The sequence below is a fragment of the Mirounga angustirostris genome, unplaced genomic scaffold (assembly GCF_029215605.1).
Source record: "Mirounga angustirostris isolate CCGP_5_RB_7025 unplaced genomic scaffold, mMirAng1.0.hap1 SCAF_8, whole genome shotgun sequence".
In the NCBI taxonomy this organism is placed as follows: domain Eukaryota; kingdom Metazoa; phylum Chordata; class Mammalia; order Carnivora; family Phocidae; genus Mirounga; species Mirounga angustirostris.
The window spans coordinates 133113559-133347218 of NW_026991716.1; the positions used below are offsets into that span (position 1 = coordinate 133113559).

A 233660-nucleotide genomic window follows, 5' to 3' on the forward strand; every position below is an offset into this window, starting at 1 on the left:
CTTTTCACTTCATATTCATTTAAGAGTTCATTCTCATGAACGTTTTCAAAATGGGTACCATTCTACATGACTCCTATTCTTCTAACTCCTTATTTCTTCTGAAACACAGAAATAAGTTTGGGGGTACCACTCCAAACTGGGGATGAGGGGCAAAAGTCATTCAGCCGAACAGGAGATGGGCAAATGCTCAGATTTTGTTTTCCTACATCATTTTGCCAAAGAAAGCTGGAGGGGGGCAGTAAGAGAGAAGACATGTTGGCGCTAAGTCAAGCTGGTGTCGCGATACTGTGATTCTGGATGTGTCCAGTCAGACAGGCTGTTACCGCTTGAGTTCTGACTCAGCTAACACCTCTGAGCAACTGAGATTTGTACCAACAAAAACCACACTTCTGGGTCACACACGGCACAGCAGCCCTCTGTGTGACACAGGCAGTATTTTGCTGCCTATGGACAAAAGAATGAGCAGTTCTCTGTAGACCAGTTCTGGAATGTCTCATTCACTAGAGGTTAAGATGGTGTAAACACTACTACTAGAGTATTCCAACAAAAGTCAGTATCTATTAAGTGCTGCTTGGTAGACGATACTAAGGGGCCTTACAAACATTATCTCCTTTAATCCCCATAAGCCTATGAAGTCAATTCTATTATTACCCTCATTTTGTAGATAACTGGAGAGCAGAGAGATAAGTAACTTGCTTCAAGTCACAAAGCCTCTAAGTGGTAAAGTGGGTCAGCTGGATTATCTGACTTCAAAAGCTGAGCCCCCAACTGCTTCTAACTACTGCCAATTTCCAAAAGTCAAAGACCCCTAAATTAGTACTAATTCCTGAAATCTCTCCACTCTTACCCTGGCACAGCCTCAGCTGGAATGACAGAGAGGTATTTATGAGTGGAAAAACAGAACTCGACACTGACAAAATTAAAAGACAATTTCTTAACTTCAGAGACAGTATTACTTTATATCAAGCTTCATTTTTAAAGTTCCTTCACATTTCTCTAAAATAATCAAAACGTTCAGACCAAGACACGTCAAAATGTTGAAGGAAGTTCTTAAAATCTGGTCTTTGTCACCCTAACATTAAAATTACAGGGTAAATCCCTTAAAATGGGTCTGGTCTATGGAAGAGCAAAAAAAATAACTTGTTTCCAGATTTTTTTCTCTTTTAATCATTCCTTCACAAACATTTGAGTGCTTACAATGCTATCTGAACATGGGGAGAGAAAATGATGAAAATATCCCCATCCCCGGATCACTGGATTTCAGGTGTGATATAGCTCTTCTTTTTTAAATATCTTTGAGGGTTATTTTTTAATTTTCTCCCACGGCTTCAGTTTCACAACTTCTCAGAGAGACAAGAATCTCCGTAAAGAAGAGCGTGTGTAATACTCGGTTGCAAGCATGGCACGAACGCTCAGACTTGACCCATCCTCCCAGGAGTAGTAACTATAGAGCAGTAGGTAGGATCCGGGAGAGGGTGTAGGATTAAACCCCATGATCTTGGCTGCAGCCTCAAGGGTTTTAGTCCCTGAGGTCTGTTGTAAATTGGCAGCCCATGAACTGTTGATCAATCAGAAGATGAACTTCACAAACGCTGCCATAGAATTTCTGAGTATCCCTAAGGACGGTCAGCATATGCCCAGAATCTTGTCTTCAATAACCCCACACCATGTGCCTTTCTATGTGAGGGGGGTGGAGGAGGTGCCCCAAAGGTTCTCAAAGACTGTGTGTGAAAGGCTCCTGGCTGAGTGATGTTACTTTGTTGATTGTGGACAAAATCTTATCTCTCCTCTTTCCAAATCAGTAAGCCATAGACCATTATTGTAGAAGGACTCTTGTAAGAGCACAAAATTCTCTTCGACGTACACACACAGGGTTTGGGACAGACCTCATATCCCTAAAACTGGAGAAAAACATGGCCATCTAGCAAATCTGAATTTAATATAATCTCTTTTTCCTTTACTTACATTAAACCTTACATTTGTCAAAACTTTGTGAGACCACCACATTTCTAGCAGTAATTTTAGTGACCAAAAGTAAAACCCATAGGGCAAAACTTAGCAGTTAAGAAATTTCCAGGAAATTATAAGGTAAATTTTATAAGAAGAAGATGACTATTTTTTTCTGATTTCATATCCTACAGATTATAAAATCTTTTTTTTTTTTTTTAAGTCTCTCGAGGTATCCCCAACCACATACTATGATCCCACTAGGTTGGATTCATCATGCCAAGACCTTCCATCCATTTGAAGAAACATCAGAAAGGACAGTTTTTGTGTACTATTTAAGCCAGTTTTTAATCAACAGATTTTTAAATACTCACCTTCAGGTGACTAGCATGAATGTATAAAAAAAATCCACCTTCCATATAATCTCCAAGGTAGTGGTTTGTTGTAGTCTCAACCCAAAAGAAATGATGCAGGGTCTCTATCACAAGGGTGGGAGCAAAATGTGAACCCCTTGTCCATAAAGACTAGTCACAGACACATGGAGACCTGCAAATGAGGCCATCCCATTTATGCCTATGGTGGCAAAAAAAGCTCCATGCCTTTTATTCTTTGATGATAATATTCAGATGTCAAACAGAAATTTACTTAAGCTCTTCAAGGGATAAAATTATGTGTAAATACCTCAGGGTTTTCTGAGGGCCAACAAACTGAAACTCGGTAACATTCATGGTCTTTGGGCCAGAGGCAGCAACAACTGCTTGGCTTTCTGGGGAGGAAAAGAAAAACAAAATACCCCATAAACTGATTCTAGAACTTCAGGTTTGGTGGGTAGAGAAGCAAGGAGAAAGAAGCAGAGATAGACGATGGGCAAGAATATAGCATGAAGACTGAATCACATTTGATGATGATGATGACAGGATTTCTTTTAAATCACTTGTTCTCAAAAGGATGGTGTATCGTCCTAGTGGCAGTTTTGGAAATGTGAGGTGCCAATGATGGGGAGGGCCACTACTGGTCAACAGGTGGGGCCTGGGTGCTACATGAGCCCCACTGGTTAGATTCCTTACAACCAAAAACTGTCCCCCATCAGTACAGCATTCAACTGCACCACCAAGTACTAATGTGGATGGAAACCTGGTTCAGCATTATCTGAATCTGTAATCTCATTTTATCTGTATACACACGGGAAATTTTCAGTCCAGTTTTAAGAGGTGTTGGAATTTTCAAGAATGCAATCATTCCCCAAATTGAGAGAAGTCTGTACAGTAAAGTGATTATAAACAAGGAGGGCGGAGCTAAATTGCTTCGCTTCTAATCCCAGCTCTGCTGTTCCCAGCTCTCTACCCTCGGGTAACTCCCTCACTTGTAAAATGGGAAGAACAGGGACACTCACCTCATAAAGTCGTTGGGTAAGTATTTAGAACAATGGCAGGCACCCGGTAAGCACTAGGTGGGTGTTAGCTCTCATAGACTTTTGTTTTGTCTACAACTTTATCAACAATTGGCCACGTTTTAGAAAATCGCGTCACTCCCATCAGTCTGCTCCTGGCATTGAGTTGCCAACAGAACACACCTGTACTAGTCTCCATTTGTAGCTGCCACATTTGTGGCGATTTTATCTACAGGTGCGAGTATGTGCCTTGTTTCATTATTTCAATACGTTGTATAATATAACCATGCTAGAATATTACATAGGAAAATAATTCTCACTATAAAATATTTATATATTTGTTTATATGTCATTTAGGACATCAAATTGATGCATGTGTATAGAAGTTGGTTATATTACCGGTGAATTTCATTTTGGAATCGTAAAAGGAAATGCGGGTGATGCTTTTATGTGTGAGGATAGGTTTTATCATCCATGATTCTTAGCTGATGATTGTAGCTATGTTGCAAAATATTTATGATAAAAAGGGGTGGGTGCTGAGCTGGGTCTGGTAGGGTTAAAGGAAAAATCACTATTTTAAAGTTTCATGTCAAAAAGTATCATTCCACACGCCCACCATTAAACCTGGATTACTATGGAGGCAAGTGGCTTCCATTTATGGCTAAGAAATTAGTATTAAACTATTGTTTATATATCTCAACGGTACAGCTATATACAAAAAAATTTTTTTTTTCTTAGCAGGGATCTATTTCTCAAACACAATTCAGGAGAAAGCCCCAAATAAAAATACAGATGAAGCTGCGGCGTCTGACTGAATGAAGGTAGAGGACCCAGAAATTTCTCTGGTCTTCTATTAGGGCTTGAGGGAACAAAGTCGCAAAACACCGATCTGGTACGGTAATTTAAGTTGGGTACTGCCTGTAGCTAAGACTGACACCCGAAAATGCCTTTTGAGGATGGTCATCTGATCACAAGTTGCATTTTCTCCACAGATTAGGGGCCAACCTCCAGCTAAGACCTCCAACGCTACTTAACTCATTACTCAGCTGAACCACAGCACTAAGAATCCTCCCAAATCCAGGGACAGAGAGAAAGTGTTGGCATCCCCTTTTCTGGGCATAAAGCCAGCTCAAGCTAACAGCAAAATGGGCCAAGGCTGGTGCCCCTCCTTTTCCAGGGCTTCCATGCTAGTCTCCAGAGCCCTGTTACCAGACCTCCCCACCCCGTGCTCTGCCCTTACATTGTGTCTGAAGCACCCAATGAATCACGCATTCCATGCCTCTTCTATCCTTCAGCTGCAGCTCCTTCAGAGGCTGACGGGAAGAGCCTGATTGAATTCAATCCCCTCACTTAAAAAGGAAGATGTTTACTAAATCCAGGGGAGCTCTAATTCGTTGAATTTCAGGCACCTGAGCAAAGTAAACCATTTCAGGGGCGTGTGTGGCGGGGGAGGGTGTTGAGTAGGGGATACCAGCTCTGCCTAGGAAAATACCTCGGAAAAGTCCCCAGATGTAATGTTACTGTACCATGCTTCCTCAACACCCCCACTTCTGATCCATAACACCCCAAAATGCTTGGGAGGGTTTATTTTGTTTTTTAACAATAGGGCCCACAGTGGCAGAGACCGTGGTGGTCACGTGTAAATCAGAAAACACCTTGAACCACTCGTTTTCATTAGCTTCACGTAGGACGCAAAACAGAAGTATTCCAATTACATGTGACTACGAGTAAGAAAAATATACAACTATATTTAAAACACTTAAATTAACAAGATAGTACTTTTCTGTTCTAACAAAATATCATACATTCAGTTTTAACAAGAGTTAATATCCTGACACACTTTTCCAAAATACCTGATGCTAGTTGAAAATTAGTGACCATGAGACTTTCCAAGAGATTTCTATTTAGCAAAATATATACAATTTTGAAGAACTGCCTGTTTTGTTTTGTTTTTTTCTGGAAGACAGACGTTACACAGTCAAAATGCAAACTGATGTATCTCTCGTTAACCTAAATATTGTTGCTTCATTGTTCTGAATGATACTTTGGCTGTCAGCAAATCTTATAGCTTCTTTTCCCTTAAAGACAATAATATATAACAACAACACCCCTCACAAATAACCATAAACTTCACTGTGTGTAATAAGCCCTATCTAAATGTGTTCATGTGTTTCTGTATTAACTGACCTACATACTGAGATTGTTACGAAAAGGGAAGAGCCAAGTGTAACAGGCCTACACTTACTTAAACCACTTCTCTGAAACAGCATGAAATGCATGCCACATGTTATTTCAAAGTCAAAGCTGCTACACTTAAAAATACGGTATGTAGCTTGAAAAATCAAAACAAAAATGTTTTCCCCACTGGCTTTTTCAGGTGAAGAAGCTGGACCACAAACCAACACATCTCTGTGACAATGGACACCCACTTCAGCCCCACGCCCAGCACCAACGATGGCCCAGTTCCTCATCATGGCCACAACATTCCTGGTCCAGGCCCCAGTTACAGCGTGTCTCCGTGTTCCGACCACAAGGAAGCAAGAAAAGCGGACTCATTTCTCTCCTTCGGCCTCCACAAGGCAACACCTAAGATCCTCCGGATTTGTTCCCATCCAGTTACTTCAAAATGCCGAGAAGGGCAGTCTACGACTTCCAAAAGAAAACAAACAATGAAATTGCATAAGGTCACTACATAATACTGTGGATGAAAACCAGAACAGGTTGTCAACTGAGGAAGCAAGGCACTTGCGAGCGGGAGAGGGGGAAGAGTCCCGGCAGGGAGGGGCTCAGTGAGTCAACAGTTTGAGGCGAGTAAACCAGCTGACCAGCAGGGACGGTTCTGTAGAGGAGGACTTGGCCGCCGAGGAGACCGGCTTCTTTCGGGCCCCTTCCTCCTGGAACGGAATCGTGGCGCTGCTGTGGAGATCCGAACTGATGTAGCACCTGCTCCCCCGGACGTAGTCTGCGCCGCGGACCAGCTGCCTCTCCGCTGGGGGCCGTGAGAACCGGTACGGGGGAGAGGAGCTTTCTTCGATGATGGGAGGGATCCGCTCATTACTGAAATACCGACAGAGGGCTTCCTCACCTGTTTTCAGACAAAGCCCACAAGTCCATTGAAATAACCATCCACTGAGCAGCCCTGTCCAGCGGGGCCGGCAGCCTGCTGAGACTTCTGATGCCCTCGAGGTGGGCACCTGACCCTGCCCTCCTCCCAGGGGTGGGCTGCAAAGCCTCCAAGACAGCCAGGCCCACCCCCGGGATGTTTAGAAAGTAGAAATGGAAGGAGTCCATCAGTTAGTCTGCTTTTACACCTGAGAGGCAACACAAGGGCAGAGCAGAATCAGGGAGCCCACACTTCTTTACCAGTGTAAGAATTTTCATAATTTCACTCGAATTAAAAAAAAAAAAGGCGAAAAAGCTGTGTCTATCACTCCTTCCCCATCTGTTCTTGTTCAATGTAGCACACGCTTCTAGAACAGTGGTTCTTACCCTGAAGCATCTCCTGAAGAGCATTTGAAAAGGTGGGGGAGCCTCGGGTTGTCACCCTCAATGAAGGGCAGGCACTATTATTCACCTTTAACGGACAGGGTCGAAAGATTTTCATGTTCTGCCACACTTAAGACATTTCCAAACAAGGAAGAACGGTCCCAGCCTAAATGTCAGTAGACAGCTCCTGGGATCAGAGTGGGGGGGGGGGGGGTAAGAAACTGAATGGAAACCTGAAATGCAGGGCACTTTGGCAACGTGTAGCATTCTTTCGACCCAGAAATTCCACTCTGAAAAGTGTATGAAGATCTAGGTACAAGATGCTTAGTGCAGCACTACTTACAATGGGGGATGGGGAGAGTGCACAAACTAAGCTTTCAGCAGCAGCCTGAATAAGTACATGCTACAGCCCTAAGACGGATTCCTAATGCAGTTATTACAGAAAACATACATGTGTTGAAAAACAGTCACTTTTCACAGTATTGTCAAACACCTAGTTCTTCCATTTTGCACAGTTTTTTCTAAGTTGGAAAAAACCAGAAAGCATTCAGAGTGATTATTTCTAGGTTGGGAAAGCAGATTACAGGTGTTTTATTTTCTCGAGTCTTCTAGATGTTTTTCAGTGTACTTGTTTTGCTTTTGTAATCAAAGGGGTAGTTACTTTTAAGAAGTGCCCATCGTCAAGGAACCACCTATTGTAAGAGTCTACTTATAGGAAACATTGAGAGTACAAAAATCCAGAGAGACAGAAAGTAGATTAGTGGTTGCCAGGAGCTGAGGGATGAGGCAATGAGGAATGACTGCCTGCAGGGGTTTCTTTCTGAAGTGATAAAATACGCTGGTATTAGACAGTGCTGATGGACACACAACTCTATGAATGTATTAAAAACCTCTGAATTGTACACTTTGATAGGGTGAGCAGATTTATGGTATGTGAGTCCTCTCTCAAGAAAGCTTTTTTTTTTTTTTTAAGTGCCCATCGTGCAGACAGACACCTTTTCATTCTAAAATGATCCTACAATGGAAATATGGTGAGATAGGAGGTCAAGTATGTCTCCACTTCCAGACTTAACACTCCCCACCTCCCACTCCGACCTCTCAATACTAAAAGGAAATAAAAAGGCTAAATTGGGGATTAAAATCCTAAGAGACTAGCAATGAAGATGTTGATGCTTCTAAATCTAAACAAAGGACAGCCCTGCCACCTGCTGACTGCTCCACAGATTTTCACATGCCAATTAAGGGTATCCTGGACCTTACACAGACATCTTCTCCCTTTTCCACTTTATTATAATCCAGGTGATTTGGGTTCCTAAGGGAGGAACTTTACCAAGGCCCAGGGAGATGTGAAGGGTTGATCACTTTGGAAGTTGAGCCTCCAGGACTTTTTTCTTCTTCCTTTTCTTTTTTAAGATTTTATTTATTTATTTATTTGAGAGAGAGAGAGCGTGCAGAGGGAGAGTGAAAGGAAGAAGCACACTCCCCGATGAACAGGGGAGCCCGATGTAGGGCTCGATCCCAGAACCCTGAGATCATGACCTGAGCTGAAATCAAGAGTCAGGCTTAACCAACTGAGCCACCCAGGTGCCCCCACAACCTTTTCAAAGCACATGATGCTAATGAGGAGATTCAGTCACTAACTAGGATAATATAATTCTGCCATTCCAGAAACAGGTAGGGCCTCAGAGATTCAGCAACTCCGATTTTACAGATGAGAAGACAGGTCTCAGGCTGGGGTCCTCTATCTGGTTATTACAGCACAATAGGAATAGGATTGAAACGAGGGCCATGGCTCTTTTGACTCCGGTTTGGTGTATTTTTAGTTTGCTTAAACTTACCCTTTCTCCCATGACCTCGAGGTCTGGCAAAAGGGTCCACTATCCCCATCCAGCTCCCATCCGCAGGCATGGACAAAGGCCGGGGCTTGCCTTCAAAGGGAGGGGAAGGAACACGACAAGTTGACAAGAGTTTCTGGACCTTAGAGAATCTTTCCTTTTGTTTATAACTTAAGACTCCCCCATATCACACTCACTTAACCATAAGTAATAACATTACTGTAAACTAAGAAAAGTATTTTAAAGCATCCCATTTCCATGGCAAGCAATGAGGACAGAGGCCGGCTGACCTGAAGTCTGTGTATCTACAGAGCAAAGCCACTCCAAGCCAAAACCCAGGCCCTGCAAGTTAAAACTGTAACATGATCTCACTCCACTGGGCTTTGATGCCAGGCAGAGAGTAATGATTCAACAAGACTTCGCTTTAGAGAGATGAATAAAGGTCTCATACTTAGAATTTCATTGAGGTTTATGTTTTCCTCAGATTACCCTTGAAGTCTGCCAAATTCATCCAACAGTTCCAAATAAGGAAGGGGGTGGGGGAGGGAAGGAAAAACAAATGGCAGAACAAAACAAACACTCAGAAATGTACCATAAGATGGTGTTTTCTCTCTCATTTTTGTGGGCAGAATATTGGTTTCCACCGAATACCCAGGCAACTGATCAGAATCAGCAATGGTAAATCTCCGTCTTCGGCTCTCCTGGTCCAGGAAGGAATTTGGCGACTCGGAACCCTTAGGACCAGGCAATGGCTGTTTACATTTACTGAGGCCTCCATAAAGAAAACTCCCGTTCTCATTCCTGGAAGACAGTGGGCAATAATTAAGTTGCTTACAAAGATCCTCTCCTACAGAAGAATTACAGGACAGACTTCCTCCAGCAAACACACATAAGAAAATTTGAATCCTCCTTTCCACTGGAGTAAAAAAGCATTCGTTTTTTATCTCTGTTACCCCTCCAATACACAGAAATCCTATTAGGTAAGAGTAAATAGCATGATCCTACTAAATAAAAGAAAATGACATTTTTTTTTCAGATATGTTTAAAGAGTATAAATATAGCTTTGAAAAGACGGCTCTGGTTCCCTGTACTTCTATCCTATATCTGAATCTCCTATTTATTACAGAAATCACAAGTTAACGTATGATTGAGCCATTTTTCTGATGCCCCAAGTAGTATCTTGGCCAAGATCCAGCAAAGACAGGATGTGTAATGGAGTTGTTAGGTTTGAAAATTATGTCAAAAAATACAAAGGCGCCTTTATCATACCCATGGAGAGTGTCTGTTTTCTGAACTCCGTACAGAAACTGGCAAATGTTGGATTAATGACTCCAACTTAATTCTTTCTAAATGTCAGCTTTTATAAAACTTAAAATTAATTTGAGTTGAGTCCAAGTTACCAGCTAGTTAAATTTTTTTGCATTTAGAAAATTCTCTTAGGTGATCATTGCAAAAACTACTAGACAAACTACAACATCACCTGAGTCCAAAAACAATCTGAAGATCAGCTTTGCCTGCTTGGTATTCCCAGTGAACCCCCTGCCTGTGTGCCCCCTTTTCCTTCTATGAATCCATCTCCTTCTATACTTTTAAACCTGGCATACAACTTCCCCATTCACAAAGCTCTCAAGACTCACCTCTCGTTCTCCATCACCATTTGCGTGTTTCATTCCTCAGAAGATATCCTTCACTAATGGTGTGTAGGTGTGTGTGTGTATGCACGTGCGCATGTGTCTTATGTCTATTTCCCCCGAGTAGATTAAAAGCTCCAGTTCCCTTTCCCCTCTACTATGTAGATACCCTTTTTCCTGCCACTGCTCTGTGACCCTTCACTGAGACCCAGACAAGAACATTCAGAGTTGGGAGTTTGGGAGTGGCCTCCTGGTTTCTTATAGAACAACCCACACACTGGTCATCAGTGAAACTGTGTTCTCCATGTGCAAAGGCAACTACTTGTCACTTTAAACACATTTAAGATCCTGTGACCACATGACTCTGGTCTGTGAAGACAGGGAAGGGTCCCATCTACCAACCAGGATGCCTCTGATCAGCTAAGGTAAGTTCTCTATGTGCTGTACTAAGTTCTGGGCAGCCCAAAGCCAGGGAGAGGAAAATGATGTTCATTCTTCCTTGTGCCCAGGGAAGAAACAGGATAGAATCAAATACTCAGCTTGAAACAAAAAACAACCAACAAAAACTCCCAATATAAAGTAAAATATCACTGTTAAGTTCAGCCCGAACTTTTTCTTATGAAATATTATAGCATAATTATGTATTTCTCAATTTATTTTTGGATAGTTGACTAAGACACTGGCAGTTCTCTGGGGGTAAGAACTGCATCTGTTTTGTTTAAGATGGTGATTCAGGCCCCACACTCACTAAATGTATGTTGAATAAGTGAGCCAAATTCTCTGTAAATGGGTAAATTGATATAAATAAGCCTATATTTCACACCTAAATAATCCCCTGTGGAACAGCTAATATGACTAGCCTCGTTATACCATGTACCAATTAAGAATTTATTCCATTAGAATTTCTAATAGACACACACAACCACACGCATGCACAAATACAGAGTATCACACCTCCATTCACATTTTTCAAGTCCTATGAAGAACACAACTCTCCCCGTAAAATAAAGCTGTAACTTTAACCTGCCGTATAAGAAAATTTATTATCTTCCTCCTCAGAGATGATTTTTACCTTATATGGAATCAAACTTCAGCTTCAGGGACCCCCAAGCACCCCCTTCTGATGTTCTGGGAGGAACTAAAACAATGCATTCCCAAGAGCACATGCTTTCTTTACGTAGAGTCCCCTCCCCACCAAACTACATAGTTTCAAGACCCATGAAACCTAGATCCATCCCTACACTTCCCCCTAAAGGATCACACATGTCCCCCCACCCCAGTTTTAGTGAGATATAATTGGCATATAACATTGTATTTGTTTTAGGTATACAACATAATGACTTGGTATGTGTATATATTGCAAAATGATCACCGCAAAAAGTCTAGTTAACATCCATCACCTCACAGTTACAAATTCTTTTATTCTTGTGATGAGAACTTTTAAAATCTCTCCCTGCAACTTGCAACTATAAAATACAATATTGTTAACTATAATCACCGTGCTGTACATGACATCCCACAACTTCTTTATCTTGTAACTGGAGGTCTGGACCTTGTGACCCCCTCCATCCATTCCTCCCACCCCTACTACTCCCAGGATGACACTTTTTAAAACAACTGCAATGTCAAGACTCAGCCCTGTCACCCTGGAGTTCATCAACTCCTGCCCTCGAAATCCTCCTGGCTTTCACACCTCCACTCAGAATCTTCAGGCACAGGAGATAGGCATGTACACTATGAATGGACACTGACGTACCGGGGGGAGTAGGGAACGGCTGGTGGAGGAGGGATATAAAGATCCAGGATGGCTGGCTTCTCCTTCTTCAGCGAGGTATCCATAGTGCTTTCAGGGGACTGGGTTGTCGTGGGTGGAGGTGAGGTCTGAAATGGAAGCCAGTGCAAAGGGTGGAGGTGAGATTATTCTTGGGCAACTCTCCTTCCCCAAAGCCAACACTGAGGGCCGAGGTCATTTGTGTGTTTACAACTATTAGCAACAATTCAGTTTGTAGTCTTTGAGACACTCAGAATTAATTGGGAGTTCCAGAAAACTAGATGCACAGGAAGAAGTAGAGGCTTGGGGGTAGGGGGTGGAAGGCGCCTGGGTGGCTCAGTCAGTTGGGTGTCTGACTCTTGGTTTCGGCTCAAATCATGATCGCATGGGTTGTGGGATCGAGCCCCTCATCAGGCTCTGTGCTCAGCATGGAGTCTGCTTGAAAGATTCTCTCCCTCTGCCCCTCTTCCCCACTCACCTGTGTGTGCCTGTGCCCTCTCTCTCAAGTAAATAAATCTTAAAAAAAAAGGTAGAGGCTTGGGAGCCAGGTTAGAATTCTAGCTCTGAGCAAATCACTGAAATACCCGTCCCTCAGTTTCCTCCTCAAAAAACAGCCATCCTGATAGTAACTCTTGATAGGGCTACAGCGCAGATTGAACGAGTTAGTTCGTACAAGTCACTAACGATGCCATCATGGACTAGGAGCATGGGCTTGGGACTCCATCCAGGGCCTAGCCTGGCTATAGCTCTCATTAGCTGTGTATCTCTGAGCAAACCACTTAACTTCTCTGTGCCTCATCTATAAGATGGGCATAAGTGGGGACAAGAAGAGCACCCACGAAGGGTGAATTAAGTGACACATGTCACAGGCTTAGCACACTGCTTGTCACATAGTAAGTACACAACCTTATTATGCTGTTTAATTTAGTATTATATATACACACATCCATACAAGTTAACTTTAAAAGTTTAAAGTCCTTACAGCTTAATTATGTTATTGGGCTCAAAGGACCTATTTTTAAAAATCTTGTGTGAGACCTTCAAATCTTCTCTCTTCTATAGACGAACAATGATGACACACTTTCTGGTGGGTAAAGGAATCGTGAGGAAATCCCAGAGTTGAGGCATGGAGATGTCTGGTGATGGCCAGTTGGGGGTGGGGGGGGGACATGAGAACTGTGCCTGGCCCCTGGCACCTCAAACCCTATCCAGCCTGGATGGTGATCAAAGACCCCAAAGGCCCCCCGAAATGAGACCATGAGCTAGATTTTAAGGACTGGAATGTACTGTTTTAGGGGGAGACCCCCAGGCTCAAGAGAAATGGGGGCTTAGTCTTTAGTCTCCCGTGACATCATCCCTACAACCTGGATGTCGGCCACTAACACAGCCCACTCTACTCAGTACGGAACTGACCAACACCTCAATCCGCCAACCTTGAACAATGTCTGAAAACACGGGGCCGGGAGGGAGGCCCTCCGTAAGTGCTAACAGAAGTAAAGTACGGCACTGGCACAGAGTAAGCGCTCTCCAAAGACTCCAACACTGATGATGGCGGCTGTAAAAGATCTCCCGTTCACCAGGATGGTGGCACCTTCTCAGGGACAGGCCACATTAATGGTGTTGACAAGAAGCAAAGAAGCTCCCTCCCACAAGAGGTGGATGCCCGGGCATGAAGCCTGGAGAATGACACACAGCAATGCCCAGGCAGTGTTGGTGCTCCAGAGTTTATATTCTGAAAATATCCTGGATGTATCGTGAGAACACTTGGTAGCTAAGCTAAAAAAATGGCCTCTCAGTTGTGATGGTGGTTCTCTCCCTTGGTCAGAAGCAAAACGAGGTGTCTCCTCCCTCACCATCATCTGCTCCCCAAAACTACACAGTTAGTGGGACTTGGCAGGAAGGTGGACAAAGCCAGAGAGGAGAGAAGCATGTCCTTCTTAAGTGAATTTCCAGAGGTGAAGGGACTAACTCTAGCCTGTACTTAAAAATAACTTTCACTTACCACCTGAACAACACAGCCACTTGAATCTTCCTCCCTCACTTCAAACTCAATGATGCTCAAAAGACCCACCGTCTCTGCCGTCCCTGACTCTCTAATTTCTGTCACTGGTATCACCAGCCAGGTTCACAGTCACATTTCACTCCTGCCTTGCTTGCCTTCCTCATCCCTTAGCCCAAAGCCTTTACTTTTAAGATTTTATTTATCTATTTGAGAGAGAGAGAGTGTGTGTGTGTGTGCATGTGAGAGAGAGAGAGAGCCCAAGCAGGGGGAAAAGCAGGAGGAGAGAGAGAAGCAGACTCCCCACTGAGCAGAGAGCCCAATGCGGGGTTCGATCCCAGGACCCTGGGATCATGACCTGAGCCGAAGGCAGATGCTTAACCAACCGAGCCACCCAGGAGCCCAGCCTTCCCTCACAGTAAATACTAATAATTAGGAGTGAGGTTTAGAAAGATTAAATACTTTATCAGAGGCCCCATAACTAATAAGTGGCAGAGCTGGGATTTGAACTGGAAAAGTTTAACTCCAAGCCCCCCGCCCAACCACTATGCGGTGCTGCTCCATGAGTCTTTTTCATGCTTCTTCCAAATGACCTCTTAACATGAGTCTTTCACTGGACTTGCCCCATCACAGTTGGAGTGTGACTGATATTGTTATTATTTAAGAGATGATTATTTATAGGAACTGACTTCTAAATCATGTGTTAATCAGTTATTATTTAAGAAGTGATTTTAATTATGTGCCCCTCCTTACTCCATATCCTGTTATTTATTTTAACCCCCTCCCCCATTGGGTACACATGTAGGTGTATTTCCAATGTTCTATGCATCACCACGGGTCCAAATTGATAGCCTGAGATGGCTACCATTCCTTCCATTCGAAGATGAACAGTAATGTGGCACACAGTTTCATATAAATTGCAATCTCAATCTTAAAAAGGGGTATTAAGATGTCATTGCTTTTTATTCATGATTTAAGAAATAAACACTAAGGACCCATGGTATCAGGAGGGGGTTTGGTCCCTGAGCACACTCCACCCAGGTGTAGGCAATAAAGGAGTGTACTGTTCGTATAGAATTATACAATACTATACAGTACGATACTGTAAGTCGGTCTGCTTTTGATGATCACCCAAGGCTGCCACGTCTGAACTAAACAATGCGGTGATACCACTCCCCACTGTGTGGATTATTCCCACCGTCCCTACTCCTGCCTTGGCAGGACTTCGCCTGCCAAGGCAGGGGTTAGTCTCTCCACGGTTAGTGCTCAAACTGGGTACTGTCCGATGTGTTTGACAGGAGAGGGGAAAAGGACCAGAATGAACTTTCTGCAGGGATGACGATAGCCACTGGCCACACAAGGCCACCAAGCCTCTGGAATGTGGCTAATGAGGCCGAGGAACTGGACTTTTCATTTTAATTATTTAAATAGTCACACGTGGCTAGTGCAAAATCTACAATGTGTATTTTCACTGAAGTAGAACTAGAGAATGATTCTGCATACACAAACTCCTGAAACCAATCACCTTCAGATGGTAACTGTTCTTTCTGGAGACAAATCCCATCCTCGACATGGTTAATGAGTGGCTGGCAGAGAAGGGTTTACAACCAATAACGGATACCTGCACAAGGGGCGGTCTCCACCGGAGGTTTTTCAGGGGAGCAGGGGTAAAGTTGAAAGAACCCGTGGGGCGCTTCTTAAGCAGTAATACGACTCCTGTAGGATTCTCTCTTAATTTTCTCACCAGATTTTTTAGTTGCCATCCCACCTTCAGAGAAAGAAAATGAGAAGGGACTCACTTGTGAATTATCAAAAATCAAATCTATGAATTTATTTCAAGGAAATCATTTGTGAGCAAATAAGCAGATACCAGTATGTTTATCTTAGCACTACCTAAAACTATGGAAAATTGGCTAGAAATCACAAATTTAAAAAATTCAAGCAAACTGACTTTGGATTTAGTTAAAAGTTCTAGAGGGGAATATTAAACGTCTTAAGTCTCAACGAACAAACTCACCACAGTTTGCTGATTAACCTGAATGACTTCATCACCAGCATGAATCTTCTGAGATCTATCTGCAGGAGACTATTAGGAACAAACACAGAGACCAGTCTTATTTTTTAAATCTTCTATTTCTTTCTGCTTCTATTTCTTCCTCCTTCTTTCTTCTGCAGACAACGAGCAATGGAAATATAATTTTCTCAAAAACTATTACACGGTGCACTTATGAGACGATCCCAGGACGACACAGTCTGCAGAGCCTGGCATGGGGGTGGGCACTCACGTTCCCTACTTGATGAATGGTCGGCTGTTCCAGACCACCTGTCAGTTACAATAGCCGGGTCCATCTAACCCATCAGGAAAAGCGGGACACGCTGTTGACACAATGAACTGATTTAAAAAAAAACCCTTTGGTTCATCTAAAAAATACCTTATGTAGATCCCTATTAATAATTAATCTTGTAAAAGCTGACCAACTGCTTAACACATAAAGACCATCACTGTAACAGTGTCATCCTATCTCCTTTTAAGCAATTATTAAAACAAAATCTCATCTACTCAACCTTGTTTTACGAATTATCACAATGCTATTAGCATAGAAAGATGGTGACAATAGAAAATGTACTTCTTTAGAGAAAACGAATTTAAATTTTTGTCCTTTTCAGGTTGAATTGAAAATGAAATGTGTTTTCAGTATCAGAAGTCCAGATTCTGATTCCCCCAAATAATACTTTGCTACAAATCTGCACATATATAAATATATATATATATATATATAGCTTTCTCTCCACATGTGTGCATATAAATATCTAGATATAATCTATCTGTCAAAATTTTGTCCACAATATTCTGTTCAATTAATGAAACTAGCACTCTCTACGTTTAAGGTATTTCCTATGAGCAAAAGCGAAGAAAAGGATAAACCCTTGATTTCAAATTACAATCTGTTATCTAGGCTGGAGTATTTTATTTTATTCAGCCAGTTACTTATGTAACTTATGTAACTGGCTGAGTCTTCAGACATATTTATAGTTTTTTTTTTTTTTTAAAAAAACAGCACCCCTGAACACAGGAGGGCAGGAACCAAACCCAAGACATTCTTGGCTGAATCTTCTCGCTCAACTGTTGGGATAGGCTCAACCAGAAATGAGCAAGCAACATTAAACTGTAGAAACAGTCCCTCTGATGCATCTAGACCCAGTGCAAGGCGCAGGTTAACTGTGAGAATTACTTTTCAAAACATTTAACCTGCCACTATAACAACCAGGGGTGTCTTCCCTGAGAGACCTGCACTGTGGGTAACTCATCCTCAGGGAAATGGTCTACCTCAAATCTCTTTCTCTTGAGGCACTTAAAGAAAAAAATCGAATGTGTCTAGGCTCCTTTTTGCCCCTGCACATCAGATGCTTAACCAATAGCTACAGACCAATTCTGGTAAGTCCGATCAGAATCAGTCCAGCCCAGATAATCTTCCTGGCTGGGGATTCATTTAAGGTAAGCTTCACTTTATAAAAGATGACCCTGAGGCTATAAGAAGTTCTTGTTTATGGATGTGCAATCTTAAAAACCAAGCCTAAATGTCCTGAATTGACTTTCCTTCTTAGGAATCCTCAAGCATTCATTTCTCAAATGTCCTACCAGGTGATTAAGAGATGTGTTTGGCAGAACACTGGTAAAGAGACAGCTTGATACCAAAATTCTTCCTGGGGCAGTGACTCTTGCCTATCTTCACCATGAGCCAGACTACTGAAAAATGATGCTTGTTCTGGTTTTCTGCAGAAGGGTGATGACCTAGAGAAGAATGCGTCCATTCTTTAGAGGCTAATCTAATTCCCACATTATCTCAGAGGTGGGGAATAGAAGTATGGATGGGATCCTGTCAAGGTGTTGAACAACATCAAAAAAGAAGTCATAGAGAATCACTAGATACTGTTAGGCTGACCTTGGAATGATCCTGACTTCTCAGGTAACCTCCCCCCAGAATGGATTGGAGGCCTAAGATGACCTGCTATCATTGCTTCAGCCTGGAGTCCAAGATAAATATAGGGAATACAGTGGGTGATTTCCATCCACTACCACCCACCACACTAGGCTTCCATTAAAACATTCTGATTCTGGGAGCGCCTGGGTGGCTCATGGACTCTTGATTTCGGCTCAGGTCATGATCTCGCCCCGCATCAGCTTCCTAGCTCAGCAGGGAGTCTGCTTGAGATTCTCCCTTCTCCCTCTCCCTCTGCCCCTCCCCTTGCTTACACTCTCTCATTCATACATACATACATAACTAACTAACCAACATTCTGATTCGAAAGTCACAACAACCTGAAGTGCTAGCTGGAAGGCTGTCCCAGAGCTGACAGCTGGCATTTTCTACTGCCATTTAAGTGTAAAATATCCAGCATTTAGGGTAAAATACCCAGATTAAGCCCTTGAGAAGTACGCTCTTACCTAACTTCCCACCCCCCCTCTGTAAGATTTAGCAAGTGTTTAGCACATTCCAGGTACTCGGTTAACACAAGCTCAGTGATCAAAAAGAATGAGGGACATTCTCAAATGGATTGCCAGATGGAATAAGTTTTCCCTTTTTTGCTCTTTAACAAGATGGAAACCACCTGTCCCTAGGATGGCTTCTGTATCATCCTGCATGTTATCAACTACATTCAGGTAAACCCCGAACCTCTCATCCAGTCTTATTGAGTCTGGTAGAAATGCTAGGAGATGTATCCTTGCATTTGACATTTCACTTCATTCAAAAGCAGCTTGTTTCATCTCTCATTCAACTTTCATCCTTAAAACCAAAGGATGGGGGCTGGTTTGAGGAGGAGAAATCTGTGTGCCTTCTAGTAGTAACAGGATGGTGAACTATACGCTTATCCAAGATGAAAACTGCTTTAAGAAGACCAGTGAGAGTCTGCAACCACACAGGTCTGGCGGTTAAACAATGTAATCTACTAAATTGCTGGACTCAAAACTTCCACTCTTTAAAACCTGAAATGACCTTCACCGTCCCTCTGAATCCAACCAACTCCCAAACAATGCACTGAGTGGTCCTCGTTCTGCTTGAGCTGAAATATGCTCAAGAATCTGACAAGAATGAGGGATGAACCACGTAATGAGTTATGCGTTTTCTCTTCTGCACCATCCTTGACCTAAAAGCAGAACCTCCCGTGCAGTTATTGCCTATCAGGTGATGTGCTGTAAAAATTCCTATCGTTTCTCAATGCATTTTCACGGTAGCCTGACGAAGGAGTCTTAAAGACACCACCATCTTCCACTCATTCCTCGGCCAGAACCGCACACCATATTTAAAATTCACTGACTGCCTTCAGCAACGCCATTTCTTTCTTGCTACAAAAATCAAGCTTGTGTCACAAGCCCTCATCAAAGATCATGCCATTTTATTTTATCAAAAGACCCAGCAGCTCAAGTTTAAAATTCAACACGTATTTCCACCAGATTAGAGAAGGAGTTACCAAATTTCTTCTATTTTTAGGAATTATTTCCTCTGGTCTTAGTTGATTAAATAGCAGATTAGTTCCACAGACACATGCTTCTTTCATACAGATCCAGGAAGCTATTCAAACATTTTTAGCTTCATATCAATGTCATCAAAAACTAGCCATATTGTAGGTTGCAAAAAGAAAGCATTCAATTAGCTCTACTTTTTACAAATTCAAAATGTTTGAGGGGCTCAAGAAAAATCTTTCAGGGAGCAGCATTTCCAAAAGGAAGTTAACAGTGTACAAAGACTCTCACAGTAGAAGCAGCCCTGCTTTTTCTATTTAAAAGATCAGGGGAGAAAAAAAAAACTAAATTTCAATATCATGCCAAATATGACAAAACACAACTCTATAAAAAGAATCTACATTGTGTAAAAATCCCAAAATAGCTGCTTTGGTGATACATCTAAATTCCATTAAACAACAACAAAAAACTGTATTTTACACATATGGCTACTAACTCCAGTTCTTGTAAAAGTAGTTTTTCAACCACAATGAGATCATTGTTTTTAGACTTATGGGTTAACACTTCCAGGGTGCAAAAGGAATAATTAATAAGGGTGGGGGGTAAAAACTGGGCAAGGTATGTGAACAACAGCAATAAAAGACAATTTAAATAATAAATTTCCAACAGCTGGTGATAAGCAGCATGCTAGCAACAGAAATAAACAAAACAGCACCCACGCTCTCACTGCAGATAATAAAATACGATGCACACGTTTGAACGAAAAGTATAAGGACTGTGTGTCACATTTGTTTAAACACATAATAGCTTTTACATTTAACGGATAGGCGCACTTACGTTCTCTGTGGTTCCAGTAATCACGTGCAATCCATCATAGGTTGATTTGATGTACATGCCCTAGAGTGAGTCACAAACATATTAACTCATTACTCCAACATTTACAAACATAGCCGCCAGGGAGACTTCATCTTATAAAACATTAAAGGCAATCCCTTCAGAACAACGCTCATTTATTTCTAAGCCTCCTGAAACACTGGGAAACCAGAGCCAAGGAGCAGTGACAGGGAGCTAACAAAGGGAAACACTCATGAAAGAAATCAGGAGCCAGATCTCTCTAGTATTATAATTTGTGTACCAGGCACAGAGAATTTTGCCATAACTCTGGGGACTCAGAAGATACCTTCTCAGACCTGCGGAATGAATGAGGCATTTCAAACAAGGACCGTTCTCTCCTGACCATCTCTTTCCCTGGTGACACAATATATTCAGACAAATGGGGGATCAGCAGTCATCGTGGGTGACTTGTTTAAGCCACTAACAACCCAGACCAGGATATATGAGCAAAGATTATTAAGCAACACAACATAGGGCGTACGTCAGAAACAGGCACCCCTCCATCTTAAGGGAAGCGTAAAGACAAACTCACAGGTGAATACCATACCATGGAGGAAACATTTCCACTGTTTGATGTATCACATATAAAAAATGTTTATTAAACTTTTATAAGATGGGGGGAAAAGAGCAAAAAGTCGACTGGGCAAAGAGTAGTTGCTCGCTCTGGTATTAAATTTGCAGTAACATAGATCTTCCTCAGAAATCATTTGACCCGGAACTTGCCCTGGTCAGCAACCTACACCTCTCTGTAATGAGACTCTCATCAAATGCTAACACCTTCAAGGATCTCCCCATTCCTCTCCTTTCCTGTTTCTTTCATTCACAGAGGAATCCGCTTGTCCCGACCTATGGGGCTCCTCCTTCCAAAGCATTTGCTCATATAACTTTACCATCTGAAACACAAGTCCACTTCTGCCCACTTCTGCCCACTTCTCTGCCTTAACTTTGAGCCGTAACTATAAACTCACCTCCAGAAGTCTTCCCTGCTTAATCCACCATAATCCATCATTTACTCTGAAGCCGAGACGTCTCAACACGTGTATTTCTACGTACTAAGGCTGAACTTACCGATATTCGGTTGATTTTTGTTTTCTCGAGAGCAGAGGCTACCTTCGTGTCTCCCCACAGCTGCCTACCCACTGGGCCTTCCTCCTCCTCCTCCTCCTCCTCAGGGCTGGCACCAGTACCTACCCAGCCCCCAGCCGCTGAGGCCCTACACTCCTCGTCTACTTTAATACTCTCGACACCTCTGTGAGGCAGTAATGGTACCGTTCGCGTCCGTCAGATGAGGAAACCCAGCTCTCTCAAGCTCAAGGGGCCTCACAGTTTCTCCGCTTCAATCTCAGCAAATGAATCACGCCCTAGGCAGGCGAGGTACCGGCAGATCCAGGTATTGAGGCACAGATGCTGGAAGCCAGGAACCTACCTGTCTGTATGCTCAGGGCCTGTCAGTACAGGGCTCATCCAGCTCTGAACTCTTCTCAAAGAAATCATGCCGTTCCTCCATCTCTTCTCACATTCATCCTAAGTGCTAATATAAACTTTCAGAGCAGATGCTGTTTTGTACCCAGAGACCATCTTTCCTTTGTGTAAATGTTTTATATCTCCTTACATGGCTGAGTCTTAAAATAAAACTGTTAAGACAATTCCTTCAAGATATGAGAACACAGTTCAAAAACTGTATTTATTTTTATACTTTGAAGACATAAAACATATCAGCAGCTCGAGATGGCAAATTCCTAACTACATAATGGAAGACAATCTAATTTAATTCTATTCAGAATCATAGTAAAAGCAATAAGGAATCAGGAAAAAAAAACTTTAATAAATTAAGATATGTTATTGTTTGAAAAGAAAACAAGTGTTTCGGGCACTTGGGTGGCTCAGTCAGTTAAGTGTCTGCCTTCAGCTCAGGTCATGATCCCGGGACCTGGTATGGAGTCCCACATCAGGCTCCCTGCTCTGCAGGGGCTCTGCTTCTCCCTTTGCCCCTCCCCCCACTCATTCTCTCAATCTCTCTCTCTCTCTTCCAAATAAATAAATGAAATCTTTAAAAAAAAAAAAAAAAGAAAACAAGTCTTTCTAGAATTCTTACCAGGCCTTCCCCAGGTTTAACGTTCGGCAAGTGAACCTCCTCCAGACACGCACACTGGCTCATAACAGGATCCGTAGTAGATCGTATTGTTTTGTCACAGATACCATTTAAAACCTTGACCTCAAGGTTGGGAGAGGCAAATAGAAAAGGTTCAATCATTAACCAAGTTTATCTCAAGCTGAATTTTAAAGATAGGCACTTCCCTACAATCTTCAGCTCCGGTCAGCAATCATTTTAATAATGCTACTCCATGAAGCCAAGGGATTTGGGCTTCGTATTTGCAATCGCTGGAAATGGGCTTTGTTTAAAGAGTGCAGCTCTTCCAAGAATTACGGCCACTGAAGAGCAGACGCTGTACAGAAACCCCCGTTTGGCAGTCGAAGAGAATCATCCCTTCCCAGCCGTCCGCATAGTGTCTTAGCGATCACTCACATTCGGTGCATATCAAACACTCACAAGGTTAAAAAAAATTTTTTTTGTCTCTAACTGCTTTTTTTTAATAGATTTTATTTTTAAAGTAATTTTGGGTTTACAGAAAAACTGAGCATAAAGTACAGAGTTTCTCTAGACTTCCCTCCCCACCCCAACACAATTTCCAATAATACCTATAACACGGCTAATAAGAACAAGATATAAAAAACATTTTGCATTAGTATGGCACATCTGTTACAACCAAGGAACCAAAACTGGTACCTTATTATCAACAGAAAGTCCACAGTTTCCATTAGGGTTCACTTTTTGTGGTGCACAGTTCCACAGGTTTCAACAAACGCATAATGTCATGTATCTACCACTGTTGTACCATACAGACTAGTTTCACTACCTAAAAACCCCCCGCTTCACCTCTCTCACCCTCCCCACAATGAACCCTCGGCAATCACTGACTTACTGTCTCTGCAGTTTGGCTTCTTCCAGAATATCAAATAATTAGAATCTTACAACATGTAGCCTTTTCAGATTGGCTTCCTTCCTTTGGTAAGGTGCATTTAAGTTTCCTCCATATCTTTTCATAGCTTTATAGATCCTTTCTTTTTATGAATAATATTGAATATTCTGAATATTCTGAACAATATTCTATTGTCTGGATGTGCCAGATTATATAGTCATCTACTGGAGGACATCTTGGCTGCTTCCAGGTTTTGGCAATTATGAATAAAGCTGCCACCACATTCTGTACAGGTTTCTGTGATCAGGTAAATACCTAAGGGTCTAACTGCTAGATCGTAGGGTAAGAGTACGCGTGGTTTTGTAAGAAACTGTTGCAGTGTCTTCCAAAGGGGCTGTACCATTCTGCATTCCCACCAGCAATGAACAAGAGCTCCTACTTCTCCAATCCTTGCCAGCATTTGGTGTTGTCATGTTTTGGATTTCAGTTATTCTAATAGGTGTGTAGTGTTGTCTCACTATTGTTTTAATTTGCAATTCCCTAACGAAACATGACGTTGGAACACCGTTCCCTATATTCATTTGTCAAATGCCTATCTTCTTTGGTGAGGCGTCTGTTCAGATAATTTGCCCACTTTTTAACTGGGTTTATTTTCTTATTATTGAGTTTTAACAGTTCTTTGTATATTTTGGATACAAATTCTTTATCTGATATGTGTTTTAAAAATACTTGTTCCCAGTCTGTGTCTTGTCTTTTCATCCTCTTAACACTGCATTTCATGGAGCAGAATGTTCCATCTCAAGGAGATCTACCTTATCAGTTTATCTTTCATGGATTCTATCTTTGGTGTTGTATCTAAAAATTCATTGGCAAACACAAGGTCAACCTAGATTTTCTCCTGGTATCATCTAGGAGATACATAGATTTGTGCTTTACATTTAGGGTGTATGATCTTTCTAGTGATGGCTCACATTCTCTGACCCCGAATGTTGACAAGGTAAAATTTTTGAGACACGAAGATCCTTAGTAAGTGGTCTCCGTGTAGAAATAACCATGGTTATGTGTGGTGGTTTCCTCCAGTTAGATTCATCTAACCTTTCAAAATTAAGCCACCAAAGAAATCAGGAAATTCCAAAGAGGGATTTTTTTTTCCAAGGGGGAGAATCCAAGAAGTGACACTTATTACATTCCCCCAATTTGTTTAGCCTCCCTATTTATGGAAAATATATTTATAGCTGTTGCATTGCTAAATTCCTCAACATCAGTGGGAGGAAGGCCTTATCAAAAGAGCACAGGCCAGCTTATGTCAAAGGGAGGAAGCGATGATGAATAGTCACAAAATCTCTTTAAACAATCACAGCACATTCCCCCCTCCTCCATCATAAGGTTTTTGCCAAGGATTTTTTTTTTTAATCAAAATGTTCCTCCAGTGAAATCTACAAATCAGTGTACCCCTGATTAACAGGCTAGCTAGTAATTTAAGTATAATTGTACCTAATGAAATGTTCGGAGGAGACAGGGACCCCCATTTACCCAAGCACAGGAATTTTCACAGTAGTCATTTTCTTGTTATTAAATAACTTTTATTCTTCCCTTTTGACCTAAATTAATAGACTCAACTCCCAAAAAGCCAGTATTTCAAAGTATATCCTGAAGGAATTAGCCACAGAGTTTTTGCTTGAATTGATGTTGAGTCCCACTGGTTTGGGGAAAGGAATTTTACAGTAACTTGTAAAAGGTATACTTACTACGGTTAAAACTTTATCCTCCATTTCTGCTACAAGGCAATCCTAAAGAAGGAAAAAAGAAAAAGAAAACCGTAAGAGCTAGAAACTTCCAAAAACTGTTGGCTTAGCTCTATAGGTACTTCCTGGAGCCCAAGAGGGTCCTTCCTCGCCCTGCAGCCCAAGGAGTCCTGCACTGAATACAGAGGGTACAGAGCGGGGCCAACTCCAACTCCTCCCAAGGCTCTGGTTTCTCCTGACCGAAGGAGCTTATCATCCAAGGAACGCATTTGACCAATTATTTAATCAGAAAACCTATGAAAAATAACTGAACTGAAATCCACCGACCATCTAGACAGGGCAGAGAGTAGTAAGCCAAAAGTCAAGTCCAAGAAACCTGACAATGGCTCCCAAACATGACCCCGCACTCAGCCAGCCCTTGGCCAACAAGCCAGGAATCTTTTAGCTCTGGGCCTGCCTATAAGAATAGCTTTCAAATAAGGGCTTCAGTAAACGTAGCCACAGAAGTTTATTTTAAGCACCACTGAGATTAAATCAGATATCTCAGTCCTTAATAAATGAAAAAGGTTCAACAAAACATTCATTAACACGCTGCCAAAAAAGTGGTCTTGAGGTATGCTACTGATGACATTAAATAAAGCGCTGGAATGCAAAGCATTATTTACTCAGCTTAAGAACAAAAGACTCAGAACTGTACGAACCCAGTTGGCTGATTACAGGAGTCACCATTGTCCTGTCTAAAAGTGGTCACAGTGAAGCCACCGACGTCAAACTCTCACAGTTAACCTTCTAGAACTGGTCTACAGCGGAGGTTTCCCATCTACGTGGCAGAGTATGCAGAAAAAAAAGGGGACTAGATTCTTTAGACTTTATTTTGCATCATTAAGTCTGATCCCAAACTAGGACATCCTAATTATTTCATGTACATGAAAGATATTAATCAACTCTGTTGGAATTGTCACAGATTTTGACTTCAATCAAAAGTCATTTGAGGTCATTTTTCTACTACCATTGCGGGAGTGGGGGTCGGGTTAGAAATGTACGATATTCTACCCTATAGGATTTTGTAATCAGATTTTCAGTGTCTTCCTAAAAAAAATTCTCTACTAGATTAAAAACTGTGGGAAAACAATAATATTCCACTGCTCCCAAAATTTACACTGATTCTCAGGAAAAGAGCAGCCAAGTAAGAACACACTTAAAAAAAGAAATTTAGAAATGTATTTTTACATGCATGAATCTGATATAAACTCAAACTACAGGAGCAACTTCTGTAAAATAGAATAATCATAGCTTAAAAATGTGCTGCTTCTTCTCCTTCTTGTGCACAGAACTAAACCATCAACTACCACAACGAGTCAACCTCTATTAAAACCATCAGAAAGACAGAATTATTAAAAAAATATCAATTTTAGCAAACAGAATACATATGCGGTCTTGTGCTAGAAATAAAATATGTGTTTATGACTTTTCATTACAAATCCCAAAATGATGTGAGCCCTGTCACCCTCATGAGATAATCACCCGCAGACAGAGAGCTCCTCTCGATACACCAGGGCCCACGATTCGAGATGGCTGTGGGCCCTCATGGTTCCTGAGACTTGACTCCCTGACAGATCCAAGAAGCCGCCAAGAAAATGGGCTCCCTGCAGCGTTGGAACCAAGGCATGAGAGGGGCTCTCCTGCCTCCCAAAATTGTTCCAGTCAGCATGTGAAAGAGCTCCCTTTTTACCTTCCGCCACCATGAACGTGGGTTCCCACACCTGTTCCTACTGGGAGGAAGTAGCTGCAGGCATGACTTCATGTTGTTTGGCATAAAGGCAATGGAATGGGAAAAAGAAGTTCTGGAACTGAGTCACCCCTCAGAAGCCAGACAGTGGGGCTGACCTCTGTCACATTCCTTGGTCACCCAGATCAGCAGACCAGCCTGCCTGGCAGGGACCCCGCCAGGGCCACCATCGGATGCCCCTTCCCTCCACGGCTCTTCCTCATTCTACCTTCAGCAACCTGTCACCCTCTCCGGGCTGTGTCTCTTCCTCTGTAAAGCGGGCATGATAAACCCCAGCTCCGAGATCTGCCGAGAAGTCAACACGGTAACAGGTGTCAAAGATGTCGCATGCACCTGAGACACGACCAGCACTCAATAAATGTTCTCGGGGCTTCTTCCTCTGCTTCCGTGGCCACTTCACTTTCTGTTCAGTCCTCCTGGGCTTTCTATTGCTCATTCCCCCCTTTTTTCCCCCAGTGGAACTCTGGTGCCTGCCCCTGCCATTTCGTCTCTCACCACTGTGACTGCACTTTTCATGTCATCACAACTTCACGAGGACACACTGAAGGTACAGAGCCCAACACCTTCCCACCCCAGTTTCCTTCGTCCGACGGTAGAGCTTAAAAACTGGACGGGAGCTCTATCCGTGGACTTGGCGTGGGACAGCAGCTGAGGCACGCTTACAAGAATGGTGCAGGCTCCTCACAGGGGAAAAAGCAGCAACTCTTCACCCTTCAGATCAGGAGACGGACACATCATCCTTCAACAGAAGGATGCAGACAACGTGACAAGAAAGAGGGCGGACGGCAACACATGGACGAGAGAAAGGAGCAGAAGGCCAAGCAAATGCCTGTCCTCACAGACGGAGACGAAAGGAATAAAGACCCAAGGAGAACATGTTCCTTGTCACAGGAAAAGAAGGACACAGCTTTCATTCCTTCAATTTCCCAGAGAAAAGGAATAAATGGAAAAGACGGGTTTCTTCCAGAAAAGTCAAGAGACCTTCTGCCAAGAAGCTTTGAAGAAAATTGTACGTCCCCTCGCTGGACGAGAGCGTGAAGTCCCCTGGCTCGTTCGGTCTTGTGGCTGCCATCACACGGCACACAGAAAGAGGCGTCCGGCTCATTCACCAAGTTTGTTATTTCTAATCTGTGTGCACACAAACAGTCCACTTGCCAGGGCACCTGTGCTCTCTAATCGCTAAAGACAACGTATGTTCACAAGAGCTAAACATCTTTCTCAATCTAAGTCCATAAAATGATATTCCCACATATATTCATATTTTGCCAGTCTCCATCTTTAAAAATCGTTCAAATTTAAAGAAACAACAACAAAAAAAACCAACAACAGAAAGAAAAGAGCAACATACTTGTCAACTTCCTCTCCTTAAACCATCAAATTTGTTTCCAGAAAACCAGTACAAGGCGTGATTTTTTATATTTCCTACTATATGCTCTTATTTCTTGTGGGCACTGTGCTTTACATATATTACATCTCATTTAATCTTCATACCAATCTTTTGAGGTAGATATTATTATTTTAAAATCAAATATTTTACATTATTTCTCTATATCCAATTTTACACAAATACATACATGTGGTCCCATAATATTCTTTGTAAATGAAAGAAGTGCTTCTTTTCCTTCCTGGGGTGGAGGGGGCTTGGCTCGTACGCTCCATCCCCACTTCTCTCCCTGCCAAAGTAAACCCAACTTTTCTTCCAAATTGCGTACTGTACTTACTCCTTCATACACAGGCTTTTGGATGTGTATTATAAATACATATATACATACACTTCCATATTGGGGGGGTTCACCATTTGTCATTATACTACACTTTTTTTCTTTTTTTCTTATTCAGTAATAACTTCTATAAATCCTGCCAAATCATCTGGTAAGGTAAATATTAGTATTCCCATTTTACAGACAAAAAAATTAAGGTTCCTAAGTTTTAAGTGACTTGTCCAAGGTCCCAGGGCTAATTAGTGGTAGAGGTAGGATTTGAACCTGTGGCTATCTGTCTCTGAAGCACATGTTCAATGAGCACCAAAGGAAAACAAAAACAATACCCCTTGTGTCCCCTAAGTTTGGGTTAAACTTCTTCCGACAAGTGACAAAGTCTCATCAGCTGATTTGTCAAAAGCATTGTCTCATTTGTTTAAAAACACATTTAAAAATCACCACTTCTCATGTGCCAGGCGGTGTGAGGCCCAAAGAAGGGGCAAGTGTGATGAGGATGCTTGGCGGGCAGCCTTCTCCTAACGTGAACAGCTCAGGATCTGTACCTCCCATGCAGAGATTTTTTTCTACCATCAGTTCATAACAATCAACACTTCTGTGACTACCAGAAAAACACCCCAAGATGACATTAACAAGCCCATTCCCTCCAGACAAGAGTCACCTTCTCACGGAGGGTCACTCCAGCCCCATACCTAAACCTGAATTCCACCTCAATCCTTCTCATGCTCCTTTCCTCCTTAGCATTCCTTAACTTTATGTCACGTAGTTCCTCCAGAGTTTCTATTTAAAAAAACTAAGTGCTCAAACAGTTTAGAGAAAGTACAGGCGTATTAGCTCAACTATTTTAAAACAAAAGAAGGTAATCTTCGATGTAAAGGCCACTGGTCACTTTCTAGAAACCATCTGTACAATGCATCTAACTAAAAGCCTTTCCTCTCTCCCCAATTGGGATGGGGAAAATATGGCGAGGGGCAGAAAAGCGAAAAGCATGTGAGTCCTCTGAAGAAGAGAACAGGGCAGAGGGAGGAAACAGTGTTAAAAAGCAACAGTGACGTACTGACCTTCTGGACGGTAGTTGTCAGGTCCAGGCAAAGCTGAATGATTTTGTTCTTCGTTACTGAGAAATCCGTGATCCCTGTAAATGGAGCCCTAGAAAGCAACAAACGTTTTTTTAAAAAAGGGGGTGGGGGCACCGGGATCCCGCACGATAGGCTGAGAAGCACAGCCACACCACAGGCTGGTTTCAAAGACTGGTCATGCAACTGTTTCCTCTCAAAAACAGGGATCTGAACAGAAAAGAGACAGAGAAGTGCTAGGTAAGAACACCTCAGAAAAGGAGCTAAGAGAATTCATGTCCCTTCAGAGGTCAACTGACAGCCTGCACACCAACCAAATAATCACAAATGTTTAACCACAGTGATACACAGCTTCAGCATGGTTCCAGGCCTTCCCCAAGGGGAGCTTAATTTGTTCCTGCTATTCACCCTTTCGGTAGCTTCCAAAGGGACCCAAAAACCCCCCACTGAGCCAGAACTCCCGCAGCGGTGCAGTGGAAGGGACAGGAAAGAGACACCAGCTCATTTCCCTAAGACAACAGAACAGGCCTGTGTGCAGCTCGGGCCCTCCCCTGATCAGACGGTCGAGCGAAAGCATCACTTACCGGTCCAGCCAAGCCAACAAGGCCTTAGCAGCACCTATTAGCTCCACCACAGAAGTCAGGAACTCATTGGGGGGCTTGTGGGAAGTGTTTCCATCATAAGCTGGACTTTTCCTCCGGCTACTTATGTAATTTTGTAAGTTGTGGGAAGATGCTCGCAGTTTCAGAACTAAGTTCTTCATATTATCAGTTTCCAGGCCATAATTCTGTGGAAAATAAAATCAAAGGGAAAAATTCAAGACAATCAACAACATCCAAACTCTCATAGTAACTCAAAAGCCCACTGAGCAACTTGAATAACTCCTACGACAGCCACAAAACCCTACATGATTTACCCACAGTGCTGATCTTACCCACTCCAGCCTCTTGTCCTTCCTCCAGCGTATTCCTGTCCCAGGGACTTTGTCCTTGCTAGTTCCTCTTTTCAAATGCTCCTGCCACAAATATTTGCACGAACAGCTTTTTTATATTTACCTACTAGCCCAAAGGTTCCCTCCTCTTTGAGGCTTCCTTGACATTCTAGAGCAAGTTCCTTAGCCTGAGCCCTACTGACATTTAAAGCCCAGTATTCTGTTTGGGTTGGGGTGAGGGGGAGATGGAGGATTCCTGTACATCACAAGATGCTGAGCAGTACCCCTGGCCAGTAGCACCCTCTCCCTAGTTGTGACAAGCAAAGATGTCTCCAGACATTGCCAAATGCCCCTTCAGGTCACTCTCTAGCTCATCACCGATCTGCCACCTCTCTGAACCACCCTGTTTGGCACCACCTTCCTCCACGGAAATTTGAGGTCCAAGAGAGCCAAGTTCTGTGTCCGGCTCACATTCATACTGGCAGCACAGAAGACAACAAAGCAGCCCCTGAATGGATGAATTTCCATCAGGTGAGACTCACTTGCCCAAAAACAGCAACACTGACCAAACGTCAATTCACCTGAAATGTAATTTCCGTCTCTTGAGTTTCTCACCTGTGTTCTTTCTGGATAATAATGTTCTACTTAGGTGCTTTGAAAGAATGAACCTCATGTGATAGGTAGAGAACAAATCCCAACACCTACATCTGAGATGACTTTGAGGGGAGGAAGGATGCATTTCTGTATTCAGCTGCATGGACATATCCCAAGTTGGTGTTTCATTATTTTAACAAAAAATGAAGATATTTCTGGGGTCTGTTATACTGTTGCAATAGCATCCCCAAAGCAAGAATGTGGTGCCCTTTAAACGTTGGGAATAAAAGAATAACCAATATTATTGAACACTTACTCTCCGCCATCTCGAGACTGGGCCAAGTGCTCAACAAGTATTATCTCAGGGAAAGAGCACACAAAGGTGGAAATGACAGGATCTCTATTTTATAGGTGAGGAAACTGAAGCACAGAGCCATTAAATAAATTCCCCAAAGGTCACACAGCTCCTCCGTGGAGAGGTGGGATTCTAATGAAGGCCAACCGTAGCGAGGGCACAAGGTTTCGATCACCATGCTGCATGATCCCCGTCCACGCTCCCTGCCCAAGGGAGGACAGAAGGAGAAGACAGAAAGCAGGATGGGTAGTAGACAAGGAAAAGAAAAGTGGCCAGTGGCCTTGTATCTACACAAACTAACAAGCTGCTTACCTCCCCCCAAATTCTATCTTGACCTGCTCCGTCCCCTGATGTTCAAGAAGTCAATGTTTGCATCGTAATAAAAGTTCCAAGTAATTTCTGGTGACACTGACTACAGACACTACAGCTGGGTTTTCACTGCAGTGAAATTTTCATGAAGCTTAAATTAATGTTGCTGCCTATAATAAAATAAAAAGTGCTTTTTAAAAAAATTTAGATAGACGTTTTGAAAAGAGTGGAGTACAATAAAAAAATAAAAATGAAAATACCTCCTCAGATCCATTAACTGGAGGCTGTCTTTTGCAAGCTTTAAAATTTTCGTAATAAATTCATAATTTCATAATCTAATGAAATAAAATTTCATAATAAAAATGAGTGTTCTGTATTAACAGTAATGGTTCTATCCAAATCTCATATTCCTTCATTTTTTTCCTGTCATTTTCTACAGACTAAAATATGACATTGTCCTTCAACAAAGAAGACAAAAATACAAAGATGGATTTTCATCATGCTTTTTAAACCCAGAGAATCAAAGACTCACAAGTGAATGGAGAAAGAGCCACATGACCAGCTTGTTTTGAAGGACTTGTGACTGATTAAAGGGAATTGTCCCCTCATTCAGTCAATTACTCAGCCTGCCAACTTCTATCAAGAGTTCTGAACTAAAAGCAGGAAAGTCAGCTTTCTAGAATCAGTGTCACCAGAAATGACTTGGAACTCTTATTACTACACACAACATTTACTTCTTGAACTCAAAGAGGATTAAATGCATTTTAGTGTTGCAAGAAGTGTTAAACCTCAATCTCCTACAAACCTACCATTTCTAATATTAAAATAAAGGGGAAGTGTAGCTTCTTGTTAACTGGTTCTTTTCCTTTCCACTCAATGGGCTCTGAATCTGGTTTCCCACCCAAAACAAATCATAGGACTGGAAGGAGGGACAGATGCAGCTATGATGGAGTACAATTTTAACAAGATAGAAAGAAGGAGCAAAGAAGGACAATTCCTTCCCTCCCTGCCCCCCATTCCACACAAGAAGAGAACAAGAAACTGATTATATTCGCTCAAGAGAACCTCTAATGTAGAAACATAATCAGGAAAGGATTATTGACTTAAGTGCTCCACAATGAAAAACAGAAAATGAATAATTACTCACACCAGATTTGATTACCTTCATTAATCTTTTCCCTCAAACTTGTCCCATTCAGAAATTGCTGTAAGATAAAAGTATCAAGAAGATACAAACCAAGTAAGAAATGAAATGAGTCTCTGAAAATCTATACACATACACAAACCCTTCCGTTGAGATCCCGCTTCATTAGAGGTAAGCCATCAGGGGGTTATTTCCTGGTCTGGCTAAGAAATCACACAGGAGACAGGAGAGAAGGAAAAAGGCAGAGTCTCACTCTTCTGGTGCCTTCATTATACACATTTTAGCTAAAGATGAATCTTCTCCTTCTCTTCTACCTTCTTGTCCCATTCCTCCCGACCCTGTCCATGATCTAACATATGTGATTAAGGAGTGCCAGAGAAAACACAATCGAAACCATCCCACTGACTTGGCTCAGTTCAGTCACAACCTAAGAGATGTATTCCACATTTTTTCCAAAAGGCATTTAATACACTCATAAGCAAGATCCAGCTAAATTCAGACTGTCAGCAAAGATTACTCTTCCGGCATGATTTTTCCCCATAAAGAAGGATAACATGTTTTCATGATTTGCCATAGATGTAGGTAAAGGAGGAAATGAATCATCTCAGGGATATACAAGTGCACAGAAGTGCCCTGGCCAGGTAAATACATTACAGGTATTTCATTTAATCATACATTTAGGTGGCATCACCTAACATGTGTTACTGATCCCTACTTTGTTCACTTTCTCAACCTACTTCAACCTTAAAAATATGGGGCACCTGGGGGGCTCGGTTGGTTAAGCGTCTGACTCAGGTCTTGATCTCATCAGGATCGTGAGAGGGAGCCCTTGCAACCGGTTCTGTGCTTGGCATGGAGTCTTGCTTGAGATTCTCTCTTCCTCCCCCTTTGCACATGCACGGGATCTCTCTCTCTCTCCAAAACAAATAAAATCTTTAAGACATGTATATAATACTTTATATTTAATTATAAAATATTTAATTAATTTATATATAATTATATATATGCGCCTGCCTTGGTAACTAGGGTTTGGTTGATTTTGCAATGAAAATCGGTTACAATTATACTTATTCTTACTCTCGATCGCACCCTCCAGACCAGCGCTAGTCAACAGAACTTGTTGCAAGTATGAAAATGTTCTCTATGTGCACTGTCCAAATATGGTAGATACTAGCCACCAGTAGCTATGAGCCCTTGAAATGCAGCTTAGGGTGACCGAGGAAGTGAATTTTATTTCATTTTAATTATTTTAATTTAAATATTTGCATGTAGCGAATAGTTGTCCTACTGGAAAGAGCAGCTCTAGAGTCTGCCCCAGATAGGTGGAGAAAAACTGGGCTCAGACTCTGAATTCAATCCTAAGAAGTGGTCTTGGTTCAGCCTCATGATACAAGTCCATGGTCAATATCTGCAAAAGGCAGTGGTGTTCTCTCCTGGTTCTCTTCTCTATCCATGACTAGCTATCTGTGGGCCATCTGCTCACCGGTTTTGGAATCTTTACCAATAGCTATTCCCTATGTTAGGTTTTTATCCATTCTATCTGCGCCGTTCTTTCCAGAACTTTCCAGTGGTTGTTTTTTCCTCTCTTTCTTCTACATTCTATTCATTTCCTGTCCATCACAAAACCAACATCCACCAAACTAAGTTTACGTTACAACCTCTTTTATAACCCCAGGGCCAACTGCAAATATACATGAACTGCCCAAGGGTTGGGTTGTTCAAGGCAAAGAATTATCACCAATTTATATATACAAAGATCTTATAGTGTAAATAGATTAAACAGATAGTATAATAATTAACATATGCATTTCAATAGGAACGTTTTATGAGGATATTACATCAAGATGAAAAAGATATTTTAATCAAACCCTCTAAAACCCTCCCCAACCCAGAAAAGGCACACTCATTTGAGAGTCCCCCTGTGCCCCTCCTGTCAAATGCATTCACTGGCACTCTGCGGCACAAAGCATGTCCAGAATGAGTTTGAGGTCAAACTTTGTCTGCAAAGGAAATTAGAAGGAAATTGTAGGAGATAAAATGCAGCTTTAGGTTCTGGCATTTGTCCAGCTTTGTTCATTTCAGTCCAATATTTTAAGAGGTAGGGAAGGGGCAAGAGCAGAGAGGCAGTTGTTATGTTTATTACCTGGCTTGCTATACACCACGTGCCTCAAACCGACCCTTCCTCCTCACCTCTCATATTGTGGACTCCAAAGTCATTTTACCTCAAAGCCCTTCCTCAAAGTTGAAAGAGACAAATCAAATGAGCAGAAAAGATGGAAAAGTTAGCTTCCCAGAAAGTACAATAAAAGTAAACTCAAACATATTTCACTGTATATAAGAAAACCATACAGCCTTAATAATAAACAGGACTCTAAGACATCTTCTGGGCAATGCAACAGACACGTTAGAGTCCTGCCACATCCAGAGAGTGTTACTGTACAGATGGGGAAAACAGACACCCCCGTTTCCCTGGAGGTCACAGAGTGAGGAGTGTAGCAGAGCCAGGATTAGAATGCAGAAAGCCTGCCTCCCAGGCCAACACTCACACCACTTGGCCACCGCGTCTCCCCTGTGGCAGCTCATTTATCAACCACAAATAATTTGCCCATTACTTTTGTAAACAAGAGCAGCGCATCTCAGAGCGGGAGACAAAGCTCTGTCCATTTTAAGAAGAAGAATATGCACAATGTGGCAAGTGTTACATAATCAACGGAACGCAGACCAGCAACGGCAAAATAATCGGGAGCACATTCTTTCCCACCATTCTCAGTGATGTAATTGTATATACCCCTGGCTCAGGTTCATGGCATTACTTAACCCAGCCTGAATGCTGCGGAGCGGGTCCAGATCCTGACAGCTGGGGAAACTGCATCCTGGACATGGCACCGTAACACACGGACGTGGATCCCACCGCACGGCAGCCAGTTTGTAAACACAATGCCCTCACAGATACTTTTAGCCCACGCCTAAAAAAGTCACTCACGCAGCCACGGGTGTCGTGCAAGAGTCAGAACCTGGCAGGACTGAACTCATTTATGTTCAAGCCAAAGCTCAAGCATCTGCAAAGTGTAACTATGTTCACATTTTTCCCCATCTAGCTACCATTTCATAGGTTGGTGACTGCAAGCATGAGCATCGGTTATTTAAATATCACAAATACCTGGGAAACATAAAAAAGCTTTTCATAGTGACAAAAACAGACATGAAAATCAGAACCTATTTCTCATTTTAGTTTAGAAGATGCCACCGGCGTTCAGGATGATCTCCCTCTTTGTACTCTCCACACAAGATAAGAAAATGAAACTAACACTGACTTTTTTCTGTAAAAGGTAAGCTTCTCCTTAAAGGGCAAGACAGTAAATACACTGGACTCTGGGGGACCACGGGGTCCCTGGTCCAACTACTCCACTCTACTGCTGTAGCCGGAGAGTAGCCACAGACAACAGATGAATGGGCGTGGCTATGTGCCGATAAAACTTTACTGACAAAAATAATGGGCCAGGCTTAACCTGCAGGCCAGTTTGCCCCCTCCTCACCTAGAAAACGATCCCTTTTCTTCCTTTTTTATGTTGTCTTCAGCTCATGCTTCACTTCAATGGAGCATTAATACAAAACGATGCTACACACCAAATCGCGAACATTGAGGATTTAAGCGAGTAAGGTTCTAGAGGACATCATCATGGCACAGATCATCTTTTCCTGAACTCACCAGGGCACAGAGAAGGTCGACAGCCTCCAACACAAGTTCCTGGTGTCCAATTCGCGTGACCCCCAGCTCCTCAAGATCCTGATGGGAAATCTGCAGCAGCTGCTCTCCATTTATCTTCTCCCGTTCAAACTTGTGGACATACTGCTGCAGGCAATCATCTAACCCTACCAAAAAAAGCAGAAGTCCATTATTGTCATTTTGTTACCTTTACTCAAAACACTGCCCACGGTTAAATCCACCTCAGGAATCTCCATTACGCTCCAACTATTCGATTGTCTATACGATGTATATCCCACCTGATGGACACTTTTCATGTGTGTCATTATCTTGTCATCTCAAACAGATCTGCAATGTGCAGCTTACGATTTTCAAATGGATTTAGCAGTTTTATGACAGTTACCTTCCCATTCCCTTTCAACTAAAAGAATAAACACTAAACCCTTGCTGACTTGGAAATGCTGGTTATGTGTACTAGACATATGTTTGTTTGCTAGGCAGTTTGCTAGGCAGTTTGTTTGCTAGGCTGGGATGGGACATCGGCCCTGTCCCAGCCCATGTGATCCCAGTGGACTTGCCAATCAAGATGCTTTGCCACAGTCGCTGGCCACAATATTCTGGCCAGTTATAGGCTGGTCATTTATAGGCTCAAGGATGATAATCAAAATCTTCCCTGATATTTGATATATGGACACAGGAAGACAGAGGCTCTTCCTTTCCAGTTGGAAGTCATAAGGATACAACTTTGGGGATGCTGGCAGTCATTTTTCTCATCAATTTTCTGAAAACAAATCCATTTGAGAGAAAGAAAATGCTCCAATAATATCCTATATGCTCCTGGATCTAACTCCACTTAAGGATATTTCTAGTCCTATGATTTTTCACTTAAATTGAAATAAATTCCCGTTCCAGCTTAAGCTTGTTTGTGTTGGGTTTCTGTCCCTTGCAGCTGAAAAAGTTCTGATGAATACAGAATCCAAAGGAGAAGATACCAGCAGTGGTACCAGAGAAAGGCAATGATCAATGGGTTCGCTCATGGGACTTTTTCCAGGTCAAATACTACTGTCGAGAGTGTTGTATTTTAATGCTCTTCTATAATGATTAAAATATGTAAAGTAGGTAAGCCTCACAGACCTTGGGGTTACTTATGCCTATATAAAGAACTCGCTGGTCAACTTGTTTCAATGGTTTTACTGGAATAAAACTTCACACTGAATCAATTGGTCTATTCAAGCCTAATAATAAAAGCCACCTTAGTGTTTTCAACGAGGCTTATGAAATTTTAATCCCAACACAGAGGATGAAAATTCAATTTAGCTAGCATAAAGTACGTGGAAGGCAAGCGGCTGTCCTCTGCCACCCTCAAACACACGCATGCACACACACGCACACACTCACACACACACCTCATTTCATTGAGCCCTCTGCCGTGTGGGTACTCTGCACTAGAAAAAGTAGGCACAAGGTCCAGTACTTGGTTTTGGCAAATACTAATGTCTGCGGATCTTAGAAGCTGATGTGCTAGGCTAAATGGTACCTCTGCCCCACAAACTTTCACCATTTGCCTCCTAAGAAGATAATAAAAAGAAGACTGTCCTTATAACTATTGGGGACCCCAGCACATACAGGAAGAGGAGGTAAGAAAAAATCATTTTAAGGTGATCCGTTGGAACCCACCCATCTTCCCTCAAGTGACATCTGTCTCGCCGAGAGGCTCCATCACACAGCGAGCAAGAGTAGAGACACTGACATAAACCCAGGTCCACTTTGACGGCTGCGAGCCAGATGTCCACCAGGGCACGCGAGTCAGACAGGCACTGGAGGCTACCCAAGGCAACAGGTGTGGAGGCGGATGCCCCCCGCCCCAGGGCTGCGTGCCAGAGCCCCACCACCCAGGGTCGTCTACAGAGGGTCGGCATCTATCTGCAATGAGCAATCGTGACAAGCACCAAGAGCCAAGGAAAGCCTCCTGACAGCGTCCCTTCCCAATTTATAGATGCCTAAATTAGGATGCATGGGGGCTACATAACCTGTCCACAGCCACACAGCTGGTAAGATGTCAAGAGAAGGATTTTTAGAGCCATCTTCTTCAGCTTGCTATAAGCAGAAAAGGCCTCAAATTCAAATCAAGGCCTATTTGACACAAGCTCTGCTCTTTCACATTCTACCCGGGAAACGTGGGATTATAAAAACGCCTCTCCAAGCATCTTCCCAAATAAGCAGTCAGGTCTAATTACAAACACTTATTAAGAGAGAATCACGAAAACTTAGAGGTACTTAGAAGGTACTGTCATTGAATCCGAACAACTAGGAAAGTACAAACAAAAGTCTTCATTACTATGAATTTTCACCCTAAATCCCTTAGCCAGGTCTAAGCCAGATCACGAGCAATATATCCTGCAATCTCCTCTCCATCGGGATGTCCTCGTCCCTTGCCCATTTTTAAGCTTTAAAAGGAATTTTTGTTGTAATTGTCATAAAAGTTTAGGACAACCATGTTATACATTTAAACTTTGTTATGGCTGAATTGTGTCTCCCCGAAATTGTATGTTGAAGTCCTAACCCCTAGTGCTCAGAAAGTGACTGTATTTGGAGATAAAGCTTTAAAGATGCGATTAAGTTAAAATGAGATCATCAGGATGGGCCCTAATCCAAAATGACTGGTGTCCTTATAAGAAGAGGAGACACACACGGAGGCGAGACCACGTGAAGACACGGGGAGAGAAAGCTATTTACAAGCCAAGGAGAGAGGCCACAAAAGAAGCCAACCCTTCCAACACCAGGATCTCAGGCTCCCAGCCTCTGGAGCTGGGAGGAAATAAACTTTTGTTGTCTCATGACCCAGTCCGTGGTGCTCTTTTATGGCAGCCCCATTAAACCAACACAAATGTAACAGCGTTTCAGTTCCTTGTCATCCACATGTCACAAACTCTTTCTTAAACAAAACAAACAAGGACCAGGGACCGGCAGAACTGAAATTCATGTTTACTGTGATGGGCAAGTTCATTGTGCAAAGTAAAGCATAAAACAGAGATTCCTATTTTCATGTGCAGAATAAATTAGTCCATTAAAATTAAAAGGAGGAAACCATGCACCATGGATGTTCGTTGAACTTCATCCCTGAGTAATAAGTAGAAATAAAGATGAGGCCAGATTCCTCTTTTAATTAACTGAAGAGTTTCACTGAGGGAACAGGATTTCAGAGGTAGCCTGAAAGCATGAGGAAATACTCTGGACACAGAGAAAGTTGGGGGGAGGTGCAATAAGGGATCTTGATAGGACCAAGGTTGTAAATATGATCAGAACTTGAAGAAAACAGAAGAACATTTCCCTGAAAGGGGGGCCAGAATGTCCTTGAGGATTCTGGGGGAATATAAATGACCTAACCTCAAATAATCAAAAGATCCCTGACATGTAGAATTATCAAGTAGGAATGCCATGTTGCTACCTACCTAAAAACAGCATCTGCAGTGGCATAAAGACTTCTTCCCAAGAGACACATATGTTGAATATGCTAGGTTTTAAATAATATTGCTCCCAGTCTTATTATTCCAATATGCTATGGCCTATTATTCACATCCCACTGATCAGAATACAGTTAAACATTTGTCAACAGCTAAATTAAACTATTATGCGGTCCCACAAAGGATGGGGAAATCCCCAATTTCAAGTAAACTGATCTAATCATTTTAGAATTCACAATACATGCTTTGACCTATTTGTCACATGTACCTATTTGCCAGATCCTTGCTTCGAGGAATTTACAGAACGTCTAGCAGAACAGAGAGAAACACACATCATTAAATAAAATTAAACACATTCCATTTACACAAATTAAACACATAATTCAATGTGAAAGAATCAGGAAGGAAAAGGAAAGGGAGCTCCCAAAGAATGCAAACCACAAGGGAAGGAGGCCCAGACTCCCTTCACTGTCCCCAAATCTGGCAGTGAATACTCTTAAACTTTCAAAGAAATCCCAAGTGGGAGAAGGAAAACAAGCAACCTCTCTCCCCAGATATAGAAGGAGACAGGGCAGCAGTTAAAGAGCCTGAGTACCAGTACTAGTCCCACTTGCTTACGGGAGCAAGTGACTTAGTTCCCTGGTTTGTAAGACAGGGATACCAGCGCTACCCACTGCACAGATCCGTAACAAGCCTGAAATGAAATGTTAGTTATTTGTAATGCGCTGAGAACACTATGAAGCACATGGTAATTACTTTAATGTGATTTATTCAGCTCCTCAATTTCCTCAGTGTTCAGAATAAAAGTTGCTAGGGAGACACAGAAAGCCCCAAATGCTTAGGTAGCCCCTCCTCGGAAACACAGTAAACTAGAAATTATCACTGTCCTCCCCAGGAGGTGTTCCCAAACATGGGAGCCTGCCATCATCATCATCATCGATTCCACCCAAAAATGTTTTCTGATTGAGACCAGAATAGAAGCACCAAGAAAGCAGAGGCTTCCCTTTGTTCATTGTTTATCCCCTAGCATCTAGAAGACAGCCAGTGCTTAATAATATCTGTGAATAAGTGAAGGCATGAAGACAGACAAGGAACTTCACAAAATTATTAATGTCACACCAATGTACAAGCCACCTGATTTTACTTCCCTATGCAAGTGAGTAACTAGAGAGAAAGAAACTACGGTCGGTGATACCATCTACAGGTATGTGCTGTAAGTCTCAATGTTGCAAAATTAAAGAAGGTCACTTCTACATTAAGGAAAGGATCATACAGAAAACAAAATCCCAAAGTAAAATTCCAGTCTTTGACAAGATACTTGTCCCATACTAAAAATTATTCTTTATTAATTAATTAATCCGTCTAAAATGTGGGAGGGCTTGTGTCCATGAAGATGAAGAAGTTAGAGTAAATGGTCCACTACAGAAAATATAGAGCTATTCTCTAATCAGGTCACTGACTAGATCACCCTCTGTTCTGCAGGTGAGGCCCACTGGAAGGACCTCCCAATGGCTATGCTTTGGGCCTATATGCTCAAGGCAGCAAAAACTACAATTCTACAAATACAGTGAGCCCACAGTGGTCTTACAGCATTTTATACCTAGTACTTTTGATCACTGAAGCATGTTTTAACCAGAGGGTTTTGTTTTGTTTGATTCAGAAATTGGTTTAGCTAACGCTTATAAACTCATGTCTTATTTAGGACTTTTAAGGGCCACAAGTGACAGATGGTACCAACAGGATCAGGGATACTGTGTTCTTCAACCAAGGGGATCAATTACAGATCACACAAATTCAATTTAATTCAACACAATTTATGGAGCAACTAACTACCAAGTGCAAGGCCTTCCACTACAAAGGAGATGAGGACTTAGGAACAGGTCAGTTCTTGATGATCTGAACCGGAGGAAAGGAAACAAGACTTGGTCATACATTTATACCTAAAGAAAATATTCTTGGAATTCCCAGCCCTTTTAAAAACATTAAACAGTAAAGACCTGACATCAAAGCTCTTCTGCCTTCGCAACTGGCTGACACTCCTGATCCACTATGTTGTAATATCTCCCAAACATGGTCCTTTGCTAAGGATAAAAGAAAAAAAAAAAAAAATCAGGTTTCAAACCAAAACTCAGTGTGGTATGGTTTCTATGTGGGCATAATCTGATTAACGGAGCAAAACTAATTTCACAGCATGGTGTACTGGTAAGACCTCCAAGTGCCCTTTTAATGAAGTGAGCCATCCAACTATATCCCTTTGGAATGACTTTCTTTTGTCACCCTTGTTTTGTTGACATCTCTAGGCTTTAATTTTAAAACTAGCTGATAAAACTGGTTTAAATATAGCAATCTGAGTTTCGGCAATAACACCATGTTTGAGACACAGAAGTGTGTAATTTTAAAGGACTGAGGAATTCTTTTTGCCTGGTTGGACAGGCCCTTGACTGACCTTTCCTAAAGAGTCAAAACTACAACCAGTGTCTCTAGGTAACAGGGGAAGAGTGGGGCCCAAGGGCCACCTCTCGGGGGCAGCCTGAGACAGTAGGACACACACCCAGCTGTGCTAATGGTCTTTGTACCTGCCAAGGCCTCTGATGCAGGCAGTTCTTCCCTCTAGTTTAGAGGGACCCAATTTGGGGCTCCTGGGTGGCTCAGTCGGTTAACTGGCTCAGGTCATGATCCCACAGTCCCAGGATCAAGTTGGGCGCCCTGCTCAGCAGGGAGTCTGCTTCTCTCTTGCTCCCCACCCCCCCCATGCTCTCGCTCCCCACCCCCCCCATGCTCTCACTCTCTCTCTCAAATAAGTAAAATATTAAAAAAAAAAAGAAGGACCCAATTTCCTCACAACCCCATCCTCTTTGTCCCGTCAGCCTATCCTATATCCATTCAGAGGGAAGAAACTGCAAGCACACACCCCCTTCTTTGGCTCAGGATGCACTGTCCTCCCTCACAGAGCTCAAGAGGACAAGGAGTAGCATGGAAAGCAATGAAGATAATACAAGTCCAGCAAATTATCAAAAATGGTAGAATTGATGTTTCTAAGCAATGATAATCAGATCTAATGAGAATCACTTGAAATGTGGCATCACACCCTGTGTTAATGAAGAATCACACCCTAAATATATATTTGCTTTGTGATTTTTTTAAAAAAAAAGTTTTTATCTTTAGCTTTTCCTTTGGAATTGTCTATTTCTTATGTTAGGTTTTACTGTATCCCTTCCCTAGGTCCCGTCCATCCCATGTTACTGTCATAGCTAAACCCTCTTGCCTAGGTTTCCACGGTAATCTAGAAACTGGTTGCCATGGTCAGTCCCCTCTCTCTTAATTCATTGTCCACAATTCCGTCTCAGCAAAACCACCCTATCCTTTACAGATCCAGGTCCATGAGCTCAGCCCTAGAGGGCCTGTCCTCTTCCAACCTTCCCTGTACTCCCACTTTTCTAAGACATTCATCCTTCTGGGGCGCCTGGGTGGCTCAGATGGTTAAGCGTCTGCCTTCGGCTCAGGTCATGATCCCAGGGTCCTGGGATCGAGTCCCGCATCGGGCTCTCTGCTCCTTGGGAGCCTGCTTCTCCCTCTGCCTCTCTCTCTCTGTCTCTCATGAATAAATAAATAAAATCTTTAAAAAAAAAATTTTTTTAATTAAAAAAAAAAAGACATTCATCCTTCTGGTGAGAATGCAGAAAATGCCCACTTTGCTGAGTTTCTCCAAAAGGAACAAAAGCATAACTCCCAGTTAGCAAATACAGCTCACAGGCCAAATTCGGTCCACTGCCGGGTTTTGTAAGTCAAGTTTTATAGGAACACAGCCACATTCTTTGGCATACCTACTGCCTCCGGCAGCTTTCATGCTACAGTGACAGAACTCGGTGACAGAGACCCAACGGCCCACAAGGCCTAAAATATTTACTATTTGGCCCTCTACCAACCCCTGGTATAACTAACAGCAGTGATGAGAACAAAGTGATGATCAATCTGCCAAGTGGAAAAGTAGACAAGACTGGAATTTAAGTGAATCTGGTTTTTTCTTTTTATATTTTTGAAAGAATCATTTTATGTAATTACATTGAATTAAAAAGCAGAGAAAATGTTATCTCCCCTCCCCCACAAAAATCCTAACCATGTTTTAGGACACCTCTCACAACTTTTTATCCACTTTATTATTTCCTTTGGGTCAATTTTTGGTTTTTGTTTGTTTGTTTGTTTGTTTGTTTAGGCATGATTAAATTCACCAACTTTCAACTCGACAATGAGTTTTTTTGACAAATTACATACAGTCATGTAACCACACCACAATCGTGATATAAACATTTCTATCACCCCCAAAAAAGCTCCCTTTGCTGGTCAGTTCCCTCCCCACAGCCCCTGGCAGTCACTGATCTGCTTTCTATCAAAAGGAACTGATTTCTTATTCTGGACTTTACTCCATGGCCTTTAACCCTACTCTGGTTAAACCACTTTGACGTCCAGCCCTTGGGCTCCTCACACACGTATGAGCTGGCTTGGATTAGGACCAACCCCATGCGCACCACTACTCACAGCTCTGATTTTTTCAGTCATCCTGCCACACTTCTGGTTAAATATAATTTGAAGAAAGGGGACCACAACACAATGTCTTGAAAACTAGATTAGAGGACCGCTTGGTTCCTTCCAGGTCTTAAGTGTATGTTCCTATAACATGTCTGAGCTAGCACGAGTTACCTTCATTTATAATAGCCAAGTATGAAGAAGGGAAATAAACTGCCCAGAAACTTAAATCTCAAACATCCTCAGAGCTAAAAATAATGAGCAGGAGAATGAACTTGGTCTTGGGGAAAACTCTGTCAGGTTTTCTGCCCCGACTAGAGTCCAAGCATACACAGCCATCCCTAAGGCCTCTGCTACCTTCAAAGCACGGGCTGTATAAAACCCAAACACATGGAAAGATCCAGCAATGGGAGCCCTGGGAGCCCAATTAGGAACCAACTGTATCTGTGGAATGGAGCAACTGCTTTGGAGGAGGGACAGGCTATTGGACATTTTTTTAGGGCACCAAGCTAAGAGCACAGTAAGGCCAAGGGCAAAGTAAAAGCTTGTGCTCTTAATCATTTTGGAAAAGCTGGTCCACACATCACTAAAGAGCTACCCACTGTATAGCAACAAACTCGGGCTTCAATTTCTCACAAGAAACAACAACAGGGAGAGCAGAGGGCAGTCAGTATTTTGTTTCTAAAGCAAACTCTGCTTTCTTGTTAGGAACTCATGTCGTTTAAGACTTCTGTCACTCTCAAGACATCAGAAAATGTAACCAAGAAACAACTGCTCTTTGGGTTTCACTACCAAAGCAGACGATCACCGAAACAAAACTTGGAAATAGCAAACCTATCCCTGCCAGGATAATTTAAGGAAGTAAAAATAGAAAGACTACCTTAGTTCAAGGATTCAAGTTACCCAGAAAACAGTCAGTCAAATGGCCTGCCCTCATTTGAGGTTTCTGCACTGGTAAGGAATGCCTTCCGGCTGGCAATTTTCACCAGGCAATTTTCACTGCGTCAAAGTTGTAGGTCTTGCAGTCTGACCCTGTCCTCTCCTATCCCTCCAGCAGATCCAGCACAACACTGTGAAAGGGACCCATCCTGCCGTCCCTTGAGTGTCCTGAGCCTAGCCATGAAGGGAGAAGTGCCCAGAGCAGGGACAGGGGAGATGAAAGTTTGGAAATCATCTTTTTCAGGAGATACTTATCCAGATCTAAATCACTAGAAAAGAACTGACAAATGCAAATTCTGATGCAAATCAGAATCAACCAAAGAACTGATGATCTAAAAAGATGATCAGAATTCAGAATATAATGGCAGGCCTAACTGTTCAGCTCTGAGTTCTCCTGCCTTGACTGCTGCCCTCCAGCATCCTGAATATGAAAGGTAACACTGAAGGCAGGGAAGAAACTTGACATTGACTTCTATGTCTGAGGGTGTCTACATGTGTCTGTGTGTATACCTGCTTATACAAATGTTTACTACTAGATGTTCAACACAAAATGCAAAACAATTTTTTGGATTCTAAAAACAAAAACAAAGTCGTGGAGAGGAACATAAAAGATTCCACAATGCTCTGGGGTACTTTCCAAGGTTGGCTGGTGTAATTCAGTAACCAAACCATTGTATCCACTTCTGCAATACTTGGACCAAAGGGGGGGTGGGGAGGAGCAAGATGTGCAAGACGAGAAAATAACGTACTTCAAGTTATGCTTTCCCCCTCCTCTAACACAACTTATTCTGCCAAAACTCTAAATTAGATTTGCTCTAAAACCAAACATTGGCTACAGCTCTTGTCATTCGCATGCTTATGATGAACGGAGGGAAGAATGAACTATTCCCCCCACACAGCAAGTCTAAGTTTACAGCACGGGGGAGAATCAACTCAGCAGGTGGACCAGGCGGTGGTCATGCCAGCAAGCCTGGAAGCCAGCCTTCAGCTCTGCCCATCGCCTGGGTGTCCATGCTGCCCAGGGAAAAGCACCCTGGTGCGGAGGGGAACATGCAACACATCCGTCACTTCTGTTCCACTTGGGCCCATCAGGATTTCCAGGGGGAAACTGCCACTCGTCTAGCCCTCTACTATCACTGCCCTCATCGCTTCCAAGGGCACAGTCCCAACAGCTGGGCTGCATGTTAAATGAAGCCCCTGGGTTAAGAGGAGGCTACAGGGTTTACAGAGCACCTGCATGCACAATATCTCATTGCTCCATGCAATGACCCTTGGGAGGATGCTGGTCAGCTTATAATTACCTCCACTCCACTGATGAGGAAGTCAAAATGAGAGAGTGGGTTCCCCAGGACACTGGGCCAGTAAAAGGGCAAGACTAAGGTAGAACCCAGACCTCAACCCAGCACCCAAATCCTTGTAGGGTCTGAGGTGGTCAAAGAAGAAATGAAAGGATGGAAAAGTGACTTAATTAAGTACATTAATTCACAGGCTATGTTTTAGGTATCATGCTGAACACCACAGAAATGCTGTAACATTACAAGTGATGTTCAAGTAATTTAAGATTAAAGGACTGTAAGCAAAGCAAGGAAAGGGCTGTTATTAAGCCTACTTTACAGGCCAGGATCAGCAGCAAGGCAGAGTCATTAACGAATAGGGCCTCTGGGGCCAGACTGCCTGGATTCAGCTCTGCTACTTCCCAGCTGTGTGACCTTGGGCAAGTTACTTAACCTCTCTGTGCCTCAGTTTTTTTAATCTACAAAATGGAAAGGACAGGAGTACCTATCTTGTGGGGTTATCTGCATGATTAAACATGTTAAATATTCTTAAAGCACTTACATATATAATGATAGGCACACAGTAAGTGATATTTAAGTGTTTGTGAAAATAAAAATTTTAAGGTTTTTTGTTTGTTTGTTTTTGTTTTTTTAAAGACCAGAAACTGGGGCTCAGGGAGCTTTTAAGCAATTGACCTGAAGTCACACAACCAATAAGAAGTAGGGTCAGGATTTAAACCATTGGTGAGCACTGAAGCGGAGCACGGGAACCCATGTGGGACCGGGGGAGCTGGAGGTCTAATGGCAAGACACTGACGTCATCAGCAGCTGATGCTTTTTTGTACCATGGCAGGAGATGGGGGCAAGGGGGTGCTCTGATACAGGGAGGGTAGAAAAAAGCCCAAACAGCTGCTTATGTGTGGACAGCTGCCTGGGGCAATGCCTCTGGTTGTAAGGCATTATCAGTCTTTTCTGATTTTTTTTTTTTAAGATTTTATTTATTTCTTTGAGAGAGAGTGTGTGTGAGTGAGTGAGAGAGAGAGAGAGAAAGAAGGAGAGTGGGGCAGGGGGAGAGGAAGAAGCCGACTCCCTGCTGAGCAGGGAGCCCGACTTGGGGCTCGATCCCAGGACCCCAGGATCATGACCTGAGCTGAAGGCAGAAGCTTAACCCACTGAGCCACCCAGGCGCCCCTTCTCTGATTTTTTAAATGACAGCTTTACTGAGATATAATGCACATACCATACAATTCACCTACTACATTCACAAGTCAATGAGTTTGGGTATATTCAGAGTTGTGCAACATAACACAACCGATCTTAGTACATTTTCAAACCGCCCCCCAACACACACCCACAAAACCCGTTTCACACCCCCCACCCCCACCACTAGGCAACCACTGATCTATTTTCTAAGTCTGTGGATTTGCCTGGTTATTTCACATAATGGATTCTAGACATTCCCACTAAATTGAATCCTACAATATATGGTTTTTTGTGATTGGCCTCTTTCACACAATATAATGTTGTCAAGGCTCATTAAAGCCTTCTCAAAACAGCTTAAATGCCACACCCTTGCTCCAAGCCCTACTGGCTTCCCACTGCGCCTGGGAAAAATCCAAGCCAGCGAAGTCCAGTCTGGTCTGTGAGCCTCCTGACCGGCCTCTCCAACTTCATCTTGTGTCACACGCTCCCCCCAGCTACTACGCCGGACAGCGGTTTTATCTACTTCATCCAGACCTCAAGCTCCTTTCTACCCCAGAGCATGTTCCTTCTCCCTAGATGATCTTACCTCCCCGGCCCTCAGCCTCTCAGCTTCAAATAGCGCATCGAGGGAGGCCCCAGCTGACCCAGTATATAAAGCAGACCAACAGTCCTTGTTCTTCCCTGTGGATCCTGCTGGTTTCATGAGACTCAGACTCATTATCCCGCACGTGCCTCTCTCCCTCTCTGAATCACAGGGCCGGCACCGGCCTGTCGTAACTCCTCAGCGTGGCACCACGCACGCTCCCTGGCACAAAGATGGCACTCAAGTTCCAGTCAGGTAGAAGAGACGAAACTAAGGAGAACCCTGGTTGAGGAGGAAGACCACAGCTTAGGGGCGTACACCGATGAGGCTGCGTTCTTCTTAGCGAACCTGTCCAAGCCTCCCCTCCTCCGGGTCTTTCGTTAACCCCCCGTGACAAGAGGGGTGGGTAGTCGCAACGGGAGAAGAGAAACGAGGTCCCAGCCCTCGCAGCTTACAGCGGGGCGGGGGGAGAATCTTTTAGGTGCTTGCACACAAAATCCTCACAGGTTTGCCATGATTATGGCTTGACAGAATGTCTGCTCTAGTTCCCAGAGTGATCAAAGGAAAGCCTTCTCCTCGTTCTCCAGAAAACCCAGCTTTTATTATGCTCTGGGGCCAACACAAAATGTCCATGTCCTATGCTCCCTGCACCATGTTAGTTTCATAGACCCTTTTATTTTATTAAGTCACCTTTGTATTGTGCAGGGGGGCGGAGTGTGTAGGCCCATGGCTCCAATCTTACCAGCTATGTGACCTTGAGCCGATCACTTCACCCCTTCACCAATGTGCACGAGGCAGGGACTGAAAGGTTGATCCCATGGTCCCAGCAGCACTGTATTTCTAAGATTCTATGATCTCAGGACACCGCCTCCCTCTTCCCACCTTCAAATCAGTTAAGACACCAGCATCCTCCAACCCCCCGCTGACAGAGAGGTCAAGGGCTCAAACATCATAGGCAGCTCCTGTCAACGGACACGTAATTAGCACTATTTGTATACAGTTACTGACATGAAAAAACAGTGCTTTTGAGGTTGATATAAGATCACACAAGCCCAAAAAATGGAGCAGAATTAAACAAAAAAGCAGGTCCTGTGCTGGCTCAGCTAGGACTGACTGGCCCCCCCCAGAACCCTTCTTCATCATGAAGCAGGGAGAGCAGGGCCCACCCACTCGTGCTCCCACACAAGGCGAGAGAACGGGCCTCAAGAGCTCCCGGAGCTATTCAAAAGAAAAAAATAATTCCCTACGTGGAAACATTCATACAGACATACAGTACAAATCATAGATTTTTAAAAGTAAGCGAAAGAAAGTCAAAGGCCTGAATGAGCCGTGGAGCCTAAGCTACCAGCCTCCTCTCAAGAGAAGCAGCCTCGTATGGGAGCAAATGCAGGTCAAAACCTCAGAGGTCTGTGTTTGCTCTGGAGACCTGCAAAACTGATGCCTTCAAACAAATTCTCAAGTCTTTAAGAGGACTGACGTCTTACCAAATACTGTGGATAACAAGAAACCAAGTTCTCTATGATATAAAATTAAGAAAAATATAATTGGGAAAAATAAATACACAAAATTACACATATAAAATAGCAGACGATTAAATGTCACTTACTACACGGCAGGCCCCTTTTCAAGACTTAAATATCTAAAACTTTCATCCTCCCCCTGTTCCCATGAGTGTGTACTATAGTCTCCTACTTCAGGGATGAAGAGCTAGGGCCCAGAGAAGGGAAGTGACCTACCCGAGGCCACACAGAGGCAGGGCTCACACCCTGGCGGCTGGCAACAGGGTCTCTGCTCTTCATCCCCATATACTGCCTCTCCGTGCTCCAATGCAGCATGTTCATCCACAGACCTTTAACGGATCTAAGGAAAATACAGTTCTGTGTAACAGGAAAGTGTACAAAGTCCTTTCAGCTGGGTTTATGGTCTGTGATGACCATCGGACATTGCAATGACAATGTAAATACAAATGTCCCTCCCACCTAGATAGGTCAGATGAGAAAATGAACAGCTCCTGCAGACTGGTGGTTGCTAATGCCCTGACAGTATTAACTCGTGTCCCAGTCTTCCTGGTACCACTCTAAAAGACAGGTGAGACGGACTCTATTGGTTGTCTAAGAAATCGAGATAGAATTTTCTAGCTCTTTCAATTTTGAATGCAGCTCCAGAAACAGGCTCTTTAGGTCAGTGGTGACCATAAGAGAGTAGTGATACACCAATAAAACTGACAGCCTTTAAAGGATTAAATATCGAGGCACCTGGGTGTCTCAGTCAGTTAAGTGTCCAACTCTTGGTTTTGGCTAAGGTCCTGATCTCAAGGTCGTGAGATCAAGCCCCGTGTCGGGCTCCATGCTCAGCGTGGAGCCTGTTTAAGAGTCTCTCTCCGTCTCCCTCTACCCTCACCCCACCCCCACCGCTCCCATGCAGGCATGCGCACTCTCTCTCCCTCTCTTTCTCTCTCAAAAACAAATAAGTCAAGGATTAAATATCTGTGGAAGTCACAAGACTCTCTCCCTATATTTCCCAAAGTTATTTTTCAAAAACTTTAATATAGAAAAAGGCAAGTTTTCTGTTTCTAGGACCAAATAAAAACATGGGCCATTAGGCCACTTGAGATCTTCTGTAGGCATTAGCATCCCAGAAGAAACAAAGGCAGAGAGAGATAATACCACACAGGAGAGAAAATGCAGCTGTCAGTACAGATCAAACCCACCTGTCTACCCTGCCCACCTGTCTATCCTGAAGGCTCTAGAAAAAGAAAAGAAAAATGAAAAAAAAACCCAACTCTGTCTGCAGTGTGCTCCCGAAGTGGAGAACAGACCAGTTCACTGGGCTCATGGACTGACTTGAGTCTTACCACACACACAAGAACAAAAGAAGCACCTGCCCCACAGAAGCCCCACACAAGCGTGAGCCGCCATGTTGCAAAAATTGGGAAACGCCATAAAACTAGAAGGTTGACTGCACCATAGTCTGTGGAACCTCCTACCCCATCACCACCACTCCCCGAAACTCACAGATTGTTGCCTGGCTCTTGTTTTGGACAGGCATGGCACTACCAACAAAAGTTTTCTGTTTCAGAGTTCTAAAAGAATGACACGTTCCTTAGAATAAGGAGTTTGTTCCATCTGAGCTGATTCAGATATATTTAGCATCACCTAGAAGCTGTTCTACAGCACTCTTGGGAAGGGGCTTACAAATGCCCTCAGGGGTTCCGGTCACCCAAGCAAAAACCATAGGTCATATTTCATATTTACACTATATATAATACAGTATAATATAGTATACATACACGCACACACGCATGCACTCTGCTAAAAAGTACAAAATGACAGATGTAAACACAGAAGAGAACCAGAACAACGGCTTAAACTCAAGTCTCAGAATATGATCCTATAAGGAACACAGGACATGTTGAGGGTATGCACTATACAAGATGTTCATCTTCCTAAAAAGTCTCCTGCCAGATGTTTGCCTGGCTGACTTTCTCAGGTCCTCCATTCTCAACTCAAATGTCACCTCTTAGGGAGACACTCCCTGATCATCCAATCTAAAAAAGTCCATCTATGCGTCACAGTCATGTCTACCATGCTGCCCTTTGATTTTCTTAAGACATCACTCTCTGAAATTATCCTGCTTATTAGACTAATGGCTTCCTGTCTGTCTCCTCCCTCTGAACAGTCTGCACTGCAGAGTTAGGGTTCTCATTTTCCTTATTACCTGCCTGTCTCCAGCTCTGAGAACAGGTTCTTGCTCATAGGAGGCTCTCAGTAAGTAACTGTTGACTGAATAAAGAATGAATGGACCCACACACTCCAAAGCAACAGGTGAGCATGTGGAAAGCATGAAAATACAGTGGCCATGGGGTCAGACAACCTGGGCTTGAGATCCAGCTTGACATCTTAATTTCCTATGGGTCTAGGGACAGTTACTTAACCTTCAGAAGTCTGTTTTTTCTTACCTGTAAACTAAGATAATAGGAAGTACTGTGTTTGTAAGTACTTTGTAAATCATGAAGTACCTTATGATTATTATTATTAAAGACATTTTGAGTCAGTATTTACAGTGGCATCGATGAAAAGGTTCATTAGAATAAATCCTTAAATAGGTGTGCTAATCTGGCAAGAGTGAACTTTCTCAGCCTCAACCCCATTTGGCAACTCTGGCCTTTGCCCGGCCCCCTCTCAAGTACGTGACAACTTGCGTACACATTTTAGTAGAAAGCACAGTATGAAGACCAAGGTTCCAGTCCCTACTCTACCTATCATTCAGCGTCTTTGAGTCCATCCTCCCTCCCTTACATATGCAGAATATACATGAATAACTCACACATCTCAGAGTACTGCTGTTAATAGAAAAACGCAGCGTTTTGCTTTGCACAGCAAGTCACAGCTGACCCATGGCGGCCTGTGTTAGAATCCCGGCTCCAGAGCCATGTGGGCACGTGGGGAAAATGCAGTCCTAGTAACAGAGGGGCAATGACAGGAGGCCCATTCCATAAGCAGCGGCAGTCACTAACACCTCTATACAAAGCCTTCTATGACCAGTCACGCATTTTTATGCTGCCAGATTTTTTAAAGATATAATTCATATACCACAAAATTCACCCTTTTTAGGTGTACAACAATTTGGTGGTTTTTCGTATTTTCACAAGGTTTTACGACCATTATCTAATTTGAGAACACTTCCATCACCCCAGAAAGAAACCCCATACCCATCAGCAGTGAGTCTCCATGTCCCCGACACGCAGCCCCTACTCCCTCTGTCTATGGATTTGTCTATTCTGGACATTTTCTATAAATGGAATCATATGATATGTGGCCTTTTGTGTCTGGCTCATTTCACTCCGCAAAATATTTTTAGGGCTACCCATGTTGTAGCATATAACAACACTTCATTCCTTTCCCTAGTTGACTAATATCCCACTGCATTGATACCATATTCCTTAATCCATTCATCAGTTGATGGATATATGGACTGTTTTTATTGGTTATTATGAATAATGTTGCTATGAGTATCTGTGTGTAGGTTTTTATGTAAACCTGTGTTTTTTTATTTTTTTTTTAAGAATTTATTTATTTGACAGAGAGAGACAAAGCAAGAGGAGGAACACAAGCAGGAGGAGTGGGAGAGGGAGAAGCAGGCTTCCCGCTGAGCAGGGAGCCCGATGTGGGGCTCGATCCCAGGACCCTGGGATCATGACCGGAGCCGAAGGCAGACACTTAACGACTGACCCACCCAGGCACCCCTAAACCTATGTTTTTTAAATTCTCTTGGGTATATACCTCCGATTCTAAAAGAATTTTTTGAGTCTTATGGTAACTCTATGTTTAACTTTCTGAGGAATTGCCAAACTGTTTCCCAAAGGAATTGCACCATTTTTCATTCCTTTTTTTTTTTTTCAAATTATTTATTTATTTGTCAGAGAGAGAAAGATTGCGAGCACAAGCAGGGGGTGTGGCAGGCAGAGGGAGCAGGAGAAGCAGACTCCCTGCTGAGCAGGGAGCCTGATATGGGACTCAATTCCAGGACCCTGGGATCATGACCTGAGCCGAAGGCAGACACTTAACCGACGTAGCCACCCAGATGTCCCCCATTCTTCATTCCTACCAGCAACTGATGAGGGTTCCAATGTCTCCGTTATCTTCACCAACACTTGCTACTATCCACCTTTTTAATTCTAGCCATACTAATAGGTGTGAAGTAATATTTATTGTGTTATCACAGTATTTATTGTGTCTTAACATTCAAATCTTCAATAAGCCCTTGAAACCAAATGCCAGATAGCAGGGAAAAAAATCAGATTACACCAAGGCAGTATTCTCAAACTTCAGTCATTCAAGAACCACCTTCATGATTTTGCCACAACTGGGTGCCATTTCTACTATTATGTACTTAATTTTTAAAAATCAATTCATTTTTAAAAGAGCCTTGAAATCACTGTTATAAATGAGCATCACTTGCCATAAATAGAAAGTATCAGAAACATAAATGTAATAAAAACAAAGTTAGCTGGATATAATCGTCTCCCAGGGCCTTCTTCTTCATGGTAAGATGGAAACTGCAAGTGACAGGTGTTGAAGACATGCTGGCCACAAATACAGTCTTCCTTCGGCTTAGTGAGACTGTCTAAAATCATCTCTACTACCATCATGGGCTCTGCACTTTGGAAGACTGCTGTAACATTTCATAAAATACCTTTCCTGAAAGAGGATCAGAAAATGAGTTCCATGGTGATGATTATACTGGGGGAGGGGGGCTTTAAAAAAACCCATGCCCTAAACAGCATCATATTTTGGTAGCCGGTTACACTTCGCTGACGGGTGTCCCTTCTTCGCATTAACAAACTTTGTTCAGCAAACTTCCAGTAAGTCGGTCCACACTCTAGTTGCAAGCATCCGGCTCTTCAAGTTTCAACAAAAACAGCTTTCAGAGCAAATATATGTAATATGAATTAAAAGTAAGACACCTGCCTTTGGGTAGGCAAGCCCAGGCAATGCAACCCGTAACGTGACAAAGTGCCTGATGGGTTTGACTGACAGCACTGGCCTCAAGAGTGTAATAAGAAACACAATGCCCTGTTTGTGCTCAGATACATTCAGCCTTCCTCACTCAGCCTGACACACGTACTATTTATACACAAGTCAGATAAAAAACAGTCAGTGACAGTGTATTTGGGCACCTCCAGATTTGAAGACTAATTATCATCTGTCATCATCCAAGCTTAATAAAATACTAAACAGCATATTACATTTACAGAAAATGAGTGAGCATGAAATCTGAAGGTATCCCATTGCCTCTTTTCTTGGGCACGCCTCCTCAGCCCTCAGATCTCAGCTCACACACCCCTTCGAGTGGGAATATTTCCCTTGCCCTCAACGCAAAACCCCCTGGTTACGTATCTCATGGCACCTCTCTTTATAATTTATATTTGCACAGTTGGTGTCTGTCTGCCAAACACAAGCTCCGTGAAAACAAGGAACAGGTTGGTTTTGTCCATCATTATACCCTCAACAACAGCTAGGACAGTTCTTGGCACAGAGGTGATCAAGCATTATTTGTTGAATGAATGAGTTCAAAGGATGTCAAAATTGTATTCTACATTATAAGTCTTGGCCGTGTTTAGAATGACCACTAAGGGTACATTTCAAAAAGGCAAAAGGACACAAAGCAGAGGCTCTCCAACTTCCTACAGTTTTCCACTACTGCACCTCAATCCAGTCTATCCCATACAATGGAAGCCTCTCTTTTTCTTCCATGTAACTTCCACCCAACTAAGCTAGGTACTTGAGTCTGTCAATGAGCCTTTGTGGAGGGCCTGAGTAGTGGAAGAGGGCTAGTGACATGGGAAGGAAAAAGGCAAGAGAACTAAAGTTTACTGAGTGGATACAGTATGGGGCATAGTCCTTAATCCACAAAAAACCTTTTGTTACCACCCTGATACAGCTGAGACTTGTCAATTTCAGAACTTGCTCGAAGTCACACAGCTAACAAGCGGCCAAACCCAACAACGATCTGGTTCTTTGTGAGGGGAAGAGGTTACACAAGTGCTGTAGGGAACATACAAGTTGAAATAGGCCAAAAGGAACAGACAAAGGTTCGCTGCAAGAGGCAGAGGAGAGTATTATAATACAACTACTTATAAGAGCTAATGTGTATTGACAATGTTCCATGGGCTAGGCACAAGACTAAAGCATCTACCACACATTATTTCGTTTGTACTGCATATAAACCCTATGAGGTGAACATAATTATCGTCCCCATTTTGTAGAGTAAAACCAAGGCTTTGAGAGAAGGGATCCGAGCAAGGTGAGGCAGCTGGTTAAGTGTCTGTAGTCTGAACCCCATGCTGTCTGAGCCCCTATCAGGAAACTTACCCCTTCCTCCACCTCCTGCTATGACCTAGGGCTCACAGGAGGAATGAGAAAGGCCTGGCAAGGTGTGCACTGAGGAAGTGTTTACCGTATGTCAAGACAAGGCATGGAGCGTGGCACGCTGAGAGGAATGACATCGCCCTTGCTCTCTAGCACCTTATATATGGACGGAAGCCAACAAAGGCAGAGCTGGTCTGAGGAAGGCAGAGGCTACAACCAGGTGGCCTAGGTTGAAACACTGATGAGTTGGGCAATTTCAGGCAATCGCTTAATTTCCCTGTGTCTCAGCTTACTCCATTACAAAATGGCAGCAATAACAGTACCTACTTCGTGGTGCTATTTCTTAAAATGAGCTAAAATAAATAAAGTCGGGGCGCCTGGTGGCTCAGTTGGTTAAGCAACTGCCTTCGGCTCAGGTCATGATCCTGGAGTCCCAGGATCGAGTCCCGCATCGGGCTCCCTGCTCGGCAGCGAGTCTGCTTCTCCCTCTGACCCTCCTCCCTCTCATGCTCTCTGTCTCTCATTCTCTCTGTCTCAAATAAATAAATAAAATCTTTAAAAAAAAAAATAAAATAAAATAAAATAAATAAAGTCATTAGCACAAAATAAACACAAATACATGTTAGCTATTATTATGTTTGGAACGAATGAAAATCAAGGTTAGAGGGGAAATGTAGGGCCAGATCCAAGGACAATGGAAGGAGACAGGAGTTCAGTAGCATCTGAAGAATGTGCAAGGTGGACGGGGACAGATCAAAGTCAGAGAATCCCCCCAAAAAACTTATGGGCAATCCATTCATGAAGTGATGTAAGCACAGCACAGATGGGGACTGTGGCGTCAAAAGAGAAAGAAATGGATAGAAGCAGATGATGAGGTAGAAATGTCCCTGAAAGGCAAGGATTCATCAAAGACAACATCAAGGGCTGAATTAGGCTAACTGGAGAAATTCATACTCTAACCGAACATTAAATGGCAACATGAAAGGGCAAACAGATTTGAAAAGGGAGAGGAGAAGTGTAAGAAGAAGATGAGGTAACGCATTTCCTCCTGCACCTGCTGAGCTGACTGTGCCCATCAGTGAGTCAGCGAGTGGGCACAGCCTGTGGGCATCTGGAGGCTCCAGACCGGACGCTGTGGAAGGGGTGAACCAAGGAAATTACCACTTGCCATGCATATACTAGGTTTATATAGTGCACGGCCAAATGGAGTCGCCATTATTCTAAGGAATCCACAAGATCAGTCTTATCTCTTTCCCTTTTATGAGGAAGCTGATGTTGGAGGAGCTAAGGAAACTGCAGAAGACAACACAACTAGAAAGTGGCAGAATTAGTCTTGAGACTCAAGTTCATCCAACTCCATAAGCCACTGGGAGGCTCAGACAGTGAAGCTGGGAGGATGAGCGAAGAGCTCTCAGACCTACAACACACACCTGGCCCTCATTTCCCTCCTCCCCCTCCCCGCCATCCTGGGCATCATTCTCGGCTTGGCCAGCCCTCCCTTGCCTTCTTTAATTTGGCCATTGTACTCATTAGTCAGGATCCAACAATAATCCTCCCAGCTCCGAGTCATCGTCACAAGCCAGCCTCCTCCCCAAGGGGAAGCGATCACCTCCCCCAAACTCCCGTAGGCCTTGCTGTCCACCCTACCTGTCTGGCGTGTACAGACAAGCTTCAACCTAGGTATGCTGATCTGGCCACCACATGCCTGCCACCCCACTGACGGTCAAAGCTGATTCCACTGCTGTGCCTTCCCTGTGGCCCCTTCCCGCCCCCAGTTCCATCTGAGTTATCATGAAAGCTGCAACCTCAGTAAGAGGTCAACCTTCAGGAGAGAGGAGGACTCCCGTTTAGCCATGGGCGTTCCTGGGGCTGACCCATCCTGCTGTACCTTCTGACAAATTCTAAGTACTGCAGTTTTCTCCTCCACTACTTCTTCCAAGTCAGAATTTAAATTTCTACAAAGAAGTCATTCCCAGTGTTGTTCACAGTGTCTTCCGTGTAAACACTCCGTAAATCGTCATTGTCAAAGATAATGAAAAACCACCTTTACATAGTGATCTCCAGCAACCTCACCTCACATTATGGAACCCAAAGGTAAGCCAAGAGGCTTCTAGACAAACAGGGTAAGAGGCCTGGGGACTGCTTTCCTTCTCTCTGCAAACCTAGCAGTACTGCCCATAGAAGTGATGATACTATAATTTGTTTTTCAGATGTGAACGGTTTCATGTTAGGAAGGCTTGGAAAAGAGAAAAATTAGTCCTTTCTTTGAAATGTTAACCAAGAGATAAAGCCTCCACAATAAAGTACATTCCCTTGACTCACAAAGGACTCCTCCAACAGACCCTCATCCAAAGCCTATCCCTTCTCATTTCAAGAAGGAAGTTATTTTGTTTCCCAGCCTCCAAAGACACAAGTTGTGTAAATTTAAGAAACGCGAGGTGGGAATGGGTATGTGGCTAGAAGCATCCATTACCTGAAAGAGCCAAGGGCAGTACCTTTGAAAACATGGCATTCTGGGACCATGTGGCAAGACATAGTATCAATACATTATCATTAGGGTAATCACTCGCTTCGATGATTATGCAAAGTTCATTCTTTCACGAGAAAGGAATATTGAATGCATTCTGGTTTATCTGCACAAGAAAGTCAATAATTTGCTCCAGAAAGATTTCCATCCAAAATCCAAGGGAAAAGTAATAAATATCCAGGTGTTAAATTGAGGGAGTTCAGTTATCAGGAAAATTTACATACGTGGAACAGTTCATTCCCTCATCAAGCCCAGAAACCAGGATGATATATCACAACGATTCTCTCAGGAATTACAGAATGAACACTTTCTTATCTTTTCTCACTTTGCAAACAATCTAACTGCAAGACACAAATGGCTGAGGTCAGCTGTTTGAAGCCTAGTAAAACCTGCTTTTACATAAAGAACTCATTTATATCAAAGCATGTAATGCATTTCAAAGAAAGATAATTCATTAAGATTTCTCGAATCCATCACTGAACTACCAGTAAATGAAGAAAATGATTATAATATTATGACACCACGACTTTTATTGGAATCCCCGGAGGCAGCTATTGGCTTTGTAGAGTGGGAAAAAAAGTTCTCCGAGCTTCTCTGTAATTTTTAGCATGGTTTCAAAACACCTCTAATAGAATGAGATTGATACCAGCTATTGATAATTAACCAGGTCAGCGAAGCTTGGGTCCATCCAAGGTAGCCGGAGGAACAGGATCACCTTACATGCTCATTCCCTTGCTCTCCATATGCACCCATGACTCCCTTCCTAAACACTTGCCATCAGCTCTATGTATCATTCACACTGCTCTTCCTCACACCCAAATGTACTCTTGTGAACCCCACCCCCTGATTTAGCCCCTTCGATGGTTCCCCAACACTCACAGGATAAAACCAAACTCCCTAACATAACTCAACACCAGACACTGTCCAAGGCACTGGGAATACAGCCAAAGCTGAAGAAAAATCCCTGCTCTCATGGACCTTCCATCCTAACAGAGCACCAGTAATGAACACACTAGCCTATAACAGGTCAGGTGGTAAGTGCTAGGAAGCAGGCTAAAGTAGGGAAAGGAAATAAAGAATGATACTAGTCAAAGAAGGCCTCTAAAGTGAAGGGAACAAAGTCCTGAAGGAAATGGTATGACCACAGACATGGAAAGGCCTCCCACAGTTGGCCCTAGGCTTCCTGGCCAAGCTCCTCCCCTACATTGGGGAGGCCACTCCAGCCTCTCTGAGTTAGGATTCCTTCTCCTAACACACCTTGCTGCTTCCCACTTTCATGGCTTTGCATTTGCTCTTCTGCCTGCAATGCGTCCCAAACTCCTCCTGATCCTCCAAGATTCATCTGAAGCTTCTCCTCCTTTATGAGGCCGTCCCATGCACACCAGCCACATACCACCGCCCAGCCCAGCAAGGTCATCACCCCTCCTTCCTGCCACGTGGACCATGTCTTCTTATTCATGTCTCTGATTCCTCAGTAAAATGGAGCTCCTTAAAGGCCACAGCACAACACTGATCCCTGTGTCCCCAGTACCTTGTCCTTCAAGACAGATGCACATTTAGAAATGCAGTTAATGAATGAATGAAATGCATGTCCTCTTTTTATAATGCCATTTTCGAAAAGAACCGCCCATGAAGAAAGCATAAACCCACGAATGCCCTTTTATTTAAAACTCTTTTTGTAAAACTGACCTTTTTGTTGTTGTTCCTGAAAGCTGCATGATTTAAAAGTCTTTTTGGGTTTTCCCCCCTATAAAATTATCTTGACACCTAGCCATGTATCACGGTACACGAAGCAGCTATAACTCTGCAGTTGAAAAAACATCGTGCTGTGAAAACAGAAACCCTATCTGCCAAGACACCAAAAGGACTGCTGAAGACACAATGAAAGCAGCTTATGCTCTTTTATAGCCTGGGATCATTTTCATAAAACCTTCTTTTTTAGAAGGATAAACTGTTTCAAAGCGTCGAGGAACACCTACTCTCTTTTGGCCCTTCTTGTTCTAAAGCTACACTCTGGACCTTTAACACTCAGCCTCTACCTTCCCCATCCTCATGGTCCGTAAACAGAAGGGCAGATGAAGGAGAAGAAAAAAAATGGGTGGCGGAGGGGAAGAAACCAGAACACAATACATACGGCCCCGGATAAAGGAGACAGATTTAGGGGAAGAAATGCCCCCTTTGGTGCACGTTTCTCCACCATTGTTTTAGGTTCTGTTTTGTTTTCAATGCTGGGCCATGTCCGTGTGAGGATGCTGGATTCAGAGTGGGGTTTTAGCTGCAGAACCGTCAGCCGGATCTCCAGGGGACCAGCTAGGGCCACGCTGCAGCTGTCCCTTTTCAAGCCCAAACTACAGTTCTGAAACTGAAGACTCTTGAAAAAATAACAAAGAAAAACCTCAGCTGCTCCATCACAACTCAAACACCAAAGAAAAAAGGGGGGGGTCGTTTCCATATTTCACATAAACACAGATCTTACTGCGGCAGCCAGGAATGTGTGAGCAGAACGGGGGCTGAGGATGACCACCACGCAAATGCAGCCCCGGCTAAAGATTAATACTAAGAATGTGCAGCCTAGTTCGCAGACACCCCTACGGGGAAATGTTGGTGTTTATGTATTTCCAAACGGCCTTTTTAAAAAGAAAGTGTCCTTTTCCATGGGATTCTAACGTCTTTGTTGTTGTTGTTCAAGAGGAAGCACCTGGAAGAGACGTTCAAATGTCAAAGTTGTGCCAAAGTAATTTGAGATTTTGTACTTAGACTTACTGTAACTGTATATCGTTCCCCCAGCCCCCAGACTCCTCCACACGGTGGCTGAGATTAGCTCTGCCTTTAAATCATCTTCAGTTTACTGCCCTAGCACTGGTCACGGTGGGGGAGGCAGAGAACAAAGAAACCACAGAATGCCTGCAAGTCCAGAAGGGTAATTTCTGGAGAGGTAAACTTTCTCTGTGTTGACTAGTGAACGGTGTGGAGAACCAAGAACCAGAAAGTCTGGTGCTGGGGCCATCTCATTTCACGATAAAAGAATATAGAAGAAAAAGAAATAAATCGATCACAAGTTCCATTTCCTGAGCCCTTCTGTATTCCGTAACACAAGCTGGGCATTCACTCCTAGTGTCCCATTAATCCTCATAATAACCAGAAGATGTACTAGTGTCCCCATTTTGCAGATGGGGATGCAGGATGTGAATGGCTTAGTGCTCAGGGTCATACCACCCATAAGCACTGGAGAATTCCCCCTACAGCAGGCGACATCCTAGAGTGACTTCCCCAGACAAGTCTCATGAACAGGATGGAAGTAGGGAAACAGAGCTTTCCCCCCTGATTTGTCTTTTCTGTGCTCAAACGGGCTGATGTTTCATAAGTGAATGAAGGCAGAATGTAAATCTAGTGCCTGAAGAACCCACATTAACTGTAGTGTGAGCAGATCCCTGTTCACTGTCAAAGAGGTGACACTGATGAGCTCTAATAGCAATTCCATATCCAACAGAAGATAAACCATGTTCTTAAGCTCACTATGGCCCACAAAACCCCAGGTTCCTTGAAAGCCAGATTAAAATAGCCAACTGAGTATGTGCCACCATATCTAGAGATTATGATTTCTTTATAAAGCCATGACATGGACTCACATCTTCCTTCTACAGCGTATTGGATAACAAGTTCCTATAAAAGATCTAAGTGACCAAGAAAGTCTATCTCTCCTCAAGAATTTCCTTCTTTAAGGCAGCAACTGACAATGTAAAATATAAAAGACCTGGTGTGTTCAAGAATAGAGAAGATCAGGAGAAGAGGCACATATTGCCATGTGTCCTTCATAATTACATCATCTTCTTAGATTTTACGATTTTATGCATGCCTATGGTTTTTGGTTTTTTGTTTTTTTTTTTCAGATTTTATTTTTTTTTTAAAGAGAGAGAGTGCTGGGGGGGAAGGGCAGAGGAGAAGGGCAAAAAAGGGAGAGAAAAACATGAGCAGGTTCCATGCTGAGCACGAAGCCCGACACAGGGCTCGATCTCATGGACCCTGAGATCAGGACCTGAGCCGAAACCAAGAGTCATTCGCTCAACTGACTGTGCCACCGAGGCGCCCCTGTTGTGTTGTTTTTTAAAAAGAGACCTGACTACCAGGTTCTGGTCACTTTCAGAGCACTGAAGAAAAAGAATGACAGCAGGTGGCTGGCAAACTGTCAGGCCAATAAGGCGTCTTCCCCCCTTTGTCTAAACAACATGTCCTGAGGTCAGACTGACAGCACTCGGGCAGGAACTGCTGCCCCTGGGACAGGTGCTGTACTTCGGGGAACAGACACAAAGGCCCCTGGTCTGTCAGGGTTTGGCAAGCTTAAATGTACGATATAATTTTGGTGAGTTTATCATCAAATGCTTCCCATGATGTCAGCAACCCATGAATGTATCAAAACAATACCTACCCCAATCCCCCTTCCAAAGGGTTCCCCCTTATCAATTCTAGGTCCTACTTCCCAGTGTTGAAATTCACAGAAGTGATCTTGCCCTTTGGGTCAAAAATTGACTAATCTCTCTTAAACAGGCTTTGCAAAATTACAAAGCAAGCCTGGGAGGAAGATACAAGTTCACCACATGTTCCATATGTCTTTGGAGATCTCTGAGACTGTCCATCAGGCCACCTTCCACTTTAATATCCTGACATAAAAAAAAGACCAAATGTTTGTTTGAAGCAGAACTGGTGACACGGTAATAAACTCTCATAGCAAAGAGATCCGTTCTCTCTTGTCAGGCTGACCCAAGATATTTTGCCAGGTGCCAGCCAGCCTGCCATGAAACATCCTGAATCTGCTGTTCAACACCAATGTGGGTGGGCCATGACACCCTCCTGTTCCTACGAGGCACCCAGATTTTCATCCAGCCAGTCCTAAATTACTAATGATTTGAATTAAGTTTGACTGTATAAAAATTACTACTAAAATGTCTGAGGTTTATTTAAATAAAGTGATATGGGAAGACCTTTAAGAGCGTATTAAATGTAAATATATATATATGAATCAGATTCAAACTACATGTGAATCCATTTATTGAAAAGAAAATAATTATCTATGAATATGTATAAAAATTTATGCAAATATTTCAGAAGGGTTCTGGAGGTGCTCACACTCAACTCTGGAAAAGGGGAGGGTTTAGCAGAGAGAGCAACAGTCTTTTCTAATGATCTAGAGTTATATTGTTTAGATTTTTTTTTTACAAGAAATTATTTCTATATTATCGGACAAACAAAAATAAAATCTGCAGGCAACAGAAGGACGGGGGTGGGAGGGGTAAATGTATGAAAACAAATCACATTCCATAGCGTCCAAAGGTCTTATCGGAGAGGACTGTGCATTAATATTCTTGTGCTTACCAAGCTGCTCCATGAGGCTGCATTTCTGCCTGCGTCGTTCACAGCAGCTGTTTCCTATCATCCCTTATCTGCTTCCTCCAAGGCCGTGAAAACTGCAAGGCAGTTCTGTCTGGTTCCAGAAGCTGAAAACTGCATCCACACCTTCACCCCAATGGCATCTTGGAGGAAGGGCAGGAAGGCTCCACACAGAACCCGCTGCCTTTCTATTTCTGAGTCAAAGGCAAAGCATTATTCCTGAATCTTCCTTCCTGATTCACCTAAGCCGTTGTCAGGAGCCTCTAGGCACCTGCCAGCCCACACGCAGTCACACCAGCCACCACATTCAGAGACATTTAATGTTCCTTGGCTTAAAAGAAAACAGAAGGCTACCGAAAAACCTTCAACCACTTCTTTCCATTCTGAAACAGCGTGGAGAAGGTGAACAATGTGAGTTCAACCTCTTGATTTCCACAACCTGCCATGAGCCCACTACCAACTCCACCCTCCAGCACTGCCAATGGACGGTTTTTAGTTTTCTAAATTTCTTCACCTAGAAGGCCCCACCACCCCACTCCCCTTCTGGCTGGCAAACTCTCCTTTATCCCTTAAAATCATCTTCAAACAACCGGCCCCTAAACTACACACATACACACACACACACACACACACACACAATGCATTCTGTGCTCCTCTGAACGGCTCCCAGACCTGTACCCGTATCCATTACTGAAAGTACCAGACCATGTTGTGTAGTAATTAGTGCTGACACTAATTAGCACTGCTAGACTGGCAACTCTGCATCACTGGATTCCCAAAGCTGACCCAGAGTCTAGCATATCACAGGTGATGACCACAGGCTTATTGATCTGGACTGCAGTGCAGACAGGAAAAGGACTGTAATGCCCCACACTGCTGCTGGCGGTGGGGAGGAGCACCTACAAGGCTGTAAACATCCAGGACTGGAGCCAGGGTGTGATGAGGGGGAAGTTGGGAGAAGAGTGTGATCAGAAATATTCTGGGCTGGAAGTACGGAGAACTCGGTTCTGGGACGGGTCCCGCCACTGCATCTCAGCTGTGTAACTCTCTGGGCCACCGGTCCTTTAACGGGGACATGAAACAATTTATTCGCTCAAAGACCATGTATGTGGACCGTATAATCTAAGGTTATCACCATCCCTCAATATTCCAGTTAGTGATGGGGAAAACGCACAGAAATCAGAGTGCTGGAGCCACAGTGCGAAGAAAAACGCCCTGCCTTGTTAGATGCCCAGCAGAAGTCAAGAAAGAGCCCACTCTTCCCAATAAACAGGCCGTCTTCCGGTTCCCAAACCAAAACAGGGTTACCATCTCGGCACTGCTTAATTTAAGCTCTTATTGCTTCACTACAAGGGAGCCTTCTGGTCTCCTTGATCTCGAACCTAACAGGATTTTCCCTTATCCCTTCCCCCAAATAAAATTAATAAAAATTTGAAAATAAAAATAAATTGCTATGAATTTGAGGCAAAGACATCTGTTGCAAAGTGAGGCAGCCAAGAAATACGACAGCAAAGCCTGGGTCTTCAAGGCTTGTAAACAGACAGGGGATTCGACACCCAGGCCCACTGGCTCACCTGGACTGATGGCTCCAGGCCTCTGGAGGGGATTTTCAGCTTGGCTCGCCCCCCCTGCTTTCTTAGAGAGCAAGGCTGGCAATTCCACTGAAGACAGTGCTGCCGATCAGCATGGATTTTAAATCTCTCTTCACGGGGTGTTCTGCGGATTTTTTTTTCATCTTTTAAGTTCAGTGTACAAGTTTGAGAATTGATAGCATCTAAAATACACTCTGCATTAATCCATGAGTAGTGGACTGCATCTCCCTACACAGAATCTAAAGCTGTGGCAATGGGAGTGTGGGGAGTGGTGTAGGTATCTTACAAATACATTTTTTTAAAGTAATATGTAAATATAATCAAACAAATACAATTAAGTGGAAAACTAATGTAGAAGAAATTATGTGCCCGTTTCTCAAGAGGGAAAGGGATGTCTTTGGCTAATACAGATTTATCTAGTTTTTTTTTTTTTAAGATTTTATTTATTTATTTGAGAGGCAGAGAGAGAGAGTGTACAAGCAGGGAAGGGAGGGGCAGAGGGAGAGGCAGAAGCAGGCTTCCCGCTGAGCAGGGAGCCCGATGCGGGGCTGGATCCCAGGACCCCGGGATCATGACCTGATGCTTAACTGACTGAGCCACCCAGGAGCTCCCAGATTTCTCTAGACAACTTTCCTATATTAATCACTGCTGAAATCCTGTTCCAGAAGCAGATACACGAGGATTAAATACAAAAAAAAAAAGTCTCTTCCCTCGCCTCAAAGATGCCTTACAAAAAGTCTACTCGCTCTATTGATAAGCATATCAGGTCAACTGTTCAGCTTTGTACTAAACACACCCCAAGCCTCCGGAAACTAACATCAGGTATGAGTCCTGCTCATAAGCCCACTGACAGCCTGTTGCAAGTCACTCCAGGTGCCGACCTGCACAGCTGCCTCTTTGAGACCTGTGGGGATCCTTCTCTCTCCCTCTGCACATGTCACCTAAAAGTCCTTTGAGACGTGACTTTCTATGATTTTGAAGTGGAGGGAAGCAACTCTGGTAACTAAAGGACAGAAGTAAATCACCATCCCCATAGCTATTCCCACAGTGCTTACAGGAGCCGATCTTACGAAATAACTGCTTGGCTGCCAAGAAGAAACCCGGCTGGTTTTCTTAATTGGGCTTGGTGAGACAGAGTGCCTTCCACTGGGGCTGTTGGGCCAGATGATGACAGAAGACTATTACTCAGCGGAATACATACTATACCAAGGACACACCCTAGGTTGCTGTCACCCCACCAGTTATCAAAAACCCTACTAAAGCAGGAAATGTAGTAAGTCGTGGACATTAACTGCGATACCAGAAGAAACAGAAACTTAAGGGGCTGGCCTCTGGTGACAGCCTTCACTCGGACTCTCCATGACTGCACTGTTCACAGCTGTCAAGTCTGGGAACAGTAGGCTAGGGGAATAACCAGGGGGAGAGACTGAAGAAATCACCCACATCTTAAAGGTCAAGAGGCGTAACCGGCGTAATCTCCTCTTTTTGATGCCATTTTATAGCAACACTCTCCCCCCAAAGAATATGTGACCCAATCTTCTTTGTGCCTTCCTTCTCACTGAGTTGTGTAATTCACCCCTTGCAAAAGGCAGGGTGTCGGGGTTTAATCTCAAACTATTCTGTTGGAAATGTGAAATTCTGACCCAGGATAGCCCTGTATGTAGCCCACACAACAACACAACTGTAGCTGGCATTTTATTAAGTAAGCGCTTACTGCGTGCCATATAGTTCATTTTACCACTTACTATGGTAAGTGCTTCACCTGCATGATCCCCCTCAACATAAACCCTGAAAGTTTAGTAATAGCATGAACCTAAATGTGAAAAACAGCTAGTTGACTACAACAATGTCTATCACTTAGCCAACATCACACATCCAGGGAAAATGGGCCTAAACCTAAGCAGTCAGCCCCGGTCTTAACCACTCACATGCAATACTGAAAACAGTCACAAATGTTTTAGAATGAGGAATGGCTCACACACAAACACATGAACTTATACAACCATAATAGAGAGAGAGAGAGAGAGGGAAAGAGAGAGATAGAGGAAGGAGGAGACTATGAATGGATGCATGAATTCATTTTCTCTCCAGGCAAAATCTTTAGGAGCAAAACAAGGGCTCCTCTCCTGTAGGGCAATTAATTGCAAGTATGCGCTCCTACCTTCACCCAAAGCAGACACATTCCATCGAGTGCCAAGATTTTTAAAAGTTAATTCCAACTTTGTTAGAGAGACTTTCAAGTTCTACCTTCCTCTTTATATCAAGTGTTTACCGAAGACCATTATTGTCGGGCCCTAACTTGAGAAGATAAACAGATATCATCCCTGACCATCTCAAGTGCAAATATTAATCTGTCATTTGGCTTTAAGATGAAAATGATCTTCTTAAAAGAGAAAAAGAATGTTAACTGTGTGGAACCAAACCAAACTAGAGCAAAAGAAAAACAAAAACAAACAAACAAAAAGCAACTCTATTCTTTACAGCTCATTGCAACAATATGTCACTTTCATTACAACTTTTTACAGAAAAAGCAAACAAAACCAACAATTACAATAAGATCTACAGTATGCAGTCTGCTTTTATAAGAAAGAATAGTCTTAAAGTGTTTTTATAATATATAGTTATCACCAAGCATGATAATTACCTACCTTATCCCACAAAATTGTTTTCAGATCTTCTGATAAGTCATTATAAAAGACTGATTTCACCTCACTCATCACTTCTAGGAAATCTACCACAATTGCACTTAATAAAATAGATTATCTTAGATCCTTAGACTTCACCCTGAATTCCTAAGGTTGCTTATGAGCATTTATACTTTTTTTTTTCTTTTGCTATTAGTTAGTCTTAGGAAATGTTCCTTTTCTCCTTCATTCATTAAAACATGATTTTAGGAGATGGAATGTCTGTGGCAGAGTTGAAACATTACATTAGCTCGAGTTAAGGTTAATTTTAAAATCGGAAATAGGAAAAAGGTACCGACAGGCATGCTACCTTAATAAAATATTACTGTAATATGCATTCTAGGGCTTTAAAAAAAAAAAAACAGATGAAGAAGAAACAAAAAAACAAACCTCAGGATGGGAAACAAGGCCACTGATGCAAAAAAGAAGTTACAAAACAGAATTCCAGGTTGCTAAAATATGCAGAGAAGGATCTTAAATTGATTGAAGTAATAGATACAGATGTCCTCCAAGGCATATCACATACTCAGAAATCATTGTGGGGCGGAGAGGGAAATAGAAGCAAAAAGACCGACTGGTTTTTTAAATGGTAACTATTAAGAACTAAAATTTTACCTTGTTCAATTATTTTTAAAACCACATTCCACTGAATTATAATTGTGGACTGTTGAGGATGGAAACTTTCCCAGAACTGAGTATATGTTTAACCCTGGGAATGATGTGGCAAAGTCAACCACCCACAACAATCTGGGAAACAATGCAAAGCAAGAGAAAGGGCCACCACACCCTTCAGAGGTGGGTTCTTACTTTGCTTTTTTTCATCCAACCATAATCAAGCCCCATTAGTCTTAAGTACAATCTTTATGTTCTTCCAGAGTTCAGGACCTCAGAGATGAACACCCACGTGGTGGCTTCTGGATCTGGTATAGCAAGTGTGATTCACCTGGACCTGGGTATGAGATGCTCAGAGCATATACTTTCAAGATTTAGGAATAAACTGCACTAAGCCAGAAGTGGAAAGGGCGGAAGAAGATCAGTGTATCGTAATGGTGAGACATCCTTCCGGGATTGGGGAGGAGGAGCTTTCCTAACGTTGGGCTGGTATTTCTGACCCCTTCTGGATAATAAATTCCTACAAATGCTATGCTATGCTTTGGCTCACCATATAAAGACTACCTTTTTTGCTGAGCTAGAAACAATCATTAATCATTGATCAGCTATGGGCAGCAGTTTGGAGGTGATAACACCCACGGCTCAAGGTGTGACCTCCAGGCCATACTCCCCCAAGCACTTAACTTCCTCTTTACTCCCAACTGCCCCATCCAACCCGCAGACTCTGTTCCTCTCCGTTCCTCACTGCCTTCCCTCTTCTCTCCCACCACCAGACTTCAGCATTTTTAACTCAAGTCAAGATTTTAGCAGTGCCTTCTTGTTTTAATGAAGAGTTTTTCTGGTTCCTTGTACTAAAAGTCAGTTTCACATTTCACAGATCAAGGGAAATAAATACCCAGGAAGTCAAGTAAATTTTCACACAGAGCCTTTAACTGATACTTCTTGAGATTCAGGTTCAGTCTGGGTCATAAACCCAGTATCATGCTACGTTCCATAAGAGTCAATCAAGTAAGTGCCTCCCTAGCAGGATCCCGAATCAAGTAACATATAGGAGCCTTAAAAAATATAAACACATATATGTAGAGTTTTATGTATGTGTGAGTATACATATGTGTGTGTATTACATATGTATACAAACACACACACCTCCTCCTCCAGAAAGGAAAGCCACTCAAAGATATCAATTCCTTTATTGGGTTCCACCTGGTCATAGGCATAAACAGGGCCCTGGTGATCTGCCCTGCTCCCCAAACACCACTTCTCCAGCCTCATTTCTCTTCACTCCACCGCCTGATAGATCTAGCACAATCAAGTTCTTTCAGTAGCTAGTACTTAAATGCCTGGCTCTCTCTTGCTTTTCATTTCTCTGCCAAATATTTTCTTTCCCCTCCTTAATCTAGGCCAGCTTACCTCTTGCTCATACTACAGATCTCGATTTGAAAATGGCTTCCTCTAAGAAGCCATTCATGCACCAGCCATTCAAATCTGAGTGAAATATTCCTCCTCTGCACTCTTAGGACATCCTGTAGCTTAAATGCCTATGGACCTGTCTGTGTGTTCTACTCAATAGAAGGTGCCAAAGAGGGGCGCCTGGCTGGCTCAGTCGTTAAGCGTCTGCCTTCGGCTCAGGTCATGATCCCAGGGTCCTGGGATCGAGCCCCACATCAGGCTCCCTGCTCCGCAGGAAGCCTGCTTCTCCCTCTCCCATTCCCCCTGCTTGTGTTCCCTTTCTCACTGTGTCTCTCTCTCTGTCAAATAAAGAAATAAAATCTTAAAAAAAAAAAAAAAGAAGGTGCCAAAGACACCAGAGACCCCGTCTTGTTCATTGCACCTAGAGGAGACATTACCTATGACAGGTACTCAGTAAGTATTTGATGACTTATATGTAAAGTTGACTGTTTTATCTATTTGCACTAATATTCCTGTTAACAAATGGCCTCCATGTAGTTGACTACAACAATGTCTATCACTTAGCCAACATCACACATCTAGGGAAAATGGGTCCAGGCTGCAACTGACACTACGTGTATATTATTTTATGGCATTCTGAGTATTTCAGATAAATCTTACAATATATGAAGGTAAATCGTCAGCAATAAGGAATTCTCCAAGGTTTTAGATCCACCTATAACAAACATTTCCTATCTAAATGGGTTAACTACGGAATATCACAGAAGTTAGGTAGAGAGCTATTTACTCAAATTTCCAAATTTTCATTTCCGAAAATATGGGGGGAATGGGGTAGAGAGAATTGCTCCTGAATAACTCTTCTCTACGGAAGCCACAGCAGTCATTCACTAAATAAATGGCTTTGTTAGTATTAAAATAAGAGATTGCATCATCTACAGTGTACTGTTACCCAGTTGGCATAACAGGAATTGATCGAATAGTAACCAGTTACCTATTTCAAAGCTTGGGTACAGATTTTAAAGAATTAAAAGAAACGTGCATTCAGTATTCTCAGTCAGACTGAGAATATACCAGTGTGTACTCATTCAGGAAGAGGCTTTAACACAGGGTGGTCTCTCCAGACATCAACTCCTCTTCTCCCATTTGCTCTTGGATTTACTCAGACTCGCGCTGCCATCAACCCACTGAAACTAACTTGTCCAGCCCTCCACACAGCTCAATACGCTGGTCAGTTCTGTGTCCCCTTCTCCGCCCGTGTGATACTCGGCCCAGCTGGCTGCTCCTTCCTTCTGGGGGTACTTTCTGCACTGGCCCCCGGGACCACCCTCTTCTAGCTTTCCTTCTGCTGTAGGCAACTCTTCTAGCTTGCCTTCCGCCAGAGGCAAGGGCTTCACAGCAATCTTCCTGGTTGCTCATCTTCCAGTCTGCTGAAGATTGGAGTCCCCAGGTTTCCTTATCTCTTCACTTGTCTTTCGCTCACTCATTTGGTGACCCGTCTGGTCTCGAACCAGTCCTCACCTGCCCCATTAATCCAGACACATCCACCCCACCGCCTGCTTCACTTGGTGAACTAACACACACCGCAATTTTAAAATCTGACTATTCCCTTAACCATCTCCTACCAAATCCCCCAAACCAAACACTTGGTGGGTAACCTCTTACACTAATATCCAATATCCCAATAAATGCTATTGGCCTTTTAGAACACCCAGATCATGACCACCTCTCATGGTGGCCACAGCTCCCACTGGGTGCAAGTCTCATCTTTCACACAATTGCTGTCCTAGCATCCTGACTATTCCCTACTCCTACTCTTGCTCACTTCCATCTTCTCAACGCAGCAACCGTTGTAACCTTAAAATGTAAATCTGACAGCACTCCTTGGCTCAAAATCCTCCAATGGCTCCCCAAACACCAAATTAAAGCCATGTATGTATAATGATCTCTAAGATCTGCACCATCTGGTCTCCAATCTCAATCTCTGATCTCACTTCCTGCTGCTCTTCCCTTTGCTCACTCTGTTCCAGCCACACTAGGCACCTTGCTTATCCAACATGTCAGGCACTCTCCTGTCTCAGGGCATTTGCAACTGCTGTTTCCTCTGCCGAAACATTCCTCCACCTGTTGGCTCATTGCTCACTGAAATCCTTCCCTGGTCACCATAGTTAAAATTGTATCCTCACTCCCTGCATCCACCTATGCATCTCTTCCCCACAGTATATACCAAATTTTACTTATATTCCATCTACCCCCACTAGAATAGCAGCTCCAGGAAGATAGGAACTATTATATATTTTATTCACTGTTGTATCCTCAGCTCTTGGAACACTGCCTGGCACAATGTAGGCATTCAATAAATATTTTTTGAATGAATACATGGTGACTATGAACCCTCACCAGACTTTGTGGAAGTACCAGTGAACAGGGCACTCTAGTTAACAGATGAAGAGTTAGTTAAAGGCAAAGAGTTAGAGTTCTATTTCTCCTGATGTGGCCCAGTGACACAGTACTTCATCAAAAATTTCCCTTCTAGAACTAAAATGAATGTGAAAGACAAGTAGCTTCATTTCAGAATACCAGGTAAATGGAGTCTACTAATATAAAAACCACAGATGGGAAATTAGCAAGTTTTAATAGAAATGTTAGCCATTCAGAACACTGGTAAAGATGTTCTAAGAAAAATAACCTATGATTTTATGGCTGATCCTATTAAGTAAAGAACCTATTAATTTTACCTGCAGGAAATCACAGAAGAAATCATGCCTACTTCTAAGCATTCGATGGGCCAACGATGAATAAGAAAACGGGCCGTATCATACCTGCTGCAGGAGGACCTGTCACCCCTTAACTTTGGTGCCAGGCCCTTAAAGAGCCCTACACACCCTTGGCTCTCTCCAGGTTGGTCCTTCCACCCACCCACCTGCTTGAGCAGCCCAAAGAAGGCACTAATCTCAGGAAATGAGCTCCCCCATCCACACAGCAATTGCAACCAAGCATGTTAACCAAAACTGCTTATCTCACTAAGCACTGGACAAAACTTCAGGACGACTCCAGGGTGAATTCTGCATTTATCAGCACTGATTTTAAATCTCCATTTACATGCTGTCCTGTAGGAGTCTTAAACTTCTCCGTTTTATTTTGCATCCCATACCCTTTAATGCGCTGTACAGAAATAATTCTAGGTGTCATATTCATGTATATTGCATCATTTCACACTCAAGTATGAGGGCTAAATTTTAGCTAAGACTATCCTATTTTTACACATTTCATGTGCCAAGCTGCATGGTATTTACACCTCATTAAAACATGAGACAATCATAGTGCTGTAATAAGAGAGGGCACTGTGTTAAGGGTTTGAATCATCCAAGACATTGGTACATCATGCAAGATGCATCTTCTACAAATGGGAAGAACTTTTGAAGTTGGTATCTATAAGGTGTGTTCACCCTTAAACCTGCAAAACAGCTCCTCCCAGAATTTAACACAGATGACTGGCACTGCCATGTGAAGTCACTGAGCCACCAAACCTGGACATGAAAGTCCCTTCTACCACTCACACATCACACCCTGCTGGGTCTCCCCGTCCACACTTGGGTGGTACCTCTTTCACCATTCTTTTCCCTGCTTTTGTTCTCAAGGCTTCTGGTCTAGTTCAGGCCTCCTCAGCTCTCACTGAGGACCCCAAACACCCCTTAGAGCAGGTCTCTTAACTCTTAATCACTCCCCCTCAGAGTCCTCCCCACCATCCACAGTTCTAGCAGCAACATGCCTCCATTCAAACCCTTCTATGACTTACCCAGTGAATTAAGGGCAAAGCTCCTAAAAGTCAGTGGCTCTCAAACTGTGGTTCACATACCACCAGCAAAAGACATACAGGGCTGCCTTCTAAACACATGGCTCCCCCACCTATGACATTAGCAGACTCTGGCAGTTAGGGCCACCAACCATTTGGTCCATACTAGTGACTCTCATGCCCACTAAAATCTGAGTGCTCCTAAAGTCTTGCGTTCATACAACACGGCTGGACATACTTGGCTGTGCTGGACAAACCAGCCTACACAAGACAAAAAAAAAAAAAAAACTAAACTAAAAAAGACAGGCTAGCTGTTTGATGGTAACAGAGAACTGCTAAGGCGGCCAAAACTTGGGGCGTCAAGATCCTGAAAAGGCAAGAAAACCCATCTAACATTCTTCCCCATGTTGCTCTTTGCACTTTTCTGATTCCCAAGCATCCTGAAGACAAAAGAGGCCAAGCAGAGAGGAGCCATGGCTCTGAATACAAGAGAAAAATCATTTCTCTTCATCGGTACAAGAGAATAAAAGCCACCTTTAATTCTATCATCCAGAGATAACCCATGCTGGCACTGTAATGTACTTCCTTTCAGTCTTTTTTTTTTAATGTATATTCACACAATCTCAGAATTGTAACTTACGAGAAAACCAGAACCTAAAATCATTAAGTGACTATCCAAAGGTTATATCATCCCTATTAAATATATTTGAAAATCCATCTTCCCCATTTACAACAGCCAAATCAAATATTTTTAAAAAGAAACAGAACAGTGGGGCCTGGGTAGCTCAGTCAGTTAAGCGACCGACTCTTGATTTCGGCTCGGGGCATGAACTCAGGGTTGCGAGATCGAGCCCCACGTCAGGATCCACACTGGGCATGGAGGCTGCTTAAGATTCTCTCTCCCTCCCCCCACTACCCTGCACACCTGCACACACACACTCTCTGTCTCTAAAAATAATAATAATAATAATAATAATAATAATAATAATAATAATAATAATAAACAGATACCGTTTTCTCCAGAGTGTTTTTTAATTGGGTTGTGAAATTACAGGTTAAATTTACATAGGTCAATTCAAATCATACCATTAAAAACATAAATGTTTTTCCCTTGCCCTCAAAACTTATTACCAGCCAACTTATGTCGGTACCTACCAAAGAGAAGCTGGGTGACAGGTCAGGTTCTGGAATCAAATGTGTCTTGATTCGAACCCCATTTACTTATTACGCAACCTGAGAAAGGTGAGGGCCTGGTTTCTTTAACTCTAAAATGAAGACAATGAAAGTGCCACTGTCAAATAAGCATTTTGCAGACTAAACGAGATTAATTCACAAAAAGTCCTAGCAAGGGCCTAGCACATACAGAAACTCAGTGTCACCTGCTAACTGCTACCTCCTTACTAAGCCATGAGCTTCTTGACGACAGGCTTCATTTATAACTAACTCATCTTTTTGTCCCTAGCATGAAAAAGGAGATAGGGGGTGCCTGGGTGCCTCAGTCGGTTAAGCGGCTGCCTTCGGCTCAGGTCATGATCCTGGGGTCCTGGGATTGAGCCCCATGTCTGGCTCCCTGCTCAGTAGAGAGCCTGCTTCTCCCTCTCCCTCTGCCTGCCACTCTGCCTACTTGTGTTCTCTCTCTATCTAGCTGTGGAATAAATAAATAAAATCTTAAAAAAAAAAAAAAAGAAAAAGAAAAAGGAGATAGATCTTAAGTCAACTGTTAACTTACTAAATCAAACAGGACCCCACAAACTAGCACAAAAATTTGCAACATATTCCCTACTTTAAAATCTTTCTGTACAAAGGAATGAACTTATGCATGAATGAAATCTTTCTGTACAAACAGAAACAGTTCCTGTCAGGGGCCAATCCCACACAGCCAATGGCAAAGTAAACTCAAACAAGAGAAGTCAAGTTCCTGTTTTCTCACTGAAGAGTAACCACCTAATGTCTACGTTCATTAAAGCATTGGTATTTTTGACCTAACAATACCTGCATGGAGTTACATACTGCAATGTCAGGAATAATGGAACTAGTTAAATTGCAAAATGAAATTATAGGTAACACACGGATTTGCTAAGTAATTGATGAATTACTGCAGAGCTCATTGTATTCACAACTTATAGGTAGGTTTCTCACCTGGGCAATTAACACCTGACCATGACTGCCCACAGAGGGAATTACAAACTGGCCCACAGATGTATTTTGTGTGTCCGATGGCACACAAAAACCGTAAACGGTTTTCTAAAAATTGGGAAATGTCACATACAATGCCAGATTTCCAGCTTCATTGTGAAAACAAACAAAAAAAACAACAAAAATCAGAAGATCTGGAAACTGCAGATCTAGTCAGCAGAAACTGAGCCAACGAATGTGTCTTTGGGTTTGCCACACTCTTGGCCACTTCCGACTGACTCACATACTCCTGCATTTCCATTTCTGACACTGCCCGCCTGGCCCCTTAGGCCTCTGAGTTTGCAACTCTCGTTGGAAGTCCCAGTGCCAATCCTGGTCTTCGTGTTCATTTCTGTAGCACCTTTTCTATTTTGGACTCTCTTGGCCTTGGACAACTGCCGGGGGGCGAGGGGCTCCCCAAACTCCACCTGCACTGACTCAGTGTCCATGTACTCAGACAAAAGAGCTTTTCACCTTGAGCTGCTCTGAGGAATTCTCTTCTCTGCTTTTTCTTTCCCTCACTTCTCTTTGCATCTGCCTGCCCAGTTCAAAGGCAAAACCTGAGTGCTAAGTGAGAGACAACAATGATCCACCCTCTCTCAAAATGGAATGGGGGAAGGGGTGTTGCATTCTGCTACTCTATTAGAGCAAAGTCTGGAAATTCCACCCGAAACCTAAACAGGTCCCTTCGGACCATGAAACATTCCTCTTCTTCTGTGTTTTCCTGGGGCTGAGCACTCACAGCAAAAGAATCCCCTGGGTCTGGGGTGGAGCACCTGGCTAGGAGTCCACAGGGTGACAGCTTTGACCCTTCCTTGCCCACTCTGTGGAAAGGACACTCACAGACGGAGATACATTAACTTATCCACTGAAATCCGTAACAACCGTTCCTACTGGAAAAAGCTCTCCTTTCTAAGTGATCATTATGTATTAGTTAAAAACCAACTGTAGATATGAATTATGGGGGATAGTCTGCCTTAAATCATTGATTTTTGAATGTTCTACATGAGCGGTATAAACCAATGGTCCTCAAATTTTAGCCAGCACCAGGATCTCCTGAGGGACTTGATCCAACGCAGTTTCCTGGGTCCCACCCCCAGAGCTGCTGATTCTGTGGGTCTGGGATGGGACCCTGGAATTTACATGTTTAAGCTCCCAGGTGATGCTGATGCTGAAAAAAGTAAGTTCAAGAACAACAATGATGAGATGTTTCGGCGGGGGGGGGGGGGGGGGGGGGGGGAGGTGCCACATGTATGAGACTGGGAAAGGGTCTCAAGAAAATATCAGCTTAAAAATGCCAGGAGTCAGGTCCAATATTCATATATTTATAGGTGCTCATTGTGTGTGCAGATTAGATGGTACTAGATAAGAATGAAGAATCTCCCCACATCCAAAATGAGTCTTTCTTCACCGATCAGCATTCTGTCAAGATTCTCCTACTTGGCTCAGGGGTACTTATAACGAAACCACTTCATACTACATGTCTCTAGACATATTCTAACAGGGAGTATTTGTGGTATTTTTCCATATTATGACTAACAGTTTTGGTTTTAGCGTAGACAGTCACTTTTTGCAGCCATGTTATCTGCATGTGGTTCGTGTGGGACTCCAGCTGGAATCCATGTTAAGAATGTGCTCACGACTTTAACAGGTATTATATGAAGTCTGGTCTACTCTACATAGGAAGCTAGCTTTCCTATCTCAAAGATCATATTCCAGGTAGTTTGACTTGACTCCCTTTAAAACACTGTAATTTAAAATTACTCTGGGAACATGAAAGACTATTCAGTTAACACAGGTTCAAGTTGGAAACACACACACACACACACACACACACACACACTACTACTACTACTACTAAATCCAAAAGCACTGAATTTCCCCTCTGCTGCAAATCTCTGAAAATAGGAAATAGAATGTTTCCTTTCACTAAAAGGTTTTCCTCAGGAAAGCATGATTCAGATTATCATAATCACTGGCTTTTCTGATAGATAACATGTGGGGGTTTGTTCTCTAAAAGGGCTGACGGATTTTCTTCTTGGGGGGAAGGGAGAATAGGTGTGTGTGGTAAGCTTCAGGTTATTCTCCTATAAGCCTACCTACCTTCGTTTCTCTCCCACTCTACCCTGTTGATAAGCAATGCGTTAAGTGTTTAAAAATGTGTTCAACTCTAAACCTGTTGAAAATTCCTCAATACACATCTATTCAACCAAAAGCATGGTGGCTCTCTTTTCTAAAGCACAAGTAGGATAGTCTTTCAATGGAGCAAAAATATTTTAAATCAGATCTATCCATGGGTTCCTTGGACTCAAACACTTTTTAAGTGTTCCTACAGAAAGTTTTCTAGCTTTTACAACCTACTGATCTGCATTCTAAGGAACTGTTTTGCTCTAATAAACACAACTGCATTTGCCCTTCTGATCCCAGGTTAAAAACTGTTCAATCAGCCATTTGATGTCAAAGAAAACAAACTAGGCTATGTCCACTTTCACAAAACCCCTATTCATAGATGAATAAACAGCTTCAGAAACTGTAGCTCCCAGCAAAATGTGCCAGGAAAGAACAATACCGGGAACAAAGCATGTGAAGGCAAAAAGACAGATTGCGCTATTTAAATGACAAGAGAGTAATCAGGATGAGGGGAGGGTGGGAGCCCTCCTAACCCTAGTAAGGAAAAAACAAAAAACAAAAAAACAGGAATATACATACATCACAATTTCAAATATAATTTCAAAATGATCTCAATGAACCAACTCTATCTAGAACTTGGCTTCTCAAATGCAGGAGCCACCAAAACCTTAGTCCAAAGTCCCATCATTTCTAGAAGAGCTGTTGGTCTATTTTGTTGTGGTCATTGTTATTGTTGTTTGTCAACCCCCATATTAAAGCAGGGACCCCAGCTGGATGCCTGTACCTGGAACAGAGCTGGATTTTTAGCACCTAAAACAGTATGGGGAACTTAGTAGGTCCTAAGTAATTAAGAAACTCTTTTTACTGCGGGGTGGAATTGTCATCAACATGAGTCTTCCTCCTAAACTCCTGCTCCTAAGCTCTTTCCAAGAAAGCTCCTACACAACTGTTCTATAATACCACCTTCCTCTAAGGTCCTCAAGGGAAATGAAGGAAAAGTGTCCAAGGAAACATGAGGTAAAAACAGAAAATGGAGTTGATTTAACATACCGCTATACCAATAAAAGGGAGGATGGAATTGTTTTAAGTTATTAGTAAACATGTGAAAGGTGACTATCAGCCACAACAGTGTTAAATATTCAAACAAAAATAAAATCCAATTGTACTACATTAATATGTTATGAATTAATCATTAATAAGTGTATGAACATTTATATGCTGTACATTCCCTGTATATTCCCTATACTGCCTCTTTTAACTGTAACTAAAACCTGTGTATTGGTTATTATCAATCCTATTTTACAGATGAAAAAACTAAGGAAGGTTTGAAGACCAGAAGCTATTTACCCAACCTATCAAACCAGTTAAGTGTTAAACACAGAACGTGAATCCAGTTTTATTTTATTCCAAAGCCTGTATGTTGTTCACTGCAGCTGCTTGACCTTGTCTCTCAAAGCATTTAAAATGAGGGATGCAGGGCGCCTGGGTGGCTCAGTCGTTCAGCGTCTGCCTTCCGCTCAGGTCATGGTCCCAGGGTCCTGGGATCGAGCCCCACATCAGGCTCCCTGCTTGGCGGGAGGCCTGCTTCTCCCTCTCCCACTCCCCCTGCTTGTGTTCCTGCTCTCGCTATCTCTCTCTCTGTCAAATAAATAAAATCTTTAAAAAAATAATAATAAAATAAAATAAAATGAGGGACGCCTGGGTGGCTCAGTTGGTTAAGCATCTGCCTTCAGTTCGGACTGTGATCCCTGGGTCCTGGGATTGAGTCCTGCATCCAGCTCCTTGATCAGTGGGGAGCCTGCTTCTCCCTCTGCCCCTGCCACTCCCCGTTTGTGCTCGCTCTCTCTCCCTCTTTCTCTGACAAATAAATAAATAAAATCTTTTTTTTTGAAGCATTTAAAATGAAGCCACTATGAATAATCAAAGGCAAGCAGGAAATGTGTTTATATATGTGCGTGTGTATGTCTCTGTGTATGAGTCTACCAAAGAGAAATACTAACTGCATCACAGACAAAAAACTACAACATGACACTCAAAATAAAAATTAGATTAGGAGTGTCAGAAAAAGAAATGATGCATTCCACCACTGAGCTGTATTCTGAAACAATACAACACAATCAACAAACTACAATAAAATAAATAACTAGCAGTTAAGTGTCTCAAAGGCTAAAGGGTCAGGTTTAAAATACATAGGGTCCTGCTTAGGCTGTATAATTGGAAAAAAGAAACAAACAAGAAAGAAAAGGCCTATGTCCCCTGAGTATAAATCGTAAGGGGATAATCAGGAAACACAAAAGTCAGAAGTTCTTTGCAGCTGCCCCTTCCCACATTTGCCAATTAGGAAAAACAGAAAACATCCACCGTGGCCAGAGGAGGAAGCAGGTCCGGAGCGAACAGAACAAGAGAACAGAAGCCTGTGGAGTCCGGTCCCAATTCCCGGCCTTTGACCTTGGCCAACTCATTTAACATCCATAAGCCAAAATGTCCTTATCGGCCACAGAGAGATGCCTTCACTGCACATCTCTGGGGCTTGTGAAGACTGGGAAAGGAACAAACAGGGAAGAACTCTGCAGAGTTCATGTAAATAAAACTTGTTTTATTTATTAGAAGCTGACATAATGGCTAAACCTGGGGTGAAAACTCTAGGAATACCACGAAAGGAGAGTAAAATGGGAAATCAAAGTGAGAACACGAATGTCCCAGAGCTAGAACCCAACAGGCTAGGAAGGGTCAGAATTGGAGGTGGTGACACAGAGTGTGAGACAGAGGAGAGAGGCCCCCACGGCTCCATGCAATGGTGTGAACACAGAAACGGAGTATTCCAGGGGAGACTCGAGCATGAGGAGGTCACTCCCAATCTCTTAAGGAGACAGAACTGAGACACCTGGCCTTAGAACAGCACACACTTTTCAATTTTGAGAACTACTCTGTTTATTCCCAAAATAACATTCTGTGTCATTTTCCACCAACAGTGAAGTCTTTCTGCAAAATCTGCTAATCATGGTAAACCCTGTGTAGTCAGTCACAAATGCCCACCTCATCCTCCTATGTCCACCTGACGATCTGGACAACACACTTCAACCACCGTGCCCACTGACCACCCCTTCTTACTACCTGTTTTAAAAAACAAAACAACACAACACACCAAAAAAAAAAGGTTGTTAGGAGAACTCTTCAAGTCCCAAAACATAGGTAAGAAATCTCAGGGGAAATGTCTCAGTTAGCGTGCAGAGAATTACCTGATGCTGTTGCTAGCTGGTGCTTATAAACATACGCACACACCCTAAGATTGCCTTTTTGCTTTAATTAGTGGCCAAGTCAAGCATCCTCTAAGTGTCATCATTTAAGGGCTTAAATAAAACAGACTGAGCCCATGTCAGATCAGACCACAGAACATACCAGCAGAGTATAAAAATGGGTTCGCAGTTATGTGCCACAGCAGTGCTTCTCAGACTGTAATGAGCACACGGATCACCAGGGGATCTTGTGAAAATTCGGATTCTGATTCAGCGGGCCTGAGCTTCTGCATCTCCAACAAGCTCCCAGGTAATGTGGACTGCTGGTCATGGACTGGGTGCCAGATAGCAGCCGACGTTTGACTGCACGAGCCAGCCCTAATGCTGGGTCCACTGGAAGTCCAGTTACTATCAAAAAAAAAAAAGGTTGAGATAATATGGTTTGGATGTATTTACCCAAAGAAGATTCAGGATACTGGCAAAAGACGTCTATCATTCAGCTAACCAAGAATCTTCTTGATCAGCTGCAAACCCTGCCCTGGGTCCTCTGAGTGGTTGTCAAATGGCAGGGAAATCTCCTGGGTACTGACTGGTGACCCTGAATGGAGGAGTCAGCCTTATGACAGACCTGACGGCTCAGAGAGGAAAATGTGTGACCTGGAGCTACAGAATAAAAGAGAGGAAGCAATAAAAACAAGGAGCAGTAATTTATTGAGAACTTTCATAAGACCACACAATCTGGGGTAGAACGGGGATACAGCTCCTGAGTTTGATTGCAGAGCCCACCCTCACCACAGAGCTCCACTATCCTGGCACAGACCATAGAATTGATGAAGTCATGGGGGAGGGGAGGGTGTTTACGAGCACCACCACTTAAAAATACAGGACCCTGAGGAAGTTCTCTCTCTGTCTGTCTCTCTCTCCCTCTCTCTCCGCTTCAGTGTCTCCATCTTTAATATGGGTTAATAATTGTTTGTACAGCTGATTGGGTTTTCTGAGAATTATGGAGTCAAAATAAAGCACTTAGCACAGTGGCTGACACATAATAAATGCTTCAATAACTGTTTTTCTATTATTATGATTATGATAACTCTATGGCGAGAGCCCAGGAAATACACGAGAATCAGGAAGAGAGTGGAATAAAAAGAGTTTCTGACCCACGAGGGAGATGTACAACTGTCGAAAGAAAAGGACCTCCTTTTTTCACTGGCCACAGAGGCTAAAGGGAACAGTATAACCTAACTGGAATCAGGATTGCTGGAAGAATTGGCCTCCGTATGGACACACATACACCAGACAACTCTCTAAGAGTCTAACCCCGGAGTCGACCTACAATGTACCAGATCTCTACAGGTAACGCTGAAATTCCAGCCCCTCAGGACCAAACAGTGAGGCACTTTAAGACTGCTGATGTCCCACATACTAACAGACATTACAGGGAAGAAGAGCGCCTGTGGCCAGATGACAGAGAATGAGCAAATGCCCCGAATCCCACAGGCTCACACCTGAAGCAAGAAACCCCTTCACTCCTGGTTCGTGATGGGGAAATGGTACCCATGCTAGGAGCAAGAAGCTGGCCAGAGGGGCTTCTGTTCTGCCACTGACGCTGGGCACTAGAAATGTGCTCACTTGACAAAACACTTATTGAGAGACTGTCCTGCCAGGCCAATCAACGACCAATGGCGCCTCCGGGACAAATCAGTGGTCCTTCCTCCTTGTCAAAGACACTCCCCAGTGGTCTGAAAACAGAAACACAACGTGGGTGGCTGCATTTTACAATGCAACACCTAATATTTAAATAAAACTTAGAGACAAAGACTTCACACAACTACAGTTTTTGACCTGAGAAAGCTGAACAGGAATGAAAACAAGGCCATTTCTAAAACAGGGCAGACCCACGGGGTTGATGTAGGTGGGAAATTACGACATGTATCCTACTTTGAGAACTAACCTATAAAGATCAGTACATATAAATTACTGTGTGTCAGACACTACTTGGCTGCTTACCGATATCTATTCTCCACCCCGCCCTCTTCCTCACTGAACAAACTCCAATTTTTTTCAGGGCCACAATGGACCCAAATTAAAAAAAAAAAAAAAAAACACACACACACAAAAAAAAACCTCCCTTTCAGCACGAGGCTATGTGACAGTTCTGGCAACTGAGATGTAAGCCAAGTCACCTGATGGAGCTTCTAGGAGAAGACTTGACTACCAACAGTCTTTCGCCACCAGTCTCCTTCCTCCTAAAGATGGGATACTGGAGGTGGAATAGCCATCTTACACTGTGGCATTAAGTATGAAGATGAACACCATTTGCTGCCCTGCATGCTAAGAATGGCTCAACAGGATGGCAGAAGGAGCCTGGGCCCCTGACGGCACCATGGAGCCCCCAGCCACTTCTGAATTCCCCATCTCCAGACTTCTTTTACAAGAGAAAATCAACAGTCTCATTTGGTTAAACTCCTATAAATTGGATTTTCAGTTATGGGCCCCTGACCCTATTCTCATCTGAAGATCATTTGCTTTGCAAAAGCCTTTAGGATTACTTAAAGGCAGGGTGTCATGAACTATGAATTAATTTGACTTACAAATAATCCTCCCAAATAGGTAGGATAGGACACACATACACCAGACAACTCTCCTCCACTAACAGGATATTAATAACACACATCATGGGAATCCTGAAGGTCTGCTCTAGAGTGAGAACCTCCTGAGAGGATGGAGTAAAGCTAAGGCACCTGGGCTCAAATGCTGCTGCCCCTTCCCCTCTGTGTGACACTGATTAGGGTACTAGACCTTTCTGTGCTCAGAATGCAACTGCAAAATGGAAATACCAGTTCCTACCTCAAAACGTGGTTACGCACATTAAATGAGTGAATACTCGTACGATGCAGAGAAATGAGCCTGACACACGGCTAAGATTTACTGAGGATCTCCTAATATTATGAAGAAACTGGTGACAGTACAGCTAAAGATTCATACACACAAAAATTATAATAATAAAATAATAATAAAATCCACATGAATTCATTCATTCTGTAGACACAGACTCTTTTTCCTAATGCATGCACCTGCCTCCTAACATTAGCACGAGAGAAAGAGCAAGCTGTAAGCCGTGGTCAGGGTTAGACAGTTTAAAATCCAAGGCTTTCTACGGTGCTCACAATCACCATACCATACTCATGCAACACAGAGCGTGGCAAAGTCTACATGAAGAATTTCTTATCAGGAGGATGTATTTATAAAGTGGGGGTTGGGTAGAGAGCTTAGCAAAGATATCTAAAAATAGCTGTATAAGCAAACAAGTTTGCATAAATCAACAGTTGATTGAAAAGTCAGTATTTTCACATCATTACTATGCGAAATATTCAAGTAATGTGTCATGCAATTTGGGAGAATGTAGCCTCTTGTCTCAGAGTCTGCCACACTTACTCCTGTTATCTTTTCTAGGTTCTAACACAGAAAGTATCCAGATCATTCTATGAGGCTGTACTTAAGGGTCCAAAAGGGCACAAGCATTCTGTATCAAGTTGCCACATGCTAACCACAGGTATGTAACCTAATCAGTGTCCAGTGCTCCTGATACCAAGATATTGAACCCCTTGTAACTGCTCTTTTACGTCAGTAGGAAACTTCCTAGATGAGAGCAATCTCATGTCAAACCTCTGAATCTGCTCTTCCTTTTAGATGCTAAGCAAACATAACAGGATGTGAATTTACACTTCTCTTCTCCCAATCCCAAGAGGGACCAAAAAAAAAGACACGCATCTTGAGGGTGTGAAGATCTCACTCCATAATCTTCCTGTGTGCCTGTTACCATTTTTCTAGTTGTACATTATCAAGTAGGCTGGCAGGGGCTCAGGAAAACCAGAGTGATAAACTGTAACCCTTTCTTGACTCCGAAGCAGTACAGCTCCAACAGAAATATACTGCATGCCACAAATGTGACTCATGTGTGTCATTTTCCACTTTTTAGGAGCCACAATTAAGAATATAAAAATAAACAGGTGAAGTTAATTTTAATCTTGAACGGTACGTAACCCAATATATCCAAAACAGTCACCTCAACATGTAGTAAATATGAAAAATTGAGGTAACATACATTCAGGTTTTTTTTTTTTTGCACTAAGTCTTCACATGTGTATATCTTACACTTACAACACATTACAATTCTGACCAGCCCACCTCAAAGGGCTAAAGAGCCACATGCTAGTAGCTACCCCACTGGACGGAACAGCTCTGGAGGTCAAAAACGGCTGAAAATCATCCGTTTCTTGAGTTGCTTCTATGACAGACACACAGGTAAAATAATCAACCAACTCAGTCTTGGCAAGTCACTCGTTGGGGAATCTGGTGGTATCTTGAACGGGGAAACACACCCCATTGCAAAATAGGGCCTGGGACCTTACAGCTTTTAAGTCAATGTTTTGCGCCAAGCACTGGCTATGCTATTTACTCTTTACCTGGGCAAACGTAGTCACCAACACACACATTTGTGTTGTTTTCATCCTCACTTTAAATAAGAACCCAGGAAATTTAGGTCCCTGAACAAAGCTCTTCTCAGCAGTGTATCCCTCTCCTGCTCCCGGTGGAAATGATCAGGCATTCCCCACTGACACATCCCATAATGTCCCATATATCTAGAACATCCCATTCCACGTGGTCTGTGGGTACCATGCAGGCATGAGAAATGAGATGTAGAGATGACCAGTTTCCATTACGCCCCAGCCATGGGTGAGACAGGTGGAAGGATGACCTGATCTTACCAGTGTCACCTACCTCACAGGCTTACTGTGATGACCAAGGGCAGTAAGAGAGAGAGAGTTCTTAGGAAACTGTAAAGCGCTATACAATTCTAGTTATTATTATTGGGAAGGACACCATTCCTCACCTGCAAGAGCAGATAGAAGTAACAAAAAAAATATAGTAACTTGAAACAAAGAGATGATAAGCTGAGAGGGGGATGAGGAACCCATGAAAACAGCGGTTCATTTTCTGGGCTTTTTCTTTGGAAGAGTACAAAGAGGCTTGTGGAGGAAGCTCTAGCACTCTTCCTTGGAAATCCTGGGAGACATAAAAAGCAAGCCAGACCACTCGGAGTACGACCTTCTATCCCTGCTCCATCCCCACCCCACTTTTTTTCCTCACCCCAAATACCGTACAACTCAGGACAGTTATTCTAAACAGATCTCTCCTTCCCAGGGTCTAAATGTGGCCTAAAAATGCAGCGCCACAGGGGGTACCGGCACCTTCCCGAGCAAGTCACCGAGTCCGGGGAGTCTGGCTCAAGGCTTCTCGCCGGCGCAGACGCCTCAATGTTCTCTTGTGCTGCCCTCTCGCCTCCTCCAACAAAAACAGAGAGGCTCGGCGAGCCGCCGGAGTCTCCCTTTACCTGTCCAACCGCCCCGTCATGCCTGAGAACTACTCTGGGCAGGCGGCCTTTACGAGGTCCGAGGGGAGCCACCCACACAAAGGCGCCTTGTGCCTCTCCGCTCCGGGACGGGCAGCCTAGGAGCCGGGCACCGCACCCAGGCAGGGAAGGCGCCCCCGGTCCCGCAGAGCCCTCCCCGGCAAGTCCCGAGATCGGCATCCCCAACCCTCACTCTCCATAGAGAGGCCATCTCCACTCCACGGCTTCATGATGGGGCTCCCCGCGGCTTGCCACAACCCGCACCCCCAAAAGCAGGCACAAGGATTAGGGGTGCACAAGCCGCTCCGAAGAAGTTTGCATTGTCACCGCGCAACGCTCTCAACGCGTCTCGCCTGAAGGAGCAGCTGAGCACCCTCCCTACCCCAGCTCCCCGCCCGCCCCATCCCTGGGCTGGACACGCCACCGCCCCCCACCCCCAGACCCACTCACCTCTAGTCCAGTCCACCACTTGCTTGGGGCTCCACTTGGTCACGGGTTCCATGGTAAACGGTTTTGCTCCCAGCGAGGCTAGAGTCGGCGGTTAAAGTCTTGCTACCAGGGCCCGCTGCCCCTTCCCAAGAGGGCGCGCCCCGCAGCTGGTCCCCGTGCGCCGGAGCGCCCCGTCAAGGCTGCATGGCCGCGGTCAGCGGGTCATCCCAGCGCGGCTCGGCCGGGACAGCGCGGTCCCCTCCTGGGCGCACGGGACAGCCGCGTGGCTCCGCCTCCAGCTGCCACCGTCCAGCTGCAGCTCCTCCTCCCCCCAACCCCGCCGCCGCAGGGAGCCCGGGCACAGCTGCCGCTCCTGGGCGACGGCAGCTGCGGGGACGCGGGACCGTGACCCCAGGCCCCCTGGCCTCGGCTCGGCACGGGACTCTTGGGCCCAGCTGCTCCCCGCCGCTCGACTGCGCCGATGGCCCGCACCACTTCCTCTGGCTCTCCCGCCGCGCGCTCCGCTCCCCCTTCAGCTCCTCCTCTGCGCGGCGTGCTCTCCCGGGGGTCTCCGCTCCGCGTGCGCTGGCGTCCCCGAGCCTCCCCGGCCGCAGGTCCCACCTCCTGCGCCTCCCTCCGGGGCTGGACTTGGGCAGGGAGGAGCGCGGGCCGAGCGCGCTCGGGTTACAAAGTTTCAGCTCGGGTCGCTGCTCTCGGAATAAAAGAGGGGCGGGGCCGAGGACCCAGTGAAACTCGTGGGAGCGGGTGGTTCCGCCCGAAAAGGCCGACTCCGGTTACTTTCCCTCTCTGAGACCTTCGCACACACAGTCGGAGTGTCCCGGGCCCTACTTTCCTTTTCAAGAGAGGGGTTGTAGATCGTGCGTGCATCCTGGACAGCCCTTTGGCTTGGGTGAGGCCTGGGTCCTATTGGTAGCAGAACAGTCTGTTTCGGTGTGAGCAACAATACACTAAAAAAAAAAAAAAAGTATGATCTGCATGTTCTGTTCATTTTCAATGATTTGCATCAGTATTGCTCTGCGATTAAACCTTCCTCGTTTTAAAAATCTCAAGGCAAAATTATTTTGCTTCGTATTTTAGGTAACACTGTGACAATGTAACTTTTTTCCTCCAAAGACAGCAAGTTTACCAGGAGATTCTCGGCTTCATCCATTCTAATCTGCAGTGGAAAACTTGCCCTCTATGTATATATTTTCATTTTTTACTCATTTTCAAACTAAGCCTTCCCTGTTGAATCTTCAAGGCCAGTGTCAAAGAGCAATTATCTCTCATTTTAACTCGGGATATGGGTCAAGTTCTCTGGACTCTGCGATGGGTTGAACCACAAAGTCCCATGAATCTTCCTTGTTGCCAAGGCCCATCTTCCTTTAAGATGGGCCTTGGCAACAAAAGGCCCAAAGCATGTGAAGGTGCCCAACCCAGAATGTTGGCAGGTAGGCAAAGCCAAAGGAGTTGGGAAGGAAATGGCCTCACTTCTGGGGCAAGGGGAAATGGAGCCAGTTACTTCATTCTCAGCTTTAATCCACTCTCATCTGAAATGAAAAACTTTGGCCCCCTATATATCCATTCCCATCCCCTTCTGTTTTCCTACTTAGGTCTTGGGTGGCAGTCAGGGGTGAGGGGGCTGTCACCCAAAGCAAGCACCCAGGGGTTGAAGACCAGCTCCCACTCCATCCCTGCACTAATGGAAAGCAATCACTTTCTGACATGCCATAGGAAGGGCTGCCCTGAGCCTGAGGTGCTTGGCAGGCTGGAGTTGGTATGGTAATGGTTACCCTGCAAGACTCAACTCCCTTGTTTTAGTCATGCTACTGCAATGATATTTCAACTTGGTAGTAAAGTGAATCATAATAAATTGGTAGCTTTTAGGATGATTTATGGCTGTATTGTAATAGTCATATTTGCAAAGTGAGCTGATGCTCATTTGGATTAGTCATCAATCTTGAAGGAAAATTTGCTAGCCAGCCAAAACAAAAAACATCAACAAAACAACAAAAATCAAGTGCACAATTGCCGTCAGAAGACTGCTGTCAGAAGGGCCCTTCCACATTTCATGGGACTCAATCTGGGGCTAAAATGAACCCTGAACAGAGGGAAAATCCTAAATTTGAATATTTACCTCTCCTCCTTCAAAGCCTCTCCTGAACATCCTCCCCAGCCGGAGTGAGCTCTACCACCCACTCATAGAGATTCTTTTGGCACTTAAGTCTTACCTTCAATTATGATTATTTATTCACACCTTCCCCTTGGAGACTTAAAGGCAGAACCTACCTGATATTATGCAGAGCTTTCTCTCCTCTCCCTCTTCCTACCACCTAGCTGGTAGCACCTCACACCAAGTCAAAGGTGTGGTTAGTATTTATTCATGTGAATTCCTCCTATGTGCTAGCCACTGCATTCACTAAATATTTGTTGAATTAGTGTGATAGGTACTATTTATACAAGTCTGTTGGGATGTTTATGTTGAAAAGATGGCTAGCAGCAGGCCTAAGCGTCTGTTGTACACTCTGATGAGCTGGAGTAAGAAGAAAAAAACACTTTAAAAAGCGAAACAACATCAGACCCACCTTCCATGCAACTTACCTCTAGGACTGAGGAAACACAACAACACAGATATGCAGTTATCAAATACAATGATTTTTTTTTTTTTTTTGAGCAAGAGTTATTGGCAGACTAGCAAGCTTGACAAAGGCAATGACAAACTTCCTGGTAGAGTAAACGACCTTCAAAAAAGATGACCTTTTAAACTTAGTAATATCACTTGTTAACCATCTTTACGGCAAAAAATAGGGAAAAGGACTTTGACATTTGTCATTGCGTTCACTAGAAAATATAACCAATCTGATCCACACCTTTTGTTACAGCAATCACTGTATGTTGTCATCTTTAATTATGATTAGGATGACCACATAATTTATCTCCAAACCAAGATATTCCTGAATATCTAATGCTAAAGGGGAGCTATCAACAACTGCCTGGAATAACATGAATAAATTGGGCCATATGGTCCCTGTGATTATGAAGAAAAGTCAAGTGTTAATAATTTTGCCACAGAATTTTACTTGACGTTTTTCACAACGTTTTCAAATTCATTTGCATTAGTCATTAAAAAGCTAAAATTCTGAGAGTCAAGCAAGATTTTGCAAAATTTTCATCCCACTGAGTCAACACACTGTCTGTACTCAGTACATAAACACATCGTAGCTAAAGAGGAAGGCCATGCTAAGATCTCTAACCCAGAAGACCAATTAACTATCTAAATGAATTAGCGTTCTGTTTACACTTCAAGTCCTGAAGGCTAATTACTATTTAAATAAGGCCTTCTACTTTAATTACAGCTGTTAGCATGTGAAAGTTCTAGGGAGGCCTCCCTTCCCCCGTCTGAAATGCAAACTTGAAGACATCCAAAGTCACTAATGGCATATAATAAAGGCAGAATCTTCGGTAAATAGCTTTGGAAATTAAAGTGTATGCAAAAAGATCATTTGTAAATTTGCTAAGTTTTCTTCTCTGCTAGCTGTAATCTATAGCTCTACTATTACACTGTGTATGTACGCATGCGCAGAACCCAACTGCAGCTACACTATCTTCTTCAGAAGCAGAATTACTCATTTGGACCTTGATGTGTACCACAATTCATGATATATAGCAAGAAGCTGAATAAATCCTCTTCTAAATTGAACTAAATTTATAGAACTGATACTAGAACCCACATCTCCTAGATTTCTCTTCCCACTCCTTCATTTTTCTAACTTTGGGTCTCCTTGCACATAGAGGTCATTTATTCAACCAATGAAATATTCATTCAGTACTTGTAGGGCATTAAACTAGGCCCAAGGAAGATTCAGAAACAAATGCCAGTTATTTATATATATATTTATATAATATATATAGTTATATATAATATATATACAGTTATATATATTATATAGAGAATTATATAATATATAGTTATATATATATAAAATATATTTATATATTTTTTTAAGTAGCCTCCACACCTCCAGTGTGTAGCCCAAACAGGGCTTGAACTCACAACTCTGAGATCAAGACCTGAGCTGAGATCAAGAGTAGGACACTTAACCGACTGAGCCACCCAGGTGGCCTTAATGCCAGTAATATTTATAGGTCAATGGCATCGTGTGACTTTCTGAGGGGGGAATTTCATCAGTAGTCTTTATCAGAGGAAAGTACCCTGGTAGACCCAGACAAGAAAGTTTTAAGGGTCGATATGATATTAACATTTTAAACCAGTCCATATTTTATTATTTTTTTAATTTGAGAACTAAGGATGGATCATTTTGGATAAGTGGTCATTACTATAATTTATTTGACAAACACGGGAGTAGCAAAATAAGGAAGCTTTTAAACAGATTATTAATCTGTAAAGATCCAGTCTCCTTCCCTAGTCCAAAGAACTGGTTCTTGTTGTTTTTTTTTTTTTAAGGATGAAAGAAAAAATAAATAATGCAAGCTACTCCAAAAATTCAGCTTTATCTTACAATCTGAGGTCCTCTTAATTATCCTTTTCTTCCCATCACATCGCCTTTCCTATTTTCAGAACATTCCAAACTATTTAATGTTTTCTTCACATATAATTGTCTCATGTATGTCTCTTGAGTTATCTTTTATCTTGAGCAATCCCACACAATTCTGCAAAATGCTGCCGGTGAAACATCCTGTAGTTAGAGCGACGCATTCTTATCTATGACATTACCTCACTGCAAAACCATCGGTTAACTAAATTATCCAGGCTGCTGATGATCTCGTCTTTCACTCAATTCCATTTGGTCTGAATTCTTCACACCATGGTAATATAGTTATCTTCCTAAATACCCAGGTTCCCCGTCAGAAAATTCAGGTAGTCAAGTCCTCAAACTTTTTTTCTGTGTTGTTTTTTTTCCTTAAGTCTCACAAGTGCTGCCCTACTTACTCGAATTCTTTTGATCATTCAGTTACATTAATTAAGTCATCCTACAGTAGGAAAGCCGATATTTGGCTTTCTTTCCTGAGCCCTATCTGTAACTCCGAGATCAATGTCAATTGGATAAATGTTCAAAAACCTCACCTATTTTAAATCAGACTTGGAGATGCTGATTAGACTTTTCTAACACAAAAGAGAAACAGTGACACCATTAAATCCTATTTTCCAGGATTTATAGTTGTAGTTTTGAAGAGTTGTTATATGAAGCAATACCCACAGAAGAGGTGAGCTTCCTGACCCACAAACGCTAAGGCAGCTAACAAAGAAGTATGCTATAGACAAAGAAGGAACCATCAACCCTGCATTTTCCCCAAAGGATTTATGCTCCTTTTCATTCCAGCTATCAAGTTGCAGAGTGTCCAAAAGGAACAGAATGCCATTTGCTCCAGTTGTTCTTATAGTTTCATTTTAACTTTGTGGGACTCATAATCTCCAAGCAAGTACATATACTACCAAGAGTTTCACACAATGATTTTTATTTCAAATATAAACTCCATGTTGATAATGACAAAAATTTGGGGTAAAAAAAAAAAAAAGACTGATTTTTTTTAAGTCATTCTAAACCTAAAAATAAAACTATAATTAAAATGGGCCAAGTAAGCTTTTAACATTAGAAATAAAACACAGGTTTGAGTTTCATAAACACACTAACCCAAAATTTTACAAAATTCTTTACGGTGTCAACAAGAACATAAAAATGATTGTTTATTTAGTATTTTCTATTTTTCTAATGTGAGTTTTGCCTAACAAAAATATTTATAATGAAATTTCAAATCAAAGTGAAATATATATGCAAATGCTCCAGACTGTAATTAAGCAACTTTAATGAACTTGGAGTTCAGTTTCCAGGATGTTTGCTTTTATTATGTAGTTCCAATTGCATTCCGAGGAGGGCCATTTCTTTAAGTTTTGACCTACTAAAAGGTATGTAAATTCTGCAGCCACCGCTAAACAACACAACCAGATTTTCACTAACAGCACCTTTATTTGGATCCTTAGTCATTTCAGCCTGGAGCAGAACCCTATTCCTTCATTTTCTACAATTAGCCCCTCATATTTGGAAATACTATAATCATTTGGGATGGGGGAAAGGTGGAAAGAAAAAGAACACAGCAGAAAAGCAGGACGTGCTTCGGTCTACTTCAACATCAAAAAGAAAAGGATGAAAATTAATACCAATCAGTGTTCTCCTGTAGAGAGTCAAATGATTCCATAGGATTTTAAGAACACTCCCCAAGGTCTAATTGAACAGGAAAACTCACACTTGCTGCCAAAAAGTCAGTAAAATGGTTGTTGAAACCCACAACCAGCTCACAAGTGATAGAAACAGTGATTGTTTTAGAGTATGCAGTGCCCTCTGAAAAAACTCCCCGATCAAATCTCTTTTTTCCATCTGAGCTCCCCTGAAGTTTTGCTTTTAGTTACAGAGCAATGGGGTTAAATTCATTCCTTTTCTACTTTTTCCTGCCTCTCCTGAGCTTTCTCGCAGGGAAACAGCTGTGGGGTGGGGGTAGAAGAGATTCCAAGAGCTGGAGGACCTCCATCTAGAGGCCCACAGAAAGCACTTTGGTGGTTAAACTCCAGGTACCGGAGTCCCAGGAAACCCCCTGCTGCTGGGTGGAACCAAACCAAGGGGGCACCTGCATAACCCCACAGAGGTAACTGGGAGGCCTCACTTCTGTCCTGCTCCATAGACCGTCCCCTGTGGATGCCACACAGTGGCCAGCCAGGGGTAGCAGGGTCTCAGAATAATTCTGATGCTGGCCTCAATAGTTGGGCCCCAGGCAACACCAAGAGGCCAGGTTTGACTTCTGCATCGCCTCCTCTTCCAAGAGCCAACCCCTCCCGCTCTGTGCCCATGTTTTGTGGTTCAGTAACTTCATCTCCACTGCAGCACTGACCTAAGAAGAAAGTCCTTTTCTCAGAGAATTCACCTTTTGAAGGGAAACTCTTTGAGGTCCCAACTAACTTTATTATCTCAGTCTCTTAATGAGTCTATAAGCAGCCATGTAACCTTGAGCAAGCCAGCCTCTTTGGGCCTATATATGGAGGATTTAGGTCTACAGGGATTTTAAGAATCCTTCTAGCTTCAAATTTCTTTTTTAAATAATGAGGTATCAGCTCTTGGGGGCAGGTGAGGGGACGGCAGTTTGGCATAAGAGACCTGACCGATTCCTTCCTGTCGGCTGTGAGTCCGCAGGGCTCGCCATGGCTGTGTAAAATCACTTGGTGACACTGGCTTTGAAAATAGGAAATAGAATAGAGATAAGGTGAGAAAAAGGAGGAGGCTCCGGCTTCTGTATATTATTTATAGATTTTAGCATAGAATGAACATGAGCAATTTGTCAGAATGAAGTTATACGGTTTGCCAGAAGCTATCAGTAATGTCATCAGAGCAAAGCATACTTTAGTTGTCAAATTAAGGGCTTCGCTTCTGCCAGTATTAAAATAAAATAAGTAAAAATCCTCAATGCACAGAGAAGCATTTATTACTATTACTTGGCATCGGATGCCAACTCTGGCTCCTGCCTGACGGTCTGGCTGCCCAGGAAAGAAATGTTACCTGGTGTGAAGTGAGGTGCCCCAATTTCATTTAGGACCCAAACCGCTTTCTCATTTCCAGTCCCCTTCACCTTGGATTGCCCCTATTCAGGAGGTCTTACGGGCAAACACTGTTTAAGTTTTAATTTCACTAGATTTTTTTTTAAACAATTTAAATTTTATTTAGTTCTGTGGCTTTTTCCTTTTTTTCCCCCCTCGGATGAAAATATATCCACAAAATGATCTCTAATTAAATTACTATTTTATAAAGAGTGAAAACCTAAATTCAGCGGTTTTGTTTTTCTAGGAAAACAAAACAAAACAAAACCATGTACCGGAATGTTCTAATACTAGCTGTGCCCATATCCTTTCACCAAATCACGATTCACCAAATTATTTCATCTCTCTGATCTCTCTGGAGTCAGAGACCAGAGAGAATCAAACCATCTATAGAGTCTCTCTCAGCTCCATAGATTTATAAATTTATAGATCTATGTATAGATATATCATCATATATTTAACCATTGCTGCACTCCCTACCATTGCTTAAAAATCCACATAAATACATCTGAGTTTTCCCCCTCCTATCCAAAGGAATTCCCAGATACAAGTATGGCTTTTATCAGCACTTGATTTTTTTTTTCATTTCACATTCATTGTGTAAAATATTATGTCTTTCTGAGACAATGAGCTTCCATCCTCCTCAGTCCGTATCTCTGTACAACTAGAAATGTCTGAGATATTCAAGACACTAAACTCCCCCACCAATGCGATGAGAGAAAAAGTGCCTCTCCTACTCCCCCTTTTCTCCTTAACATCTGACTCTGTCACCAGCTTCTTCTATTTAGGGCAGGATCTAGGAATAGAAATGAAATCTTCACATAACTGACAAGGTCTGAAATCTGACTGATTATCTTTTATATGATTTTTTTCTTATTTCTTCTTCTGATAGCACTTGTCTCTGTGGTTATTTGTTGTAAAAAAAAAAAATGGGAACAATTCAAAGAATGGTGTTATCTTCAGTTACTAATTAATCCACTAAGAAACTTAAAAGCATTCCCTTCTGGGAAAAGGCGATCTTATATAGTTGACAAGAGCCCTTTATGTTCAAAAATGCAGAGGCTAAATCATTGTTGATCTCCAGTAGAGCTGCCATACTTTTAAAGACTCCCTAAAGGCTTTCCATGGAAGACTGCCCAAAGGGGAAGGCCGGTCATGGAGAAAAGTTGAGCTTGATGAATTCCAAATTTGACATTTCCATCCTTAAGAGGAACTGTCATCAAACACGGGCCACAAAGGCGAGCCTCTCATCTGTTCCAACCAAACATGCAGATATTATAGACAAATGACCCAAGATTTATTCTTTTGCCTTCATTTCTCTGTGTGCTATTTATATCCTCTGAATAAGGATACACAATCTCTCACCAGGTTTCTTGAACTAAAGGGTAGCTGACCACAATTTTAAATGTTTATCCCTGGTACAACATTTATGTGTAGACAAGCCTAAGGGTTCTACACAGGAGCTTTGTTTCTGTAGACAAAGGAAGTACATCAAAAGTAAATTATTTGAGAACCAGAGGGGATTTTATTTGAACCCTGGGCCATGAAAGTCCAGTCTCCAGTCATTTAGATAATCATGTTCCACACAAACGTGAAGTGATAATAAGTGACCTTAAATCCATCAGCTAATCCCACAGCTGGAAAAAAAAAAAATCTCAAATATTTTCAATAATGGAACCCTAAACAGTGTTGACACGTAGTAGCAAAACAACCAAAACAGTAAGAAAAAAAGAAGCTCAAGCTCAATGATGCTTTGTCCAAAATTAATAATGGACAATAAAATAACAGCTATAAAATAAGGTATAATATACTAACATACTTTATACTGTATATAAAATAAGGCAAAATTAATTTTGAAATACCATTTAATTTCTTCTTAAATGTATCAGAGTAATTCTGGAGGTTTTAAAATACATCTGCAAATTATTTGATATCTCCCCTTCAAGAGGTAGAGGTTAATTCCCTTCCTCTTGGGTGAGTGACTTGCTTCCCATACAATATGGCAGAAGTGAAGACAGTGACTTGGAGACTATGTCTTAAAGAACATGTGGCTTCTGCCTATCAGTCTGTTGGATCAGTCACTGTGGGAGAAGCCAGGTTCCATGCCGTGAGGACCCCTAAGAAGCCCTGCAGAAAGGTCCATGTGGCACAAAACTGAGGCTTTTTGCCAATGACCAGCATTAACCTGCCAGCCATGGGAGTCAGCTACTTCGGAAGTAATCCTTCAGTGCCAGTCGAGCCTTCAAATATCTGCAGCCTTGGTCAAGATCATGCCTGAGAGGCCCTAAGCTAAACCTCTAGCTAAGCCAACTCGGGATCTCTGATTCATGGAAAGTGAGTGAGACAATGAATATTTACTGCTTTATGCTGCTAAGTGTTGCAGTAAGTTATGCAACAATAGATAACTAGTATAGAATACCTGAACCATTTCTACCACACAGATAGTATGTTACTATATCTCAAACATTATTGATGTCTCCATTGTCAGTCCCAGCCCTCTAGAATGTACGCTGCCTGAAAGCAAAAAATTCCCCTTTTCTTGTGTAGCGTTGTACACTTACAGTGAAAAACAATGCATGGCACAGAGTAGGTGCCCAATAAATATTTCTTGAATGTATGAATCATGTGATGAATTCATCATAATCTCTATCAGATAAAGAGTGGAGGATTAAAAAAAAAACTTTTTGAAGTATTTCATCAGTAGTAAACTAAACTTCAGCCAAGTGGCTAAATGGTAATAATATTTATAGTAAAGGTGGGATAACTTTTCTAATGTTAAGATAATTTTATAACATAGAGTATCTATGAAACTATTTGTTGACAAAAGGAAAAGACTGAACTGGTAAAATTCTATAACCACTCCACATAGTGCTAACCAATGAACAAGTATGAGAAGAAAGAGTTCTATAGAAAAACAAGCAAAAAAAAAAAAAAAAAAGAAAGAAAAACAAAAATCAAAACAATAACCAAACACACACACACACACACACACACACACCCCACCCCTGAATCTAGTGTGGGAGAATGGATGTGATGAACTCTATTGATAACTTGAAAATGCTGAGAGACTGTAACATGAGTACAATGTGGTCAGTCTTCCAAGAGTCAAAATAAATAATACAGTGTTGATTTTCAACACTTACTAAGCTGCTGCTTTCCTGTGTATACTACAGAGCCAGATAGGACTGTTGGTTTTGTTTTCAGCAGCTTTCCTATTTGCATCTAAAGACCCATCTATTCATTCTGGTTATTTTCCCCTTGTGTCCAACTAAATCCTTCTCTACTAAATTGACCCTTCATTCAAGTTATACAATTCCTCTGTGCTCTTCCCTGTCAGTCATTGTGTCATTTTACTTTCTTTGTACTCACTGGACATAAGAGAAACAGTAACTAGGCTGCATTTTAACCATTCAGATCTAAGACAACTTTAAAAAGTCTATGATTACCTTGTTATCAAGTCAACAAGGAATTGAATATCTACCACCAGCTCCTACTGTTCTAGGTCTATAAATAAAATAATGTTTTTAAAAATTAGATAATGTTTTCTAAAATATAATATAATCTACCCCAAAAAAATGTTACAGCAGTAGACAAGATCACCACACTAGTCTTGTGTGAACTGAAGGAATGATATAATAATTCAGCCTCCTAGCTGAGTTGTGTCACAGAGATGGAAGCTATGCAAGGTCAGTGAAATCAGAAACAGGTAAACATTTCAGAAGGAGAAAAGTTCTTGTATGGGTTGTGTGAGCTACAACCAAATTGGCTTACATCTGTCCTGAAGCAAACAATCCTAGAAAATAAACAGAGAAAAAGAATGAACAGAAAAAAGTGATAATGCCTAAATAAACCAGAGACATAAAACCTGACCTAATAATGGAGTTCTGCCTTCCATAGAAAAATAACAGCTGATTCTTTATAAGTTATTGGTGCCCTGGGAAAGAATTAGAATTGCTGAAAGATCATCAAAGCAATCAGAAGAGAAAAGAACAATGCTGGAGGCATCAGGCTCCCTGATTTCAAACTATACTACAAAGCTACAGTAATCAAAACAGTATGTATGATAGTGGCATGAAAACAAATGCAGTGATCAATGGAACAGAATAAAGAGCCAGAAATAAACCAATGCATATAGGTCAATTATGACCCAGGAGCCAAGAATACACGGTGGGGAAAGAACAGCCTCTTCAATAAATGATGTCTGGAAAACTGGGCAGCCACATGCAGTACAATGAAGCTGGGCCACTACCTTCCATCATACACAAAAATTAATTCAAAATGGATTAAAGACTTGAGTATAAGACCTGAAATGGCAGAACTCCTAGAAGAAAACATAGGCAGTAAGCTCCTTGGTATCAGCCTTGACAGTGATTTTTTGGATCTGATACCAAAAGCAAAGGCAACAAAAGCAAAATAAATAAGTAGAACTACATCAAACTAAAAAGCTTCTGCACAGCAAAGGAAACCATCAGCAAATTGGGAACAACCTACTGAATGGGGGCAAAAAAAATTTGCAAATCATATATCTGATAAGGGGTTAATATCCAAAATACATAAAGATCTCATACAACTCAATAGCAAAAAACAATCTGACTTTAAAAAGGGCAGAAGAGCTAAACAGACATTTTTGCAAAGAAAACATACAAATGGCCAATGTGTACATGAAAAGATGCTCAACATCACTAATCATCAGGGAAAGGCAAATCAAAACCACAGTGAGGTATCTCCTCATACCTGTTAAAATGGCTATTATCAAAAAGACAAGAAAAAAACAAGTATAAGCAAGAATGTAGAGAAAAGGGAACCTTTGTGCACTGTTGGTAGGAATGTAAATTGATGCAGCTACTATAGGAAACCAGGATGGCGGTTCCTCAAAAAATTAAAAATAGAACTACCATATGATCGAGCAATTCCACTTCTTGGCATTTATCCAAAAAAATTTAAACACTAACTCAAAAAGATATATGCACCCTCATGTTCATTGTAGCATTATTTATAATAGCCAAGATATGGAAACACAACCTAAGTGTCTATCAGTGGATGAATGGATAAAGAAAATCACACACACACACACAGGAATATTATTCAGCCATTAAAAAGAATGAAATCTTAGGGCATCTGAATGGCTTAGTTATGCATCGGTCTTCAGCTCAGGTCGTGATCTCTGGGTCCTGGGATCAGCCTGCGTAGGGATCCCTGCTCAGCAGGGAGTCTGCTTCTCCCTCTTCCTCTACCTGTCCAATCCCCTCCCCACACTCCTGTTCACTCTCTCTCTCAAATAAATAAAATCTTAAAAAGAAAAAAAAAGAATGAAATCTTAGGGCGCCTGGGTGGCTCAGTCAGTTAAGCAATTGACTCTTGATTTCAGCTCAGGTCAGCTCAGGTTGTGGGATTGAGCCTAGTGTCGGGCTCCGTGCTCAGCATTTAATCTGCTTGGGATCCTCCCTCTCCTCTACCTCTGCCCCTCCCCATCTTTCTCACCAAGAAATAAATAAATCTTTAAAAAAAAAATGAAATCTTGCCATTTGCAGGAACACAAATGGACCCTGAAGGCATTATGCTAAGCTAAGTAAGTCAAACAGAGAAAGACAAATACTATGTGATCTCACTTATATGTGGAATTAAAAAAAAAAAAAAAGCTCATAGATACAAAGAACAGACTGGTGATTGCCAGAGGTGGGAGGGAGGGGTGGGCAAAAGGGAAGAAGGGGGTCAGAAGATATACAAAAGGTATAAATTTCCAGTTATAAAATAAATAGGGACTAGGGATATAACATACAGCATGAGCATGGTGACCATAGCTAACAATACTGTATTTCATATTTGAAAGTTGCTGAGAGTACATTTTAAAAGTTCTCATCACAAGAAAAAAAAGTTTTGTAATTATGTATGGTGACAGATGTTCACTAAACATTGTGGAGATCATTTTGCAATATATACAAATACTGAATTATTATTTTGTATACCTGAAGCTAACTGTACCTCCATTAAAAAAAAATGAAAGAAATGTTTGGAAGAGGAAACATCAGGGAGGAGATTGAGGGCTGTATTTGTGGGCAGACTGGTTACTGTGATGGACGCACTCAGGCAACAACCACATTTCTCCTTTGATCAATTATTTTGGAAATTTAAATATAGATAAACATCATGAGCCCAGTACAAATAGCTCTCAAATAATCATAATATTGAGGAAGGGGGAGGAAAATCATGGTAAAAATAAAACAAGATGATAAAATGCAGCATCATAAGTACTCTGAACTTTGCCTCCTGATCTCCCTTCCCCACCCCATGAGTGCTGCCATTCTCCACTCTCCTAGGATCCACATCCCCAACAGCATTGCCCACATGCATGTGCATAAGGCCCTGTGTTGGCTTGGGCATACAGCAGCCAACCAAAGAGATAAAAATCCCCATCTTCTTGGAGTTTGCTCTTTAATGTGGAGGACGCAAACAATAAATAAAATACACAAGGGAAAAAATACATATATATGACAATTCAATGTTAATATCTTTTCATGAAATTTTTTAATGATGGGGAAAGTCTTTGACATTGATATCTACCCTTTCCTCAGATTTATCCTTCCCAAGGAGCCAGGGAGCTGGATCACATCCCAACTCTTTTCAGTCATGGGTTAAGGGCTGCTCCCAGGGGAGTGTTAATTTCTTGGCACAGAGCAGGCTCCTCAGGCCAGAGAAAACCTTCAGGCAAAGGGATGAGGATGCTGGTAGTAGGTCATAGGTCCAGCTTGCTCTGAAATGGTAAGGCTGAGAGAAAAGGGTGGAGCTGAGTTTGCTACAGTTTATAATTATATATCCCACATTATAGGATACATTCCTAACAGGCACTCTACCAACTGGGTCCCTATAGCTCTTCTCTGGCTATGGACCTCCTTACAGAGGAAGGTGTCCATGGAGCTAAGAGGACATGGCCATTTGGAAACCATGGAACCCCTTCTAGACCACGGTCCATGGAATCCCAGAATTCCTGCCTAGTAAGAGTAGAACTGTGTCCCCTAACTAAAAATACACTGGAGTCCTAATCCCCAGCACCTCAGAATGTGACCTTATTTAGAAAGTAGGTCTTTACATAGATAACCAAGTTGAAATGATATCATTAGAGTGGGCCCTACTCCACTATAACTAGTATCTTTATAAAAAGGAAAATCTGGACCCAAAGGCAGACACAGATGGAAGGAAGATGATGTAAAGAGATATAAGGAGAGAGCTATAAGCCAAAGGAGAGGTCTCAGTTTCCTCAGAAGGAACAACCCTATTGACATCCTGAGTTGGACTTCTAGCCACCAGAACTGAGGCAATAAATTTGTGTTGTTTAAGCCACCCAGTTGTGGTACTTTGTTATGGTAGCCCTTAGTTTGGGAAACGAGTACTCTGCCCACATAGCCCCAAGTCTTGGTCAGTGTCTGTGCAGGGCTCTCTCTAGAGTCCATTTACCCATGTGTGTATGGGCCACCAGAGTGCCCTCCCTAGTTCTAAGGTGTAGCAATTTGTAGGGAGGTGTAGATGAAGCTTGCGTGCACACGTTTGCATGAAATCCCTCCAAGTATGAGACAGGACTGGGAGTGGGACAGAAGTGAGCAAACTCTCCAAGACCCCTCCGTGCCAGAGTGGAACTCTGAGGAGCCAAGGACTTCTACATCCAAACCTGGTCTCCCAGGTTGTTAGAATGATATTTCAGTGTTGGAGAGGTATTTAACCTTTTACAATAAAACAGCAACTGGAAACCACTCTAAACAAGTGTGAAGGACAGTGAATTTTTATAAGACAAAAACTTCGAAACTACCCAAGAAACAGAATTTTGTCAGCTGTCCCAGAAGCCCCTTCTTTGTGCCCTGCCCACCCCCCAAAGTAAACACTATCTTGACTTGTAGAATAATCATTTCCTTCGCTGGTTTTATCACCCAAGCATTCATCGCTAAATACTATTTTTTTTAACCTGATAAATCTTTTAATCTATAATCTAGTTTTCCCTTCTTTCTATTCCTTTTCCTTACAATATATCTGTTCAACATTCTAGTCTCAAAGTTGGTGGTTGCATTTTCATGCTACAGTTTAATACATTCCTCTGTCCTCTGCATTTCCTACAAATTGGCAACTGGATCCAGAAACTTTATTAAACTCAGATTCAGGTGTGACAGTTTTGGAAAGTCTAGTAAGTGTTCTTGTGTTTTTATCATCAGGGAGACTATCTGGTTTTCATTCTCTTTTATGTTAGCAGCTACTGATGCTCAATGCCTAGATCTATTCAATAATTGGAATTACAAAATAGTGGCGTTTTACTTTTTATTATGTTATTATTTTTCTTTTATTTATTAAATGAAATAATTTATAAGATAATTCTTCCTCTCATTTATTATTCAGTTACCTAGTGGTATAGTTCGTATGGGTAAGGCAGGATAAATGCTGGATTTTTTTCTCCTTAAGCAGTTTTCAAGATAGTTAAGTTGCTATTTTGTTTTGTTTTGGTCAACTTTAGAAGATGACGGATTTATTTATTTTAATCATATCCATTTTCAAAATCATAGATTTAAATCTATTTGATAAGTTTCAATCCATTTCAATGCTTATCCTCATTGAAGCTCAAATTTTTCTACCTTTGATCAGGGAAAATTTCAAATTGGCTCAGTGAGTCCTTTTGACATCATGTCCATGTCATTTAATCCTCAAAACAATTCTATGATGTAGATAATATTTATTATCCCTATTTTACAAGTGCATTTAGTGCAGTTAAATAATTTGCCCAGGGCCACTAGGTAAATGATGGAGTTGGAATTCATATCCAGGCAATCTGTTCACAAGTTTGACCTCTTAATCACCATGATAGTTCTTCATTAACAAAAATATGTCTATCTTTAACTTTACAGTTCTTAACCATGTCAGGTAATATTCTATTATATAATTTTCTAGGGATTTTTAAATACATACTTTTCTATAATTAATTTTTAGGTGAACTTGTTGCAGACTATAGTGCAGTCAGGCAATGAGCATAGAATTACCACTGGCCATTGTCACTGTTAGATGAGGTTTTATTGATGGTCATGGTTTGGTGTTGAGCAAACACAGAGGCAAAGCAGGGTGGTGGGCTCAGCATTATAGTGTAGATTACAGTTAAACAAAATCAATCCCCAGAGATTCCTCTAGCACTGTTAGATTTCAGCCCTTTCTTTTGAAAGCATCTAAATTCTAAATTGGATTCAAATTATAATTCTGTTCTCAATCTTGATTGTGATCTATAACTTAAGAGCAACAGGCAAAGTCAGAAATCATAATAGCAACATACTGATTAAATGGAATCTGTTTTGGGTTCAACTGTATCCCCCCAAAAGATACATTGAAGTCCTAACCACCCTCTCCCCTGCTACTTGTGAATGTGACCTTATTTGGGAATAGGGTCTCTACAGCTGAAATCAAGTTAAGATGAGGTCATTAGTTGGGCCCTAATCCAATATGACTAGTATCCTTATAAGACAAGAAGAGACACAGAGGCAGAGATGCATATGGGGAAGAAGACCATGTAACACCAGAGGCAGAGACTGGAGTGATGGATGCATCAGGAAGCTAAGGAACCACAAGGATTGCCAGCAAACATGAGAATTTAGAAGAGGTCAGGAAACCCTACAGGTTTCAGAGACAGCATAGCCCTGCGGACATTTTGCAGACATTTTGATTTCAGATTTCCAGGCTAAGATCAAAGTAAGTCAATAAATTTCTGTGTTAAGCCACCCAGTGCTTGGTACTTTGTGATGGCAGCCCTAGGAAACTAGTACAAGATCTTTCATGGGTCATCATTTTCCCTTCGAGGAAATCAAAAGCTAGTGAAATAAAAAGATTTGCCGAAGATACCACAGAGCAACCAAGACCAGAAGGCAGATCTTTTGACCTTTTCCTAGTTCTCCATGAATATACTGCTTCTCAATTCAAGTATGAGAATTCATTCATTCACTTACTCCACAAATATTTATCAAACATGTACCAAATGGCACTCATTAATATAGACAAGGATATACAGTGGTCCAGAAAAAGTTTTTTTCCCTCATGGGTGCTTAGAATCTACTAGGGAAAACAGATAATGACTACTAATAATAGTAGTAATAATGATAATAAAACAACTTCACAAGAATATGTAGAAAATGTAATAATTTAATATTCTGGTTAAGGGGAACAAAACAATAAAGAATGAAAACAAAAAGTTACAATAATCAAATATTTTCACCAAAATGAAGCAAAGTCCAATATTCTTCCACTTGTTTTTACTAATAAATCAAAAGTTAGACACACCGTTATAAATTTATAAAGACTAGACCAACAGAGGGTGATTTCGACCACCACCTCACCACCCCCAGAGGGCACTTGGCAAAGTCTGGAGACATTTGTGACTGTCATGACTAAGGGGATGTACAGCCACGTAGCAGGCTGGGCCAGGCATGCTGCTAAACATCCTACAATGCACAGGACAGCCCTGACCACAGAATTATCCACTCAAAATGTCAACAGCATCCTGAGAAACTGACTAGACTAAAATAGAGGCTATTTTCTTAGCTATGCTCCTTAAATTTATCACCAATTCTTTACTAAAAAGGACCTGCTGAGGACTGATATCTGAACCCACTATAAATCCATTACAATTTATGATAGCTCTATAGAAAAAAATGCATGTATTTCTTATTTCATACTCAATAAATCCTTCTGTCTTCCTAATAGATAATTTTGTAACCATTATTTTGTACCAATATCTGGTCTAGGTGAATTCATGACAATTGCTCTCAAGATTCTGGCAAAATCCAATAAATAGCACCCCTTATGGAATGCTGTCTCACCCAGCCCCATCTCTGCTAGAGTACACTATGTATTTCATAGGTATCAGAGAATGATATTTCTCTGTTCTCCATCTTTCATCAAGCCAAGTAATTTGCTTCTCATATCAACCTAAACATTATTGATATAGGAGTCTTTAGATTTATTAGGTACCAAGAATTAGCAGTTGAAGCTCAGACAAGCACTTGTGAAGTGACCATCAAGGATCAGATCCCAACAGGATGGGGTGAAAAGCATGCAGGAAATAATCATATGGATATTAAGTTAAGTAGGAAATGAGTAACGCATTCGGTACAGGAACATACACAGAAGCAAAACCAGAGCAGTTGGAACTTACAAATTTATCCTAGCTGAGCAGAATAATCAAGAAATTAAAAGGTTACTAAAAATAGATGATTCCAAATCCAATATAGAAATGACAGGGCATAATGAAGCACATTCAAGAGCAAAAAGAGCAAGACGCCAATTCAGACTGGCTGGTCTAGAGCCAGGGATTCCAGCTTGGGGTAAGGAACCATGGACTTAGGCACCAGGCCCCTGTTAAGGTTGCCAAGCAGAGGTGTGAGGCAGAGAAATGTGATCATGGAAGTCTAGAAAAAACGATTTTAAGCAGAAAGATAAGAAGATGCAGTCAAAAATGATCAAATAATCTAGACTTTTTAAGGACCCCTAATGAGCAGATCATGATTGTAATTGCATTACCATATTCATCTAATGAAGCTTCAGAATCAGAAAAATTAAACAAAGATTGACTTTCAAAATAAGCCTTTGATTTATAAAGTGATGATAATTATGACTAGTAATAATAATAAGTAAAACATATTCTTCAGGAACAAGACATTATTTTCTCATTTAGCCCTCACACTAATCTTATGAAGTAGGAACTATCAATAACTCCAATTTACAGGTAAAAAAAAAAATGGGTATTAAACAGGTCAAGTAATTAGGCCAAGGTTCTGTAGGTAATAAGTAGCAGACAAAGGTTCTAATCTAAATCTTTCTGACTCTAAAGGCTTGTTGTTTTCTCCTTTTGTCATTAACTACATATTTTGAGAAACTAATATATAAACCTATAAAAAAACAACTCATGAGCTATAAATGGGTTCTCTTCCCCAGTCCTCACTTCAAAAAGAACCACTATTACCGGTTTTTGATATGTTCTTCTAGAAAGTCCATAAAGCAACTCTTGCTCAGTCTTTTTATTTCTAACAGGTATGGTAGCACCAAGCACACAATATTCTGTACCTCATAAAACTATTTTTCTTAACCACGACACTATATTGTTTATTTCCAAATGTTAAGCTCTTCTGATGATAGGTAGATGAATGAATTTACCCCCCTCCCCCCCCACAAAAAAAAAATCACATGTAAAGAACATTGTCAAGAAAAGGCAATCTACAAGATAACCAACATTTTGGAATGGTTTAAGTATGACCATGATAGTTAACAATGATCTCTATGGTTCCTTTAAGCCTTATCATGATGATTCAATGCAGTAATTATCGAAGTGTGGTTGGGGGACCCATTATGGTCCCCAAGACTTTCTCAGGCACTCTACAAGGTCAAAGTTATGTTCATGATAAAACTCAGATGTTATCTGTCTTTTTTGCACTGGAGTTTTCCAGAGGCTGCAAGATGTGTGATATTGCAACACACTGAATGCAGAAGTAGGTATGAGAACTCAGCTGTCCTCTGTTAAACCAGATACTGAAGACATTTGCAAAAACGTAAAACAATGCCATTCTTCACATAAATTCTTTTTGTTTGGTGTCGTTTTTTATTAAAGAACGTTATTTCAGTTAACATTATTGCTACTTTTAATGAATTATAAGTTAATATTTCACAAGTTTCTTAGTTTTAATTTCTATTTGGGGCAAATACTGGTAGATAATACCAAACATAAACCCACATAAGAATTGGGGGGGGGCTGATAATTTTTAAGAGTATAAAGAGACCCTAAGTTTAAGAACTACTGATTTGGTAATTTAAAGACCTGCTTATTATCTTGTAAATAACATATAAACCTGACTCTACTTATAGAAAAATGATCTGAAGGTGGAAGTTACAAGGCAAGAGTAAGAAGCAAGAGAGAAGTCATAAGAGGAACAACGGTCCCCTAACTGCTAAGAGTGGACCAAGAATATACTGTCATCTAAAAATAGATTTTTAAAGCCACTTAAAAACTAAGTGAAACTTTTTTTCTTATTTTAAAATTAGAGAGGAGCAGGATTAGCAGGGAAGCAGTTCAATATTTAATAATCTATGGTAAAATATTTTATAGGTGACATAGAGGTAAAACCACAGAACCCAGCTATCCCAAGGAGAGAAAGCCTCCTAAGATTTCTCAGAAAAGCAGCATTTGATGCCAGATGTCAGCACAGTGGAAGGACTTTCACAGTCTCTTCAAATTCCTTATAAACAGAATTTGATAATATGATTAGACTGAAAACTTTAGGAAACGATTTCCAAAAATAAGATGGATTTTTTTTTCAGGTTTTCAAAATTGCAGCTATTAATTCTTGCTGAGATGAAGTATACCCTCAAAAGGCCGGATTGGTGAACCAATCTGTACACAGGTCTTAAGTGACTGCACGAAGACAAAGATAAACTGAGGCCAGCACCACAAAATGGGGAGGATGCAAGTTTGTCTTCTCGGGCTCCCATCTTCCCCTCTTTTCCTCCACCTTGACAACCTTCCTCCCCCTTTTCCTTCCATTTCTGCCCAGAGTTCACTTCACTGCTTTATCTCTCAGTGTTCTTGGCTTTCTTGACATGAGTCAGGGCTCTGGCTTGACCATCAGGGAGTTATGGGGCGTCTCCTCTCCGAGCCCCAATTTACCAGGTTAAAAACAAGTATAATTAAAATGTGCTAAGAGAGTAGAACTTAAATGTTCTCACCGAGGAGAAAAAGGATATATACATGAAGTGATGGATGTGTGAATTCACTACATCCTTTCATAAAGTACACATATATCAAATTACCATGATGTGCACTTTATCTTACAATCTTGGATGTCGATTACACCCCAGTAAAGCTGAAATTTCTAAAAAATTATTTATTTAAAAATGGGGATGATGATAATGCCTACCACACAATGTTATTAGCTGTAACCCTCTTCATAAATTATACAGCTCCTAACAAAATTGGCATATTATTATTATTAACCCCCTAAAATTCCCATCAGTGTAGAACATTCATAGTAGGCATTCCCCAGACTAGATGCAGGTGTTAGAGATGGCCCTGATACCCTGCATGTCCTGAAAGTGACCACGTTAGAAGTCTGTAGCTTCGGGTCAGGGGGCGGTTTAATACCGGGCTTGCGACAGACTTCCTCTCCTTTCTTCCTACTACCTCTCCTTCAATACCCCTGATCACAACTCAAGATTAAGGGGAACCAACCCTTAATTTCAGTGGATCCTCTTATTCTTATATGACTGTCCCTGAACTTTGGCCTCCCTTCCCTCTTAAAACATTGATTATCTTACCCACCCTCCGTTGGGATCCGCAGCCCTCCAACCTCATGCTTGTTTCCTTGGTTCTGAGGGCTGAAGCACGTGGGCGAGGATGGAGGAGACAGGGTGTGGGTCCAAACACATAAGCAAGACTTTGGCTTGAGGATATAGGGGAATGCCATAGAAGGCAAAGGAATCCCAAAAACTCTGTGAGTAAATGCCGTTAGATTTGGTAATGATGATGATAGAAAGGAATGATAGGCTTTACAGGGAACATTCTGGACGATTACAAATACACTGAAGCAAGAAATCAAAAGCCTGTCTTTCTGTAAAAATATAATAGTAATTCAAGCAATTTATGTAACTTGCTAAACATTTATGCTTAATGACCATGCACCTCTGTGACAACTGTTTACATTGCTAGCTGTGTGAGCTCACCTTTATTGTTCTCTTTGGCAATACTGCACACAGCAGCATCTGGGTGTTCAGGGTTACCATGAAGCATGGTCATCAGTTCCCTGTCCCGAGCAAGACCCACAAAGGCCGTAAAACACCAGCTGAGCCCACTGAGCGGCCACAGACGCAGCCCCCTTTTACCTTGTGCGCGTGCGCGTGCGTGCGTACGTGCGTGCGTGCGTACGTGCGCGCTGCGTGCGTGCATGCGTGCACCTTCTCTGCGTCTTCTCTCTCCCTTTTATTGAGCCGCTTCGCTTTAAAGAAGGGCGAAGGCGGGCGAGTCTTCAATACGCGCCCGCAGTAACTGCGTCTAAAGTCGTGATTTAAGAGTTATTTTAATGGCAGCAGCAAACTAAAACATTCAAACGAAAAGGTCCTTGTGTGGTTTTTAGCTAAAAAGGAATCTAGAGCGGCTGTCCTGATACTCTTTTTTCCCAATCTTTCATGCTATTGAAGTAAATGACTAACTGGCACAAGTTAAGCCTTATCTCTTTTTGGAGGGTACATTCCAACTATGACCTTACTACTTTTTGTAAATCATCTTCCAGGAAAAAAAAAAAAATCAGTGATGAGAAAGATTTTTCCCCCTAATAATTTATGTGACAAGTTAAGAGCCAGGGGGAAATACAAAAATAAATAAAATCCAGTCCTGATTTTAAAAGCACTACAACATAGGACAAGGGTCAGGCAGCCGTGGGTACTGTGATGTGACATAAGGAGATGTATGGCCTTTACCTATGTAACAAGGCACTAGGAGAAGCTGCAGAACAAAAGGTTTTGTATTTTCATTACGGCTTTAGGTTAAAAAACAGAAGAGGAGGGCAAGACATGCTTATTTTACACTATGTTATCAAAATTTACTGAACAGAGTTAGCAATAACCAATGATCATTTTTTAAGGAGCAAATCCTATATTAAGAAGCTAATCCGTTACATCAAAAACTAATGATGTAATGTATGGTGATTAACATAACATAATAAAATAAAATTTGAAAAAAAGAAGCTAATCCATGAAACAATAGTTTTTGTTTCATTGTGTGCATTTATTTGCTAATGTGGTTTTAGTTTTTAAATAATACATTGTTTTCTCAGCCATAAGTTTCCTGATGCCATTTTCTGGTACAGTGGATTTACTTTTATATGACATTTAGATGACAGCAATAAATCGGCGCAGTACACGTGAATTATAGAACATTCTTTTGGAAATAATTAGAAAAGTAGATACTGTGAGTTAGGAATAGGAAAAAAAAAATAGGTAAAGCAGCAGCTGAGGTTTTTGTAATAAAGCTTTGTGCCAATCATGAAAGTAACATGACAGCATTTGGGAATGCAGACTGATACAACTGCTGCATGTTGGGAGGGCCATGGAGATTCAGATACACTGGCAAGTAGTTACTACGGGCAGAGCTGAGACTATGCAGTGTTGTGTCCTGGTAGCAGTGAGGTTGGGATTTGGGAAACTGAGATGCGCTTGATTCTATCAAACATCTTTTTAAAAAATTTTTAAAAGATCTTATCTATTTATTTTTCAGAGGGAGGGAGAGAGAGAGAGAGAGACAGAGCACAAGCAGGGTAGGCAGAGGGAGAAGTAGGCTTCCCGCTGAGCAAGGAGCCCAATGTGGGACTCAATCCCAGGACCCTGGGGTCATGTCCTGAACCAAAGGCAGATTCTTAACTGAATGAGCCACCCAGGCATCCCTCCATCAAACATCTTAGTGAAGGTTTCTCTGAAACCTTCTCGAGGCCTGCACCTGGTAGGGCCATGCTGGAACCTAAGGTACCAGTGTCAACAGCTCTGGGTGATGAGCCAGAGAGGCACCGAACATGTAGATGAAGGAACAGAGAGGGGAAAAAAAGGACCCTTGGGATCTCTTTTGTTACAAAGTAAAATGAATTTATTTAAGCTAGAAAAGGAGGAAAGATAGTCTCTGGCTACAGTATTTGCCAAGGAATGGTTTATTACTCATTATTATTAGTTTAACATGTATAAGATGCCACCAAAAACATTTTTATCTAATAAACTCTTTGATTTATTCAATGTAAAATACGCATAAAGGACTTTGTCAAGGCTAAATACAATTTTTTTGTCACACAAATGTTGTTACTTAATTGGACCTGCTTTGTACAGAATTAATCTTGCTTTATCCAGAAAACCACTTCGGGCCTCTCTTAGAAAGATGGCAAGCCCAGATATTCCAGTTTTAACAGACAGTGGCGACAATGTGTCCACTACCTAAGCTGAAAGCAGAATGTTGATACTTGGCTTCTTTACTAGTATTAAGATTATAAAAAGATATACACACACACATTATGTGTATGTATATATATATATATATATATATATATATATATATATATATATACATACATATATACATACACACACACACATACAGGAAACCATTATCTAAACATTCTATAGTTACAGTGATCTTCTTAACAAAAGCCAACTTTTGTTTTACCTTTTCCTACAACACATTAAAATATATAAATACATATGTCCGTAAAAACAGAGCCATGACTTCCTCACAAAAGCTCCTAATATCACTCTTGTAAAAAGTAGAATATACCACCTCCCATGCTCTCCCTCTTTCTTCCCAGGGGAATCTCCTCTCTTTTAAGGATGTTGGTGATACACTTGTGTTGTTTGTCAGCCAGCTCGGGAGCACCCAAACTAGCAGCTCTTGCGATGATTGAATTTGCCACCGCATTTGGAAAACATCTCGATAGCATCACAATCTCCTGAGAAACTTTGCCAACTGTCCCAACTGTAGTTATCCAACGATAGTGACCTTACAACATTTGCAGAAGTCTGTACTGTTTTTGTGCTGATTAAACCTTCAAATTTGATCGTCACTAGCTAGAATTCTTTACTCCAGTATTTTCTGGAACTTAGGTCTAGGATGAACTTTAGGTCAAAAGAAGCACAACCTGCTAGTGTGATCAAAACCTAACAGAACTACAATGATCTAAGAGTGAGCCCCATAGTCACTGGACCTGCCTAAGCTAAGATCCAGGGGCAGGGGAAAACCGCTCCCACTGAAAATACATTTTAAAAGAAGAGTGGGAGACAAAAATAAAGTGGCATTTTAAATATATTCTGTGTTCAATGTACTAATTTTCATTGTTTTTAAATGAAGTAAATGGGCCAGACATGGAATACAATTTTCTCATGATGACTAAATGTTGTTCACTTGAAATATATAAAAATTAATATTTTCACACATAACACAATAATTTAGAGTAATGAATTCATTTCAAAATTACTGTGTCTCCTTAATACTAAGAACTGGCAATAAAGTTTGGCTAATCCAGGACTCCTACTGGGTTTAGCTAATGTGGTACATTCACCTTGGTGTGTTCTTCCAGACAGATCTCTTCCCTGATAGGGGAAAAATTTCCTTATGATCTGGAGGCCAGGGGCCACATCTTATGCATCTACAGAGATGATGCCCATATTACATGGTGCAAAGTGTTACACAATTCTTTAAAAAAACTTTGCTAAATGAATTTTCTTTATTTTTAATAAGAAAAATCATTCAAAAATCTTCCGTGCTATCACTATCCCATTTCACAGATCGGGAAACAGGCTCAAAGAGGCTGAGTAACTAATACAAGATCCTATAGTAAGAGTTGAGCCAGAATTCACACAGAGGCAGGGTAATTCCAGAGCCTGTGCTCTTAATGACTTCATTATATGCCTGCGTCTTAGTGGTTTGTTCAATTAAAAATATGTTGAGCACCTGCTGGGTGCCAAACTCCATTCCAGATGTTGGAGAGACAACAGCAACCAGACAGACCAGGCCTGGGCTCTCACAGGGCTTACATTCTACTGCGGCGAGTCTGAAAGTATATGTGGAGAAGGGGTAAGGAGAGAAGGAGAAAGAAAAAGACGAGTGGAATGCCTGCTCACTCGGTTAACTCTAGGTTTAACAGTTTAAGGAAGTGCCACTGTTTCCCAAAGTAGCTGTACCATTCTGCAATCTACCAACAAAGTATGTGGGTTCCAATTTCTCTGCATCCTCCACAACGACTGTTACTATCTGACTTTTGTTTTTATTATAGCCACGATGAGCCTCATTTTCTATTTCTGCCCTAATTAACTTCTAAAAAACAACTATTGGATGATGTCACAAATCAACCAGATGAAGAAAAAAAAAAGGGGCGCCTGGGTGGCTCAGTCAGTTAAGCGTCTGCCTTTGGCTCAGGTCATGATCCCGGGTTCCTGGGTTCAAGCCCCACGTCTGGCTCCCTGCTCAGTGGGAGGTCTGCACGCTCCCCTCCCCAACACTTGTGCGCACTCTCTCTTCTCTCTCAAATAAATAAATAAATAAAATCTTAAGAAAGAAAGAAAGAAAGGAAGGAAGGAAGGAAGGAAGGAAGGAAGGAAGGAAGGAAGGAAGGAAGGAAGGAAGAAAGAAAAAAGAAAGAGCGAGCCCCAGTTAATCTTCACTCCTCTGCGGTTCTGTGGGGACACTGGCTGCCCAGGCCCTCAGTGTCCAGGACACCCTCCAGCTATTTGGAGGAAGTTTCCCAGATGGTCTTTCAATGATCAGTCAGGCTACTTTTCATTGCAAGACACAGATCTTCCTCCCTGCTGTGTCTGTGAAAAAACAGGTAAAACACTTAACTGTTATGCAGTCAACAGAAAGCCAACTGAGAGGTATGTGTTTATTTTCTTTTCTCCAAATTTACACCTTACACGGGTCATATCTCATTAAGACAAAAGTAAATCACCAGAGCATTAGATCTTTACCAGGAAAGAAAAACAAAAATTACTTCTCCTTAAGTGACTTAAATCGATTTGGGGGTCATTTTTAAATTAAACAAATGTAAAATAATATTTTTTTATATTGGGGATATATTTTTACATCTTAAATGCAATTTTTACTTTTTAAAAGACATGTTCCAAATCTTAGGAATATTTCTTTTAAAACGTGGCCTAAAACAAATAAACGGTGTAAAAAGTAAGTGGTGCATCCATGTAGCAATCAGGTTACATACAGTACAAAATGTAACTGCAGTAAACAAACCCCAGCAGAGCCACCTCAGCCAATATCCATTCCTAAACATTGCTACAGGCAAAACTGGATCTGCGCAGGAACAAGGAATCCACTATACATTTGGACTTCCCCATTTTTCTTTGTTATGATTAAAGAACTGCCTTTACCTTGATAAAAACAACAAGCGTATTTGTATTAAAGGTTAAGAAAGGAGTAAAGTGGGATTAAAACCATGGCTTCATGCCATATTAACTATGAAAGAACATGAATAAGATGTAACTGAGAAGTTCTTACCTGAAGAATTCTTTAGATAGTAGTTTTATAAAATTCTTGTTTCACAGTTTTTCACTTACTGCTTTGATCTTCTAACTATTTTTTTCTCATTAGGAACTCCCACTGACTCCAATTTAAATAAATACTGTTTGTTTTGAGATCGGCTTCCATGGGAAGGCACTTATAATGCACTCAGTACAACAGAGTTCTTCCACGGTTCCTTTTCCTCAAAGTATCTCACATTCTTGTTCCAACATTTGTGACTTTCAACATAATACTATATTAAAATCATTCTGGAAATAACTTGTATCTTTCATCTGAAGATCTCACAAAACTTCGTTTTGTTAATACAACACCTCCCTGCCCCATCCCTTCCGAGAGCCACTGAAATACAAAGTGTTAACTTTCATTTGCGGAGAAGGTTAAGATAAGAAAGTTAAGAATTTTTTTGTGCAGTAAAAGACCTTTAAGATGATCTCTAGGCCGTGAGCTCTCAAAATGTGATCCTCAGACAACCTGCAAATTTATTAGAAATGCAAATTCTCAGGCCCCACCTGGATCTATTGAACCAGAAACTTGAGGATTGAGCCCAGACCATTAGTTTTACCAAGCCCTCCAGCAATTCTCATCCAGGCTAAAGTTTGATAACCACAGATTCAGTCCAAGCCATTTATTTTATAATTGAGGCATCTAAGCCTAAAATTGTTAGTGTCAAAATTAGAATTGGATTCCAAATCTCTTGCAGACTTCAAAGGCGTGAAACACATCAATGCAAATCTCAACTCCTTTTCCCCTTGACACTACTTGGTTAGCTCCATCTAGTTGAGACACAGGTTCCAAACAAAGCTAGTTTAGGAAAGGGAACCCCATGATAATTGTTTTCAAAATCCCGCCCCAATTCCCTGTATTCACTCTCCATATCTCAACTTTCATAATTTGTTGTATAGTAAACAGAGTACTGAATTTGGACACTGGAGAATTCAGGTCTAGTTGTCTCTACCACTAACAGCTAAGTGCCTTTAGACAAATCACTTCTCTTCTCTTCTGCTTGCATCTCTATAAAAATAAGAGAGTTGTTTGTATAAAATTGTATTAGAATTTAAGATTCTCTATAGCTCAGAAATTTCAAGATTCTCTGACCGCGAGTTTTGTTTTGTTTTGTTTTTTCTTAAATTTACCTCTACACCCAACATGGGGCTCGAACTCACAACCCTGAGATCAAGAGTCCCATGCTCTACTGACTGAGCCAGCCAGGCACCCCTCTGACCGTGTCTTCTAAATAAATGTTCTTATTGTCACCATGCCAAATGGAAAAAAAATCCATTCTCTGGTGACTGATCAGAAAATCCAAATTCCCAAGGTTTTGATTTCACTGTTCCTCCATCCTCCATCTTTAAAATAGCAAATGTGCTACTATTGTTCAAATGCCAAACTATGATTTTATGGTCATCAGAGCGAATTTAAAGAAAGAATTATAAAACCAAACAAAAGAAAAAGACTGACCAACAACACTACATATTTTAACTGTCCCAAGAATGGACATTTAACACGCACAGAAGTTCTATCTGAATTAATATTTGCATAGTTCACTTTGTGGATTAACCATAGGTCAAAAATAGCAAGAACATTTTTTTAAATATTTAAAGTAAAAAGTGTTATAATATAGGTTAAAACAGTGGCAAGGCAGTTACTTTTCAGTTTGCTTGAGTGACGTATGTTTATAAGACATGGCTTTTAATACATAGGTGCTATTATACATCTATGCAAAACAGCTTGTAATTAAATTAAAGTATAACTTCACCGAAATTAAAGTGTAACAGTCCAGAAAGTGAACCCACCTAGACTGCCAAAAAGTCACAGCACCAGTGAGAGACAGCTATATGGTCCCAGACTGCAATTATGTCAACCTCTGATCATACTTTCAAAACAAGACTCTGTATAGGACATTGACATCCGGAGTGCTGATGTATTTCTTAGACTTCATATCAAGGAGACAACATCATTAATAAATCCCACACAGTGTCTTTCCATCTCTTCTTAGGATTCTCTAATAATTGCTATTTAATAGGAAGAGGTCACTTTCCAAGAAAAGACCAAAGAGAGTTGCCTTATGAAGACCCTCTTTCTACCCGTCAGCAAGTCATTGTCTCCTAACTTCGACACAAGACTAAAGTCATAAATTCATTCTGGATTTTTAATTTCTGTGGAAGAATGCTTTTTTAAGGATAAGAAATTTAACAGTTAGACACAGAAATAGAGATGTTTTGAGCTCCTAAATTAAATTTGAAAGTATGTGAGAAAAAGGAAGAGAAGAGAAAATAACATTACTTCAGGAAATTTCACAAGTTGTTTCATTAAAACAAGCTACAGCAATTTATAGAGAAGAAAAACTGTGAAATCAGTATCACTAAGGATTAAATTAACTTCTTTTGTTAATAACCACACAAAACTACTTCTACATTTTATTTTCTATAAAGAAAGAAAACAAGAAGTACAAAAGGAGTTTAATTCACTTAGTGACTTCATCTAAAGATAGTGGACATTAAGGAAATAAAAGCACAACATTTTAATGGTGACATTACATATATTAGTTAAGCAAAGAAAACTAGTTAGAAAGAAAATGGCAGAAAATTTAATTAAGTAATTTTTTAGGATAGGAATATTATATGCATATTATATGCTTTTGAAAGATGTTTCTTAAATAGAAAAACAAGGGAATGAACTGGGTACTTATTTAAAAATCCATTAAAACATACCCTTACTGGGGGGTGCCCGGGTGGCTCAGTTGGTTAAGTGCCTGACTCTTGATCTCAGTTCAAGTCCTGGATCTCAGGGTTGTGAGATCAAGTCCCGCATCGGAAGATTCTCTCTCCATCTCCCTCTGCCCCTCCCCCCTCCCCCTCTCAAAAACTACACACACACACACACACACACACACACACACCCTAAGTGGACCTTGTGCATATACACTGGATATCAAAATATTCTATATCATGCCTATCCCTTACTCCCTCTTACTGGTGAAGATTCTCTCTCCCTCTCCCTCTGCCCCTCCCCCCCCAAAAAACTATACATACACACACACACACGCACACACACACCCTAAGTGGACCTTGTGCATATACACTGTATATCAAAATTTTCTATAGCATGCCTATCCCTTACTCCCTCTTACTGGTGAAGATTCTCTCTCCCTCTCCCTCTGCCCCTCCCTCCTCCCCCTCTCAAAAACTATATATAGATATAGATATAGATATAGATATAGATATAGGTATAGATATAGATATATATATACACACACACACACACACCCTAAGTGGACCTTGTGGATATACACTGTATATCAAAATATTCTATATCATGCCTATCCCTTACTCCCTCTTACTGGTTCTAACCAAATCCCAGGCCTGCTGCAAAGGAAACCCACGTATGGACTGGACCTGGAAGTAGACTGGCAAAGACACGATCGCCCCACCCCCACCCCTAGTGGCATCCCCTTCCACGGTAAGCTCAGTTCAGAATCCTCAGGCTGGACCAGACCCAGGTCAGTTGGGGGGGTGTTAGGGAAGGGACAACACCACTGAAGAAAGCCTCCTCCCATCCCGGGGACAGTTCCTTTGGGTACTGTTTTCCTGTCAAGGCTTATTATTATACTACAACTTCTGTTGTTCTTGGGCTCAGTACAGAGAGACTTCAGTTTTGGATGAAACCGTTGGCCTAAAAAAATACTTCAGGGGGAAAAAATATCTTTGAACCACGGAGTTAGTTATGACCTTAGAAGTCGTGGTCCCCGACTTCTCGGTCTCACTCTGGGAGAATTTTCTCCACTGCTTCACCAAGACAACACCGTCCATTGGGAGGGAATCCCTTCAGCTGCCTTGAGGCCTTTGGCAGTATGAGCTGATTTAATCCCAACAGTAATTCTCTGTTTTACAAAAATGGCCCAGAGAGGTTCTGAAATTTACCAGCATCACAGAACATTTCTTCATTTATATATTCGCCCTCTATGTCTAAAAAGAAGCATCCCAGAGTTGATGACACTGTGCTGTATCATTGAAGTTTGCTAAGAGAATAGAACCTAAATGTTCTTGTCAAAAAAAAAAAAAAAGTAAGTATGTGAGGTGATGGATATGATCTATTAAGTGACTCAACCCCGGGGAGCCCTTAGTGTGTATATATCAAATCACCATTTGTCCACTTCAAATATCTTATCATTTTAACTGCCATTTGTCAATGATACCTCAATAAAAGCTGAAAAAAATAAAAATATAATGAAATGAAACGAAATGAAATGAAACGAAACGAAACGAAACGAAGTGAAGCATCCCCACCCTCCTTCCCGGTTCACACCCCACCCAACTACCTTGCACCTGTTGTCTTTTGTCTTTTCATCTTTGCCTCCCCAGAGCCTGATACCGTACCAGCCACATGATAAGCACTTAATATCTGCTGAATCAATCAATAATTAAGTCATTTGACCGAACTTACCACAGAGTCTTTCTGGAAACTCTCTCTTCTTTTGCTTTTCAAAACGTCTTGCTTTTCCCAATCGACCATTTTACTCACAAGTCCTCTTTCTCAGTCTCCTTCATTGACCCTTTCCTCACCATCAATATATGTTCTTCCTACTGCGTTCCAGGGAGATCTCATCCATCCCAATAACTTCTCTTATCACTCCTATATTGACTCCTCTCCTGCCCATACCTCCTGTCCCAATCCCTTGCCTAAGCAGGTGTCCCCCCACCAACTTCCAAAATATATCTTGACATTGATAATGCACAGTTACATCCAGTTAAACTTGTCACAAGCACAGTTCACAATCCTGTTCCTAGATCCAAATCTATTCGTCAAGTGTGTGTTAACAGCAGCATCAATCGGCTGCCCAAACTGGAACCTCAAACGTTGCCTTCTATTCTCCACTGATGTTGTAAACCTTAGAAGCAGGAGAAAGGGGGAAACTGGGAAAGAGGGGCTGAGAGTTTTGTGTTCTAACTTATCCCACCACTCTTCTTTGAGCTTTACACGTATAGCAGGTGTACAAAACATTTCACAGACTCCAACTGAGATGTGCAGAAAAAAATGTACTTTCTTTAGTTTGTCTTTTTCCTAAGCCTAGTAAATAGAAAAACAAATTAAAAGCACAGTCTGATCCAGGGACTCCTGGGGGGCTCAGTCGGTTAAGCATCCAACTCTTGATTTTGGCTCAGGTCATGGTCCCAGGGTGGTGAGATCAAGCCCTAGTTGGGCTCTGTGCTGGGTGTGGGGCCTTCTTAAGATTCTCTCTCTCTCCCTCTCCCTCTGCTGCACTCCTACCCCCCACTCACCTGCCTCTCTCAAAATAATAATAATAATAATAATAATAATAATAATAATAATAATAATAATAGTTCAATCCAATAATTTAAACAGACCATTTAGGGAATGCCAAGTCTCTCTTGGGAAAAACTGCCTAGTGTCTCAAGAAGCCTCCCTGTCTTCTGCTTCTTTCTTGAAATGCTATCCAGGTATATAAGAACAAAGGTGTGAGACGGAAGTGTCTTTGAGGTCTGGGGGAGACACTGGGGTTCACAACATGACTCCAGAGTTCCTTGTCATCATAGGTGTTGGCAGAATCTATGATGGGGTCCTCTCGGCCTGGTCGGGACCAGAAGGGCTCTGTGGCTGTTTGCACCTCACGTGGGCTCCCACCATCTGCCTTCCCTGAGCTGAGTGCTCTGGGCTCCACTGAGCCATGCCCAGGCTACACGGCCATACCTCAGCATTAGCTTCATTCCCACACAGGAACTGAGGCTGAACCTCAGAAAGTAGCCACACTGCCACGTTTTTTCTGAGGCCACATCCTACGATGGCTGGCAGTATCTCCCTTCCTTACTCTTGGTATAACCCACTGACTGAATGGGCCCTCACCCCCTCAGAGACTTGCACCGACCTTTGACTCTCCATACTTAACCTCCCCTTCGCATACTCTGTTTCCCTTCTCTTCCCCACCAGCGCTAAGGTCAGAAATGAGTGGCCTTTTCTTTTCCTCCCCCACGTCCTGTCCTCTTCCTTTCTGACTCCATCTATAATTGGGGGCAGGAGTTTCCCCTCTATAGTGTGAGAGAATTCTGTAAGCTCACTTCTCCAAGCTAACTTGTTGGTATCCTAAAAAAGGAATTAAAAGAATTTGGATAATACATTATCAAGATAAAGTCTGGCAAGTCTGATATAAATTAAAGCTGACGAAGTGAACTTTATCTGGCAGGCTAAGGGATTTTAATCCATCCTAAGGGCAACATGAGGAACCACTGACTATTATAACATGATTACATGTTTTCTTTCAAAGATCAACTGGGGAGCACCCGAGTAGCTCAATCGGTTAAGCGTCTGACTTTTTTTAAGAGAGAGCTCAAGTGAGCAAGTGGAGGGGGGTGGTGGGGAAGAGAAGAGTGAGAGGAAGAGAGAGAATCTGAAGCAGGCTCCATGCCCAGCATAGAGCCTGATGCAGGGCTCCATCTCACAGCTCTGAGATCATGACCTAAGCTGAGATCAAGAGTCAGACACGTAACCAACTGAGCCATCCAGGCGCCCCAAATGTCTAACACTTGATTTTGGCTCAGGTCATGATCTCAGGGTTGTGAGATGGGGCCCTGCATCAGCCTCACACTGGACATGGAGCCTGCTTCAGATTCTCTCTCTCCCTCTCCCTCTGTCCCTATACACCCCCTCTACCTCTCTTAAAAAAAAAAAAATCAACCCAGTTGCTGTGTAGACAGTGGATTAGATACCAGCGCTTCCCAGAGTCTTCCTCCATGACATCCATGGAAACTGGGAACAAGGGAACAGAAAGAAGTGGCCCCTGGTCCTGCCCAGCTGCCGTGAAGGCTGAGGGGGTAAACATACCTGGAGTCCATTTAGCCACTGATACAGTGCGAATCTGGAAGGTAGGAAGCCAGGTAAAAGGCAACTGCAATAATTCATAGAAAAGACAATAACTGTCCCAATAGTGCATAGCAGTGGATATGGGGGAAAGGGAATGGATTTGAAGGATACCAATCAAATAGAAGAAGGACATTGTATTTGATTGGACAGCTTGGTAAAATGTGGTGCCAATTCACAGAGATTGGAAGGAATTTCCAATGTAGTGGGGAAAAGCTTGATGTTCTTGCAAAGTCTGAAGTAAGAAGGACATCATTACGGGGCAGAGGAGTTGCTAATAACATAGAATTTTTCTAAGTTATACAAGACCTTATATATCATGTTAGCCAACCTGCTCCTTTTACAGATAATAATAATCCTTACTATTTACTGAGTACTTCCCATCTTTTAGGCAATGATCTAGCTGCACTACAAATATCATGTCATTAATTCACACCTAACTCTGTGAGATAGCTGTTATTATTTAAGAGTGAAGCAATGGAATCCCTAAGAGATAAGTAACTTGCCCGGACAATTCAGAAATTCTATCGCAGAGCCAAGAATCAGATCCTGAACTCTCTGTTGCCAAAACCACTTATTTTCCTATTATCCTTTATCTCTCTAAAGAGAATACAACTTATTTTTAAAACTTGCAAGTTTGTGTATGTTTTACAATTTCCAAAATGCTTCCATTTTCTGTGTAAAGTCACAGAGTCAGGTAATAGTGAGCCAGGATTAGATTTGGGGTTCTGCCTCATCTTTAAGTTTCTTGCCCCATCCCATGCCTTTCCCTTCCTGAGCAAAGTGCAAGATCAGAAAAAATGAAACTGCATTTTCTTTATCACCCATGGAGGCTCAACATTTTACCCGCACAGCCGCCTGCATGTCTCTGACCTCCTCCACTAACACCGTATCACCATGCCAACTGTCTGCAGAGACTTTGGGTTTCTGGGTGTCAGCAAACCTCTGTGTCACGGAACCCCCACATTCTGTGGTGTCAAGAGCACCATGTGTGGGTAGAGAAAGCGAAAATGTGGACAACTTCCAATCTTCCCCGAGCCAGTTCAGATACAGGCTATTAATTCTCTGAGTTCAATTCTAGAAGCCACAGTTTTAAGGCTTTGAAAATGATCTGCACTTAATTCAATTTAAACCTGATGTCTTTTCCTTCTTACGGTGAGAGACATAAAATCACTCCCTCTGTTATGAAGGATGCAACGTACATGGCACGTGTGGTCAAATGCCCAAACACAGTCAGGATGATGTCATTTCTGCCTTCAACTTAACCATGCCCTAGCCCAAGGGGAACGACTCCCTGACTCATTAAAAAAGTCGGAGCTTTCTACCTGCGTAAGATATGTCTGGTGATAGGATTTCATTTTTACCATGACGTTTCTGCAGCATTTGGGCTTTTGCTAAGTTAAGCTTCTTAATGATGTATGTGGTTGGTATAAACAAACGCCAACCTTAACCACCAGCACTGTCAAATTCCTCACATGCTTCAGCACATTTAAGGGAACTAAGTTGTTGCAAGGTAATTATGTTGTACGGATTAACGTGTAATCCTGAAGAACTAGAATATCCCCGGCAAGCATGAACTCTGTTTTGTGGGGGAGAGAAGTCAGACGGGTCAGGGAGAAATTCCAAAGCATAGGTTTTGCCTACAGCCTTCGTGTTTTGGTAACTCAGAGTATCTAACACTCCTGAATTCTTCAGCTACAGCTGGAACACTCTGGGAAGCCCATTCTATCCCTAGGCCTGGAGCTACACCAAAAGTGCTTTTCTGGCAGAAGAGAGGAGCTGGGCATCCCTACGAAATTTCATCTAGAGTTTAAATTGGCAACTGTTTCTACAGTTATCACTATTTTTTTTTTCTGGGAAAGAGAAAGGTTTTTTTTCTATTTGTCTTTGTTTCACATTGGCAAAAAAAATGCTCTACAAATATTCTGACCATATATAAGGTTAGCAAACCAAAGTTTAAAAAGTTATAATTATTGCTCTGATTAAAATGCTTTCTGTTTTACCTCTATGTAACAACTCTATAAAGGACTGGAAAAATAAAATACACTCCCTACACTTAAAGGCAGGATTAATGCAAAGAAGAAAACTTCATAAGCTGACAGTGGTGGTTAGTTCAATGTATCAGCTTGACTGGGTCATGGAGTGCCCAGATATTTGGTCAAACATTACTTTGTTTGTTTGTGAGGGTGGTTTTTAGATGATATTAACATTCAACATTAACATTTAAATGGTAGACTAAGTAAAGCAGATTATTCTCCCTAGTGTGGGTAGGCCTCAACCAATCAGCTGAAGACCCGAATAGAACAAAACTGCTGGTTTCTTCCTGAATAAGAGCGATTTATCCTACCTACCTGCTTTTGAGCTAGAACAATGGGTCTTGTCCTGCCTTCAGACTCAAACTGAAACATGACTTCTTCCTCTAAAGTTTTTCAACCAACTCCCCCAAAATTAGTCTACTCGACAGCCCATTTAACACCCCTGCTTTCAGGTGATCTTCAGATGCCTCCAATTTCTGAGCCTGTCTGGGGTTCTGCAGGACAAATTAGCTTGTTGCGAACTGGTTAGCTTTCAACGTTTCCTATCTAAGTCAGTAACAACTCACCCTTTCGCTGTTCAGTTTCCAAAATCACTTTGAATCACTTGCTGTCATCTCCCCTCTTCTTATGTTTGTCTTTGGGTTTTATGGTTTGTTTGTTTGTTTGTTTGTTTTCAGGGATAAACACATGTATTACTCTACTGGATTTAAGGAGAATTTCCAGAGGTATAATCATCATATGCAAAAGACTGCCTATGGGCTACTAATGCATGTATGGTTTCTTCAGGGGGTGCTGAAATATTCTAAAATTGATTGTGTTTATGGTTGTACAGTTCTGGGAACTTACTAAACACCACTGAATTCTACACTTTAAAGAGGTGAACTGTATGATATTTAAATTATATATCAATAAAGCTATTATATTTTTTTTTAAAAACTGCCCATGGAGCTGAAATCCTTAACAATACCAAGGAGTAAAGTTCTATATACCAAGGTCAAACATGGATCAGAGATGAGTGGCCAGCCTAACGAATCAGCAAAAAAAGAATTATAATTCAACATCTCTTCTCTTCTACAATCCATCACAACTCCCTAGAAAAGCATGACTAAACATTTCTATAGACTTTTGTGATTGTAGTGCAAGATAAATATTTCAGTTTGAAAATGTGAACTCACAAACAATGAATGAATTCAGGTGAGGCAATTTTGTACAATCCATTGATTCAAAAATATAAAATTTAAGGTGTTGGAGTAGGTTCATTTTAGCTGTTTCTGTATCAAACAGCTGTCAAAATAGAATTTTGTGGTGAACACTTTTTCAAACAGACTTTATTGAATGAGATTTTCAGATCTTTCTGTATATGTCGTATATGCTGTTAGGTTTGGGGGGAAAGCATCTTGTTACTTGAGGACATGTCAAAACCAGAAAGCATATTCAGCTCACAGTTCTCCATCAATTAAATTGCTGCCAGGAAGTAACAGAGCGTCCAGGAAAATTTCAATCAGGTACCAGAAATCTACAGGGATAGCTTTGTGTTTCAGTAACCACTCTGTGGACACAATGAGGGGAAATGACCCACCAGAAGAATAACATCTGGAGTTGTCCAAATGCATTACTCCAGACCTGGTCAGTTAAGTGTCATGAGAATGATACCATCATTTAAATATATGTTTCCACGGAAATGCCAAATGGGGTTGGACACAGGATTATACTGTGTGGCATGGAACATTTGCTCTCCTAACATTGTGGAAAGTGATATTTATTTTTTAGTTTGTGTTTTTATGACTAGCTGATAACTATGTTCTTACTTCGTGGGTCAAAACCTCACTCCCCAAGAAACAAAACAAAAACCCCCAAACCCAGCTCTGAACAGACCAGTTGCTCCTGAGTCTAGCGGAAAGCAAGCTGAGGGAGACTCACATGACCTGGCTTCCAGCTGATGGCACATTTGCGACATCATGTGAACTTCGTGTGGTCACAAGACCTCTGCCCTTTAGTTTCCTCACTTATTAAATGGGTATAATTATGCCAGCCTGACTCACAGAATGAAGTCGAGGAACTATAGGATCATGCATGTGAATGTCATCTATTAATTACAAAGCACTGGAAATGTGAATTATCATTTTAAGTGGACAGAAATATATAAGAGGGGAAAAAAAAGAAGAAATAAGAAGTGGAACCTGCTCAACAAAGGAAATTCTCACCTCCAATTCTAATAGCTTTAAGATAAAAGAGATCCTTGGATAGCGTCCACTAGGGAAACTCTCTTGATGGCTGGTGTCCATACTAATTACCTGTCGACAGTGACTCTCCCACTCTGTTTCCGATGCACTGAAATCGTTTCCTGAATGCAGGTTGCTTCACAGTCCTACAAAAAAAAGCACCCATTGATATCTGGAGATAATTCAACCATGGCCACAGCAAGCAAGTCAGCTTATAGAAAACACTACAGAAAGTAATTTTATTTGCCCAGTTCCGAATTGCCTGACTCTACCTACAGAGCACCCTCAGGGGCGTGTGAGGAACTGAGGTGATTTTCGTTTGTGGACAGGTTAGGTTCCTGAGTCACGTGAGAGAAGATTGCTTGAGGGAACAACTGACGTGGTGGGCAAGGTATCAGGTGAGGGCTTACACAGGCCCAGGAGACATGGCTATGCAGTTTCGAATCAGGCACTAGAGAACCAAACTCAAATTTTACAGAAACACAGAAAAGACTTGCTTTATCAAATACAGTCATAGTCACGTAAGAATTACATTTAATGCTCTTTGGCTTTTGATAACTAAAATGTGATGCCTTCCACAATGGTGGAATTATTTCACTGAGGAAACTAGCCCCTTGGGAACATTCTTTAGGAAATGAAAGAAATAATGGCATTGTTATATTCTGTGTTGGCCGCTGGAGTCATGTGTGAGTTAGTCCCACTCCAGATGGTTAGAACCTCAGGGGGGAGCCCCTGTGGCCCCCTGATTTAAAGGACCCATGCCCTCCTGGGAGAGCCCAGAAGCTGAAGCCATAGCTCACCTTGGGATGGGGGAAGGAGATCAGGAGGTGACAAAATCAATGTAGTAAAATATTAATAACAAGTAGAACTGTCTGCACACAAACTCTAGCTCTCCCTCTGTCTTATAAAAACTCAGCCTCCCATCACTTTCTCCCTGCTGCCTTCCCCCACTATTGCTACCTTTGATTTGAACAAGCAATCTTTGCCAGGATAAAAATGTCAGAAACGGACAAGGAATCTCCCACACAGTGCTATTAAGCGGGGGTGGGTGGGGGGTAGGGGTGGGGGCGTGGGGGTGGTGGTAGTTCCTTTGACCCTCTTAGGAAGACCTACTGTAGTAAAGAAAAAAACTGCATGAATTCCAGCCCTACCTTCCTCATTTTCACTTATCCAGATGATTGTGCACAGGTCACTTTCCTCACCCATAAACAGGAGTCTGCAAGTAATAATATCCATCTTAGAGGACTGTGAGTGTGTACACATTAAATATATCACAACATATAAGGCAGGTATTCAGTATGTCTTAAGAGTTATTGTTCTTGAACTTAATAATGGGCTTTGTATTGGGGGATTATTTTTCAGGAAAAAAATCAAACAGGGTGTTAGAGAAGTGTTATGGTTCCAAACATGAAAAAAACTGTTTTATTAAAAGAGGGGGGGAAATCAACTTAGCTTTGTCAAGAGAGCTCTGTATCGCAAGCAATCAGCTTCTTGTTCATTGTCAAGTTCAGTGAAAGTACACAAAGTCCTAGAGACCTGATAATAATTAAGAATATTCACAGGCTTCTTCCTAAGGCTCCTTTTAATCATTGACTCAATATTTGCGTGGTCTTTCCATTGGCCGCTTTTGTTGTTTTATACAATCTCTTGGTCTCAATCTGGAATAAGTGGAGGAAACTTCTAAATTAGAACATTTGCTACAACAGTTGTCCTTTTATGTTCTGATTTTAATAAAGAGATGCTATTATTCTGGAGAAACCTTTCATAAACTGAATATTGTTTCAAAATCTGCTTATTTACATTTCTCATGGAACTTTCTATGGCATGCTGTGTTCAGTAGGAAACATCTGTCTTTGGGGTTTTCATCACTGAGAGGTGGTTTACTACAAGGGCATGGCACGCCTGGGTGCACACAGATAACTCCCCAGCAGGGACTGGCCCATGCACACGTGTCCAGTGACATCCACGGCCATATCCTCTGGGGAACACTTGTGTCACGAGCAGAGAACATACAGAGGTGTAGTCCAAGCGGAAATGCCCCCAGAGGTTCCAGGGAAGTGTCTGTAATAAGAGACTAGCCTGTTGCTAGGACAGAGCCTTTGGTACTTCATCAATGTTATCACACGGGGGCTCTTGTTAAAGTGAACTCAGGTCCTTTGAGGGATGTGCACTTTGGGAAATTCCAATTAATTAGTGTTAACTTCCCACTGACATCTCTTCTCCAAGGAAGTCCCATGTGAGAAGTAAAGTGAGGGTCTCTTCCATTTTGTTTGTGTCGATCTGGCCTTCCCACAATGGACTAACAAGTGAAATCCTCTATTTTTTAAGACCTATAGTATCTCACAGAAGCCAAGGATTTTAGGGGGAAAAAATCCATAAAACTACAAAGCTCCTAAAGCTCGAAGGCAAACCTCCCCGAATATAGACCGATACTCATTCGATATTTTGTACATCCATCTATGTTGTTAGCTTTTCATTGAATGGATTGATTAAAAGTTCCCAGTGTTACTGCCCAACTCCCTGGAGCCGCACTTGATGAGAAAATAAAGTGACCCTCTCTACTTTTAGAAGGTGCTGCTAGCTGTGGAGAGCGGCGGCTGGCCCTACCTGGTCATGAGGTCACAAGGGTGCCTCTCTCTCCAGCCCCACATTCAGTGCCTGCACACTGGGAGCTTGAAATCAGCTATGGTGAAAGTATTTATGCCACGGAAATAGGCATATGCTGCAAATTAGGGCTTGATCTTCCTCTAGACAACTGGATGTTGAGCATTTACAGACACAGCCTGGCTCTAGGCCTCCTTTTTAAAGCTGATGCCATGGGAAGTATGTTGACCTCGATGTGGCTATCTGGAGAGCTGCCACAAAGTGATAGGCAAAGAACCGAGGGCACTTAGCTTCCGGGAATCGCCACCTTCGTGTTGGAATATCAAAGCTGCCTGCTGAAGGAAACCCACCACAGTAAGGGGTGGCTTCTTTCTTTCCCTTCTACATACGTGTATATATGGGATATTTTTTTTCAACCTAAGACTTGTCTCTTTCAGTTTTTCCTATTTGACTTTATGTCTTGAATTTAACTAATTTTTCAAGATACTTTGACTATTTTATTTGGATCATGATTCTATTAGGGATTCTATTAGGGAATCAAGTTGTTGTTCAACCTGAGTAAAAGCACTTGTAACTATAAAACCCAATAGAAACACAAAATACGAGTGGCATTTTCATGGGAATCTGACAAACAATACCGTCAATATTCACATCTGGATCGTTGATACGGTGTTGAAAAGGGCAAGAGGATTTGCCAGGTGCAAAGACGTGGAGGCGGATGGCTTAAGAGGAGACCCAAGGAAGCCAGAGAGCAAAGGAGCAGGCAGAGAGAGGGGGGAGGACAGGAGCAGCACGAAGAGGGTCTATAAGCTACGTATCACTGCGGACGCAGGCCCGCTGGGCACTGAGTAACCCTGTGACAGGTACAGAATCATCCGTCTACAGCAGTACATCCCGAGCATTTATCCGCTGACTCCCTTCCTCTCGTGGTGGAAGGTCGCCCCTGGAGATGACAACTCCCCAGCATTTCCAGGCTGTGGGGCAACTTTGCAAACAACTTCTGAGGAAGCCCTCTGCAGCAAAGTTGTGGGAGGTGAACCAGCAGCGAGGCGCACAGGAATCAGGCCACGCCAACCACCTGCAGGCAGAGGCGGACCAAGCGGTGTGGCACAGGGCACGCGCGGCACCTGCTACGGACGGGATTGAGGGACACACTTTGAGAATTGTTCATTGATTCGATAAATCTTTACTCAATTATTTATTAACTGATTAGATCATCAGATACTGACAAGGCACCTACTATTTCCAGGCACTGTTTTAAGGGCTGAGGATGCAGCAGTAAATAAAACAAAGTCCTTGCCCTCAATAAGCTTATAATGTAGTGGAGGAAGACAGATGATTTTTAGAAGTGAGAGTATAATGTCAGTCAGTGATTTGTGCTAAAAAAAATTTTTTTATTTGAATAAAAAAGGCAAAGGACTGGGAGGTGATGGGCCCAGGGTAGGGGCAGGGAGTGTTATTTAGGAACGGTGGTCAGGGAGTTGCTCTCGGATGAGGGACAGTCTGAGCAAATCTTGCATGAAGTGAGAGCGGCATGCAGGCATCCTGGGGACTGGTTTTCCAGGCAGAGGGAACGGTCGGCACAAAGGTCTGCAATCAGGAACTACCCTGGTGTTTAAAGGACCACAGACAGGTGCTGCATTGGGCAAGGAATCCAGTGCCAAATGAGCGAGAGAGACGCTCCTGCTGTGTCCAGCTAAGAGTCTCGGAAGGGACTACCATTAACTTAAAAATTACCAATCACACAAATGAACACAAATGTATACATTGTGGTAAACACGTAATTGGATTTGTGTTTTCAAATGATTAGCTTGTCTACTGTAAGAAAGACTGAAGGCGGTCAGAGTTTAGGGTCCATCTACCATTTGACACTGTTCATTGCATTATGCTTTACTTCTCACCATCGATAATCTGAACACAGCTCTGGGAGCTTAGTGTGCTTCATGACCATCCGCTCCATAGTTTACTTTTTAGAAACATCTTAGTTTGTAGAAATTGGAAACACCTGTATCCTCCATCCCTGCATGGAAAAGCTAGAGGGAACCTAACCTGAAACTCATAGATAGAACTGATTTCCAGTGTCATGCCAAAGGCTAACTGAAGATTCAAGAGCCAGCGTGGTTTGGTGGAAAGAACATAGACCTGGATTCAAACTTACCTAGGTTCCAATTCCAGTCCTAATGATTACTTACTATGTAGCTATAAGTTATTATATCCTCTAAGCCTCATACATAAAAGGAGAATAATAACGCCTACTCTGGAGCAATATGGAGATTAAATCAGATCACCCATACAAAGCATTTGATTCATAACAGAGCCTGGAAAATGGATTACTATTAGCATATCGATCATATGATGGAAACACTGTGATTTGCATGTTTTTGTCTAGACTACAAAAAGTATTAAAACAGCACACACAGAATTGAAGCTAAGTAAACAAACTGAAAGGAGCTTGTCAATAGATCTGATAAACCAGTTTAGGCCAATTAGCCCAAGACACGGTAGTTAGTATTTGCCAGTGACTGTTGTGGTAATGAGAAGGGGATCCAGTAGAAAGTAAAAGTCAACAGTGTATGGATGACTTCCTGGAAAAGTGTCTTTCCAGATCTCGTTTAAAGAGAGGTCAGACGGACAATGAAACACAGATGCTGAAGCCTCAAGCCTAGGAATGAGATTCTGCGAGGTCCAATCCCCAAATGAGAAACACACTTTGATGATCCAGCAAGAACTTCTCGTTAGTGCAGGAACACATGCCTGCCATCTGTCAGGGAGGATATAATCGTATCACTGACTCCCACACAGCAAGCCGAGCCATAATCATGCTTTACTAGGCTGCAGAGATCACAGGAGCAAGCATGCCCTGTTAGCCCCAGGACAGGCACCATCCTGCAAGGTAAGTAATTCGCAGCTGTGTCTTGGTCTATTTGAGGATGGTCAGTTTGAGACAGCGACACAGGGACCTCTCCCAACCCCGAGGAAGTGAACCCCAGGCAGCAGCTTCCACACTAATGAAGGGAAGCTGGGTGCTGTGTGCAACTACTTCACTGTCTCTTGGGCACCAAACTTAATCACATTTAGACTCACTTACCGTAACAGCAGTGCATATATGTAGTATATCATACTATGTGGCTTTCAAAGCATTCTGATATACATTATTTCATTATAATCCTGATAGCAACCCCGTGAAGATGGTTATTATTGTCCTTGCTTTAGAGTTGGAGTCACTGATCTACAGAAAAACATTAATTGATTCAACCCAGGACCCATACGAACTAGACCTGGAGTCAGGGATTTGAACCTGGGGCACCTGACACCAAGCTTTATCTTTGTGGCTGCACACTATATAGAGTTTTAGATCCCTGATTTCCCAGCGCAGTCCCACAGTGGCATTACAGCCGACTGGGGGCAGTGGAACAGCATGCATTTTTACTGATGGCCCTGGCTGAGGCCACATCAGAGAGCAGGTAGCCCAGAGAATCAATCCAAACAAGCCCAGTGGTCATCAATCCAGAAGTCTAGTGGCCAGATCTAAGAAGTGTGTTCTGAAAGTGAGATCTCAGCCAGACCAGTAATTTCTCAAAAGCCAAGATGATCCTGGGCAAATGAACTCAATGAAAGAGCAGGCTGCTTCTTCTCCCTCAGTAAAGCTAGGTGTGGGTTGAACAGTATAATTTGAAAATCTCTTTGAACCTATTAATAGAATCGAAGCAAATCATCCAAACTTTGCCTGAAGGTCTGGTCTCCAACTTGGGTTATGCGTTCTTCCAAGTAAAGTCTTTAAGTATGGAATCTTGACCAAACAATTTGGATGAAGGCTTTTGCTCCTATTTTGTAAACTCTAATATTCCTGTGACCTGTTTTACTAGTTAATGGAAATGTGTGATATGGAAACTCTGTCATTACAATTTGAGAGAAATGTGAAGTACTTCCTTTGGTAGCCACAGTTTCTCTGCCATGAACCTTAATAAACATGTAAGCTCCAGGAGGGCAGGGGTCCTTGTCTGTCTGGATCACTAATATAGTCTCACTGCTGGCAGATATTGGAAGCTCAAAAAATAGCTGTTGAATGAATTAATGAATGAATTGTGATGATATGGGGTGTTTTGCATTGCATTTTGGAGAAAGAGTCATTTGTTTGGAAGGAGAACCAGAAACAGATTCTCTCATTATAAAGTACCATGATTATCTTGGTAAGACATTAAGTATCTTCCCCTTTCCCTGATAAGGGAAAGATAAGCAGCTAAGATAGAATGTATTTACTGCTTTTCTAATAGAATGTAGGTTTCAAAATTACTACATGGTCATGCATACAACAGATAAAATATGTGAAGTGTGGAAGGTACTAATTATGTAGGGAATGGTTTCCAATAAGGGTCAAGGGTGCTATACCATAGGACTACACAGGGGATTGTGAGCTCATACCCTATGTGACTTTTCTGTAAAGGGAAAACCTGTTTATATTATCTGAGCCCAGAACCTAACTCCATTTTACATCTAAACACAAAGTATTATTCTCCAGATTAACATATATGTGATTCTCTAGGAATGCAAAAATCATGTAACTTGAGGGAAGACTGAGACTTTGGAAATACACCAAAAGTAACTGACCACTGAAGAAAATTCCCATCAACAAATGCTTCTAGTATTGGAGGCACCAATAAGAGACCACCCATATCGGTGTGGTCTTGTAATTGCTGCATTAGCAGTGATACTAAATTAACATTCAAACTTACTTATTTAGACTTTCACTTCCATCCGTGAAATATTAGTGGCTACAGTAATTCTCTTCCCACCATGCACAAGTTGAAAACTGAACAAACTATAGGAAACAACTGTTTTCAGATTGGACAATTGGCAGTACAGGTCAGACTGTGATCCCTGAAAGGACAGATCAAATGAGGTTAGGGTTATAGTTGCCCCAGCTCACTGCCTGGAGGTGGTTTCCAAGCCACAGCACGGAGCCTGGTAGTCTTAAGGAGCTAATGAGACAGAGATCAGAGTCAAGGAGGCCCAGGGTGGCTAGAATATTTAAGGCAGAGGACTGGCAAGGAAGGAGCAGCACAGAGAGAAAGAGAGAGAGCTTCCAAGATCTGTAAAAGAGTTCTCTCAAATCTTTGACTAAATACTGATGATAAATATGATTACTTATAGGGGAAAAAAAAACTAGATGGGATTGACAGCAGATAGATACTGCAGGAAAAAAAAGATCCATAAACTTGAAACAATAGTATCTCCAAAATGAAGCACAAAGAAAAGAAAAACTGGAAAAAAATAAACAGAGCATCAGTGACCTATGGAACAACATCAAGGGTCTAAAGCATGTATAACTATAGTACCAGATAGAATGGGTGGGAGAAACAGAAAATATTTAAAGAAATAATGGTTGGAACTGTCAAAATCTGATGAAATCTATAAACTCTCAAGTTTAGGATTCTCAAGGAACTCAAAGAAGAACAAACATAAAGAAACCAAACTAAGAAACATCATAAAATCAGGGATAAACAGAAAATCTTAAAAGGTCAGGAGGCCAAATGGTAGGTAGGACACACTACATACAGCGGAACAAAGATAAAAATTGCAGCAGACTTCTCATCAGAAACTTTGCAGGCCAGAAGGCAATAGAGTAACATCTTAAGTACTGAAGATAAAACTTTCTATCTAGAATTCTATACCCAGAGAAAATAGCCATCAAAAATGAGAGCAAAATAAGACTTTTTTTTTGGAGTTTGAAAAGATTCATCACCAGAAGAATGCACTACAAGCAACATGAAAGACAGAAGGAAAATAATGCCAAATGACAATCTGGATCTACACAAAGGAATGAAGAACATGGAAACAATAAATACGTGGGAACATAGTAAAAGACCTTTTCTTTTCCTCATTCTAAATCTTTTTAAAATGCAATTGATGATTTAAAGTCACAATAACAGTTTGTATTGTGGGGCATGTATGGCAAAAAATAGCACAATGTATGATGATACTGGGTGTGAAACAACAGTGTGAAGGAGAAGGGGAGGAAAATGGAGGCATCCTGTTGTAAGGTGCTTACATTCTATGTGCAGGAGTATAATATTATTTGAAAGTAGATTGTGATAGGTTACAAATGTATACCGTAAACCTCGAAGCAACCACTGAAAAAAATAAAACATATCACAGATCTGCCAGCGGTAAGGAAAAATAAAATCGTAAAAAACAATAACTGGTTAATCCAAAAGAAATCAGGAAGCAAGAAAAAAAAAGGAACAAAAATTAAATTGGACAAATAGAAAGCAAATAGCAAGATGGTGGCAGATTTAACCCCAACCATATCAATATTTACATTAAATGCAAATAAACTAAACACTCCAATTACAAGACAGAGATTGTCAGATAAAAAAAAAAAAAGCAAGACCTAACTATAGTGCTGTTTATGAGAAAAGCACCTTAAATATAAAGAAACAAATGAATTAAAAGGAAAACTACAGAAAAAGGTATACCATGAAAACATCAAGCAAAAGAAAGTTGAAGGGGCTATATTAATATCAGACAAAGTAAACTTCAGAACAAAAAATATTCCCAGGAATAAAAAGGGCACATTTCTGAGTGACGAAGATGTCAATTCATCAAGACAATGCAGAATCTTAAATGTTTATGTTTCTAATAACCAGAGCATCATAATACGTGATAACTGACAGAACTAAAAGAAGTAAAATAATTTGAGATTTCAACACTAATTTCTCAGTAATTAATAGGACAAGTAAACAGGAAGTCAGTAAGAAAACAGAAGATTTGAACAACACTACAAACAGAGTTGACTAATTATCATTTACAGAACATTCCAAACAACCATAGAACATTCACAAAGATAAATGATATCCTGGGCCATAAAACAAATATAAATATAAAGATCCTATTTAGCCCTTATTTCAAAATATAAATATAAAGTGTGGAAAATATTCAGTTGAATACTGTTTTTATTTATAAATCTAAATGTATTCATTGTAACAAGGAACAAGCATCTAACTACTTATGTCTTCTTTTATAGCAACTGAGTTTCTATATTGAATTGCTTTTTATTTTTCTTTAAGTTATCAATAAATTTCATTTCATGACAGAAATGAGTATTACAAAGAAGTTATTAAAAGTGGCACTGGGCATAATAGAACATAGAATCATCCATCTGGAGTGAAAATGAGGAAGTACTGATGTCCCTCTTGCCTTCACCAGAAGTCTGGTAGAAAAAGAGCAGTGAAGTGGAGTGTCTCATATGTACAGACTACAATTTCTTCCTCTTGCCAAAATGATGTACTGAGGTACGTCTCTATAAATTTGTATTTTGTATGTAGAAAAATCACAGTTGAAAAGGAATTATTAATACTACTGATGAGATCTAAACAAAATAGAGTACAGTGGTGTTATTACCCTCCTAGATGTGGAAACAATATTCTTATTAATGCAGCCAAGAATTGTAGCTAATTTTTTTGGAAGCCTCATTATATGGTTCATATCACATTTATGGCTCATAAGCTTCCCATATGTAAAATGAGTGAAAAGACTTGGGAGTTTTTTTTAATGCAAATGAAAATTTTGCATTTACATATTCCTGTAAGATTTTTATCTTGTTGACTTGTGAATCCTAGTTCTAGTCTACTGAGAAAATTTTGAATATTAATTCTGATGAGCTTCATAAAGTTGCCTCCTATCCCCCATTTTTGTGGCAGGGGTACATTTGATTAGCATAGGTAAGATGTCTTTGACATATTCACATTCATGCTTTTTAATCAAGCAGTACTGTTTTCCTGAAAAGCTCCAATATATTTAGCACTATGGACTCCGACACTGAGAACTCCTGGAAGTGTCAGTGACTGTTGACTCTCAGCTCTGTGCCTGCTCCCTGCACCACTGAGGCTGGAAGTCTGAAAACCACATTCCCCAAACTCTCGTCAGCTCTCCTCTTGTTACATCTGCCAGAAAAAAAGCACTAATCTGAGATAGAGAGAAGTCTTTTGTTTGATGACAGCTGCAGGCAGTTTTTGGCAGGTGTTAAGGTGGAAATAAGGTGGAGGCTACTTCAGCAGCCCAGGGAGTGACCACTTCCTGGTAGTGAAGACCTCTCCAGTAGATCCAGAAGCAACAGTGCAACAGCAAGTGTTGTCTCAAGATCATGGGCTTAGATCAGCCCAGGGATATTTCCTACTTTTGGTCTGTGACTATCATCCCTTATTCCTTGTTGTTCTTCAAACACCTCTCTTCATTCTTCTGCTCTTCCAATACATTTTATTTAATTTTTTAAAGAGAGAGAGTGTGCATGTGAATGAGAGGAGGGACAGAGGGAGAGGGAGAGAGAGAATCCCAAGCAAGCTCCATGCCCAGAGCAGATTCCCCGTGCAGGGTTTGATCCCATGACCCTGAGCTCACAACCCGAGCTGAAATCAAGAGCTGGACACCCAACTGACTGAGCCACCCAGGTGCCCCATCTTTTAATACACTTGAAACCAACTTCCTGTATTAAATTTTGCTCTATTTGAAAAACCTAGGATGGTCTCTGCTTTTCTGTCTGGACTCTGATTGATATAGTGACTTTTGGACAATAGTCTCAAAACCAACAGTTTTTCAGAAAAAAAAAATCATTCACTGGACAATTACAACATGCCAGGCACTTTTGTTAAGCGTTTGGAAACACAAAGTCAAATAAGTAAGATATGATCCCTACCCTAAAAGAGATTTTAGCATGGTCAGCAAGAGAGAAAAGTAAATAAATGGTTGCAGCCATGGGATACATGTTAAATTAGAAATATGTGTAGGATTTGGGGCATGGAGAAGAAATACCTAAATAAAAATGGTTGACATGGGAAATGAAGGTGGAGTAGGCTATGCTTGTGGGACAGTGTGAAGGTTAAATAAGACAAACATGGATGAAGAAAGTGGGAAGGGCATTCTACGTAGTTGCAACAGGTGTAGCTATGAACTACCATGAAACTTGGGAAATGTTATATTCTGAATAAGTAGACCTCACAGATGTATGCAGAGTTAACAAGGGGACAATCACCTACCGACCGAGGAGCCCCTGCCTTTCATGAACTGCAACACTGTTCAACCCCATGGTTTTCTATACTTGTTCTGATGTCAACTCATAGAAAGCTTTGCAGAAGTTTTTAGAAAATATACTAAGATATTTTCATTTTTATTCATGCAAATGCCATTGGAAGAGCTTTTCATCTGAAGGAAAGATTTTCATTAATCCCACCAAAAATAACCCATGTTTATAAAGTAAGGTCAGTATTTCTAGCCTACCTCGATTACAGGTACTACACAAATTAATAATGGAACTATTAACAATCCTGTGGCCTGCAATTTATTATCTGATATTCATCTAAATGGGATCATTTTAGTGTGGGCACATTTGAAGATGGAGAACAGACATTCTCTTTTGCCGCTTACAAAATTCAAAGATTAAGAAACAAAATAGCAAGAGGATAAAAGAAGCATTGTTTTAACTACAGTATTTTGTAAGATGAAGATTTTTCATTTGATTATAAATCCCTTAAGGCCAAGAACTCTGTTTATTCACTCAACAGGTATTTATTGACAGCCATTTCATGCTAGACCCATTCAGGTACTTGCAGTGGAATAATTTAACTCTTGAACAAAACAGTAACCTTGATTTTTATCTAGTTTAGTGATTTACAAATCTTTTCTTTTTTCTTTTTATTTTTTGGCCTTAAAGCTCTTTCATCAAGTGAAAGTTCACATGCAAGTCCAGTAAAATCCAGTAGACATAAGGAAAACTGCTCCCTTTGAGCAGGTAGTATGGGAGCCCAGACCCCCAGCAGCTTGTGCCCACTGCGTCCACCCCACCCAGCAGTCCCTAGGAGTAGTCACAGTTACACCAAGGCTTTATAGGGAACAATTGGAAAACCACTGATGTACTCAACCCCTCAACTTAGAGATAAGGAACTGAGAACCAAAGAGACACAGACTGCTGTCCAAGGCACACAGCTGGTGAGAGGTAAACCCACCTAGAACAGAGTCTGTGATGATTGAGGTCCACAGGATCTCAGATTTAGCAGGGCCCAGGTCTAAGGGGATTCAAAACTTCAAACCTGGCCAAAGGAGCCCTTCTTACATAAGAAAGTAAGAATTTTTTAAATTAAAAAAAAAAAGATATTTTATATGTTGTGAGCTATGTCTGGATCTTTAGACTCATTTATGTTTTCATTATATTCATACATGTAAGAAGAGCTAATAAAAATGTATTGATTATGATATGCAACCCAGATGGCTGCAATAAATTGAGCGTATAGTAATAAAAAAATGTATTGAGCACAGAGGTTTTTAGGAATTAAGTTAGAAAACCCAACCAACAGCTAATATCATCCTAAATGGGGCAAAACTAAAAGCTTTTCTTCTATGGTCAGGAACAATACAGGGATGTCCACTCTCACTGCTTTTATTCAACATAGTACTGGAAATCTTAGTCACAGCAATCAGACAACAAAAACAAAGAAAAAGCATCCAAATCAGTGATGAAAAAGTAAAACTTTCACTATATTCAGATGACATGACATTATATATAGAAACACTGAAACACTCCACCAAAACACTACTAGAATTGATAAATGAATTCAGTAAAGTCATAGGATAAAAAAATCAATGTACAGAAATATGTTGCATTTTATACACCAACACTGAAGCAGAAGAAAGGGAAATTAAGGAATCAATCCCATTTACAATTGCACCATAAGATACCCAGGGGGGAAAAAAAAAGGAATCAACCTAACCAAAGAGATGAAAGACCTGTACTCTGAAAACTATAAAACACTGATGAAAGAAACTGAAGATGACACAAAGAAATGGAAAGATGTTCCATGCTCAAGGACTGAAAGAACAAATATTGTTAAAATGTCTATACTACCCAAAGCAATCTATACATTTGATGCAATCCCTATCAAAACACCACCAGCATTTTTCACAGAGTTATAACAAACAATCCTAAAATTTGTAAGGAACTTTCACAAAAGACCCCGAATAGCCAAAGAAACCTTGAAAAAGAAAAAGCTGGAGACATCACAATTCCAGACTTCAAGTTATATTACAAAGCTCTGGTGATCAATTGTATGGTACTGGCACAAAAACAGACACATAGATCAATGGAACAGAATAGAAAATCCAGAAATGAACCCACAAGTATATGGTCAATTAATCTTCGACAAAGCAGGAAAGAATATCCAAAGGGGAAAACACAGTCTCTTCAACAAATGGTGTTGGGAAAACTGGACAGCTCCATGCAAAAGAATGAAACTGGACCACTTTCCTACACCACACACAAAAATAAATTCAGAATGGATTAAAAACCTAAGTGTGAATCCTGAAACCATAAAAATCCTAGAAGAGAACACAGGCAGTAACTTCTTTGACATCAGCTATAGCAATTTCTTCCTAGCTATGTCTCCTGAGGCAAGGAAAACAAAATAAAAAATTAACTACTGGGACTACCTCAAAATAAAGAACTTCTACACAACAAAGGAAACAATCAAAACTAAAGGCAACCTACAGAATAGGAGAAGCTATTTGCAAATGACATATCTCATAAGGGGTTAGTATCCCAAATATATAAAAAACATAAAAAGCTCAACACCCAAAAAATGAATAATCCAACTAAAAAATGGTCAGAAAACAAGAACAGACATTTTTCCAAAGAAAACACAGAGATGGCCAACTAACACATGAAAAGATGCTCAACATACCTGATCATCAGCGAAATGCAAATCAAAACTACAATGAGAAATCACCTCACACATGTCAGAATGACTAAAATTAACAACACAAGAAACAACAGGTGTTGGCAAGGATGTGGAGAAAAGGGAACCCTCTTGCACTGTTGGTGGAAATGCAAACTGGTACAGCCAATGTGGAAAACAGTATGGAGGGTCCTTAAAAAGTTAAAAATAGAACTACCCTATAATCCAGCAATCACACTCCTAGGTATTTACCCAAAGCATACAAAATTACTAATTCAAAGGGATACATGCACCCTGATGTTTATAGCAGCCAAATTATGGAAACAGCCCAAGTGTCCATCGATTGATAAATGGACAGAGATGTGGTATATATATACAATGGAATATACTCAGCCATAAAAAGGAATGAAATCTTGCCATTGAAAATGTGGATGGAGCTATGGAATATTATGCTAAGTGAAATAAGTCAGTCAGAGAAAGACAAATATCATATGATTTTACTTATATGCGGAATTTAAGAAACAAAACAAATGAGCAAAGGGGGAGTGACAAGAGAGAGAGGCAAACCAAGAAACAGACCCTTAACTATAGAGAACAAACTGATGGCTACCAGAGAGAAGGCTGGTGGAGGGATGCATTAAATAGGTGATGGGGATTAAGGAGTGCACTTGTCATGATGTGCACCTAGTGAAGTACAGAAGCGTTGAATCACACATTCTACACCTGAAACTAACATTACACTCTATGTTAACTAACTGGAATCTAAGTAAAAAATTTAAGAAAAAAGTTAGAAAAACCAAGCAAGTATTTCATCTTGATCCATGAGTTACTGGTGATTAAACAGTATATACATTTCTGGCTGGTTTCAGGGAAAATTTACCAGATTTGTGAATTATAAAGACAGTTGAACATGTTTTCCACTTTGGAGGCAGATGGAGTTGCATCAAAATGTAAAAGCAATTTAAAAACTTTTATTGTATGATATGATTAGAGATTTACTTTAAAAGTATTTCCATGTGCTGAAACTTGCTCCATGTAGTAAAGCTTTAATAAAGTTTGAATTATGCAAGCACATGAGCTAGAATTGCAATTATATGTAATTGACTTTGCCAATGTAATTGAAATGCATGGGCTTACTATTTAATTTACAAATCTGTGCACAATTAGTTGTGTGTGATCTTTTTTATCTCTTTTTATAATGCTATACTCCTGTAAGTTATGTGAAATCCAAAAGCCTATTACTAAGGGCATTTGTAGATTAGTACACATCTCTGACATCCTTAATGAAATATCCATCCCCTTGCCATTCTGGCTCTTGGTTTGACTGATTAGGCAATAGCTCTAGTTAAGAGAGCCAAATTGGTTCTCTACTTAAAAGAGAGAAATTACCTTCCTCTTGATAATTATCTGCACTCTCATTCTAATCCTCAGCCACCACCACCACCAGTATAAGGCAAAGCACTGATTAAATATTTCTCTGTTCGTTCCATAAAAAAAGACTTCACAAATGCATATTTACTACCCTCCAGAAAATAATACCTTAAGTGGAATATATATTTATTATCTGCCTGAACTTGCCAACATTAAACAAATCTTTAATGCCTCTAATTTATACCCAGATACAGTACTTGAAATTTTAAATAGCAGTTCCAGGAAGCCAAAAGATTTTGTGTAACATGGGGAAAGAATTTCCTATCTTCTGGCCAGAAGCTGACTTCTCAACAATGTAATAGAATCAAATAATTGCTAGAGCTTCTATGTCTTTATCTTAGTCACATGCTCTTCAATGGTTTCAGTGGATCATAACATGATCATTTTTCCATGGGGCCATCAAGGATGGGCTGGGTAGGAGACTCTGGTATTTGTTTGTGGAGCTTTTAAGAAGTTGGCATTTTGCAGCTTGCGTCTTCTCTCTCCACTCTGTTGGAAGTCTCTGATTAGCAACTGCTCTCTCTTCATTGGCTACAAGATTTTATGCAGCTATCTTTTATCCCTTGAGTGTGGTAACTAGACCCTTGATTATCAGGAACAGAGATTTGCTCAGGCCACTTTAAGAAAAATGGGAACATATAAAGATATGTGAGTGCCAGATCTTAAAAGCTATCCAACCATTAGGCAGGTCTTGAGGCAGGTCTCAAGAGGTCTCTACTTCTCTCATAGCTCATGTGGTCTCTCTTTCAAAGTGCCATTGTTTCCATCTCTGTGTCTACTCCATCTTTTTGGAGGAAATTCCCTAGAATAATTTTTCTGAATTCCCTAGAAATAATTTTGGAGGGAACTAGTCTGGTTGGCTTAACTAATTATTATTTGCCGTAGGACAAAGTCCTTCACATCTGGCTTGGGTTGGGCCAAGTTGAGCCCATCACAGGTGGCCCTGCATAGATAGTCAGACCCTACTTCACTAAGCACTGGCCAGGGTGGCTTCTGCTATTAAAAACAAAAAAAAACAAAAATTCATGGTAGTAGGTACTCTAATTAATCTGCCCAATACATGTATAATTAGAAGGTACATGTGCCTCTTGCTTAGCTAAGAAAAGATCTCACAGAAGCCCAATGCTTCCTCCTTTTTGCACACTGAACTGGCAATTCCTAAGCTTTGGGCTTCTACAGAGCTTTGGCAAAACTTGACTCCATTTTACTTTGAATGATATATCCAGAGTCACCTTCTTTTGTCCAGTTACTCTTTGTGTTTTGAATAATTCACCTGGAATTTTGGTTTAAATGTTCTAGCCATCTCAAATTCCACTGGTTAAAAATAGTTATATCCATGTGCATTTAATAAATAGATCAGACTGCTTAACATTCTCTTTTCCATTCAGAAATCTGAAGGGTAGATTATGCACTTTTTGCTAACTTCCTAGTGACATTAATTTAGGGAACAGATTCTACAAACTCTAAGTCTTGACTCTCAGCTTTTGGAATAATAATGATTTCTTTAAATTTACCATCTGAACAAATAACAATCACCAAGATTTCAGAAAGATTAAAAACAAAATATATTTAAACCTTTCTAATCATTTTCTCCCTCAGTCTTTTCAGACTCTTGTTAATTACAGTGAGTTACTTCTTCAGGAATAAAAACGCTGTCCAGAAGTGTTCAGTGTTTGCGCAGTTAAAAAGGATATTGGAAAAAATGACCTTGCACACTCATTAATAGGAGTTTGGAAGTAACATTTCCTACTCATTATATTTCCACTATTTTCCTTAAAACGGTGCAGTTAAATATGTGGTGTTTCTCAGTTCCAAGAAAACTAAAGCTGACCTAAAATAAACTGAGAGTTAAAAATAGATCCAATATGGTGGGGTCAACAAAGCCTGTATTTTTCCGATCTGATGATTGCACCACTGCACTTAAATTCTATGCATCTGTCTCTATCTCATATGTACACATATTTACTCTGAGGAAATGGGAAAGCGAAGCTCAGCTCAAGAGCAGTAATGTAAACAGCATCGCACCTATTCTCAGCAGGAATCGTTTGCACACCTGTCTTTCTTGGAAATGTTTCAGCTGGTTGTTTTCTCAGGTTCAGGTACAATTTCATTAGGCCCTGGAAACACCTTCACTGTGTCAACTGTGCTGGCCATTAGAGAGAAAGGGAGGAAGAGAGAGAGAGAATATTAGACAGCAGGTTCAGTTTTCTAGGTGCTTGTTTGATGTATCAGACACAAATATGTAAACTTATCATTTTAAAATAATATATCACAGGGCACCTGGGTGGCTCAGATGGTTAAGCGTCTGCCTCCGGCTCAGGTCATGATCTCAGGGTCCTGGGATCGAGTCCCGCATCGGCTCCCTGCTCCTTGGGAGCCTGCTTCTCCCTCTGCCTCTCTCTCTCTCTCTCTCTCTGTCTCTCATGAATAAATAAATAAAATCTTTAAAAAAAATTTTTTTAAATAAATTAAATAAAATAATATATCACATATGAAAGAGAGCTGCAACCATATTAAGGAGGCAAAGAAAAAGAATCCTAACAGGGACGGGGGAGGAGTAAGGAAAGAAGTAACAGGAGGCTTCCTGGAAGCAGTGACCACTGAGTGGGGAAAGAGAAAAATACATTCTCCACAGAGAACATAGGAGTAAAAAGGACTTGGAGATAAAGAACTCTTCTTAAAGTCTTCTGTGTGGGGTGCTGAACATACTAGAAGGAGTTTAACATTCTGAAACATAAGGCGTAAGTTAAGCAAGGATTGAAAGATGAAGCTAACGAGACAAGCAAGACTAAACTCATATAGAGCCTTGCACACCACCATGTTGGGAAAAGGCTGCTGTGTTCAATATGATATAATAAAAACTAATTATTGTAGACTCATGAGAGCTTATCCAAGAAACATCCTGTCACTTTAATACCCAGGCAGGATATTAAAGATATTTTCATACTGAGAACCTTTCACTAATTCTCCTGTCTATAACACTGCAGTCTACGCTTTCACTTTCAAATTCTAGCTACTTCGATCTAATGGCAACTCTTTAAGAGTGCAAAAAAAGGAAGTACAAACTATAAAAAATGTTGTAATTAAAAAAAAACAAATAATCAAAAGAGTCTGTTTAACTGTTGCTTTCTGAGCTGCAAAGATCATGACAGATGTAGGAAGCTGAGTTGAAGAAAAGTTATGTTTGTCTTAGCTAACATTTTCTTCAAATATGAGGGGCTAAATATGTTGCCATTGTGCAGAGATTGGCTGATGTATCACTCAGATGCTTCTAGGATCAAAGAAAAATAGAAAGGCCTCATGAGGAGCAATTGATCAAAGTCACCAGGGGCCAAACTGCATTCTCAGAATCCTTGTGAGTGAGTAATCCACACCCCCATTCTCTCTCCAGCTCCAAGTAAGGTGAGTCCAATGGGCAAACTCTCATTTGGCCTCTCTGTCCCTGAGAACACTGCTTATGCTCCCTAGCACACACTGATGTCTACTTTTATAAAGGTCAAGGAGTCCGGGGCACCTGGCTGGCTCAGTCGGTGGAGCATGCGACTCTTGATCTTGGGGTTGTGAGTTTGAGCCCCACATTGTGTGTAGAGATTATTTAAAAATAAAAAAATCTTTGGGGTGCCTGGGTGGCTCAGTCGGTTAAGCATCTGACTCTTGATTTCAGTTCAGGTCGTGATCTCAGGGTCGTGAGATAGGGCCCCACGCTGGGCATGGAGCCTGCTTAAGATTCTCTCTCTCCTTCTCCCTCTGCCCCTCTCCTGCCTGCATGCTCTCTCACTTTCTCTCTCTCTCTCTGTCAAAAAAAAAAATCTTTAAAAAAAATTTTAAAATAAAGGTCAAGTTGTCTTATAACTAGGGTGACCAGATATCCTGCTTTACCAGGCACAATCCCAGTTTATGTCTGTGCTGTCAACCCAAATACCAATAGTGGCTTTTTTCACTCTCAAAAATGTCTCTGTTTAGATAATGAATTATACAGTCACCCTACCTCTAACCAGTTTCAGCAGGAATTCAACGTCTGCTTCTGAGCCTCTTCTATTTACTCCGCACAAGCAGCTGATCTGATGGAATTCCAGTGAATTCCTGTGAAACATAACAATTTGAGTAGTGTCTTAGAAATTAGAGGTAAGAGTTTGAGCTATAATTTATACGTGCCAGGAACCCTCAGAAAAATTCCCAGATTACATGTAATAAACATAAATCCTTGTTGCAGTCCTCTGGAAAATAAATAAATAATTTTTAAAAACATAAGGAAGGCCCATCCTACAACCTCAAGTGAAGATGGTCAAGGGACTCAGAAAACCCAGGGCAAAGAGCTTCATGACAGCAGAACTGGGAGGCGCCACCAGAAGCGCCGTTCTGAGGACAGGGTGTTTGGTCTGAGTGGGTGGCATGCTCCTAATAACGTGTCCCTTATCCCCATTGGCCACTGAACAGCACATTCCACAGTTTTTGATCCCTTGGCTCTCCCGCCTTCCCCAGCTCTGAGTCTTTCACAGAGGAGTCTGAACTGTTGCTTCATTTGTTTTATTTTTAAGAAACAAATCTGTTGAGGTCTTAACATAGAACAAACCGCACATGCTTAAAGTGTACAATTTAATTAGTTTTGACATCTGTTTGCTCCTATCACGATAATGAACATACCCATGACCCCAAAAGATCCCCCCACCCCACCCCACCCCTGGTAATTCCTCCAGTCAGCCCATCCTGCTCCACAACTCCCATCCCCAGGCATCTTTCATGTGGTTTAAAACAAAACAAAAGAAACAAACAAATAACATTTTTAAAAAGTGATCCTTCTCAAATATTTTTTTAATTGCTTAATTTAAACCGCCTGAAGCTCTCAGGTTTCTTGCTAATCCATGTGAAACGTATATAGCAATCTGCTTAGTTGTCTGGCACACTTTTCACATTAAAAAAATAAATAAATAAAATACAAGAAAATTCCAAGAGAGCAAAGAACATATTTGGCTTGTTTAACAAGCGTAAGGAAAAGAAGCATTTGCTTTAGTTTAAAGCCATTAAAAGCATTCTTTCCTATGGAAAGGCGAATTGCCAGGAATAGCTAGACACTGAAATGGTCCAAGTTTTTATTAAAAAATGAGAGATGGCATCACTAAAAGAAAGGCCCACTCAGATAATAGAAATAAATCAAATTTTCCCCTGAGTGGAATGCCTTGTTTCCACAAAGGTGTCAATTATTGAGCAACTTTCCCATCAATACTTTATCTAACAAACTGGTAACTCTAACTTTGAAAAAAATGCTCAAAGTTTATTCTTGGTTTGGATTGCTTTGGCTCTGGGGAAAAAAAAGCAAACAACCAACCTTTTCTTTTTAATGATGGGAAACATTGGAAGAGCACAGTTCTGAGATTCTTCCATTAGGTAACTTCATGAGCTTTCAAGTCATTTCACTTCAGCTTTCTCGTGGTATGATGAAGCATCTTCAAAGCCCCTTCAAGCTCTAAATTTTATACTTTGTGACCTTTCCAGGAATATCTGTGTCCAACAAAGGGCCCAACTGGTTCACACTCACCCTGGCATGGAAAGAAGAGAAAAACCAGAAATTCCCCTCCCATGGCACTCCTCTGCCATAGCTGTTAAACTGGCTAGTGTTGTATAGCTATTATATAACTTTGGCGGACTCAACCAGAAAATAACTTCCTTAAAAATCAAAAAAATATTAACTGAAGGACTAAAGAACGATGTCACAGAAATGGTCCGAGGAGAAAAGGCTTAGCCCAGGGTAGCTCATTACACGGCATCTTGTGGCCACCACCGTTATTCCAGAGAGAAAAAACCTTTCAAGGTCTCCATCACTGAGTCGCCAGCTCCCAGTTCAGTCTCCTAATCCGGTGTTTCCCGGCCTGTTACGTGCCCCAGTACTACAGAAAATGAAGGTTTTTACACCACACCGAGGTACAGGAGGGTGCTGAAGGTCAGGGGTCGCATGTCCAGGAGCTTTGCCTCCCCTAGTCCCCACCAGGTATTTCCAAGGACTGAAGAGTGCCACACCTCAACGTCCTATGACCTAGGCCAGGTCTACTGCGGTGGGACAGCACACTGGTTGCGAAGCTCCACCCAGGGCAGCACCGTCTACTTGGCTGACACAGAGCAGGTTACATTGCCCAGCTGCAGGAGCCTAGGAAAACAAACATCAATTTTTACCTTTTACTTCTGTAATAAGAGGCAGGTCCCCATAAGTTGGGGAATTCCCCCAAACAGATGCAGGCAGATGATGGGGGGAAAGGGAAGGGGTGAGGGGTGGGAAGACCCGCCAAAAACCTATTCACGTACACAAATTTGTTTCACTGGACCTCGCCAAGAACAAGTGTGCCGTATGACAGGAGGAAGACACCTTGGGCTTAGAAACATGACTTCCGTAGAGCTTGATACCGCATAACTGTGAGATCTGTCTGCCTCCCTGGAGCTACTCAAAGCAGCAACACTAAATTCAGTGAGCCCATTCTTTCACAGGAATAATTCCATCTGCGTACTAAACAGTATTACCCAGAAGCCCAGGTACAAGTGCCTCTGGCCCTGCTCTGGCCACACCCCTCCTCTTCAGGTGAGGTGACCAAGGGACCACTCAGCCTCACCTGATGTCCCCACTCTGGGCACGTACCATTCACCCCTTCTAGACTATACTCTGCGCATCCAGGACTCGGAATTCCCTACCCAAATGACCACTTCCAGGGCCAGTGCAAGTTTTTTGCTAAGGAATCAAATGCTATACTATTGGGTGCACACACTCAGCACTGAAGGATGGCTGATGGGTGACTCTTTGTGGGGAGCACATATGTGACTGGAACATGGGGGTTGGAGGGTGTGCACTTATCTGTGAGGCCCCTGCAGGGAAGGACAGAACGAGGGTGGGAAGAGAAAAGGAGTGGAGATGGAGAGACTTTACTTCTTCTTTACCTACTCAAAAGTCAAGACAGCCAGGCCATCACCTGCCCTCAAAGCAAGATCATCTATATCATTATCTATATCATGTGGCCTTTCAGAGCTTCCTCGACACAGAACTTGGAGATCATTAGCCCCATTCAGAACTGAAAAACCACAGAGACTGAGCCACCCCCATGCCTCAGCTAACTGGGATAGAATTCAAGCCTTCTGATCCCATAAGACCAACTGTATCTCCTGGCAGGCGAGGGCACACTGCTCTGGGAGGGCCGTCCACAACACTAGAGCTACCTCAGAGTATAAGGAAATGGTAAGGGCACTCACCCGGACCAAAGACAGGGTGGGACAACATGAGGGGCAACAGTGTTGCTCCTGCCTGGGATCCTAAAACCACAGATTTCCACATGAGTCCCTTCCTCATCCTACAGCTAAGACGCTGTATTTTTCTCAGTCAGACCTACCATGCTAACACCAGCCTCTGTCACTCTGCTTCCTAGGGGGACAATCAGAATCCAAGCCTAACCCTCCACACCATATCAGACGCAGGGCTTTAGGACTACACAGTTTCACCATTGATTCTAGCCTCTGGGAGGTGCAGCACTACATCTATGTCACCCCATGTATGACTGGATTGAGGCTGCGCACTTGATCCCAAGCCAGCCAATTCAATGGCTTCCCAGCAGCTGAGTCATTTCTCCCTTGGAAAAACATGAACTAATAGGTAGCCTCAGCCAGTGATGACCTGATACAGCATTAGGGCTGGCAGCCAGGTTGGCCGATATGCAAGATGAAAAAGCAAAGAAAGTCCACTGATGAGGAGAATGCATCCAATACACAGAAACAGAAGCAAGAGACTATGCATCCCCTGAGAGCCTGGGGGAGTGGTTTCGGGTTCCTCGTGGCTCTCCAGGCTTCAATGTGGTGGCAATCTTTCATTGAAATTAAATTTTCTTCCTGCACAAGGGGCCAATGATATTTCTGTACCCTTAAACACGCTATAAAGACAAAAACAGGTAAAAACACCTGATTTCACTTGAGCACACCTGCATGTGTCTAGCATGAAGCCCAAAGAAACTTGAGTAGAAGTCTACGCAGTTCAAGATCACTCTTTAAGACCCCATTCACACAAATTAATATTCCCAACATCTGTCATCTAGGTTCCACAACCATCAGGATCATGAACCATATATACCCCTGACGACCTCTGGTCCCATGCTCCTTGCTCAGAGGATGGCTGAGTCGTCTGCCTTCCAACCCTGACTTTCCCTGAAACACCATCTATACCTCTACACTGAGATTCTTGCACAGAGTTCTTCCTCTCACTCGTACCAGACCACCCTGAGAAAGAATGGAGTCCTATCCTAACGTGGTTCCTTTGGACCTCACTACATCACGTACCAGGCATCAAGCACCATGGCACTAGCTACTTCTTGAAGAACTGCCCATAGCAACCATTCCTCCTCCTGCACCCTGTTCTGCTTTCAATCCTCAAACTTCTATCCTTTTGATATATGCCCTGTTTCAGCACTTAGACTTAACACCAAGCACAACCTTCTGGATACCCCTTGGCTTCTCAATATCTATAATTCGGGCTCACATCAGCTACTCTTCTCTGAACACCCTTGGCAAACCCCCATCTCAGTAGTGATCCTTTCCTATCCCTGCATGGTCAAGTGTACCCTGCTGACCAGAAAGCAGGTACCAACCACAAGACTTCGCACCTCCATAGGCACAAAACTGGAAATCATTTGGCTAATATAATAAATTAATCACTGCAAAACTGTAGAGAATCAAAACCCTGTGAGTCACAGCTGGACTGAACACATTTCACACCAAACTTCAAAATCCCATCAGACACACAGTTTACATAAATTCACCTTTTAAATATAAGCTGTCACAATGTTGTTCACAGAAGCAACAGTCCAGGGAAAATGTCATTATGTGCAGTGGAAGGTCTTAATCTGACTGGGCAGTGAGTGAAATTATCCACAAAGATGCATTCTCCAGGGAAGGCCTCAGGGACCTGAGGAAAGCAATCAAAGAGAATTCTTTTTCCTGGAAGAGAAGCTAACCATAAAATGTCTAATCTCTAATGAAGGGCACACCTCTCCTTAGCAGTGCAAAAACGGATTTAAGCTTTACATAGTTAAACAAACTGCCTCCAAGAACCATTATTTCTCTTTCTGCTTTTCAACTTAGGTCTTCAGAAAGCTGCCAGTCATTCTTACCTGGGAACTCAGATTTTACTGTAACACAATGACCACCTGATACAGCTGAAGCTCTTTGATCTTATCCAGATGCAAGTACCTCTCACCCCTGGGTCTTTGTTCATACCGTCAACCCTGCCCTGTGGCTTTGCCCCTCCTGGCTTCCCACTGAAATTCCAACTTTTCTTCAAGGCCCAGCTCAAATTCCTCCCCATTTGGCAGTGATCTTTCTCATAGCTCTGAATTCTGACAGTGCTTACTACCCATGTCACTAATTTGGCATCTGTCGTGTATTGCGTGATGTTGTTGATTTCCTATGAAGTCAACTTTCTCGTTCTATTTAGCCTCCCTGGAACTCTGATATCTATCAACATCCCACTGATGAACTGCAAAGCGATATGAAGAAAGATTCAACTCAATATATTGCATATACGTAAGGCTGAAATGAATATATATGTTTGAGAAAGATTTTGAGAAATAAGATTTGAAATAAATTGGGTTGTTCAAATCCCACTCTTGGATTTGGGGTGGCCGCATAAAATGCCTGTCAACTGTGGCATCTCCAGTCTTGCGTCTGGCTGAACAGGGACAATCTGGACAAGGGCAGATGAAAGAAAAACTCTGACTGTGGTCCAGAAGAACCCATGGTCTGAACACCAAGTTCAAAATTCCAAGGTTATCTAAAAAATGGCAATCCAAAGGGGCAAAAGAATGCAATGTATGGAATAGTTCAAGGCAACTGTTTCAAAATTAAAGTTGTAAACAGCTGGAAAACTCTTTTTTTGTGGCCCCTAGGGCATGACTTAGAGATAAAAGTGGAAACTTAAAACAACCATACAAGGCTGGGCAGTGATTCTTAGGTACTAACACTCAAGGATCTACAACACCCTCTTCTACAAGACTCACATTCCTTCCACCTGTGGATATATTCCCTCAGTCATGTATACTCTGTTCAGTGAGGATTTTCTCTTGGTATATCTCCAGAGTGTAGCATAATGCCTGGAACCCAGTATGTTCTCAGTAATAATATATTTAATTCTAAAAGCTGCTTTGTTCAGTTATATGCTTAGTACCTTAGAAAGTGACTGACACATAGTAGACTCAATCAATATTTGTTGAATTAATGGGAATGAATGAATTGGTGAATAGATGCTTGCCAATGTGCCCAACCCTCTCTAGGTGTTGGAGAACATGAGCTTTCCCTCTAGTAGGTTAAAGGAATTAAATTATTGTGATATATTTTATTCAGTGTCAAGTGAATATGGGAAGGATGGGGGTACCTCATTAAAGGTGAATATGAAATAACCATTGAATCACCTTAGACCAAATGCCCCAGCTAATCTAGATCTAGTGCAGTAAACAATTAAATAAAAGACCATCAGTCACCAATCCATTGCAGACATCAATAGTCTAAAGTATTCCTCCTTGATATACAAGGCAATTAAATTTTAGTCATGAAAAGGCTGGGCTCCTTGTCATAGCTCATTCCCCCAATATTTGTGAGAACCAAACACCTCTCCTAATAACAAACACACGCCATAAGAATCAGATTGAAAACCACCACCCTCAAGCACCCCTGGCCCGACCATAAAAACACATGTGCCTTTCCTTATGTCTGTATCACTGATAAAAGTTAAGTGTCCAATCCGGCTTACACCTTGACACAGACAACAGCCTTTAATCTTCTAAAGGTGCAGTTATGTACAAATACACACACGTGTACACACACACACAGACACCACCATGTGGCTCCTAAAGGCAAGAGTTTAATACTTCCCTGAAAAACAACAGCTTAAAGACTACTGAATTAGGGGATATTGGTTAATTACTCATTTATTAAATTATTCACTTACTCTTTATTCATTCATTGAACATTTATTGAGTCCCTACTCTGGCAAGTATTTTTCTAGGTATTGCAGAAAATTCAAAGACAAAAATAAGACACATTCCATATCTTCAATGATACTGCCATCAGTTGGAGAAAAGAGACAGAATCACTGTGGAATGAGATCTATGCCAACACAGAGAAGTCAGGGAGCTGCTATGATCACACGAGTCCAGGAACTCACTTTTACTGAGCACCTGCTCTGTGTGAGGAGCTTTTCAGAGGGTATTTCACTAATTCTTACAACAGCCCTATGCAGGAGGTTTTTTAAAAATCCAAGTTTTAAAAAAGAAACTTGAGGAATTTAAGTATTTGTTCCAAGTCACTCAGCTAGCAAGTAGTGGAACCAGGATTTTAATCGAGCTGTATTTGACTCACGAGTCTGTTACCTGGAGTATTTGGGCATGGCTTCAATGAAGAGATGAAACTTTCTGTAAATATTAAAAGAGGAAAAGTCACTTACCAGGCAGAACTTGTGAATGGGTAAGAGGGCATCCTGACCAGTAGGAATAGCATATTTGGAGACTCTTCAGAGGAGACTATGTAAGGACCAGCTAGTAGACCAGTGCAGCTGGGCAAAGGGTAAGGTATAGGACTGCATGCATGTCGTGTCATCTGGATCACTTCCTCGTTTCTTTTGGAAGTTCTCACTCTGGACCAAATACACCATCTCTTCCATGAGCAGTCCGAGTTTACAAACATGTGACCATTGCGAGCCGAAGGAATCCTCTCACCCTCCCTTTGCTGGCAGCTTAGATAATGTTTATTTTTCATCATTGCCTCATTAACCTCACTGTGAGGAATTCAGGTTCATCAAAGCAGCATTACCAATATTTACGTCAGTTTTCAAACTTAATTTCTCAGTGTGGAAGAGAAACAAGGCAGTTGTGAAATGTTTTTATTTCATGAGCACAGGACTTCTATAATTGCTTCTCATTTTGGCTGTCATTGAAGATACCTCCCTGTTTTTCCATTCAAACAGTAAACACTTCCTTTGACTTCCTGGACTTCCTGAATAAGAAGATAAATAGTAATGACTCTTACATGTTTCATTATAATGAACTGTATTTTTGAGGTCATTGTAAATGCTGTGCAATACATCTCCATGAAATAAGATATGATTGAGAGAGTGACTATACGCCTGACACTCTGATTCCATCCCAGGGACTGGTCTGTCTCTGGATATTTTCTGGTAGTACAGTCTGGATATACCTGGAGCCTCTGACAGCCTGACTCAACTCTGCATCTTTATCAGTATCTCTCCTCATGGATGCTAAGCCCTTTGAGGGCAGGGTCCACCCCTTGCTCACCCCTGTATCCCCAACATCTGCCATAGTACTGAGTACCTACTAGGATGCTGACAGTTTTTGTTAAATAAATGATTCCAAAAAATCATCCCCAAATGGTTCTTCTGCCATCTGCTGTGTTTGCCAAAAAATTATCAGTTATTAACACATTTAAGGAACCCAATAGGATAATTAATTCAGGGCGGCCTCTGATAGGAAAAATGCCAGTTTTGATCAAGGAAGATGAAAGAGAATTGTGGTTGGACAAAATTATAATACATGACTACTCCTGATTCTCACCTCCCTGTGCAGTGTGTCAATTCTATGCCCTTACATCAATGTCTTTGTGCAGCTCAAACCAGGGCTGACAGTCATACCACCTCCAAAGTACCTGACCTTCCTGAGTTGCTTTCTTCTCTTTAGTTTCCCCATCAATACTCTGCTAGACAGTGACAGCTAGACGGTGAGGATATGGGATGCTAACAGAAACATGACTTGCTGGAAGAAGAGGACAAGGGCTCTGTGGGCTGGGTTTGGGATATTAGAAGACTTTGCAAAATAGTCAGTCAATGCTTCCAAGCATAGACAAGTGAGGGAGTAAGGGTATCCAAATATCCTACACGCTAACAAGGCTAAGCAGTGGGAAGCAGAATTGAAGCAAACCACCCAAATGCCCCCTTGGCTGTTGTTCACTCACTCTTCCCCAAGCAGATCAAGGACGAGATATTACAATGACAGTGAAGCAGCAAACCCATGGCTGAGAGGCAATATGGTTGTGGCTTCTGAGTCAAGGAATCCCCAAACTGTAAAAAAATGATGCTAGCAAGTGAGGACCTTGCCATTCATCATACAGTTTTTGGGTGAATCAAAACATCAGAAGTTTTTTCTTTCTGAGCCAGAAGCAAGCAGCTGCTCCAAAACAGAAGTAGATGCAGAGCCTTGCCGCACAGAGCCAGGCTAGCCAGGCTCAGGTGCCCAGAGCCCAGCCCCAGCTGGCCAGCGGCAAGGATGGGGTCCTGGGTGTGATGGTAGCCGAAGGTACCACAGACCACGGCAACAAGCACACGCACGGAAAAAACAAGGCTGCTGGGCCCAGACATCCATCCAGTGCCAGGAGGTACTTGAGGGAGGAAGCAGCCCCAGTGCTCAAGCACTGACGCTAGAGCGAGGGTCATGGGAGGAAAAAGCCACCCTACTTTGTCCACAGGCTGGCCTCCCCTCCATTCTCTAACCCTCGTATTCTCAGGGGCAGAGCAGTGATCTCCTGGTTGCTGTTGCCAGAGCTCCTAACTCACACACACATTAGACTCTTTTGTCCATGTTCCTAGAGGGGGAAACAGGACCCAATTTCAACTAATGAATTTTGGACACTGGGGAAGTGAAATTAAAGTGATTTTGTGGGTGAGGGCCTCTGGGTTGATTGGATGTACTGTTATGGCGTCCACATCTGAATGTATATGGAGCAGATGTGTTACATACTTGCATTCCCCTACTCCTTAAGTATCTGAGGGATTCTCCTATTCAGGGTGTGCGGCACATAGAAAGGTGCTAATGAAACTGAGGGTTGCTGGAGTGGTGGGGGGTGGGAGGGATGGGGTGCCTGGGTGATAGACATTGGGGAGGGTATGTGCTATGGTGAGCACTGTGAATTGTGTAAGACTGATCAGTCACAGACCTGTACCTCTGAAGCAAATAATACATTATATGTTTAAAAAAAAGAAGAAGAAGAAGATAGCAGGAGGGGAAGAATGAAGGGGGGGAAATCAGAGGGGGAGACGAACCATGAGAGACTATGGACTCTGAGAAACAAACTGAGGGTTCTAGAGGGGAGCCTGGTGATGGGTATTAAAGAGGGCACGTTCTGCATGGAGCACTGGGTGTTATATGCAAACAATGAATCATGGAACACTACATGAAAAACTAATGATGTAATGTATGGTGATTAACATAACATAATAAAAAAATAATAAATAAATTTAAAAAAAAAGAAAGGTGTTAATGGAACATCATCCCCCCACCACAACAAACTGCCTCAGGTGGTCCAGAAGAAACACTACAAAATCCTACAAGGGGAAAGGGAAGCTAGGGCTTATTCATGCTATTTCCCAAGTGCATCATCACCATCTGTATGAGGCAGCCACCTGGTACACCTCTTTTAAAAATTAAAAAAAAAATCTGAAAACTATAAAACATTGATGAAAGATATTAAAGGTGACACCAACAAATGGAAAGATACTCTGTGCTCATGGATTAAAATAATCAATATTGTTAAAATGTCCATACTACCCAAAGCAATCTACAGATTCAATACAATTCCCATCAAAATAACAGCAACATTTTTCACAGAACTAGAACAGATAATACTAAAATGTGTATAAAACAACAAAAGACCCTGAATACCCAAAGCAATCTTGAGAAAGAACAAAGCTGGAGGTATCATAATTTCAGATTTCGAGAATATACTAAAAAACTATAGTAATCAAAACAGTATGGTACTGCCATAAAAAGAGACACACAGATCAACAAAACAGAACAGAGAGCCCAAAATAAACCCATGCTTATATGGTCAATCAATCTATGACAAAGGAGGCAAGAGTATACAATGGGGGAAAGACAGTCTTCAGTAAATGGTGCTGGGAAAACTGGACGGCTACATGCAGAATGAAACTGGACCACTTTCTAACACCATACACAAAAATAAACCCAAAATGGACTAAAGATCTAAACGTGAGAACTGAAACCATAAAAATCCTAGAAAAGAATGCAGGCAGTAATTTCTCTGACATTGCTCATAGCAACATTTCCCCAGGTGCTTCCTAAGGCAAGGGGGGAAAAAAGCGAAAATAAACTCTTGGGACTATATCAAAATATAAAAGCTTTTTGACAGCAAAGGAATCCATAACCAAAACAAAAAGGCAACGTACTGAATGGGAGAAAATATTTGCAAATCATTCATCCAATACTGGGTTAATATCCAAAATGCCTAAAGAACTTATCAACTCAACACCAAAAAAGAAAAAAAAAATCTGGTTAAAAATGTGCAGAGGATCTGAATAGATATTTTTCCAAACAAGACACACAGATGGCAAACAGACACATGAAGAGATGCCCAACGTCACTAATCATCAGGGAAATGCAAACCACAATAAGATTTAACTTTACACCTGTCAGAATGGCTAAAATAAAAAAGATAATACATAACAACTGTTGGTGAGGATGTGGAGAAAAATGAAACTTGTGCACTGTTGGTGAGAATGCAAATTGGTGCAGCCACTGTGGAAAACATTATGAAGGCTCCTCAAAATATTAAAAATAGAATTACCATATAAGCCAGTAAATCTGTTGGGTATTTACCCAAAGAAAATGAAAGCACTAATTTGAAAAGATATATGCACCCCTATATTTATTTCAGCTTTATTTGCAATAGCCAAGATATGGAAGCAGCCCAAGTGTCCATCAATAGAGGAATGCATAAGGAAGATGTGTTGTGTACACAGATGCACACATGTGTACACACACACACACACACACACACACACCACTGGAATATTATGCAGCCATAAAAAAGGGATGGGGTCTTGCCATCTGTGACAGCATGGGTGGACCTAGAGGGTATTATGCTAAGTGAAGTAAGACTGAGAAAGCAAATACCATACGATTTCACTCATTTGCAGAATGAAAACCCACAATGAATAAAACCCACAAATGAATAAGCACCCACAATGAATAAACAAACAAAAAGCAAAATCAAACCTATAAATACAGAGAATAAACTGATGGTTGCCAGAGAGAAAAGAGGTTAGGGCAAAATGGGTGAAAGGGAGTGTGAGATACAGGCTTCTAGTTACAGAATTAGTAAGTCACAAGAATTAAAGGTACAGAATAGGGAATACAGTCAACAATACTGTAAGAGCACTGTATGGTGACAGATGGCAGCTACACGCGTGAGTATAGCATAATGTATACAGACGCTGAATCACTGTGTTGTACACCTATAACTAATATAGTATTATATGTCAGCTACACTCAAATTTAAAAACTGAAACAAATTAATTTAAATTAAATAGTAGCTGTTAACCTTCTACTAAGCTCTTGTTGAAATTACAGGTCTTGTGATATTCCCATTTGGAGTTGGGTCGACTCAGATTCAATGACGAACACGATGGGAAGGGCCCACAAGCCTTACTCGTGAAGTTGAAATGGTACATCCAAGAACACAGCTGCTTTGGCTCTAGTGGTATCTTGGGTTTACATGATAAATGGCAGCCACCCTTTGAGGCAAACTTCTATCCCTCCACTCTGCCATTTAAGGTAAACCCACTGGCTCAAACTCCTTTGAGCTCCCCAATTTACAGAGGTCATCTTAAACACCTAGGCCTGGTTCACTGATGGTTTGTCTAAGCTGAAACCTAGTGGTGTTCACTGGGCTGTTGTGGCTATTCAAACCCAGTGCCAGGTATGGAGAACTGAAAATAGATGAAGTTGCTTCATTCAGTGGCAGAACTCAAGGCAGTCCTCACAGCTCTGGCCAACAAACCCCTTAATGAAACGAACTATATTTTTACCGACTCTTGGTTCTTGCCAATGGCTTAGCTGTCTGGTCTGCCACTTGGAAGATGACGGACAGACAGAGATTAAAGACACCCCTCTTTGGGGCGTGCACTATGGAAACAAGTCATGGTTGTCATTCATGTAGTTCCCACAGGGGTCCATTTTCTGATGAGACCATCTAGAATCAAGCTGCTGATCAAGGCTGCGCCATTCAGATCGCCACCATGGCCACTTGGATCCATCACTGCACTGACCACATTCATACAAAAAAATGCACCACCCATGCAACAAAAAATGATAATGCAGAAGCTAACACTGTGACTTGTAACTCCTGCCAAAAGTTGGTCCATTTGTCTTACGGTAAAAGAAGCCATACTGCATTGGTATTAATGCCTTCTGCTCTTGGCAAATTGACTATGTCAGACCTTGACCTCCTCCCAGGGATACTGTTGGAACCTCACCACAGGTGACACTTTTTCAGGGTACAGTGTTGCTGTTCTAGTCCAATCAGTCAACTCTGGCCACACCACTGTGGCTCTGGAAATGAAACGGTGTCATTTTTTTCTGCTTTCTGGATCATTTATAATCAGAAAATGGTACGCCTTTTGTTGTAAAGACCACCCAACAAGGGCCAATAGTTAAGATATTTGATGGGTACTCCATGCTCCCTCCAATCCACGGGTCTCAGAGATTATTGAACACTGGACCAGCCTTCTCAAAAATCATTTCAAAAAGATTCTGACTTGAAAATTTCTTCTTTAATACTTCCTGGTCCACAAGTAAGTAAGGTAGTTTGGCCACTGAATGCAGCAATCCCCAAAAAGGGTTTGTCCCGGGTAGTGATCAGAAAGAAAGGGGTTATATATACCTATTTTGAAAATCCAACATTCCAACCCTAACAATTTCTGAACATGACATAGCCTTCTCCCCTAATAGCAACCTCAGGACAGCCTGTTTGGTATACCCTCTGAGTGGCAATCCAGACAAAAGGGGACCTACCATATCCAAACTTAAATCTGAGTCAGCCACCTGGATTCTCTTATTGAATTACAATGGTCTTAGATCATGAAGACAATGACCATGTAGTTGGGTACATTGAGTTTCCACGTAGGCCAGGAGGAGGACAAAACTGGTCTCTGTAAATTTATAAAGAATGCTCTTGTCCCACTTGTACCTGATTTTTCTAGACAAAAAGTTGGGGTTCAACTAGGGAATGACTGGGGGAGGGGAGAGAGAAGTGCCATTATAGCTACTGGCATGGAAAGCATGACTTCACAGCCACTGAAGGAAAGTAACAGTCCTAGCACTGGGGTGGGGAACACCTCAGACCCCTGTTACCAGTGGAGGGACATCCTGTGGTGCAACTGTCACGTACAAAGGCACCTCTGTCACTCTAGTTTGGGATTTTTTGCTAAACTTGATTTAGGTCACCATTACACAGGTTTTGTTAAGTCATGGGGGTAGACGTGGAGGGGAGGAATAATCAATGCTCTCTTAGTCGCCTACATCCAGCACCATAGCCTAATAAAACAATCATATGGCCCATTGGAGTGAAGCAGGAGCTTCAGGTGGCAATCAGACACATTGCTGGATTTATCATTCCCATCCATGGGCCATACAAACAGAAAGATTCATGTGGGCATGGCTGGTCCTGAACTATTCTACTAGGCCTGACATCACAGGATACTCCTTCGCTGGGAATACAGCTCACTTCTTGGCCCATCTATTGCCATCTGTAACTATTGTCAATGATACTAAAGATCAGTAGGTCAGTCTAAACTCCCTTGCACAAATTGTGACGGATAACAGAGTGGTCTTAGACTATATCCTGGCTATATGGGGAAACAAAAACATCCACCAGTCTCCCTAGGACCTACTTGCAGTTGGTTGAATCCTGGGGAGTATGGTTGAGGTGAATACTGCAAGTATCAGAGTCCTGTTCACCATACCCTTAATGAAAGTCTATATGAAAGAAAATTGATGAATTTGGCTCTAGCATTTGTCAGTCAGATTAATCAGAAGAGCCAATGTAGTAACATATTTAAGTGAAAATTTGCCAAAAGTCAAGACTGTATAGGACCAAGGGGTTGCTTATTAGGAGAGTATTCAGAGGGTCTCTCACACTCTTGAGAATGCCAAGAATGCAAGCCCTGATTTCTCTTTACTCAGATCATTCTCAGAATCATGTTTGCAATGAGCAACCTTGGGGGTGAGGTCATGTCTACCTCCATATAAAAAAAGTAGTCTTATTCCTGCTTGCTAAAAATGGCGGGTTCCTCAAGCTCAGTATTCCCCAGCTGTGACTCAAACCCACCACCTGTGCAGCATTTACCCAGACCCTCCATATTGCCCCCTGTGGGACTTGGGGGACAAGGGAATGGACACAAACATGCTGGTGCTCCTGCTGTTTACTGTGCCATGTGTAATTCAGTCCTTTGTCTCTGACCCTGGAGCTTCATGACTTCTGCCATTACCCACAAAACCCTAACAGACTAACATTAACGTGGAAGGAGGGTAAAACTTCAAATCATCAGTTTTTGACACTAGTTAAGGGCAGGGTGGGAGGAGATGGCTGATACTCAATGAAGTGAGTAATCATATTGACATGGCATTCCTTTAGGAGACAGGCTGAAGAGAGATCATTCTTATTAACCTTAAAAAAATGAATGTCCCATAATGGAACTGCTACTGCACATCAGGTAGATAGATGGAAGAAACTCCCCCATTGGCCTTCCCGTTCCAGGATTGAGAGGGCTGTTCAGGCATCACTCGAATAATACAGAATAGGTCATCACAGAAGGCACTGTGGGCAACAGAAAAAGTGTGGGTTATGGATTTACACAGGTCCCGTTTTTAATCCTGGCTTTGTCCTTAACTCTGGGAACTAAGGTAAATTATTTAAGGCCTCAGAAACCTCCTGTTTTTACATCAGTACAATGGGAATATTAACACCAATCTCATGCAGAATAAATAAATTAGTCGTCAGGAAAATCACCTAGCCCTGTGCCTGATGCCTGCCCCTTCCCCTCACCCCGTCTACCTAGAGAGACCAGGTGCCCTGCCTCAGAGCCCTTAGCTGACAGCCTGTCTCATTCACACCCACCCCTCCCACGCAGTCATGGGCCAATTTACTCCTCATCAGCACAGAAGGCCTCTTCTTCACAGGCCCATAGTGGGGCACCACCCATTTGCCGACTCTGGCTGAGAGACACTGACATGCTCCTGACACAGAGAGACATGCCAGGGACTTCCTCAGCCCCTTCTCTTCAGTCTTCCTCCTGCAGCTGCTGCTTTTGAGCCTGGAGGCCACGGGACAGAAAAACAAAGCTGAAAAAGGCCTATGCTGGTGTTAAGGGGTTGGAGTCACCTTTCTGTGTCCCCACAACTATTGCCAAACGGAAAAATATGCATCACTCAGCGCTCCTTGCAGTATCTCCTCCTCTCCCTTCCCCACCTCTATCGCTCCCTGCTTCCAGCATAGTAGAGCCGCTGAGTCTGCAGGGGAGAGGGCAGAATCCTCCCGCTGCAGCCTTCATCTAGGCTGCTTTGGATTAGACTTGTTCTAAATGTGTTTCCCATAAAAAACTGTTAAGTTCCTGGGGACTCTAGTTGACTTACCTCTCCTCAATAATGCTTAGTATAGCACTTTGCATGTCCTAGATGCTCTGAAAACTTGACACTGGTTGACTCACCTCAGCACTGACCTTAAGAGCTTTGGATCTGCCGCTCCAGGAAACACAGACTTGGAAGAGACCTCCAGAGGCCATCTCTGTCATTCGGGAATAGGCAGGTAAAGTGTTCCTTGTGTCCAGCAGGAGGAACTGTAGCTTGGGGATGGTACCAGACATGCCCAAAGAAGTAAAACTGGCAATAGGAAGGGAGCATGGGGCAAGGCCAGGCCTGGGGTCTTTGGGTCTTTAAATTACATTAGACTACAATTTACCTTGACAACTATTGAATTTACAAGAATAAATCTTCCCAGAAAACACTGGAAAGAACATTCATAATAGCATTGGCAAGAAAAGCATTAAAAGACATTCATCAGTGAAAAGAAAGGCTCCAGCTGCCCAAGAAAGCCTGATTAAGTTTGCAAAGGGCAGGAGTAGAAAAAAGTGACTTCCCCTTTTTCCTAAAATGAAGCCAAGAGCCAACTGGCACTCTATCCTGAGACCTCCCCCTAGAGCCTCCTTCCTTTCGGCCAAAGAGGAACATTCTAAGAAGCAAGTAATGAATGTTTATATTCTTCTCTCAAACCTAAACAGTGCTTCTCATCCTCAGGTTTCATCAGCTTTTCTCACTTTTTCTTGTTTATCTTATTCCCAACAGAGATAACAGTGAGGAAGAGTCCACAAGAGCCTTTCCTTGACTCTACCACCTCAATCTGGGATTAGAATAAATTCCAAACTCCTTTGCTTTGTTTTTATTCCATGTTACTTTTTCCATAGGCGGTGGTTTCTATTAAGCCCATAAATCAGTCATTTGCTAATAGTCTGGCTTTTTTTGGTCATAAAACATACTACTAACAAGGTTAACTTCATCCATTTGATATTTTCATTGTGTATATATATTTTAACTCTGAGTCATAAGAAAATATACCAGACAAAAGATACATTCCCTGAGGCAAGAGACAAGGAAGATTTTACACACAGATTTCATTTGAGGTGGGCCAGCCCACGGCAGATATTAATAATTCCCTTCTGCAGACAACTTGAAGCCTGTTTCTTTGAATATATTATATAATCCTACAATTTTAAACCTGGAAAAAAAATGTTCGAATTAACCCCTTTCAACCATCTAATTTTCCAAAAGAAGACACTGAGGCTTGGGTGTGAAATTACTTGCACGAAACCTCCTAGGAAGGTAATGTCAGAGGCAAAGCAGGAAATCAGATTTCTCCATTTCTAGGTAGTTGTTTCTGAGAAAACCAAAATAAATATTGTTCAGTAAAAATGTGTTATTAGAGGGCACCTGGGTGGTCCAGTCAGTTAAGCAACTGACTCCTGATTTTGATCAAGATCATGATCATGGTCATGGTAGTGATCTCAGGATGATGGGATCGATCCCCTTATGGGGCTATGTGCTCAGCAGGGAGTCCTTGAGATTCTGTCCTTCTCCCTCTCTTTCTGCCCCTCCCCCACTTGTGCACGCACATGCCCATGCACTCTCTCTCTTAAATAAATCTTTTTAAAAATGTGTTGTTAATGCCTTGCATATAGTAGGCATTCAGTATCTGTTTACGGAGTATGTGATTCATGGTAATTGTAAAAAAAAAAAATCACTGATGATAAATAAATAAGTGGGGGAGAAGAGACAAATTTCTTGTGCAGAAGTCCAAGGAATTTATGTAGCTATTCCGTCCTAACGGAGGTGAAGCATAACTCCCTACTCCTTAAGTGTGGGCTGCTCACAGTGACTTCCTTTCCAGAGGACAGCGTGGAAATGGAGGAGCAGAAGTAACTTCTCTGTGAAGAAACTGACAGACACTAGCTCAGCAAAGTGACCAAGGTCAACACCAACAGTGGTAAGTCATGATGGCAGCATGGACCCTCAATATGATGTCATAAGAATGGTACTGCACATCTGTGGTCTACCTTCCAAAAAACTATACCCCAATCTCATCATGAGAAAAACATAAAGTAAATCCCAATGGAAGGACATTCTACAAAATGCCTCACTAGTACTCCTCAAAACTCTCTAAAACTAGGAAAGCTGAAAAACTCTCCAGCCAAGGGGAGCCTAAGAGATGGCTACTAAATTTAATGAGGCATTCTTTTTTTTTTTCTTTTAAGATTTTATTTATTTACTTGAGAGAGAGCACAAGCAGGGGGAGCAGCAGAGGGAGAGGGACAAGCAGACTCCCCACTGAGCAGGGAGCCTTGATGCAGGGCTCGATCCCAGGACCCCTGAGATCATGACCTGAGCCGAAGGCAGATGCTTAACCAACTGAGCCACCCAGGCACCCCCTAAATTTAATGAGGCATTCTGGGTGGAATCCTGGAACAGGAAAAAAGACATTAGGTAAAAACTAATGAGATCTGAATAAAGTAAGAACTTAAGTGAATAATAATAGTATCGACATTGGTTCATTAATTGTAACAAAGGCACCATACTAATAACGTAAGGTGTTAAAATAGGGGAAACTGGGTAAGGTTACATGAGAATTCTCTATACTATCTTCTCAATTATTCTGCACATCTCAAACTGTTCTAACAACAACAAGGACTTTTTTTTTTTTTAAATCACTGATGAGGTGGTTAGGAGAAAAAGCAAATGCCTATTGTAGCCCCTGACCTCCTGGCTTGCCACACTTTTTTCACCTCAACACCCTCCTAAAAGCATACCTCTCAGGAAGGAGTTCCTTAGGGAAGAGGGGAAGAGCAGTTACTTACTGTGCTTTAACTTCACTGTCCCCTTCCCACCCAAATATCTGCATAGTGTGTTCACCCAAATCCTCAACACCGACTATGGATTAAGAAAACTAGAATACACAATGCATGAGGACAGGCATCTTTGTCTATTTTGCTCACTGATGTTTCCCAAGTACACAGAAGAGTGTCTGATACATGGTAAGAGCTCAACAAATATTTGTAAAATAAATGAAAGCCTTAGGGTAAGAAATTACCCTTTTTAAAAACATACATTTATGAAATAAGATCTAAAGTGCTGTAGCCTGATTTTTCAAAATAAATATACCAAAACTTAAATACTTGAATGAGTGTGGGCCCTCCAAAGTAGTACCCTTAGCAGGCACACACTTAACTCAATCCTGCTGTCATTACTCCAAATAATTTTATAATTCTTCACTTGGAATCCTTTAGGACTCACAGAATCAAGTCCAAACATGAAAAATGAGACCTTCATGGCCAAGCTCTCGACTCATTGCTATTCATTCCCCTCCAACGGTTTCCTCTAAACCACTTCCCTTGAGACAAGTGTCCTCCTCCCTGAAACCTTCACCCAACCATTGAAAAAGTTCCAATTCCTCAAGACCCTAGCTTGAGGGATGCATTCTCTGAAAACTTTTTCCTTATCATCACATCACTAGCAACCTAAGAGAGAATTAATCATTTTGGGGGGGGGGGTCCTACCTCTTTCCCTTATTATTGCCCTTATCATGATGAGTATAGTGTTGGTGTGTTTATCTATGTTTTCCATATTAGCCTGTGAGCTTCTCAAAGGCAGGAGCCATGTATCACTCATCTCCATCTGCAGCTACCTACAGAGCTGCTAACTCAATAAGTGCTTACTGAACAGAACGGAACAGAACTGTAATTAAGTCCAGGGTCATATGACACAATTCATTTTAATAACCTAGGTGGTGGCAAATCTTCATGCTTTCCAGATGAATATATGATTGAAAAAAGATCAAAGCCATTTAGAACCTAATTTGATAAACAAAGTGAGTAATCAGACTGAGTAATGCTGTTTTAAAGACAGGTTTATAAATAATGAGATTAATGTCCTTCTATGTCTCATAAGGTAAATAGGTTCAAAAACCAGGCTTAATAATCTTATCACTGACTGTACCTACTACAAAATGCTTTCATACACAGATAACAGAATCTAGTTATTGCAAGGATTTATCCCTTCATTATTCAACAAGATGCTTTCAAGAAGATGTACTAAGCATTTGTGAGGACATGTTTACCCCGTCACTATACAAGTCAGACTATGATAAATGACAAAGGTGTAAACGCTATACTTTGGGAACACAGATTCTGAAGCTGGTCTTTTTTATTTGGCAATAATTTAAGATTTTATTATTTTATTTTGTTGTGGTAAAACACTTAACATGAGATCTACACTCTTAACAAATTTTTTAAGAGTACAGTACAATATTATTGACTATAGATCCAAAATTGTACAGAAAACCTCTAGGACTTACTTTGCTTAACTGAAATATTATGCCTGTTGATTAGTAACTCCCCATTTCCCTCTCCCTCCAGCCAGGGGCAAGTGCCATTCCACTCTTTGATTCCATACATTTGATTTCAGATAACTCATATAAGTGGAATCATGCAATATTTATACTTCTGTGATTGGTTTATTTCATTTAGCACAATGTCCTTAAAGTTCATCCATGTTGGGGTGCCTGGCTGGCTCAGTCGGTAGAGTGTGCAACTCTTTTTTTTTTTTTTTAAAGATTTTATTTATTTATTTGACAGAGAGAGACACAGCGAGAGCAGGAACACAGCAGGGGGAGTGGGAGAGGGAGAAGTAGGCTTTCCGCTGAGCAGGAGCCCATTGCGGGGCTCGATCCCAGGACAAAGGCAGATGCTTAATGACTGAGCCACCCAGACACCCCAAGTGTGCTACTCTTGATCTCAGGATTGTAAATTCAAGCTCTGTGTTGGATATAGAAATTACTTAAAAATAAAATCTTTAAAACAAATTTATATTTTATTTATAAAAAGTTCATCCATATTATCACATATTGAAGAATTTTTCTTTTTTAAGGCTGAACAATACACCATTGTATTTATACCAAATTTCCTTTTTTTTTAAATTTTATTTGTTTGACAGAGAGAGAGCAAGAGAGGGAACACAAGCAGGGGAAGTGGGAGAGGGAGAAGCAGGCTCCCCACTGAGCAGGGAGCCCAATGTGGGGCTTGATCCCAGGACCTTGGGACCAGGACCCGCGCCGAAGGCAGACGCCCAATGACTGAGCCACCCAGGCACCCCCCCAAATTTTCTTTATTCAGTCATCTGTCAATGGACATTTAGGACAATTAGTGGACATTGCCACATCTTGACAATTGTGAATAGAGCTGTAATAAACAAAGAAATGGTTCGTTTTGTTTGAGAAGGTATTAAAAAAGCATTCTCAGGGCACCTGGGTGGTTCAGTCGGTTAAGTATCTGACTCTTGATCTTGGCCCAGGTCATGGTCTCAGGGTCGTGTGATTGAGCCCCGCATTGGGCTCCATGCTGGGTGTGAAGCCTGCTTAAAAAATAAACAAATGAGGGGCACCTGGGTGGCTCAGTCGTTAAGCGTCTGCCTTCGGCTCAGGTCATGCTCCCAGGGTCCTGGGATCGAGCCCCACATCGAGCTCCCTGCTCAGCAGGAAGCCTGGTTCTCCCTCTCCCACTCCCCCTGCTTGTGTTCCTTCTCTCGCTGTGTCTCTCTGTCAAATAAATAAAATCTTTTAAATAAATAAATAAATAAATAAATAAACAAACAAACAAATGGGCACCTGGGTGGCTCAGTTGGTTAGGTGTCTGCCTTTGGCTCGGGTCATGATCCCAACCTGGGATCAAGCCCCGTATCAGGCTCCCTGCTCAGTGGGGAGTCTGCCTCCTTCTCTATCTGCCTCTCCCCCAGCTCATGCTCTTTCTCTCAAATGAATAGATAAAATCTTTAAGAAAAAAATAAACAAACAAAAAATAAAAAAGCATTCTTGTTGAATTGTTGTCTTTAGCCACCTTTAGTGCTAAATGGCTAGGGTGCAGGTGGTATGGTATATGGTAGGAGATGGAACCTGGTAAAGAAGATTTAGGCCAGACCGTGACAACCTTCTACTGCTAGTCTATGGTGTCAAATGTGAAGCCTTTGGATGTTTCTAAGCTCAAGGCAAGTACAAGACCTATGTTTCAGAAAGGTAACTCTATGGCCTGCATGGAGGACAAAGTGAGATGCTCAGGGGAAGGGATGAGACTGGAGAAGCATGAGAAGTGGCAGGACCTGTTAGGTGAGACATTCATCGGCCAGTGATTCTCACATTATTGGTCTCAAGACCCCGTGACCCTCTTAAAAATTACTGAGGACAGCAAAGAGCTTTCATTTACATGGGTTATATTATCTATTTTTACTGTGGTACACATTAAAACTGAGGAATTCTAAAACACAACACATGAGTATATATTCCATTAGCCATCAGAGATGTGACATCATCATAGTTTCCGTAGCTTCTGAAAAACACCACTTTGTACTCCTTAAAGAATGAGAGTGTATGAATAAAATATTGTTTATTACAATGAAAATATTCTGATCTCACAGATCCCCCCAAAAGGGTTTCAGGAACCCCAGGGATCTTGAGAACATACTTTGAGAACCACTGATCTAGGTAACAAGCCAAAGGCAGAGATAACAGGAAAGAAAAAAAAACACAGATTACACTTCAGCAGTAGACTAAGTAGATCTTGGTGACAGATTGAATGAGTGGTAGGTTGAGTATGGTGGTTTGGGAGCAAATGAAGGAGAGAAAAACCTAAGAATGATTCAGATTTTTATCTTGGAATATGATGTGGATGGTGATTCTTTCCGCCAATCCCTCTCACATTTATATATGTGGTTGATAAAATGAAATTTGTATACACTCACATAATATTTAAAACTGTCCATTAATTTTGGATTAAGAGGTATAAACTTCCTGTTATAAAATAAGTCACAGGGATGACAAGTACAGCCTAGGGAATCTGTATGGTGACAGATGGTAACTATACTTAACATGTTATTTTTTAACATATATAAATGTTGAATCACTATACTCACTATACTGTACACCCGAAACTAATATAATATTGTATGTCAACTATACTTCAAGTAAAATCTTTCAGTGTCCCTTCATTTTTTTTTTTTTTTTTAATCTTCCTACTGTGATTCTTAAGCAAATTCATGACATTCTAACTATGGAGATTCTATGACTCTCTTCCTCCTACCAACAGTACCTACTAAGGACTCGGTATAAATGCTTGATGAATGAATAGGCATTGACTAAATTAACTGAGTCTAGTAAATAATTTTCTGAGCCCTCAGATAAACATAAAAATGCAAATGTCAACTTTTTAAAAATTTTATTATGTTATGTTAGTCACCATACATTACATCATTAGTTTTTGTTGTAGTGTTCCATGATTCATTGTTTGCATATAACACCCATTGCTCCATTCAATAAGTGCCCTCTTTAATACCCATCACCAGGCTAACCCACCGCCCCACCCCTCTAGAACCCTCAGTTTGTTTCTCAGAGTCCATCGTCTCTCATGGTTCATCTCCCCCTCCAATTTCCCCCCCTTCATTTTTCCCTTCCTACTATCTTTTTTTTTTTCTTTTAACATATAATGTACTATTTGTTTCAGAGGTACAGGTCTGTGACTCATCAGTCTTACACAATTCACAGCACTCACTATAGCACATACCCTCCCCAATGTCTATCACCCAGACATCCCATCCCTCCCACCCCCCACCACTCCAGCAACCCTCAGTTTGTTTCCTGAGATTAAGAATTCCTCATATCAGTGAGATCACATGATACGTCTTTCTCTGATTGACTTATTTCGCTTAGAATAATACCCTCTAGTTCCATCCATGTCATTGCAAATGGCAAGAGTTCGTTTTTCTTTTTGATGGCTGCATAATATTCCATCGTGTGTGTGTGTGTGTGTGCGTGTGTGTGTGTGTACATACCACATCTTCTTTATCCATTCATCTGTTGATGGACATCATGGCTCTTTCCATATTTGGCTATTGTGGACATTGCTGCTATAAACATTGGGGTGCACGTACCCCTTCAGATCACTACATTTGTATCTTTGGGGTAAATACCTAGTAGTGCAATTGCTGGGTCGTATGGTAGCTCTATTTTCAACTTTTTGAGGAACCTCCATACTGTTTTCCAGAGTGGCTGTACCAGCTTGCATTCCCACCAACAGTGTAGGAGGGTTCCCCTTTCTCCACATCCTCGCCAACATCTGTCATTTCCTGAGTTTTTATTTTAGCCATTCTGACTGGTGTGAGGTGGTATCTCATTGAGGTTTTGATTTGGATTTCCCTGATGCCAAGCAATGTTGAGCACTTTCTCATGTGTCTGTTGGCCATTTGGATGTTTTCTTTGGAAAAATGTCTGTTCATGTCTTCTGCCCATTTCTTGATTAGATTATTTGTTTTTTGGGTGTTGAGTTGGATAAGTTCTTTATAGATTTTGGATATAAGCCCTTTATCTGATACGTCATTTGCAAATATCTTCTCCCATTCTGTCGGTTGTCTTTGGTTTTGTTGGCTGTTTCCTTTGCTGTGCAAAAGATTTTTATCTTGATGAAGTCCCAATAGTTCATTTTTGCCCTTGCTTCCCTTGCCTTTGGCGATGTTTCTAGGAAGAAGTTGCTGTGTCTGAGGTTGAAGAGGTTGCTGCCTGTGTTCTCCTCTAGGATTTTGATGAACTCCTGTCTCACATATGTTCTCACATAAGAACATATTATGAGCAACTATATGCCAGCAAATTAGATAATCTGGAAGAAATGGATGCATTCCTAGAGATGTATAAACTACCAAAACTAAACTAGGAAGAAATAGAAAACCTGAACAGACCTATAACCACTAAGGAAATTGAAGCAGTAATCAACAGTCTCCCAACAAACAAGAGCCCAGGGCCAGATGGCTTCCCAGAGGGATTCTACCAAACATTTAAAGAAGAATTAATACCTATTCTTCTGAAACTGTTCCAAAAAATAGAAATGGAAGGAAAACTTCCAAACTCATTTTATGAGGCCAACATTACCTTGATCCCAAAATCAGACAAAGACCCCATCAAAAAGCAGAATAACAGACCAATATCCCTGAACATAGATGCAAAAATTCTCACCAAAATACTAGCCAATAGGATCCAACAGTACATTAAAAGGATTATTCACCAAAATCAAGTGGGATTTATCCCTGGGCTGCAACGTTGGTTCAACATCCACAAATCAATCAATGTGATCCAATACATTAATAAAAGAAAGAACAAGAGCCATATGATCCTCTCAATAGATGTAGAAAAAGCGTTTGACAAAGCACAGCATCCTTTCTTGATTAAAATTCTTCAGAGTGTAGGGATAGAGGGTACACACCTCAATATCATAAAAGCCATCTATGAAAAACCCACAGCGAATATCATTCTCAATGGGGAAAAACTGAAAGCTTTCCCCCTAAGGTCAGGAACACGGCAGGGATGTCCACTATCACCACTGCTATTCAACATAGTACTAGAAGTCCTAGCCACAGCAATCAGACAACAAAAAGCAATAAAAGGCACCCAAATCAGCAAAGGAGAAGTCAAACTCTCACTCTTTGCAGATGATATGATACTTTATGTGGAAAACCCAAAAGACTCCACCCCAAAACTGCTAGAACTCATACAGGAATTCAGTAAAGTGGCAGGATATAAAATCAATGCACAGAAATCAGTGGCATTCCTATACACCAACAACAAGACAGAAAAAAGAGAAATTAAGGAGTTGATCCCATTTACAATTGCACCCAAAACCATAAGATACCTAGGAATAAATTTAACCAAAGAGGCAAAGAATCTGTACTCAGAAAACTATAAAATACTCATGAGAGAAATTGAGGAAGACACAAAGAAATGGAAAAACATTCCATGCTTATGGATTGGAAGAACAAATATTGTGAAGATGTCAATGCTACCTAGAGCAATCTACACATTAATGCAATCCCTATCAAAATACCATCCACTTTTTTCAAAGAAATGGAACAAATAATCCTAAAATTTGTATGGAACCAGAAAAGACTGCGAATAGCCAGAGGAATGTTAAAAAAGAAAAGCAAAGCCAGCGGCATCACAATTCCGGACTTCAAGCTCTATTACAAAGCTGTCATCATCAAGACAGTATGGTACTGGCACAAAAACAGACACACAGATCAATGGAACAGAAGAGAGAGCCCAGAAATGGACCCTCAACTCTATGGTCAACTAATCTTTGACAAAGCAGGAAAGAATGTCCAATGGAAAAAAGATAGTCTCTCCAACAAATCGTGTTTGGAAAATTGGACAACCACATGCAGAAGAATGAAACTGGACCATTTCCTTACACCACACACAAAAATAAACTCAAAATGGATGAAAGACGCAAATGTCAACTCTTAAACAATGAATCACCTTTTAGATATTTATTGAAATTATTTTCCTAAGGGGACAGGCTTCAACCTTGACAGTTCAAGAACAATTGTACTAACCCAACTTTATTCTACGGAACACCCGTCATTTAACTGTGCCTTTTTTAAAGTAGGGCATGTCCATTTAGTTTTAATTTAAGTCTAATTAACAAGATTTCAACACAGAACAAGATAAAAGTCAACTTATTTCCTGAACTACTGAATCAGTCTCTGGTAATTCTGACTGAACCTGAACTCATTTTTTTTAAATATAATTTTATTCCAAAGTCTATAAACCCTTCTGTTTTCAGCCCATTCCCTTCAATAAATGAGTTCAGTTCGCCATTTGATTTCAATCAGCCACTTTATTCCATTTTTTCTGACCCATAACTGCTCTAACAAACCCAGACACATTCCCAGAATCCCACACTAAGTCTCAGGAGATGGTATAGTAATTAGCATGTTTTTAAAATTCAGAAACTTTCTTCTCAGAACATGCAGAGTCATTATGAGACCTTATTTCACGTTCAGCTATGTTCTCCTCCAACTCTCCATGGACTGCTCCCACCATGTCTGATGAGTCTTGTCATTCCCTGATCAACTTGTGCATGTCTGCTTCTGTGCCTTTCCTCATTCTATTTCCTTCATCTGGTTTGCCATTCCCTCCCTCCTCTTCTTTTCTTTCAAGGTATAGTTCAACTATCCCACCCTGTAGGAAGTCTTCCCCAGTCCCTCTGGCCTTCTATAATCGCTCACTTCCCATAGCCCCATCCATGTTCATAGTGCTCTCTAGGAGTTGCATATCCTTTACTCCATGACTAATGAGGCTGTGGGCTGCTTTTATCCATAATGTCAGGTGTATAATCAGCCCTTCATAATTGTTGCTTGAATAGAATTGAACACCCAACAAAGATAATAGGAGAGAGAAGCTCAAACTTCATAACTCAGCTCATGTGCGGGAGTTTCCTCAAATCCCTAGCACACATTTGATCTCTTGTCAGTAAGAAAAGCCTTCTCCGTAGTATTTAGCATGTATTCCCAAATAGGTCATTATACCTTAAGAATTATTAAATTTCCACCTCACCTTCTCAGAGTGGATAATAAGGAAGCTTTTAACTGGACAAAAAATGAGATGTGACCCAGAACAATGAGTGGGCTAAGCATGGATCTCCAGATACTTTCTACATTGGCATTTCTCTCACCTCCTGTCCAAGCACTGGGCTTTGCTTTATGAGTGAACGTGTGGGGGTCCATTACCGCCCCCAAGAATGCAGCTTATCTGAACTCACCTCTAAGCTTAAGTTACTCCCCTAATCTGAACTGTCCTTCCCCCACTCCACCACTTCCTCCTTCAAGACCAAGTTCATTGATTATTCCCTCCAAATTTTCTTGACAAGAATCAGAAAATTAGTACTAGAACTTCTATTTCTATTGATCACAGCCTTAATTAACAAATGGGGGGGTACTGAGGCTAATTAGGTTAGGTGACTTATCTAAGAACACACAGCTGCCCCAAAATCCTAGTTGGCTTGGACTTGTAATCCTACCCCTTTACACCATTCCCACTTCAATATTTCTTCACCTTATTTTGCTCTCAGTCACTCTGTCTGGTTAGAGTTTCTTCATGTGGGATAGAGACCTACAATTCTCACTAGCTGGTAAAGTCCTGGCACAGGATTGTGAGAGTCAGTGTGATGCAATGGAAAATATGGTATTTGGAGCTAAACAAACCTAGACTCATAGGACTCTACCACACTCTGACCTTGGGCGATTTATAGAACTCTCTGAGCCTCGATTTCCTCATCAGTAAAATAGGACTAAACATAAGTGGGGCCCAGTGGAGTGCCAGAAGTTTGGACCAGCCATTGAGAAAATCAACACCTACCAGAGCCTGCTGTGTGGATGAGGACAAGTGCCCTATGCCGGATGGCCTGGAGAAGACATGCCATGTCTGCCTGGCCCCCTTTCAGTTCTAAACAGTTCCTTCATTCTGCTATCTGGGGTAATGTCTACTAAAGTAAAACACCAGCTGGTTTTCAAGAAGGAAAACATGTATGCTGCCTCTGCATAGAGTCATAAGGAAAAACAACAGATAGCTTTCCAAAGATCTAGTCCAAAACATAAAAATTAAAAACTTTAGCTCTCTGCCAAAATGACTTCAAAATATTCTTGAAGAGTTCAAAACTCTAAAGCCTGACCTTATGGTCAAGGGCATCAACCTCCCAATGCAGCTATTTTTGTCCTCTTACCTTGTCCAAAGGCCACATTTCCTTCTTGACGAGATATCCTGTAACCCTTACCCCTGGGCCCCTAAGCAGGGAATTCAACTTTTTATCGTTCCAAAGCAAAGTGAAGCACAAAGTCTGCTCACTGAACCAGGGCCAGATTATGTCATATATCTACCTTTTAGAAAAAGGATGCCCTTTTATTATAAAACAGAAAAGAAAGCCCTAAGTGTGCTACATGTTTTCTGGTTTATATTCACACAGTTAAATGAGTAGAATAATACTAAAACTTTCACACTGGAAACCTCAGAAGGCTGGGTTCAGCAATGGGCAGAGGTGAAATGACTGTCTCATTCTCTAAATACCTCTCATGTTTCCAATTGTACCAATGAGCATGTAGTTGTTTCTCCCTTTTATAAAATAAAGAAAATAATTCTTTTTTTAATGCATGGCTTTTAGTTTTTAATAAAATGAATGTCAGTTACTGTTGCTATTTTCATTCCCAAATAGTCTTTACTTCCCGAAAACCAAAATAGTTTAGAGATGGAGGGACAGTTTGAGCTCAGATTTACTAAATTAGCAAAAAACTTCAAGTTCTCAAAAGTCTGATGATAAGTCTATTCAATTCCCCCTTTTCTTTTGATTTATAGATATAACTGTGCAGATTCACTTTCTCTGATCAATAGTCAATTAAGGATTGGGTAAACTGAAAAATAATTCCACATCTCAAAGGGCAGCCAAATCAAAGTTTCTCTTTTTTTTTTTTTTTTTTTGAGATTACTGCTGATTGCTCCCTATAGAGCTTCCTTGGAAGCCTGTAGCGGACAGCGTTGGTGCCTTGTCCCGTCCATTTACAAGGCAGGTGCCCCCAGTAAGTGAGTGCTGGCTGCTGCTGGCTCACAGTTGTCCCCTTCTCTGGAGAACTGTCCTCACCAAGAATTGCCTAAGGGGGTAAGTGCCTCCTCCCACTCCCCACAGGGCAGGGCGCAGCCACTGGCTGAGCTGAAAAAGCATAGTCCCCTTGCTGCAAGGTGAGATAATCCTAGAGTACCATTCACACTCCAGAGCTACCCTGGGGCTCCACTGAAAGCCATGTCTTTGCCAGATTTTCTTGCCATTTTCTTACTTCCTTACAGGTTTCTCTCTCAGTAAGTTATTTGCATTAGGTAAGTAAATCATTCTCGTTTCGGGTCTAAAACAGTGCTTTGGGAGACTCTAATAAGGAATATTAACATAATTACAAACACATAATGTATATAATGATTTCAAATAAATTTCACACAGTTTTTAGTTGACTGAGACCTACATCTTTTAAAAACTTACAAATTATTACAAAGAAACAACCAGCTCACCACTCCCCATATTCAGATATGATGAAATCCAAAATGTTGTTCAGATTAACAGCAAGATCCAATGCTCTGAATCACAGAAATCAGAATAAAATGCAATTATTATGTGTGGCATATGTGGTGGGGTTTTGTTGTTTTTGAGAGAGAGAGTATGCCTGTGCGGGAGGGGTGGGGGACAGGAGAGAGAAAGAGAATCTTGAGCAGGCTCCACGACCAGTGCAGAGTCTGTGGTGAGTGCTTAATACACAGTTGACAACTGAAGAATTTTTTGCCAGTATTTACTTGATTGGAAATAATGCCCAATTCAAGAATGAATTTGACAACCGAATGGTTATAAAAATGTTCTTGAGGCTTTTATGTAATTTTTTGTTTGGATCCCAGAAGACCTGCTTAACAAATAGGGGTAACTATACAGTTTTGGGGGAATAGAAAAAGGGAGTTTGGGCCACACTCCAATGTTCAACCAGCCGTTACAAATTCCCTTGTGATCTTGACTCCATTATCCTGTCCCATGGCCCAGAGGAAAGGGTGGAGCTAGTGGGTCCCAAAAGAATCCTTTGTACCTCTTAATGCACCTGGAAGGCAGGACTAACAGCTCTATGAAATAATAATAAAAATACACCCAAAAATGTATTAATGTTTTAATGGAGCTTTTTGAAATCTTAGCTGACAGATTAATAGATTAATAAAGTGAAACAAGAAATAAAGAGAAAAAACTGGCATACTGGTCAGTTATTCAAATAGAATCTATTTGTAATTCATAGGGTAAGTTGGAATTTCCCTTTGTTCAGGAGAATCTGTTTTATAGCACAATCTTGATCCAGAATAATTACATGCAAACAGAATTTTAAGCTATAAAAACAAACTATATCCTTACGAACGGTGGCTTCAGAGTCATAATGCTGAAGACCAAAACTATACTATATCACTTTCTGGGAAGAATTCAAGCAAATGATAGAAATGTAGCTTAATCATGTCTGCAATATATAGAGGTTAATCCTGCTTTAAGTGCTCTATGAGCTCTAAACAAAACAAATTGTATTTTAAAACAATTATCCATGACTCAAACAGCTGAAGAGCATGTCTACATTTAAATGGTCAGTCCAAGAGAATATATATTTTTTCCAGTGAGGTTGTTGTTGTTTAAACAATTCAAGAGAGCTTCTTTTAGAATTACCTTCACAGAATACAGTATATTCTTTTGAAATTTTTCAGTGGTGAAAAAATCTTCGCCCTTTGAGGTTGGATTTGACCTGCAAAAACAACCAGCACCTACTTTCAGACAAACCTGAAGAAAACTGAGTAACAGAGTTGGATTGTTAAGGCAATTACAGAAGAGTGGTAGTTGACAAGAACACTCAAGCATAAAAGAAGTTAAAATGAAGGCAGCTGCTATATTCTGGTCGTCCACACCCTGACCCAGGTGTCTGTCTCTGGGTGTCAGTCATCATGGTGTGTTTTTCAGGTGGACACTAAAATCTGCTGAGCTTTTCTTATAGTCCTGAAGTTCAGATCTCAGGACATAAATTGACTCATATAATAACAATATTCTCAGCAGTAATCTCAGTGGGATTGGCTTGAAGATGGACTCCTTGCAGCCTATCTGCTTGTCAATTACATTACCATAAATCTTTCTGTGGCAGTGATGAATGATAAGAGCATGGACCTTGGAGCCAGGCTGCTTGGGTTCAAGTCCCTGTTCCAATACTTCATATTAAGGCTAGTTAATAAACTCTCTGAGCTTCAACATCATCATCTGCTAAATAGACTACCTTCCTCATTCGGTCGTTATGCAGATTAAGTAATTTAACACATTTCCAGTTCTTAGAACAGCGCCTGCAGCATAGTCAACACTAAATAAATATTAGCTATAATTATTTTGTGTGGTGGCTCTAATAGGCAAAGAATGGGGTGCCTGCATGGCTTGGTTGGTTAAGGCACTGCCTTCAGCTCAGGTCATGATCCTGGAGTTGCAGGATTGAGTCCCGCATCAGGCTCCCTGCTCAGTGGGGAGTCTGCTTCTCCCTCTGTGGGATGCTCCCACTGCTCATACTCTCTCTGTGTCAAATAAATAAATAAAATCTTTTTTAAAAATAGGCAAAGAATGAGTAGCTTGCCTTTTAAAACAAAAACAAAACAAAACAAAAAACAGCACTTTATTGATTTAGCAACTATACTCTCCTAATCTAAGTCAAAGAACCTTAAAAGGATCAAAAGTCATACAGTGATTCACAGGGCTCTGAATATACAAGACACAGATAATCCTGGAGAGGCATTTTAGAGTACCATAACTATAGATCCCAAAGTAATTTTAGGAACTGCCAAAGACATAGTGTTATTGCTGTTACCAGAAAGTGTTGGCTGTTATGCTGTATTTTGTTGAATATAAAATACCACAGATTGAAACACACATCTGTTTCAGAGATACAAATATGAAAACAATGTGTGCCTAAGAATCAATGAAATATGGTAACAGAAGTTTCTAAGAGGACATCTACCTGTCCTCTTCCAGGCAGAGTCCCAACCCCGAAAAGGGAAACCCTCCCAAGATGGTATGTGACAAAGGTGACAAATGAGCTTTGAGTTTAGCATAGTGAGAAGAGGAAAGCCCCCGAGGGAAGACCATGTGTTATATGAGGTGAAGAAAATGCAGAAGAATGTGGAAAGTTTTGAGTTCCTAATACAGGTGTTAAAAAACTACCCAAGTGAATTCTGAAATTCAGAACTATTTTTCCATCTGTAGAAAGAGTACATTGTTCCCCTTCAAAAGTGAAACAACCACTCAAGAGGGATGAACTCCCAAACTTCTCTTTCCATGTTGCCCTATGGGTTTCTGGTAGCTCCAGGTTTGGACTGCAACCATAATTACCCTCACCTGGGCCAGCTGGTCTTCATCTAACAGTACCAGAGCCAAAATACTCTGCAAATAGCATTAATAAATGAAATGGGTCAGTAGGCCTCAAAGGTCTAGATCCCCTTGGTAATTTATATTCCAATTCAACAAATATTAGTCAAAGGATCTGGACTAGGTGCAAGGTATTGTTTAAAATGGGACCAGGTGCAGAGTGTTTTGCTCTAAGGGATGAGAAAGATACTCAAATTTGGCATCCACCCGGAACTCCATTCTGTACAGGGCATAAAGGGAATATGAACTGGGAGGGAGGAGTGGGAAAGAGAGAGGAAGGAGGTTTACATCTGTAAAACAGTCTAATTTTCTGAGTGTCTTGGACTGCCCTAAAAAGAAATTTGCGCAGAAGTATAGAGAAGCCCACCTTCTGGTAATCCACTGTAATCCATCAATCATAAACTTTAAAGACACTGAAAAAGTGGTCCTAAGTTTCTTTGTATCTCACACCCTCTGTACCCCCACCAGCCTATGGATCTAATTTGCAAATCCATACCATATTCCCTATATAAGAATGACTTTTGAATCCATCTCCTCAACTGATTTGGAGGCACTGTTGCATAAAGTTTAATCACTGGAGCAAGCCTCTGAGTGAACCTACTGCTTTTCTGCAGATGAATGGAGTATTATTCAAGTTTGACTCATCTCCTAGCATAAAACCTGGAAGATAAGCAGCAGCATAATTTATCCTTATATTTAAAATTAGGGCAGGAAAAAATATATCTTACTTTTATCCATTAAAAAATAACTTCTTATTAGAACAATTAACAGTCAAGTTATATTTCAGTACTTTCATAGTTATTTAATAATAATATTGCTCATACCCTATCACAAGTAATTCTAAATTGTTTAATGTCTTCCATTTGTGATTTGGATCAAATATTACTTGAATGAGATCACTGAACATCTGGGAATTGAAAATGTTACATTTATGCAAGGATTTTTAGAAACTAAGATTGGCATATATTATGGCAGGAACTGGCAGGGATCTATCTCCAGACATTTACCTAACTCAAATTTTCCTTGTTTTTTCATCTTATATATTTTTATTTTTAAAAAGATTTATTTATTTATTTATTCATTCATTCATTTATTTATTTGAGAGAGAGAGCACACAAGGCAGAGAGGGGCAGAGGGAGAAGAAGAGAATCCCAAGCAGACTCCCCACTGAGTGCAGAGCCCAACACAGGGCTCAGTCTCACAACCCTGAGATCATGACCTGAGCCAAAAATCAAGAGTCAGAGGCCCAACCGATTGAGCCACCTAAAAGCCCCCATCTTATATATTTTTAAAAAACAACTGTCCAAAATGTAGAAATGAATGTGTTTGGTTGAACCCTCTCTAGTCTCTTTCATAACTACCCCATCAATGGCATGGTTAACATTTTTGTATTGCATTTTTCTCACTGGCAAACTGAGCTGGCAACATTTTCACAGCCAGTCGCCTCTGATTTATTGGTTACCTTTCAAGCTGATGACCTCATAGCAATGAATCTGAGGTCTTCTCCCCCCCACCCCCACCCCCATCCCCAACGCTTCCTGGTATTTTTCTGAGATGCCAGAGCTCCAAAGTTTATGCCATTGTCTGAGTATCTAAACGATGGCAATGATAAAGCACATGACATCATGTAAACTATGTTATTTTGACTTTTAAGTATTCCTTAAATATAAATCTTGGCTAAGGCTGCCAAGAGATTTGGCAAAGGTCAGCCTGGTTTTATTCTCCCTTGGTGGGTGAAACCGGAATTCCTTGGCCTTACAAATTCTTGTGGTCTCCACAAACAGCTCCTCCTTTCTAAATCAAGTTCATCTTCAGTGTTTACTCAAATGTGTTTGGCCCACTAATACTTCTTTTAATGAGAATTCAGTTCCCTGCCAGAAGTCCCATTTGGATCATTTACTTTTTCTTTGTTGATCATATCAAGCAAATCATTACAAATAATAATACTGTAATAACATAGTTTTTTCCAGGAAATGTCTTCTTGCTGATGACATCTAAGACTGGATATTATTAAAATCTGACTTTTTTTTTTTCATCCTGACTGCGCTGCAATTTAACACCTCTTGAAGAGAGACAATGTGGAGAGATTTTCTGGCTGGTGATCAGCATTTCAGGTTGGTAGTCAGATGAAAGCTCTGACAGAACTCTTTCCAAGGATTTGTTGTGCATGCTCAAATTCTTTGTTCTATGTTGACTCAAGCTGTTTTATAAAATATCTCTGTAAAGACAGGCCATTGAGGCAGTTCAGAACTAAACAGAAAAATAATCATTTCATTTGTTTTTCATTTTCCAAACATGTATAATCCAAATAACTTCATAATGCTTTAATGACTAATGCAAACTGTACCAAACTTAATGCAAAAACCTTATAAAAAGTTCCATTTTGAAATAACAGCATTTGCCTCCATCTTGTATTTCATCTGCTCGCATCCCATCTGTTCTGATGTTCTCCAAAAGAGATTCTCCTGAATTAGAGAAGGAAACAGTGGTTTTGATGAACCATACAGAATCTTTCCAAAGTAAAATTTGTTTCCAGCAGAACTTTGTACAGCACCCTTAGTAAATCACCTCTCCAAAAAAGTGGCAAGAAGGACTTCTTTTGGCAGTAGATGGATAACGACAACAAAAAAAGGTAGCGTCTAGGGGGTAAAAACATTCAATCTTAATGTTAGGATGTACTGGCTCCAATTACAGAATACCAAATCAAAAATCAAAAATAACATATAAGAATTTCTATTTTGCTTAAACCAGAAGGGCTTACAGCACAGCTGTAAAGGGCTGTTAGCCCAGCTGTTAAAGGGCTGATAGCACAGCTCAACAATGTCAGAACTCTGAGTCGATAGCATCTGTTGAATCCTCCACCCGCTCACTCATTTCTTCAACATGCCTTTATATATTCCACTGGCTTCCTCTGTACCAGCCCATGTGCTAAAGAGGGTAGCACATGCTGGTCCTGGGCCCAGTACCATGCAATTATGGCTGACACAAACAAAATGCAAGGGAAGGTCTTTGTAGTTAGGACACTAACTCCCTCTTTATGGAGAAAAGGCCTATATAAATGAAACCAAAGTAAAACAGTCTGACACAATAGTCAGGCAGTCACACGATTGTCACAGACCATATCCATCTGGGTATGAACTCTTATGGGCAAAGTTAAAACTGAAAATTTTTCTGGGCAGTTATTTAGTGGCTTATAAAATTGACTCAAAGGTGGAGGACTAAGATTGGAAACTGGAGAAAATCAAAGGAATCCAGAACCAAGGTCATATAAAAGGAATTTCTTGACTGTGAAGCCACCACCAGACTCCAGGTGTGAGACACAGTCTCTGCCAGATGAATTCTGAATTGTCATTTCATTGCACTGCTGGCCCCTTGCTCACACCTACCGTGAGTTCACTACCTGTGGGACCCCATTCTAAGCAAGTTAACTCTATCTCATTTAATCCTCAGAATAACACCCTAAAGAAAGTAACCGTCCCACTTCACAGGTGAAAATACCAAGGCTCACAGAGACTGAGCCCTGGGCCTAGGGTTTTAGAGCTGGTAAGGGACTGGCACTCAAACCCAAGCAACCTGGCTCTACCACATTATCTGCCTCTCAAAGTCTAGGCAGGAGCCTCTGAGTTCCTGAGCCAATGGCCTATATCCCAACCACGAGGAAAAGCATATATATGACCTTTTTGGCTTCCAAAACTCACACATGGCCAATTCTCCAACATTGGAAGAGAGATCAAACCTGGCAAGGAAAAATTTACAAATACCATTTCAAAGACTACAAAGAGACAGAAAAGAAATAAAACAAGTGTAAGATGAAAACTTGGGAAGAAACATCCTAATTATGCTCAGGATATAACTTCCTAGATTCAGCCATATTCTGAATGTTTGTTTCAGCCTAGAAAAAACTCCGTATCTTGTTATAGTTTATGGGAAGACAAATTAAGGTCAAGCATTATATTTTTGCTTTTGCTCTCTTTAAATTATGCCAAGACAACTCTGATAAAAGATAGTTTGTCTAATGTCAGTCCTCAGATCAGTGGAGATAAAAATGTCCTTACTTCATCCTACTTCTCAATTATCTACATGATTTCCAAGAAATCATATACTTAAGCCTGAACACAGAGAGGGTTTTATTAAACACAAAAGAAGGAAAACCAAACTAGACGAAAACAAAAGAACTCTGGATATGGAGTGGGAGGAAAAATATGACCATTTTATGGGTGCAAAATTAAGCTAGCCAAGTTGAGGCCATCTTTATTTCTAAGGAATATAGATAAATAGTTGTGCCCAGACCCATCTTTGTATCTCCTCTTAGCACTCTGTTCTGAATATATGGTCTTATCTCAGTTTATACTCCAATAGCAGTACAGAGAAAACCCTAATGTCAAAGTTCACAAAGATCGACTCTAAGGAATAGTGACTAGAATTTATTATTTTGCTCCCAAATATAGAGAAAAAGAAATTGTGGTATTGCCAAATTACCTCTTGGATCTGTGTAACCAATATCCAATAACCACTACAATATATACAAGACTGATGTATTTTGATAGCAGGAATGGAAACAAAAGCGGGGTAAAGGGAAATTTCAAACTCCTTAAAAACAGAAACCTATTCTATTCACTGTGGACTCCAAATTGTAAGAACAAAATTTTGAAGGAAACTCTAATGTCTTCTTTGACAAAAGAATGTAACCAGAGATCTTAAGTATATAAATATGCAGTATTTTTGCTTCAGAAGAAAACTCTGGATTGGTAGAATTCAGAATGTGAATATTAAAGGCCACATGCCACAGGACCTGGTCAGCTAAGTTAGGAACAAGAGAATAAAATGAAGGCCACATCTCAGAGACAAATTTTGCTCTCGTATTTCCTTTTTCATATTTTGAACACAATCTATCTTCAATTTCCTGAAATGTCATCACTCTCCATTTAATAAACAAATGATAAAAAAATCTCAAGCTATGAAATTAGTGGCACAACAATCTTCGTTTGTTTTTAAACCCCCCAGTTAGCTCGAAAGGCTTGAAAGGCCATTTGGATTTAGAGCCTAAAGTCAATGACTTTTCAAGAAGTTTCCTGTTTTCTTTCTTCATACAACCATATGAATGATAAGAATTTGTAACATAAACCTTTCTGTATTTAAACATTTCTACTGGTTTTAGTTTTCACCATGGGACTCTGACTCTCAAAATATCATTACTTTTATAATCCCTGAATTTGCTTCTTGAAAGCTTTCCAATAGCCAAATTGGGCAATTGACTTTATTGTTTTTGTAATAACATGGGCACTTAGGGCAAAGGAATCTTACTCATCTCTGACTGTTTCTAATACTTGTTTTTCATTTGTAAGGATAAATACTCTAAAAGGAAGTTTTTGGTGACTGGGAAAGTCACAATGTTATTTCTATTTAAACTGACTTTCATTAAGAAAACTTCATACTGAGTTAAATCAGCCTATTATTCTGTCCCTGACATGATGTATTCTGGAAAGCCGTGATCACTTTCCATGAAGTTAAACTCAAAAGGTCAAAAATGTACTCAGAAAAACTTTAGTTTTTCTTAATAATTATAATCATCTATAAACTCAATCTCTTTGTAGTTTAACAGAGAGAACTTTGAGGAAATATGTTCCACATGTACTTACTCCTCACCTAGTAAAATCATTCTTGTTTGTCCCAAAATAAGTTCACTGAGCATTCAAGGCTGCCTCTAAAATTTTCTGATATTTGAAAACTTATTTCAAATATTTTCTTTATAAGGAACACCTTTTACCTTCTGTTAGGAAGAATGATGGATTAAATGATTTTTATGTTCTCTCCTTACTTTCTCTATTTTTATGTACTCCTATCAATCCATAAATACATTTGGCCCTTGAACAACATGGATGGGGAGTCAGGGGCACCAACCCCTGTCCAGCTGAAAATTCACATATGAATTTTAACTCTCCAAAAACTTAAGTACCAATAGCCTACTGTTGACTGGAAGCATTGTGAAATACATAAACAGTCGATTAACATATATTCTGTTGGTAGATATACTGTATTCCTACAATAAGATAAGCTACAGAAAAGAAGATGTTGTTAAAGAAAATCATAAGAAAAAATACATTCACAGTACTGTATTGTAAGAAATCCACATCTAAGTGGACCTGTGCCCTTCAAACCCATGTTATTCAAGGGTCAACTGATCTTCCTTTTAAAGATATTCGCTAGTAATATTAAGTCTGTTGTAGACATGTTATCAGGTCTTATTGATCCTTGATTACTTGATCAGCAAAATGAGAAGACTGGATAGAGATGATCTCTAAAATAACTTTCTACAGTTAAGCTGAACTTCGGATGAAATGTCACGGTGGGAACGCCACTTCAGTCTTGCTCTATGCTTCAACAAAAACACAGTCAACATCGTGCTCACTTGTAAGTGGACATAAATCTAAAATGTTTTGCTCAGTCAAATTATCTGTTTTGACTTCAAATTCCTTAATCAGGTACAGTAAAAGTTGCCAAAAGGATAAAATTAGTTTTCCTTCTGCCTTTGGCCCTGAAATCTGCATGTTGAGCTTCTCTATCTTTCCTCTGTGGCACCCATTCAGTGCTCTCATGCTGGTGAAGGTAAAACTTACAGAAAGCTTCTGTATGGTCTGAACTTACAAAATGACTTCTTTCACATAGAAAAAAATCCTGAAATAGATCAATAGGAATTACTTCACCCAATACATTAAACACAGAGTTGGAAAAAAAAAAGTTTGTTTTTAAGAGGTGTAATTAAATTCAGACTCAAATTATGCAAAATGAGTATTTCAAGTGGCAATATTGAGATTTAATGATATAATAGAAATCTTATACCATGTAGAACAATGTTTATACAATTAATAATCTCTTAGGTAGTGCTTTAAGGGTTTAACACCCTTCTTAGGCACCCTGATTTATTTTTGTTATTAGATATAAGTTTTGTTCCTTTTAACAGACATTGTTGCTTCTACACACATCACTTACAGGGTAAATAACTTTATGACAATGCAGAGCAATCATCTAATACTGTGTATCTGTTACTAATGTAACAGATTTAAATTAAAGGATCTCACAAATTATACCAAAATAAATTCCAGGTGGATCAAAGAGTTAAAAGTAAATGAAGAGAAGGAACAGAGAAAGTTTTGGGAAAAAAAAAAAACTTCACAGTAAAGAAAGCCTTTTAAAATACAACTCAATATATACAAACCATGAAATAAAGAATTGCTGGACTCAGCTATATAAAATAAGAAACTGGGAAATACTTGCAATTCTTAACACTGACAAAGGGCTCATTTCCCTCATATATAAAGATCTCCTAGAATCAATAAGAAAAAGAACAAAATAAGTAGAAAAAAATGGGTAAAGAATATTACCAGAGAGATCGCAGAAGGGAAATAAAAATAGCTTTTTAACATATGAAAAGATACTCTACTCCACTTGAAATAAAGGAAACACTAGTTCAAATTTTACTGAAATACTTTTTTTCAAATGTCAGATTTGTAAAGATGAAAAATCTAACGACATGACTTGTTTGTGCATTCTCATACATTACAGATTGGAATGTAGTTGATCCCTCTAGGGAGGGAATTTGGTAATAACTACTAACATTTAAAATATGCGTATCTTTAACCTAGCCAATTACACATACATACACACACACACACATCCTGCATACACACTCACACCTCTGTAAAATGACATATTCTTAAGTCTATTCATTAACTATGGTAAAATTCAAAATAGCAAGATAACAAGAGTAGCTTAAAAGTCATCAAGAGTTAGCTGATTTAAAAAATTATGATGTTCCATACATTGGAATAGAATGCTAAAGAGACTTCTAAAGAAAAGATGAGGAAGCTCCTTATGTTCTGCTGTGCAACAAAAATCAAGATATATTTTCAAGTTAAAAAAAGCAAAATGCAGAATATCATTTGGGTAAAAATGAGGGCAGGGGAACCATACATGTAATCACCTGAATATACACAGATTATCTCTGGAAAAACATTCAAGAAGCTAGTAATGGTTACCTCTAAAGAGAGTAACTGGGAGGGTGCCTCGGTGCCTCAGTCAGTTGAGCATCTGATTCTTGGTTTCGGCTCAGGTCATGAGCTCAGGGTCCTGGGATCCACCCCCTTCTGTGTAGGGCTCTGTGCTCAGTGGGGAATCTGCTTGAGATTCTCTCTCTCTCTCTCTCTCTGTGCTTCCCTAACCCCACTTACACAAGTGCATGTGTGCACACATAAGCTCTCTCTCTCTCTCTCTCTAAAATAAGTAGATAAATCCCTTTAAAAAATAAAATAAAAATAAAGAGGGGAACTGGGTGAATGGGGAACAACATAAGTAAAGTGAAACTTTTCAAAAGTTGTGGACCAACTGAGCACTTATTGCTCACACAGTACTACCAGGCACTGTGGCACAGGATTTCTGCCATTATGAAGATACCAGGCTATTAGAAACAGAAAGCTAGCAGACATGACACATTAGAGAATCACTATGTGTTGGATTGCTTGGTCCTAATCATAAATGCAACTGACACACAGAGGAGCTGGAGACAGAACAGAAACACAACTTGTGAGCTGGCTTGGTGAGCCAGTATTCCTCACAGAGGCGAGAGCACGAAGGTGTGGGGGAGCCTGCCTGTGCCAGGGATTGGATTAGTAGGAGTCAACTCTTTTTCTTTTTTTCCCTCCTTCTTTCTTTCTCTCTCCCCACACCTACCTCCGTTTTTTTCCCTTCTGCTGTGGCTGTTACTGTTGCTTTCTCCTCCTCTTCTTCTTCTTCTTCCTCCTCCTCCTTCTCTTGAAAATGGGCTTCTTACCATTCACATCTCATGACCACGAATCTTTCAAGCACTTTAATGACAGGCAATGACACCAACTTCCAGTGATCTTGCCAGCACATTCCCTGGCACAGAATGTGCCCTTTTCCTTTGTTTTGGTCAAGTATTTATACAATGAGCATGATATCCTTATAGACCTAAAGCACTGGATATGGCCCTACTACTGTATGTATGTATGTATGTCTATTTATGATGATAAATTGATTGCAAAACAAATATAAGGAAATGTCCATATTTAATAATACCAAAATTATTTCCATGGCATAGAAATGCAATAGGAGTTTTCTATTTATCTATCTTTATCTCTCTCTGATAAGCGATTATAAACAAGAAATTTAATTAAAAATGCATGTATTTTATATATGGAACACTGAAAGTGGCAGAATTAAAATTTCAGCAGATTACAGCAGCAAACTTCTGGGTTTTACTTGCTTCTTTCATCAGAAAGTTTCTTCCATTTTCCTACATCAGTTCTGATTTGAAAATTCTTAATAATTGCCCAAATTTGCAACAGAGACACACACACAGCTTGCTTCCTACTCTGGAAGTCTTCTCTGTGCCTTTGGCTGGAAAGTACGAAGGAATCAAAGCATTTCCTTAAACAATGGAAGCCAACATAAATCCACTTATTCTAAGAAACAATAGAAATGAAATTTCCACTGGGATCAAATTCAACACAGCCGATTAGCATTTCTTTCATGCTAAATATTTGGCTTAGATGTCAGGTTTGGGGTTAGCAGAGGTGAGTCCATTAGCCATTATATTAAACATGAACATTCACCAAAGAGTCATTAACTTGTGTTTTACTTCTTCAAATGTCCTTTCTCATTCTTAATGATCATATTAAATATCCTATCTTGGACCATAATTGTTGTTTGGTTTTCACATTTTTCCAGTTTGACAGTAAGAGTCTTATTCTAGAACAATTAACAAACCAGACCACCCACCAGCTGCCAAATGGCAATATTTTGTTGTATTTTATGTTGGGTTCTTAATCCATCTTCAGAAGCATTTATATCTTGTTAATGAAAAGACTCTTATAGTTGTTGTTTCTACTCAATATGTAACCCAAGTAGACAGGGGTGGGAACCCAAGAAAATACCAAAAGATGTATGTTCTTTGGAAAAGATCACTAACCTTGTTTATGCATCCAAAGCAGGCAAACCTTTTATAATCTTTTCAATAAATCTGGTACTTAAAACAGACTCTCAGTCTGCTATCACGAAAAAGCTAGACCTAATCACAGGTTCTGCGGGTTCCAGAATATACCACATATAATATATAATATACCACATTTATTGTCCGTGTTCTTTTCATCCTGAGTGTCTGTCTCCCTTTCCTCCCCCTGGCCATTTAGCCTAATGCACTCACCTCAAACGCCAGCACTTACCTGTGCTTCACTTCACCTTCTTTACTCTCTTTTTCATGATTTTAATTCACCTATCTCCTTCAACCCCAGATTCTCTTCTTTTTGTAAACCAGGCCTCAAATTTCTGGCTTCGAACCTTGGCTTCAATATCTCCTACTGGCTTTCTTTACCTTTCACCAACCTCCAAATGTTTTTCTGGGTTTTCAGACCTCTGCTTCTTTTTTTACTCTAACAATACAAATTCTTCATTTTTGGCATCCATCACTGTCCCCAGTGAGACTGCCCTAGTACATGTCTCACCCTTAGGCAATCACAGAATCAGGAAACATCCATCTCGGAAACTTGCTTCAACAGGGGCACGCTATGCTCCACTTTACACTGGACTGTGTTCACTGAGGTCCAGCATGTATGTCATATTCATTGCTGTATCCCCAGCATCCAATACAATGTCACACACATTCGATTCTCAATTGACAAATGTCCACTGAATGAATTTCTAAGATGGTAATGAAAGTTATTTCCACCCATTTTCCCACATAGTTAAACCAACGATCTTGATTTGTTGACAAGATGCAGATTATCTTCTCTGATACTTACTTTCTTGCTTTGCAGGCATAGCTACATTGGGTAGAAGAGAATATTCACATAGTGAACTCCATGGATCATCTATGTCCTAAGACATGAACCTCATGAAATGGTCCTTCACATGAGAAAACTGTCTGATGGAAACTACGAAGCTACTCTCTAAGGTGGTGATGAAATTCTAAGATCACCAAATGTATAGAAAGGAAGACAAATTAAAGAAGGCTCAGAAGACTGGCTTAAAGATAACCAAGAAGTTAAAAAATAAGAAATATAATTGGTCTGGGATGCTGTGAGAATGCCTATAACTTCTATTTTCCCTAAACCAGCTTCCATAAGATTCTAAATCTTGCCATGACACTCCCTAGGACAAAGATATATAGGTAAGTGTATTGCTATGGAAAAAGTTTATAATATATGGTCCCTGGAGGAAAGACTTACAAAACAGCATGGATAATATGATTCTGTTTGTGTAAAATTAGAGAGAGAAAGAAATATCTAGAAGATTTTTAAACTGATACATAATATAGATACAGAATGCATAAATCTTGTACAACTTGAATCTTTACCCTGTATACATTCATGTGACTACCAACCACATAAATATATAAGCAGTTCTAGGACTCCAACAGGTTCCCTCATGCCTATTCTGTGAAGAATGGTTCCTAAAACATTCAGTGGGTACCCTACTGGAGAGATTTTAGGTGATTCTCCTTTATACCATTCTGTTGCTAGGGTTTTCTACATTAGTTTTACCTATATAGTCAGAAAAATAAGAACGTCATTTTCCTTGCTGACCTATTGAGCAGCAGAGGTACTGAGAAAATCTCAAGGAATGAAACTTGAGGTACCCAAACTCCTGATTTCAGCATTTATGTAGCTTTCAATGTTTAATTCTCTTACTGTTCTTGTTTTTCTTTGTATATTTCTTGCTTTCCTTTTTTTTTCTCCTTAAAACTTAACAAAGCTTTCTTTCTAACAGTTTAATCTGCTCAACTGTGCAAGACAGTATGTCCATGTTTTCTGAGCCTCATGGGAAGAATGGCATAACTCCTGGGCATTGTGTGGTAGTACAGACTGCGTCCTCCAAAATTCATCTGTTAAATTCTAATGCCCAATATAACAGCATTTGGAGGTGGGAGACTTTGGGGGGTAATGAGGTCATGAGGGCAGAACCTTCATGAATGAAATTAGTGCCCTCATAACAGAGACCCCAGAAAGTTACCTTGCCCTTTCTCCCATGTGAAAAGACAGTCCTTACCAATGAATCTGCCCAAAACTTGACCTCAGATTTCCCAGCCTCCAGAACTGTGAGAAATAAATTTTTGTTGTTTATAAGTCACCCAGTCTATGGTATTTTATTACAGCAGCCGGAACAGGCTTAAGGCATGTGGCCAACTGAAATCAAAGTGAAATGAACCCAATCAAGAAAGAGACACAGAGCGGCGCCTGAGTGGCTCAATAGGTTGAGTGCCTGCCTTCGGCTCAGGTCATGATCCCAGGGTCCTGAGATCAAGGACCACATGGGGGGTCCTTGCTCAGCGGGGAGTTTGCTTCTCCCTCTGCCTCTGCCGCTTCCTCTGCTCGTGCTCTCTCTCTCTCAAATAAAAATCTTAAAAAAAAGAGACACAGAAAAGAAATCAAACTAAAAGACTGATTACTGATAAAGGCATATTGAAGAAGGTCTCTTAGACCTGTAGGTACAATCAACCTTATATTACCTATGACCATGAGTTCAGCTTACAGGGCCAAAAACTTTTGCACAACAAAGGAAACAGTCAATAAAACCAAAAGACAGCCGACAGAATGGGAGAAGATATTTGCAAATGACATATCAGATAAAGGGCTAGTATCCAAAATCTATAAAGAACTTATCAAACTCAACAACACCCAGAGTACAAATAATCCAGTCAAGAAATGGGCAGAAGACATGAACAGACATTTCTGCAAAGAAGACATCCAAATGGCCAATGGACACATGAAAAAGTGTTCAACATTGCTCAGTATCAGGGAAATCCAAATCAAAACCTCAATGAGATACCACCTCATACCAGTCAGAATGGCTAAATTTAACAAGTTAATTAACAAGGAAACAACACATGTTGGCGAGGATGCGGAGAAAGGGGAACCCTCCTACACTGTTGGTGGGAATGCAAGCTGGTACAGCCACTCTGGAAAACAGTATGGAGGTTCCTCAAAAAGTTGAAAATAGAGCTACCCTATGATCCAGCAATTGCACTACTGGGTATTTACCCCAAAGATACAAATGTAGTGATCTGAAGGGGTACCTGCACCCCAATTTTATAGCAGCAATGTCCACAATAGCCAAACTATGGAAAGAGCCTAGATGTCCCCCAAGAGATGAATGGATAAAGAAGATGTGCTATATATACAATGGAATATCATGCAGCCATCAAAAAAAAAATGAAATCTTGCCATTTGCAATGACATGGATAAAACTAGAGGGTATTATGCTAAGCGAAATAAGTCAATCAGAGAAAGACAATTATCATATGATCTCATTGATATGAGGAATTTGAGAGACAAGACAGAGGATCATAGGGGAAGGGAGGGAAAAATGAAACAAGACGAAACCAGAGAGGGAGACAAACCATAAGAGACTCTTAATCTCAGGAAACACACTGAGGGTTGCTGGAGTGGAGGGGAGTGGGAAGGATGGAGTGGCTGGGTGATGGACATTGGGGAGTGCTGTGAATTGTGTAAGACTGATGAATCACAGACCTGTACCCCTGAAACAAATAATACATTATATGTTAATTTAAAAAAAAGGGGGGGGGGAACAAAAAAACAAAAGCCCAACTCACTGCAGAGACAGCACCCTCTTCAAGAAGTACTCCAGTTGACAAGAGATAAAGGCCTATAGCTTCAGGACCCACTGTTCTAAGAAAGATAGGGAATGAAGCCACTGAGTGCTCAGCGCCCTCTACTAATCTCATCAAGCAGATAGTCACCAAGCAGAGGTAGATGAGAAAAGGACAGAAACTCTCCCCCAGAGAACAAATAATCCAATCAAGAAATGGGCAGAAGACATGAACAGACATTTTTCCAAAGAAGACATCCAAATGGCCAACAGACACATGAAAAAGTGCTCAACATTGCTCAGCATTAGGGAAATCCAAATCAAAACCTCAATGAGATACCACGTCACACCAGTCAGAATGGCTAAAATTAACAAGTCAGGAAATGACAGATGTTGGCAAGGATGCGGAGAAAGGGGAACCCTCCTACACTGTTGGTGGGAATGCAAGCTGGTGCAGCCACTCTGAAAAACAGTATGGAGGTTCCTCAAAAAGTTGAAAATAGAGCTACCCTATGATCCAGCAATTGCACTACTGGGTATTTACCCCAAAGATACAAATGTAGTGATCCGAAGGGGTATGTGCACCCAATGTTTATAGAGCAATGTCCACAATAGCCAAACTATGGAAAGAGCCAAGATGTCCATTGACAGATGAATGGATAAAGAAGAGCTGGTATATATATATACAATGGAATATTATGCAGCCATCAAAAGAAATGAACTCTTGCCATTTGCAACGACGTGGATGGAACTGGAGGGTATTATGCTGAGCGAAATAAGTCAATCAGAGAAAGACATGTATCATATGATCTCACTGATATGAGGAATTCTTAATCTCAGGAAACTGAGGGTTGCTGGAGTGGTGAGGGGTGGGAGGGATGGGGTGGCTGATAGACATTGGGGAGGGTATGTGCTATGGTGAACACTGTGAATTGTGTAAGAATGTTGAATCACACGGGGTGCCTGGGTGGCTCAGTCATTAAGCGTCTGCCTTCGGCTCAGGTCATGATCCCAGGGTTCTGGGATCGAGCCCCGCATCAGGCTCCCCGCTCCGCGGGAAGCCTGCTTCTCCCTCTCCCACTCCCCCTGCTTGTGTTCCCTCTCTGGCTGTCTTTCTCTCTGTCAAATAAATTTTAAAAACCTTTAAAAAAAAAAAAAAAGACTGTTGAATCACAGACCTGTACCTCTGAAACAAATAACATTATATGTTAAAGAAAAAAAAAAAGAAGATAGTAGGAAGGGAAAAATGAAGGGGGGGAAATCGGAGGGGGAGATGAACCATGAGAGACTATGGACTCTGAGAAACAAACTGAGGGTTCTAGAGGGGAGGGGGGTGGGGGGATGGGTTAGCCTGGTGATGGGTATTAAAGAGGGCACATTCTGCATGGAGCACTGGGTGTTATACACAAACAATGAATCATGGAACACTACATCAAAAACTAATGGTGTAATGTATGGTGATTAACATAATAAAAAAAATGTGTAAAATCTCAAAAGAAAAAAAAAAAAGAAACTCTCCCCACAGGAACTTGAATGGAAGTCTTCTTTTAGTCAAACATGAGGATTCAGAAATATGGTCTCCCCCAAAACTCTGGATACATGGTTGACTGAATGATCCTTAAGGGCTCCACAAATCCAGATTCTGTAATTCCAAAGGAAAGGACTTCGGTCTTCCATTTCTTCTGTATCTTTAACTACAGGGTTTCTTAAAGCAAGTTTATAAATAAATAAACAAACAAATACGTTCAGTGAGATAAAAAAGAACTTTTAAAGGACTGTATGAAATCTTAGAGAATATCTTCAGTCACACACAGGGTTGAAACCCACTAAGAATATGCGCATTATTGAAAAGACAAAACACAGAAACTGGCTTACTAGTAACTGATCTCTTTTGTGCCTGAACTTCCAAACTCCTAATCTCATTGTCACAACTTGAGATGATGAGTCACTGGAGTTTCTATGTCAAGTGTAGTTGGCACTGGATGAAATGCTGAAGCTAAAATTCCCACCAAGCCTGTTTTTGTAACCTGTGAAACACAACCACCCAATTAAGGACCCATTTCCTGAAAGGATATTCTCAACTTTCCAGCGACTCTGCTAACTTAAAATCGGACCCAGCCTTCAACTGGAGAGTGTGAGGATCCCGAAAAGGAAACAAATGTTTTGAAGTAACTTCAGGGTAGGGTGGGAAGGGGAAAAGTTTATTTATTTTTTTTTTAAAGATTTTTTGTTTATTTATTTATCTGACAGAGAGAGAGAAACAGCATGAGAGGGGATAGGGTCAGAGGGAGAAGCAGGCTCCCTGCTGAGCCAGGAGCCCGATGTGGGACTCAATCCCAGGACTCCAGGATCATGACCTGAGCCGAAGGCAGTCGCTTAACCAACTGAGCCACCCAGGCGCCCCGAAAAGTTTATAAGATAATTTTTCAAAGATTTCTCAAAAAGACTTCATGCACATTTATTTACTTATTTTATAAGTTAACTTTTTACTAAATTTAGCATACATGTAGAAAAGTGCATAAATTGTGAATAAAGACCTTGATGAATCATTTTAGAATGAATACATCTGCATAGCCAGCCCCAAATCAGGATACAGAACATCGCCAATACCGACAAAACTTCCCATTGCCCCCTCCTCTGTGTTATCATCCCCAAAGGGATCACTATTCTGACTTCTAAGACCATGCACTAGCTTTGAGCTTTATGTAAGTACAATCACACTGTATGTACTTCTGTGGGCCTGGATGCTTTTGCTCTGGTTACATTTGGGAGTTTCATCCATGCGGTTACACATAGTAATAGTGGTGGTTTCTTCATTCTTATTGCTATTCAGTATTCCACTGCATGAATATGCCACAATTTATTTACTCATTTTACTGCTGTTGGAAATTTGCATAGTTTCCAGTTTGGAAATATTATGAAAAGTGCGGCTGTGTGAATTCTAATAATATGTCTCTTGATGAGTACTGGTACACATTTCTGTTGACTATATTCCAAGGAGTCAGTCATAGGTCACTAAGTTTGCGGCAACTTATTACAGCAGGAATAGGAAACACATATAATCACCCTTTCCCCTTTTCATATGTTTATTGGTCATATGGATTTCCTTTTTTATGAAGTGCCAGTCTGGTTAAGTCTTTTGCACACTTTTAATATTACATTGTCTTTAGGGCTGGGGGTGGGTTTCCTTATATCCTCTGCATTCAAGTCCTTTGTTATTACATTTATTTATCATGCATTCTCCCACTCCACAGCTTATTTATTTTACTCAGTGTAATCTCTTTTTTAAAAGATTTTATTTATTTATTTGAGAGCATGCATGCGTACAAGTGGGGGGAGGGGCAGAGAGAGAAGGAGAAGCAGACTCCCCGCTGAGCAGATACGGGGCTCCATCCCAGGACCCTGGGATCATGACCTGAGCCAAAGGCAGACGCTTAACTGACTGAGCCACCCAAGCATCCCAGTGCTATCTTTTGATAAAGCAAAGTTCCCAATTTTAATCATGTCCAATATATCTATCTTTTCCTTTACAGTTGGTGCTTTTTGTGAGCTTTGAAAACACCTTGCCGGGCGCCTGGGTGGCTCAGTTGGTTAAGTGACTGCCTTCGGCTCAGGTCATGATCCTGGAGTCCCTGGATCGAGTCCCGCATCGGGCTCCCTGCTCGGCAGGGAGTCTGCTTCTCCCTCTGACCCTCCCCCGCTCTCATGTGCTCTCTCTCTCTCTCAAATAAATAAAATCTTTAAAAAAAAAAAAAAGAAAGAAAGAAAACACCTTGCCTACAAGGTCATGAAGACATTCTCCAAGTTCTCTTTTATAAGTTTTATTATTTTGACCCATCTGGAATTGATATTTGGCTATTATGTAAAGTATGTGTCAAGGTCTACTTTTTTCCACTTAGATAACCAAGTGATCTAGCATCATTTATTAAAAATGCCATCTTTTCCCCTACTATATTGTAATGACATTTTTGTCATATATCAGATAACTGTATATGTGTAGATCTACTTCTGGACTTGTTTTCTATTCCATTGCTCTATTTATCCATCTTTGCACCTGTTCAGAAAAGAGTTAACAAAGCAGGTCTGAGAATGTTATCCTTTGACAGGCTTGCATATAAGGTTAGCCCTTGGCTGGAATGAGGGAACCTAGATCTGTGGATGGTTCCTGCCATTCCCAGAACTGATAGGAATGTCTCGCTGTGCCTAAACTGTATGTACAAACAATGTAGATTATGCTGGATGCTTATTTTCCTTCTAGAGTTTGGAAGTTGGGTGTGTACTTGGCAGAATATGTGTACATGACAAGCCCCCAATAAAAAACTCTGGGCATTGAGTCTCTAATGAGCTTCTGACAGACAACATTCCTCATGTGTTGTCATAACTTGCTGGGGAAATTAAATGTGTCTCCACTGGGAGACTTTTGGAGGTTTGCACTTGATTTCCTCCAGAGTTCACCTCATGTGTTTTTTCCCTTCCCTGATTTTGCTTTGTATCATTTCACTGTAATAAATCATATCGATGAATATGACTATACCCTGAGTCCTGGGAGTCCTTCTAAAGAATCATCAAGCCTAAGGACGGTCTTGGGGACCCTTGGTATAGCACCAATTCCACACTGTCTTATTTACTATAACTTTATAGTCATGATATCTGGTAATAGAATTTTGCCAAATTTGTTATTCTTAAGATGATCCTGCCTATTTTTTACCCCTTAAATTTTCATATGTCTTAAGATCAACTCCATGTTCACAAAACTCAATCTGCAATTGAATTGTTATTGGGATTTTATTTGATCTATAAATCTATTTGAGAAAATTGATATTTCTATAATATTTAGTCCTCTAATCCATTCACATGGTATACTTGGGTCTTCTTTCATTTCTTTCAACTTTCTAAACAGTATTTCGTAGCTTTTTTTTTCTTTTGGTGAGAAGGTCTTGTACGTCACTTATTAGATTTGTTACCAGGCATTTGGTGGTTTTCATGCTAATGTAAGTCATATTTTTCATTTTTATTTTCTAATTGTTTTTTATTGTTTTATAGAAACATGATTTTTGTACATTGACCTTACATCTAGCAACTTAATAAATTCATTTATTAATTCCAATAGTTTAACCATAGAGCCTTTTGATCTGCTATGAAAACAAGCACATCATCCATAAATAACAAGGGTTTTGCTTCTTCCTTTTAAATCATTGTTATGAGCTGAATTATGTCCTTCCAAAATTCACATGTTGAAGTCCTAACCTCAATCTCAGAATGTGACCATATTTGGGAACAGAGCCTTTAAAAAGGAAATTAAGTTAAAGTGAGGTCATTAGGGTAGACCCTAATCCAATATGACTACTTATGAGAAAAGAAGATTAGGACACAAGCACACACAGAGGGAAAATTATGTGAAGACACAGAAAGAAGATGGCCATCTATAAGCCAAGGTGAGAAACCAATCCTGCTGACACCTTGATCTTGGACTTCTAACCTCCAAAAACTTAAGGAAACAAGTATCTTTTGTTTAAGCTACCCAGTCTGTGACACTGTGCAGCCCTAGAAAACAAATGCAAATAATATTTCATAACTCAGTCATATAGTTATGTAGAAGCATGCACTCACTATATGCCAGGCACTGAGCTAATTTGTTTTCATATACCATTTCTTTTATTCTTCATAAAGTCCAAAAAGATAGGTAGTATTGCCTCAATTTTACAAAGGATAAAATAGACTCTAAGAGATTAAGAAATGTACTTAAGCCAGGGTGCCTGACTAGCTCCAGTCAGTACAGCATGCAACTCTTGATCTCGGGATTGTAAATTCAAGCCCCATGTTGGTGGAGAAATTACCTAAAAATAAAAGAAAGAGAAAAATAGAGAGAGAGAGAGAGAGAGAGAGAGAGAAAGGAAGGAAGGATGGAAGGAAGGAGGGAGGGAGGGAGAAAAGGAGGGAAGGAAGGACGGACCTAAGTCATATAGAACTAGACATCATGAACCCTGCTGCTTTGTTCTTCTGCCTTCCTAGAGTTGTAAAACACAATTATTATGCCTTCAGTCACTTGCTCTTTACTTAACTGAAAAAAAAATTTTTTTTTCTCAGTAGGGGAATATATAAATATATCATAGAGACCTATTTCTGGTCCAGACCTATCACCCAGAACTGTCTCAACATATAATCGATATCCCAGAGCAGAGTATCAAACAAGATGCAAATTTTCAAAGGATTTCACAAATAAACAGGCATATAACTCTTGAACCCCTCACCTCACTGAGGACATAAAAGGGTAGGAGGAGGGCAGACCGGAAGATTTTAGATGTTAGTGTTCTGTGTCCCCTCTGCCACATGGAGGTATTGGAGAGGCCTGACCTTCTCTTCAAGTCTACCAAGAGGGGCCCAGTGGAATCTCTCAGTTTGGGGTGACGGTGAACTGTTTGTTCTCTGGCTCTAAGCTGAGAAATCTCAAGTGAAAGAGAAGGGATGAACCAAACATCATCATCAACAGATGAACCAAAGAGTGATGGCAGTGTTAGGCTATCAGCAATTGCAAAATTTATGGGGACAGAGATGAGTTAATGTTTCCTAAGGACCAGATATGGGCCTCGAAAGAAAAGGTTATTTTAGGTCCTAACAAAAGGGGCAACCTATAGGGGCAAAAAGACCTCAGCAAAGAAAAGTAGAAGTTATCATTCAAGTTCTAGATGTTCAGGGAATAAGCTATATTGAAAATGTATTCACTGCATGCGAGGGAGCAGGAGAGGTAGGGGTATCAAGTGTTCACCCAAAAAGTCAAAAGGCAACCTTAAACACCTGCAGGCCAAGAAAATATTAGGCCCCCTCACTACAGTACCAGAAAAGACTTTTCTGCTCTCCATCTCTCCCCTATCCTTGTTCCTTGGCAGCAAAATAAGGGTAAAAGCTAAAAGAGTAAGAAGGCAAAAGAGGAAAGCCAACTACTGGCCTCCCCCCACCATCACCTCACCTTAGGCTTTAGCTGAGGATGGGAAGTAGGTGCCTCACCTTTAAATCAGTTAGGACATTTTGACTAAATCAAGATTCCTTGTAACACCTAAGAGCAACTGGAAAAGTCATCTGGGGCAGAGAAAGAACTAATCTCATTCAATAAACTTAACAGATTTAAAAGATAACTAGAAAGGACAATGAGGGGCACCTGGGTGGCTCAGTCAGTTAAGCGGCCAACTCCTGGTTTCAGCTCAGGTTATGATCTCAGGGTCCTAGGATCGAGTCTGCTTGAGGATTCATTCTCTCTCTCCCTCTCCTTCTATCCCTTCCCCACCCCCAGGCCCCATTCCCCACCCCCACCCCCACTCATGCACTCTCTCAAATAAATAAATAAAATCTTAAAAAAAAAAAAAAGGACAATGAGATACCACTGTGCACCCTTTCCAGTGGCTATCATAAAAAAAAAAAAAAAAACAACCAAGTGTTGGTGAGGATGTGGAGAATCAGGAGCCCTCAAATTGCTGGGGGGAATATAAAACAGTATAACCATTTGGGGAACAGCTTGGCAGTTTCTTAAAAAGACAAATATTAAACAACACAGCAAGTCCAAAACTAGGTACCTACCCAGGAGAGATCAAAACACATGTTCACACAAAGACTGTTACATGAATGTTCATAACAGCATTATACATAATAGCCCAAAACTAGAAACAATCTTAATGTTGACCAACTGATGAATGGTAATGAAAATTGTAATATACCCGTACAATGAAATACAATTCAGCAATAAAAAGGAATGAACTACTACTACATGCTACTGCATTGGTGAACGTCATATCAAAAACACTCTAAGAAAGTGAGATGCAAAAGATTACAGGTTATATGATTCCATTTATATGAAACATCCAGAAAGTAGAAATCTGTAGATTTGCAGAATAGCAGTTACCTGCGGACAAGTGTGAGAGTGAGAACTGACTGCAAACAGACACAGGGAAACCTGAGATGAGGGAAATTTTCTAAAACTAGACCATGGTGATAGCTCCACAACTCTATAAATTAACTTAATATCACTAAATTACAAATCAGCGGAAGTGTGCATTCACTTACAATGGGTGACTTTTACGGCATGTAAAAATTATACCTCAATGAAACTGTAAAAAAAAAAAAAAAATACCCCAACATGGGATCAGGTGGGAATATACAGATACAACAAGTTTGACAATATACTGATAATTATTGAAGGTGGACAATAGATAATGGAATTTCATTATACCATTTCTTCAACTTTTATGTATGTTTGAAATTTTTCACAATAAAAAGTTTTAATAAGGTAACAAGAGATTAAATTAAAACTGTTTTATAAGGGCCACACTCTACTAAGTATTTGCTATAACTCAATTGTTACACCTACATTTAATTTTCAAGCCTTTACATTAACTGTGGCAGTATTCAACAGAAAATTGGCCAAGAAGATGCAAATGACTGATGTGTTAGCTAGATCTGTATTTATATGTTATGTCCAACAACTTTAATAGGCCTAATACAACTCAAAAATCATGGTGTCAAGAAGTCATGTAGCTAAAAGAAACTCAGAGAGGTCACCAGATGATCTCTGCTTCTGAAAGGGTCTCACACAATAAAGCTATCTTTTCCTTTTCAAATATTTACAGATGTACACAGGTGAGTTATTCAAAATCCCTTTGGTATCTCAGGTCAACATAATCTGTTTTAATGAAATCTTCCTTCAATATGTTGATGGCCAAGTCAAACAATGACTATTAGGAAGCCAGAAATAAGTTATGCATTCATTATATGTTTAGCTTTTAATAAAAAGAGGCTAAGGAAGAAAAATTACTGAGAAATTAAATGCATTTATTATTAGAGTTTTTAGGACTTTGTTTTTATGATATTATGATACCCAACTGGCTCATGGGAAGGATGTACCTAAACCAGTAGTTGGTAACTGGAGAAAGGGACTTATCTGGAGGGTTTGCCATGGAATAGTTGGCAGTAAGATAGCACCATCTGTTGGAAAGAAGAAATGTCAATCACCAATAAAACATTTTTGATATATGAAAAAAACATTTAAGTCTTTCCAAAGTGCTGGATAAAGAATCTTGTTAGAATTAGAAGCTGCAAGTTTAGTGGAACAAGTACCAAATTGTGTTTATTCATTGTATCTCCACAGTCTTTTTTTATATAGCTTGGACTGTTATACACACACACACGAGAAATTTATATTATTTCATAGATATATGTTAAATACAAAATACAAAAATATGCATTAGTGTTTGCAGCCCTGTAGATATCTTTGAAATGTCACCACCTTTACTTCCTTCCACTACTTTAAACTCTGGAGCAACTACACATAGCCACACAGAATCTGTTATTACGACTTTCCGGAAGTTTCTGATCTTGGTAATTATTATACTCCTAGGGACCACTGCCAGGTTTGAAAGAACTGTCTATAAATTTTGTGCAGTATATTAAAATCCCCTATCCAAAACAAATAAAACATTAATAAATAGACATTCCCATTGTAATACCAGTTCTTGGGAAAGATATTATATGTATTTTGTGTTCTGAATAAAATTCCTGGCCTATGACAATGCATAAACATCAAAGTATCAGAATATCTGGTACTCCTACTTGAGTTCAATAGGTATAAGGTATTCTTCCTCAGCCTCTCAAGTTTCCTAAAAACTCAATGCATCTAAAATCATTTTCTGTGCTAACACAGATAAAACATGGGTTTTTATGGGCACAGAAAGTTTTCTAGTCCTTTCCTGGAAGACACCATCTACCATTCAAAACAAGGTATTTTAAAAAATATGTCTAGCACATAGCGTTTCTAAAACTAGTAATTCCTGTCCTTTGAATTTATGAGTACTAAATTTATGATTAGTTATGAGAAAAAAATCTTGTAGGAGAGTCAAAATTCATACACTACAAAAAAGTTCAGGCAGCTTTCACATTAAAGGAACATACCATATGAAATCTTCCTGAAATGCTATCCAGAGCTTCTGGATCCAGCTTGCCAACCTTGTCTAATTGCTTGCAGTTGTGAACTTTCAGATGCATTGTAGTTTCCTCTGTTCAATTATCCACTTAATTCAGCTTAGGAAGTACTCATTTGAAAGAGTTACTGGAAGACTTGTCAGGGGTGTAACTTCCCATGATCTAAAAATGGAAATCTCGGGTAGGATGTCTTATAGCAATAAAAAAGAAGCAAAAATGGATGTAGAGTATCCCACCCTTGCCAACTTGAGTCAGAGACTTTAACCATCTGGAACATATGACATCCTTCTCTCTTTGCTTGGCAGATATTGCTACTCACTAAGAACTGAGCCTTGACCTGGCCCGAAATCCAGTTCAGCAAGTGCTCAAAGACATTCGTCTACAAAGGGGACAGATAAGACAGCTCTTTGTGGGGTGGGAAGAAAATACAGACTGCTTATTGGTAGTTTTAATTTCTATTTTTGTAAAAGTTTTCTAGTATATGTAATAAATTATGATAGTAATTGATAATCAAATAAATATATAAAAATGGAGATGAAAGCAAATAAATCGTATGTTTTACCAATAAAAAAATCAAAGAAGTTTAGAGTCCACTATTTTACAAAAAACTGGAATTGTTATAGGAGATAAAATCTGATTGCTATCACTATTCTAGAATTTCTCTAATATACTGCATCTTCTACTCAAAATAAATGAACAAAAAATACTTGATTTACTACTATACTTCCCAGTCAAAAAGAAGAGCTTCCTTACCCCTATATTCATGACCAATATAATAATGACTATGTTAAAATTCTGTTTTTCTCTCAACCTTGAACCATACTTCTCATTAAGTGACTATTACTATGAATACGCATTTTGGAATACTTCATCCTTTAAATTATTATATCAGTAACATTACTAGGAAAAAGATTTGATTTACAGGATTTTATTTACCAGGGTCTCATCTATTTATATATGAATTTTGATGGCTTTTAGTGTAATTCACCAAATACTTCCAGTTCTCTGCCTCTGGGCACAAGGTAGGACTATACTTCGTAGTAAGCGTGGTGGGGCCATATGACTAAGCCAACCAGTGGATTTTGAGCAATGTCACTTCTTTTCTGGAGCATTTGATTTAGTGTGAGATCTTCCAGGGTTCTCCTTTTTCTTCCTCTAGCCTGACAGGTTCCCAGTCAGCCTGAAAATCTGAATGACCACTATGAGCAAAGTCGCTTTGCCAACCTGCTAATACACAAAGCATGACTAAGAAATAAATCTTTGTTGTTTTAAGCCACTGAGATCTGGGGGTTGGTTGTTACCAGAGCATGATTTGGTCTGCCCCAAGTGACAGTTTGAGGAATAACAGAAATTCCACTCAAACCCAACAAGTCATAACTCAAAGTTTTGGGTAATAGGTTTTTGTGTATCACAAGAAATCCAACCTTAATATAAAAACTATAAGAAGTTAGCTATTAATAACTTAAAACCTCTATGTTCAAGTCACACCTCTGTCACCAACCAGTCGTATGACTGTGCAAGTAGCTAACCTCTGTTTCCTCACCTACAAAATGAAAATAGTAGTGGCCTTGCCTCTCTGAGGCTTGTCAGTTCTAAAGAAACATGACATCTAAAAACAACTCAACAGCTGAGTTCCATTATTGGAAGGATAATCTGTTTATGGATATTTACAAATCAACACTGATTTACTGCCTTCTCATAACATTTTTAGATAAATTATTTTTGACACTACTCTATGGTTTCTACTTTTTATTTCCCCTTTCTAATTTTTCTCATCTCCATTTACAGAACCAGAGACTCAAGTTCTTGCCACAAAATAGGAAAAGCCAAACCAAAGCAAAGCTGTAAGCTTCTCCCACTCAACCACTGACATTTCCCTCTTCTTCTGGATGCCTTCCTTTTCTTGGATTCAATTTCAGGTGCCTGCAGGCACCTGAAATTTGTTGTTTCTTCCACCACTATCCATTATCCTTACATCTTAGGATATGGCTTTCTGTATTAACCAACTTGCCAGTCAACCGTATGTGAGCACAAATTAAGGACCTATACTGCCCCTCATGGTGGCTTTCTGTCCCCACCTACATCACTAACCAGAAAAGAAACTGGTTAGTAGAGGTTTTTGAACAGATAAAAAGGGAGAACAGTATTTTGGGAAAAGCAAACTTGAATCACATTCTGCAAACCACTGTCTTCACGGCCCATAAACTGAGGACCAAAGAAAGACCCCGTCCAGGAACCAGGGCTGAGATAAAATTCTGCAGCAGTTATTGGGGAAAACGAAAATAACCCCAATAACTCTCAGCAAAGAAAAAAAAAAAAAGTCTTTTTTTTTTTTTTCTATAAGGGCTGGAAAACATAGGTTTGATGTCTGCCTACCAAAGGTAACTTTGGAAATTTATGTTGGTAGCCTTGAGCTTCAACCTGTCGAAGGCAATGAAGGGAATGCTACAGGGGGTAGGTGCGCATGTGTGTTTGACTTTTAAACGATCGCTGCGTTGGAGCACAGCTCCAAGGAAGAAACAAGGAGTCGTTTGTGAGGATGACACACTGCCGCAAGAATTGCAAGGCGGGCGTCTACACTTACCGTGAGAAAATACAGCAAGGCCTCAGGCTACAGGACCCACAATATTCAACTGAGCCAGGGATGACGTCAAGGGCTCCGACTGCTGCCTCCCTCTGTTTGCAGCCCGGCCACAGCCCCGTCGTCCCCACAGATGGCTACTGTACGAGCGTGAGGCAATCCTGGATACGCTTCGCGCCAGAGGAGATGGCCCCGCAGAAGAAGGCAGATGAGAAGCAGGAGGGTTCCCCGGGCGTGAGTAGCAAGAAGAGCACAGCACCAGGTGCCGGGCTTCTGGAGAAGGAGGCAGTCATCGTGAGCCAGTCTCCTCCACCCCTTCTCGCCCAAGGCCGTCTCAAGGAACGGCCCAGAGGATGCCCGACCCAGGACCACTGCAGGCCCCGGAAGCAAGAACAAGGACAAGGCGCTGCCTGGCCCCTGGATCCCGCGGCCGACCCTGGAGGCTGAGGTCCGCAAACTGCGGGGAAGCCGTCGTGCAGAGACCAGCGGCCTGTCGGAGAAGCCACTGCGCATGTCAGACCTGACGCGCAAGCGCCTCACGCCGCCCCAGGGATCCGGGGGCGACTGTGCACAGCACGCACCGCGAGCGCTGCGTGTGCGCGTTGAGCCACCGCAGCCGGAGCCACGGCGCGCCCCGCGCGGCGTTGCAGCCGTCCGGAGCCAGAGGCACCCTCGAGGGGTAGAGAAGCTGACTTGCAAGGACATGCTGGACCCCAAGCAGCGGGAGAAGCTGGCGCACTGCGACATCATCGTGCCTCAGTGGGGCAACAAGGGCTTCCGGGCTCCAGAATGAGGTTGTGGGTCGACAGGTCGAGGCCGGTGGTGCAGGCCTGTGCGCGCAGGAGATCACACTGGCTGTGTGGCACCTTCATGCTCTGGGCTGGAGCCCGGGGACATGGCGGTCAAGGAGACAGGGCCAGGCGGGCCGCATGCAGGCGGCCGGCCAGCAGCAATAACTCAAGCTTGAAGGCCTAGGCTAAGAATATTTAATGTGGTCTCACTCTAAGAGTAAAATCTGAATTGAACACAGACGCAAAGATCACTGTGGACTAGTGAAGAGTTCCTGGTTTTGTGATGGGTTGTCTTGTCATTTTTTGGTTTTTTTTTTTTTTTTTTTTTTTTAAAGATTTTTATTTATTTATTTGACAGAGAGAGACACAGCGAGAGAGGGAACACAAGCAGGGGGAGTGGGAGAGGGAGAAGCAGGCTCCCTGCAGAGCAGGGAGCCCGATGCGGGACTCGATCCCAGGACCCTGGGATCATGACCTGAGCTGAAGGCAGTCGCTTAACCAACTGAGCCACCCAGGCGCCCTTTGTTTTTAACTACGTGGAAAACGTGACATTCTCAGGGAAGAGAGCCTGGATAGGAGGGAGATTCACGGAAGAGGAGTCACAACAAGACTGGAAACTCCCCTAAGTGTTCAAGCATCTCAAAACACACGGAGGCAGAGGAGGGATCAAGGCAGGCTTTCCTGTGAGTCATGTGTTTCTCTGTGATCACAACAGCACTTCCTGTCGGAGTCAAGAGTGCATTCAGGGTGGAGTTCATGAGAAAACCTGTCTTCATCATGAAATACCAGTTTTCAACTCTTTAATACAGTCAGGCAACATTCTGGAAGATTACCATGTGCAGAGTTGACCAAAAGATTTTTGAAGAAGTTTTAAATTTTGATATTCAAACAATTTGTTTTGTCAAAATTAATACAATGCCTGTCTACTGCCCTGAAAGAGCTCTTGGATGATCCTCTGGTAAGTGTGGCATCTGAGAACAGTGGTGTGGGGATTGGGCAGAGAACCATAACGAAAGGCACTGGATCTAACTTGCTCTTGGCAACCCCCATGGAATGACAAAGTCTATCAGAAGCCAGACCCCCCTGAACCTGTCCACTCTGTCTGCTGATCCTCTGGTTTGCTTTCCTAGCAGAGAAGGACATATATGTAGTTCAGCTGTCAACTACCCAAGGCCAGCCTTACATGCATTGACCTGCTTAGATGACAAAATGGATGTCAGAGAGCTCCCTATCCAAAAATATAGGACCCTCGCTTGTTACAGAATCTGAGGTTCTATAATTAGAGAATTTTTCTGTGTAGTCAGTGTGAGAGAGTAGAAAGAGCTTAGACTTGTATGTCAGGCAGACCTGAGTTCAAATCTCAGCTCTTCTGCATACTATGGACCTTAAGCAAGTCACTTGTGAAATCCTAATTCCACATTCTTTAAATGGGAATAATGTCTGTGAAACCGGTGAGCTAATAGGAACTCAGTACCTATTATTTCCTTACTTTCTTTTCAAAACCTAGTGGTGTAAGTACTATAAAGTTGAGTAACATCCTAAGTTCTTATGATCTGGAAATTGAATGCCTCTCTAGGGAAATTAATTACCACCTTCAGCTGTTATCCAGAATATTGGTGCTATAACCACTTAAGGATGCAATGCCTTTGGCAAAGATTTCTCTCTTGTGATTTTTCCCCTTACTCTCATAATCTTCTCGTTTTGCTAGACCATCCTGGACAGCAAGAACTATATCTTATTCATTTTTGTATTCCTGATGCATGGCATGGAAGGTGCTCTATAGATGTCTGATGGATGAATGAATAAATGAACAAACAAATTTTCTAGGGAGAAGAGAAGAAGAAGGCAATGTTGGCTAGAAGCGGAACATACCCAGGACTAAGAAGGGAAGGTGAGAGAGCCTCAGAACAAAACAAACCATCTTTTTTTTAAGATTTTATTTATTTATTTGAGAGAGAGAGAGAGATCACGAGCAGGGGGGAAGGGCAGAGGGAGAAGTAGACTCCCCACTGAGCAGGGAACAAGCCAATGCTGCGGAGCTCAATCCCAGGACCCAGGGATCATGACCTGAGTCTAAGGCAGACGCTTAACCAGCTGAGCCACCCAGGCGCCTGAAACAAACCACCTTTTTGCCTACTTTTTAACTTTACCTAGGATCAGAACTGCTGCAGCTTTGGAGAGTAAGTAAATTACTCCTCCAGCCCCCCTCCCTGACAAGCACATGTAAGTTACAGCTAGCCACCACCCAGCTGCTGGTAATAATAATCCTGTGGGAAAGGAGTGGAAAACCACCTTTTCTTAAAATGGCTTTGGCAATTTTTGTAGCTATTTTTCTGCTGCTTTTAGGAAGGTAGTTACACCTATTTTTCAATATCTTAACTACACTAAGTATGTATCAGGTCTGACTTACCTAAATACACATACGGCCTCCCTGGGGACTGGCATGAGTACCTGAAGGGGACATGAAGAGTATGTCTCAGGCTTCATGAACTTACCCACTGCTCCTAAATACCCGCGCTGGCCCAGGCACTGACAGGCGGCATTGTGCCTGACACCGAGTGCCAGCCCCCCGTTTTATTTGTAACAGTAACTCCCACACTCAGACATTACATCCCAAAACAGGGTCACTGCACCGCAATAGGTGAGCCTAGAGGACTTAGCATTCTCCATGCTGTGTGCTAAACACCAGCTTTCTCTCTCTGAACCCCTAGATTCTCTGTTGAGAATGGATCACCAATGCAGAACACCACTTTCCTCAAAATAATTTTATTTCAGTCACCTACTTGCCCTACCCTGACACTGGTACATCCCCCGTCTCCTCTTACTTTTAAATTTTAGGGAGCAGTTTGGGGGGGAAGTCTCTGAACTCTTTATGCAAATAAGCCAACCACTCCCTAGAGGACTATACACCAAGAGGAAAGACAGGTTTTGCTAAGCCCTAAGAGATATCTAAAGGTACCTAATTACACGCTATGGTGTAACTATAATGTTACAGAGGCAATGATAAGAGGACCTCTCCAAGACCAAAGGACAGAAAAGTTCTGCTCATAAGGGCCTTTTCTTCCTGAATGTATAGAGAATAGTTGGTACACACATTAGACAAGCCCCAGCTAATATATATGTAATACTGCAAATATACATGAAATATAACGCAAGCCACAAATGAAACCCTGCATGTAATTTCAAATTTTCTGGTAGTCATGTTTGAATAAGTAAAAAGAAAATGGTAGAATTGATTTTAATAATTTATTTAATACAGATTTCCAATGTATTAATATTTCAACATATAATATAAAAATTATCAAGATCTTTTACATTGTTTTTTATACTAAGTCTTCAGAATCTAATGTATGTTTTATACTTACAGCACATCTCAATTCAGACGAGCCACATTAAATGTTCAATAGCCTCACATGGTTACTAGCTACCGTATTAGAGCAGCTCTAGATTTTTTTTAAAATCTGTACTCCCATTACATAGACCACATCCAACTCTCTGGTCAAAGTGATCTGATGAGCTCATGCACTGACATACGCCATCTGATCGAAACACATACCTATAATAAAGTAGGAAATATATGTAACCATATAGATGCTTCCCTAGCATGATACTATTTCTAGCTCAACCCCAAAAGCCAAGATTTACCTTAATAGAAAAAGACTAAAAACATTTCCATTAAAAACAGGAAAAGGACAAGGGTGTCCTTTATCACAATAATTATTTAACACAGTACTGGAGGTACTAAACAGTCCAATTAGACAAAAGGAAAATGTAATAAAACTTTGAAAGGCAAATATAAAATTATCATTATTTGAAGATTATAAGATTCTTGACCCATAAAATCTGCGAGAATCAACTGTAAAGCTATTTTTAAAAAGGCAATAGGTTGACTAGATACAAAAATTAATATGCAGAAATCAATAGTCTTTATACAAACAACCCTTTAGAAGCTATAATGGAATAAAGGGTTCCATTAAAATAACAAACAAAAATAAAATACTTAGGAATTAATGATGATGTGTGCAAGACCTATATGAAGAAATCTTAAAACAATCCAAGAGATTAGAAGAAAGATTGAAAACAGAAAGGCAGACCACGTTCACAGGTAGGAAGATTCAGTATCTCACACACACACACACACACACACACACACACACACACACACCTATAATTCTCTCTTAGGTTAAAGAGATGCAAGAGAAATGATATAATTTTGCAAGTGTTTGGGGACACTGAGGGTTTGGAGTGCATACCTACCTGAACATGAATGACAAAAGCAGGATGAATTTTCTGCTCCCTTCAATCCCATTCCTGGAGGACCTAATTCTGATTTAAAGAAGGCAGGGGGGGCAGGGGGGTGCATTAGCTCTCCCATTCCTCTGATTATCTGTGTGTGATAAAAAAAAAAGGATATGCACCATTTCCCAAGTTCTATCTCTGCTCCAGCAGTTAATCCATGTAGTGAATGTAGGGAAAGAGATCAAGTTGTAGAAACTAAAGAGGTATTCCACTTAGAAACTGTTAACTTTATAAAATTCACTTACCTCTTGGAGCCTCAGTTACCTTATCTGTAAAACAAAGATGAAAAAGTGCCTGCTACTTACTTCACAGGGTTGTTGTGAGGATGGAAACTGAAGTTTGAAAGTGCTTTGGAACAGTAAAACCCCTCATTACTATTTAATTAGCCAACAAGATGCAATTCATGTTCTAATTCGTGTTTGCCTGAGATAAATAAAACAGGTATAAGCTTATTCCTCAAGTCTGTTTGGTTTTTTGGGGTTTGTTTGTTTTTTTTTAAGATTTATTTATTTATTTATTCATGAGAGAGAGAGAGAGAGGCAGAGGGAGAAGCAGGCTTCCAAGGAGCAGGGAGCCCGATGCAGGACTCGATCCCAGGACCCTGAGATCATGACCTGAGCCGAAGGCAGACGCTTAACCATCTGAGCCACCCAGGCGCCCCAAGTCTGTTTGTTTTGTTTGTTTGTTTTAGAGAGGAAAAATGGGGGGTTAGGGGCAGAGGCAGAGAGAGAGAGAGAATCTCAAGTAGGCTCCAGATGCAGCACAGAGCCTGAATTGGGGCTTGAGCTCACGACCTTGAGATCATGACCTAAACCAAAATCAAGAGTCAGAGGCTTAACTGACTAAGCCACCCAGGCACCCCTCTTTGTTTATTTTTAAGAAGCTTTGAGGCAGGATGCCTGGGTAGCTCAGTGAGTTAAGCTTCTGCCTTTGGCTCAGGTCATGATCCCAGGGTCCTGGGATCGAGTCCTGGGCATCAGGCTCCTTGCTTGGCAGGGAGCTTGCTTCTCCCACTACCTGCAGCTTCCTCTGCTTGTGCTCTCTCTCTCTCTCTCTCTAACAAATAAATAAATAAAATCTTTAAAAATTTTTTCTATTAAAAAAAAAAAGAAGCTTCGGGGAATAGACCTTCTCTGGAGCAAACCATTCCCAGCCTCTTAAAAGACTGCCAGGTGTGATTTCAAATAATTACCCAGGAACATTTGACTTGCATTTTCTTCCTCCTCTCCTCTCCTATTGCCCTCTTCTCCTCCTGGAAAATGCAGAATTGTTTGTGGAAGGCTGGATATGGAAACACCCTGAAAGCATTCACGTGTATAGAATATATACGTCTGATTCACCGCTTGGAAGAGAGCTGTGTGACCCGCAGCAGAGCAGGTCCACAAGTGAGAAATAAACGTGTGTTGCATGGAAGTCTCATCTCCAGATTTCAGAGTTTATTTGACTCCATAGCGCAGTCTATCTGGTCCTGCCTCCTACCACTTGGGTTTTGTAAGTGAAGTGATGATCAGAGAGAGGCGTTTGAGCTCAGATCTTGCAGGGGGAGCCGGTCCATGAGATAGCCAAGTCTAAAGTATGACCGCATCTACAGGTTGCTGATGGGGAAGTGGGGATAAAGGCAACTCTGATAACAAGTAGGAGGTTTTTAAAAAATTTCCTAAGTGAGGCCTTTGTTAAAGGTCTCTCTAAAAAATTTCTGTATAAATGGCCCTTATCACGTAAGAGATAGAATTAGATTTGGTAACTAAGGAAAAGTCAGACTAACAATGGGTGAGTGGATACACTTGTGACTCAGTATATAAAGTATTTTCTTTGGGAGATTGTCCATGGATGATGCCTTACGTTTTGCACTTGGCCAAACAATAAATGTAAAATTCAGCCCACACTTGTCATACTCACGATTGAGTGAAGCTATCACTTTGAAAAGCGAGTGAGGCTTAACAGAAGTCCATGCCATTCCCCCTGTGTGGCTCAGGGGACATTAGCAATAAATGCTTTTATTTAGAATGAGAAACAGTTGAAATATGGAAGGAAGTAATGGGATGACAGGATTTCCTGTAAAGTGCATGAACAAAGCAACAACACAAGGTGCCTTTATAAACAGCTCTAGTAAATTTTGCGTAAAGCCTGACATGACCTTTTGTGCTTTTGAGCTACTTCAGTTACAGTAACATCAGAGACAGCAGCTGAAAGCATTTACTATAAATTCAAATGTATTCCTATTCATGTGACTCAATGCATGAAAATCAATGCATACCTCACATTCAGACGCACTCAGAAATCATATGCACAGTCACACACAGAGAAGAAGAATATACATGCCTTATCTCATTTTCCTTAAAAATGCTACATTTTGAGAGCACCAGCATATAGTCTAGGAAGGAAACAGCAGGCTTCATTAAGCGATTATGAAATTCCAGTCCACAAATTAGCATTCCTAAATCATGCGAGTCAGAATGACTTCACCGAGATTTGTCCTAAATAATTAACAAAGCAAACACTTTTTCCTTAAGACCTGAGAACTTCACAACATTCAAGAATTATTTTATTACTTGACCATTAAAATTCATGGACCCCTCTATTATATATGTTAAACTTTTAAATTTTAAATTATTGAACTCTTAGGAGTAGGGGAAATAATATTATTCTACTCTGTATTCTCAAAACTTTTTTTTCCCCCTTTATATGACTTTAGCCACCTGATTGCTCTCAAAGAAAGCAATTTCCTGTAACATTTTATTCTATTCAAAATGCTTTTCCTGTACTTTACCTGGAATATACATCATGATGTTGCCTCTACACCAAACTAAGGAGGAATGCCTGGCAGGCAAGACACTGATGAGAGAGAGTAAAAGAAAGAGAAAATATAAGTGTTTAAGAATCTGAGTTCAAATGAGGAACACACATTAAAACAACATGAAGGGGTGCCTGGGTGGCTCAGTCGTTAAGTGTCTGCCTTTGGCTCAGGTCATGATCCCAGGGTCCTGGGATCGAGCCCCGCATCGGGCTCCCTGCTGGGCGGGAAGCCTGCTTCTCCCTCTCCCACTCCCCCTGCTTGTGTTCCCTCTCTCGCTGTGTCTCTCTGTCAAATAAATAAATAAAATCTTTAAAAAAAAACACAAAAAACATGAAGAGCTGTTTTTAAATACACGAGTCCCATCCTCTGAGATTCTAGTTCACTGCAAATCTTATCAGTGGGCACATGTTTTTTTTTCACAGAGGCAACCAGAACACGTGGGCCAGGTTTGAGACCTATGTCTGTCAAGTGAATAGAAGCAGGTGAAAGAGCATGTGCATCACACATGGACATGGCCTGGACATCGTGGGGGGACACCCCTGGCCCTGCCTTACTTTCCTGCCCACGTTTTCCATTTGCCTCATTTTCCATACTTAATTTAGTTGATCTTGCTAAATTGTGTGTATCTTTAGGAATAGATTTGAATTCCTTTTACAATGTGGAGAATTTTAAGTGAATAATAATGGGGCAGGGCAAATTTTTCAATAGGGAAATTTTATATTTCATATTACAGTTCTATGCTATCCATGACCTTGTCCTCTCATTTCATTTTATTATTTTTTTCTTAAGATTTTTTTATTTATTTGACAGGAGAGAGAGAGTACAAGCAGGGGTAGTGGCAGGTAGAAGGAAAGGGAGACGCAGTCTCCCCGCTGAGCAGGGAGACTGATGTGGGACTCGAACCCAGGACCCTGGGATCATGACCTGAGCTGAAGGCAGACGCTTAACCATCTGAGCCACCCAGGTGCCCTTGTCCTCTCATTTTAGAGTTCCAGCTGGTGGTATTTGCTCCTCATTCCATCAACCCCATTCCTAGGAGAGGATCTTCTATCCATCACTTACACCCAGAATAAACTCAAACAATGTGCTACCCCTCCCAGAGGCATTTGCCTTTTCTCTAATTGCAAAATAAGATTTATTACCTCTCAAATCAATTTCAGATATCAAGGAAATGGGAGAAAGTGAAGGACGTAACCATGGACAGAAAGAGGTCTTCTCAATACTGCAAAAATTATACCACCCACCCAGGATTATTTCTGCTCAGGATAGTTTAAAGGAAAAATGTTAGGGTTTCAGTAATGATTTTAAAGTATTGCTTTATTGATAGCCTTCTGTGCATCATGTGAAGAGCCAAATTAATCAAGATGCTGAAGAGAGAATAAAAGAGAGTAGTGTGGAAATTAAAAGACAATCTGGAGAGAGTTAATAGTCACTGACTGTCCCTTTATGGGCAAGGGAGATGGAAGCAAAGGTTAAGCAAAAATAATTTGATTGTTGTTAGTCCAGGATGAGAGTTTGAGGGTGGACCTAAAATCACAGGACCATTCGTGTAAGAGGCTGTGAGGGCAGTTCCTGCTTGCTCTGCATTTTGGAGAGAATTTTGCCCTTGGTTTGGACATCCCTGTGTAAACAGAGATTATCACTGTCCCTGTTATGGATTGAATTATGTCCCCCCAGAAAGATACGTTGAAGCCCCAACCCAAAGTACCTTAGTTAGAAATGGACGACCTTATTTACATTGCAGATGTAATCAAGTTAGAATGAGGCCATGCTGAATGACTGGTGTCAGGAGGACTGGTGTCTTATAAGAAAAAGGAATTTTCCCCCCTCTGGGCACATGGAAGTTCAGGAAAAATTAGAACAATATAGTAGGGATCCTGATGTAGATTATGGAGTCAGGCCACCATACTTCGCTGACAAGGAAGCAAGTCACAGAGGGATTACACAACACTTCCAAGACTTACAAGTTTTTCGTAGCAAAGCCTTTCAATGAAACTCACTACATCAACGAAACCCACAAAAAGTGGTAGTGCTGTATGTGTGTGTGGGCCTAATCAACAAATCACATAGCATATGCAAAATATTTATCAAAAAAAAAAGAAAGATCATATATCTAGCCCTTAAAGCAAGTCCATATTTCAAAAGACTAAAGTCATCCAGAGTATATTCTCCGACCAAAATGAAATTAAGATGAAAATTAATAACAAACCCTATGTGAAAGTTTACCATCTATTTAAAATTAAGAAATATGCTTCAAAATAACCTATGACTCACAAAAGAAATTACAAAGGAAATAGAAAGTATTTTTAACTATGTGATAATAAAAGCCTATCAAATATATGTCAAAATGTTTAGCATTTAAAGGGACACTTATGGTCTTTATTATATTAGAAAGGAATTAATCTGAAAAGCAACAAACTGAACATCAATTTCAAGAAACTGGAAAAAGAACAGAAAAAAATCTTAAAAAAATAAAAGAAAGTTAATAATAAAGATAAAAGACTAGTAAATAATATATAATAGAGAATCAAGAGGTTATTCTCGGGAAAGATTAAGAAAATTGAGAAACCCTTGTGGAAACTGATAAGGGAGAATACAAAGAAGGCACAGATCAGTGCAAAGAATGCAAGGAAGACGTAACTACAGATTCTACCAACATTTAAGACATAATCAGGGGCACCTGGGTGGCTCAGTCGATGAAGCATCTGCCTTCGGCTCAGGTCATGACCCCAGGACCCTGGGATCGAGTCCCACATCGGGCTCTCTCCTCAGCAGGGAGCCTGCTTCTCCCTCTCCCTCTGCTGCTCCCCCTGCTTGTGCTCTCTCTCGCTCGCTCGCTCGCTCTCTGTCAAAATAAATAAATAAATAAATCTTAAAAAAAAAATAGAGGATGTTATGAACAACTTTATGCCCATAAAGTTGAGAATTCCATAAAAATGGATGAAATTCCAGCAAAATAAGCTTTACCAAAATTAGTTCATGAAAACAGGGAGAATCTGAAAAATCCGTTTAAAGTCTGTGTCTGGTAATTCTGACATCTGAGTCATTTGCAGGTCTATTCTCTCTCTTAATGCTGTTTCTTGAAACAAGTAGTAACTTTTTATTGAATACTAGGCATTATATATGAAAAACTGCAGAGGCTCTGGATGATGTTATCTTCCATCAGAGAGGATTCACCCTATTCTCTGGCAGACAACAGACGTGGGTGTAGACCACCTCAGTACACTCAGTGCATTTAGATTGGAGGCTGCCTTACAATCTTCTCCATTTCTGACTTTTCTTAGTTGTACCCACTCCTAGACTTTAGGTCTCCAAACAAAGCCTGGGGCTTTTACTAGAGCACCTCCTCCACGACTTCAGTTTATATCTCCTTACCTGGCACTTGTGAAGCTACCAAAGACTCCCAACTGGCTTTTCAACCACTTTCTGCTCAATTTCTCTTTTCAGCTTAAGAATCAGTCAATGTCCCAAGGAGAAAACTGTAGCCAAGCATTGGGCTTACTTCTCTGAACTCCCTTTCTCTTTCCAGGATTTTGTCCCCTCAAGCCTTGGCTGTCCTGGCGGGTCCCCACACTCCAAGATTCACCTCTTCAGCCTTGCAAGATTGCTGAAATTCCTGCCAGTTCTGATTCTTCTTAGCCTTCACCTTCTACCCAACTTCTCAGCCTCTGTCCCCATACCCAGAAATGGCAAGTGCCCTGAGGGATCATACTGCGGGCAGAACAGGGTCTCCTCCTTAGTAATGTGACTTTCTTTCCAGTATATTTGTACCTCAAGTCCATACTACCTCAGATGACTTCAAACATGTTTTCGGTATTGAGCTTTTCCAGGTTTTCTTGATGGGAGCTTTGGTCTACTACAAGCTATACCCTTCTAACTGAAATTAGAAATCTGTTTATTAAAGCATGATAAACCATTAAAGACATAGTAATGGTTTTAGCAGTTATGTGGGTTTTTGAGAGAGCGAGTGTGTGCCCGTGTGCACACGTGTGCATGAGCAGTGGGCAGGGGCAGAGGGAGAGAGAGAATCCCAAGCAGGCTCCACACTCAGCACAGAGCCCCACCCTGAGATCATGACCCAAGTGGAAATCAAGAGTCGGATGCTGGGCCGAATGACTGGGCCACCCAGCGGCCCCTAAAAGTTACATTTTTAACATTGGCATTTCAGGAGTTAAATGCAGATGACAGCAGTTGAGAGGGTGAGAAGAGTATTGAAGAGAAGGATAAAGCCACTAACAGCCCTATCTTATGAAGTGGTTGTAATGGTTCCAGGAATAAAGATATAAATTCCAATATGCTAACCAGCATAACTCATGGCATATGATCAAAATGCAGCTTTACTCTAGCTTTCCATTGGTCCTCAGAGATGTAGTCGGTGATGCTCACCTTTCTCTGCCCCTGGATAAAATCTTGGCCAGATCCCATGACATTTCTGCCAACTGCCAGGTAATAGGTGTACCCCTGCTACTTCAAATTGTAGTCTTAAATCAGAAATCTAAAATTCAGTCCTCAAAAATAATCAAAATTTTCAATTGACTTAACATCAGCTCTTCCTCTCTCCACCTGCCAGTCCCACTGCGGGCTGAGTGTTGCAGAAGGAGAGGCACATGGGGTCTTTCTCTGGCTGCTATTCTTGCTGAAGCAAGGGCTTCTTGCCTCTCCAGGGTTGGAGCACAGGAAGGAGGGGAATGGGGGCAGGGAGACTGCTTACTGAAACTGATAACACTATAAGGTAGGCTCGCACTCTCTGTCCTAGATGTCTAGAACTGTCTCTCTCATGAGCACTGGCAAAGGCTTATCTACTGGGTCACTCTGGCTGAAGCACCTGTTTCATGGGTGATGCATCCCTTCTAGTTGGCCTCTCCCTCCTCCCCACTTAGTTCTCCAGCAATCCACTGAAAAGAATGCTGGCTGTCTGCATCCCACCATCCTTCTGCAGGACTTTCAATGGCTCCAGAGCTACCCACACTATCCACGTGTGGTCCCCATCTGGTCCACTGGAAATACTCATGTCCCTTTGGACTGGCCACTGGACAGGAATCCAGTTATTCCCCAGTTGTAACAGCAGCTCCTGGGTATTCTATCATCTAGGCTGTTCCGTGGCCAACAGCCTCACATTGTTTGTCCTCCAGATTTCCTAGAATGAGAATTAGATGCCAGTCCACTCTGCATCCCAAATCCCAGGGGTCCATACTGGATACTCCATTCGGTCCACATAAAGCTCCCTCATGTTTGTTTTGAGGCAGTGAGATAGGCGGTCTCTGTCCCAACCTCTTGCTGGGATATGTGGCTGAGGCTCACAGCAGAATCTTCTCCAAAAATATCTTCCTCACACAATGCTCTTTCTCCATCTACACGGCAGCATTTTTATACTCTTGAAGCAGTAGTAGGTAAAGAAAAGCTCTAGAGTTGGGGAACCCTCCTACACTGTTGGTGGGAATGCAAGCTGGTGCAGCCACTCTGGAAAACTGTATGGAGGTTCCTCAAAAAGTTGAAAATAGAGCTACCCTATGATCCAGCAATTGCACTACTGGGTATTTACCCCAAAGATACAAAAGTAGGGATCCGAAGGGGTACGTGCACCCCGATGTTTATAGCAGCAATGTCCACAATAGCCAAACTGTGGAAAGAGCCAAGATGTCCATCGACAGATGACTGGATAAAGAAGATGTGGTATATATATACAATGGAATATTATGCAGCCATCAAAAGGAATGAGATCTTGCCATTTGCAACGACGTGGATGGAACTGGAGGGTATTATGTTGAGTGAAATAAGTCAAACAGAGAAAGACATGTATCATATGATCTCACTGATATGAGGAATTCTTAATTGCAGGAAACAAACTGAGGGTTGCTGGAGTGGGGGGTGGGGTGGGAGGGATGGGGTGACTGGGTGATAGACACTGGGGAGGGTATGTGCTCTGGTAAGCGCTGTGAATTGTGCAAGACTGTTGAATCTCAGATCTGTACCTCTGAAACAAATAATGCTATATGTTAAGAAAAAAAAAAAGAAGAAGAAGGTAGCGGGAGGGGAAGAATGAAGCGGGGGAAATCGGAGGGGTAGACGAACCATGAGAGATGATGGACTCTGAAAAACAAACAGGGTTCTAGAGGGGAGGGGGGTGGGAGGATGGGTTAGCCTGGTGGTGGGTATTGAGGAGGGCACATTCTGCATGGAGCACTGGGTGTTATGCACAAACAATGAATCATGGAACACTTCATCTAAAACTAATGATGTAATGTATGGGGATTAACATAAGAATAAAAAAAAATTAATTAAAAAACAAAAAAACAAAAAAACAAAAAAAAGAAAAGCTCTAGAGTCAATAAGCTGGTTCTTGACCACTTCCTTTATAGTTCTGCATAACAGAGTTTGTTTCACAACTATTACGGTATCTATCCTATTAGAACTTTGGTCAAAATGAAGACAAGACACATCCCATTTTCATATACTGTTTCTAGTACACTGTTTACCATTAGGATGGCAAATAGAGAAGTCAGTGATCACAAATACATGTGCATATAGGGGCAGACAGCTAAAGCAAATGAGCAAAACAGGCCTGAGATAAGAAAGATTATTTGGCCGGCTTTGTCAATTTTTAATTGTCCCACATGGGTATGAAGAAATATTGTATGAGGATAGGAAAAAAATAGAGCCAAATGATGTTAATGGCAATATCTACTCAGCCTCAGTACTAACGACCAATGAGGAGTGCTAGAATCTGGGGGACCCTGGAAATCTGAGTGACCGAGAGTCATGACTCAGCTCAGGCCAACTGTTTCCATGAAAGAATGCCAACCCAGTTTTGAATATTCGATGATTTTTCAAAAGAAGCAGAAAATCTATATTTTCATGTTATAATTATACTTGATCCCTTACATTTTGGCTCAAACTTTTTTTTCAAACACTGTGTAGTCCAAATACAGACTGCCAGACCCACTTGCAAGACACTAAAATAGTGAATCAAAACCTTGTGGATCAGAGCAGAAAGTCAGTAAATATTTTCTTAAATGGATATATTTGTGAATAGTGATTTTAGTGCATTCTTTAGACCTACAAGGGTAACTAAGGGAATAAGAAAGCTAAAAAGTTTAAAACAGTCTAAACTGTCTTTAGAACAACATAAGAAGGACCAGTTTTTATTAGTCTATACTATTTTGGCTTTTAAATTTTTCCCTGTATTATTTTGATAAAAAATTTTAAATAAAAAGAATTTAAAAATCCCTTGACAAAATCCCAAATCTGATTTGCCTTCCCTGGCTGGAAAATGTATTTCCACCAGAGAAATGAAACAACTGACTCACCATTACTGCTTGCTATCCCAAGGCCATAACAGCAGCTCCAGCAACTTTGCAGAAATGTTAACTTTGCAAGGGTCCATCAAGCTCTGTGCTCAACTTGTGTATCTGTACCTTCCTCTCCCACACAGGCTTGCCTGAGATCTTATTCTCTGTGCACACTCTGTATAGAATTCTTGCTAGGAGAACAAGAGCAATATCTGAGGACCTAGAGAGCATGTACCCAATCCAAGGACCAAGCTCAACAGCCTGAAGACCTCCCCAGCCACTCTCCAATATCCAATTACTACGTGGCATTTTATCACTGAGCTTCCTACCTCCCCCCACTACCCCATGGCGTTAATCCAATGCCATCCCCGCGACTATGTATCTGCTCACATATATCTGCAGTAGCCACAGCCACCCCTATTCATGCTACTAAGAATATCTTTGTCTTCGTGGATTCTCTATCCAGATTTTATGAGGCCATGGGCACAAATTTGTATCCTCTCTTCTGTAGACTCTCTCCCCTATCCTTGGGATGAGTTATTTGTCTGCAGCGTACTACCAACAAAAAGATGGCCGAGAGACTAATCTTATCCCAGAGTGATAGAAATCACAAAGATTTTGTTTATTTTCTTTTAATAAAAATAGCTAACTTTGTGTTTTACTTTGTATCAGGTACTGTTCTACTCTCTATGATGTAGGTGCAATTATCCCCATTTCAAGCCAAGGAAACTGAGGCACAGGAAAGGTAAGTAACCTGCTCGGGACAAAAATTTTCTAAGTGGCAAAACCTGCGTTTTAATCCTGGCTCTGACTTCAGAGCCTATGCTTTAAACTACTAAATTAGAAAGTCTTTTGGTATAAAATGACACATGAATGCAAAATTGTAAATCCGTAAAACAGGCTATAGTCATCAAAATATAATTCTGTTACATATAGACGATCTCTCTACATAAGGAAAAGAATTGAACATCACCAACAAGTTTGAATATGCTCAATACTTATACTCTTACCTTTCTTTCCCTTAATTATCAGTTGTCGAAATGGCATTCTGAGCTTTTATAAATTCAAATAAGAAGAAACTTTCTAAGTCTTGTTCGCTAGAGGTCACTCTCCTAACTGTGGCGTCTGGTTGGTCTTTTCTTACCAGGCAAGAGGGCAGATTGCGGCAAAAAATGATGGCTGCCATTCATGTGTCCAGCAGATGTCACTAGAATCCCATGGATCCTGAAGTTGATTCTTCGCGAACCAGCTACACTTCACTAATTCAAGCATCTCACTCTGTCAAGGCAGGTTATGCTGTTTGTTATTTTAGTAAAATTTAAAATATAAAACTATTTGGTTGTCAAGATAGTCTCCCCAAAACACACACGATTCACTTATCTTCTGAGGAAAGAAAACAAAATAAGATAGCCTGCTTGAAATAACAAGGTAACTGAGGGAAAAATAGAGGGTTAACGACAGGAACGGTAACTCAGACTGGGTTCGAGGTTGTTTTCACAACAGCTTTCACCAAAAACCATACTACGCCTAAGATCGGGGATACAAATAAGTGCACATAGCTTCCAATGCTTCCAGTGTTCCTTGTCAAGGTGCTCCCAAGGGTCTTAGTCTGCTCAGGCTGCCATAACCAAATGACAAAGACTGGGGGGCTTTTTAAACAGCACAGTTTATTTCTCACAGTTCTGGTAGCTGGGAGTCCAAGATCAAGGTGCAGACCAATTGGCTCCCTGGTGAGGGCTCTCTTTCTAGCTTACCGAGAGCCACCTTCTCAATGTATTCTCATATGATGGAAAGGAAGGAAACAAGCTCTCTGGAGTCTCTTCTTACAAGGGCAGTAATCCCATCAAGAGGGCCCCACCCTCATGACCTCATCTAAACCTAATTATCTCCCAAAGGCCCTATCTCCAAAAACCATCACATTGGGGATTAGGGCTTCCATATATGAACCGGGGGCAGGGGAAGGCAGACACAATTCATTCCATAGCATCAAGTTTAGTGGTAAATAGAGATGATCAATACAGCCTTACACGAGGACATGGCTATGTCAGAGAAACCTGGAATACAGGTTCATGGCCTTTTATACCATGTTAGGCCTTGGAGGCCATGTCAACCCCCTGAGGATCCTCCCTATTACCTTATAATGAATTTAATGCTATACCAGTTACTTCAGCATTCTAGTTCCTATGCTGTCGGCGTACCTATAGCAACCCTACCCATACCTTAGCTCTAGGATGTTGCTCAATTTATCAGGAAAGCTGTATTAATTTAGCACTTCACAGACAGATGCAGCCTCTAGGAGACATTCATGAAGGTCTCTCATCAACAACCCTCAGAGTCTGGTGTGTATCATCCAATTCTATTTACTGCCTATTTCATAAATGCAACATTCCCAGAGCAAAAAGATATCTAATAAATATGGGGATAAAACATGAACATTTTTATAAACATTTTTGTTATTATGACTCAGCTGAAATAATAAAAACTCATAGTTTCAGCTGGAAAATACTATTTACCTATGGTAAAACCTACCCCACTTTATCAACGTTGTAGAGAGTGTTGAAAAGTGGCACTTGCTTAGAAGAACCACGTGCTGAGAACAACAGTCACGTGCTTGAATGACACAATTTGTACTTGTACTTTTATTCATTTCAGTTTAAAATGTCTAAATATGTATTAAAAGCTATCTTTATATCTTGAAATATAAAATGAAAGTGTTAAAAGCACCAAGGAAAAGTATGCTTTTCGGGCAGACTGGGATACTGAGGATAGATCATTCACAGACAAAGGGTTTAAAAGTGACCAGAGAACTCAACTCAAAAGACAGAACACATTTCTGGAATTTTCCACGCATAACTTTTGAATGCCTTTGCAGAGGACATCTCTTCTGTTTGAACTGTCTTGTCTCCCTATAAATCCTATTCATCATTTAAGGTTATGTTCAAATAGTTCCTTCCTTGTAAAATATTCCCCAGCCTCCTCAATCATGGTTAGAATCAACAGCTCCAAACTCTCTTCCCTCAGGACATTTTACAAACTGCCACCATTAAAGAGCTTATCATGTTAAATCACTCTGGCAAGGGAACCTGAGGCCATCTATGTAGTGGTAAGAACACAGTCTCCGGAGCAGATTGTGACATTGATTCCTCGTTCTCCCGTATACTGACTGTGCGGCCTTAGATATGTCATTAAACTGTACCCTGGCTCATTTCATCATCCATAAAATGGAGGTAACAGGGGTGCCTGGCTGGCTCAGTCTAAAGCATGTGACTCTTGATCTCAGGGTCATGAGTTCAAGGCCCAATGGGCATTGAGCCTTTAAAAAATAGATAAACAAATGGAACCATTCCCTTTAAAAAAAAAAAAAATGGAGGTAACAATACATTTATCTTACTGGGTTATTAGAAGAATTAAATAATATAAAATATGAGAAAAGAAAAACACCTGGCGTAAAGCAATTCTTAATAAATGTTAATTAACTTTTATTAACTACATTTTATTAAATGTAGTTAATAATTTAATTTAATTTTAAATTAAATTTAAAAATAATTAAATTTTATTTTTAGATTGATTGTTCCTCACTGTATGTTAGGATCATCTGGGGAGATTTTTTTTTTTTTTTAATTCTGATGTCCAGGACCCACCCAAGACCTATTTTATAAGATTCTGGGTATTTCTCCCCATGTATTAAGATGTTTTAAGGCTCCCCAAGTGAGGCAAATGCTCTAGAGTTGAGGATCATTGTACTAGATTTTTACCCCTTTGACAAAGGAAATACTCATCTTTGTATCCTCAGCATTTGGGCTAATGTCACACATATGGGAGAATTTAATTATATTTGTTGAACTGAACTGATGTGAGAAGATCCAGCAGGACATAAAATCAAAGTAAATCTTCAAAGCACTTCCTAAGATCTAAAGATGGTTTTAGGTATAGCTATTTCCCAAGATTACACACACGTACCCAGGAGGAGAAGGCTTACCAGAGTACATCAAGGACATTTGGGGAATAAGGGATGGTAGAAAAACATCGGTCAGCAGCAAAGTTTTTCATGGAGACCCAGAATTCGTAGGGATAGAATATCAACCACGGTAAGGTGAAATTAAGCCATCACTGGGAAGGATTGAGAAAATATCTTCAACATATTTTTTTTGAAAGTTTTTATTTATTTGACAGAGAGAGACACAGGGAGAGAGGGAACACAAGCAGGGGGAGTGGGAGAGGGAGAAGCAGGCTTCCCGCTGAGCAGGGAGCCCGACGCGGGGCTCGATCCCAGGACCCTGGGATCATGACCTGAGCCGAAGGCAGACGCTTAAGGACTGAGCCACCCAGGCACCCCATGTTTGTGTCCTTTTAAATGACATGCTGCTGATGGCTCTGCCCTTAGCTACATGGGAAGCAGTCCGAGAAAAGGAAAGGAAGCATCAGCTCCTGACAGAAATGTTCTCGGTCAAGTGGATGCAGATGCCAACACTACTCTTGCCAGGTTAGGTAGTTTGACTGTATCTGAAGAAAAGGTTTGGGGGCTTCATTGGAAAAATACTTCATAAGTAATGGGAAATTTATTCTAACTTATGTTCAAACTTTTAAGTCACTGATAATGATTATTAGCCTTTCACAATCTCATTTTTTGGGGAAATGTGTTCATTAAAATTATTATAAACCTGATTCTTTTCTTTTTTTTTTAAAGATTTTATTTATTTGACAGAGAGAGACACAGCGAGAGAGGGAACACAAGCAGGGGGAGTGGGAGAGGGAGAAGCAGGCCTCCCACCAAGCAGGGAGCTTGATGCGGGGCTCGATCCCAGGACCCGGGGATCACGACCTAAGCTGAAGGCAGATGCTTAACGCCTGAGCCACGCAGACGCCCCAATATCTTCAGCATATTAAAGAGCACTGTCCAGTCTTGAAAAACTATTTGCTCATCATTTCCTGCTTCTTTGACCAGGATTGGCGGTGCTCCAAAGAGGCAGAACATACTGTACCGAGATGCCCTGGGGCTACTAACACCGAACTAGTTTGACAGGATAATGCTAAACCGTCAAAGATGACGGAAAGACAAAGGATGTGGATTTTAGGAGCTGAAAATAAAGTAAGCAGGAGTTTTCTCTCAGGAATTTAGAGGTTGTTAGAACTACGTGGGATCATAGGGGAATTTTTACATTACTTCAAAAAGTCTAGGTGCTAGGAATTGTGCCAACCGAAAAGATACAGATCTGGACTGTTGGAATGAGAAACTATTATTAGGTGCTCTTCTTTGCATGTCTGCTTTGCAGTGATTATTGTAACCACATAGGAGACAACATTTTCAAGCATTTTGTTATTTTTGAGTGTTCTTTCACCTGACTATCCCCAATTCAATATAGCTCAGTTTTCAGTGAGTATTATAGAATTCTGCTGAAGATTTTAGTTGCAATCAATCAAAAAGCATTTATTAAGTCCCATATACTCAGAGCACTGTACTAGATACTTCGGAGATTGGATTACATACATGATACAAGCTCTCAGGTGGCTCATAATTCCAATAATTCAAATACAAAATGGTTCAACTATTAACTCAGAGCTTGAGGAGCCTGAGATAATATGTTTGGTACTTTGTACTTACACTGCAGTTTCTTTGGCTTAACGCTGAGGGTATTTTAGAACATCTCAAATCAAATACCATTTATTATGGGCCTGGAAACACATTTTCAGTAGGAACACCAAAGGCCATAGTTTTGGTGAGGTTTTGTTTTTTTTTTCCCCTCACCCAAGCTCTAGTAATAGCCAGCCATATGTATGCCCACCAAGTGATCTTCATGGATAAATCAGATGACTATAAATGAACTGATTAAAAGATTATTCCTAATAAATGGAACTAGATCTGTCACATGATAATGGCTATTGTCTGCAATGGAATAAAAGCCAAAGCTCTTTCACCCTCCACCCTGAGCCCTGTACAAACCACTTCCTTGGCCCATTCCTATGGGTGTCTTTTTGCATACTTCTTCATTCTCTCTACATGATCACCAGCCACAGGCAGAAACTGAGACTTCCCTTTTTGAAAGTGAAAAGCAACAAGTGAAACTCTTAATACTCTCACTCCTCAACGTCTTTCTGTCTCCTTCCCAAGTGGAAGCTTCTGAAATCTTTAAATCTCTGACATCCACAACTTCTCTTCAGTTATTATGGGGAGGAATTCCACAGTTAGGATTAGAAAGAGCATAATGCAATTATTCAGCAATGAAGATTTTGTTCAAACCTAAACCACCCTCATTGCCCGTTGTTGTTCTCACTTCCTTCAGTAACTTACAACTAGGGGAAGCCTCCCTAATCTTTTCTAGAGACCTATGGATTCTTCGTCAGTCTCACATTTAAATTGCACTTAAATTCCTGCCACACACTTCACCAGTCTTGAAATATGGGTGTATGCAAACTTGGATAATTCTTCTTGCCACCATGATGTAGGCTTTCATAGACTGTATATTCTCCTTTTTAATTTTCTGAGAACAGATCTGCGGGGGCTCTGACTCACCTCCTCATTGCTAGAATATCTTATATGCGGTTCCTTCTTCTCCTCCCATTTCTGGTTTCTTTAACCCTATCTGCCTCTTCTTTTTTTCTCGGCATTTCTTACGAGATATGATATATTGTAATTTACAAATAAAACTTCAAATGTGTTTGCATCTATTTGTGACCACTAATAATGATCAAGTCTCAGAGCATCTTACCAAAAACATTTCCACTTGCAATAGTAGTCTTTAAACACATACACAAACACACACAGAGGCAGCAAAGGAGGAAAGCTCAATCTTTCCAATAAATGGTGCTAGGTCACTTAGGTAGCCATAAAGAAAAAATATAACTTTTCCATACCTCACACCATTCACAAAAATTAATTCCAGGTTGATTATAGATCTAACTATGAAAAACAAAGCAAAAAAGCTTCTAGAAGACAGCACAGGAAAAGATTCAAACCTTGGGATAGGGAAATTTTTCTTTAAAAGGATACAAAAAGCAGTCTCAATAAAGGAAATGTTAGGAAAATTAAACTTCATTAGCTTTCTGCTTTTCAACAAAACACCATTAAGGCTGTGAAAAGGCAAACCAAAGAGTAGAGATAGGATATTTTCAACCAATATAATTGACTCAAGATTTCTATCCATTATATATATAGAACTTCTACAAATTAGTAAAAATAGACAATAAGAAAGTGGACAAGAGACTTGAACCGACACTTTATAAGAGAATAATTTAGGGTGCCTGGGTGGCTCAGTTGGTTAAGCGACTGCCTTCGGCTCAGGTCATGATCCTGGAGTCACAGGATCGAGTCCCGCATCGGGCTCCCTGCTCGGCAGGGAGTCTGCTTCTCCCTCTGACCCTCCTCCCTCTCATGCTCTCTGTCTCTCATTCTCTCTCTCTCAAATAAATAAATAAAATCTTTAAAAAAAAAAAAGAAGAAGAAGAAGAATTTAATGGGAGCACCTGGTGGCTCATTCAGTTGAGCATCTGCTTTCAGCTCAGGTCATGATCTCAGGGTCCTGGAATTGAGCCCCTCATCAGGCGCCCTGGTCAGTGGGGAGCCTGCTTCTCCCTCTCCCTCTGCCCTTCTCCACCGCTCATGTTCTCTCTTGAGCTCTCTCTTTCTCAAGTGAATAAATGAAATCTTTAAAAAAGAGAGAGAGAGAATAATTTACTGGCCAACACACATTTGAAAAGGAGCCCAAATTCATCAATCAGCAGAGCAATGCAAATTATAATGGCAATGAAATAGCACAACATTCCCAAGTGATAAAATTTAAAAGACAGATCTTTGGTGAGGCTAAGAACAAATGAGAAATCTTCTACACTGTAAGTGAGTATAAATGAACACAGCTATGTTGGAAAACATTGGCATCATCTAGCATCTGCAAATACTCTGTGACCCCACAGCTTGACTTGACTTCATGTATACTCAACAGAAGTGCATGCTTATGTACTCCAAAAGATATATTCAAGAATTTCCAGAACAGAATTACTCACAGGAGCAAAAATTGGGGTGGGGGGGGAGTGGTTGTGCAACATTAGTAGATAAGCAAAATAAATTACAGTACATTTTTTTTTAAAGATTTTATTTATTTATTTGACAGAGAGATAGAGAGAGAGAACAAGTACGCAGAGAGGCAGGCAGAGGGAGAGGGAGAAGCAGGCTCCCCGCTGAGTAGGGAGCCCGATGCGGGGCTTGATCCCAGGACCCTGGGATCATGACCTGAGCCGAAGGCAGACGCTTAACCGACTGAGCCACCCAGGCGCCCCTACAGTACATTTATACAATGGAATTTTATACAACAGTGAAAAAGAATGAACTACTGCTATCTGTAACTTATTGGGATCTCACACAGTGTGGAGTGTGAAGAAGCCAGTCATGAGTGAATATCTACAATGATTCTCTGTACATAAAGTTCACAACCAGGCATTAGAAGGCAGACTAGTATAAACTTTGGGAAAAGGGCAGCAGATAGTGATTGGCAGGGAACACAGGGCTTCTGGGGTGCTGTTCATGTTCTATTTCTTACCCAGGTGGTAGTAATCGACTGTATTCACTTTGAGATAATTGAGCACTTACAGTCTGTGTACTTTTTTTCATGAATATCATCTTATGTGTGTTATAGAAAAAAAATATGTCTGAGAGAAAATATAAGTGCCTAAATATTAGAACTGGAGATAAGGTCAAAGCTGGATCACTAGCAAGATAAGGAAGGTTCTGCTGAATTCTAGACAGACTGCCTAACGTGCTTTAATATATCCTACTTAGGGACAGCACTGGTCCTAAAGAGAGTGCTATGAGCTTGTAGATAAGGTTCAAATAGTCATAGCCGTGACAAACTGAGGTCTGTAAAGGTGAGGGTACATGCAAAGGTCGACTTAAAGTTACCCTAGAACTTCTTGCCAAATGAGCAGCCTGATACAATGGATACAACTTTAAGATCAACTTTCCAAAAATGTTGACCAAGGATCAACGTGGGGCATGGCTTACTGAAAATAATTTAAATTACTGCAATTTAATGTTTTACATCAAAATTAGGCAGAATTCTGTTTTACCTCCTTTTAGGGAAGAATAGTAAGTCATTAGGAATTTGCTTATATAATATTAAGTACACATTACACTTAATAAATGTAAGTTGTAGATTTATAACAATCTATAAATTTTTAGGTGTCATCTGAAATACCTTTATTTTCTTCTCATGACAAGAGCTGAAGTTTTACTTAAACAAAACATTTCATGTTTCAAAAAGGAAATCTAATACATGTATGTGACTTTATTTTTCTCAGATTTCAATCAAGAAATTTTCTTTTTGGGGCGCCTGGGTGGCTCAGTTGGTTAAGCGACTGCCTTCGGCTCAGGTCATGATCCTGGAGTCCCTGGATCGAGTCCCGCATCGGGCTCCCTGCTTGGCAGGGAGTCTGCTTCGCCCTCTGACCCTATCCCCTCTCATGTGTTCTTTCTCTCTCATTCTCTCTCTCTCAAATAAATAAAATCTTTTTAAAAAAATAAAAATAAAAATAAATTTAAAAAAAGAAATTTTCTTTTTAAATAATCACATTTTAATAGCTTAATAATTCAATAATATTTTGAATAGCCAGTTCTTAATCAATCACTATAATCTTTCCACCAGTTATCATAGAGAGTGAAGTTGTCAAGAAGACCAAAAGTTTCACAAAATCTTTGTGACTTATCAGGTTGAAAATCAAAAAGTTTCCACTTCAGGTCCATATATGACTGCCCACTGAACTGATTATACACAGTCTCAGAGGAATCTAAACTCATAAAAAGAGCAGATGCAAATTGAATACAAATTGATACAAACTGAATGATTAAAAGAGAAAGAAAATGTTAGGGAATAACTATAGGTCAACTCATCAGAAGTCAACAGGAAAATGAGAGAACGTGTAGGCAAAAGCAGTGACCAAGGAGTCAGAAGACCTGTCTTCTAGACCAGCCTTTCCTATTACCTAGCTTTGTGACCTTACCTGGCGTTGTGACCTTAGCCAAACCTGCCCTCCCACTGTGCTTCAGTAAAATGGTGGCCTCATGCCTGATGGCCTTTGTAGTACAGAACTGGCAATGAAATATTTGCAAGATGTTTAGGAGAGGGCCAGGTAAAGTCAGCACCGAGATTACAAATTCGCCAAATTCCACCTGTAGAAATGTTTAGCTTGACTCAGAAGGCGCTGGATCCACAGTGTTTCGATTTTGAATTTGTTGATCGCATTTAGAATTTGGAAAGTACCACACGAAAGTCCAGATTTCCAGCTTTCTACTGAAAATAGATATAGCAGCAATGGGCCAGCACACTGATGTTGCAAAAGTTGGCTGACATGAGACAGGGCTACTCCTTTAGAGACAGCACACGTATCCCATTCTGCGTGGCGCTCACCTTCCTGTTGTTGCCTTGATACTCAAATCAGCTGATTTAATCTATCCCATCTGAGTTCCAACGATACCACCACTGCCATACCAGGGAGAACATCAGCAGACATATAGGGGTGAACTGAAAGAGCCGTATTCCCAATTAACTATAACATGGGGAGCCCAAACCTACCCTGATGAGGTGGAGTGCCTCTGGGAAAGAAATCTGGGAGAGAGTTGTCTACCACCTAGCACCCCCACAGTGTAAACAATCACTGCCATACTCGGGGGAGGAAGGAAAACTTCACAGTGTTTCTGGCTGTGAAGAAAGATGGCTGAAAAACTAGACCACTGGATCTGTATTCTTTTCTTCAATTTGATTATGGGTTGAATTGTGTACCCCATTCCTATCCCAAAATTCATTTGTTGAAGTCCTAACCCTCCCTACTTAAGAATGTGACTATATTTGAAGATAGGGCCTTTAAAGAGGTAATTATGGTAAAATGAGATCATGTGGGTAGGCTCCAGTCCAATATGACCAAGGTCCTCATAAAAAGAAGTGATTAGGACACAGACACACACAAAAGACCATCTATCTATAAGCTAAGGAGAGAGGCTTTCAAAAGAAATCAACTCTGCTGACACCTTGATCTTAGACTTCTAGACTCCAAAACTGTGAGAAAATAAAATTCTGTTATTTAAGCCACTCAGTCTGTGATACATTGTTATGACAGCCCTAGAAAATGAATAAAAGATTCTTGTGGGGTTTTTTCCCATTTTTATCATAAAGCTACATTTTCCCAACAACAAAAGCACAAACAAATCTATGGAATCCCTCCTAAGACTCTCCATATTCTTGCCGTAATCCAGATCACCTGCTCTACAGACCTGCTACCTGTCACCTGCGACTTCTTTTCTTCCTCTCCTAGCTCCACACTTTCCAGATCACATTTCGTCTTCTTCCTAGTTTCTCCCTCATTTTACTACAATATACCCTAAAGTAACTTCCTAAGAAATGGTGTACTAGACATAAACTTTCTGAGTCCTTGCATGTTAGAAAAAAATGCCCTCGTTCAGCCTTCTTCCTTGATTAATAGTTTGAGCTAAGATTAGAATTTTAGGTTAAAAATCATACAGCCAGTCTGTATCTGTTTGCTAGGGCTGCTGTAACAAAATAGCACAAAATCAGCGGCTTCACCAACAGATATTCATTTTCTCAGAGTTCTGGAGGCCAGGAGTCCAAAGTCAAGGTGTCAGCAGGGGTAGCTTCTTCTGAGGCTGTGAGGGAGGAATTGTTCCATGCCTCTCACCTGGCTTCTAGGAGTTTAATGACAATCTTTGGGTTCTTTGGCTTGTAGAAGCATCACTCCAATCTTTGCCTTCATCTTCATATAGTATTCTCCCTATGTGCATGTCTGTGTCCAAATTTCCTCTTGTTATAAGGAAACCAGTTGCATTGGATCAAGGGTTCACCCTATTCCAGGATGACCGCATCTTAACTAATTACATCTTCAATGACCCTATATCAAATACAGCCACATTCTAAGGTACTGGGGGTTAAGATGGCAACATATGAATTGGGTGGGTGGGAAACAGGGAGCACAATTTAACCCATAACACAGACTTTTTAACAAATTGTGCTGGAATAATTTCCAGGTTCAAAAGGATTAATTTAGATTCTTAGCTCATAGCATCACAAAAATTAACTCTAATTAGATCAAACACATAAATGTAAGAGGTACAACTATAAAAACTTCAGAAGAATACACAGGAGAAAACCTCATGACTTGGTTACGCAAAGAGTTTTTTTTTTTTTTAAGATTTATTCATTTATTTTAGAGAGAGAGAGAGAGCAAATGAGCAGGAGAAGGAGCAGAGGGAAAGAATCTTAAGCTAACTCCCCACTGAGTGTGGAGCCTGACATAGGGCTCGATCCCACAACCCCAAGATCATGACACAAGCCTAAATCAAGAGTTGGATGCTCAACCTAAAGAGCCACTGAGGCTCCCCTTCGTTATGCAAGGAGTTCTTAAATATAATAGCAAAAATACAATCTTTAAAGATAAAACTGATAAAGTGAACTTCATCAAAATTAAAAACTTTTGTGCCTCAAAAGATACCCTTAAGAAAATGAAAAGATAAGCCACAGATTAGAAGAACATGTTTATAAATCATGTATCTGCTAAAGGACTAGTATCCATAATA

The 233660-nt window shown here is 41.1% G+C and overlaps 2 protein-coding genes and 2 long non-coding RNA genes across 7 annotated transcripts; 1 reads left to right on the plus strand and 3 right to left on the minus strand.

Moving 5' to 3' along the window:
• Positions 1–5059: 5059 nt before the first annotated feature.
• Positions 5060–128021, minus strand: CNKSR3 (CNKSR family member 3). Of its 3 annotated transcripts, XM_054505606.2 has the most exons (15): positions 127957–128021; positions 126878–126951; positions 88031–88977; positions 36769–36932; positions 30311–30513; positions 29712–29799; positions 25147–25188; positions 22513–22632; positions 20361–20420; positions 16077–16145; positions 15681–15827; positions 12046–12170; positions 9251–9459; positions 8662–8751; positions 5060–6422 (listed from the first exon to the last, which is right to left on the minus strand). In XM_054505606.2, the coding sequence occupies exons 3-15, from the start codon at positions 88080–88082 to the stop codon at positions 6124–6126; spliced, it is 1668 nt and encodes a 555-aa protein (XP_054361581.1). In that variant the 5' UTR covers positions 88083–88977; positions 126878–126951; positions 127957–128021; the 3' UTR covers positions 5060–6123. The 3 variants fall into 3 exon arrangements, with proteins under 3 accessions (XP_054361581.1, XP_064454305.1, XP_045721737.1); XM_064598235.1 differs by lacking the exons at positions 126878–126951; positions 127957–128021 and adding an exon at positions 8605–8617 and having other exon boundaries at positions 5060–6321; positions 88031–88948; XM_045865781.3 differs by lacking the exons at positions 126878–126951; positions 127957–128021 and adding an exon at positions 82331–82575 and having other exon boundaries at positions 88031–88945.
• A 153-nt stretch (positions 128022–128174) lies between these two features.
• Positions 128175–168362, minus strand: LOC135365630 (uncharacterized). Its single transcript, XR_010413813.1, has 7 exons — positions 162049–168362; positions 154022–154569; positions 151344–151489; positions 148576–148702; positions 147887–148097; positions 146549–146643; positions 128175–128463 (listed from the first exon to the last, which is right to left on the minus strand). It is a non-coding gene; the product is annotated as an uncharacterized LOC135365630 (long non-coding RNA).
• A 6308-nt stretch (positions 168363–174670) lies between these two features.
• LOC135365631 (uncharacterized) lies at positions 174671–188719 on the minus strand. Of its 2 annotated transcripts, none has more exons than XR_010413814.1 (2): positions 188474–188719; positions 174671–182385 (listed from the first exon to the last, which is right to left on the minus strand). It is a non-coding gene; the product is annotated as an uncharacterized LOC135365631 (long non-coding RNA). The 2 variants fall into 2 exon arrangements; XR_010413815.1 differs by lacking the exon at positions 188474–188719 and adding an exon at positions 187783–188463.
• Positions 188720–205871: 17152 nt separating this feature from the next.
• Positions 205872–206706, plus strand: LOC123841274 (nitric oxide synthase-interacting protein-like). Its single transcript, XM_045870908.1, has 2 exons — positions 205872–206147; positions 206242–206706. The coding sequence occupies exons 1-2, from the start codon at positions 205872–205874 to the stop codon at positions 206704–206706; spliced, it is 741 nt and encodes a 246-aa protein (XP_045726864.1).
• The last annotated feature ends 26954 nt before the right edge of the window (positions 206707–233660 follow it).

What these genes read in the sequence shown, in the direction of transcription:
- LOC123841274 (XM_045870908.1), top strand. Translation starts at nt 205,872, where the DNA reads ATGACACACTGCCGCAAGAATTGCAAGGCGGGCGTCTACACTTACCGT. An exon ending in AGCAGGAGGGTTCCCCGGGC is followed by an intron (nt 206,148 to 206,241) that starts GTGAGTAGCAAG and finishes TTCTCGCCCAAG; the next exon opens with GCCGTCTCAAGGAACGGCCC.
- CNKSR3 (XM_054505606.2), bottom strand. Translation starts at nt 88,082, where the DNA reads ATGGAACCCGTGACCAAGTGGAGCCCCAAGCAAGTGGTGGACTGGACT. An exon ending in TGACAACTACCGTCCAGAAG is followed by an intron (nt 25,189 to 29,711) that starts GTCAGTACGTCA and finishes TTCCTTCTTTAG; the next exon opens with GATTGCCTTGTAGCAGAAAT. An exon ending in GCCGTTCCCTACTCCCCCCG is followed by an intron (nt 9,460 to 12,045) that starts GTACGTCAGTGT and finishes ACTGTCTTCCAG; the next exon opens with GAATGAGAACGGGAGTTTTC.